The sequence below is a fragment of the Haliotis asinina genome, chromosome 11 (genome assembly GCF_037392515.1).
Source record: "Haliotis asinina isolate JCU_RB_2024 chromosome 11, JCU_Hal_asi_v2, whole genome shotgun sequence".
Classification (NCBI taxonomy): Eukaryota; Metazoa; Mollusca; class Gastropoda; order Lepetellida; family Haliotidae; genus Haliotis; species Haliotis asinina.
The window spans coordinates 53028796-53317153 of record NC_090290.1 but is presented as its reverse complement, the minus strand read 5'-3'; the positions used below and the strand labels follow the sequence as shown (position 1 = coordinate 53317153).

The 288358-nt window shown below is 40.8% G+C and overlaps 6 protein-coding genes, 1 long non-coding RNA gene and 1 pseudogene across 9 annotated transcripts in view; 5 read left to right on the top strand and 3 right to left on the bottom strand.

Annotated features, from left to right (window-relative positions):
• The first annotated feature begins 81515 nt into the window (after positions 1-81515).
• LOC137255188 (calcitonin gene-related peptide type 1 receptor-like) lies at positions 81516-177364 on the top strand. 2 transcript variants are annotated; one of them, XM_067792599.1, is made up of 11 exons: positions 81516-82204; positions 143820-143917; positions 152439-152530; positions 153217-153367; positions 156683-156833; positions 162595-162655; positions 164798-164864; positions 165259-165341; positions 166126-166303; positions 167440-167506; positions 175358-175450. In XM_067792599.1, the coding sequence occupies exons 1-11, from the start codon at positions 81703-81705 to the stop codon at positions 175366-175368; spliced, it is 1461 nt and encodes a 486-aa protein (XP_067648700.1). In that variant the 5' UTR covers positions 81516-81702; the 3' UTR covers positions 175369-175450. The 2 variants fall into 2 exon arrangements, with proteins under 2 accessions (XP_067648700.1, XP_067648699.1); XM_067792598.1 differs by lacking the exon at positions 167440-167506 and having other exon boundaries at positions 175358-177364.
• Positions 155655-254232, bottom strand: LOC137255190 (10 kDa heat shock protein, mitochondrial-like). The gene is made up of 5 exons (XM_067792600.1): positions 254158-254232; positions 244792-244953; positions 243687-243776; positions 242095-242346; positions 155655-155669 (listed from the first exon to the last, which is right to left on the bottom strand). Exons 1-4 carry the CDS (start codon positions 254173-254175, stop codon positions 242293-242295), a joined length of 324 nt encoding a protein of 107 aa, XP_067648701.1. The 5' UTR covers positions 254176-254232; the 3' UTR covers positions 155655-155669; positions 242095-242292.
• Positions 211954-227346, top strand: LOC137256145 (heme oxygenase 1-like). Its single transcript, XM_067793849.1, has 2 exons — positions 211954-212204; positions 224426-227346. The coding sequence occupies exon 2, from the start codon at positions 224434-224436 to the stop codon at positions 225235-225237; it is 804 nt and encodes a 267-aa protein (XP_067649950.1). The 5' UTR covers positions 211954-212204; positions 224426-224433; the 3' UTR covers positions 225238-227346.
• Positions 240462-247200, top strand: LOC137255192 (uncharacterized). Its single transcript, XR_010954518.1, has 3 exons — positions 240462-240536; positions 244767-244988; positions 246051-247200. It is a non-coding gene; the product is annotated as an uncharacterized lncRNA (long non-coding RNA).
• On the bottom strand, positions 251294-252565 carry LOC137255189 (transcription factor AP-2-alpha pseudogene; annotated as a pseudogene).
• Positions 254233-254402: 170 nt separating the features above from the next.
• LOC137255187 (heat shock protein 60A-like) lies at positions 254403-269054 on the top strand. 2 transcript variants are annotated; one of them, XM_067792597.1, is made up of 13 exons: positions 254403-254523; positions 257252-257434; positions 258014-258266; positions 259265-259347; positions 260261-260356; positions 260757-260850; positions 261165-261333; positions 262109-262208; positions 264576-264683; positions 265269-265406; positions 266165-266339; positions 266884-267062; positions 267429-269054. In XM_067792597.1, exons 2-13 carry the CDS (start codon positions 257267-257269, stop codon positions 267594-267596), a joined length of 1731 nt encoding a protein of 576 aa, XP_067648698.1. In that variant the 5' UTR covers positions 254403-254523; positions 257252-257266; the 3' UTR covers positions 267597-269054. The 2 variants fall into 2 exon arrangements, with proteins under 2 accessions (XP_067648698.1, XP_067648697.1); XM_067792596.1 differs by having other exon boundaries at positions 254440-254529.
• A 1206-nt stretch (positions 269055-270260) lies between these two features.
• LOC137256539 (uncharacterized) lies at positions 270261-276688 on the bottom strand. Its single transcript, XM_067794395.1, has 6 exons — positions 276515-276688; positions 276176-276278; positions 274111-274247; positions 273533-273620; positions 272629-272786; positions 270261-270823 (listed from the first exon to the last, which is right to left on the bottom strand). Exons 1-6 carry the CDS (start codon positions 276670-276672, stop codon positions 270697-270699), a joined length of 771 nt encoding a protein of 256 aa, XP_067650496.1. The 5' UTR covers positions 276673-276688; the 3' UTR covers positions 270261-270696.
• A 10923-nt stretch (positions 276689-287611) lies between these two features.
• The window catches only part of LOC137255546 (kappa-type opioid receptor-like), a 1269-nt gene continuing 522 nt past the window's right edge, over positions 287612-288358 (top strand). The window contains exon 1 of the mRNA XM_067792973.1: positions 287612-288358. This exon is cut by the window's right edge and continues 522 nt beyond it. Coding sequence (XP_067649074.1) covers positions 287612-288358 — 747 coding nt within the window.

Here is a 288358-nt window from a genome sequence, read left to right as displayed (position 1 = left end):
TGTAGGCTGGGTGAAGGTCCCCGAACTAATTGGGTTCTAAACTTTTTTTTCACTTTGAAATACCAACGGAAACGGTTATTTTGTTGACATGAAACATGGGATAGTGAACCTTATCATCATAACATCCTAGCATAACATAAGGGACGCAACTGGTATTACCAGACAACAGCACATTTCAGAAGCGAGTAATGCTAACTTTGTTGTATGTTCTCAAGACTATTTTTAAAGAAACAACAGAATCAAGAAAATGAACGTCTGCAAGAAAAGTGAAAAAAAGTAAGTCTAATTATGAATAAAAACATTGATATTCGTCCATATGATGTTCCTGGGTAGGCACCTCTACTGAGATTTTAGTGTTTGATAATGCGTTAAAGGTTACAGGGCAAGAGAACATTCATCCGATCGTGGATCTGGCACGTTTGCCGTTCTGGATGGCCTACGATTTTCTTGCTTTTGTGTGCATCTGAAAACAGACGGACTTTTTTTTTCATAATGAAAAGACTCAATGTTTATTCCCTTCAAAATGACACGCAAAAGCATAAATGTTTGATTAATTGATTCTCTGAGACACCGCAATGCTTCAGCGTGACTGTGTCTATAACCTAATTGTTTATGACGTCATGTACCCATTGTTGTCAGGGAAAACGCCCCAATACCTTTACGGCACATTTGCTGCTAATTAAGGAATGAGGGAGGATGTGTTATGTTTATGGCTTTTCTACTCAATAGCAAAAGCAATTATACACCTTTTAATGAATATTACGGGGTAGAAATTGATCTCAGACTCATCAGATATGTAATTATATACGATTATCAATACCACAATATTGGTGAACATGTTTGAATGTGTCGATCTATATTCTTCTTTCCGTGGATAAGACAGTGTTTGATTGATATTTGTGTCTGCAAGTGCAGCATGGTCAATATTTGGGTTGAAGAAAGAACACTTTTAAACTCCTGGTTCGGTCCTCAAGACTGCAAAATATGTGGAAATTAAGGGATGTTGCTATTCTGACGTCGAATGTGTTTGCAGACTATACCTGGATGCCAACACACGTTAACTGCTTTGTCAGACAGTTTTCCTTCTTAAGCTTTAGAAAGTAAAGGACTAGCTATCATAATCCGCTCACATATAGATGAATTCAATGTAAGGGGTAAATGGTTTCTGGTTCTGTTACATATATATATATATATATATATATATATAGAGAGAGAGAGAGAGAGAGAGAGAGAGAGAGAGAGAGAGGTAATGTGTTGAGAATACCAAGCGTAGCGTACAGTTGCAGATATATAAGGAGTAGTTACCACAACACAGATCTTCTCCTACATGTTTCAATCGCGTATCTTCAGGGAGCAGCGTAGAAGAGACATGATTGAAACATGTAGGAGAAGATCCGTGTTGTGTTATTATTTCGGAAACTACTTCTTATTTAGGCCAATATGTAGTCTTTAAAGCGGCAAGAATTGCACCCTTTGCCGCTGAAGTTGGTTTTCAGGTAGAAATAGTACGTGCATGCCTTTGTGCATGTTGTGCTGTGACAGGTAGGGATGAGATACGCTCACTTTTTTGCCCATAACGGATTTTGATAGTTGCGTGTAAGCCTACGCGCTGAAAACGTCTGACAATAGATTTTTCGAGTGATAACTGAAATGGTTTTGTTGCCTTTTGCTTATTTGTAACTCGATGTTGGTCCTTGCTTTGTCCACAACGCCAATATGACGGAGGGTTTACCTCTAACATCTCTGTCATTCTGTGAAGGGTGTGATTATACCAGCTCGATCAGTATGTCAATACAGCGACGACAGGGGAGATCATTAGTGACTATCATCTTCCCAGACTGAGATTATAAGATCTTCTCTCTTGATCTTCTTCATCACTGTTATCTTTTCATATGTCAAAAGAAGTGAACCATGCAGATCTTGAAGACTACACAGCTGTTCATTATGCATCCTGAAATACCATAACGACGGTGTCGATCCTGTGGGATGTCAAGCAGATGTCCCCTTTCTACCTTCATCGTGTACCTATAAGGACATGATTATATCTTGCAGCTCATTACCCCTTTGTGTCAGCAAGGCAATGACTGAACGTGATACACTATCATGAACATTTACATATAGAACATGCCTTTGAGTCATCTGTGGATACAAGGTTCTGACCATTTTATACAAATGCTTTTAACATGACCACTTAATAGCCCCGATGATGGACACTATGGCTAGTTTTAGGTCAATGAGAAAAGTAAGCGTTGATATTTCCTTTATGTTAATCCGTTGCTGCAATATAAAGTGCTGACCAAATCGGCTATCCTTTCACAAAGATAAGGCTGCTTACCGTTTCGGATTTATTTAGCCTCTCGAAAAGACAGTTCTTCAATGTCGTTACGAGATCAAAGCTTTTATACTAATGTCGTTTTTGAATATCAAAGGAAGATTATTGCCTGATGTGGGGAAGAGGATTAAATTCAAACAGGTTCAAGGAATCGGTATTTTTCAAAGCATAAGGCAATTTAATCACCACGAGTCATTGACCAACTTAAATATCAACAGACAAGTATCATGCTCTATAATTGCTGTTAAGATTGTTGTGAATTTCGGAAAGTAATAACCACTTGTTTCCGTTGAGATATCTCTTTGGAAGATGTGTGCATAAATTCAAGGAAAAGGAGAGTTTATATTGGAAGTACAGTGGTTATTGATATCAACTTACTTGGAGGCAGAAGCACCATCAAGACAATGGATCCCTACTTTTGCTCCATGATCTAATCTCTTACTGGCGAGCATATGCAGGGAGCGTGAAAAAGACATCTTATAATGAGTGAAAGAGATTTTATGGCAGACAGGATGTTCCTTCTTTATTAGGAGACACATACATTGCATGCCAAAGAGAAGCCAAAGAAGGGCACTTGTAACCTTCAAACATGGTTTCCAACTTTCTTCGACTGACTTTGTCCATTGTGAAAACCCTCAAACCAGTTAGCGTGGAAATGTAAACGTAAACATTGAAGCGCGACTGTGATGTTTTTTTCAGTTTTTAGTCTCCTACGTAGGATTTAATATCGCCTATAGGAGATGATACAGGAGACGAGCGATATTAATCTGAAATGGTTGACTTAAATCCTCGGTCACTGTTACGTCTACAGTCAGAGTGTTTCATTCACTTTTAGAGTCTACAGTTATGTGTTACATTTACCATTAATTTACCACTATCATGTGTTTCATATGCTATAAGAGTCTACTACCATGTGTTTCATATGCTATAAGAGTCTACTACCATGTGTTTCATATGCTATAAGAGTCTACTACCATGTGTTTCATATGCTATAAGAGTCTACTATCATGTGTTTCATATGCTATAAGAGTCTACTACCATGTGTTTCATATGCTATAAGAGTCTACTATCATGTGTTTCATATGCTATAAGAGTCTACTATCATGTGTTTCATATGCTATAAGAGTCTACTATCATGTGTTTCATATGCTATAAGAGTCTACTATCATGTGTTTCATATGCTATAAGAGTCTACTATCATGTGTTTCATATGCTATAAGAGTCTACTGTTTCCTTCACCATTAGACTCATGTGTTCAACTAATTGTTGCACATTACTGTCATGTGTTAGCATTGTTGTTGTATTTAACTGCCTCACGTTCAGTTTGCTCTGCTGTTACGCGTTGCAGTTAGTTCATTGTTACATGTTGCAGTTTACTGTTATGTGTATTTAAGAGGTCGTTGCACATAATCTGCGTGCACAGACGTGTCGTAGACCATATCGATGGCAATTTGTTTGTACTTATCCTTTTATTCCTATGCAAACTGCTATAATGACAATCTATTGCGTTTTTAAATTTCGTATTGTCTTACGCCGAACATAACACATTTCCACCTCAGACAGGTTAACTTGTAAAGCAAACGAGCTTTATTTCCAAAGCCAACCTAGTCCCATCTGAAGACAAGCAACAACTTACGGAGGATGAGTTATAACCAGAATTTCATATCAGTACCTTACCCCACCCGTACATAGGAGATATTAAGTCCTACGTAGCCGATAGTAAGTCGTACGTAGGAGATAGTAAGTACTACGTAAGAGATCTGTAGAACTACGTAGGATATAGTAAGTTCTAAGTAGGAGATACTAAGTCCTACGTAGGAGATACTAAGTACTAAGTACAGAGAATGGAAACGCCAGTATAGAAGAGGTTTTCAAAATTAGATTTTTCCGCGAAAAATATCATGTGGATTCATTCATTGTTAAGGTTATGCCTTGAGTAAGTTATCTTAATCACATGGTCAAATTAATGAGGATAATCTGTTGATTGCCTTTTCTACACAGGAAATGTTCTTGTGTTCCAGGCATGGAAGTACAAAACAAAACGAGAGCGCACTCCCTGTCCTTTGGAATAAGTGATTTGCACATATTGTGTTGTTTTTTCCTACGAGTATCTCTCAGGAACATTGGAGTGAGTACAGTTTTACGCCACCTTTAGCAATAATACAGATCTATCACACCTGAAACACAATTTCATCATTTGGACAGTCATATCTACGACATGAAGAGCGACGGAATGCAAATACTTGACACCTCAGCCACTCAGAAAACCTGGATAAATGAAAGTCTCCATCGTAGAAATGAACTTGCTTATGTGGCTGAACCAAAGGGGAATCATGATGATAATCATGAATCATAAACCTCCAGCCTCCATCATCAAAGAGGTCCTTCTATGGTTTCTTTGTCTGTTGATGTCCACGATGTCCTTAGAAAGACCATACTTAAATGTTGCACCGTCTCATCCTGGTGGTCAATCAGATCATTCACCACTAAATAAACCCAACAAGTTCTCATGTTATTCTCTAGCATTGAGTGAGTGACTGATTGAGCTTAGTTTACATCGTTTTTTCACAATATTCCAGAAATATCACGACGGGTGACACCGGAAATGGCCTTCACACACTGTACCCATGTGGGGAATCGAACCTGGATCTTCGGTGTGACGAGCGAAGGCTTTAACTACTGGGCTACCCCGCCTCCCCCTCCAGCATTGATGATTTATTTACCATAATGACGTCATCCATGGAAACAACACAACTGTCTTGTGATCATTCGTTTTCTGGGGAAAAGATTAAGTTACTGTGACTGTACCTTTAGACGCATGTGAGTGCAATAATGACCGGATTGAAATTATCAACGACTGATGTACCGAATAACACATATATTGGTGGACGAACGAACGAACGAACGAACGAATGAATGAATGAATGAAACCTAAACACACAGTTTGTGATTGTGTGACTGAAACATACAGTATACTAGTTTCCAACAACCGACACAAGTTTAACCGCGATTTGATTGTACTTGATTTATAACGGTTCATGAACCAAGCAGCGCTGAATACCAAAATATGTGCGGTCCTCGGTTTCCGGCAAGGAAAAACGGAAATGATAGCGAAGTGGGATCAGATAGTACTCCCGTTCCGTTTGAAAGGTGGTCATTTTATATAGATCTTTGTTATGATTGATTCATTAATTTAAAGTAACTGACAGGAAAATTAGAATTAAATAATATTCCGCTATGTAAATGATATGGCAATTAGCTTGTCATCGTTTTGGAGACAAAGGTTGATGACGATAACTAGTTTCATGAGTTCCTTTTACACCGAAGCATAAAAGAAAGGCATTACGCGCTTCACATTATTTGTTTAATGAGAGAAAATAATGGCACGTAATAATGGCTCCATCGTTAGGTGAGTGCGCCACCGAGGCTTCAGTATTGTTATTACCGACTGTGTGATGTACAGATAAACAGTAACATAATATGTGGATGGCTTCTGGGTGACCTTTAGGACCTTTAGCGCTTTGATATCTGGTACTGACAACCATCTTTCTAGCATGACCGAACACCATTTAACTTTGGATACTTTCATACTGTTCCAGATGTTTTAATCATGACTCATAAGTGGGGAGGGATATATGTAATTAGAGCTTAACAACGTATGGTATGGATTTACAAGTTCTTTAACACATATAACACAATACCATACGTTGTTATGTTACACTCTTCCAACTAAATGCCCATCAAGCATCAGTGATGAGAGCTACGTCTAACATCATCCCTAGCAAACCAGTGCAAAATCTGACAATTCTTTTCGACGTCTCATGGTTGAGTATGATTAGGATATCGTAATATCTGCATACTTGGCACACTTTTTAATCTGTTAGAATGCCAGAAACATGTTTTGGTGAATTTGAATGTTATAAACTAATACCGTATTGATCTAGTGTCATCAAAGTTGATACAATGGCTATAACTGGTAGACAATGCTACGACGAAAAACTGCGCAGGGTTGAAAATACGTTATCAAAACGTTTCTTGGTGAAAATAAATGGCCGAGACACTGTGCACAACAAAAATTCCAGTGCATCATCTTCAAACAATCATACCTTGTTTGTTAACCACCATCACCTGTTTGTGTATTTGCTTGAATATGCATCGCACCAAAAACATTAAGATAGCAGCTTCCGGATTTATCATTACTTTCTGTTTATTAATCACAGCCAAATGCTGAGAGTGATTGAATATTGATACATAGTCACCCTCAGCAGCACACAAACACCATGCAAATGCAACGTCATTAATCCGCATTTTCGGCGTGAAAAAGAACAGCTTGTATCGTATTGATGATACATGCTTTCAGTATGAAATATGTAAGTGTTGATTGTTTCATTTGTTTGTCTTCAATCTTTACCATCCGGTTTTTTTTTCATTATATTTCTGTTATTGTTTTTTTATTTTTTGTTTTGATGTTGTTGTTGTCTGTTTGGATTTTCTTGCTTGTTTCAAGTGTTGATTGTTTTATTTAGTTTTCTTCATTTTTTTATCCCTTTTTCTATTTCGTAGCTGTTGTTGTTTGTTTGTTTGTATTTTCTTGTTTGATTTTAACGCTAGGGAGTTAAAACCCGACAAAAGCAATATTTCATTACACTATCTTAGTTCATTACACTCGACGCCTCTATTGTTAAATAAATCTAAATTAGAAGTTTTCGAGCAAAATCATTCAAACTACTTCACACAACTGAGCGTAAAAGGGATTAGCCCATAAGCGAGTTGTAAGCACTTGAGACAACACTTTGTTTAAACGTAAGCTCACCATTACTTTCAATGGAAGTATGGACAACGGGACTCCCAAAGGGTAATAGATTGTCGTTGACGAAGTAGCCCCTTTTAACGTAAGATTATGTCGTCGCAACGTCATTAATCCGCGTTTTACTTCATCAGGTATATCCCTGAGTCTGCCTCCCTAATTTGTCAGTATGGTCGTCAAGCTACATACACTAATCATTAATGTCTGAAACATCTCGTGTGATTATTCGAGACAATCACCAGAAAAATGTTTTAAACACATCTAACAGGACTCCTCTTTGCGGTATCGATAACTCCGTGTTTGCGGTTTGTTTGGGTTTTTTTTGTTGTTTTGTGTGTGTTTGTGTTTGTGTGTGTGTGTGTTTGGTTGTTTTGGGGGGTTTTGTGTGTGTGTTGGTGGGTTTTTTTTAGGTTTTTTTCCCATTTAAATCCGACAGGCTGTATGTCAAATATCGTACTTGAGTAAATCATACTAGTCTTGTCAATAAACGTATTGTGTAAAGTTATCATGAACTTAAAACATAGGCACGCTCCACAAATGACATTCAAATTCCAAAGTATAATGTGAAGAGTTTAGTTGCGTGGTTGTATACTATAAACATTTTTTTACAGAACAGCATCGATATTCATACAGTAAACAGAGTTCTTGCAATTACATATCCGTTAAATATATTTTCTTTGAGTTTAATGTTATCATACATATACATATATAATTCATGTTTGACTACTTAAGAATTTAAATATCACTTTACAAATAGACAAATAAAAGAAAACTATAAAAACATATTTTTATTTATTAAGGTATTTTATTGTACGTTCATCAACTGTTTTTTCCCAACGTGTTCGTAGTAACATTACAGACGACCCATTATAAATGACAGTATCTAGGTGTTTCCTGTCCCTATTTGGATAGACGAACCACTTAACCGACGTCTTTCAAATATTTAGGGTTTAATTACAGACAAAGAATGAAAACATGGCATACTGTTTCCTCCTTAACGAATCAATAACATTGAAGGAGAACATGAAGTAATCAGTTATTCAAATAAGTGGTAGCCCCGTGCTACCTGCATCCTGTCCCGTTTCCATTTCCGTTCCAAACTTTGCAGGAAACCGTGTCGACAGGAACGCACACATCTTGTCGTAAAACGACGATTGGTTTGACAACAGGCTTTAACTGCTGAGTTCATTTCCTATCACACAAGCTCACGGATGTTCACTTCATTCCACACCGACACCTCCAAGCTTCTTTCCCATGATGCATTAATGTATCGTTTAATTGTCGGTACTCATGCTTCACACAGACCGTTTCATGTTTATCCGGCATGTGTCATCGTATGTGCATCATTTTAGAGTTGTAACAAATCTGTCTCTTCTCGAAGTAACATCTCGGATCAATTGGTTTACTACGCCACAACTCAGGGTTGTATCCTTTGATCATGTCGCGGTTTACAGACATGTCCTGGTTGACGAGGCCCACCTTACAGAGAACAAGGATATATTTCAATAGACCATTGAGTCTCTTGCTGTGATGGACGAAAGAATGCAATGCTTATTGACGAGCCACATTGCTCCTCAATAAACATCGGATTTTCTCATATTCGAAGGTACTATTCTTTGTATGCTGCTCATAGAAAGTAAGGAAGCTGAACATATTTTCGTTGCTAATATCAGTCGAGGTGACATTAATGTCAAGTTTGTATTCATGCAGTGTCGATTCTACTCTCCTAGGATATATTACCAGTTGCACTGAGATGTATTAAAGTTAGGGTGCATATATACTTGCATTCATCCCATGTTTCACATTTAAGACATGAATAAGGAGCTACAAAGCCACAACATAAACATTATCAGAGTACTCACAACCAACTGTGTCTTAAAGCCCAATACAAGGGACAGCTATATATGTGAATCACTGACAAGTCTGTGATGACACCAGGTGTTCGAGAAAGGATCTTCATGACCTGTCCCTCTGGTAGCCCCGTCACTAACACTATTTACGTGAGAAAAGTCTTTCTTGCCTGAGTCCCTACTGGCAACGTTCCCTCCTTCTGTATCGGTCTAATCCAGGGAAAGATCGGTAGCAATAACAATAAAGTTTTCAAAGTGACTTGAAGACAAGGACATTAACATGGTATGTCCTTGAACGTTTGGGATTAGTTACCATGATCACGGAAAGACCGACACTCAAACATTCAGTTGTGACGAGGACGGTGGATATGTATGAGATTACCAGTGATAATCAGACACATCTCCACTGGCCTGCCGACATTAAGATGTAAGCAAAAGAAGCCACTATGAAATCATCAAAAAAAAGAAATAAATATCTCACAAGCTGTAAGTTAAATCCTTCTTTGAACAGCATTTCAAAAGCTGTGATGTTTAAAACAGTACGACGTGCGACTCATCCAATGAACATGTCTTTCCTTCAAGTTAAATCCTCTTATGCAATTAGATAGGTTTACAAATGGCTTCAAAGTTATTAACAAAGCAGCACACAATGTCGTGGCAACACAAACTTGTATACTGAACGGGGAATGTCACAAGAAATTTAGGTGGTTAAGGGGTACGGTCAGCTGAAATTATGGTGTGACGAAAGGATGGGAATGCAGTTGAATTTATGGTAGACTCAAGGGAGGTCAACTGAAATTAAAAGGGGACTCGTGGGGTTTCAACTTTCAGCCCAAGCACGTTTTATGCAACGCCTCCCACGTCGTCTTTCAGTTCGTATCAACATCATTCAAGCAGATAACGATGTAGTTACTTGATGTCGTTAGCAGATGTTCCAGTTCCACAGACTACACTAAATGCCTTCTCTAAGGTGACGGTAGAACTCATGCAGGTGTCTTGACAATCATGATAACAAACACAAGTATTCGAGTTGATTCAAGGCCAAACTAGACACGGCAACATGGTGAAAATAGCGTTTTTCTAAACAAAATGTCGAGGGTAGACGGAAATGAAAAGACTCACAGAGCTGTTTTCTGAAAGGAGGTCGTAAGTAAATGCATATACAGAAATAATGGATAAAGTGATAAAAACGTCCCGGTTTTATCATCATAAACTGAATATAGTTAGCAAAGGCAAGATAAAGTGTGCTAAGTCAACTACCACAGGCACTGATACCTGATGAATATGCAGTAACTGTTAAAGAACGCGCTTGTTAACTAAGCGACAGTCAGCCAGCTGTAACACGAAGATGCCAAACCAACACTCATAAAGACATATAAACAGTTAATTGTACAGGCTTGTGACACATGACGACAACGCAACTCCCCTTAGAAGAGAAGACAATATTCTGGGCTTGATATGATGAAGGGGACACTGACGACCTACTCTTTAAATATTCTTTGGCTAAATAGGAAGAACCTTAGTTCCATAACATAATACTTGACAGTAACCCGAAAAAGGCGCTTTGCCTATGGGAGATAATCAAGCGAATAAGTTCAAACACGTTTCGGACATGTGAAAAAAGGGGTACAAATATACTGTTAAACAAATTACGTTATGTTCACACCTATTGATATCTCTTTATCTTTAATGAGATAATTTAACACTGTAACCTGATATTATTTGCATCGGTCGTTGAACATAAGATGGTCACAGATTTTGTCAGTTGATTAGCCAAAGAGACCAACTGTCCATCATGTCATTTACCATCAACAGTCAAATCCATTCTTATCGCACGAATTCCTCTCCATTCTCAAAACAATCCTGGATTCGACGAGGCATATTTCGACTGAGCAAAGGCAATGTGGACTTGGTTTATACGTTCAAACTCCTCCTGCAGGGCAACGCCAAGTTCTTTAAGGATGTGCTATCTAATGCAAACGGCATGAAAACACCCATTTCGTCTACGCCACACTGTGTTGTGCCAAGGTTGTCTAAGAAAACCTTTATTCCTCCGAAAACATTACGTTTGCCAAACGACGATTGATTCGGCTTCGGGGGTTCTGATGACTCGGTCTCTAAAGTCATTCGTCGTCCTCGGTGGAACAGATCGGCGTTATTTGTCGATATCGATACTGTGATTTTGATCTGCGAATTGCTAACTGTGAAACGTGAAGAGGTCATGCCATAAAGCCAATTACAAGTAGCCGTAATATGTCCATATATGGAGGATATTATATGATTGTCCATGCCATACTATGTTTAAGACACGAGTGCCTAAGTGTTGGTATTTTCCGATCGAAAGCAAGGAATATACCAATATTTAGGCACGAGTTTCGTAAACATTTTGTGATCTTGGCACAAATATAATATTCTATTTATTACCAAAGTCGTCAAATTGAGAAAAATGAAACCAATTCTACTTTCAAACACTGGCTGGCTACCCGGGATCGCCTCATGTAGAACGCAACGTCACATAAGAAACGTGACGTCATAGCATTGTTCACGACGTAACGACACCATCACAAAGTGATACTTTGCCCTAGGGCATCGTTTGAAAAATATGAACCAGGATATGTTCGCCGTCGTAGGTAATAAAAGAACATACAAATTGGTTTGCAAGAAATATCACCCCAAATGGATTATGCCCTATTTTCAATAGTGCATGTAACCCCAGCCAATAGGTTCAGTGCAGTAACACTGGAGCAAGATACACCTGCCCCATAATTACCTTTGGCGAAAACAAATATTCATCGTCTACCCTGCTCTGCAAGTTCGGCACATATGCGCTGCTTTGAGGAGACTCGGGAAATCCAAATAGACGACAGTCGATAGGTAGGCGTGAACATTTTTATGCAATGACACGTGTACATAAGGTGTGTTTTCTGCAGTAGGGAACGCAGTAACTGTAAACGACATCAAAGCAACTACTGGGCCATTTGCCGAGATAACGGAATCCAGTATACGGCTACATATACGCTACTCAAGGGTACTTGTACAGACAAAGTGTGCGCACGATGGAAATACTGACAATAAATGCATGATACATAATTATCTTCACAGTACATGTGCTGAATAAACTCACAGCTATGTCAAAGTGAAAGCATACAAGCATACAAGCATACAAGCATACATTCAAGCATGTGAATATCGCTGTGTATGCTGGAGAATTCGAATCACTGTCAGGCGATGGGTTTATCAGCTCAAGGTAATGTCACTTCATACATTGTATCTCGTCGACCATATGAGCGACAAAGGATCGTGATCGCTGTGATCACTAGATTCAAACACGGCCTCGGCGGATCCCACTATAAAATAATGGCGTGTTGTTGCATTGTTATCGCTGTGCCCCGAGTTCGGTTATGACGTGATTTAGAATCTCACACTCATTACCTGTCACTCCAGTTTGTGCGACCTTGTGTTTATTATTGTCAGTCAAGATATATGGCATTTCCCTACAGAAAGACATTATTCAGTTTAGACGGACAAGATGATCACAGATCGATCTAGACCTGATGGTTGTCGTGATGTTGGAGATCATCCTGATGTATTTTCGTAACTTCCCAAGTTGTGACAGAGACACACGCCGAACAGAATGAAGCTACTTTTGCCGATAACAGCCATTAATGCACTGCAAACAGAATAGTCACACCTTTGCAGCACACGTACTGACACTGTCTGTCTTTGGAATTGTTCTGTACCTCACTCCAACAATCCTGTGGATCACATGGTCAGATCAGTACCAGTTTACTTACAGAATTGACGATCCATAGTTTCAACACATTTCCATTATCAACTTACTCCTTGTATCTGCAGTCTTCTGGTAATGCCGCGGTCACGTGGATCAGTCTAGAATACAAACTGAAACAGAGGCTTCATGAGATATGAGTGTTTCGTATTTTAAACTAACTCAGATGACGACCCAGGTTTAATGATAGTGTTAGTTACCTGGAGACTAAACAAGACACCTAAAGTATCTTACACGAAATATTCAACAAAACAACACTTTGAAAAAAGAATCACTTCGGATCGGTTTCTGTTGTAACTTGAAATGAACTACCGAGAGAGAAAAAAACCTATGAAACGACATTGAGTTGCCAAGCATATCATCTTACTAAACAAACATCTTCTCGAAAAAAAATGTTATTTATCTTTGATTTGTTCATATACCGGAATCAAGTATACAAATCACCACATACACAATGATGTGGCCCTTAGAAGTAGATCAATAGAAGTAGATCTAATATTTAAAAACCTACAAAATGTGTTGAATGCAATATTTATTACCATGGTTCCTTAGGTCCATTTACCTCAATGAAAGGAAAAGACTGTATCTTTGAGAAGATATTTAATGTTTTCTCTCTGATCGATTATACTTTTCATTGTCATGTCAACAGATGGTCGATAATAAACAACAAATCTATTCTTTGTAGCACACTATGTTACATAGCAGTGCAATAAAATGGCTTACACCTGACAATTAGAAGCCTAACTGTATAAGCCTATAATTACTGTTTCGAAAAAACATGTTTTACTTGGATGAAAGCACAGTTACGTGTATTTCGACAAAACATATCATCATTCAGAAAAATGCCAGAAGACATTCTGATATCCCCTTGATTTTCAAAAGTTTTACGTCTTAGCAGATGGTACATTTTCAACAATGATATCGTTTTTTGACAATACAGGCATGACATATATTTTGGCCTGTGGAAGCTCACAAACTCACGACCAAATTTGAACACTTAATTCCTTGATAGTAACGCTTCCTCAAAAAGGAAAAACACTGTAGTTGTTTTTTAAAAGGGATGCATTAATTTTGTTTCCCTCAGTGGTGACATATTGTGCATTAATAAGTGTTTGGCATTTTGGGCTTTGGCTGGTTATCCGTCTATTACTACAGTTCGCTACCACAAGGATCCCTGTCATTGTTTCCTGGCATTTGACGTGCTATGACTTTTCCAATTTCTTGATTGGGTGGTTGGTTGGTTTCATCGAGTTTCATCGATCACCTACCGAAGTGGTTTTCTGGTTGGTTGGTGTGTGATGATGATAATGATGATGACGACAACGATGACAAGCCCTCTCTCACTCACCAAGGAAAGGAAAATAATAAGACACTTTCCATTATTACTCCAAATTTACAAGTAATACTGCGTCATCTTTTTCATACCCTAACAAATTTTCGTTTCGTTTCATTTCAGGTTTTTCCAATAAACTAATTGATATTCCTACTTTTCTGATATGTCCATCACGCGATTTATAAGAGAATCTCGTTATTGAAAATCCCACCGACCTTGACCTTGAACACAGTTTTGTAGGTCTGCTGCAAAGCATCAATTGATGAATGATGCTGGGTCTCTCTCCGGCATTATCCCAGTAGACATGGGGTCTGTTACAGATATTTAAACAACTCGACGTTTTGCCAGTCTGGACAAATAATTATTATCACATGTGATATACCTCTGTAGTATTGATGTTTCTAAATTAACTAACGACGTGTCGGTGGAAATGCATTATAAAATACCACATTAACGATTCAAACCTCTTTTTCAATATGACGGAAGATACTGACAGAAAGGATTCATCTTCAAAAACAAACACAATCCTTCACCAGCAAGGAACAGGTATTTGACAACAGTCATGTTTCAGGAAGCTTATTACTCCCGGCTTTTTCTCCCTCGAGGTTAAATCATCTTTTGTCTTCGCTTGTAAAACCCTGATTGATTGGTTGCTGTCAGAGGGAACGCGATCGTAAGCCTATTTTGATTGGTCATGCTCTTTACTGAAGTGTAAAATCTTATTTGACTGGTTATTGACATAAATCAAGCATATGGTTATTTGAATGAGTTTCGCGAGATGAGTGATGTTATATGCTATAATAGCGGTTTTGTAAGGGGATTTGTCTCAGGAGGTTTCAGTATTTTATGGCTGCATTCCACTATTGCTTCAAGATTCATGGGTTGAGGAAGTGTGAAACTCATTGTTATTTTCGTCCATACTAGTCATCTTATACCATAACTTCTAAACTATGGGCTCCTTTCACAAAGCAACCTTTACTAAGCTAAAGGTTAACGTACATTTTTAACATTGCACTAAGGTTACTTAAGACTTATGTAACCTTAGTGCAGTGTGTAAGAATGGGAGTTAAGGTTAACCTTAGTAAAGGTTGCTTTGTGAAAGGAACCCTGGTTATTTAACGACCTGCATTCGTATTCGAATGAAGATGCCCTTTTATGGCTAACTGTATTGGTACATTGATCACTCTTCATATTGATACTGTCAGAGTAAATTGTATAGCGGGTAGTGGTCAGGTGGTTGAATCGTTCATTCGTCACATTTCAATTCCCCACACTTCCGCGCTGGTCATAGCACCATAATTCGGGTGTACCCCTAGTATTAGTAACATATCAGCGATATGGTGATAGTAACTGTAAACTGCTTCGCAAATGCGCAAATAGACTGGTGTGGGTTTTTTTTCGAGTTACAAAACAGTTACTTGTCAGCTTCATACTGTATGTAAAGTGGCGCACCTCGTACGTTGCGTCTCACCGTACACATGAACAGCAATGGATCGTGATCTTTGGGATCACAGGATTCGAACACAGTCTCGGCGGATCCCGATATGATAAAAAGCTCTATTACCACTATGAAATAAGGCCAGAGAACTTCGAAAATTGTATGTCGTCATGCAGTGAAAGAGAATGGATCGTGATTGCTGTGATCATAGGATTCGAACACAGTCTCAGTCTCAGATGTCGACTGGGCCAAGACATCTATTTCCACGGTGACATGACTCCGGGGAACTTGTGCCCTCAGTTCGGGTCTGACGTGATTCAGATTCTCACACTCATTACCTGTCATTCCAGTTTGTGCGACCTTGTGTTTATTATTGTCAGTCAAGATATATGTCATTTCCTTACAGAAAAAACATTATTCAGTTTAGATGGAAATGATGATCACAGACCTGATGGCAGTTGTGATGTTGGAGATGAGGCTGATGTATTTTCGTAACTTTCCCAATTGTGATAACTATGTAAGCTGAACTGAATGAAGCTACGTTTGCTGATAACAGCCAGTAATTCAATGCAAACGTAGAAAGGTAGCCATTAAATCCAGGTAAGTCTCATTATGGTTGACTTAGATGGAGCCAGTCTGGGCTTTTCAAAGGCCATTTACTACTAATTATATATAATCACTGCCAAAACATGCTATTTACAATTACAATTGTAATAATGTTCACATTAAATCCACATAGATCTCGTTAGAAAAATAATTCTAACAGGAAATCAAAGATTCTAAAACCACGAACAATGATCAATATTAGATGCTATGTTTTTGAGAATACAACACCGACTGTGGAAATGGTGTAATACGTTGATCATTATGAAAACAGCCTTCAACGAAAACCGGACAGTCAGTTGTAAAATCATTGCCAGCGTTGAAAATGTTGTGAGAGATTTGTTTTGCGTCTTTTAGATATTGGCCTGAATTCTGTTGTAAACCCAATACCTCATGATCATCAAGGTTCATCTTCTTCTTGTGGAAAAACACACCTAAAACATAATATATCGTTTTTCCTCCATGTGTCTAGGCGTGCAATTCCCTTTTTGAAGACAGTTAAGGAAAATCAAAACATACAATTAGTTTATGCAATGATGTCATCCATTTTCCGGACAAATGATACGTTTTGGGCATGTAGTTTATAATACCACTACAAGCGTTATTACATATAACGCATACAACGATGTTACTGCAATGGCCGGCTGTGTGATAACAAATGCTTAATATCCATCAAATCGGCACACTCAGACAGGATTGGCAAAAAATGAACTTTTAAAGTCTTCGGTTTCATCTAGATACTTAAAGATACGTAGAAACGTCGACATCGACGTCGACGTTTCGGGATGATTATCGGTGTAGGGGTCTATATTTATTGGATCTTTGGGCGAAACATGCAGAAACTGCAACGCTTTTTGACCGAAATTTACGGTTACATCATTTCCTACAGCGCTAAGCCACATTGATCGCAATGTGTTCCAGCAATATGCCTCAATTCATCAGTGTTGTTAGGCACAAGTTGACTCTACTGTATCATAAAATAGTACCTTTAAGTATTCTGGGGTTTTATGCATGAAGTCCAAAACGGATGAGCACATGATACTAGGGAACTAGTATTTGCATACAACTGTACACATTACAACTATGCAACATAAACGTCAGACGTGAAACCCACTGTCAAACCCACTGTCTTGAAATGGTTCAAGAAATCATATGTGCTTGGCTTGCTCTTTGGGTGGACATATTTGGTTGGTAATCGTTCAGAGGGCTAGCATACTCACCCAATCACTCACTCACTTATTCATTCACTCAATTACTCCAGTGGTTATAATGTATCAGATAAACATGACGAGTTCACACGATGACCACGACTACCTCGGACAACACTCTATCTGCCACACTACAAATACACTTGTACTTCGGTGGTCCTCATCCTTATATATGTTTGGTGAAATCAACAACAAAACGCTTAAATAATCACCAAATTATAATGGACATGTCGAGAACAGTACCATATATGATGCGTCCGTGACAAACAAAAGTCGTGTGCAGTTCAATATTGGACTTGTATTTAAACGCTTCCTTGCATTAATTCAGGCCAACAATTAACTTGCCTTATCATGTGTTTGTGACCCATATCAGAGATTTCTTATGAACATGGACAGGCAATATTTCAAGTATATCAAGCCGACCAGTAAGCAAGTGAGTGATAGCATGAACAAACATTCTGCTGTAGGCTCTAATGTAATCACTTGACACTGACAACATTCTTGACATGGCATACATTTGACACAATGCACATAACAAAGTGAACTTGACATGAGCAGGTAGTATCATAATAGTCACACCTTTGTAGCACACGCCGTACTGACACTGGCTGTCTTTGGCATGGTTCTGTACCTCACTCCAACAATCCTGTAGATCACATGGCCAGATCAGTACCAGTTTACTTACAGAATTGACGATCCATAGTTTCAACACATTTCCATTATCAACTTACTCCTTGTATCTGCAGTCTTTTGGTAATGCAGCGGTCACGTGGATCAGTCTAGAATACAAACTGAAACAGAGGCTTCATGAGATATGAGTGTTTCGTATTTCAAACTGACTCAGATGACAACCCAGGTTTAATGATAGTGTTAGTTACCTGGAGACTAAACAAGATACCTAAAGTATTTTACACGAAATATTCAACAAAAACACAGAAAAAACAGTCACTTCGGATCAGTTTCTGTGGTAACTTGAAATAAACTACCGAGAGAGAAAAAACCCTAAGAAACGACATCGTGTTGCTAAGCATACAATCACCAATATTATCTTTCTAAACAAAAATCTTCTCGAAAATGATATTTATCTTTGATTTGTTCATATGCCGGAATTAAGTACACAAATGGCATAAACAATGATGTGGCTCTTACCGTAAACTAGAAGTAAATCTAATGTTTAAAACGTGCCCAATGTGATTTTTATTATCATGGTTCCTAAGGTCCATTTACCTCGTTGAAAGCGAAAGTCAGAAGATATTTAATGTTTGATTTCCGACTGACTATACCTTTGATTATCATGTCAACAGATGGTCGACAATGAACAACAAATCCATTCTTTATAGCACAATAGTTTACATAACAGCGCAACAAAGGGGCTTGCTACTGCGTCTAACTGCACAAGCTTATTATTACTGTTTCGAAAAATAGTGTTTTGACTGGTTGAAAGGACAGTTATGGGCATTTCGAATATAACGACAAAAAAACAGTATTCAGAAAACATCTCTGCCAGATATTTTGTAATCTCCTTGAATTTGATATTAATGATTTTGATTTTTTTACTTCTCAGCAGATGGTTTATATTAAAAAATGATATCTTTTTCTTACAATGCAGGCATGACAAAATTTCCTGTGAAGGCTCACAAACTCAACGACCAAATTTGAACACATATTTTAATTCTTTGATAGTAACACTTTCTCGCAAGGAAATATATTGTAGTTGTTTCTTAATGCTGTGATATGTATCAATATACATGAAATCCAAAATGATTATGCATATAAGAAACTAAACATTATTAACTGTTACAGAGGAAATTTTAACAATTTACATGTATTGTCGACGGAAAGAGATGTTCCGTCTGCCAAATTCTGTTTAGTCCTAGCCGTTACTACAACATTAAAGAAACAAGCATGATGCCTCGAGCTGTAATGCACCAAGAGTAGGTGTTTATTAATTTGAGATTCACAGTGACAGTTTATGTAATGATTACGCGATGAATTGTAATTATATACGGCATTGTTAGACTGACTCGCTGCAGTCATAACTTTCTCTTCAATCGATGATCTGTGTCATCCAGAAATGAACTAGAACACATTATATGTTGGCCGAATATTGAAATATCCAACAACGTAAACCTATCCAAAAGGCTGTTTCCCAAGTGTTCCAACAGTTCCTGCCTTTGTTCTTCCAGCCTGTACTTCAAACGGAGTGACGTGCCTTACGTTAAAGTCCTTTGACCACACTTACAAAATTCATGGCATCCGTGAAGCTCTCATAAGGCTTCATGACAGGCGTGTTGGGGTATTTCCAAAATTGCCACGAAATTTGTCGCAATGATATCTTATACAGTTCTAAGTTGAGTCATATACGTCGATGTGTTATGATGTGGGCCATCGATTGAGCAATGTACGCTCATTATTTCGTGAACAGTGGCATAAATACATTTCGAAGTGACTCATAAATGCAAGACTGTGATGTTTAAACATAAGATACACGTACGGAATCGAAATCTGCCAAAATGAAATCATTCATGCTAAAATAGATTTCTTCGAATGAAACAATTCCACGCTGTGACGTCTTTGAAACATGTCATAGAAGATCCCGGATAAGGACATAACTAGAAATATCTTTGGCCATATTTATTGCATACTTCGTGATATAAAGGACTATTTTAATGGTTAGAGTTAGCTAAAGTCTAATCGATGCTTCCTTAAGGCGATAAGGTCGTTGTTCACTCACGTTAATCAGCTAATTAGAGACGATTGATTTCAGCACTAACTGAGCACAATGATCAGCAGGTGTCGTGGCAGGGTCGAGGTCATATCAATACTGCTCACACAGCTGAAGTGGCGTCCGCTGAGTTAGTCGACTGGATACTGTCTACAGCATATCTTAAGAAACACCTTACGCCGATGAACAGAGGGGGGACCAGTTTAGAGTAAAGTAGCAAGACTGACAATGTCTAGACAATGAACCCACAGAGGTCATTTTCCGAGGCAATCTACTCCTAATCTTGTCTAAAGTAGCTACGAAAATCGAATCTTTCCACCTATTAAACGATTTCGAACAATAAGTTGTTGCTTGTTATAAAAGACATATTCATGTTTGCTCAAACAATATCCTACCATGATATACAGATGTTGTTTTGTGTGTTGGATTGTCACAACAACGAGGACCTGTGGACGTGGATGAGCGTGCTCGCATCTGTACCGGGTGTCCCACACAATCAGGTCATCAGTGATTGCTGCTCGCACGTCCACCCAAATTATCTAGAAGGGAAGTTTACAAATGAACCATTATTGACTGCCTCGTTGGAAGGGACGCACTTGTTTCCTCAATGGTAACATCTTTTAAAGATGATTGATGTATGGCATGTAGTTTGCATGTGTACGATTTTACAAAAAACGACTAGAGACAAGTAATTTCTCGACCTTCTTGAAAACCGTCAAAATCAAGAATGGCACCCCAATGATGATGATGATGTAGCCTTTCATTATAAAAGTGGCACAAGCCCTCTCTCGCTCACCATGGAAGGGAAAATAATAAAGACACTTTCCATCATCAGTCAATATTGCGACACATTTTTCAAACCCTAACAAATTTTCGTTTCATTTCACGTTTTGCCGTTAAACTAATTGATATTCCCACTGACCTTGACCTTGGACACAGTTTTGTAGGTCTGCGGCAAAGCATCAATTGATGAATGATGCTGGGTCTCTCTCCGGCATTATCCCAGTAGACATGGGGTCTGTTACAGATATGTAAACAACTCGACGTTTAGCCAGTCTGGACAAATAATCATTATCACATGTGATATACCTCTGTAGTATTGATGTTTCTAAATTAACTAACGACGTGTCGGTGGAAATGCATTATAAAATACCACATTAACGATTCAAACCTCTTTTTCAATATGACGGAAGATACTGACAGAAAGGATTCATCTTCAAAAACAAACACAATCCTTCACCAGCAAAGAACAGGTATTTGACAACAGTCATGTTTCAGGAAGCTTATTACTCCCGGCTTTTTCTCCCTCGAGGTTTAATAATCTTTTGTCTTCGCTTGTAAAACCCTGATTGATTGGTTGCTGTCAGAGAGAACGCGATCGTAAGCCTATTTTGATTGGTTATGCTCTTTACTGAAGTGTAAAATCTTATTTGATTGGTTATTGACATAAATCAAGCATATGGTTATTTGAATGAGTTTCGCGAGATGAGTGATGTTATATGCTATAATAACGGCTTTGTTGGGGGTTCTTTATCTGGAGATTTCGGTATTTTATGGCTGCATTCCACTATTGCTTCAAGATTCATGTGTTGAGGAAGTGTGAAACTGATTTGTTATTTACGTCAGAACAACTCATGTAATACCATGACTTCTAAACTCAACTACCTCTACTGGTTGTCTAACGACCTGGCTTCGCATTCGAAGAAAGGTGTCCTTTTAATGCTAACTGTATTGGTACATTGACCACACTCCATATAGTTTTATACTGTCAGACTAAACAGGCTGTCAGGATCTCATACTTGGGCAGTGGCCAAGTGCTTGAATCGTTCTTTCGTCATGTATGAGGCCCGGTCTCGATTACTAAACCTCGGCACTATTCAAAACCCATTTCTGGCACTCTGCTAAGTAGATAATTATAAACTGCTTCGCAAATCCGTGAACACATTCATATTCGTTTTCATACTGCCGTGTTTTCGAAGAGGCTAAAATTTTCATGGTTTTCAAATATTCAGAGAATAAAGTTAAGTACATAAACGGGATATTCCCTAATGATTATAAAATGTTATCATATATGACACATCATGTTGGCAATAGCCAGTCTGCACATCTCCATTGCAGACTTTGGCACAGTAAATATACAGATATACACTACTGGCTCTTCCCATCTTTACCCACATCAACACCCCCGAGGGGTGAAGTACGTGTAGCTTTATGAAAGTCAGAGCGCATCGCCCTCTCCCAAACAACGACCCTACCGCGACACCTTCCAGACTCCACCTATAGTGTCAAACATTCCACCATACCTGATGCATCTAACAATTACACATTATTCAACTCACAAACTAGTGAGAACACACACATGTCTCTCTCTCTCTCTCTCTCTCTCTCTCTCTATCTATCTATCTATCTACCTACCTATCTCTCTATCTATCTCTCTCTATCTATCTACCTATCTATCTCTATCTCTCTATCTCTATATATCTATCTATCTGTCTATCTATCTATCTATCTATCTATCTCTCTCTCTCCCTCTCTCTCTCTCTCTGACACACACACATACACTCGCAGGTGCAGGAGCTCGTGCATGCCCCGAACCATTGCTGATCATTTAAACTTTTCGAAGGCTTATTACCATTTCCAGCTGTTACTGGAAAGACAAAATCCATAACGAAATGAGAGCTTCCCCTAAAGCAAATCCTTGACATATTTCCGAATACGTTGATGATCAAAGTTCACAAACTTTTCATTCAACATGTCTCCATAGAAAGTATTTTTAATCTCCAACCTAAAATAGTCGCAATTCATTTGATGATTTCCCTGTCTTATAACAGCTGCCAATTAGTTGTCAATTATAATGATATGCAATAGCCAGACTGAAAAATATGCAATTACCTGCCTTGAACCTTAACAGATGAAATTATTTACTGTAACTGTTCTTCCCCGGATGTAGGTTTTGACGTCGACAGTGCTGGTATTTGACAATAAGTGGCGCGCCTCTACCTGAACCGAGTAACAACATGGCGACTAACTGGCGGGCAATTTTACTGCAGCAGACGACAAGGCATGAGAAGAGACTCGCTACGGAAGTCAATTATGCGGTGGTCAAAATTCAATTTCGTTGCTGTAGTTTAGCCATCATGAAGCAATAGTTCATGCGTTATAGGTAGTCTTCAATACGGCATTCCCCGCCTTGGCGTGTTTGTTCAGACCATAGTTTGATGTACTATTCAACTGGCCATTTTAATATACCTCTCGAATAATGTTATAAATGCGTTTTTGACACGATCTTACTTAATCTGTTATGATCATGAGAAAATGATACATAATCATAATAAAAAAAACTACTGGTGTTCTTTTACTCATTGCATCTTCCATCTAATGCGATATGGTGTTCAAAAATGAGTGATTTGTAACTTTAGCTATTCCGTAACAATTTATTACAATGTGACCTTTCGAGTCGTTTATTGACCTGAAGCTATATTTACATTTTCAGGTAAACATATAATTGTGCAACTTCGTGAGTGAATTTGTTAGGAGTTGGTTATGACAATAATATTTTGCGTTATTGTATCCTTAGTCTGTGCTAGTTCCTGAACTGAGGATCACAGTCAGGCAGTCGGAGAGACCATGGGATAATCTGCTTCTTTAGCTAGAGATGATGTGGGTGTCACACCACGTCTATAACAACGCTTTGAGTAGGCTTCTGGTTTAGTTTCACAAAGTTATCTTGACGTCAAGGTGAACGCAACGCCTATACATTAACACACGAGATTTTCAACCATACGACTGTTTGTGCAAAGAGACACTGTTTTCCATACACACTGTATTACAGACCCACGTTCGACATATCACGACAGATACACTTGTACTCTACAGATTAAACTTCAAAGACAGTGAGTTCAATGTCGCAAAGTAAATTAAAATCTGCGACTAAAGGTGAGTATATAAGAAGGAAAATTCAAAAAGTATCTTTCCGAAACCCTGTGGTTTCCGAAACCCCATGTTCAACCCTCCATGAAGCTGTTTAAACCTTCAGCTGAAAGTATAAACTCCCCGACAGGCACATGGAACTGCCAGGAAACGTCAGCAACAGGAAACACTTAGGTGATAAATCCTTTGCATGCTCTTGTGACCTTTGTTCCTTGTCTAAGAGATAGCCTAAGACCTTTCATGTGCACGGGCGACATGAATGGCCAGGTTTGATCGACCCGAATGTGGATGATCTATCTAATTTGTGATTTTGAGTGTAACATCGTTTCGGATTGCAAACATTTTGCAACATTAGTCGACACATTGGAGACCGTTAAAACAAGTAAAGCTCAAATGTCTCCGTGTGGTAGACAATTTGAAGATGAAATGACACTGAGTCTGTGATGTGATGTCTCTGTCTGCTGTTTGTTGTAGCGCATCTGACAGGTCTGAATGTCAGACAGACTTTTGTCTAAATGTCTAATTCCCAATGTGGGAAATAAAATGTGCACGTTTTTCGTTAAACATCACCGTGTGACTGTCGGAGTAGATAAATTGGATGAAAAACAATTTACAATACCCTCGTTTTATGCATGTCAACTTTATTGCGGAGAGTCAGTGTGCAGTGAGTCCTGTGTGACGTATACACTGGTTGATTTTCCATTAGAAGTTTTCTTCAGACAAATTATTTATACAATATACAAACATCAAGACCCAAAATGGGTATGTTATTTTCAGTTTTGGAGGGTTAACTATTTTGATGGCCATGAATGAGATCATGGACAAACCTGAAGCTTAAACGTCTATGAAAAATACCATAAGCTTATTTTGTCTTGTAAAGGGCATTTCATTTTGCTTTCACGAAAGGATGCGCAAACCTGGAATTAACCCCTATCACGAACACACATTCCGATCCCTGCAAAGTCATCGTACGGTTCGACTGTATAAAATTATACTACATAGGCAGAGCTTCGGTCGGTATGATTGCCATGTTGATATACTGTCATCGAATAAACTGGAACTGTCGATCCTTCTAAAAACTTGAAATACCTCGGGTCGTTTTGTGAAAGTCGATTCCGTGTTGGCTAATTTCAAAAATGACATCAGGTCTTTTTTACGTTTTAGTAGAGCTTCTGATTTGACCTTGTAGCTATCTGTAAACGACATTGATCCAAAGAGCATTCCGCAACTTCATTCACTCGTAAAAAACTAATGACAAGAATGCTCTTCCTTCTGTGGATCTTATAGAGACCGATCAATATACAAGTTGAAACATTCACGGAACATAATTGCGATTTCTAAATACATTTGATTTCACAGACCCACCCACTAGGAACGCTACAGTTGAGAAGACAAAGGAACATGCTTGATTCACATGTCTGGACAACACTCTTACAAGCGATCTCCCTCACACAGTGCCACAACTTACCCAGACTGGGGGGCGATAAAGAGCTTCTGTGTACAAAGGAATGTACCCACTTCAAGGTCTAGGCGATCGCAAAACCTTGATAAGTACCCTGTCTGAAAATGGCAGTTCCTAGCGGTAAAGCTGACTGACTGACAGAGTGGCGGAAATCGAAGTACTTTTAAGAAGTAGAATTTAACCTGAATCGCCCAAGGCTTTGTTTCTCCTTTAAACAAGAACACATGTTACCATCTTGATTGTTACTTACAAGAGCGAGTTATTTGTGTAACATATGATTCTGAGATCACACGTTCTTTCATGATTGGATATACTCGTTCTTGCAACAAAAGTATTACTGAAAATGTTTTAATTATATTAACATCAACTAACAATGTGTATGTTACTTTCTGCCCACAAGATATCTACATTTATCTATACGTTTATTGCATGGGCAGTGAGGCAGCTCAGTGTTTAAAGCGACCGAATCGATTTCTATTCATGTCTTTCCAACTACTTGATCCACTTAACGAACACTGTTTAAGTCACATGAACTGCGATCGTGTCATATGGTGTAAAATCAACTGACACATAAAAACAAATTATTGTTTTGTCCCGGCCACGTTGTGCTTATTTTAGTCGAATTAAATATACCGAACCGACTAAGGCTATGACAAACTACAGTTAATGGTCCCTTTGAGTTCACTATAACCGTGGTTTACTGAATTTCACCTATTTTCAAAGAATTCGTTTAAACATGATCCAAAATTTGAATTGCATTGATCTTCACAACGGTTTAATCCACAGCACACATCTTAAGTTGAACATGGCCTAATTATTGGCCCGCTGTGGACCCGGTTTCATCATCAGATGAGCTTTTCAAGTGTTTATATTCAAGCTTTGAACTTTCAACGACCTGTCGAAAATATACGGTAATGGTTACTTCCATTCAGAGCAAAATGAAATTACTTTGGTGTGTGGTGTGTGGTTATGATCACTCTGACACAGCCCAGCCACTCACGAACGGGATGCCATAGTGGAGGAGATGTGGTCGTCAGCAATGATCGTTTTCGCGGATCCTTTTCTCTGGAGAGTCTTTGAACATTCATTTGAAAAGGTAGTGTGTGGAGGGGTGGGTGGGGGGGGGGGGGGGGGGGGGGGACACAGTATCTGTGTCGAAATGTTTGGTTGACAGCATTACAAATTTGTGATTGACAAAAATTATCGCCGCATAATAGTTATCGCTAATACATCGGTATCACATGTGCGCAATTACGGTCAGTTACAATTCCAGTATTTCTCCCCACAGTATTTGACAACAACGTAGGCAGCCCACAAAAATTCTTCACGGTAAGTAACATATTAATATGACAGATAAAGTTATGAACTCTATAAAACATTAACGTAGTCGGGCGGTTGTCCAACGACCTGTATAATAGCAAGTTCAAGTTGTTTCATTCTCTGTAAATCTGCTGTAAATGAAATTCTCAAAAATTCGCACAATCAATTATTCGAGGTGACTGTCTGATTGAAATGTACGCATTATTTCACTAGTGACATAAGACACTCGGAATGGACATAACTGTCATAGTTGGTTGTGAGAAAGCATCTAGTTATACTATCATGATTCCCTTCCGTCGTGTTGTACAAAAACATGATCGGCGCCAGAGAGCCGGCTGGACACATCAGTGAACAACTAATTAAGTATGATATTTAATTTTGTTTCATTAATTAAACAGCGGAATAATTTTGTAAATACCGCTAAAATATGGCGATAATTGTTCGCTAGCTAGTACACATTCAAGCAGCTGGGAAGTTTAGTTGACAAAACCTGAAAGATGATCCACATGTTAAAGGAAAGGTCTAGACTGGAAATATCCAGGTCACTGTCACGTGGAAATAGTGTGCTCTCTGGTTCACAAACTCTTACCTTTCACAAACTCTTACCTTTCAAAAACTCTTAACTTTCACAACCTCTAGCCTTTAACAAATTCTAGCCTTTAACAAACTCTTACCTTTCACAAACTCTAGCCTTTAACAAACTCTTACCATTCACAAACTCTTACCTTTCACAAACTCTAGCCTTTAACAAATTCTAGCCTTTAACAAACTCTTACCTTTCACAAACTCTTACCTTTCACAAACTCTTACCTTTCACAAACTCTTACCTTTCACAAACTCTAGCCTTTAACAAACTCTTACCATTCACAAACTCTTACCTTTCACAAACTCTAGCCTTTAACAAACTCTAGCCTTTAACAAACTCTTACCTTTCACAAACTCTTACCTTTCACAAACTCTTAACTTTCACAAACTCTTAACTTTCACAAACACTCACCTTTCACAAACTCTTACCTTTCACAAACTCTAGCCTTTAACAAATTCTAGCCTTTAACAAACTCTTACCTTTCACAAACTCTTACCTTTCACAAACTCTTAACTTTCACAAACTCTTACCTTTCACAAACTCTAGCCTTTAACAAACTCTCACCTTACACAAACTCTTACCTTTCACAAACTCTAGCCTTTAACAAACTCTAGCCTTTAACAAACTCTTACCTTTCACAAACTCTTACCTTTCACAAACTCCTACCTTTCACAAACTCTAGCCTTTAACAAACTCTTAACTTTCACAAACTCCTACCTTTCACAAACTCCTACCTTTCACAAACTCTTACCTTTCACAAACTTTTACCTTTCACAAACTCCTACCTTTCACAACCTCTCACTTTTCAGAAACTCTTACCTTTAACTAACTCTCAACTTTCACAAACTCCTACATTTTACAAATTCTTACCTTTCACAAACTCTTACCTTTCACAAACGTTTGCCTTTCACAAACTCTTACCTTTCACAAACGTTTACCTTTCACAAACTCTCACCTTTCACAAACCCTTTTACCTTTAACAAACTCTTATCTTTAACAAACTCTTACCTTTCATGTGTGAGAGGCAACTGCTGCCGGTATCGTAGATTATCATTTCAGAAAACACCTCGTGTCACCACTGATTGTTAGGGATTGATTTCATGTTTTCCGCCGCTATTTTGTACTTTACAAGTGAAATCTGTGTGGACAGATGATTAATAATCTTTTCCTTTCCCGCATTGAAATTTCATGTTAGAACCACTTGTGCAATCATAAAAAGCCCTTATCTTTCCTCAATTCATCCATCACTTATCCTCCCAGTCGCTGAATTAAATAAATGTTACAAACATGATGGTACAATCAATCAAAGAAAGAAACGTCACATTCTTACCTTTCACATGTGACTGGCGACTGCTACCTGTATCGCAAGAGACGGTTACCATTGCCGAGAACGCCAGGTATCATCACTGATTGTCAGTGACTGATTCAGCATATTTTCCGTCACCATTTTCGCCGTTTACGCCAACTGGAATCTGTTTGGTCAGATGATTGAAATTGATCAGTTTCTAGCGTCCTGGCTTCATATTTGAATCGGTTCTGCACTATTAAAAAGACTCTTTTCTTACTCAGCTCATTCATCAACTATCCTCCCACTCGCTGAATCAATATATGTTATGAACATGATGGTACATTTCAATCAAACAAACACACATCACATTCAAGTTTTTTGTCCTTAATGATACCCAGCCACACAGAAGATTTATTCGTCTCTGAAAACCATCAACCATTAATCTGATCATATTCCCAGATGTTAAATTATTTCAGTTACAAGTGTTCTATATGACATTTTCCTGCTTCACGTCTGTTATAAACCTACAACATTACTGAAACTTTCAACCCATGTCCACAATAGTAACCAATAAACAATACTTGATTACTTTCTCAACCTTTTGGCGTGGATACCATTATCAACTTTCAAACATCAGGAAATCTTTAGTAAAACCTTGTCATATCCACTTCTTACAGTGTATATTCAGGCAAACTTTTTGTCATGAAAATTTGTTTGCCAGAAGGCAGATGTCTTCATAAGAGAATGTTACCATCACGCGGAAGATGGGCCCATGTCATTATGAATATGTTCTTATTGTTTTCAGTATCGCAACAGTATTTATTCCATGGCTCCAGTCCAACGTTTTGCCATTCCAGTAAAGATAATGTAACTCATCCGGGTGCTTATGACAGACAAAAAGTATCCTTCCACATGTCTGTTCGTACATATCGTGTTTCTTGTTTCGTCAACATTCAGCCCCATCTGGTGGATTAACGCCAAGGACCTGCCTCCCAATCACACTAGATAGGTCTTGTACCTGGAATATGTTCCAAAGTGGGGCTCAACACAAGTCCTTCACTCACTCCTTCATTCTTTTCTTTAATACTTCATTTAGTCACTCATCAAAGTCCACACATTACGACACAAAGACACTAAATTCTACCTGCAATAAAGAACGTACTATGGTAGCGACATAACACAGTCTGCCATGTCCCCTGGATACCGATGATAAAATTACACTTGATAGGAAAGTATTACAGCCTAAAAATTATGACTCTCTGACAATGAGCCGTGGATGACAAAACCAGTTCAAAGAGTGCAAGAACTGGAGCTTCAAATGACTTGCAGGGCCTCGCAGACAATGAAAATATGTCTTGGAGGATACGCTTTCCACCATCTTGTGTCAGCACTGTTTGGCAGCGATTCATAAATACATACCCATAATTAAGCCGAAATCGCTCAATGAACACTGCTGTCAGTAAACATCTCTTGATTTGGATGGTAGGACATGTGTAATCTCTGGCGATTGTTCTCTATATAATATATTTTATGACTGCAGTTTCGTTGATTCATTTCCTGTTCTGGAGACAAGAAACAATTCTTTAACCATGTGCAACATTTACACAAATACTTTTACATGTACTTTCTATTTGAAGACTAACCGAGTGATCGTCAACGTGGAGTATACGCTATGTGCTGATGCTGCAGATTCAATCAAATGGGAAAGATCGGAAATAAAGTTAGTCGACTGTATTGTCATTTAACGATCCTGAAAAGCATGGCATTTGAAACAAGGTATATGGCTTGCATTTTGCAAGCTGTAAAACTATACCTGTATCTGCAAAACCGATCACGAAATTCAAGTACGAGTGGTTGGATTGATTAAATATGGCAAAACGTTGGCGTTAAAAGCATTGGGTATGGTTTAAAGTGTAAACCTATCCAAGAAACCGGATCCAAGATATATGTTGTTAATCTGAGCTCACATAAAGCAATGATCCCTGAACGTCTGTTAGAAACTTCAATCATTCAGCGATTTCGGCTTAATTATTGGTATGTATTTATGAATCGCTGCCAAACAGTGCTGACACAAGATGGTGGAAAGCTTATCTTGCACTCTTTGAACTGGTTTTGTCATCCTCGGCTCATAGTCAGAGACTTCAGATAATTTGCATAACTTCAGCAAACCTGATTTACGATTCAGCCACTAGGTCGATGTGTGGAATCAAACACCAACCTTCTGTGTGACGAGTAAACACTTTAATCATGACGTTGCCTATATGCACCTATCAACTTTAATGTATTTTTCTCCAGAGACTATCAGATATACCTACTTCACGCCGACATGTTGATACATTAAATCTGAGCTCTGCAAAGTACGGAATAATAGCATGAACAATCATTACTGATGACAGTTTCAATCAAGTAACCATCAACTCCATTTCAACAAGTTCACATAATATCAACAGACCCCTGTGGCAAACACGGGCTACCAATACTCTCCCCGTACCTCCGCAGGGAGATACGAGTAGTTCCTAGTTTGAACAATCGATGTTTCCCACACCAAAGGACCAGCAACATGAAACGTTTGTGCGCTCATCATAAATCTGCTTGATGCATCAAATATTGTTAATATACTTTGGCCCCAGGTTTATTTGGTGATCGCGACACTGCATTGGTTTTGCACAAGCCTTTTTCTTCTTGTTTCAATCTGCCGTTTTCCTCAGATGACATATTTCAGAAGGCTGGAACACTTTAGCCCGAGGTTCGATTGGCATTTGGAACCGTTAGCTGTATACCGACTCTCCCTTCAATATGTATTCTTGTGACCAATACTTTATCAACACAGCCACCCTGATGTCAACTATACGTTCAGATGTACATCAGGTCAACTTCAAAGATTTACTGAACTATGACCGTAGGGACATTTCATGATATATGAATGGTGAAAGTAAAAATGTTCCTATTCATGTGTGGCTGTTGTAAAGTTACAAGTTGTATAGTAATAGCCCAATATCATGATTCCGTACATTTGTCTTGCTCTTTACTCTCTGAAAGGGCGCCTAGAATTCGGAATAGATATATGTACCGTTAACGTTCTGTCATTGAACTCATATTGATCCATGAGCTGGTGTAATATCCTAAGAATTGACAGGACGTTTATTTGTAAAATGTACATTTCCTTTATAATAAAAATGACATTGTTTTCATATGATGAAGGTTTTACAACAGAACAAACACAAAAGATACTGATTCAATAACACTGCTGAAACGCGAATGTCGATTGCTTTGCAAGTGTACGATTCAACATATAAAGTCAATCACGATGACTTCACTGGACAGGAGTCAAACGACCATGTCACACGCTCAATAACGGGTAAGCCTACCCATGCATAGAGCTTATCCAACGTGTAAGGAAGACTTGTGGGATGTCACACCAGATTCTCTCAAGTTCTGTTGCAAGGTCAAGGACGTTATAGGGCAGACGAGGAAGACGGCGTAGACATCGATCCATCTTGTCCCAAACATGCTCTATCGGGGAGAGATCCGGTGAATTGCAGGCCAAGACAGTAAGTCAACGTTGTGATGTTGCAAGAAATCCATAGCAACCCTTGCCTTTTGAGGGCGGGCACTGTCCTTTTGGATTTGTTAACCCAGTACCATGACGTTGCAGAAAAGGAATTGCCAAAGGTCGAAGAATCTGATCCCTGTGGCCCACACAAGTTACGTTGCCCTGAGCAATCACGAAAGAGGTTCTTTGGCGCGCTACTTTCCACCCCAAATTGTCACTGAACTACCACCAAAGCGATTCCTCTCTAAAAAACAGGCCTGTGCATAGCGTTCTCCCACGAATCTATAGGCATGTTGACGTCCATCACTATGGGAAATGTTAAACGTGGACTAATCTGTAAAAACAATATTTCTCTACCAAAACAAGGGTGTTCGGACATGATTTCTGCACCACATTCTGCGAACTTGTCGATGACGTTGTGTCAGGATAGCTCGTATAGCCGGACGTCTTGGTCTGATCCGGTGATGGCGTAAACGTTGTCGAAATGTGTTGAGGTGCATACGGCTAAGTCCTGGGATGGTCCAAGCAGTCATCACTGCAGTCTGAAACGAAGATGGGTCACCTTATCTATCTGTCCTGTCTTGCGTTGTTACACGTGGACGTCCAGAACGTGGCCGATCGATGACCTCATTTGTGTTCTGGTAGCGTCTCACCAGTGCAGAAATGATGTCCCGGTGGCAGTGGAAATGTGCAGCCACCTGTCGTTGAGATATTCCTCCACGGACCCACCCGATGACCTCATGACGTTGTGCAGACGTTAGCCTTGGCATGATATGCGTTTCAACAGCCGTGTAATGTTTTGAACGATCTCAAGGGCAGGGGTTGAGCTTTCCAAAGTGACAGTATAGTGAGTCATTCATTTGCTCTGTTTCTCTTTCCCGGAATCCACGTGCAACAACGTATTGCACGTTCCAAGGACGAAACCACTGACGCCACGGAACGTGGTACGTGCATGCATGTTGGATACATGTCACTAATCTCTGATTTTAAATCCTCATGTGTTTGACAAATTAAGATTATAAAGTTTTGTATGCACAGTTTCTTTATGTGCCTAGTATATATATATGCATATATGTGTGTCTGTGTATTTGTGTGTGTGTGTGTGTGTGTGTGTGTGTACTAAGGCCTGGTTCATGAATGCCTCACTAAATTTGGAGTAGTTAAGCGTGCTATACAGTAATCATCTTCATGCAAACTAATTTTGTTTTGTTCAGTGCACAATGAAATCTGTTGTTTCAGACAGCAGAATAAGACTGTTTGACATTGTTAAGCCTTATCATGAGACAAAACGTACAAGGGTATGGAGTAGAACAAGGTAGCGCCTGTTCTGGGGAAATACTGTTTTGGGGATTAAATTTCATAAATAGTTTTGCGATGTTTCATGAGAAACATCCTTTCTTTTTCGTATTTGCATCATCAAATGACGATTATAATGCTACACCAGACAGTTTGTCCGATTATATGGCGTGTTAAATTACATGCACATTGCGTTCGCGTTCTAATTGTTTTATCCTTCGTGCCAAATGTAACCTGTTACAGCTGACCGGATGTTCTCTTGCACTGACACTTTACGACACTTCTTCCTATGCAAATTAGCTGAGTGTGAGGCGTTAGAGATGTTTACCTATTATACAGACACCTGTCTCCATCACTGTCAGTCATTTATTTATTTACCTTTCACCAATATTGTGCTGCCACATTCGATGACTTCTCTGTCAGCTGATAATCGAGACTGATTATTCTCTGGCACTGCATTTGCATATTTACATCCCCTTCTGTGTTTAAAACAAGCCTTCCCTTCTTTGACTCTCTCATCACTTCCGTTCTCTGAATCTATGAATCTCATAACCGTGATGGAATCTGTCAACCTTTAAGGGGGGTATCACATTCTATACCATCGGGCAAAGGGATTTCCGTCCACAAATAAGAATTACTCACTCCAAATCAGGCGTTAATCCTGTTTGTTACATATAGCACCCCTGCTTCACGTGACTATCTAAGAAGCTACTTTGCCAGCATTGCTAATGAACATCGGTTGATATTACATTTTAAAAACTGCTTCTATGCAGTCAGGCGAGCTGAAACGTTTCCCAGGTGCTGTTTTCCAGACAACTACATGCGCACAATATAACGCTGACTGCAGGGGGGTTTATCGCATGTCATTAGTGTTGACGTTTCACGAAACAGGCAGTATATCATCTGATTCGAGAAATACAGGTCTGTTGAGTGTGCTTTTACAAAAAGAAACCTGTCGTCAGCCTAGGACCATGATTAAACGTACAAACGTACGACTATCGAAACACCTACCCATTAACACATACTTACGACTATCGTAACTCCTGTACAAAAACACACACACAAGGGTGCCGTAACTCCTACACATCAACACACACGTACGACTATCGTAACTCCTATACATTAACACATACGTACAACTATCGTAACTCCTGAACAAACACACACACACGGTTACCGTAACTCCTATATATCAACACACACGTACGACTATCGTAACTCTTATACATCAACACACACGTACGACTATCGCAACTTTTATACATCAACACACACGTAAGACTATCGTAACATCTGTATATTAACAAAGATGTACGACTATCGTAACTCCTGTACATCGTATTTATGATACTGATTACTGGATTGACAATTTTTCATGTATTTGAAGATGTAAATCGTTTCAGACAGTTGACTTCATGATTTCAAGTGAGATAGAATCGTACAAAGCTGAAACATAAAACATATTCACGTACTTGACAGGCTGTGTTTCTAATGCAGCAAAGGCAAAATATTTATACCATGAGTTGTCCAGGAACAAACTGGATGAAATGGTGTTCGTAAAGGAAACCGAAACTTGAAATACTGCGGGTTATTTTATGAAACTCAATTCCATGTTGGCAGATTTCAAATACGACGTGAGGTTTTTTTCTGTTTTTTAATGGCATTGGGTTTTCGGATTTGACCTTGAAGCTAACTATCTGTAACCGCATTCTGACACTGATCAAAAAAACATCCCTCTATTGTATTATGTTGTACAAGAAACCTATAGCAAGGGTGGATCTTCCTCCTGTTGATCTTACAAAGGCCGACCAATATTATTGGGGACAGTATACCATTCAAGGAACAGAACTGTCACTTCGGTGAAAATATGATTTCAAAAAACCCAAATAAGGAGGAAATCGATAGCTACACTAAGGAAGCAAATGAAAGATACTTGATTCACATGTCTAGACAACACCTTTACAACCGATCTCACCGTCACAGTCACAACCTAGCCAGACAGCGGGTGATAAAGAGTCGCCTACAAAGGATTGTACCCTCTTCAATATCCAGGGAATCTCAACTCTGGATAAACACCATATGTGACGTCGTTCGAGGTGATTCTGCCAGACTGACGTATTTAAGCAATTATGAGTGTGGCGAAAATCTAACAATTTTTAAGAATAAAATTTGCTATGAGTTTTGTTTCCCAAGAATACGTGTTAATATCTTTATTGTTATTTACTAGAGCGGGCCTAGGTTAGTATATGTTGCTGTGGTAACAACATGTGGCACTGAGATCACACACTCCTTGCATGATTGGATATACATTCTTTGGAAACACATGGGAGAGGATTGGGAGAAATGGGAGAGGATTGGGACAGGATTCGAATTTCCATATAGACATATAGGTAAGTATGGGATATACATACCCAGGACAAAACCATGCCACCAAAAAGAAATCCAAGAAATACGCTCCCTTCGCACTGTGCTCCTTGCAAGACAGGTCAAAAAGCGCTTCGGTATTGGATCCACCAGGCTGTACGAGCTATGGCGAGAGCCTGTTGCAACACCTTCGATCCTCTTGCCCGTTGGAGATAGCTCCAAATCCGACGTCTTCCTCCAGCGCAGCAGTATTGCCCTCCCCAGAGCCACCGATCATCTTGCTTGCGAAAACGACCCCAAATCCGACCGTCCAGGACTTCTACGATCGTCTGGGGAAGATCGAGGCCTGTGTGGAGCAAACAGCGACTTGTTGGTCGACATCATGTCTAGCCTGGACGACGACGAACTCCAGGAGTAAGTAGAAAACGTCGAAGAGGAACAAGAAGAGGCCCATTTCGATATCCGGAGGATAGGGCAGATGGCTCAATGGATCCAAATATGGGCCTGCTTTTCAATGGTTGCCGTGTTTCTCTGGAAGGTTGTCCACGAGATCTGTAAGCACAGCAAACCAGCCTCCACACACTGAACGAAAGGTATAAGACAAGACAGCAACGCCCAAACCAGTTTCCACGGTCCACCACAGGAACCCCCACCATATGGAGTTAAAAAGGTGTGTTCGCAATTGGAAATATATATTGCACTGTGCATATATCGTACATCTCGAGCATGCGTATTGTATGCAACAGAGGAAATCTGCCTTGCTTCCCATTCGAGGAATTCGACAAGACAGAGGCTGCATACAGGAAAGAGACGCCCTCGGAGTATTCTTCTGTGGATGAAAAGTTACGAGAAATGGCTGGGGAGGCCCAATAGACCAACCAACTCGTATACTATACTATGCCACTTTGGCGAAGGTACAGCAAAACAGTTTACAGGTCTTATAGCCCTACACAAGAATCGTTTCTCCAACGATCGTCGGCGATTCGAGTTTCCAATAGAGTCGGTTCTTCCCTTCGATTTTGGCTTTTTTGCACGTGTAGATTTCTTCCGGAACGTCTGCGCGGCTCTTCAGCTTTCGGTGCGCAGAGGGGCTGCCGCTTCCATGTCCATGGGACAGTCGTAATTAGGCAACAGTGTGTGCCGAATACTGTTCCGATATCCCAATGGCGGTTCTGCTTAACCTGGTAGCTGCTGGAAGGTACAAGAATCTTTCTTTTCGCATGGACATTGTCCACCAATCTGTGGAGGAGGAGTTTGTGTTGATGCACCAGAAAGCACAGGCGTTGTCCTCCAGGTTCTCCATGTTCTGGATGTAGCCAGGGATCTCGATTTCTTCCGGAACCTCCCGCAGGAGGCAATCCTGGGATGCGTTGTCCATTGCCTTGTTTTACCACTGAACGCATTTCTTGTTGTCGATGCTGTGGTCGATGGTGCTGCACTTGCAAGTCGAGTTGTCCGAATCGATGTCGAGTTGCGCGATTCTTTTGTGTGTGTGACATGTTGTTGCCAAATGCTCCTGTACTCGACGAGAAGCGTGCCACCTGGAATCATAGTAGGATATATCGGCAGACATTTATCTGCTTCGTCCTCTAACCCATCTCTCTCATTCAAGACGAACAGTAACAACCGATAGAGCACCGTAGACTCTTGATGACACAATAGGACTCCCCAGCATACTTGCTCCCTCAGTGCCTCGTGTCATTCAGTGGCCTGACTGGTCCACCTTCGGGAATCTGCAGGGTACTGACTGGCGCTTGATCTCTCATAATACATAAAACCCAGAGAAAGAAATTAATTTGACCACAAGTTGCTTCATATATGGCTTTTGCTTTAAATGAGTGAAAGATAAATCACTCTGGTTCAGGACACTATAGCAATTTCCAGACAGTTGGAATGCGGCCGCTGAAGAAGTGAAACATGACACACAGGTTACACCAACAGCGTTGTATTACAAATACTAGTCAGCCTCATAAATATACAGGATATATATCTAGTCCGAGAAATACTAGTATCTGTATCGAGACGTCTCGGGAACAGTATTACAAACAAGTGATCGATCAGTTCATTCCGTCTGTGAAGCTCAATGTACTAAATGCCACCGAAAGTGGCATTATCTTCCAACACAATTACTCCACACAGATTCCAGGAATCAATTTGACAAGACCTGAAAGATGATCTACATGTTGAAGGAAAGGTCTAGACTGGAAATATCCAGGTCACCGTCACGTGAAAATAGTGGGCTGTCTAGTGCACAAACTCTCACCTTTCACGAACTCCTACCTTTCACAAACTCTTACCTTTCACAAACTCCTACCTTTCACAAACTCTTACCTCTCACAAACTCCTACCTTTCACAAACTCCCACCTTTTACAAACTCTTACCTTTCACAAACTCCTACCATTCACAAACTCTCACCTTTCACAAACTCCTACCTTTCACAAACTCCTACCCATTACAAACTCCTACCTTACACACACCTACCTTTCACAAACTCTTACCCTTCACAAACTCCTACCCTTAACAAACTCTTACCATTCACAAACTCTCACCTTTCACAAACTCTTACCTTTCACAAACTCTTAACTTTCACAAACTCCTACCTTTTACAAACTCCTACCATTCACAAACTCCTACCTTACACACACCTACCTTTCACAAACTCTTACCATTCACAAACTCTTACCATTCACAAACTCCTACCATTCACAAACTCTACCTTTCACAAACTCTTACCTTTCACAAACTCCTACCTTTCACAAAATGCTACCTTTCACAAACTCCTACCATTCACAAACACCTACCTTTCACAAACTCTTATCCATTACAAACTCCTACCTTTCACACACTCCTACCTTTCACAAACTCTTACCCTTCCCAAACCCCTACCTTTCACAAACTCTTACCATTCACAAACTCCTACCTTTCACAAACTCTTACCCTTCACAAACTCTTACCTTTCACAAACTCCTACCTTTCACAAACTCTTACCCTTCCCAAACTCCTACCTTTCACAAACTCTTACCATTCACAAACTCCTACCTTTCACAAACTCTTACCCTTCACAAACTCTTACCTTTCACAAACTCCTACCTTTCACAAACTCTTACCTTTCACAAACTCTTACCCTGCACAGACCCCTACCTTTCACAAACTCCTATCTTTCACAAACTCTCACCTTCACAAACTCTCCCATTCACAAACGCTCACCTTTCAAGTGCGAGTGGCAACGCTGCTGGTAATACAGGACACGGTTACCGGTTACCAAAAACACCTGGTGTCACCACTGATTATCAGTTATTGATTCAGTTATACTATATTTTCCGCCCCTTTTTCGCATTTACGCCAAATAGAATGTTTTGGTCAGATAATCGATACTGAGTAATTTCTGATGTTCATATTCAGAAGTTTCTATAAGATGCTCTTTTTTTCTCAATTTGTCCTTCAATTACCCTCCTACTCCCAGTTGCTGAGTTAAAGAATTGTATAAACATGACGGTACGCAACGATCAAAGAAACACCCATCACATTCTAGCATATCGTGCAAAGCGATTTCCGGTCACACAGACGACAGGCGTCCCCGGAAACCAGACATGTATCTAATTTATTGTCACAAATGTTTAATTTATTCAGCTGCAAGTGTAATATGTGGCAGAGACTGCATCAAGTGCTAATCTAGTCCGTTTGCCAAAATGCAAAGTCTGTTTGCCAAAATGCAAATGTCTTCAAAAGGACATTCACTAACTATCTTACAATGGGTTCAAGTCATTATGAATGTGTTCTTATCGATTTTCTCATGTGTAGTGGCCTCTATACCATGGCGACATCCCAATGAAAATAATAACTCTTTAAGATAACTCACTCACTCATTCACTCATTCACCTTTTCTTCACGCACTCACTCATTCACTCACTGATGCATTCATCCCTTCTCTAGTTCTCGCACTCCTTATCACACTCATTACTTTACTGAGTTCTTCATTCATTCACCCTTCAGTTCCTCATTGATCACTCACTCATTCCTTTCCCACTTCACTGACTCACTTACTCCTCAACATGCTCACCAAAATCCATACATTATCAAAAGACAAAAGGACATGAAACTTGCCCTGCAATAAGATAGGTGTTCATCACACCACATTCCAGATATCAATATAACAAAGTCCACTATGTCCTCTGGCTAACTATGACGAAATTACACTTGATAGAAAAGTATTACAGCCACAAAAGTATTTTGAAGTCTGTGACCATAAGCCGTCGGGCAATAAAACCAGTTCAAAGAGTGCAAAAACTGAAGCCCCAGCTGTAGACGACTCGCACACAGTGAGAACATGTCTTGGAGGATACGCTCGCTACCACCTTGTTTCATCACAATGCATGTCAATAATTACGTCGTATATCGTCCATTTAACTCTGCTTTGGGAAAACAATTCTTGTCTGGGCTATGGAATCTGATTTATCTCTAGAGATATTGCTTTTTATATTATTTCATATCATTATGAAAGTGTCTTCTTCGCTTTAATCACCTGTCAAAACAAGTACAGATATAAAGGTTTATGTTCATGAAAGTAGATTCGTCCATTAAGTCACGTTCTGCAAAGGCGCTTACACATATATGGGTATAGAACAGTTGAACCTAAGGAAATTTGTTGCAATCATCTTGTGGCGTCACACCTCACATACAACGCTTGTGAAGACAAGTGATAATTCTTTAACAATGGGTTGCCTTTATATTGCAGTTTACATGTATTTTCTTTTTGAAGACGAACTAGTGATCCTCAGTCGTGTTGTAACCGTCATCGGAGACATATATGATGACGCTGCAGATTCAAACCAATAGGAAAGGTAGGAAATAAGGTCAGTCGACTTAAATGCCAACTAACGCCCATTTCTGAAAGCCTTGGCATTTGAAACATGGTACATCGTTACTGTGTTTTACAATCTAGGAAACTTTATCTGTATCTGAAGAACTCATCACGAAAGTTAAATACGAACGGTTGTATTGATTAAGTATGACGAAACGTTCGCAATTAAAAGCTTTGAGTATGGTTTAACATTACAACCTGTATATTTTATCGGATACAAGATATATGATTTTTTGTGCTGAGCTCCCATAAAACAGGGGTTCCTGAAAGGCTTATGTCTCTTTCTCTCTTTGAAACAAAACAAACAAATGAAAAAAGGCATGATAGCACGCCTGCAGTTGTTTCATATGCCGTATTTACACAGCTCTTATGATTGGAATGATGGCCAGAAATGATTTCACATAGTGGACCGTTGTATTACGAGTGATTACTTCAGTCATTAAGCTGCAGATATACGATCTTACGAACTTTATTGTATTTTCCACTGGAGACAATCGGGTATACTCACCCCCTTTCATGAATGCAGTAAGTCTGGGCCATGTAATGAACGGGTGGAGTATAATGACTCAGTTTCAATCAGGTCGCCAAGTCCTTTCGAGGACGTCCATGTGACAAGGACAGGAGGACAGTACTCTCCCTGTATCTCTATGGGGAGATAGTTCTAAGTTTAAACTATCGATGTTCCCACACCAAAGCACCAGCAACATGAAACGTTTCTGCGCTCATCATAAATCTGCTTGATACTTCGAAAATTGTTAATATACTTTGGCCCCAGGTTTATTTGTCGATCGCGACACTGCATCGGTTTGATTGACAATCACGCACAAGCCTTCTTTCAATTTGCCGTTTTTCCAGATGAAACATTTCAGAATGTCGGAACACTGTAGCCTGAGGTTCGCTTGGCAGTTGTAACAGTTTACCGAGTATCAACACTCCTATCTTTTATGTTGGAGACTGTTGATGGAAGCGTTTCAGACAGAGTTTCAGTTTGACGAGGGCGAAGACATCAAACCATTGTGACTTAAAGAGTCTGACGAAACTTTTAACCCTTGCACAGTATAGTTACTACAATGTTGGTCTTTCCAATTTGTTTGTTACACTAGTTGAATAACATAGGTATATACAAAAGAGGCGTCGATCGACTAGCAGGATATTGATTAGGTTTGTGATGACATACTTTCAGAGAAATATTATCCGTTCAGGTACATAGGCATTCTGTTGGAACGCTCTTGGAACTACACAGTCCATGTCTTGTACAGTGTAACAACAGTGAAGGTAAAGACGTTCCACTTCATGTGTGACTCTTGTATTGTAAGCAAACACTTTTCTACAGTTCTGTAAAACACTAACAGTGCAATACCATGAGTCCAAGTATCTGGATTGTCCTTCTTTTCCAGATTCAATTTCAGGAAGGATACATTTCTCAAAACATCTGTTACGTTAAAACGAGTTTGCGTTGTACAACAGTGATACATATTCATTGAATTCATAAAGATCCAAGACGAAGTGTAATATCACCGACACTGACATGACATCGATCTGTATAATTTACATATCGGTTAGAACTCAAGAAGTTCTGATATGCTTACCAAGCAGACCCAATCTCCAGAAACACTGACTCAGTAATGGCCTTGAAACCAAATGTTTCAGTTGGGTTTTTTACACGTATCTTGACTGTCTTAAACTGCCACGTGTATTTACGGACACGTGTCAAGGAGAGGTAATTGGAAACACATTATTCCTATATAGTATTATATAAATCTGTAAATATGATAATAAATCTGAAGTCAATCTGAAATACTTTAAATACCTACTTACCATGAAGCGAAGAAGCTCTGCTTACCACTGTCCATTTTCCATGGTCTATAATTAAGCTGGGGTAAGGAAAATACATTGAGGTTATGTAACTGTAGCTTGGGCTTTTGCCTTGTTTGAGCAGGGTGAGGAGTGCCAGGGTCAGGAGTGAACAGGTTGGCCAAGTCGGCTAGTTTAACCTGTCTGCTTGAAAATGCCATGTCGGCATAGAGTGAATTTCAATTAATGGATGTTATGTGATCACATTCCGAGGAAGGAGTGGGAGCAAGAGCAGTTTGAATTATTGTGTGCTTATCAAAGTAAGACTTTTTAGCCATGTTCCATGATACTTGTTCTGTCAGTATTAAAACAAATTTTAAAACTATTGCGTGATATCTCAACTCGTAACAATATAGAGTCAATATAGCCTGTGGATAAATCATTCTAAACAGTATTGGTCTTTGTGTAAATTATTTCAGACATTCACTGCCAGGTGACATCTGTTATCTCAGACAGCAGAGTCTGACATTTCCCTCAGGTTGTTGTTTAAACTTTACGCCGAGAAAAAATACACACGGGTGTGGAGTAAAGCATTGGAACCACCGTCGACACTAAATCCTATCACAGTCGACAAGAACAGAAATGCTGTTCTTTGGATAAAATTTCATTATTGCTTATGCGGTTTTGTGTTGGGTCACATTCTTTCTCATTGTACATATGTTTATCAAAAAATGGCGATTATTAGTTACGTTAGACAGTTTGTCCAGATAACAATGCGCGATTTAATTATATACACAGTGTATTCGTGTTCTCCTTTGTTTTGACCATTGTGCTATCCGAACGGATGTTTCCTTGCGGTTACAGTCTATATGTTACTTCCTGTTGTGAAAATTAGGTGAATGTCAGGTGTCTTCATTAGACAGTGGTTTTATCACTTTAAGCAGTTTCTATATATCCCTTCACTACTATTGTACTTTTACATTCGATGACATCTTTGTCGGCAGATAATGTCGACTGAATATTTTCTGGTATCTGTAAAACAAAATTATTTAGAAGTCTTTATGTGTTTAAGAGTCCTTTCCTTCACCAATTCTTCCATCAATCCCAATCACTGAGTCAATGAGTGCTATAATCATAATGGTGTCTGTCAGCCTTGTAGAGGAGTACCACATTCTATCACGTCGCGCGAAGACGGTTAGTCTCTGGCGATGACGTTTTACGTCACATATGATAATTTAAAACAGTAGTAGATAATACGATTGTCTACAATCACCTTGAGACATCTCATCTCCTGGACGTAGAAGGGTCTCCCAGACAGAGAGGAGGACGACTACAGATGCGTGAATGAGATTCCTTTACCCGTGGGAGGAATCGAATCCCGACGTTGTGCCTGGCTACCCAAACATAAACATCTCATCACCCTCTTTCAGAGTGTTAATGCGTGTACCACCACAAAAGTAGAGTGCCTTTACACAAAAAGGTTTACATGTATAATCAACTTGAAGACATCCTAGAGACCCCTCAGTCGTGCTTTCATCAATATCACAGACATATATGCTGATACTAAAGATACAAACCAGTGGAAAAGATAGGAAATATAGGTTAGTCGACTAGAATGTCAGTCTCCTAAAAGCCATGGCATTTGAAACATGGTACATGGTTTGCATCTAGCAAGCCGTGAAACGTTATCTGTATCTGCAGGACTGACCAAGAAAGTCAAATACGAGCAGTTGTATTGATCTAATATGACGAAACGTTGGCGTTGAAAACATTGGGTATAGTTTAACATTAGAAACTATATATGAAATCGGATTTGAGATATGTTAGATTTACTAGGCTCTCTTGGAACAAGGTTCTTAGCTTATATTGGAAAGAAAACATCTAAGTATCTGGGGCATATGGTGCCATGACTTTCACTGAGATTCATATGTCGCATCGGTTCATATTTCGCTTCAACAGGTAACTTATGAAGCAGAAATAGGTTTCACATAATAATACCTATGTGTAGAACGCCTCAGTCACAAAACTGCCTATGCCCGTGTTATTAACATTATTGGACACAATCAGTGCTATTACCGATAGATATAAGTAAATACATAGAATCTTGGCATGAAGACCAGGGGTGGATATCATGAAGAATCATATATGTCACGGTATATGACAACAGTTGCAGTGAGGTTGCCCTCGGGTCCTTTACTTTGGCAAGCACAGGGCACCAATACTCTCCCCGTATCTCCGCGGGGAGACGGTACTTAGTTTGAACTATTGACGTTTCTCTCACCAAAGGGCCACCAAAATCATAGATCTACTTGATCCTTGACAAACTATCAATATACTTTGACCTCAGGTTTATTTGTCGATGGCGATATTGCATTGGTTTGACTCACAATCAAACACAAGCGTTTTTCTTCTTTGTTTGAAACTAACGGGTTTTTTTCCTGCTGAAATATCTAAAATGGCCGAACACTTTCGCCCGATGTTTGAGTGTCAGTTGGAACAGTTCTTTGCGAATCAATGCTCCCTGGGGGATCTATTTTTGTACCAGATGCAAGTTTTGATTAAAATGTGCAAGCCAAGTTTTCAGTATTTGTTTGATGAGGAAGATGAAATCAAAACCTATGTAACGTATTATCCTGAACGTTTTTGTATGAATAGAATTTTGAAATAAAATACTTAGTACGGAACTAGATTTGCTCGATCTGATGGCGGGATACTAGTCATGAAAGTTATATACATGCATGCATATACAAATATTGTTAACTGAAATAGGGTGAAATACCCTCGAAATCGCATTACATTTATTGAATATGTACACATGCAGGGCACAAAATCCAATTCTTTGGCATACAGCCAACATTGCTGTCCTCGGTATTAAACAGATGACCTAGCATGGAGTAACCACCTTGGAGTTACTCCTGTATACAAGTGTAATTAAGTAGTGAGTGAATTACGTTTTATGGCACTGGCAGCAATATTCCTACGTGTCAACACTTCATCTACTCACCTACCCCGTTGTCGACAAGCCGTAAAGATACAGAACCATCTATCAAGACAATGACTCGATAGTTCGTGTTTTCTACGATATAACAACATGGGGTAGGTTAAGATGTTTCACTGTGTGTAACTCTGGCGTTGCAAGGTTACAGTTGGAGCAGTTCTATAGAAATACTAATTGTCCGATACCAGGAGACTACATATCCGTTATGTGGATTACATTAAAACTAATATGTCCTTTACAACACCGATGAGTCGGGGTATAGCGTCAGAACATATATCAATCGATGTTATCGGAACTCATATGACAGTGCATGCTGGTGACAACGGAAACATTGCCAAGTAATAGTTTAACCAACGTTCCAAGATCTCAGTCTTTCTCGTATCTTCAATCGTCGATTTGGACTTTTATTAGTATTTTTACGTATATATCTGTATCGCATTGTATTATGCACTCGGGGAGATCCGGGGTAGAATTGATCTTCAGTAACAAGAGGCGACAAACAGACGGGTAGTCAGTCAGGTTCGCTGAGTTTTGACACACGTTACTGCGTCCCAAATGGGCAGATCGATGCCCTTGTTGTTGATCACAGGATTGTGTCGTTCAGACTCGAGTAATTACAGACTGGCGTCACTCAGCTGCTGGAATATTGCTGAGTGCGGCGTAAAACTATCTGCATTTGTGCTTTATACTGCCCCATGACGATATGAACGTGATCCAGGTGTTGTGAAAAGCTTTCTCCCGACCTCTTCCAAATCTCAATTTCGTGAGTTATGATCCTGTCGTCAGATGTGGACAATTATATACATAGGACAAACACTACTGGAATTGCAGGACTTGCTAGCCCGGTGTCCACCGGAATCGAGGCTGGTTATTCTCTTGCCGCATTATTTTTCAAAGGCATCAGCTGCAGTCATACTGTTAGGATCTGGACAGTAAGAATGGAGGCACTGACAGCACTGATTTTTACCAGACCTGCAATTATTATGGGTAGGATTGAATGTCATAAATTGTATAATTTTTATGTCATAGATGATCGAGAAGAAATGCTACATCAAAAGGCTTGTCTAAATGAAGACATAATATATGGGTCACTCACTGTCACATTTTGCCAAATGGTACCGGGGTTTCAGGGGATAATCAAGACTGCGAATTATCTTGTTTGTATGTTGTTTGAATCGAAGTTTCGGGGTCATATTTAGCGATATAGAGCATGGCTCTACATGGCTATTTTAATGTGACATCACATACATGAAGACAAAACAAAAGGAAATCAGCTCCATTGCTCATTTGCGTATTTGGCATGTCATCAAACCCATTTACATATACTGTACCCGAAAGGATGGTTATCTCGCTGGGCATCCTCAGCAAAGACTTGGACGACCAAGAGTGGACGACCTTGATCTTTTCGCCATAAGGCAGATTCTGCTTGTCTAGATCTTTACTGATGACACTGGAATGTCCTTGGTCTCATGAAAGCAACACTCTTGATCATCTTAAAAGTAGCAACGTGGAATAAGGAGGATCGCTCAGTATACTTGGGGGGTAGTTATTGACCATCTTGTGGAAGGTGAGGCAGATACGTACTTAGGGACGCAGGTGAGAGACAAACTCCAGAACGACCATAGAAGTGATTAATCCTTGCTCAGAATGCAAATGTAGACCATGTAATTTTGGATCTCATATTTGAACGTTCGAAATGAAGTCAAAGCCAGATACTGAAGCAGTGCCGGTCTTTTCTCATTCATTTGCCTGAACAAAACAAGAAATTCAGAGTAGGGCGCTTTGGAGATGACAACTTCTTTATTATATCACGGTGCGACATTCCGGTATATATTTCTATACCGTTGGTGAAAACAAGCTTTCGTAAATGAGCCAATGTCAATGTTGTTTCGTTAATGGCACTGAATTTATGATTGCAATGGTATATTTACTTTATATCACTTGCAATAATGTGATGTGCGTGGATCTTTGGCTAGAGTTGAATCACTTACATTCTGTGCTAAAGATCTCGACTAGCACTTAGTAACAACGAAATTACCTGTTGTGCGGTTAAATGGCAAATGGGCCTACCTGTCACCGGTTACAGCCATTGTTAAGTGAGGTGAAAGCGATAGTCAATGATCTCTCGTCTTCAAACGCTGTGTCCGGACTTCCGGTGTGCGTGAGATACTAATGTTTTTTGTTTCAGGGTTTGAAGGACAAAGGAGAGAATGTCCATGTATACATATGTTGTTCACTTGTGTAAAGTGGATTAGAAGGGGTGAGGTGAGGTAGAATGTAGTAAGAAGGGATTAGGCGAGGTGAGGTGAAGTGTGGCAAGATGGATTAGGTGAGGTGTGAGGTGGCAAAGTAGACTAGATGGGATGAGGTGAGGTGAAGTGTGGCAAGATGGATTAGATGAGGTGTGAGGTGGCAAAGTAGACTAGATGGGATGAGGTGAGGTGAAGTGTGGCAAGATAGATTAGGTGAGGTGTGAGGTGGTAAAGTAGACTAGATGGGATGAGGTGAGGTGAAGTGTGGCAAGATGGATTAGGTGAGGTGTGAGGTGGCAAAGTAGACTAGATGGGATGAGGTGAGGTGAAGTGTGGCAAGATGGATTAGGTGAGGTGTGAGGTGGTAAAGTAGACTAGATGGGATGAGGTGAAGTGTGGCAAGATAGATTAGGTGAGGTGTGAGGTGGTAAAGTAGACTAGATGGGATGAGGTGAGGTGAAGTGTGGCAAGATAGATTAGGTGAGGTGTGAGGTGGTAAAGTAGACTAGATGGGATGAGGTGAGGTGAAGTGTGGCAAGATGGATTAGGTGAGGTGTGAGGTGGTAAAGTAGACTAGATGGGATGAGGTGAGGTGAAGTGTGGCAAGATAGATTAGGTGAGGTGTGAGGTGGTAAAGTAGACTAGATGGGATGAGGTGAGGTGAAGTGTGGCAAGATAGATTAGGTGAGGTGTGAGGTGGTAAAGTAGACTAGATTGGAGGAGGTGAGGTGAAGTGTGGCAGGATGGATAAGTGCGTTGTGAGGCGGTAAAGTGGATTAGATGGGGTGAGGTGAGGTGGATTGGGGTAAGATGGATTTAGGAAAGGTGAGGTGGGGTCAAGTGCGTTAGGTGAGATGAGATGAGGCGGGCGTGGTGTGATAGGTGGTGTTAGGTGAGTTGAGGTAAGGTGGAGTGTATTAAGGTGAAGCTAGGTGAGGTGGAGCGTGAAAAGGCGAGAGTAGCTGGAGTGTGGAAAGGTGGAGTGTGCTCAGGTGGGATTGGGTGACGTGAGGTGATGTGGAGAGTGGTAAGATTATATTAGGTGAAATGGGTGGGTGTGACTAGGTGAGGTGTGGTGAGGCGAGGTGTGGTAAACCCACGACACTAACACCCTTTAACACCACGATCAAATGCACGCAGGCTGAGCTTCAGCCATGACAAAACGTGGTACTGATCAATTGGAAACAGTTCCACATTAGCGTTAACTTCTTATAATAATTGGAATAAAGTAGGGATAACGTGAAACATACACGAGGATCGTTAAAAAATCAAATGTAAATATATGAATGAATCATGTTACAGGTGTGCCATCTTGCATCATAGTGTATATATCATTGATTGTGTCAACACGCGCACAATTGTACCAGCTGTCCATCTGTTAGACACAAATTAGATGTTGGCAGTTATAAAACTATCCCAGTAATTCGGTTACAATACCACATGGCCTCCATCTCACTCGACCTTCATTAGATGTTTATTTGACAATAACTTTGACACTGTTTTCGAGTACCGGTTTCCACATGCCACGACGGCTCATATGGGAAACACTGGCAAACTCCACAAGCAATAGATTGGTACCAACAAACCACAATATGCAAATAGAGCCTGATGGAGATGGAAACTGGGGATCAACGCTCTTACTCACTCACTCAGTTACTCAACATGTAATCACAAGTAACGTTGCAATTCGATGCCTTCAAAACACTCGATTTGCACGAAAGTTACATTAATAGAAAAAAAACAGAAATAATTCCTCAGGTGTCAAATTCTTCCTTGATTTGACTAAACAGTATAAACAAGAAGCATCTTCAGAAATCTATTCTGGTAAAAGAGGTCTATTTTTTTCAATGATAACAAGGTGAAGTGCATACATCTTCCATCTGGAAAGGGCTGAGGTTAGACATGTAAAGGTATTTATAGATGGAGGATCTTGGAATGAATATAGTAAGCTGATATGAAAGGCATAGTTTAAGGGACTGCTTCAGTTGTCATCACGGAGATAATAAGGCAAAGGATGCTGATTACCCTATTATGTACTCTAATTAATTAACGTAAACAGTTAACATCAGGTTGAGGATATCGATAAGATACACACAAGTTCATGGAATGGAAAAGGTGAACTTGCAGTTTTATGGTGAATATTTACCATTGGCTATCTTAACCATGAAATGAAAGCAATTGTTAAATGTTCCCATTGCCATACTACAAAAACGTCTCTGCTGGCGGTTGTTATGGAAACATGAGTTAATATCCAGCATCTGTTGGAACGTATTTAATGTCATGTCTTTGCATGTAGAAACATTACGCTATCCATACATCTTGCTGATATGGATGAACACGGATATCCAGTTAAGTAGATCAAAGCAGAACAAGATAAGCAGCAGAGGTTTTCGAAACAAGTCAGTGTTCATAGCATATTTTGTTCAGGTTTCCCTAGGATACTTCATAAACCAGGTTTGTGTTTGCAAATGTCCTGAAATAGATTATTATGCCGTTAATTGGTGTCTCACTGTACCTATCATTCAAGTATGTTTGAACATATCTGTCGAATTTTAGAGCTATAATTCAAACGCTATTTTCTATTAACTTGAAGTGAAGTCCATACCTGATGAACTAAGCTGTTAAATCAGTATATGTCCCTATGAAACATGAACATTTTATAACTCACTTGCAGGTATACGATATGAGTGAATGAGTTAAACTGAGCGTCTAACCAACATTGTTTCAGTTATGCAGTGACAATGTTGAACTGATTTGATTCTTGGAAGGCATTTAGGAATATTCAAGCAAAAGCGGAAATAGAATGGATGACGACTTCTTCTTAATTGAGCGTCGCAACGTGTCTTGGTTAATCCTTGCCAAGTGGTGTAGTGGTCATCAATAATATTTGCCTTTAAAAACCTTAATTTATTATACTGTTTTCGTTAAGATTGATTTGAAGAGACTGATTGTCAAAGATGTTCTGGAAGCTTCTAGAACAACACACGTTGCTAGCTTTACCAAAGTATGGGAAGTCTGTGAAGGTGTATTATGCTCCACGTTAGGGGGAGACTACATGCCTCAGTGATATAGGATTTTATCACAGCTGATATGTGCGGCTTATACGTTCAGCCTGGATGTGGTCGTAATCAAGCAATGTGCTCTGTATTGCTTGTTGCATGAGACGACTGCCGTAGCGACTAACGGGATCGGATGGTCAGGAGGGTTTATTTGTTTGATATATGTCATCGTATCCGAATTGCGTAGATCGATGCTTATGCTATTGATCACTGGATTGTTTCGTCCAAACTCGATTATTTACAGGCCACCATTTCTTATAGATGGAGCAAAATACGCATTCATTTTCGAATTTCTTCCCTAACTTAGAAATGAGTTTTGTGGCTCTTTATTCCTATTCTGTCTTAGGATGTGTTCTGGAAACGTTCTACAAACGTAAAATATGGCAGTGAAAATTCAGCACCTGCTAAATATGGACACATGTAGAACACAAAATGCATTATGCAACTCACCAGCAAATTAGAGGGTTGGTTGACAGGTGTACAGAGTATCAGGAGACATGACGCAACGGAAACAATGGCCACCTGACTTCCGCTTCAGGCTGTCTAAACGTGGAATCATCTTAAGGAATGCATTATCCCAGTACTTTCGGAGTATGAAGCAGTCGGTTTTGTTTGTTATGTTTCTGTGAGAGGAAACAGTATCTTGATATTATCATAGAGCATTTTAAAATAGAAACAATTATACACCACGATTATATTATGAATACTGCAGCACATGGTAGAAGGCATATATAAGTGAGTCAGTGATAGAGGCCCGTGTGCACGTGTGATGGGGACCATATGCATATTCTCTCGATTATTTTCCTGACTGGTTCATTTGCTGTATATACTGCAGCTCAGGTTGACTGTAGGACACAAGCGGAAGTGAAGTGAGTGTGTTGTACGCATGACAGAAACTCATTGCTCATAACGTGTGTTTGTTTCAGACTGGGTTCTTACCTGTTGTAATTTCAACCTATGCGTAATCAATTCGTTCCAGACAAACCTGTGATTGATACCATGAACGTTACAACCATGGCCTGGATCAGAACATCCAGTGATTGATACAATGAACAAACATCCACGAAGCCAGGCTTACAATCGAAATGACCATGCGCGATGCGAGGTACATTTAAAGGGTCATTCGCACTCTTGCCACTGCTTATCACAAAATATATGCTTAATGGTACCTAAGACGATAGCATTGACAAATCATTGCAACCAGGGATATTGCAACTCAAGACCTCCACCGGACTTGAAAGACAAGCCTATGTATACATGAAATAGTTGGTTATTCCGAAAGTGTCTCTCTCAGATTTACTCGATGGCTATACTCCACCAAATCAGGCTCCTTAGTGTAACGAACACTTTCCGTTGCCTTCAGTGCAGACTGAATCACCTGACATCTGTGATGGGGTGAGTTTGTGTAAGATGGTTTTTGGGGGGTTTTGTGTTGTTGTTGTTTTGTCTTTATTTTGGTTTTATTGTGTGTTTTTTTTGTTTGTTTGTTTTTGTGGGTTTTTTTTTGTAAATGTACATCCGTACAAAGTATTTAAACTGAACAATTTTTTACAATATTAGTGCCGTTTCTTTCCATACAATAATTTAGGCTGAATGTGTGCGGTAGTTGATATTGATAGTTTCAAATAGGTGACATTTGGTGTGGAACTGGGGTTGGCGTGTTCCACTTCCTGTCCACGGAAAAATGATCGGTTAACCTGGCCCCAATTTACATTACATTTACATGCCTTTGTCTATATAAATGCAATACACCTCGCTTACAAGTAGCGTACATTGGCAACAATAGAAGAGTACTCAGTCAATCAGATAGTGACATTTGTGTGTGAGATAAGATTTATATAGATGAGAGAGAGAGAGAGAGAGATTTGTGTAACCTGTAGAAATGACAACCTCTGTGACGTCACATATTTTCGGAAATGGTGTGCGTTCCCTGCTCTACTTACAACTCTCTCAGTTACAACAAACAGACGTGTTCCGTGACTGAAACCATTATGACGTCAGTTTGTTAGTAATTGACTCAGGTCCAGACAATCCATTCATCAGGACCACAGCAGTGATCCACAACGCCATGCCATCAGACAAGTCAAGAAGCCTGACCAGCCTATAGGTCCATTACGAACGCAGTAGTGACTATGGAGATCTAGAAATGCTCTGGAAACGTCCAAGACCGTGGACACCAGAGAACCTGACATCAGTATACCATGCAGACCCCTGAGAGGAGGATGTCTGACCTGTCCGAGGGGACGGAGCTTCAGAAAATACATTTAAACATCGTGCAATCTCAATAAGCTCCCACAAGATATACACACTTGGCTCTTTTATGAAAGGTTTATCAACGATTTAGCCAAGTTCTAATTCTGCTAACTTTGAGTTTGTATTTCAACTCAAAGTAAGCAAACTCGTACACTTATATGCCAAGCATGCGTTGTATTATTCTTTAAATTCACAGGAGTCAACCATGTTTGGCCAATCATATTTTCCAACCTGTAATAACCCACCTCTTAAGGAAACAGTCGCGTTAAACATAAGATGATATTTATAGAAAGGAGCATCCATCTTAGCTATTGTCGGAAGGCACTTTGGACTGAGGACATGAACAATAACAGCTATGAAAGAGAGATAGAGCTCTTTTGCAACAGTCAAAGTATTTATGGCAACAGAAATCGCGATAGTCAGCGATGAGATTTTAAACTTGGGACAACAAAGAGTTAGAAATGTGGCATAGCACACCTTTTACATAAACATGGTGGTACCAGATTCAATTTAGTCCATGACCTAGCTATAAAAACACAGTGTGCATATCTCCTAAATATAACCATTAGCTAAAGTATCCATTGGCTAAATACAGCCGTTAGCTAAGCATTAACCATAGCCTGCAGAGAAGCACGTATAATCATATTTGGATCCTCTCAGCAAACTCTGACCTGCAGTCGGACATCGAACCGTTCCTGCGCAATGTTTACTCCCGTGCTACATGAAGTCTAGATCACAAGGACTTTGCCATGTTTTCTCACAGTTATGAAAAAGTGTGGTATAAAAACTTATCAAAAAGTAACAGTGTGGCATTTTGAACAGTTGTCCCTAACGAGTTTTTTTAAAGGTCAAAATACTTTTCGTTCTTAAATGCCTAGAACGAATCCTTAAAGAGTTGTAAAGAGTTGATGTCTAAGTGGGTGTCATTGCAGACTGTGTGAGCTGGCGTTAACGGTGTGGTACCTTGCCATGAAAGTGTCTGAAACCCCCGGATTTGACACAATCCATAACAATACCAGAATCTGTACTTTACTAAGCACATCAATTCCAAACAACATGTATTACATTTAGTCTGATTTCACCTCTTCCCATATGATCCTTTTGGGGATCTATTCTCACACAAAGACAATGATCACAATGCAGTGTCAATACTTTGATAGTGATAATGTATATATTGAGAGTTGGGGGCGATAAAGGCTGTGAGTTTACACATGTGGGAGACAGTGGTTCTATTGTTATAGATTACTTTACGTTGGTTGGTCTTTTTGAATTTGCAGAAATGTTAAGTGTTAGTGACCTAATGGATCCTGACTATTTCGTCCTGGAGTTATTGTGCAGGTCTTCTTCAGGTAGACATTTGACGATTACAGTTGTGATTTGTTACAGCATATTTGAATGAGATGAATCAAAGGAAAGACTTTTTAAATACAGAAAAGGAGCAAACAATCCATATCCAACAATTATTTTTAGTGAAACTGAATCGTCTCACAAAGGGAGATAACGGATTAGTTCAGTGTGTCCAAGGTTCGACTCCCTGTATGAAAAGTGAGTGAGTCTAGTTTTACGTCGCTTTACCAATATTCCAACAAAATCAATGGTAGGGGGTGCTGCACACCGGAAATGGGCTTCACGCATTGTGAGATGTTGGGAATAGAACCCGAGTCGTCGAGGAAAACCTTTAACCACTAGGTTATCCCACAATGACAAATATAACATTTTTTATCCTGAATCGCATAAACAAAAACTGCAGAACCCGTTTACACAAGCTGGGTCAAAATGTTTACGCATCAGTGAGATACTGCTATAACGCTTCTTCTAGAAATGTCACATTCAGTCGTCGTCTTGTCTCGCTCAAGTTGATAATTTCTTCACAATCCGGAACTCTTTATTTGGAAAGTTATACCCTACAATGATGCTCAAAGACAAACACCTAAGAGGTTTGATACCTGATTCACAAGCGTGACTTAGAACAGACTACACAATCCATGATAATATACAGTAATTTAGAGATCTTTGCAAAAGTTACATGTAGCTTTTGTACATTCTGAAAGGAATTAATTTCGGCAGAAACAGGTAAAATTTAGAAATGTATGAGTTTGAAGAAAAATAATGTACCTTATCATAGGATAAATGTATACAGATTTAAAATCAAGCTGTGACCCGTGAAGGTCCAGGGTAGAAAAGGCTTTCAGCTACCCAGGCTTGCGATAAAAGGCGACTAATTATGCTTGTCGTGAGAGGCGACTAACGGGATCGGGTGGTCAGGCTCGCTGATTTGGTTGACACATGTCATCGGTTCCCATTTGCTCAGATCGATGCTCAAGTTGTTCATCACTGATTGTCTGCTCCACACTCGATTATTTACAGTCCGCTGCCATATAGCTAGAATATTACTGAGTGCGGCGTAAAACTAAACTCAAAATATAAAATGTGACATCATGAAATCTGATACACATCGCATTCATCTGTGTCTTGATCTAACATAACTTTTCATGCTACTTTTTATGATATTTTTATGATAATCTGATCCTATGTTCAGTACTGCAAATAGTGTACTAAGACATCTTGATAAATTATTCTTTCCGCGTATTCAGATCACTTGCAGGCTAATGTAAATCTGAATATAACCATATTGTTATATTTCGTACAGGTGGTCACTAAAAATATATGGTTTTCGAAAGGTAAACGTATAAATGTTGGAACTGGCTTGAATACCTTGGCGGTTTGTCCAAAGCGTAATTTGAACAGGTCTGCAATTAACCTGGGCCGAGATTTTCGAAGCTATCTGAACGCTTATATAGGCGTAAGATAATGATAAGGTATGTCATTTGCGACTACCTTAGTGCTAAGAGAGCTTCAAAAATCTAGGCCCTGGAAGGCAGGACGAGAAAGCTCTTAAGCTCTTATGCATCTTCTCCCTCTGAGTCCTCAGGATGTTGTTCCACAGCATATATACTTCACATTATTTGTTGTCAACACCAAGTGCTATGATCATGGTGAATACAGATGCACATTGTATGTTACTCTGATGTTTTGTTTTAAATACTGGTGTTAAGTAATTGATAATGTGAACTTGAATTACCTATATAACCCTACAACATATTTGGATTATCTTAACAGGAACAGCTCATTTGCGCACCATATGTCCGCACATTACTCCATAGATATGATTTGAATTTTGTTTGCTTATCGCAGACAGCTAGCCATGTAAATTTATTTTATCAGATAATTTCATGTGCGTGATATCGATATGTTTATCTAGGAACGGAATTAACCTTTTTACGACAGTTCCTATCGTCAGTTCACGTGTTTGCTTGAACGACAATCCTATTCAGCCAAATTACCTTACAGGAATGTTCCCGTTGTTGTAATCGTTTTCGACTAGGACTTAATGATTAGGCAGTCAACCTAGGATGAAATATATCAATATAAAAACAAGGAAATACTCTGTTCATTCTCAACATTATCAAAGATGACCTTCGGTTTATTTTCATTTGACGTTTATACAACAACTTTAGATATCGTAGTTACCATAACGGCCCTTATCACATGACGTTACAATGCGTGCTTGTTTTCCTTCCATCAAGGAACTTTCACAGCAACGCCGAGTAGCCCTATTTATTCAACACGCATTTTTATCAAGAAAAGAACTGATACCATACATTGGATAGCATATGTTAATGGTATTAAGTGATTCCTGTGTACATGGACCTATACCTTCTATGAAGCAAACAGAATTGAATTCAATTTGACACCTTTCAAAGGGCGTTTGTGAATTCAGAACCGGAGCTACACCTATGCTTGACGGTGGTCAAATGTTCATTCTATCAACCTTTGCTTTATATTCCCTAGAACAAGCCCCTTACTGTCTTAACCTATATCATCTAGACCCCTCCCTGTATCACGCATACGTGGTACCCTCCAGTCTAGATATGTGTGTGCCTTTCTAATAGTTTGCCTGAGGCCATCGTTTTGTGACTGTTTTTCTTTTCAAAATAAGCAGTAATTGATAAACATAGGAAAACGTGATTTAATGGAATGTATTTGCGACAATGCATGTATCAATATCAAAAGAATATTATTTGATTGGCTTAATTTGAAATGTGTCTTTACATGACGAATGCGAACAGAACTGAACCAAATTTGGTCAACAACATAATTTAAATGTCTGTGAAAAATGCTTGTTGATCACGGCGGATGTGAACGTGGTCAATATTCAATGTGTCGCAGACTTTCAGGCACCATAGAGGGTTCCAGCAGAATGGTACATGGCCGACCCAGGTCATTCCTGTTACCACGGCCGTTCAGGACGGCGTCAAACAGCTGCGTGATATATGATACTGGTAGATAACACTATCCTGTAAAACAGCAGCCTGGCCATGATCGGTAAACATCTTACCCCGATCTGATCAAACCACTTCGTGTAGTAAGTAACGTTTGAGCTTTACGGTGGCGTGGGCGTTTATCTAGGAATACACAACAATATGATCTACACACACGAATGCATTCTCGTGGTCGTCATTCTGCAGAAACTGTCCTATACATGCCCAAACATGCACAAATACAAATGCTTGAGCATACACACATAAATATCATATATACATACATTAAATGAACTGAATACAATGAAACACAAGAATCCCTGTGACCCCAATCATCACTACGGTAATGAAATCTAAAACTTATTGGAACACATATATACTGTATGTAATTTCAATGTCTGTAGCAATTCCAAGTCCAGTCAAAAACATACTTTTCAATAAAAGTAATACACATAAAGGTAATATACTTGTTAATGCAAAATGGGTAAAAACACAAATGCAAACACTAACGTTTGTAACCAACCCGATGACCAAGATTAATCATTCTCCATTTAAATTCATTGGTTAAAAGCCATTTTCGATTAAGCCAAATCATTCTTGCATTCGATACTAAAGAGGGACATCTGCGACGCTGAAGGCTTCTTGGCCAGCCAGGTCCCTCATCGATTCCGGGACTTATTAGACTCGGTATTTCAGGAAACAGAAAGACAAAGGGTTTGTTCCTAAGGTGGAAGGGGTGGGTGGGAGGGGGGTGGGGGTTGGGATGGGATGGAAGAGTGTCAGGGAGTTTAGGAACAGTCAGTTAATGGGAAAGTTAGACGCCCACATAAGCCTTTTCATGTATATTGCAGATGTGGCGAAAACTCGACAGTCATATATTTAGATGTCGTTATTCAAAACGCTGGAATGTTGGTAATTGTTCAGAAGCTGTGTTTTCACATGGCGTTCCTCGTGGACATTGTTACGTAGAATGTGAAACAACTTTGAATATTTCGAAACTAGTGAATCCATATTTTCACAAAGGCAAGGTAGATTTAACAGTAACTAACTCGTTTAATGCGGTGAAAACAGTAGTTTAGTCTGATCACAAAGGGCTGGTCATTTTAGAACTTCTTACTGAAGTGTGTCGAATGGACTTAGTCAATTTAACACAGGTTTGCGAAGCATAATTGTTCCCATATAATCTCAACAGATGGTCACTTCCAAAGTAATCTTGATGACCCCCTGACATGACACTTCAGCCATGCTTAAATTCTTGAGCATTCTCATTCCAGTAGCACTTACAACATGTCTTGTTGGTGTTTAGCCATCATCCTTTTCATCTTATGTCCTCTGGGGACTTACCTCAATAATGAAATGTATTCTGCACTCAATAATGAAGCAAACAGATTCCCTAGTAAACTGCATGTCAACAGATCAATACCTTAACCCATTAGCTTTATGAATAAAATCACCTTTTCTGATGTCCAAAATGAGCATGGCCTTCGTTCAATTTACTGTAATATATCTATTTACCATCCCATCTGTTGCCATTGCCGGTCACGTTCCAGTCGCTACATGCCCCAGCCGGGTTTCCATACAAACCGTGACATTCTCACCCATTACCGCGGGCGCTTGTGTCCACTCGCCCGGATGAGCGGTGAGCACTTGATTGGCGAACATCGATCTGCATCGAAACGTCATGTATAACAAGCTTGGGTCTACTTGGTTGACAAGTGAAACATGAACAGAAGTTGCCGATGATCACATTGCCTAGCGCTTCTTTCAGGGTCGTCCTGGAGCGAGTCGAAATGCCTCCAGTCAGACCTGACCTTATGCTAATCGGATCAGAGATTCATTTTGGGAAACGTCTTGAGTTTTCAAATCAAGTGAAGCCCCAGGAAGACTTTACCAAACCAATCTGCCGTTAGGTGTTGTGGTTCATCTTGAATCGCTTCATCAAGATACTGTTTGTCTCGAGGGTTGTGATTAACAACAAGACATTGCCATTTCAAACAATTTACGTATATTCTACGTTCTCAACTGAAACGTGCGTCACCGTTTTTAATTTAATAAAATTGATTTGAGTGTCACTCTAGGGATTTTTAAGAAAACCGGCTTTCAGTTCGGAAAGGAAAAAACATGCCAAGAAATCCACAAACGAACTACGATCGTGCCCTGTGAACATCCCAGGTAATGTGAACATCCCAGGTAATGTGAACATCCCAGGTAATGCTGGATGTGACCATGCTGGTCATCAGCAGGCAATGCTTGACATGAACATAAAGGTCTTCAGCAAGTAATGCTTGACATGAACATACCGGTCTCTGCGGTTGATGCTTGACGTGAACATACCAGTCTCTATAGTTGATGTTTGACGTAAACATACCGGTCTCCAGGAGGAAATGCTTGACTTTACCGTACAGGTCTCCAACAGGTGATGCTTGACATGAATGTCCTTATCTTCAGAAATGATTCTCGTATGTCATCTCCGTATATAGATAGTCGTAATGCCAATGAGGCTTGTTTGGCCTGGGATTGATTATTCACAGACTGCCGTCAAGTAGTATATATGTATTGTTGGGTGTAGAAGTGAACTGAAACAAGCAAACATCTTCGTACATCAAGTGAGGATTGCCAAATTTCCTTCTAATACCATTTTCAGAATATTTTCAAACTCTTTTTAAACGCTATCTATCTCGTTCAGTGTGTTTGTCTGTGTGTCTGATTGTCTGAGTGTCTCTCTGTGTGTATCATGAACCACCTGTTTTAGTCAATAATGAAACGGGTATACAATACGCGTAACGTTGATGAAGACGCGTAAAGCGATATCTGAACATGAATACAGTCAAATGCAAATTGCAACAACGGACACTGTGAGAAATGCTTGTATTGGAAGCCCGGCGGCGTAAACCCTCACAAGAAGTAAAACACCTCACTTTACATTATAAAGACTGACCTTGAACCTTATTCATAACCTTTCCCTTCCACGTCATTAGCAATTGTATGCACGTCATGACATAACAGTTATCCATCTCGCTTCCTCATGCCCAAGATACCAAACGGTTTCAGTAAAAAATCTCTGCCCACAAAAATGGATAAACACAACCTTTTTCAGCAATCGTTGTTATTCCCAGTGCACCAACACTATTCCAAATATATCAATAGTCATTAAACACTTACAGAGAAAAACCGGTTCGCTGCTAAACAATCTTTAAGCTTAGCGTCACCTAATGGCCTGCGAGAAGGTCATCGATTGTACTTATCTGATAGGCATGTCAAAAGCGGAGTTGCATAACCTCATTAAACGTCAGGGCATTTAGCAGAAGACTCTCAGGCATGGTCAATATTTAAAATGTTCTCAATTCATCTTGAAACAGACACCGCCACATTGACATGTTTAAGTACACTTCATCATGAGAATACTTTATGCATGGCAAGTCTCGGGGGGTGGTTACGATGTTACCATTAACACAGAACGTGTTACCACCACGTCCGGAATAGGTCAATGGCTACTTCAAGCTGTCAACATGGCCATGAACAGGTATGTATATTTGTAAACATTTGGTGTGTTGATGTGTTAGATGTGTCTCGCTCCGCATGATAGACAGCGGGACTCCTTGGTGTCTGTATGAGCTGAATGAATACATTCAGTCATCACTGAAACATGTATTCGACGCTGTGAAAAAATCTCAATACAAGAGTTTTAGGAATCATGGGCGATTTTAATATAAATATTTCCTTTTGTACTGGAATCTGGCATTAACCACTGTCAGATGCCATTGCACGACATCCGATATATGAACATCTCTAAAATACTGAAGTGTTGATACTCACTGTATAAGGGTTATAATGATGGGGTATAACATACACGTGTAATGGCGGGAAACGACAGCGAGTGAGGTGGATATGAACAGTATCATGCTCAGTATGTCAACGCCCTGTCAGTTTATTGTGGGAGGAGAGCCTGGAGTAACGCAGGTTACAGACGTGTACATGACCCACAAGAACGGGTATGGGACTAAGAACTGAGAGACCTAACTATGGTGAAGCGGAATTCCTGGCTTGTGCAAGGGACATAACTCTGTACACCGATCAACATAATCAACTATGTTAAGGTGCCATCTACCCACCCAACAAGTAACGGCCAACAAATGCCCTGATCCGGATCACAAGCCTTGTAATCGCCCAATGCAAGTGTAAGTTGTTAGGGGCGTACTGCTTTACGGCACTGACGAGAAACACCTCTCTAAAGTGATGTAGACCTGTGGGCGACCCGTGTCTATTGCCACGAGCTGATACAAGACACTATAAGGATGGGATCACTTCACAAGTAATCCTTTAGGAATGTGTAACAATATCAGCTCTGCGGCGATTGTAAATCAATGACGGCAGACCAGTGATCGCAGCATACCTTAATGCTGAAGATAAATGTCTTTTGCGTTGTCTTGGATGGGTTAGTGAGTGAGTTCTGATCAGAGCAGTGTGCCTCTTGGGAAGGAAGCAGGGGCTTTAGAAAGGCTTCAATAAACGAGCAAAGACACGTGAAAATGTTGCCCGTCATGGTTTTCCCAGAGTGGATAACAGTATCAAGAAGATGTCTGACAGTCACTGAATGGGATTGCAGTTTGAAAGTCTATTTATAAGACATGATGGAGAATCTTTGGGTACTGACGAATGGACAGATGTTCAATAAATTAGTGATACATACCACAGCGATTTCTATTTGGACGTTAGGTGGGACAAACATGTCGGGTAAAATGAATCCTTTTGAATAGTAACGTTCTTCTGTTAATTATGAGCAACAGCTAAAGTGGTTTAGATCATGGTCGTCTGCCAGAAAGGGGAATACGTCAGAACGCGAATTAGAGGGGCTGGGGGTTTGAATCTGATGCTTTACCAACGACAGAACACCCTGAACTGGGAAACAACAGTCAGCTAAACCTTAAGGGTCACATTCAGATTGATCCTCTCAAGACACAAGTCTGCGATAAGTAATCTGATGAACAGTATATCATTTAAAGCATTTTTTCCTTACGTTAGTAACGACAAAATCCTTTTCATGCTCAAAAGGTTTATTTGTCATACGAAAAACAAAAACCTATTGACATAATGTTTGCTGTCGAGACAAGAAAAAGAACGAGATCCAACAAGGAAGTGTATTCACGTAATGCATAACTTGTTGCGATTTGTAAAGTTGTAAAGTGATATCATGAACTCATTGCTGCTTTTAACATCACAGTTGTTGCAGCAATACATTGCAAGTGCATTTTAGATCAACATTTTAGATCAACATTTTAGATCAACAGTACATTAATATTCGACGTGTCGCACCTAAATCGTTTTACAATGTTGATGGAAAAGACAAATTGATTTTAAAAAGTAGAATTACATTCCGCTGTTTTTACCCACGTCTGTCTCCACCGGGAGCAGCGACCTTTCCATACAGCCCACACTCCGCTGTAATATGGCTTCATGTTCCCCATCAAACCCTTGCTCAACATAGATTGTACAATTATTTCAACATGATGTTTTAGGGCATTAACATAGAAACCAACATAATTCTAAAATCACACGTCCATATGTGTCGTTGATGCACAATGAAACTAGTCGAGGGGAAAGTAATATTGTTGCCTGCGAGGAAGGATGATCTTGAGAACACGCATGGTGTGTAAAGGCTGATATTATTATAGGATATATATATAGCGCACATATCCATGCAACTATTGCTTGCTCAAGGCGCTGGAATTTGCTTCCCCTCGATCACTGGATGTCATTGATCCCTGGTCACGTGTTCTAAGAAGCTTTTTCGACTTCTATTAAACCTTTACGTTTTTTATGATGACATTTGAATATTCATGTAATTGAACAGTACAAATACACTGCTGAAACATGTCATCAATAAAAACATTGATTGTCATGTAACGGCCCCCTTGTGCTAGTTCCAAGCACCAGTGTCTCTTCGATCGGCATAAGTCTGGGATTCGATAGCCGGTTTATGACTGCTAAACGCGTTTTTTTAACTGATTGTCACTCTCGCTTGATCTAAGATCACCGCCACGATGTACGCAGTCAGTTTATGTCGGTCGCTCTCGGTTGTATTCACACACACACACGTCGCCCATAGCATACAGAATGTGGTGCTGGTTCACCTACCTGGGTGTCATAAGCTCTTATGGTGTGCAGTCACTCGCTCACTCGCGCACTCGCTCACTCACTCACAGCCATCCATTCACTCACTCACTCACTCATATCCATCCATCCACTCACTCACTCACCCACTCACTCACAGCCGTCCACCCACTGACTGACTCACTCACTCATCCACTCACCTACTCATTCGTGCAGTGTCAGTTTCCAATGCCTCATGACAGTGTCCGAATTAATGGATATGCAAATGCAAATGACTATACTTTCCTTATCTTATTTTGTCTGGGGTCTGATATTGAAGGACAATATCATTTATTACTGCTGTGACATCAGTATATGTCCGTAAAACACAACTTCAGTCACGTTCGCCCGATAATCAGATTTATCACAAGAGATATGCCTCAGAGCATTCTTCACTGACGCCGAGATGCAACTTATAAACTTGCTATGTGGGTGTGCCATTCAGCGCACATTAGGAGTAGAGTGTGTGCTCAATGACCTCTGCTAAATCTACCAGAGTGGAAGTTCACAAGCTTCATTTCCTTGCTGAAGGTTTCATCAAAATTTGACATTTAGGGATTCTGCTCATAATGTTAACCACGTATGTTCCTGACCCATACTATATTTTGTACAGATATGCTTCTAATCACCAATCCCCAATTTCAGTGCGTTCTGCGTAGGAGGTGAAATGATCCAACTTGGGAGGTTAGGAGCGCATTGGTGAACCAAACATGTTTGATTCACAAGCATAAACTGCTCACTTGTCTACCCATATAAAATAACGCTCAAATCATTGGCCGATGTAACAAAAGAGAAGCGGAAAACCACATAGGTTAGGCCAACACAGGTAAATCCAACCTGCGACTTCTAGTGGGCTTATCGGGCTGAACAATATCAGATTTGGCTTTATAAATGATCAAAGAATTAGCAGGACTGGCTCACACTTCACTGGCAACCAAGTAATCTTTCTAGATAGACATGAAAGATGCAGATATAACGTAGCTGTGTGTTAGATACAAATGCAATTCCCTTGCGCTGTACCAAGGTCATGTGGACCTCCATAACCATTTCAAATAAATGGCATGGTTAATGGCCAGTTCATGAAGATAAGAATCAATTCGTTTCCGAGAAACCGATTCCGGTTTTATCCCAGTTACGATCCTTTACGCTACCAGGAGTGAGTGATCTTGAGTTCGAATTCGCCTGAACCTTTCTCAGTCTTCCATCAGCTCTCCACCGATCCCCCTTTCAGTCTTTCATCGACCCTCCACTGGTTCCCCTTCCAGTCTAACATCGTCCCTCCACTGGTTCCCCTTTCAGTCTAACATCGACCCTCCACTGGTTCCCCTTTCAGTCTAACATCGTCCCTCCACTGGTTCCCCTTTCAGTCTAACATCGACCCTCCACTGGTTCCCCTTTCAGTCTAACATCGTCCCTCCACTGGTTCCCCTTTCAGTCTAACATAGACCCCCCACTGGTTCCCCTTTCAGTCTAACATCGACCCTCCACTGGTTCCCCTTTCAGTCTAACATCGTCCCTCCACTGGTTCCCCTTTCAGTCTTCCATCAGCTCTCCACCGGCCCCCATTTTTATCTTCCATCAGCCCTCTCGCAGACAATCCCATGTTTAGTCTTCCATCGGCCATCCCTTTTCAGTCCATCATCGGTCTCCATTTCAGTCTTACGTCAGCCCTCCCTTTCAGCTGTCCATCGGTCTTTCACCGCTCCCACTTTCAGTCTTCCATTAGCCCTCCACTGGTCACCCTTTCAGTCTTCTATCAGCCCTCCACCCGTACCCCTATCAGCTGCTCCTTCAGTCATCTTTTGCTCACGCTGCTGATCAATGGATCGTCATGTCCAGTCTGACTAATTTTTCACAACGCCGCTGTGTAGCTGGAATATAGCTGAAACTTACCTCACTCACCTTTAGCGTCCTCTTGTCCGTCCCTTTGTCCTCTATCAACTGTGTCTCTAAGTGGTCCTAGTTTTCCTAGAAGTGTCTTAACGTCACGCCGACAGGTGACTGGATTAATTAATTACAAAGTTATCTTGACTGGAGTTCACACAGAACACGTATCTACCCCTACATGCCCTTCCCTCGCGATTACATTGTCTAAAGTACCACAGTACCGTATCTTGCACTTATTTCTTGCCCGTTTGACATGTACATTTAAATACAGCGTCTGAACACGATTTCGCTGCTGCGATCAGGTTCCCGTGTAATTCGCCATACTGTATATATTCATCCGACACGCAGCTGTCTAAGGTAGTGTTTGCTTATATTTCACATCCACCAACCTAGTTAGTACAACGTCAAATGGCTGAATGTCTCAAGCATGATATAATGCTTGTAAATGTTGACAGCAATAGCTCTTCTTCCTGCAATTAACTGTCGTGAATCGACAGGTCTTTAATAAACAATACCGAATAACAACATTGTTTGTTCCAATCTAAGGTTTAAATTCTATTGCACTAATGTATTGTGCATGAGAATCTTATTGTGTTAACCATACATCAATATTTAAGGAGAATCAAGTAGTCTCGAGACGTCACGTTCGCTTTTTCCAGTAAAATATATGTTTTGTCGTTCGCCTTTGAAATATAATAAATTAGATCTATAAAATAATAATAATCTGCCACATGTTATTTATATGCGAGATTTTTGTGCGAGCGAAAAGCCATTGCCTGTCATGAGCCGGCATATATATCGTAACAGATGAAAGGCTTGGTTGATCCCCGCTGAAGCGCAAGTTGGGGTTATGATATGCATATTTATATTCCCATCAATCATTGACAATCACACATTCCAAAAGCATATTATATAATCCTTTGGGGATCTGTTGTGGAGGACATTTGCAGTAAGTAGATAATATTGCATCATCGGGGATTAAGTTGTCTGAAGTAGCCAGTCTGTATTTGTGCAAATTCAGACGCCAAGGAATTGTGTGTCCAATGTGATGGACATGTGCGGCCTCAAAGCTTTGGAAAGGACAGATGAATAGGGATACGATGTCCTCACACTGTGAAAGTCAATCACCCCAAAGTACATGAATTCAAAATATGAAAATTGTTGAGAAAGTCTGAGAGTCTTAATACTCGTCAAGTTCAAACGCTGTTTAATGTGCGAACCCCACTTCTAAACATTTCTGTACGTTCCATATGATGTTCAAGTCCAGCGATTCCTACTTATGGTGGCGATGGGTAAAATTAAACAGAAAGTTTATATAGTGACATCATGAGCATCGACTACAATCGATTAATATATTTACAATAATCACTTGCTAGATTGATATGTCGGAGTCGGAATGGGAGAATGTCGGATTAACGGGAGTAATCATCACTGTTTTCAATGGTTCCCAAATTGCGGTCGGATTAACGTGAATGTCGGAACATTGAACGTCGGATAGACGAGAGTTGATTGTACGTCATTAGGACACGATGACATGCATCAACCAAGTCAGCTAGTCAAACCACCCGATTGCCTCTTTCTGCATGTAAAGGTTGCGGAAGATCATCCTAACCCGGATCTTCAGGGTCTCAAAGTAATTAGGTGTATTCAGTTGAATATGTCTTGTCGTGGTGTACAAATATACCGTTATGTTCCATACAAATCAAATACAAGTTCGTGTTACTGTCATAGATGACCTGTGAAGATCTGGGTTAGAATTCTTGTCGAAAGAGATGGTCAGGCATTGTATTCCAATTGCGGAAGTAGATCACCGGACTGTCCGGTTCAGACTCGATTATTTACATACCACCGCCTTACATAGTATATTGCTGAGTGCGACTTAAAGTTAAATTCACCCTTGCCAGTTACCCCGTTCAGAAAGTGTTGAGCACCACCGATCTCTGTGCCAGAGTTATAGTATCTCCCCTTACAGATTAAGTGTAGAAATAGACCGGGTCCCGCCAGTATCGTCACGTATTCTGTATTCCGAGGTACTGAAGTATTAATACTGAAGGGTCTAAGCACTGAGACGATCGAACAAGCTGTGAATTTAGACTGAGTGTATACATTTCGTAAATGTCACAAGGTTGAGTCACATAAAAGCAGCCATTGGTCTGATTCGATTCACGTTACAATTGGAACTCACACGTGCGCTACGTGAGCTACGTGCGCTGCACCTTTACCACTCTCAAGGAAGAGTAGTACTTTGATCCACTGTGTAATACTCTGAGGCTGGGAGGTATGATAATATTAGTTGGGTTCCTGCAACATATGTCGTATTTGGGATTTCACTTCCTCAGTAAAGTACAAATTCTAGTACTTTTTTGGTTGAGTCCCATCCGGGATTCGAACCCGCACCCTCAGAGTCAGGCACCTAATCGCCAGCACACAAAGTCAGTCGCCTACTCGCTCAGCCACCGCGACTTCCACAAAAATGAAAGTCGGACAACTGGTAGTCTAGACTGCGTACTTTGTGTACCCCTCTGACAGTTGGGTTCCTGTTACGGGATGGACAGAATAAGTTAAAATTTCACTATGCAAACCATTTTCGGGACATCGAAAATTCATTCATTTATTCATTCCCTTTATTTTTGTTTATGCATGTATTTATCTATTTATTTAGTGGAGACCCGTGAAGGTCCGGGGTAGAATAGGCCTTCAGCAACCTATTATTCACAGACCGCCGCCATATAGCTGGAATGTTGCTGAGTGCGACATAAACCTAAACTCATTCACTTATTTAGTGGAGGTTGGCAGATGTAGTGGGGATGCACAAACTGAGGACAACTACCCACATACACATCCATACACGCCCTTGGCTCATTGAGAAACAAACCCACTTTAAGACCCGACTCCATCCTCAGACCTCCATCAACACCCCATGCCACCCCCATGAATCCCAAAAAGCATCTGCAAGAAAGACTATGAACAGAGAATTGACCATGACGGTGGCAAAACTGCGCATTGAAACTTTGTTCGTTGCGTGAGGAACCAAAATAGAATGGTGAAAAGTAAATTTACTTATAAATTATTTTCCTTATTTCAAATAAATGCTAATGCAGACAGTGCGGAAAGCGAAAGGTTCCTTTTCAAGGCAATCGTTAGTTGAGTGCCTGATAATCGCCCTTCGCGTTTTCTCAGTCGATACCTGAACAGTGTATTGGTCGTAAGTAGGTAAGAGAAAACAAGTAATTTAGAAGTCTAGCCAGTGATTTGTTCAAATCTGTATGTGACAGTTTCATATTGAAGAGAGATAACTAATGTGGCTCAGGTCTGGATCATATAGCTACTGTTTACCTTAAAATGTTCGTTGAATAACAGCAGGAAAGGCTACATGTCTAGGAGTACGACATCGTCTAAACAACACAACCATTTCAAGTGATGTTGCAGCCAGAGATTCAGAGATATCTGAAATGAAACTGAATAGATTCTGATTGCAAAGATGCTTCTGTATGTCTACATGCTGAAGACAAGTGGATGAAAGATTATCGTGATTCTGATACTGTAGCTCTGGAACACAAACACATTCTTCTATTGAAGGATGAGAGAGCGCAATTAATGGATGCTAACACATAATAAATGTTCTTGATTTGTTAATATATATATTGAGGTATTTATCACGAGACATATCCATTTACTCAACTTCAGACAAGTGTTCACACTATCCCACCATACAATCATGGGTTGTGAATGATGGTGTCCGCATGCTGGTGTCTCCACCCACCGCGGTTTCATGTGACAGAGACTGGAGGCACGCGCGGGCTAGACAAGGGAGAGAACTGAGGATGAAAGATCCCATCCCCAAACCAACTCACAAGACAGTCCATCCACAGCTTCTGGGATACATTCTCACGCAGCTTTGAGTGAGTCACTTGGAGTTACGCCAATGTTAGCAAAATGGCCACTCATTCTGAACTCGGGTTCGATTCCCCCATAGATAATTTTTTTAATCATTTCTGGTGTCCCCCGCCGTGGTTACCAAACCACTGATGAAAGCGGAATAAAACTGAATATTAATGAAACAACACACTACACTGTTTTCTTTAGGCCAACCCCATCCCACCCCACCCATACTGTTCCCACACACCACACACACTGTGTCCACACATCACACACACACATCCACCACCCCCACCCACGCATACACACCCACATATTCACATCCACACACATTCAAACAACTACACACCACACACACTCACATAAGCACACACCCACCCACCCCTACAACCCCCACCACCATACACAACCACACACCCACACCAACACCCACACCCACACCCACACCTCACCCACACGACTCCTCTCATTGCCCTCCCTCTCTCCCTCCCTCCCTCCTCTCGCTCTCTCTCTTTCTTTCTCTTCTCTCTCTCGCTCTCTCTCCCTCTCTCTCTCTAACACGACATCTCAACCCTTGCAATCATCCCCAGTGTAGAACAGTAGTATATTCACTGTTCCTTCTACCTACTGGAAGGAAGGCTGGCGACAGGCCCCTCCAACACTACACCAGGTTTAGTATTGACTTTCGGGTGATATTTGCAGGAAGGCCAGATAAGCAAACATTCAAGTCGCTATCGATCCCCAGGGCAACAAAGAGCAGTAATCATTCCCTTACCCCCGACTAAGATGCCCACGTTTGTCCGCCACCCCTCCCAGTCAATATGTTGACCAATCTTACCCCCTATCGACCAGTCTCATCGCTCTCGGTACTGAACGTAAAATAGGATTCCTTTGTCGGTTTTATTACATTAAATAATACGGATAATGAAAAAACTTCGTCATATCCAATTACTCAATGTGTTTCGGGTAAACTGCGTATGGAGATATTAGCAACTGTTTCTGTTTGGGTAGACATCAGAGCACATTGATCTTCATTCCCGATGATTCAACAGTTTTAGGATTTCTTAAAAATTTCTTGGAAGATAGAATACTTGTTCCAAGTGGTTGGTGTTTCTTGCTAACGTCTATTTTCAGAAAAGCTTCTGAGTTCATAATGGCGTATTATAACCTCTTAAAATTACACCACAACACCACAATATTGACTTTTGTACTGATGAAACATTTTATCTTGTCACCTATTTTTCAGATGTAAAATATTGTACATATGGCCACACGAGGAGATAGGGATTTTCAGGAAAAGCTTTCAGGTGAAGCTTCCGGCCGCACCCCGTATTAATACATTAATATTATATATGCTTATAACATCAGTCACTTGATTGTCGCGACTATGATTGTCGTAAGAGGCGACTAACGGGATCGGGTGGTCAGACTCGCTAACCTGGTTGACACATGTCGTCGGATCAATGCTCACGCTGTTGATCAATGGATTGTCTGGTCCCGACTTGATCATTTGCAGACCGCCGCCGTATGTTTGTAATATTGCAGTACGGCGTAAAACTAAAATCAGTCACTCACTTGATTGTGTTGTGACTGAATTATTTAAACCGTTGTCCTGTAGATGGAATAAAACAACAAACGTATCAAGTCAAAATTCATTTCACAAATCTTGAAAGTAATGTTTTTCGGCCCCCATTACACCGTTGATACTTTAATTCACTGTTCAGCGACAGACGCTATGTTCAAGCGTGTGTAGTATGTTGCTCGCACTCGAAAACTCAGTTGTGTAAAAAGCTTTTATGTGCAATTATAAAACATTATGAATTAAGTTAAGTATTGATCAAAAATAGAGCCAAAGGACAAAACCATACTTCAAAATGCATTATTCCAGCTGTAATATAAACACGAAGGAAGTTATCTGGATATAAATGTACTGACTAAAATGACGAACATCAAGTTCATCTGAGACGGTCGTTGTGCACCGTACGTTCTGTGAATAAATACGAACTGCATGAATGACCCCGGAGAAGCTATGGCAAATGAAATATACAAATAGATTTCGCCTCAGGCTGGAAGTAGTCTCAAGACATATCATGTTGCTAGTGCGAAACTATCGCACTACCTGTCAAACTAATGCAACATGGACTGTATATATGCATGACGCCTCTCTTCGCACAGTACGTCAGATAAGACTTGGTTCCGGGTGAGTTCCGTTGCTTTGTTTTCGGTTTAGAAAATATTTTTCTTATACTTAGTACCATGTTTCTACTGATCAGTCATGTACAGTCTGAAGGGGGCGAGGAACTGACATCTGGCATAATTTCTTTAAGTGACATTTAGAATCTGGTGTGATCTACAAGAGCGATAGTTCTACCGATAACTTAATGACAACTTGAGTTAGAAAACATGCATCACCTGAGTCGTATTGACCAACTGATCCCGTTAGCATAGGTTACTGAAGACCGATTCTACCTCCTTAGAGGAACACGTGGACATAGGTGTAGTGTAGAATTACCATTGATCAAATATAGGATTAGAACCCACTCATAGCGAACCTACACAAGGGACTCAACTCTACACAGTGAATTGCAGCACCTTTCAATGCTTCCCTACCCACGTGATCACAAGCAGAGAATCCAGGCGACTAACGGTATTGGGCGGTCAGGCTCGCTGACTTGGTTGACACAAACCATCGTATAATAATATCGTTGATCGATGCTCGTGCTGTTGATCACTGGGTTGTCTGGTCCCCACTCAAGCTGGTACAGGTCTGAGTTACTCACTCATAATGGTTTTGTGATGCTTTACCATCGAATTTCTGTTTTGAACCTAAGTGTACAGGGTTTGCAGCATTCTGACGTTTTTTATAAGTAATGTTGAGTGCGGTGTAAAATTAAACCCATTCACGCATCCATAATGGTTATTACAGAGAAAATGTCATTGTGTCCCGCCGATGCAGGCCGTTGTTCCTAACATCAAACACCGGGTGGCAGGGGAGATGCTGATCGTTGTTAATAACATCAAACACCGGGTTGCAAGGATGATGCTGATCGTTGTTCCTAACATCAAACACCGGGTTGCAAGGGTGGTGCTGATCGTTGTTCCTAACATCAAACACCGGGTTGCAAGGGTGATGCTGATCGTTGTTAATAACATCGAACACCGGGTTGCAAGGGTGATGCTGATCGTTGTTAATAACATCAAACACCGGGTGGCAGGGGAGATGCTGATCGTTGTTAATAACATCAAACACCGGGTTGCAAGGGTGATGCTGATCGTTGTTCCTAACATCAAACACCGGGTTGCAAGGGTGGTGCTGATCGTTGTTCCTAACATCAAACACCGGGTTGCAAGGGTGGTGCTGATCGTTGTTCCTAACATCAAACACCGGGTTGCAAGGGTGGTGCTGATCGTTGCTCCTAACATCAAACACCGGGTTGCAAGGGTGGTGCTGATCGTTGTTCCTAACTACAAACACCGGGTTGCAAGGGTGATGCTGATCGTTGTTAATAACATCAAACACCGGGTTCCAAGGGTGATGCTGATCGTTGTTCCTAACATCAAACACCGGGTGGCAGGGGAGATGCTGATCGTTGTTAATAACATCAAACACCGGGTTGCAAGGGTGATGCTGATCGTTGTTCCTAACATCAAACACCGGGTTGCAAGGGTGGTGCTGATCGTTGTTCCTAACATCAAACACCGGGTTGCAAGGGTGGTGCTGATCGTTGCTCCTAACATCAAACACCGGGTTGCAAGGGTGGTGCTGATCGTTGCTCCTAATATCAAACACCAGGTTTGCTAGTTACATACGAATATTTTCACTCGCCGTCACAATATGGGGAGTAATTGTTGAGTGAACGTAAGACAGCTAGGGAGTGACTGACCAGTGATATTATCGACCCTCTGCTTCCAGCATACATCTGTCACCTCGCCCGTCAGTGCATCTGTGTATCACGTGGTTGGTGAAACATCCGTTAGACACAGCTGCTCTGTGGCTCGTTACAGGTACAAGCAATAAACACGCGAGGAGCCGGACAAATGTATATAAATTTGTTTCTCGTGATAGATAGATAGATAGATAGATAGATAGAGAGATATAGATAAAGATTGTGTGTGTGTGTGTGTGTGTGTGTGTGTGTGTGTGTGTGTGTGTGAATGATATGCGTTAATAACACTGTAATTAGCGGTGTGCACGAAAGGAAACGACTACAGGAATGACTACCACCCAATCAACAATTAACACAAGCTGCTCGGAACGTGTACAAGCAACCGGTTTGTTTTCTTCATTTTGCAATTTCATATTCCTGGTCGACATCGATTATGCTGAAAGGTGTTTCCCGATGCAAATAATCATTAATACTAATAATGGTAGCAGCCTTTGAACTTGTCACCGAAGGAGACGAAGCTGTTACATACGGACAACGGTCCTCGGTGATTTACAACTCTTTGTCACTGGCTTATTAAGGAATTCTGTTGTCAGATTGATCTCGACATTAAACATTATTGCTCCAGATAGGAAATGCATTGATCGCGCCCACATGCCTCTTGTGCTGAGAAGATAGGTATTTTGTATCGACCTGTACCCAATTATAATAACGTGACAAAGTATGGTCGATCGAAAACTAATCACGTTGAAGTGCAAATTATGTAGCACGTGCGAGCATGGTGTTGTATTCATTAACGTTAAGATGCGAGTTAGTGAGTGAGTTTGGTCCAACAGTTAAAAAGTATTTTGTTCCATAACAATGTGTTTTAGCTTTACGCGTCTTTTCGGAATTATTCAGCAAACATCACAGTGGAGGACAGCAGAAATAGGTTAAACTTGAGTGAATTCTCGAACACGGGCCTCACTGCTCTAACCACTTCAGGTTCTTGTCACCCGCTAAGTGAGTGAGCAAGTTTAGTTTTACTCCGCAATATTCCAGCTATATGGTGGCGGTCTGTGAATAATCCAGTCTGGACCAGACAATCCAGTGATCAACAGCATGAGCATCGATCTCCGCAACTGGGAACCGATGACGTGTGAACCAAGTCAGCGAGCCTGACCACCCGATCCCGTTATTCGCCTCTTACGACAAGCATAGTCACCTTTTCTAGCAAGCATGGGGTCCTGAGGACCTACTCTACTCCGGATCTCACGGGTCGCCCCCTACATGTTGTAAACGTTCACCATGAGGGGAAACCCACTAAAACAGGTGTGTTCCCGATAGGGAGGAAACTAAACAAGAACTAAACAAACGTCGGTGATGTCAAGAGGTTCAGGTGTTCGCGCGTTGTGATCCAGTTCGATCCTCCACTTGGACATCCTCAATGTCAGAGACAGTTATATCAGTGGAATATTGCAATTGATAAAGAAAACGAACATGAAACCTCCGCCACTGAATCTGTTATTTTTAAATCTTTAAACAAGCAGTTTGAAGGTGAGTAGCGCTCATTTTTGCTAAAGATAACTGTCACAGTCATTAAAAAGTCATAATTACGTTACAGTACACTTGTTAATGTCTCATCAGACAGTTTTATGGGGGACACAGTTGAAGGCTGACTGTCGAAGGGACAGCTACTGCCACTGTTGTTACTGATGTCGTAATCGCAATACCTGAAATACTCAGTTTTCATGCTTTAAGAACAAATGTCATTTGAAAGTATGAATGTCGTGAAATGTATTTTGACCCGTTTGACTATAGTTTTGTTGATGGGAGTAATTATCATTGAAAAGAATCATGATTGAAAATAGAAACAAAAGAAAACTGTAAACATAATTAAATGATCAATGACTATTAAATGTACGTTTAGTAGCAGTAGACGTACTGGTGGTGGTAGTAGTAGTTCTAGTATTAGTAGTAGTAGTAGCTCAAGCAGTAGTAGTAGTAGCAGCAGCTCTAGTAATAGTAGTAGTAGCTGAAGTAGTAGTAGGAGTGGTGGTGGTGGTAGTAGTAGTAGTAGCAGCAGCAGCAGTTCTAGTAGTAGTGGTAGTGGTGGTGGTGGTAGTAGTTGTAGTAGTAGTAGTAGCAGCAGCAGCAGCTCTAGTAGTAGTAGTAGTAGTGGTGGTGGTGGTGGTGGTAGTAGTAGTAGTGGTGGTGGTAGTGGTAGTAGTAGCAGCAGCAACAGTTCTAGTAGTAGTAGTAGTAGTAGTAGTAGTAGTAGTAGTAGTAGTAGTAGTAGTAGTAGTAGTAGTAGTAGTAGTAGTAGTAGTAGTAGTAGTAGTAGTAGTAGTAGTGGATAGCCCAGTAGTAATCTAACACTGATACATACATGGCAAGTATCACCTACTCCGTTTACCATGACAATATGGGTTCCTGATATCTCAGTTTGTCATTTTGTTCCCAATAAACAAATACTGCAGGGATGTATTCATTTGATTTAGTTATATAGATATATGTATCAGAAACACAGAAACAAGCAGAAGCTTGAATCAAATTAGCCTACACAAAAACAAGCTGAAGATGGCTGATCCCAACCCTTGCCCCCAAATCCCTGGCCGTCTGGAGTACCATGGCCTGCGAGTCAATACTGGGTGATCAGAAGGCTAATATTTGCTCATAATTAGACGGGCGACTTGCTTAAAGACTTATCGTCAAGATGGCCGCAAAACTCCGTGTGCAAATAGCTTTAGTAATGTGAGCATCTTCAAGTGGCTTCCTGCCTTAATTACTCATCGCATCGCCAGTGTTGTACCACAGCGTTTCGATTTCTGCCTAAGGACGGTGTGTGGAGCCCCTAGAGACACGACAAGAAAATAAATACAAACCACTTAAAAGTTACAGAACTTTAATGCATCTATTCGATATAGATTTACTCGTGGCAATATCTAAAGTATTTTGAAGTATGGTGCTGGAAATATTTGTTTGTAGTTTTCTTGGAAATGGTATTTCATGGCATTCCTGCTTTTCGTTTTGAATTATGTCATTATGAGTTATCGTATGATTGTCACGCTTTGTAAATGGCTTCACTTTGGGGCAGGTGGTGTTTAAGTGCTTTACAATATAAACAGTTACAGTGATCGGCTGGCCTAATTAACGGAATGGACGCGTCTGCGTCTTGGATGCGACACAGGATTACATTGTTCTCGTGTTGACGGTTGATCATTCATTTGTATACAAATGTAAAACATATACATTTACCTAGCGTGCAGGCATAATTATCAGCAAAAGAAACGCGACTCTGGCTTTTTGTCATTTTTTAAACAGAAGGCATAAACATGGACACTTACTTTTACCAGATTTCATTCTCAAAAGTCGCGCTTCCTTTGTTGTTCAGTATATAATCTGCAAGTTTATGGCTACGTGTGAGACCGAGCCAAGTCTGCAGAGTAGTCATGCTGCCTTGCATGATAATCAAACTGAACTCATCTGTGTGCTTCTTCACGCGACCACCTGGTGTCATCTTTGAGTATCAACGATCCGTATACTTATCGCTAGCGTGTTGCCTTTACAACCCAGCTGAATCTATTTCATGAAATAATCGACACTGGTTACTATCTGTCGTTGACGTCACATTTATAACTTACGTAACGAAGAGGGCGGTGGGGAAGGTTAGTGGTTAAAGCGTTCGGACGACACCCCCAAAGACACGGGGTCGATTCTGCACATGGGTACAAGGTTTGAAGACGATTTCTGATGTTACCCGCCGTGATATTACTGAAATATTGCTAAAAGCGACGTAAAACTAAACTCACTCACATACTGGACAATGAATAGGAGGGCCATTTGACAATCTTGACTGAGGTGTGGTTGTATGTTTGAGCAGGTTAACGTTGACTCAATTCTGTAATTGCACCCAGGCATGCATGCATGAACATCTTGCAGTTCAACTGGCCCGGTCATGTTTTCTCCAGGCACATCTAGGCTTCAGTATCAACATGTTTTGCGTGTTTTGTGGCTGCATGTAACATGGCATCAAACACGTGTGATTAGAGTTTAAACGCTATGTTGGTCCTAAAGTGTTAACTCAGTGAAATACAATGTCACAAGGTAAAACGGATACCAAATTCACGGCATACTTACTCTGGTGTTTGGTAATGGTTGCTTTCTTACTTTGGCGATAGTATGGTCAGTGAAGAATCACCAGACAATCCACTGATCAGCCTCATGATTATCGATCTACCCAATTCTCTTTCGATGACGTATGACAACAAAGCCACCGATTCCGTTAATCGGATAAGCATGGGTTTGCTGAAGACCAATTTATCTAAACACTAAATACGATATTTTTATGTAACTTGGTACGGCCAGCTGGGCCCCGTTTTTCAAAGCGACCGTAGAGCTAAGATGATAGTAACTAACATAAACATACGACAGTCGTAGCGGTATAGTGATCGTAACTTTAACATAGACTTACGACAGTCGTAGCGGTATAGTGATCGTAACTTTAACATAGACTTACGACAGTCGTAGCGGTATAGTGATCGTAACTTTAACATAGACTTACGACAGTCGTAGCGGTATGGTGATCGTAACTTTAACATAGACTTACGACAGTCGTAGCGCTACGATCGCTTTGAGGAACGAGGCTCTGACATGGAATTGAACCACGTACCTTCCCCTCTCCAGACAAACGTTCTATCCACTGCACTACACAACAGCTACCTGTCCTGTACTTCGTATACTGAATAACACAGACAAACCCGACCTCAGAGCAGTCCGTGGGGACCTCGTGCAGCAATGTATAGTATTCGCAAACGAAACCGATGTTAAAGATCTGATTTAATGCGCTGCTTAATGTCCATACGAGACCATATTTTTGGAAGATTTATACTGTTTTGCTAGACACGATCAATCAAGGCATTCCAGTTATCTTGAAAGAGCGATGTCTTGTGCGCAGAAGAATATTACACAATGGCCTGTTTAGGTCAGAGGTTACGTTTCCTTGAAGCTTATCACAACGTTGACATGTATCTGTGCCTCATATGAGTCCTAACTCCATCACTCAGTAGAGCCTTATGAGGACTTGGTCCGTGGTTGTGTCCAGACCAAAACCGTTTTTATGGCGCTGGGTTGTCTGGTCAAGATGAGTTTAAGATGGACACCCCTCTCAGACACAATATACTGACACCGAGCTGACCAGTCCTTATTTTGTCTTCTTAATGCCGAGCGTCAGGCAGTGTAATATGAGAACCATCATTCTTGTAATGTCTCTTGCTATAACGCGTCCACGAAGTTTTACTACGTTTAGGAGGATGTAGAGAACGAACTTGAGTTAAAACATACATTGAAAGAAACAATTAAAGTGACACGTGACAATTCGAGTGTTCCTTTAATATATTCATCACCAACTTAGAATACTAGCGTTGTTGGATGAAATCTAAACATACATGAAGAAACACTTTCATGTTCCGTTATTTGTTTCCCTAAGTATGTGTCCATGACTAACACCGCAAATGTGATTTTACCAAAGATGGCATCAAGAGGTGCCCAGCATCATCAGGATCATAGCAACCAGAAATATCCATTAAAAAACATTCAGACCATTATGACAAGACAGATGGCGGAAATGGCCCATCAACGTTTTTTGTTTATGCCAAATCTGGGAACATGACCTGCTGACGTCATTACCACCGACATTTAACAGTTGTGAGTGAATTAGGGAATTTCTATTAACGAGAATGTGCGGTCACGTGCATGCACTTGCTTGTGTGTCTTTGTAAATGAAAGTGTTCGTGCATGTAGTAATGTATATTGTTGACGTGTTAGATTGGGCAAGATTGAAACACAATACAGTGTAATCGTGGACACACGAAACAGACACAGTACTCAGCTTCAGAATCGACAGGTCCTTATTTCATAGATATAATCAAGGGTATATAATTCAATGGTAAGGTATACTTTCTTCCTGAAACCAATAACATAATTGTAGTCAAATAAAAATATTCACAACTAAATGGATGAAGGAAACTCTGTATATTTTGCAGCAATGACGGACATCAGATGTAATACACAAACTGGCCAAACAAGAGGTCTGGCATCAAACATACAGCGGCCTCGGCAGTATTTGGCTCTACTGTAGGACATGTGTAGGACACTCTTGAAGGATAACAACTTCTTTATTTCGTCAGTGCGAGGTTTCGACGCAGAGTCTTGTACCGTTATCAAGTAGGAATGATACATCTCTGGCTTCCAGTCTCTTTCTGAAATCCCATTCAAACTGGAGGCACGGATCTGAGTGGATCCGTTTTAGAACTGATTTTCAGTAACCCGTGATTGTTGTAAGGGGCGAATAAAGGCATCGGGTGGTCAGGCTCGCTAACTTGGTTGACACACGTCATCGCATCTCAGAAGCGTAGATCGATGTTTATGTTGTAGATGTGAACGATTCCTCGGTCGTTGATCAAGCCTTAAGCTGACATGTATATCTGAATGGACACTGATTAAAGCGGCGTAAAACACAACTCACTGAACTACGTTTCATTCCAAACGCCCGTGCGTGTCACAGGTTAGACGGTCATATTGAATCTTATCGTCAGCAAATAACCGAATCAGGCCTCCCCTTGGGGTTAAACTGACGCCAATCAATATTGCACAGTGGTATGGAATCAGGCGTAGATACAATATGAGTGGTAGTATACTTATATATTGTATACACGGGTTTAGCGTCACGTTGAGGTTTTACCTTGTCATCTAATCACCTCGTTGTGATCCACCAAACACAGGAGTATGTTGCGAGAGGGAATATTTATTTTGAGCTGCGAATCGTATGTATTTGTCAACGTCCCATTGGGGTTTAGGTAGGTTGCATCATATTTAACCGTCTCGTGAACGTTATATATCCTTATATACTACTTAGTGTATTCAGCGTGTTTAAATTACACAGACAGGTGACCACGCGTTACAGTGTTTACACGTGGGGGCAAAGTCATGGGTTTGATTTCCCAGTGGTATAACCTGCCCATTTGCGGCTTCTCCTGCAGTGTAATAAGCAAACAAACAAACGCACACACGCACAAACGCACGCACGTGCGAACACTAGCACTGAGACGCATTAACTGTCACACATTTACCTACTATTTTATCGTTCTAATCGCGTTTACGTCTGTGTTATCCTAAAGCTAAGTCGGAGAATATTTCGTCACTGTTGGACGAGCACATCTGTCCAATCTCCCTGTCGTCTTTGACAGATATATGTGGCATGTTGGTACCGAGCATATTCATCCACAAAAAATAATATATATCATTTTATTACGCAACATGTCATTAATATGCTCTATCTGCTCAAACATGTGGTCGTTCCTAGACAATAAAACAGCCAGTTGTGAAATATCGTGTTATTTTACATATGACTCACGCTGTTATGAAGAGTTTAGGTTACATTGAGCTAGGGATGCCGTGTCCATCCCGGTGTTCTTCAAACTGCACCTGCAGGAGCCGCACTAGTCTGTCTCTCAGTTCCGAACCACATTATTTTCAATACATCCCTCCCCTATCTGCAATGTTTAAGCCTTGAATGAAGCAAGTCTACATTTTCTCAGGTTCAGGTTTGAAATCTTCCAAATCTCCGAGCCTGATTTTCAATGTAAATGGGACTATTTGTAACTATCAAAATTATATAGATGTGTATTCATGGACTAAGCGTTAGTCGAGAATAGCACTCATGATGTAGTTTTCAATTTATGTTTTCATGCATCGAAACATGTACTGCATTAAACTGCTAGATGTGTATACATGTATGCGCAGCATCAGCTGATTGTATTTCTGTTGTGATAGACCTAATATGTCGTTGTATTTCTTACAGTCGACAGAGAAGTAATCTGGAATACCGCTGTGGCGTTGCTGTAATATTTTATGACGTCGTGAACACGTCATCGTATTTGGCAGAATCACATCAACTGTAACATCGATTAAAACTCATTCACTGTTATTGGCATTGTTCAAATTAACGGAAACGCTCGGCCGTAAAGAGAAAACGTCCCTGCAGGTAATCGTGTTTAAATGTTCTTTAAGTCCCTCCCACTATGACTGTGAGAGTTAAAGTGCTGACCAGGCAGTGTCTAGAGTGTTGAAACGAAGGAGCGAGTCGGACCGTGACGAAGTAGCTGTTTTATGTTCTGTGAATGACTCAAGAGTTCCTCGTTATGGTTGGAGGTTAGGCCACCGCCGATGAAGCTCCACCGTTACGTGGGGTATTTACTGCCTGACGTGGCCTCCACTCACTACGCATCGACAGCGCACTGCCGGGAGAGAGAGAGAGCGGCTGCGATTCGTTGCTGGTTGATTATTCAAAGGAAACGCGCGACGGATAAAGCCAGTTGATTAAATTCGTCAACGTTGCCTGTCGTGGAGGTTGCAGTCGTTCAGTCATAATCATGAATGAGGTGGTCAGAGAACGTAGGTGCTGATTCACTCGAACGGATTACCATTGCAAAACAACAATAATGCTGTCACTGAAAGATGCTTTTTACCTGGGGTTGTTGTTCACGTGGATGTTTACATCAGGGGAGGGGACAGTGACGTCCTGTCGGGACAGGTATGGAGTTCTCCCCATCCCCACGTTCAAGGCGTGGTCGTGTACAATGTGCTTCTCGTACCTCTTCAGGGATGAGTTCGAGTTGAGGGCGAATCTCCCCAAGCCTGAACTTATAGCAGTGAATGGTTCTCGATATCAGTATGGTACTACCTTTTCGCCTGATATAGAAAACAACACCATGGTGGATGTTATCTGTGGAACCCTGAACCCCGAGGACTGTGAGCGATGGACGTCTTGTTGTCATGCGGCCCTGGAATGCTGTCACAGTCAGAACCGTCAACCCCCTCCCGACCCCCATGGACAGTACTGTCCACGCACCTGGGACGGGTTCGGGTGTTTTGACGATACCCCTGCAGGACAGAAGGCCCACATTAAGTGTCCGACCTACATCGAGTACAGTAACCCCAGACGTAAGTAAATTGTTGCTTTTTATATTTTCAGTTGTATGTTTTCGAACCGTTCAGCTTAAATTTACAGATCCTCTCTTCAGCTCTTATTACAGTTTAAGAGAAACCGGTTGATAAGTGGGTGATATTATCTCATGTGGATGACTCAAGTGCACTTGGCTGTTGTTTTCATTCACCTATATAGATTCTGTGTACCACAGTTATTTTTTCATTCACCAACATAGATTCTGTGTACCACAGATGTTGTTTACGAAAAGAGATTTTTGGTGATATAAATGTTCCTAAAAAATTAAATTTCTTTTAAAGGGATGGTGTTTACGTTTTATCCAACTATCCATTATCTCAAGAAAACGAAAAACGTTATACCCGTAACATAGATAAGGTTGCAGTAGCATCCAGGAACAAGATTGAAGGGAGATGAATGAAGGTATATGCGGGTAGGCAATAACATGCTTGTAAACACATCAAGATCATAAACCGTAAATAGATCAAGATAATAAATCAAGTACTGTGCTAAATCTTGTCCATTTACCCTGAAGTTTTTCTGTTTGTCTTTGACAGCAGCGCATTTCGTATCGTACCGACCTCAATGAAACAATGGGCAACTTTGCCATCATTTGATGATTTGTCTAGAGGCGTACACAAATGCCATGAACGCAGTAGGGAACCAGATGCGCTATACCAAGATGAAAGAGTTGGTCAATAATTAAACAATAGTTAACCATGGCGTTGAGAGGCGGACAGACCCCAGACCGTAGACCGTAGACCGTACACCAATGCCCCGCTTATACACGGCTCACGACTGAGCCCATACCTGTCACACTGTAACATGCCTCGATATTTACTACCTGATAAGACTCACGGAATGCTTGCTTATCACAGAGACATAGTTGCCGATCATAGTGGTGCAGTCAGTACGTACGGTGATCACAGGACTTGGGGAAGGGGAATGGCGACCTGTCAGGGAGGGAGGGGATACACTGTGGTGGTGCGTATAAAGGGTGACATTCAATTTAGCAGGATATATTATGTGCATATACTCCATGGTAAAAGAGCTATACATCCGTAATATTTTCATGATTGTATTGACCCTTGGTGATCTGGGTTAAAACTGATCTTCAGTTGCTTGTTCTAAGTGGTGACTAAAGAGATGGGGGATCAAGCTCGCTGACTTGGTTGACCCCATCATGGCATCGTATCCCAGTTGCGTAGAATGACGCCCATGATGTTGATCACTGGATTGTCTGGTCCCAACTCGATTAGTTACAGACCACCGCCATTTAGCCGGAATGTTACTGAGTGCGGCGTAAAACTAACCTCACTCACACCGTATGGTATTATGCTACGGTATATACTGTCAAATGTTTGCTTTGAAGTTTGTCTGAAGTTTACAATGCTTCGGCAAATATTCAACATACTGTGGTGTTGTTAACGTGTCAAATTTCTTGATCACATCAAATTTTCATATGTATACCATTTGTTACGACAAAACACATTCCGAAATTATGAGAAATCTCTCAGAGTCGAATCCATTATACGATTAATTCCTATTGTAACACATGCCTTGAAGAAACATCGTCCATTAGTTATGATACCACGTCAACAGGGAAATCTAAAATTGACAAGATTCACGAATGTGCGAATGTGCCTCCCTTTGAAGTGACCGAATCATATATACTTGGCAACACTACTGCTCGTTGGTTTTACCCCAGCTATAGACTGTACCACACAGCGTTTTAGCAACGTATTAGAATTACGTCATTTAATAACGTACTGACGTCGCAAGTTTACGTTATGCTTTGGCCTCGCAACAAAGTTTCTCACGATAGAGTTTACTGTAAACATTTCACTGATTCTTTCTTCACACACAACAAAAACATAATGCAAATTGACGAGTACACATTTAAGTGAAACTGTGTTTTATTTACTTGTTCACTATAGAGGAAACTATTCAACATTTAACGTTAAATACAACGTTAGGACAACGTTAGCATCAAATAACATTAGGGGCGGTGGGGAAGCCTAGTGGTTAAATCGTTCGCTCGTCACGCCGAAGACCCGGGTTCGATTCCCCACATAGGTACAATGTGTGAGGCCCATTTTCTGGTGTCCCCCGCCGTGATATCGCTGGAATATTGCTAAAAGCGGCGTAAAACCAAACTCACCCACTCATTCAAATCACATTACCTTGTGGCGACGAAAAAATGACGTACGACGGCTCTCCATAACGTTGTGACACGGTAAGTGGGTGTCGACAGAATAACGTCGTTAACAACGAAAGCATAACGTTGTGACAGGGTAAGTGGGTGTCGACAGAATAACGTCGTTAACAACGAAAGCATAACGTTGTGACAGGGTAAGTGGGTGTCGCCAGAATAACGTAACAACGAAAGCATAACGTTGTGACAGGGTAAGTGGGTGTCGCCAGAATAACGTCAACAACGAAAGCATAACGTTGTGACAGGGTAAGTGGGTGTCGACAGAATAACGTAACTACGAAAGCATAACGTTGTGACACGGTAAGTGGGTGTCGCCAGAATAACGTCGTTAACAACGAAAGCATAACGTTGTGACAGGGTAACAATGCTTGTTTACGTGTAAAGTCTTTAATAACATAACAGATTCTGTAGTGAACTAACTCACCATAACAGATTTGCACCAAAATTAAACTTGTTTTCAATTAATTTTCAGTCACGTCCTAATGTATACCTGTATAGGGAATAAAAGCAGTATGTTTTAGAGATATATTTTGTATATAATATGGCCATAAAAGTGAACGTTATTATAAAATACAGACATTTTACGTTTCAAAAGACCATATGACAAGAGACTAATACTGGTTGTAACCTTAAGCAGAGCCACGTCATCCTGTGACTGATGTTTGTCAAAGGCCAGTACAGCTCACTGCAACTACATTCCTCCAATATCATCGATAACCACGTGTTCAAGATAGTGTAAATATTGTTGCTTCCACCTTGCCTGAAGCACTCGATGAAGTCTTTCCCTAACGTCTTGACTCATACAGGACCACCAATGACTAGATCCGATGTGCTGTATACATTCATGTTTATGTACAACCACTCGTCATGTTTACCGTAGTATAAGGCCATCCACAGGCGCTTCTTAAGTGCAGGTAGAATAACGTTGTTACCAGCTACAAACGGTCAAACCATGTTAACATTTGTTATAATTCCCACAGACACATATTTTAGAAGGCATGAATACGTTATAACTCGTAGATATTTCAACATTAACCTGAACAAACGAAGTTGTGACTTGGGAAACACAATCAGCAGAACAATTCCTCAAGGCAACACATGTACGTATGATCAGCTGACTGTTTTGATCAGCTGACTGTTTGATCAGCTGACTGTTTGATCAGCTGACTGTTTGATCAGCTGACGATACTATTAGTTGTTGATAGGTGTTACACCATCATCACGATTCTATAAGTAACGGTGAAATGTATACTGTAAGTTATACGTCAGTTAAATTCATGGCATATGCTAAAGCTATATACATGTAATTGTGTTGAAAGGACCGGTAGGAACTCCTGGTGCTCGTAGTATCGACCATCGGTTTTGAGTCGCCCGGAGTTACTGGTTTACGAACGTATTTTAGATGCTGTTTAGTACAGCTTAAAACGAAAAGCAAACCTACGTTCACCTTCTCTGACATTGCGACTGAGCAATCGACCTGCCTGTTAACCCGTGCCCCGGGTGCCATACTTAAACACCCTTGAATCATTCTTTCCTTGTCGTAGCTCTCGAGGCAGTAGCACAGTCTTCCACTGTGAACAATAAACTGAGTGTTCATCTCCATCAGATAGGTAGAAGTGTATCTGACATGATCTACTGCTCCCCGTTGTGGCGGCATGGGTCGGAGACTTCATCAGTTGCGGCCATATCATCCCGACATGTTCCACAACGACTTGACTCAAATCGAGGGAATATGACCCAGTAACGTAGGAGCAGTTATCACGATTAATTCTCTATCTGTGTGGGCTTCTTCATAGAACAATAAACTATATCACTGACAGAAAGCATTACACTGGACATTTGTGAGGGACTTTATCATCTATATAAATTTCTGTTACAGAAATGTGAAAGATATTATACTATTATATAATTATAATAGTTACAGGGCGGAGGGTGGGAAGACAAGTGGTTAAGGCGTCCGCACGTCAGGCCCAAGACCCGTTATAGTATGCGATATAAGCAAGATGATGGGAATTACTTTCTATAATTCTGGTGGGAGTTATGAAAGATATATTATAACAGATTAGCATTACAGGCTGTTGACTCACAAAAGGCAGTCCCTCCTTGGATTTTATTCATCTCGAATTTTGTCCATCTTTGGAACTCTTAGAGTGTCTCACAGCAATCCATGTTTATTGCGTCATATGTCATTTTATAGGCAAGGGTCTGATCGGGTTCGCAGTTATACTTATGTCTTGTGTGGATTTTTATCTGTAAAATCTCGTGTGTCATTGATTCACTCACCGTCAACTTCATATAGCTATCTTTGCAATGATGACAAAAAGTTTGTTGGATTGATTTGACTTATTTCGCAATGTACTTTTCTTCAAATTATCGGTTTGTTCAAAGAATGAAGAAAATTTAATAAAATTATAGAATATAGACAATGTTTAGATACATTTGATATCGAGATACACGAATTTAGCATGTACTGACTATTTGAAAATGGATGAAGAAAGATAGGGGGGCGGAAACAAAAGATTGAAATTGTCACATGTCGATCAGTCACACGAAGGTGACATGTGATGTTTATTGGTTCCCTGATCCACTTCTTCTTCCGTTCCGCCCATGTTTCATCACATACCTCTCTATGGAGGGCCGGGGGCAGAACACCTACTACAGATAACGGGCGCTGTCAACTCATAATGGATATTTGACACTGAATATGAACATGAAGTAGTATTGTTATTATAGGATATTTATATAGCGCATATATCCAGACAACTAGTAGTTGCTCAAGGCGTGAACATATATTTCCCTCGATCAATTGATGTTAATATCAACGGCCCATCATATTATCAGTCTCAACTCCATGGGGATCATACAACTCTTGCTGCCTCTACAAGCACCGACTTATTTGATTTGTAGCGGTCTCATCCTATCGAGGTACCCATTCACAGCTGGGTGGACTGGGACACATAGCTACAGTAGTTTGTCCAAGTTTACTGCACGTTGCTGTACCCGCAACTGGGTGTATGCACGTATTCATGTTGCCACCATCTGGACAAATACCAACGGATTCGTCGGATTTATGTGCACAGGATTGTGCACTGTACACAAAGTTGACTCCATGGCTTTTACACCAGGTCACAGGTAGACTCGACCCTGACACCTCAACCTCGCTGGATCACTTGCCTGGCACGTTAGCCAGCTCGCCCACCGAGTATGGATCTAATGGCTTATATTGTTGTGTCTTCATATTCATGTATACAACCGCGTACAACTTAACCCTACTAATGTGATTATCAGTTTAGAAATATTGACTGGGCGACAAGGCTTCATCCAAGGAAATGTGTCAAAATACAGTTCTTGTCCCTCATGAGTCATCCAAAAGTGGCTCTGTGCCATATGCAGTTTTTCATGTATTGTAATGAGAAGCTTCGTTTATGTAAGTGATTTTGTTGTCCCAACGGTAGTGCCCCCGACATTACTTATGAGCACCGTCTTGTTTCATTTAGCCTCCATTCGAATTAGTTCGAATCCGGCATTACATAGGCTTGAACCTCGCGTTCATCATCATATTACTGTTTCGTGCATGCATGCATCTCTCTCTCTCTCTCTCTCTCTCTCTCTCTCTCTCTCTCTCTCTCTCTCTCTCTCTCTCGTTAAAATATGGCACTTATTGTTACCTTGCCTGAATGTCATCCTGGAGTCAGTATCCTCTGAAAGTGTCGGGTGCCCATGTTAACTGTGGAATGGTATCAATTTTAAAAGGCTTTAGTCGTGACTTGAGCCGCACACACATGCGCGCGCGCACACACACACACACACACTCACGGATGCATATCACGGTATAAGAAATCATGAAGCCACGTTAAACCGCATTTCACCTGACTTACCTAAGTATGGTTATCATTGATAGTACCTCCATGTGGTTGAGCGTGCACTTACATTCGTGAACAGGTGCTCGGTCGACAGTCAGAGTGAGTTATGGCCGTTTTACTTCATATCTGAATAGCAGAGGCCACCAATTTCAGTATTCGATAACCACTGTGTATGTTGTCATGAAACATACAGCAAATGGCCATGACAAATACATTTCGTTATATCCGTCAGTTCGTTATAACCGTTTCTTAACGTAGTTCGTTATATACGTAGATTGCTGCACACTCCTGACAGTCCTTAATGATGTGTCGGGCGATGGGGTAACCTAGTGGTTAAAGCGTTCGCTCGTCACGCCGAAGACCCGGGTTCCATTCTTGACATAAATAAAATATGACAAGCCGTTTCTGGTGTCACCAGCTGTGATATTGCTGGAATATTGCTAAGAGTGGCATAAAACCATACTCACTTGAACGGAGACATCAGTTAGTGTCGTTTTAAGTTGAAACTAAGTGTGAAGTGCCATAATCGAATATGTTCCTGTAAAGGACTAAGAAGGTTATCGCTGATGATACAGAGATCAAACTATTCTGAGAAAACGTTACACGCTCGTGCCGCATCAGGAGATTTAAGGGCTTTTCACGTTTCTTCTACCCACAGCTGCCGGGATTGGAACCAACTGTTCATAGCGCTCGAGACATCCCGTAATACATTTAATTAATGGATGTGCGCAAATACTATCACACTTTTCACAATAGACTCTCAGCCATCTGGACATGTGATTAATTGGTGGTGATGACAAACATTACACGTACTAATAATAGAAAGTGAATGTCGCTATTAAGGGGGGAGTGTGACGATAGTGACGCGGCCATAAATATGATCGCGTATTAACAACAGCTAATGTTGAAATGGTTTAAAGAGGTTGCTGATTGTTGTCCCAGCCTCGTGGTGGTTCTTAGTGGATTTACTGCTGATGACGGACAGTGAATCTGCAATCTGGTCTCCTTTCTGACCAACTCGGAGCGTCAGTTTTTGGCATCTACCGATTGATTATTCGTTAGTGAGGGAATGAGTGAGTATGGTTTTAAGCCGATTTTAGAACTTTTATAGCAACATCGTGGCAGGTGTCACCAGACGTGCTTCAGACATTGTACCCATATGATAAATCGAACACGAGTCTTCGGCGTGACGAACGAACGATTTAACCACTGGCCTACTCCACCGTCCCTAGTCGGTAGTGAAGAAATTTGTTAATCCAGATTACGATGTCCGGATTAACGATTTTTAACGGCACATGGCCATTGGTGATGTGTCCGCTATATTTATTTACTTTCGTTTATTTACTTGTCACGACTGGACATCACACAACGCCACGTATAAATGCCTTAAACAGGTACATATGACAGATTTGCCCATGTGTCACTTTCAGTTATACTGCTTGCACGTGGGAAAGTACACATGAAACACTGATACACGAAACACACATGAAACACTGATGCACGAAACACACATGAAACACTGATACACGAAACACGCATGAAACACTGATGCACAAAACACATATGAAACACGTACAAATCACTTAGTAATGAAACACTTAAATATGCCGTGACACAACGCATAGTTTACTGTTCGTACCGTAACAGGGCCTGTGTTAGGGACACTGTCTTCGCAATGTGATATTATATTGAAAACAAAATGTTGAAACCCAACCTTTACGACTTACCAATGAATGAGCCGGGATTGATAGAGGGTAAGCACGACTTGGATTGGTGTAATCCACAAGCACGGATACGGTGCTCCCAAACGATATTTCTGGCGACCAAAGCTTCGTGTATGTGTTCTAGCACGCCAAGGGACGCAACTCTGAACACGGACCTGTGACACTGCTGATACGCGAAACCAGATATTTCCTCACTGACTTCTATATAATAGGCATACATTTGTTTTAAATTAACAAACATATCAACAGCGTGCATAGTCTGGCCTTACTCACGCAATAAAAGTATGAAATAGGAGTGCCTTAGTCAGGTCCTTTCCCAAGCACAGGAAGCTACACAGACCAGGTCCGCACAAAATGTCAACTGCTAGAAAATAGCTCTGGTAACATTCGGTATAAGTTATCAGTTAGAAACAAGAAAGCACTAACTGTTAAAAATAGGGTTGCTTTTAATTACTGGAGCGATGTTCATTTGACAAACACTAAAATCTTACATAAAATCATCCAATCACAGGTGTCAGATGATTCATTCTGCACCGAAGACCCCGAACGAAAACAGCTTGTTTAAAATACGGATTCAGATTGTTGTTGTGTAACCTTGTGGTGCTGTCATGCCCCATAACATACCAATGCCTACGTGTTAAATATTTATGCGCTACTAAGGTATGTGCTAGTACATGGATCATCGGAGCTACTAACGAAATTAGATATTTATGAGAACCAACACGTACTACTGGCACACCACCAACACCTTGGCCAGCGCATACGAAATTGAGATTACTGTTTCAAAATGTACATATATCTATTTTATTTATTTTATGTTTTAATGACAGATTGTCAAAGTTTCTAAATTTAACTCACATGTACATGTCAGTTTGAAAGAAATCCCATCATTTTAAAACATATGGTTATTCTAATGAGATAATTTATTGTACTTATGTACAAAAATGTCAGCACTTTTCAACGCATGTATAAACCTCTTTGTGTGAATAATATGAATGAATTAACACTTTGTACAAAATATATGTGATGATGTTTAATTCATTATCTTGGATGTCTGTCAAAAACCGACATATGTATATCCGGTGATCAAGCAACATATTGGTCCATGTCAACACGATGATATTTACATCGCCCTGGTCCTAGGCAGTATTGTGGCCGTGTCTTGTAATGGCTGTCATTTCAGCACAGTCCTGTTGTGCTATTGGCGATCACCAGGAATGCTAACTGTGTCTATTACCATATTGCCAGGTCACGGTACAGCTGGAGAATTTAGATTGGTGAACATAATTCCTCCACTGACCTTTCAGCTTACATATTTTACACCAAGACCTAAATTGTCTGGGTTTAGCAGTTCACATTGGGGAGATTTAAAACACTTCCAAATCTACACTCTAATGCATGATCGACACACTACATGAATACCCGTGAATGGATCAGAAAATTCGATTTACATTCTCAACTCCATGGTTCTTCCACTCCACCTGCCTGTGACACTATGAAGCTTGAATGTCTCTGACTGTGGTTGCACATTTAAAATTCTGGTGGTTTTACCAAGCCAGTTAATAACGTATATACATCATTAGGCGTATACATATTGATGCTCACAAATCCTCCACGGACTCATAATGCTCAGTTAGGTCCATTTAGGCAGCAGTCTTTTCTGTGTGCATGTCTGTTTCATGTTTTGTCTTCATATTTCTTTCATTTGTGTGTGACATATGTCACCAACCAACCTCTTTATGAGGTCGCCGTGACCCACGAGGTCGACCTGATACCAACGTTCTGGTATAGATGTCTCCCTGCCAGCTTGGCCAGACTGACATAGATAAATTACTTATTGGTTAAAGTTCTGTCATGCTTAAATGGGTGTTACAATTTGAATTCGTTAGACAACGGATAAGATTTTTTTTAAATGTCACTTCTAGAAACAGTGGAACGTCTTATATGTGGTTACAGGCGAAATAATTGTCTGTGGGCCGCTGTTGTATTGAAGCAATATAGAAACGCAAGATAGAGGGGCAGTATACGTAGCTGCATGTTTTCAGTGATGCCAGAAAAAGTTCAGAGTTAATGAGATCTTCCCATCACGGTTTTCTTGACGTCCGTTTCGCTGACGTTCATGTTTGAGGATGTCGTATATACCGCTTTAGAGAGGAAAAGACTATAAATGACTAAAAACTCCCTCGTCGACATCATACATACAGAGCCAAGTTGTACCCCGTTCTCCTATCCCAATACGGTCTTTGACCCGTTCACTCGGTCACTCACCTACTCACTCATTTACTTACTCACTCACTCTCATGCACGCGTTTGTTTACATGTACTTCTGTATCACCTTGTAAAGTTAAAACTGCTTTTTCAGCAATAAATGTTATGTTTCATGATATCTTTATATACGAGAGGCCTATGTGTCTGTCGTCAATGTCGTCACAGTCGCCGCACATGTTGTCTTGGTTGCACGGTATGTTGTAAACATGGTGGTTTAGCTTCCTTGAACACTCTATTACTCGAACACTAACACCTCCTAACATATCTTGAGTCCCGGGTTCGATTTCCCACACGGGTACAATGGTACAAAGCGTGAAGCCCATGTCTGGTGTCCTCCGCCGTGGTATTGCTGGAATATTGCTAAAATCGACGTAAACGAAATTCACTCACTCACTTACTGAAAATATCAAGGAGTTGCTATGCTAGCGAGTGAATTTCATTACACTTCTCTTAAAAAAAAGTATTGGGAAAAGGAAACTAACAGCATGTTTCACAGTTGATTTTATCCTCTGATTTTCATTAGCAAATTATATCTAGGGAAGCGGAATCGCAATAATTAACTGTTCTGGTGAATACTTCCACCTCACTATATTTTATACAATTTGTTTTCTAAATTTACATGAAAAAAAACACGTTACAGAATCGATTAATACCGCGCTGTTCAGTATTATCTGAGATCTCTTTTCTCAGGATCAATCATGTGTTTTTCTCGGAATTAATTAACGCATTTAAATTAATGTAGTGACAATGAGATTGTATGTTCATGTCTTGTCCCAGACTCGACTAGACCAAAATATTCTTACACCAAATTACTCAGCCGCCGATTACTTTTTAAAACATTTGTGTAGGTTAAAAGACATAATCAAATTCCACAAAAGTTCTTTCAAATTTCAATTACAGTTACAGAAACACGGTATGCTTTGTTAACACCTCAGTATATTTCAGAAATGCCAAGAGGGCCTCCGTGCGAGAAGCAGCCTTGGATTTGCATTGGAACAGTGACATTTGTTACTTGATAGTTCATAACATCCGACTATTCGTCACATCCGATTTTATTACGTTTGTGTGGGATAATTTCCATATTCATGAAGGAATTAGCCACCGTCCTGAAACACACTGAACGATAAGCCCGTGGAGGCACAGCAACAGAGTGCGTCAGCCCGGCGACAGTAAATGACAGCAGTCTTGTAATGGTACTGCGTGATGTTCATATGATCTACAAATCATATGCTCAAATTAATATTAATCATTGTGCAAGTCAGTGGTAGGACTGACACATGGATTACCGTATAGTATTACACGATAAGTGCAAATATCTCATATTATCCAAACAATGTCATCTTAAAACGTTCCCGCTAACATTATAAATATATTATTTGTTATTTGAGTTGTGAGTGAGTGAGTGAGTGAGTGAGTTACACCGCGTTAGAAATATACCAGCCATATCACGACGGAGAACTTCGACACCAGAAATGGGTTTCACAATTTGTACCCGCATCATTACTAGTGCTCTCAGCGTGATGGGCGAACGCTTAAACTATTTGGCTACTCCACCGATCCCGATTCAAGAAGGAACCGAGATACGAATATCAAATACATCTCTGTACGTACCACGGATATCGGCGTTGCATTTCAAGCCACACGTCGGCATTTGAGATAAAAGGCAGACATCAAGCAACACCCAGAGACTGCAAGACCTTACATAACACCTGACTATATGCAATGAGATCCCTCTTACGGACTAGTCTCGTACAGTTCTAGAATCTATCTATCTAATTTGCCTCGGTATCTCAACGGACCATCCTCGTACATAACACTGTCTGATCGCCTGTAGCTCAGCAAGGAATTATGGGATCGTACAATAATGTAATACTTGTATGGTATTAAGCAGCGCTTTGATTCAGCACCTAATGGCTACCTTTATCATAGGATCAGTATGCGAAGAATATTCAGTGATGCTTACTGTTGTGACGATGATATCGAGAAGGTAAATACGTCATATGCGTCATGTAGCATAGCTCAATAGCTACTATTGAAAATGATCTTGTCACCAATTCTTCAGATATATCAGGGCACATATGCAGCCTGAAGCCAGGCTCTAAAGTCACCAAAGGTGTGACCGTACCAGTGCACCAGTACCCGCTTCCACAACATTCTGGGATTATCAGCTCATTATCGCCCGTGTGGGTTCAACAGAACTGGTAAACGTCAAACACAGGCATCACTTTTTCTCAAACATCAAGTTGACGTGCGCTGAGATTACTGAAATACTGTTGAAATACACCAGTTTCCTCACTCACTCATCCAGACGAGGTCCTCGGTGTACCAGGTATATGTTCAAAGGGATCCGACGGTCACGTGATACGTCTGATGTGATGGAAGTGATGGGTGACTTCGCATTTCAATGTCCACTTTTACCTCCCCTGTGTGCTTGTAATGTCACACTGGCACTGACTGTCATTGTGTCAACACATCTCTTCACAAGGTATCTGCACAGAGAGTTTACACTTTTTATTAATGAATTCATTATTAAGGATACTAAAGTAACCATCCATGGAGTGTAGACATGTTTTCAAGGCCTTCTCTGCAAATGACAGACAAAGGTGCAGTGAGAGGGCACCTTTTAAGCTGTAATAATGCATGACAATGGCACATGTAACAACGCTCATGGTTTGGTGTAGACTGCGATTGCCCCTTCTGTGTCGTACTAGTTTAAAGTTCTCCTCAGTGCGACTGTGTTAGCTTTATGTTCGAGCACGGTGTGTGAGGCACTCGCTTTCATGTTTTATTAAGCCATAACTCATTCTTTATATCCCCCTAGCTTAATTTTAAACCGGTGGAAAGTGTCTTTAGTTTGCTATACACTACAACTGATCCATGTCAGATGTCTATGTACGCACATACATATAGTAATGCATGATAAGATTTTAAGCTTTCCAATCACTGGCCCTAATCGTGTTTATGTAATGGTATTTTGTGACGATGTATATGTCAATACCTGCCTGACGTCCAGATGACGTGTTGATAGACACGTGGCGTATTTTGGGAAAACGATTGCCCCGTCTTTATACAGGCCCACTCTCGCAGCACTCCGGGAAGGACGTTTGGAGATTAAAATAACTTTATATCGAATTAAACGTGGTGCTTTGTGAGATTAATGACACACATTTTGTTAAGTACAACCGTGTTATCTTTATTGCGCTTGTCAAATGACTCTACAATAACCAAAATACTGCGACCCCAAGTCGGGTCTTCGTTCAGTGTGACGAGCGGTGCTGGAAGGTCACAGAATGAAACTCTCATGGGTGGTTGCAGTGCCACCAGTGTCCTCGTTCAGAAGGTGACTGGAGATTTAGGTCACCCGTTCGGGTCCTTCAACTGACCTTGCAGTGTTTCAAAGAGTATCACTGAGAATAATTTTGTTCGTTATCCACTATATGTTGTCCATTTTATCTTGTCCGTTGGTCGTTATACACTATAGATTGTAAGTTATTCGTTGTCCATTATACCTTGTACCTGCACGTTGTACCTTGTCCGTTGGTCGCATACACCGTAGATAGTACGTTGTCCGTTGCTCAATATACACTGTACGTTGTCCGTTGGTCGTTAGACACTGTAGATGGTACGTTGTCCGTTGGTCGCATACACCGTAGATGGTACGTTGTCCGATGATCGCTCTACAGTGTAGATGGTACGTTGTCCGTTGGTCATTAGACACTGTAGATGGTACGTTGTCCGTTGGTCGTTAGACACTGTAGATGGTAGACTGTAGACCGCCAACACCTTTGGAAGACCGTCTCTGTAGTCAGTGTTTGTCCGTCAGGATGAAGAGCACTATTTCATGGACTGTACCAAATATTCAGAAGAAAGGTGCTACTTATTGACGTCCCTTTCATATCAAAGTAATAAATTTCAAAATCCTACTGCAACAGGAAAAAAACTTAACCTCATGTTTGTTACCATATGTACAACCTCAAAGAAATATAACAGAAGATGTGTCTCGTCTCGTCTCGTCTCGTCTCGTCTCGCCTCGCCTCGCCTCGCCTCGTCTTGTACGATGCCCTCTATACATGGTACCTTGTTCGGTGTTCAGTTTTCCGTTTTGAATGTCCGACGTCCGTTAAGCGTTGTCCGTAGTGGGTTATAGTGATTACGGACCCCACCGAAAACGGCCAAAACAAATTTGAGAAAACGGACATCGCTCAAAAGGAAACGACCACCTCTGGTGGAGAAAACGGCCTCTTGGCCAAGAGAAAACATTACATACAACGGAAACCACATGTATTTTATTTTGATGTTTTTTTTCATCTCTAAATCATTATCATAATAAGAGGGAAAACACAATGATAACATAGTCATTACAAAGGTTCAGGTTGTACATCTTACAAGTTGTATTTATGTACAATGGTTTACATCTAACATCTCAACAGAGCCGATGCTCGTCAAATCACTCTTCATTTGCTGAGTTAGATATTATATTATAATACCATAGTTTATAACATAGCTTCTTGTTATTGATGTCAGTTCCTTCTTAAAGTGATATAAATGGGTGCCGGTCGGCTGATACATGTTAAGCGTGTCTGCCAACACTTCCTCAACAATAGTAGCTGCCGACCGGAAAGGATTATTTCTGGCTGGCACATTCACCCGTCAACAAATACATATCGAATAAACACGAGAATATATTATCATTTCTCAGTGGTTGAAAGTATTGGCTAAGATAATCTATTAATTCCTTTGTTAACCCTTGTTTCTCACTCTCACGTCTGTCAGTACACAAGGAGTAGCGTGATGACTGGAATCTTGACCTGAATATTAAGTCACACCGGCAATATTTTAGCCATATCGTGACACCTGTCACCGAAGGACAGTGAACTCACTGGATCTCGAACCCCAAGGGACCAGTAAGACAGGTTCGAGATATCGTGTGATTCGAGATTGAAATACATTGTATATCTGCAAATTGTGTACATAGTACTACATATTACACTGAACTTGTATACGACAACGTAGAAAACAAAAAATCTCTAGTTTCATTCTTTCATTCGTTTCACACTACTTTATCGCAGATATACATTAAAGAATACAAATTAAAGCATTTTAACTATAGTTGACAACAGAAGAAGAGGCTGACGGTAGGTGACCATACTGAGGATCCTGACAGAGCCACGAGAACAAAAGTATGAATTAGCACAACTAAACTACTCGACAATCTAAACACTACACTATTTTCTTTTTACTCTATCCTCTACTAATCTTTGCTGTAAAATCAGCAATCAATCAAATTGGTTTGTTCATCGTAACTGTGGAACCAAACAATCAATCTTCGAAGGTTAAATCGCTTAGAATATCAAAACTAAAAATATCCACTCAATCAATTTTTAAAAGCTTATTCGCAACGAAGTAAATCTTTATTAGGATAATATGTAATCACATAATCTCCTTTGACCTCGTTGCAACTATTTAAGCCGTTTTCTCTAAGCTAGGAGTCCAGTCTCCCTTGCGCAGTGGCCGTATTCTCGATATTTTGAGGGTCCGTTTTCGCCGGCGTCAGTTTTCTCCGTATCTGTCCATTGTCCGTGTCCGTTGGACGTTATTCACTACAAATAGTGCGTTGTACGATGTATGGTGTCCGGTGTCTCTTGTAATGGTCGATGTCTGCAATACGTTGTACGCTGCTGAAGATCGATCGCAGGTTTTCAGAGTCACGACCTTGTGATTTTTCAATGAGACCAACAACAGTTTGGGCTTCAGGAACAAACGCCTAAACAACTAGACCAAACAACAGACACGTTCTGGGCATAAATTGACGGAGATGGTAGAGTTTGATCACAATGTGTGTTTAACAAGAAACCCATGCTCCTAGATACGTTGGAAGTTAGAATACTCCTCCAAGAACCTGCCGGGCCATCTGATGGAAACCGGTATCAACTCGGATCATTTGGTTTATTGTGTGTCAGCGAGCACACAGGCCTGGCTAGTCGCTCATACTATCAATCACAAGTTTGTCTGTTTAGGTCCACATATCATTTGCCACCTTGCTATGTATGATTCAATAACCCAAGACCATTACAAGCCTCATACGATGACAGGGTAAATTTTACGTCATTGTTCTCCCTTTGCAACGGGAACAACCCTTGTTGGCCTTACAGGGACAGCGATGCCCCCCAACCCCCCAAACCACACCCCTCCCCCCCTCCCCCTCCCCCTCTCCCTCCCCCTCCCCCCACACACACCGCCTCTACAGTGTGGACACATTTGGGGTTTCAAGTATCTTGTCAGTTATTGGAAGAGACTGAAACTACTTTTACTGGTTTTATGTCATATAAACTATACATTCATTTGGGAAATTACTTCGATGAGACAATTTAAGGAGAGAAAGACTGCAGAATAGACTATGACAATACGTGTTTCTCCCTCAATAGTCACCCCTACTAACTCCATATGATGGCCGGACTTCCGACTAGGGCGGTGTTGCTGTTATGACGCTATTTTCCTGTTCAGTAAGACAGATGGCGCTTCATGACATGTGTTAATTACAGTGGTGTTAAAACAGTTCCTGTTATAAACCAGACCCTTGTGCCCCAGCCACCCCCTTCCACTGAACATAACGACCAGCAATCAACGTACTTGGTATATTTGTCTTAAATTAACCACTTATTGAAACGACCTTTTCACCACCATCGGTGATTACATCCATTAACACGAAGTGGGCGTCTTGTCCTACATTTCGGTAAACGTCAGTGACACCTCAACTTCCTGCCCCACGCCCCTCCCCCTCCCATCTTCTTCCCTTCCCCTATTTCTCTCCCTCTCCAGCCCCAAACCATCACTTCAGATGCGGTCAGACCTTTTCCCACAGTTGAATGTCTGAAGACCACGAGCCTCTGCTATTTATCTATTTAAATGAAGACGTATCGCAAACCAAATAAGATAATTTGGTGTTTCAAACGTGAAGCCTGAAAGTGGTTAACACGGAGAGATTACCATATTCATGGCACGTAAAGTTGCTTAATTTCTTCTGGGTTCTTGACAACAGACTGTGTAAACAATGATGAACGTGCATGTCCTGGGGTGTTAGCAGGATTCTGGTGTTCTGAATCAATCAGCGAGTTACATCGGAATATCAAGCCTATGAAAAATGTCTTGAGGTAATGAAGGCCTGCTGAGACGTCTCACACAGAGATGTCTCATTATACATGCATATGCTACAGCGATACGTAATTCGCTTACACGACTGACCACACGTGTCATCGGAGTCTTCTTGTATGGTACCGCACCGAAAGTATCGAGTTTTTGATGGATCTTCCCTTTCAGACAAAGCGAAGGAAATAATCATGTTACATTTTGTTTTATATTACATATTACATTTTACAAGAAGACAGTGTGGTCAGTGAACGGACCGAATTCAAATCTACCATCAGTACCGTGAAGCCAAGGGCAGACTGCATCAGAAAAACACAAGTCAGCACATGACCATGGCCAAACGTAATTGTAAGCGAAGTTATGCTGTCAGCAAAGATCCCCGGTATGATCTATAGGCATTGGTGATCACTGTCTTCCACCTTCGGACTCCACACGAAGGCATATGAAGCAGATGACGTCATAGTTAAGGAGCGATTTAGAAGCAGATGACGTCATAGTTAAGAAGCGATTTAGAAGATGAATCGTCGGCTGATATCGGCCATCCTGTTGCGTCTTAGTGAGAAGATCCCGTGAATCTGTGTGATGAGTTAGGACATAACTTTATCGAATTCAATTACGTCCCTGGGATTGCCATAAAGCCAAAACACGAGACGAGAAAGCGATAGGTTCTCGCGCAACTATACAACCTTCTTGTCTCGTAGTACAGCTTTCTCCAGCATTCATAATTATTCCTTAACATATGGAAATAAAACACTCTGCAGTCGTATTATAACATTCCAGTAATTCCGAATACTCATTAACACGATCACCTCAGTGTCCTGCTCTCCCAGATTGAACATCTCCATTCGATATAATCAATAATCTTGATAATCAGAAACTATAGGAAGTTGTGTTTTTCCATTACAAAGAGCGTCATGTGACTATACAGAATTTTAGTAGTTTGATGAACTCTACAAATTTCAAGAGTCAGTGAATTGTTCAATACGTCTGTTGTCACAGCTGAAGGTCACTAGTGACAACAACGTTTTGACTTGAACAATACGACCCACTGCTCATGCTGGTTAAGAACTGACTTGCCTTTGCATGTGGGGTGACGTCTGTTACCATGGGAACCGGATATGCGCGTCTTTTCTCAAACACCTGGTGTCACTACTCTATAATATTGATTCTTTAACGGACACCCATGATGTTTTCGGGCTATACTTGAGGTAGGGATTTTTGTATCTCAATCCGAAAGAGACTATTAAAGAACTTTGCAGGTAACATCAACTACAGGTAACTAGAAAGGCCAGAAAAAAACAAAGGACCGCATTGTCATACAAAAATATCACTTTACTCGGGAAACTCAAGGGATCACAATGCTGTGGTTTTCATTTGCTTTTCTACGTAAATTGAGAATCGAAACATAAAGCGGCCTGAACCCTGGGCAGTTCTGCTCGGTATGAGTTCCTACATTGTATGTTGAGTTGCAATTCCTCCTCGTTGTTGAGAAACTTTACTGCAAACTGAAGTTCATTTACACGTTTGACTTGCCGCGTGTCACGTTAAGTATGTCCGATTTCCCGCGGTGTATCCTTGATTAGCACCAGCATGTACACTCAAGTATATTTCTTTTTAATAACAGGTATCAGTATTGAGCGCCATGTTGATGACTTTCTGATGGTGCGGCATCAGGCGTTCGTTAGGTAATCACTCTCCGGATAACAATGCTGTAATGTCAGCTCTGCCGTTAGGTCTTGTAACATCTTGGTTTGTGGCCAGACATTGAGGGAAAATCGTTCCCTCGTTACGACAACCGGCATGGTTCAGCTCGCTTAGATCGTCAGTTGCGAGTATGTCACATAAAACACATTTCTACAATAAGACCTTGACTTTTAAAGTTTTTTTTTTTAGAAGCCTGTATTCTTATCCTTTTGGGTGACTTTGAACGCTTTATCTGTTATTGATGCTCCTTATTTGGCCATGTACAATTGTGGCCCCTGAACATATATTATATTCATCTCACACCATACTGATAATTAGTACAGGAAACATGGAGGATTATCATTTTCTATGGTGACAGTTCTACTGGAGAGGGGGAATCGCCTCACCAGCTGCCTATACAACACGGCAGATAGGTTTTCGGGTTACACATGTATACAGTACTTCATAACTGTGTAATGGTGAATTTTAAAAGGGATCTTAGCAATAGATATATTAGCGAACCGAAGTCGTTCATTACACGCCCTCACAGTGTATGCTGTGAGTAGAGCCAAGATGTTAGCGTGGTTTGAGAACCATCGGTTCCTTTCTTTAATGTTTTAACATTAGAGGTGAGTGTATAATAACAGGGCCTCCTTTCTCAAAGCAGTAAGTCAGTAAGTCAGTAAGTCAGTAAGTCAGTAAGTCAGTAAGGTCACCTTAGTACACTGTTAAATATGTTACATGTGTGTACCAAACCTGTACACGTGGTTTCCTCGTGAGTCGGGAATATCTGGACCAGCGTCATGTCGTCCTCCCGTCCCACACGAACCAGACCAGCCGAATGGCTGAAATACTGGGGGCAGCGTTATTCACACTCAGAGCAGAACACTGTGATCAGTGTCAGTAAAGTTTCGGTACCCGATCACATCTACCCCTTTTATTGGAAGTTCACATCCAGAAGGGGCTGACATGCCCTTGTCAACAAATGGCACGCGATCGTCTTACACCATGCGTGAAAACAGTCGGGACCTTCCTAAAGGTTCGGGTAAACGGATTGTCGTAGCACGTTTGATTGGTGTCTGTGAGTTTGTGTGTCCCTCTGTTCCCATCTGATGATGAACAACGAGCTGTCTGTTGATGATATCCGACAAAAGGCAGACTAGGTTGACACCAGTCACACGTATGTAGAGTTCGGCATCAGAGTGACACGGTGATATGTAACTCTGTCCAAAGTAGCATTGCACCAAACCAATCACTAGCGTAATAGTCTACCCAACAACGGTCTGTAAACAACTCAGTTTGGGCCAGACAATCCAATGACATGTATAATTAGACCGTGAATGCGTTTAGTTTTACGCCGCACTCAGCAATATTCAAGCCATATGACGACGTCAGTAAACAACCTTCATTGGACCAGTCAATCCCATGATGGATGTCATGAACATCCATCAGAGCAATTAGGATGGCCTACATCGGCCAAGTCAGTCACCGGATCCCGATAGCCGTCTTTCACGACAAGCATGGGTTGCTGACGACCAGTTCTCGTGAATTCTCTCATGTAATACTACAAGGGTATCAGTATCTGTGTTATTCAACAGGGGCCAACAAGCAGATGATTGTCGGTGCAGTATCTCGTTCACTGGCGTTTCTCACAACTGATTAATCGTTGTACGAGAACAATGTAATTAACTACAATACAACTATTATATCATTAACTGTCATCATTATGGTGGCAGTCACATCTCCACTGTATGACTGTAGACGTATCCATGGCTATTTCACTTTCTATACCACCGTGAACCAGAAATTCAGTAAATCTTGGGAATAATTCTCTTTAGTAAATCTTACTCTGGCAGACAGTTGTTTCTAGTTCTTCTTGGGTTTCCAGAAGTACATGATTTTATTACGGAATATACATTTTCTGGAAGAAAGGTTAACTATCTGGGTAATCTGGGGTATTATTTTTTTACACCCGAAAAGTATACAAAAAGGTAGTTTCTGGTCATAGTCATTCAGTTTGCTCAGGTTTTCATATTCTTCTCATATGCCTGAAAACTTATCCAGAGGGTGTGACTGGTTCGGACAGTCTCAGGTGGCATGAGATATCGTATAACTACAGTTAACGTTCAGTGTCATTATGTGTGTGTGCTCGCTTGAGAAATACAATGAAGCTTGACTTTGCTCTCTGCAAGAATATCCTTTCATGAAAATAATCCAAATCATATTAGTCTGGACCTACGGAGTGCAATCCTGGCAAATGATGTAACTGGAGTCGGCACTACATGAGGATGGCGCGTATGAAAAAGAACATGACCGACTTCAGTACATGAACATTTGACACTATCTGGCAATACATTCCAAAACCACTAACCATTTGACACCTTTGTGAGTATTCTCAGTTTATATATTATTTCAAACAGATCACAATTTGTGTTATACAATTTGAAATCATCTGTTTAAGATAAATGTATTACACAGAATCATGTTATTACCAAAGTATTAATTGTTGTCTACACGGTGCAGGAGATGATTAAATGCGATTGCCTGTTTTCTTCTGGGATATCTGATTTCACGTCCCTTATGAATTACATTTCACAGGATCTTTACCGTCAACAGTTACGCATCTCTCGTACATATTTTTTAGGATTAATTGAGTATCGTTATGAACCCAACTGGCTTTACAAGTGCATTCACATCCATATAGATAAAGTGTCAAAATTAGTACAACGAGTAAACAGAAACAGTTCACCTAAGAAATTTCATATGAATATTTTTCTTCAAATTTTCCTCCCAAATATTCATATTGTTGATAGGAATCTAATGAACCTAATGATCATATGTAATATCCTAAAATCCATAATCGTTCCGTAATCCTTTCATGTATTCTGATACTTCGCTATAGAATGTGTCGACATTTAGAATTGGCAATTGTAGTTCAGCCTGACTACACTTGCTCCTGTTTCTTTTGCTCATTTAGCTATAAACTTGTTATCACGATGAACTAGTCGTGTTACAAAAGATATACGATATTATTTATTATCCAACCAGGCCCTTAGCGTTTTCGTAATCAATAGCAGGGGTCATAGTAACATCCAATTACGCCTTGTCGCCGACCCGTAGGTATTAGCGTCAGGCTCGGGTCGTTGTCGACCTATTTGCCATGACTATCAGCTGCAGGTGATAGGACAGGTTCTCACCGTGTTTAATGGTGCTAATACCGCCTTCACGTGCCTCCTCTGAACTTGCTCTGACACCCTCGTCGTTTATTGTCAGAAAATAATTAGAAAAACAGAGGCTGTCTAGTATTTACATCTCTCCAGTCATTACTTTCCAGTACTTCACATGAGACTAACTGAAAGTAAATTAGTCGAGATTGGGGCCAAAATTGAATAATGTCAGCTGATAGTGGCAAGAATTATCCTCTTGTTTGACCAGATCAGCTGGTAAATTTTGATTCATTGAGTTAATGCGACGTAACATTCCTATGTCGTAGAAAGAGGTATGGGTTCATTCTGTGTGGATATCTACATGGGGGGAGTTCATACCAGTATGTAGCAATATATTTTGTTTAGTGTTGGTGTGTATATCTATATTAGGGAGTTCATATGGTAATATATTATGATTTAGTGTAGATGGCTATCTAGAAGGGGAAGGTCATGCAAGTGTTACGGTTAATAAATTGCCGAGAGAAAAAAGAAATCCCCTTTAAACACACAGACAAATCTCAATATTAAATAATATATATTGAGCAAACAATGAGCAAGTTACAATAAATCCCAATACAGATTTCTAATACAATGCAATTGAGGCACAAGCCTAAGGTAATGGGTCGCAAATACAAAAATATTAACTCATCAGAATCTTGGCATTAACAGTGAGAGCAGAAATACTAAATGGAGTTTGTCTGCAATGAAAGCTGTCATCTACATGTCTCAATCTTGAATGTAGACGATGTTTTCACAGACAGACGATGTTGGTAAGCAGATGCACACAACTCCAGTATAATTCCGAATGAAAATTCGTGTGTGTCCGTCTACACAACAACCAGCCTTGATATATACTGACACCGTGTCGATCTAAGCGTGCTGTATCGCCATTCACTTAGAACTTTCTCGACAGCCGGGAGTCAACAAGATAAATAACCAGTCAAGGGAGGCAACTCTGAAGCGCTTTCAAACATGCATGTCGGTAAAATGTTGTTGCCATTAATGTTGTGACCAGATGAACTCACGTTGTTATCCCGATTAATCATGCCAAACTGGCTAGTACAGGAGATATCGCTTCGGTGTTATCATGCGGTATTTCCCAGCAATAAGAAAACTGCTTCACCATGTTTGGACGTCACAATAAAAATCATTCATCTTTATGCTGCCGAATCTGGTTAGTTTTTGATAGTCAAGGCATTTGTTGTTATCGTTTCAAAATATAAAAAAAGAAAAAAATTGTTTGCTGATTATAAATGTGTGTAAAAAATAATACCTGTATGTCATCTCTGACCATATGTGCTTGCGCAAGCGACACCATGGATCGTCTGATTCAGACTGGATTATTAACATTTTAACATTTTAACAGCGATATGGAGTGCAACATTGAACAAACATTCAAAGCTCACTTGGGCAACACGCACATCCTTCGATTAATTTGAACCTTTTTCGTTCCTACTCCCACGCTGACGTAACTATGGATTTTATGACTGCGTTTAACGATGAAATTTATGACTCTGACTGTTTTTTTCCCCCATGAGACGGCGAGGCCAGAAATAGCGGATAATACTGACACCCTGGCGCCTACGTTGGGACTAGATATGACGCCATGACAGCAAGGTTAATCGCTCAGTTTTCAAAACAATTTATCAAGCATTCGTTTATTGACAGGTAGTGTAAAAATAGTTAAATTTCAATTTAAGCCCTGTTCTGTTTCAGTTTTACATCACTGGATTTTGAAATTGTACATTTTGTGTTATCGTATTTAGAGGACGCGGCTTGACTTCGCAAGTATTTGTAGACACGCTAGATCGCTTTGTCACTGAAGATGAATATTCCTTCCTGACGTAATCATGATCTTTCGCTGTCAAAGATCCTGCTGATACTGTCAGAGGGTGATTTGGAGAGGTGAATGCGTACGCAATGGAAGGCTGAGCGAAAATAGTGTCAAGTAATGACTGGTTTAATTAGCATCTTTTCCCAAGGAGGTCTCGTCACACTGTGTCCAACAGGGAGTTAACCGACTGGCGGATCAGGGAACAATTTGTCTCAGTCCCATACAAATTAGTCCGTGCATTCCACCGGATGACACGTATTGATTTGAGAGGGTTTGTAATAAATCTCGTCAAGATCTCGTTTGAAACGTCAAATGACGTTACAGAGTTATTGATGCTGTTCACCTGCATATTGTCTTATTTGCAGTGTTCTAAATATTTGAACTCTTCCAATAACGTCTTTAAATCATGGCTCCGAGGCAAAGACGTTTACAGAAAGCTCCACGCCCGGACATTATATCACCGCCTGTACAATGTAATCAGATTTTATAGTTCCAAACAACTACATCCAAATGAATGCTGACGAGATGCAAGGAAATGAAATCTAAAGTAGGTTTCGTGGACAAATGCATTCGTATTTGGGTTGCCAGAAAATGATTACTGTCAGCTGTAGAAAACCGTAAGACTTTTGCAAATGTGTAAACGATATAATAAGTGCTTAAGATTTATTTACCAATAATCATTATCTTTGGAAGTGACATTACAAGAATATTTTAATCCCTTGACATCAAAGTAGTTAGAAACATTTACTTTCACAGACACATTGTAAGTATTTATATCGCTATGGTGCCGGTTCCTGCGTGTTTGTATCAAACAATTACAATTTGTGTGTTTCTGCCATTAATGTCAACACTTGATGTATGCTCTCTTGACATCTCTTGTTCAGCTATACCCAAACCGTGTGGATCAAATTCCATCGTAATGGAACATGTTTGAAAGGTCAAGCCTCCCAGTGGCGGACAGTATATATCCTCTGTTCTTAAAATGTGTTTCTGAAAGATGGTTACACATTGGTACTGGTCACAGACATGGTAACGGCGAGATGACGTGAAATTGGGTTCCATTACTCCACTTATATGTGAACTTGTATGTGTTGGGATAGTGTATGCATAATATATGCCCGTGCGCGTGTTTAAGTGTGTGTATTTATGTGACTGCTTATACCAGATCGAATTAATGTCAACGAGATACCATTTTGGTCCAACCCACGGTTATACCCAGATCAGCTGACCAGTCGTTGTTTTCCCCCAATCTCTTAATAGGGCAACAACAAATATCGTAATTTACTTTGGAATGACAGGTCTCGAACCTTGCACTATCAAGGACGATGCACTGTCTCCAACACAGCTGAGACGTATGGCACAACGCGCGCTGGTCAGGTTGCGGACGATTTTCTCAGGCAGCTGGATTGTCAGATCTGTTCGAATCTCTTGGGGTCCTCTTTGTGGTAAACGACCCGTCTGTCCTCAATATGTAGTGGACCTGTCTTGGGACTTACCATACGGAAGGTAATTGTAATTCTGATCGATCACGGGATGGTCAGTTTAGATGGACAAGCGCTCGTGTCCTTGAAGGCAGATGATGCTGTCCCTCGACTGTTTGATATCAGGCTAACAATGTCACGCCACTTCGAGGGACATTCCAGTTGTATACCAGGATCCAACACTCGGCACGAGAGCTTTCCAGAAATCATCGAGCACAACTATCGCGGTAAAACATTTAGCTAGACATGTAATCAAAGTAAACCTCGGATTCGAACCCATGGCCAAACATTCATAGCACCTAAGGGACACAACTCTGACCGGAATACTGTGTTCTGCCTCATACAATGTGCCTTTCTGTGTACTGCTTTGCTCTGCTTACAAAATATGTCTCAGTGACACCATGATTGCCACGCTACCGGTACACAGTGATCATTTGGACAGCAATTGACAGCAATTGAACAACTGATCTGGCTTTGCACTACACTGAGACGAGGAATGACAATTTCCCCTGCTGCGGAAGTGCGTGACACAGCTGGCGGAAGGATACAGCAGGGAAACCAGTGTTTCCGCCTCCGTCAGACATATCCCTCACGGCACACCCAGTCTTCACTATAACTTTAAAAGCCCATTGTCGTGATACGTTAAATAGACCGTTATTAACAGGTTCCGGGTTCTAACGGGAGCTCAGTAGTGCCATGAACTGCCATTGGCTGTACAGGTGCTCTGTGAAGTTCTAGAAGCCCATCACACGGAGTGAAAATCAGGCTGTCCATGCTTGTCAGCACCGTACAATGTTCGTGAGTTTAACATAAGTAGTAAACATTTAAGACCAACATAATTCTAGATGTCACACTGTTACACCTGTAACAGGTGGGATACTCAATACCGGTGTACAGAACTTTTCACAGACTCAAGGAAATAACAAGCTGATTCTTCTCTTAAACTAAAGTTTAAATCATTTCTTTGTAATTTACCAAGGAAGAGATCTCTATATATGCTTGCTGGTCAATCCTATATCTTTCTGAACTGTCTATCGTTTAAAGTACACCTGCGCTATATATGATACTGGGTTCAAACACAACTCTTTGAGAACAGCAAAGATGTAGTCGTACTGTAATTGCATAACGCCAACCTATATAATTATGTAACAATATTTTTTTTGCATTTGCATCGACTAATCACATAATATGTGATTATTATACTTTGATATTTGCTATATGATAAAACCTTGCCATCTTCGAGGATCAACTTGTCGTTGTAGAAAGCCATTTTAGAGCGAAGATGATCGTAATTCCTATACCTTAACATAGGCTTGCAAAAGTGGCAACGATAAGGCGATTTTAATTTCCAAACAGCATCATAAGCTTACGTCAGTTATTACGATGTGTTTATCGTAATTCCCACACCTTAACATAGACTTGCATTGGCTTACATCAGTAGAAGCAATATGATGATGGTAGTTCCCATACCTTAATATGGGTTTCGTTGTGCTAAAGTGGTCGTGATTAAGATACCCTAATATAGGCATGCTTGATTCGTACAGCTAACATTGCTTTGAGCAACGGCGCCCTTACTCTGGATGCTGAAATCTACGACTGAGATGGTTTACATCAATAAAAGTCATTATTTTTGCAGATCATAAATGTTCTTATATCCGGACTTGCCTTCATCAGCTATTCCTTTGTCCGAGTAGCGTGTCAGTCAAACATTTAGGATACTATGTACTTCATTTGATCAACGTTTCTAGTTTGCTTAATTATTCATTTCGAATATTGTGTGCTGTGTTTGATCAACGTGTCTCATAAAAGGTTCTTTCTTTATCAATTATTTGTGATACTGTTGCTATTTTCAACCACCTCTTTCGAAGCTTATCCTTTGTGTGATCAAGTGACGTTTTCAGTGTTATGTTTTATTCAACATTTTTTTCTGGTCAAGATGTTTGTCGAGCCAAGGTCGCAACTTCGTCAATAACAAATGTTTGAGTTCGTTATCTCTATCTTAATCCAAAAAAGTAAAACATTGTATGTGATGTTGTTCTCGTGCCTGTCAAGCCTGTGTCCGCATTATCATATATATGACCATGAATAACCGACGTCTGAGTGGACCTGAATGTATATTGTGTTTTGTTACCGTAAATGGCGCACACGAAGTGTTTTGCATATACACAGTGAAACACAAACGTTAAGATAACCTTGGTAATATACATACTTATCTGTTAAATGTAGCTTTTTCCCATCCATCCACCCACCCACCCATTCACTGACTCATCCATTCACCCATCCGCCATCCACCCATCCATCCAACCACCCACTGACCACCCACCCATACATATATGCACATACCTACATACGTACGTACGTAAATACGTACATTCATACATGCACGCATGCTTACATACAAACATACATGCATGCATACATACATACATAATACCGCACTCAACAACATTCTAGCTACATGGCGGCGCTTCAGAATAGCCATTGATTTTTGGGATAGGAACCAACAGCTGAAAAGCGGTTTGCTGCTACAAGAACCCATGGGCATATACCTGTGTTGCACATTACTTAACTCCTTCTTCATCCAGCTTATCAACCTAGCTTCAGGTCCATGACTCTATGACACAATGTGTTGGGCTTTTTGAAGACAGAGAAATACAATTCGATTACCAGAGCCTTAGAGAGTGATTTTCACACAAATCAACTCATTATTACTTGACACAGCGTCCAATCCCCATCAATGTCAGGGATGTAGTAGCTATCTTCGGTGGCACATCACAAGGGCGCAGTAATACCCGTCATCTTCATCCAATCATAAGCCTGTAATTACAAATCCTGAGTAGCTGATCAGCCGGTTAAGTCCCGGCCCAGGGACTTGTGCATTATTTAAATGAGAGGAATGACAGGGGAAAGGACATCTTTTCATGACGTATTTAGGTCAAAGGGCAACGGTGAGGACGACCGACAAAGTGTTTACCTCACGAATTACCTTGTTGTCTGTGTATGTTCCGTCTGAGTCCAACCATTATGTTACAGTGTAGTGACAGTTACAAATTAATGAAAGTATGGTAAAACATGGATTATTTCTAAGAAGACTGCTACAAAGGTAATTTGATACAAAGATCAAAACTTCTTGGAATTGCTATTCTTCCGGAATGTGAATGCGACATATAACTAAGCTCACTCACTCACTCTTCGCTTGACTTCTCTGTAACTTTTGCATGCACAATTCGATTAGACCAGGGCCACATAGCAAAGGACCTGTCGTTACTCTGTGGACAATCACATGCCTACGAATGTTGTAGAGCTACCAACGCTTTGAGGATCGGGACCCTCGTCAAATTCGCGCGTGACAAAAAAAACGTTTAAGCTGTATCTGTCAGATCGCATCTTACGATTTTAGGATCGTTTTGGAGACCAAAGGAAACGCATTTTACCAAATACACCAAATGACAATAGTGCAACGCTTCTAGAGCAAATGAACGTTCACAACTCGTTAAATGGATTAACGTTAAATATTAATTCACTCAATCACTCAAATGATTCCCCCGCGTTAATGTATCGTGGACTTAATGGTTTAGATTCATTGAATATTTAGATAATGTAAACGGTTTGTCCTCTCGTCGCGCGGTTTCAAAAGATAAGTCCGTCATCTATTTTAGGATTACTGGTTTTGTTGTTGGTAGCACGGGACTGGGAAAAATGTCCTCTATATGTAAGATTCCAGCCGACGAACGTTACTTGAGAACCTCCAAACAGTTATGTAATTATCCATGACTGCCATTTTCTTAATGACCCGTCATTAGATAACATTAGATTTAGCATGTTTTTCCGAAGTCGGCTAACAATATTGTATTAGTAGTACATAGTATGTAAAGGTCAGTGACTGGTAGACACAGTCAATGACTGGTAGACGCAGTCAATGACTGGTAGACGCAGTCAATGACTGGTAGACGCAGTCAATGACTGGTAGACGCAGTCAATGACTGGTAGACACAGTCAATGACTGGTAGTCAGTGACTGGTAGTACCGCCACTGTGATCTAGTGGATAGGGTGTCTGCTCGGGAGACCGGTAGTTCGATCCTTTTACCTGAAGACGTTAAAAGATCATAGTATATGTTGGTAAACGTCCTAGCGGACGGCATTAGTGACATGGCCGACTGTTGTCTACTGTGCCTCATTGGGTTCCACATAGGGTATGGTGTCTCGGTGAGTCTCGACTTCCAGCCTAGATACCTCGACTTCCGGCTCCAACACGGGGAGAACTTACCAAACACTTTATATCTACTCTATATCTACTTTATATCTACCTCCCGATAAAGTGTCGACAAGTACATTTGAGAAAGCTGATTTAAATCTGCCTACATGGTGTTTTCGCCCTTCGACAAATATCCTTCTGATCGCATTTTTTTCGTGTTTGTTTGAAATTTTTCAAAGTGTTTAGTATGACTGCCTCGCGAACATGTCACTGACATGAATTGGGGTGATCTGTTTGCGATTCGCTGTAGGGAATGGGTTATCATTAGGCCCAGATATAAATGTGTTTTGGAGTCATTGATGACGTTTCATTAAGTTTGATTAAATCTTGGGTTTGTAATTTGTTAACTCATAAACATTCAAATGACAAGTACTTAAACGTTTATCATTGAGGATACATTACAAATCTAAAGTAAAAAAAATGGTTAGGCCTGATGAGCTACCATATTGGCTGTATGTCTATAGTGTTTATGACTACATAGAGAGTAGGCGAGTAGGTTATGTGAATGGTCGGTGGATGGGTGGGACGGTGGATAAGTGGGCAGATGGATGGGTAGGTGAATGGATGGGTGGGTAGGTGGATGAATTGGTGGGTGGGTTGGTGCATGGATGGGTAGGTGGAAGGATGGATTGGTGGTTGGATGGATGGATTGGTCGGTGGATGGGTGGAGGGTGGGTGGATGGGTAGGTGGATGGGTGGGTGGATGAATGGATGAGTAGGTGGATGGGTGGATTGGTGGGTAGCTGGGTGGGTGGCTGGGTGGGTGGATGAATGGATGGGTATGTGGATGGGTGGATTGGTCAGTGGATGGGTGGATTGGTGGGTGGATGGGTGGGTTGGCCGGTGGATGGATGGATGGATTGGTCGGTGGATGGGTGGGTGGATGGGTGCAACGAGGGATGGACGGATGCGTGGGTGGGTGGGTGGATGGATAGATGGGTGGATGTATGCATGGAGGGATGGATGGGTGGATGGGCCGGTGGATTGATAGCTGAGTGAGTTTACAGAGGAATGACGTAAAGTGTTGGTCTTCCTGCTTGACCAGATCTCCTTCGTGGACACCTTTGACCGAGTTGATCATGATAACGTCTTTTGTCGATTACGACATTGTGTTACAGACTGCAAGTTGTGTTCTCTTAAAGGTCATACTGGCGTCTAATCGAATGACATGACGCACATTGAGTAATTTATGACATTGTGGAATTGTGTGCCCCGGATAATAAGAGATTTATCATGTGAACTAATAATTTGAAAATCTTGAGTGACTGACTTTCATAACATTCTAAAATGATTCTTAATCAGCTTGTTGTAATCAAATAAGGGAACATAATTTATCAAATTCATTTCCTAGAAGATAAAATTAAATGAATACCTAAAAGTATTTTGTTATTGAAACGGCGTTCTTGTTGAGAGTCAGGTTCAGATGACTTTCTTTGAAAGTGGCAGTTACATCCGTTTGTCCGTTCGGATTAAAACCGCAGTGAGTGAGAGAGCGATTGAGTTAGTTCTTTATACGCCGCACACAGCAATATTCCAGCAATATGGCGTCCTTCTGTAACTAGTCGAGTCTGGACCAGCCAATCCAGTGATCAACAGCATCAACATCGACGTACGCATATGGGATACGGTGACATGTGTCAACCAGGTCAGCGAGCCTGGCCACCCGATACCCTTAGTGGTCTCTTATGACAAGCATGGGATACTGAAGGCCAGTTCTGACATGCATCTTCACTTGTCTGCTGTTTATAATCATGTACCATGTCTCTCCATGGCCTAGTCCGGCGTAAGGCAACAAAGAAAGAATTGAAACCGAGCCATGTTAAAGCAAGACACTCGACCTGTTGTAGAAATGACGTGCAACAAGGAGGAAGTTGGATGGTTGGCTGGTTGGCAGCCTGGCTGGCTGGTTGGTTGGATAGTTGGTTGGTTGGTTGGCTGGCTGGCTGGCTGGCTGGCCGGCCGGTCGGTTGGTCGGTTGGTCGGTTGGTCGGTTGGTCGGTTGGTCGGTTGGTTGGTTGGTTGGTTGGTTGGTTGGTTGGTTGGTTGGTTGGTTGGTTGGTTGGTTGGTTCGTTGGATGGTCGGTTGGTTGGATGGTTGGTTCGTTGTTGTTTAACGCCGTACTCAACAGCATTCCAGCTATATGGCGAAGGTTGATAAACAATGGAGTCTGGCCAGAAAATCCAGAGATCAAGAGCATGCACAGTGCGCATCGTTCTGCGCAACTGGGATATGATGACATGTGACAACCAGGTCAACGAGTCTAACCACCTGATCCCGATAGCCTCCTCTTACAGAGCATGGATGCTCACGGGTTCGTGGAGGACGCTGTACATCCTTGTATGTAACAGGGCTATAACACTGTGCAGGTCTGGCGATGATATCAGTACTTGAGATAGCGGGATCTGTCTGGAAGGTGAACACTTGAGAATGACACATACTCAGCTGTATCTTGTCTGTTTGACATAGAGGTCACCTTCCTGAGATGAATAGTCATCTCTTCCTCTTCCGCCTCAATCAACCTTCCCAGGTCACCGGACAAGTGGTAATTTGCAGCTGTTGATAGCCAGGATCGTATTCTTCAGTCTATAGGCGGTATGTATTATGGAAATATCCAAGAGAAGTGCCAAAGTTGACACTGATGAGATATTTCTCTGATAATCCTGATTTTTCTTAATATTAAAAAAAATATCTGATCCTACATCCATACCGGAATCATACCATTACACAAGTACGGCCATCATACGTCATGTACGGACATAATATCAAACGTCATGTACGGACATCATATCAAACGTCATGTACGGACATAATATCATGCGTCAAGTGCGGACATATTATTACTAGCCCGTGGACGATACTTCAGTGTAATATTTTACGGCAATATTACACTAGTGTATGAAATGGTCGAAATGGTTCAGAGTTGTGATGTCACAATGCTTATGTTTTTGTCGCAATTTTAATAGAATTGCGGAGAGCAGAGAGTCCTTACGCTGTAGGCAATTTATGTTGCTGAGTAATAAACAGAATACGAAACAAACTCGCTTCCCCGAAATACCATTTTCATTAAACTCGTTAAGGATTTTGTATCATACTCGCTTTCGCTCATTTGATATCAAATCATCAACTCGTTTAATAAAAATGGTATTATACAGAAGGTTGTTTAGTATCCTCTGTATATAATACGTAAAGTACAGAATCACATCAAACGTCAATTACGGACATCACATCATGCGAAAAGTTCGGACATCATATCATACGTTCAGTATGGACATGGTGGTTTTAAGGGACCCCATTCTCAGCTGTCAACGTATATATTACGTTTAACACAATAATAAAAAATTCACATTAAATTGTCTCAAATAACTTACTTCACCACGAACGTCATAGCACAAACTGCTTCAAAGTCGAAACTCATTGCAGCACCATTCACAGTGCAAGTACGAATCCTAGGCATTAACAATGTTTCAAGAACTTGAACAGAATCCAGAGATACGAGATATTTCAAGGGAAACGGGGAATTATCCTTTATATTTGAAAAATATTTTCCCTGAAAACATTTTTCTTTTGCAAATTGTGTAAGACCTGTTAGCAATACAAACAGGTTATATTACGTTAACAGCCTTGAAAGCACAATCAAATCCAGCACAACGTCAGGTTGGTTATGTTTTGTCCATCATTGTTATAGATACAGTTTCATGACGTATGAAATACGATATGATTCAGGAGAATTATTGAGGCAATATAACAATGCTGGTTTCTTTCAGGCGTTTGTCACACGGCTTAAATGTGAAACGATCTATACATTCCAAAAAAGTTCATAAAGTTTATTAGATTGTGAAATTCGTTAAATTTATAGTACAGGGTAAGTTTGGGTGATTATTTTCAATAAGGTTAGGAAAGTATAGGAAAAACGTTAGATGAAAGGTTGAAGGTACAAAAGCGACAAACCCGAGAGAATGTGGTGATGGAATTGGGTGGGGGCGTATCCAGAATGCCACGTGACATGGTCTTTTGTTGGTCGATCAGAGGGAGTCAGTGAGTTGGGTTTTACGCCGCTTTTAGTAGCATTCCAGCAACATTACGGGGGACACCAAGTGTCCATGTGTAAGAGTGTGTGAGTTGAACGAAAATGCCAAAGAGCGTCCGAGTGAGCGGTTGATATTCTGTGCACTGCATGACGAACTAACGTTTTAAGCCCTAGGCCACCTCACCGCTCCGTGGGCTCTAGCAGACTGTCATCAGTCGAATACAAGCAGTCACGTGCACCTACGTGCACATACACGTTAGCTCACACATGCACGCACGGCACAATATGAGACCGTAATTGCGAAGGGGCCATTGACTTTTCAATTCACCAACTTACCATTCCTCGCCTCACCCTACCTTACTCCAAACTTCACCCTAACTTACCATTCCTCGCCTCACCCTACCTTACTGCAAACTTCACCCGAACTTACCATTCCTCGCCTCACCCTACCTTACTGCAAACTTCACCCTAACTTACCATTCCTCATCTCACCGTACCTTACTCCAAACGTCACCCTAACTTACCGTTCCTTACCTCACTCTACCTTACTCCAAACCAAACCATTCATCCCCTCACCCAACCTGCCACTCTTCACCTCACCCTACCTTACTCCATACCTCACTCTACCTTACCACAAACTTCACCCTAAGTTACCAATATTCGCCTAACCCAACCTGCCACCCTTCACCTCACCTCGTCTCACCCTATCTTACCACACATCACCTCACCTTAACTTACCACTCCTCGTTTCACCTCAACTCACCTCACCCTAACATCCCGCTCCTCACCTCTCCTCCTTGCACAACCTCACCTAACTTTGGAATGTACATAGCGCTGGTAGAATGTTGGGATGATAAATGATCTCCTCTCGAGTGAGATAAAGAAAGCTTCCCATTTCCGATAATGAACAGTTTCTTGAATACATCAAAACTTCTGAAAAATAACTTTAAATAAATTGTCCAGTTTTATAAAAGACGTGACAGTGATATTGCGCATGGCTTAAGAATAACGCCAGGTCTTTCTTCCTTGTTAACGCATGTAAAGTGGTGGTGTGGTGGTGTTTGCCTAATAGGGTAAATGTGTTTGCTTGTCACCCCGCGTTCGATTCAACACATAAACGCAATGTGTCCCGTGGTGTGACATTCCTAGAATATTGCGTAAAACTAAACTCACTCACTCACTCACTCACTCACTCACTCCCAGGGAGTCGGTCCTCTTCGACGATCCCTTGTGCATTTTATGGCAGTTCTGTTTGTATACTCCCCAGGGAGTGGAAAATGAGAAGTGAGTGTACACTGACCTATAGAGAAGGGTAATGATGGTTTGGTGCCTTTCGCTGAAAGGAACGTGACGGTTATAAATCTCGCATTTAGCTCCATCTTATTGCTACATTAATTATGAAACGGATATGCATTATTATATAATTTAGAATGTGGTTCTGGTACAGTCAGTGTGGTTAAGTTCATCAACAGCTGCGAATCCTGGCCCGCTCTCTCGCAGCCCAGAGCCAGGCAAGAGCATGTCAGGACCTGTTCAGGTGGGAAGCCATCTGCATTACCCGAGTATCGCTGTCAATAGTCAACACACTGGGAGGTACCTCTTAACAAAGGGCGTGTGCACACTTCATTTTCACCCGTTTTCACGAGAGAATCAATGGTCAATTCATATCATACGTGATATATCATAGATTTTCAGGAGGAAATAAGCAGTGCGTTCCCCTCTGGATCTGCCTGTGCATCAAACACTTTGTAATCTTCTTTTCGCCTGGCAGTTAAGTTTTCCGCGATGAAGGTTTGAGGAAATTCTACATTGAGAATGAGATGTCGTTTTGACCTGTAGTGTACTCGATAGTGTACTACATGTCTCTCTCTTCGCCTGTATATATATATACATCATGATGTAATTTATCTGAACAGCGATTAAAGATTTTTCATCTCTGAATTTAATTAACCACGTTCCGATTTCGCAAGAATTTTGTGACATAAATATAGGATTACTGTTATTAGCGACGGAGGAACATGCAACACCCACCCCTCCTTCCCCCTTCCCTTCCTCCCACCGTGATCATGTGATCGTATAACAGCTAAACGTACCGTGCACCTTCATGTCATATATTTCGTTGTATGTGAACAGTTCCTCAGTGAAAGTCTGGGTATTCATGCCATCACATGCTGTATATTTTTGGTTTGATCGAGTTAACCTTTCAAATGGCGTAATTATTGCCAAACCAACCCACGCTACATTATCAGAATTACAATATAAAGTCATTTCGAAACTTTCATAACTTTTACAGCAAGGGGGAAATTTTAAAGAAACATTACATGCTGTGAATGTAGCGTAGTCACATGAATGTACCGCTTCGTCTAGAACCATCACTTGAACTTCATTTCCTGCCGTGGGCAAACCCAATACATCCAGCCGCCCAGCTCCCTCAGCTCTGTAATTAATCTGGGATACCCGCTTATTTCCCAGGCTGAAACTGACATGTCGTTCTTGTTTCAACAGCTGAGATTCTGGGGAAATAGACAAGCCTTTAAAGACAACTTCTGAAACTGACACGCAATTAACACCAGTTTATGGTTTTAATGCCCAAATCCCCGACACGTGTGTTTGGATTTTAAATCTAATTCTCCGAGTTATTATGCATGAATTTTGTGGAGGTTTACTTTAGTCGACATTAATTTACTATGTTAAGCAGACTCAGGTCAGATTTGTGAGATGTCCAGTGTAATGTAATGGGATAAATGTATGATTTATTATGCAAGTATGAATCCAAAATTTAGAAGTCAAGATTTGCTATAGTTGATTAGTATGTGTGTCACGGAGTGTCTGAACAGTGTGGGGCTTCTGAATAATGCTTGACGACTGCTGGGGACTGTCCTTAATAGAGTCCATGTGAATGTCTGAGTGAGAGAGTGAGTGAGTTTAATTTTATGCCGCACTCAGCTATATGGCGGCGGTTTGTAAATGATCGAGTCTGGACCAGACAATCCAGTGATCAACAACATAAGGATCGATCTGTGCAATTGGGAACCGATGACATGTGTCAACCAAGTCAGCGAGGCAGACCACTCGATCCCGTTAGTCGAATCTTACGACAAGCATAGTCGCCTGTTATGGCAAGCCTGGGTTGCTGAAGGCCTGTTGTACCCCGGACCGAGAATGTCTGAGGCGGTAGGGTAGCCTAGTGGTTAAAAAACATTCGCTTGTCACGCAGAATTCCCGCGCTCGAATCCCCATTTTGGTACAAGTTGTGAAGCCCATTTCTGTCCCCCGTCGGTATATTGCTGGAATATTGCTTAAAAGCGGCATAAAGTATACTCACTCACTACTGTACATGAGGAGGGTTGCTTCTACATATGTAATGGAGTGGGGATGTGTGTCGCTTAGAGAATGTATTGTGAGAGAGTGTGAGTTGAATGAGAATACCAAAAAGCCTTCGAGTGAGCGGTTATTATAATGATTATTATTGCTATGCCTGCCGGAACCGTCGATGAACTCTTAGATTTCTGACGGTTTCCCAAATATTTTATCAGGTTTATATGAATGGTATCAGACTACAATGAATCGAGATCCATTCTAAAACACACACATTTTATGTTAGTCATCTGCAACTCCCTTAATGGAGTATAGGAGCAATTATACTCTCCCGATATCCATGATAGTTTCGTACAGCTCTGACGTGGACATCCTCAAGCAGATACCGTTTACAACCATTTACCGATCAGGCCATTTTTATACATGAAGTTTCGTGTTAAGCGCAGCTAGACCAGACAGGGGCGCCTACAAGCCATGTTTCAGACATATTTAGAGCAGCGCGATACCTATCTGTTTAAATTAAGGCTGTGGCATACCTCCATCATTCCAAATGGAATGTATAGCATTTTAAATATGTCCAGATCAAGATGATCCCTTCGAAAACATTAAGCTGTAAGTGTTGTTCCCGACAAATTCATCATAAGATAACTGTTACAGCGGAATACAAATGGGAGAAGCCGTTGTTTGTTGTTAAACTGACATGCTTTACATGAGCTAAGGTAAACACAAAATATAGTGTATGCATTTATATATATTGTATGTATACGTTGCTTGCTAGAAACAAGTATTTCACAACACCGTTTTCGTTTTAACCATATAACGATAAATATTATGTATTTCCTAAACCAATAAGCATATATTATGGTAGTGCGTGGTCATGTGCGTAGAATAGGCCACAAATCAGTTGATGTTACACAAAGTCGAGCGCGGAGAGGTCATGGATGGGTGAGCGTGTATAACAGCTTGACTCCAAAGTGTTTCTAGGACTTCGGTCCTGCCCCACAACGAAGCACACTCACCATAGGCAAGTGACATTGCTCAACATTGCCTCTGTTCATCCAGCACAAAATGGGTACCCAGTGGGATACGTTAACCGTCTATCTCTTCACGAGCAATCAGATCTGGGTTGTGGACTTCAAGCATGCTCAGACGTAAATATATTCGCGGTACAAACATCTAATTATAAGGAACATGCTCTTGTAATCAAAACAGTTCTTTCATGTGGTCTCAATGTTATATTTACAGGGGCTAAAATATAGACGCGCTAAATTGGTCTTTCACTTTTAAATTGAAGAGGTTTGCTTGAATACTTTTACATGAGGTAATAAGTCATGTCTATAATGTCAAACTGCCACCTTTAATTGCAAAAGAACTCAGAAGATGCAGTCGGTTTGTGATAAAAGTTTATGACAGAATCAAAGCCTCTGTGCAACTTTCATAACGTTTTTTTTGGTACACATGAGGACTATATTTTACAATATTATGCAATTCCCTAGTTTTACTCATATGTTCCTGGATAGCTTTTATGAATAACTGGCTTGTTTTCGCATGTGTTTGTTACTCTTCACTTTTCGCAAACACCTGGTGTCAACACAACCTAACAGTGACTAATAACACTCGTACAATCAACACTATGTGGGCAGATATTTATTGTTGCTACTGAAAAGACCCTGTCTCTTGCAATCAGTACTAGATATCAACAGCATTTTCTGTTTGATTGATGATATGAGACACAATGAATGCACAACCACCTCGGAATCAACTGTGAGGGTGACAAAAAAAACAATTTATAAATTTGTTTCGAGGTTTTTCACAGCCGTGCTCGAGGGTGTTGTTGAGATTTGTTATGGAAATGTTTTATTGCAATTATTCTCATCTAAGAACCCAACGGCATCAACATTAAAAGTGATGAAGCTGAAATATTGGTCAAAGGGGTTGCAAACCCATTTCACTCACACACTCATTCACCCATCCACCCGCTCGCTTGCTCGCTCGTTTACGCACTCACTCTTTCACTCACTCACTCACTCACTCACACACTCGCCCGTCCGCCCGCTCGCTCACACACTCACTCACTCACACACTCACCCAGACACACACTCACTCACACACACACCCGCCCGCCCGTTTGCTTGCTCACTCACCCTCTCACTCCCTCGCCCACTCACTCACTCACTCACCCGCCCACTAACTCGCTCGCTCACGCACTCACTCTTTCACTCGCTCACTCGCTCACTCACTCACTCACTCACCCGCCCACTAACTCGCTCGCTCACGCACTCACTCTTTCACTCGCTCACCCACTCACTCACTCACTCACCCGCCCACTAACTCGCTCGCTCACGCACTCACTCTTTCACTCGCTCACTCACTCACTCACTCACTCACTCACCCGCCCACTAACACGCTCGCTCACGCACTCACTCTTTCACTCGCTCACTCACTCACTCACCCGCCCACTAACTCGCTCGCTCACGCACTCACTCTTTCACTCGCTCACCCACTCACTCACTCACTCAAGCTTGCGTTATCAGTAGGGAATCATGAATGAGGACGGTTAACTGCCATGCTGACTCCAGGGAAACATTAAACAGTTTATACCTACTGATCCTATCAGTGGAAAATATATCGCCTGCTTGGCTGCCAGGTAATTTGGTGCACTTGCCCTCACTAAACGTCGTAATAGGCCCGTATATCCTTCCACTACACTGTAGTAGGTGATTGTAATGTGGACATTAATACGCTTTAATACGACATGTCCAAGGTGTCCAACACGCCATCCCATGGTCGTCTGTTCTCAATCGCCACCAAGACCTCATAACAGGTCACCAGATTCTGACTTCGATGGATCCAGCGAGATAAATATTGACCATCCATTGTAATGAGGTCAGTAGGTCATCTGTGAGATTTTTTCGCTTGACATACATATGAGGTTGTTGTTGCCGGTCAATGACCCTGTGCACGAAGTGTTAAACCTGTATGTTCAGACCGGTCTGCATGTATATATATATATATCACATGATTTAAGTATCATGTTGGGCACAAGTTCTATGTATATGTACATAAAGCATCTATTTTACGTTAACTTTATGCACGCTCTAATGTTAGACAGTACACTTTACACGGATACATGGTTTTGATGTAAACTATACAACTATGCGAAACCTTTTGTGGCAACTGATGCACATGTTGCCTAGTCTACTGGATTTTTTATTATTTTTTTTTTTTGTTTGTTTGTTTTGTTTTTTTTTTATGCGTTCCCGAAACTTGGGACGGGTCACTAAGTTATAGTTAACCGCAAACTCTCGTGCTGTTGTAGAAAGCCATGCTGACCTTACTCTGCATGTGGTTTATTTCTGTATTAATCATCCGCTCTGCGGATGAATGTTCTGCATTGAAACACTCTATTCACTTCTTGCCCTCCATTGGACGAGTGTTCTGCTTTGATACATTCTGTTTTGGGGTTCACTTCTTGCAATTCATCGGGTGAATGTTGTCATACACTATTTCGAGGTTCACTTCTGCTGATGATTGTTCTGCTTTTATGCACTCTGTTTGTGGTCCACTTCTTGCCCCTTTCCGGAAGAACGTTTCTCCTTTGATAAACATTGTTGGGGGCCTACTCCGAGTGAATGTTTATGTATTGATTAACACTATTCTGAGGTCTACTCCTGTCTTCATAAAATAAAGTATCATATACTCACTTCTAGGCTCCTCTTACGGTACTTGGTATTCTTTAAAAAGCAAAGGCCACAAACCAACAAATGATTTGATGTTTTACGTCGTTTTGATGGCTGTCTCAGTTGTAAAACGTCACTTAGATACAGTCGTCACATATTGTACTTGAGAAAAACTTATACTCACGAGAGTCAGCTATCTAACTTTGATGACTTCTTCATCTCGTAGAATTCGTCCCTCGGTTCCACTATCATTGTGTCAATTTGTAATGATCTAATGAACTTTTTTAAATAAATCATTTGCTAATTTCTATTTGAGTGCGATGTGTTCAGTGCTTGCCGACGCCGTGCTTTCATCTAAAACATCATTCAGCTTCATTATTGATCAAACCTTGCTGCTACACTTCAAGAAGACAAATCTTACCTTTTAAGCCCAGCACCGTCGGTTCATCTCCGACAGGGCATATCACTGGCACTATCTCTTTGCATCGCGGTTAAAGAAAAGACTGAATACAGGCTCTTAAACGGAACATATTCGCATTTGTGACAAATGTTTAAGAGTGGCGTCTAATGGCAAGGACATAGCGATGTTATTTCCCAGTGAAGGACAAGCCAGCGATGCCATTGTTGTTGTCTAACTAGCACTATTGATGGGCAGTTTTTATTTACATCCGGTCGAAATTTCAACTTGCTCAACAAGGACACTCCTAATGACGTCCTTGTGTTCTCTGTTTTGGCGTCAGTCATGTCTTATTGCTCCGGCAGCTTTCAGGTTACGAAAACCTAAACATTGTCTACACTGACTTGTAGATAAGGACCCAAGGCTGACGGTGTTTCCACTAACATATAACTATATCAAGAATGTGTTACAGGCTGGTCAGGATTTTTGTTTCCTAGAGCTTCTGTAGAACCGCCTTGTCTTAGTGCGTACTACTTGCCTAATTGTCGCAGTTAAAATATAGCAGACAAAATCAAAGTTAACAATATTACGATTTTGATGTACAGTTGATCCGGATTAAACTGTTAAACTGCTGGATTATAAACTGCCGGGTTACCTCCGTATTTAACCTCCGTCTCACAAGTTTTGCATCCCGAACGTTTCAAAAACATTCCTCAAAGAAGAGCTAGTTACTTTCCAGCAACAACGTATATGACCAAGGCGAGCGATTCCCTGTTCACTAGGTACGTACGAACTCTAGGACGTGTGTTAGAATTATGGTTCATACCGCTGGTAGTTCAGCTGGGTTTCACAGGAGGACACTCTGGATTACCTGTGTCAAGTGGGTACGATAGTTCCCAAGACACATATCTCGGCAATCAAGGATGATGACACCGACGCAAAGTGATGAAGGTATCACGCTGTTATGAGTACAGTAAAACCCACGAGAACGGGGCAAATGCAACAAATCTCAATCACTAACTCAGTCTCTCACAAAAACTTTCAGCCAAACGGAGGTGACATTCAAGATGGAGGTCTTTCTTAAGATGAAACATTTTGTAGAACTAGACAGATTTAGTTTCTCAGCGTGGAAATGAAACAGACATTAATTCTCAACACAAACTGCCCCAATGTGCTATAGAAAGACTTTATTCATGATAAAAACATACAGCCTTCCTGAAGTGCAAGTCGTCATAATGAACATCGCCCAGCCTTACATTGACTTCCTTGAGGGTTAACGAGTCATACAGAGAAGCTTGTTTGGCATCATAGTGAAGCTCATTGATAGTACTTTACCTCAATAAAACAAGGTAAACTTGTTTTGATTCACTAGAAAAATCCTAAACTTTTTATCTATATTTGTCTTCTTTAGCGGAGAATGAAAATGAACAAAATTTAACGCGCGTCGATTCTTTATCTCACGGTCGTGTGCTTTCATTATACGTCTAGTTTCGCTGGGTTTTACTGAGGTGGAAAATGATGCGAGATTTAGGCCGGACTGGACGGAATCTTCCCGAAAGCAAGTTGTCTAAGGCTGTCATCTGAGAGCGCAAACCTTTCATTATTCAGTGGCACTGAACCAAGCCAATGCTAACAGGCTTACAGTCGTTGATCTCAGAGTATTAGGACCAAAATATGTTTAATCATGCCGACATGTTTGTACAATACCTCACGATGGCGCTATGGAGGCGAGATAGTCATTGATGAGTCGGGTGCCGGGGAATAGTTTCTTTTGTCTTTGCTGAAGCTTCTTCTAAATGACTTTCGGCGACAAAATATTTAATTTAAATCTTTACTAATTATATCATTGTGAAATACAGTTTTGCACTTATTTTGTGGACGAAGTGATACAGTCTTCAACATGCAAGCTACATCACTGCAACTTGAACATATTCAGCTACTTGAAAGAATTGTGTCTGACCAAAGTGATGTCACCCAGTATATAAGAGTATTGTGGACACCTGTACGTACCACATGCATACTATCCATATACTGTCTGAAAGCAGGAACGCTGTCTGGAGTTTAGGGAATTCAGGATGCACAAACGTTGTCCAGAGAATGATCCTAGCTACAAAGCTGTTATGGATTCGTGTGAAACGTTGTTTGAAGTAACTCGCTTCCATTTATCTAGGACACATGCTTGATGCTTATTCTCATACAGACCCCACACACAGACATTACCATTGTTGGTGACAATCCATGACCATGTGTATGGTGAAAGGGTTGAAGGGCAATGATACACGTAAAGAGACACCTTTCTACACAAATAGCCTCCTAGTCTTTCAGACAACGTCTCCCGGATAGTAGAATGTGTCAGTTATCCCATCCCAACCAGAAGGTGCTAAAATACAGTACTTATTGTTCACACACACACACATACACACAGAGAAAGAGAGAGAGAGAGAGAGGGAGAGAGAGACAAACCCATATACACCCTACTCACACACAGACGCCTCGCACACTCATACAGATACATATCATTTTTACAGATATATGTATACATGCACACCACACACAGGCATACATGAACTAGCACAACACACGTCCACACATTCACTCAAACAAAAACACAAACATAATGTCTCTCTCTCTCTCTCTCTCACACACACACACACACACACAAACACACACACACACACACGTGCATATAACCGATGACGCTTGAATAAAGGATTTAAAAAACTCAGAGATTCTTATATATCGTCTATACAAGACAATTCAAGCAGACAAAACATTTATTGTCTCCCCTTACAGCTTATCCATAGAATTGTCCTCAGTGCAGCGTTTGCATAAACGCATGTCAATTACGGTATTCATTGTGCGAATCTGGCTCTGCTCAAACCTGTATTTATTGACATGTGTCGGTGCAGATTATGTGAATTACAGCTTTGGTGTCTGGGGAATAGTCAAATCATTCAGATGCAAGTCTAAACTACACATACCAAACATTGTTATCTATCAGTGTTTCCGGAATCCGGAATACTCTGAGAGAAATTCTGCGCAAAGATGTCATTCATTCACGTAATTGCTTTCATTTTCGCCACGTTAGGATCGCGGTTCCGACATTATGTGAGATTTTCGGAAATCTGTCGGGAACGTCTCTCGCCATCAACAGTAATATGAATTTTGCTGTTAAAATGCAATATATGAACATACTGATGCTACGGCGAGGCCAAAATGATGTTGTAGGTCAGTGTGGGTGGCTGTCTTTGGAAACAGCACGGTGATGTTACAACTGACGTCCATTTCTCTGCGACTGAATTTGAGTTTGAAAGTAGCACGCCATTATATTGTCATGAAGATGGGGCAAAGGTGAGAAGTCAGCTCAGATATGATTATAGTGCATGGGAATCTGAGCAGTGTTTTAAGGTTTTGTGTAGCAGCAAAAAGAAGGCAATGAGATGTTTTCCCATGAAAACACAATCTTAAAACTCTTGATGATGTGGACAGAGCTACATGGGCCTCTCATATGAGAAATATTTAATTTCAATTTGGTTTTGGAACTGTGTGGATATGTCAAGATATTGGCAACATGAAAATGTTTATTTCGATTTTCAAACAGCGACTGAAACTTATTGTCAATTTAAGACAATGTTACATATTGAATCCTGTCTTTCAATTGACATTCCACTACACTTAAGAACTGGCTTACGTAAATTTAGGAATAATAATTTCAGGCTAGCTATTGAAACAAGATGGCATTGTAGTTTAACTGCTAATGAAAGATTTTGCTCATATTGTCATACTAGTAAAACCCTCTTTCTTGAAGAAGATGAATTTCATGTATTGATGATCTGTCAGCGCTTTAAGCTGACAGAAGAGAATGTTTTAACACTAGTTTAAGAAAAAACGCTTCTATGGACAATTTTCTTAGAATTATGGCAAGTACTGATAAAAATGTAATATCAGGTTTGGCAAGGTTTCTATATAAACTTCTTGGGATAAGAAATACATGCAACAATAATTAGTTCTTCGCGATACGTGTTTGATAAAGTAGTGTAGCATTTTGGTCCGTTATTTCGAGAGCTCCCTTGTATTGTTCAGTGCCGGGTTACCTGTATCAAGATCAGCTTGAGTACATATTTCAGTACTGAAATAAATTGTCTGACACTCTGTCTGTCCGTCTGTCTGAAAATACAATCTGTAAACCTCTCTGAAAATACAGTTCTTCAGTCTCAACAGAAAGTTCAGAAACAGATAGCTTACAGGATTGAGTTCTCCGGTCTGGACTTGGGGTTCTACGGTCTGAACAGGAGGTTGTCAGGTCTGAACAGGAGGTTCTCAGGTCTGAACAGGAGGTTCTCAGGTCTGAACAGGACTTTCTACCGCTTGAAGAAAAAAGTTGTCGAAATTCCGAGACACCTTGTGACTAGGCAGTAAGGTCTTCGGTCTGGACAAAATAAATTGAACTGATCGGGTCTTCAGGCGCTAGGGATAGTTTTCCGGAATGTGAATTTCCCCGTACTAAGCCGAAATTATGATTGGCCCACAGGGATCCTCTTAACCCGTGTCACTTATTCTTACCTAAAGGAAGACCGTATATACATAGAAAAGAGCACACTAACCGAAAGAACGTATCCAAGCCCTCAAGGAATACTAATACTTGTTAAGATTCTGGCGTACAGTCCGTAGGAAATCTCAATAGAATATCAATAACTGAGCACAGCGTCAATGGCTGGTGTAACCTCCATCAACTGCAGTAACATCTCAGATGTAATGACTGTATCAGACTTTTGTACTGAGCGATTGCTCTGGCGTAGTCTACCCATAATGGTTGCAAACATGCTTTTTGGGATAGAGAGCAGGACTGCTGGTGGGCTATGACAGAATGTATTTCCGCCTCTTGGCAAGAGAAATTACCAACGGTAAGCGAATGATCTGGTCCAGCATTATCGTCCATGGAGTGTGGTCTTGTGTTGAGAGGATGGTCATGGAAATGTGGTACAACAATCCGTCTTGGATATCAGTGATGTACCAGGTTTCGTAACGGGTTTACATTCATGTAAGTGGCGACTCCACACCATCAAAGAACTCCCCCCAGTCGGTGTTTGCTCCAAGACATTCCGCTGTCCATATGAAGTGTTTCTGCAGCGCTAAAGAAGAGCATGGCCATCTGTAATGAACGAAAGAAGTCAGATTGTGTCCGAATAGCGACTCCTTTCCCATGACGCCAGATTCCAGTGGTCAGTGAGCTGGTCTTACAGCTTCGTAACCAGGGGATATCAATGGACGTCTCAACATATGGCCAGTTTAGGGCCACATGGCGACGCAGAAGCCTCTGTCTTTAGAAAGCCACTTGACATGAACGGGTGAGGTCCTGTGATTCTAAACAGGGCTTATTCTCGATAGGAGGTGTCATCCATGATCGACCTAAGCACTGACCGTCCTTAGCGTCATTAGTCATTCGTAGCAAATGTGTTCTGACCAGTCGGTTGGTAATCGATGGGTGACAGCCAATATCTCTCGCAGTAGCCCTCCATGACAAGCCAGTATCCAATATACCAATGACATGCTATCTTTGAGCATTTGTCAGTTGAAGAGGAAACGGGCAAAACAAATTGACTGACCAGGTTATCCAGGTGTGCGAACAGCTTAATGAGGCTTGATATTGTTTATTAACGGTTATGCGTGTTGCATGTGATCCTTGACCGTAGCACGTGTATGTCTAGAATCAATGTTTTGCATGTGATCTTTGACCGTAGCACGTGTATGTCTAGAATCCATGTTTTGCATGTGATCTTTGACCGTAGCACATGTATGTCTAGAATCCATGTTTTGCATGTGATCTTTGACCGTAGCACATGTATGTCTAGAATCCATGTTTTGCATGTGATCCTTGACCGTAGCACATGTATGTCTAGAATCCATGTTTTGCATGTGATCCTTGACCGTAGCACGTGTATGTCTAGAATCAATGTTTTGCATGTGATCTTTGACCGTAGCACGTGTATGTCTAGAATCCATGTTTTGCATGTGATCTTTGACCGTAGCACATGTATGTCTAGAATCCATGTTTTGCATGTGATCTTTGACCGTAGCACATGTATGTCTAGAATCCATGTTTTGCATGTGATCCTTGACCGTAGCACATGTATGTCTAGAATCCATGTTTTGCATGTGATCTTTGACCGTAGCATGTGTATGTCTAGAATCAATGTTTTGCATGTGATCTTTGATCGTAGCACGTGTATGTCTAGAATCCATGTTTTGCATGTGATCTTTGATCGTAGCATGTGTATGTCTAGAATCAATGTTTTGCATGTGATCTTTGACCGTAGCACGTGTATGTCTAGAATCCATGTTTTGCATGTGATCCTTGACCGTAGCATGTGTATGTCTAGAATCAATGTTTTGCATGTGATCTTTGATCGTAGCACGTGTATGTCTAGAATCCATGTTTTGCATGTGATCTTTGATCGTAGCATGTGTATGTCTAGAATCAATGTTTTGCATGTGATCTTTGATCGTAGCACGTGTATGTCTAGAATCAATGTTTTGCATGTGATCCTTGACCGTAGCATGTGTATGTCTAGAATCAATGTTTTGCATGTGATCTTTGACCGTAGCACATGTATGTCTAGAATCAATGTTTTGCATGTGATCTTTGATCGTAGCACGTGTATGTCTAGAATCAATGTTTTGCATGTGATCCTTGACCGTAGCATGTGTATGTCTAGAATCAATGTTTTGCATGTGATCTTTGACCGTAGCACGTGTATGTCTAGAATCAATGTTTTGCATGTGATCTTTGATCGTAGCATGTGTATGTCTAGAATCAATGTTTTGCATGTGATCTTTGACCGTAGCACGTGTATGTCTAGAATCAATGTTTTGCATGTGATCTTTGATCGTAGCATGTGTATGTCTAGAATCAATGTTTTGCATGTGATCTTTGATCGTAGCACGTGTATGTCTAGAATCAATGTTTTGCATGTGATCTTTGACCGTAGCACGTGTATGTCTAGAATCAATGTTTTGCATGTGATCTTTGATCGTAGCATGTGTATGTCTAGAATCAATGTTTTGCATGTGATCTTTGATCGTAGCACGTGTATGTCTAGAATCAATGTTTTGCATGTGATCTTTGACCGTAGCACGTGTATGTCTAGAATCAATGTTTTGCATGTGATCTTTGATCGTAGCATGTGTATGTCTAGAATCAATGTTTTGCATGTGATCTTTGATCGTAGCATGTGTATGTCTAGAATCAATGTTTTGCATGTGATCTTTGACCGTAGCACGTGTATGTCTAGAATCAATGTTTTGCATGTGATCTTTGATCGTAGCATGTGTATGTCTAGAATCAATGTTTTGCATGTGATCTTTGATCGTAGCACGTGTATGTCTAGAATCAATGTTTTGCATGTGATCTTTGACCGTAGCATGTGTATGTCTAGAATCAATGTTTTGCATGTGATCTTTGATCGTAGCATGTGTATGTCTAGAATCAATGTTTTGCATGTGATCTTTGATCGTAGCACGTGTATGTCTAGAATCAATGTTTTGCATGTGATCCTTGACCGTAGCATGTGTATGTCTAGAATCAATGTTTTGCATGTGATCTTTGATCGTAGCACGTGTATGTCTAGAATCAATGTTTTGCATGTGATCCTTGACCGTAGCATGTGTATGTCTAGAATCCATGTTTTGCATGTGATCTTTGACCGTAGCACGTGTATGTCTAGAATCAATGTTTTGCATGTGATCCTTGACCGTAGCATGTGTATGTCTAGAATCAATGTTTTGCATGTGATCCTTGACCGTAGCATGTGTATGTCTAGAATCAATGTTTTGCATGTGATCTTTGACCGTAGCACATGTATGTCTAGAATCCATGTTTTGCATGTGATCTTTGACCGTAGCACGTGTATGTCTAGAATCAATGTTTTGCATGTGATCTTTGATCGTAGCATGTGTATGTCTAGAATCAATGTTTTGCATGTGATCTTTGACCGTAGCACGTGTATGTCTAGAATCAATGTTTTGCATGTGATCCTTGACCGTAGCATGTGTATGTCTAGAATCAATGTTTTGCATGTGATCTTTGATCGTAGCACGTGTATGTCTAGAATCCATGTTTTGCATGTGATCTTTGACCGTAGCACGTGTATGTCTAGAATCCATGTTTTGCATGTGATCCTTGACCGTAGCATGTGTATGTCTAGAATCAATGTTTTGCATGTGATCTTTGATCGTAGCACATGTATGTCTAGAATCCATGTTTTGCATGTGATCTTTGATCGTAGCACATGTATGTCTAGAATCCATGTTTTGCATGTGATCTTTGATCGTAGCATGTGTATGTCTAGAATCCATGTTTTGCATGTGATCTTTGACCGTAGCACATGTATGTCTAGAATCCATGTTTTGCATGTGATCTTTGACCGTAGCATGTGTATGTCTAGAATCCATGTTTTGCATGTGATCTTTGATCGTAGCACATGTATGTCTAGAATCCATGTTTTGCATGTGATCTTTGATCGTAGCACATGTATGTCTAGAATCCATGTTTTGCATGTGATCTTTGATCGTAGCACATGTATGTCTAGAATCCATGTTTTGCATGTGATCTTTGATCGTAGCATGTGTATGTCTAGAATCCATGTTTTGCATGTGATCTTTGACCGTAGCACATGTATGTCTAGAATCCATGTTTTGCATGTGATCTTTGACCGTAGCATGTGTATGTCTAGAATCCATGTTTTGCATGTGATCTTTGATCGTAGCACGTGTATGTCTAGAATCCATGTTTTGCATGTGATCTTTGACCGTAGCACATGTATGTCTAGAATCCATGTTTTGCATGTGATCTTTGATCGTAGCACGTGTATGTCTAGAATCCATGTTTTGCATGTGATCTTTGACCGTAGCACATGTATGTCTAGAATCCATGTTTTGCATGTGATCTTTGACCGTAGCATGTGTATGTCTAGAATCCATGTTTTGCATGTGATCTTTGATCGTAGCACGTGTATGTCTAGAATCCATGTTTTGCATGTGATCTTTGACCGTAGCACATGTATGTCTAGAATCCATGTTTTGCATGTGATCTTTGATCGTAGCACATGTATGTCTAGAATCCATGTTTTGCATGTGATCTTTGATCGTAGCACATGTATGTCTAGAATCCATGTTTTGCATGTGATCTTTGATCGTAGCACATGTATGTCTAGAATCCATGTTTTGCATGTGATCTTTGACCGTAGCACATGTATGTCTAGAATCCATGTTTTGCATGTGATCTTTGATCGTAGCATGTGTATGTCTAGAATCCATATTTTGTGTGCCAGAACGGTCAATCTAATCATACAGACATCATAATGTGAAATTAAAATGTGAGCATAATATGCTTGGTAGCTACTTTTATTTACGTCCTGTGTACTACAACCTATGGAAAGGGGACGGGCGTTTTAGTTTTTGAAGGTTATTAACTTGTTATATGCATTTTCACGTTCTGTGCATGGTGATGCAGATGTTGCAGTGTTACTATTGGTGGCCCTGACGGAAGGTGATCGCAACTGCCTTGATCCTTCTTAAAGATTTTCTTTAGATATTCTGTTGACGTCAGTAATTCCTTTTTTCGCTATCCTGTCTGTGAGTACCTTTTACGTACACCCCATGACCTTGTGACTCGCGCCTTACACTCCCTTTCTAATAATGCCGACCTTTAGGTCGCTCTACGGAAATCTCTATTAGGATGTTATTAGCTCGTTATTATCAAATTCTTCTTTGGCATAGTCCATAAATATTTATAAGCTCTAGACAAATGACTACATCGGTCGGATGATTTTAAAGCTAAAGGGTTGTCAGTGTATGATAATCAAAGGAGCCACGGCGATCAAACATTTCTACTGCAGAGAAATGTTTAGATCTTTCCCAGATGCCATTATTTAAAGAACACCATTACTGGTTTAATCCAATTAGCCAGTGAACTGATTGGTGTTATTTTGGAGGTATATTACGAGGGAAGGGATTAAATACCTCATGAAACCCTTTCATTGAATTATGGTATTTTGGCAGATTTGTGTCACGGACATATTCAGACGGATAGAGATGTAATGTGCTCCAGAGTAACTGAAGGCCGGTAGTGGCGTCATTACCCACATGTTGTGCAGCTCAGCGTGGAATCTTCTTATATTCGGTTGTTTTTCGTTCTGCAAGATTTTATGATGAACTGTAAAAGAAGAACTAAAAGCCTTGATTAAAATTTAAGACCTGAACTTTTCGCCTGCTGACAATCAGTGTCCGGTATTCGAAAGTACTAAATACTAATATCAAGATCTGTTATGCTCATGCGATACTTATTTGTCTTTTTATCGAAATGCCAATTGGATGTTATTTTGTTTAACCTAAAACAAGCTGCATGTGATCAATGACGGAAGGTAAGACTGCAGTCACAGTTGCGTGTAGGGTCAAGTATGGACCCAAGTGTTTCATGGATCCTCTATAGCTAGTTCGTGGTTCAAATCCGTCATTACCGGCGCTCTGTAGGTAGCAGAAGCTTGAACGTCGCGCTCACCATCATTTTACCGAAACTGTTTTGTGCATGCATATCTATGTCTGTCTATGTGTGTGCGTATGCATGGTTACAGTAACGACATGTTGTAATACATTACTCAGTTTAAATTTAATACCATACGTAAATACCAGGGTACTCTCACTCTGCCCAACTCTGTTTCTTTTTTCACTTAAGTACCGGAAAACAAAAAAGGAACATATTTTAGCATCTTTTAATAGGACACTGCATTGGGGTGGGATAACGGATATTCTACTATCCGGGAGACGTTGTCTGACAGACTAGGAGGCTATTTGTGTAGAATGGTGTCTCTTTACGTGTATCATTGCCCTTCAACCCTTCCTCCATACACATGGTCATGGATTATCACCAACAATGGTAATGTCTCACACATGTATTACTTCTGGTGTTCCTCCCACATATAACAGTACGCCATGTTATAACATCAATATTAGCCAGGCAGAACACCAAACTGTCACTGCCGTGTAAGACAAACTAGTGGCCAATACGTAGACTAGACACATGTCGAAGTCCACCAGTTGCCATCAGGATATTCTCGTCAGACGGACTGTCATTTCGACTCTTTCCTTTATCTATCCTTGTAAGTGGACATAGCATGCGTCGGAAAATCTGACCAATCATTAGCTATTTCTTGTTATATCACCTTAAACCTGTTATATCACCTTAAACCTGTTATATCACCTTAATAATGTAATATGGCCGCCCTTCATCCAGCTGCTTCATTTGCATGTGTATCGTAAAGATAGCTGTGAGCCAATATTGACGCGATGAGATAGCTACTTTCATATTTATTCTCCTGGCAAGCCAAGGTAATGGCAGATACAGCACTCTTTATCATCGGATTAAGCAATATCAGAATGCGACAGGCGATCTGGAACGGTGAACCCAGCAGAGATCATCAGTATGAGGTGCCAGTAAGAAGACATCATAGGGTATGTGTATGCATCGTACATCACCCAGTCTGGGCGTCTGTGGTCGGAACACTTGCTGTATTGATACTGTGCTGATCTGAAGGATGAAATATAACACTTTCTAAATCTGTGTTTAAACACCTTCAATGGTATCTGGTTCACGGTAAACTCGGTGAACCTAGCCTTGCTTCTGTTGATGGACCCAATACAAACTTCCTTCACTTTCATCTCAACTGTAATTGTTTAGATCCTCAGTCGATTTATCCATCGGTGTATTGATTTCTGAAGATTGATTGCATGCACGTCTTTCTACGATTGTAACTCAAAATTAGAAAGCTAGGTTTATGGATTTAACCAGAATTTCGAACTTGGGTAGGCCTGGGAAATCATAACATTCAGTTTCAGTGTGAATTCGTTTGTGAATTCCTCTAAGTTAAAGAAATTGTTACTGATACAAATATTGACACACGATTGGATTCGTGTTGATTCGTCTCCGTTGTGTTGCTCAGGAAATGTGCAATACCCTCCGACTACAACCACAAGTAGCTGCTCTCCGAGATTACCAGCAACACTTGGTGTTGATTGAAAGACGAGTGAAGCCTCGCTTCCAACCCTTCGTGTGTGAGCCACTGACATCCGGGTTCTGATTGATGTCAACAAACGACCCCGGAAGTGGGTCTTTACTGTTTCGACAGCCTCTTAACTGCTGGATTTGCACAAATCACAAACAGAAGTATAGTATGACGGGTTAGGCAGGCCAATGTATTAAGTCTGTGTTTTCTCCGGAGATCGTCCAGCAGCAGCGGCATTTGGATGGCAGATCGACTGTCGGAGACAAAGACTGAACTCCGATAGCCTCTCTTCATATTTCCCGGGTTCATACATGTTCTTCACACATCATATTTCAGAGAAAAAAACTTCTTCTTTTTTGATTAAAAAGTTACATCGCCCGGTGTGAAGTATTTTAAAGCAAATACTCACACCGTGGTATAGTGGACTGGCAGGGTGCTGGAGATCGAGAGCTGAAGGTTACTGGTTCAATTCCCTGGACGTATCTAACCATTTGACGTTAGGAGCAGCCACAATCAAGCATACAGTATTTATAATATATAACAGCAATTTTGTAGCATTTCTATAGTCTCTGTATGGAATTATAGACAATTAAAATGGCATTTTAAGAGATTTATAAATAAATTAGGTTTTGTAAGAATCAATACACCATGCCTGTCGTAAATATAAGAAATCGGGTGCTCAGCCTCGCTGACAAGGCACCTTATGTGCATAGGTAGATGTTAACAATGTTAATTACTACATATTTGGGACAAAATCCACTTTAAACAGTCGGTCGTAAAGTATTTGGAATATTGCTTAGTTCGGCGTTACACAGCAATCCAACATGATGTAAAATAGATGCTTTCCTTGGAAAACGTTTAAAGCAGGGTATGTTTCAACACCTGCATACACTTCGATAAGGGCCGGCTCTGATACATTAATATAAAGTGCCAAGACAGTGAGTTGCATCTTTTTGATAAAGAACTGGATATCGTCATTCAGCGATTCTGTTCTTCCTGCCCAAGACATGAGCTAAAGCGTATCGGGAAGGACATGTGCGTGTCCTTTGTAAACAGATTAACAATTACAAGCGTTTCGCATTTCTCTACTCTTCTGATGATTTCGGTTTAGTTTCACTGGATCGAGAGATGGCACCACTCTTGCTATATATAGCATTGTTCTCAACTTTCAACCCATAAAGTTCTTCAGGCAGAAAACAAGCAGCCGCTGGTTTAGATCAGGCAAAGATTGTGCGGCAACAGAGCCATTCATTGCTGCTCATTTTACATAGGCACTGGTAATTTGAGGTGAAAACTTTTACAACATTAAAATGCGATTTAAATCATTTACATATCACGGAACTGCTTAATGGAGGATGTGATTCCAAACGTCCTCAATCGTTTTCCTAGGAATGTTTCCTGTCAGTATATCATATGAAACATGAAGCTTGTAATGATCCCTGCTCGAACTGAGATGTACCACGTTGTACTGACGTAGTAGGCCGTCCACGACGTCAGCCTTATCATGGACGATCCATCTTCATTGAACCCAGTTCGATGGTGAGATTAGCTGGTTAACAGGTTTGACATTGAATAACACTATCTACGATTCAACGTTGTATAGGTAACTGTCACCCACACATGTATACTGTTACAAGTTAAGCGATCACAGATATTGTAGAACTGTTTTTCGACATCCAATACATGCTAGGGCATAAAGTTACAAGATGGAACAGATGGCAAAGTTGCTTCTGACATCACGTATATGCCACAAGCTCCTCTTGCAAAAATGCGACACCGTAAACAAAGCCTTTCGTCCTCAAGCTAGATTACAGATGCCTTTTTAATCAACAAGCATGATCGCATATGCGTCTCTAATCCTCAAGCAATATCGCAAGATATATACGTCTTTAATTCTCAAGATTGTATAGTACTCAAACAAGGCATTTGGCAAAACATTTCTCGCAGGCTGATCGGTATTCGGAATGCATGAGAAAATATCAGCCACACACTTCCATGGAACGTGAGTCCCTGTGAGATCGCCTCTGCAATATAGCAGGTGAGGAAACGTCCATACTGATATAAACACGAGAAGATCCGGGTTATAATTGGTCCATGCTTGTCGTAAGAGACGACTCACGGGATCGGGTGGTCAGACTTGTTGAAACACGCCATCTTATCTCAACTGCGCAGATCGATGCTCATGTTTTTGAACACTGGATGTTCTTGTCCAGGCGTCATATTTTCTGATTTTTTTTCACAACGAGTCGGGACTTTCCACCAGTCAGCGGTTGCCCTTTCCACATGAAAGCAACAATACGGCGACCACGAGTGCCTCAGGTCAGGCGGTTATGTGCTGTTCAGTGCTGCTTGTAATAAACCGTCTTGACTACATGACCAATGCACCTGCAGAAGCATTCGTGATGATGCGTGGTGAACTATTGGCGTTAACGATGACAAGAGGGTACATGTAACAAGTGTTTATGTCGGGATGTCAATATTCTTTGTTACTATTCAACGGCACCTTTTGACCTGAACACAGCTGTAAGCCTGAACATATGATACATAAGAATATGTTACTCTTTACTACATCTATTAGATATTGATCCGTTCCTAATCCTGAAGACATCGAATCAGCATCACTTTGGTAAACTTTCTACCCTAGCGATCATATTTTACGCCAACCTTAGCAAACTCAGTTCTAACAATGTGAACAAGCTAATAACGAACATATTGTTGACCTAGAAGAGACAACCGTTCAATAAGGAAGAACCTAAAGCTGCGGTTCCCAAAGACCTCTTGCTTTCGCTTCAGGAGCGACAGCCAAGTAGAGAACACGTATCCAGTGGAGTGTGAACGGAGTACGTGTGTATGCCTTGATAGTAAATGCAAGCGCGGAAATGTCAACCTGTCTGTCCTAAAAGTCTTGTTGAATCAATGACCAAGATGATGAGATGCCAACCCAGTGTGTCAGTCTGTACCTGTAGCTTATTGGCAACTGGCCATGAAGTAAAACAATTAATCTACTTTCAGAATCAAGATGACGAGATGTCAATCCACAGTTTGAGTCCTGGACCTGTAGCTTATTGGCAACAGCGCCATTAAGTAATACAATTAATCTACTTTCAGAATCTTACTTGTCGTTAACTGTTTGAAACGTGATACGTAAACTCGATACGTAGATGTTTGTGCTAATGTTCAAATCTCGGATGTTTTATCAAAATATAACACCCGCCTTATTTATCTCCGATTTTTAGCAGTTTTTAAGTTATCGTACAAGACAACTGATAGTTAAAACACTGTTAACTTGTTAATGTTTCACAACTGTTTATAAAAGGTGGACATTTTAGAAGTAGCGCTATGTTAGCCAATACCAACATGATAACAAACAATACATCTTTCTTCTTTTTCTAGATCCTATGTATTTGTATAACTCCATTTGAAAATTGTATACATAGATTATAAGCTTTTGATTCATCATTGGAGAGTATCAACATTCGTGTCTGTGTCAGTTGTATTATCTCAATCGCTGGCAGATATTGCAGGTGCTATATTCAACTCCAGACGTTCAAAAACAACCTTCTTTGATTTTTTTAACTTTGCCATTTACTAATATATGCCGGTCGCTTTGACCTTCAGTTTTTGCCTACCTGTCGCCCACCTCCTCTTGCAGATATGTGTACCACTTATCAGTGTACAGGGTAGTCAGCTGGCATCACCGCCCAGCGCCGTCAACAACACTGACGAGAAACGTATCGCCTCAGATACTACGAGGATTATACACGTCGTCGGCCTTTTAATTGTTTGCTATTTCCAAAATGTTAAATGATGAAAACTTAATGCAGTGTAACAGAAGTGTATCCCACAGAGAATTTGGAGAATTTCATTTATGTGTATGGAAATAACTGAAAGAAACATGGAAATGTTAAAGTAAACTGGTAACATAACCAGTTCCTTATGTAAAGGTGGGTATTGTTTTAGTCCATGCCTCTTAGTGATATTCTTGCTACCTCCCAGAGAGTGGGATGGGCATAAATATTGACCATTTGTAGGGGTGGGTGTTAGGCGTACATACCAGACCACAGCAGTAGCTGGTGTGTGTTGTTAGTATTGTAAGACAAGGAACATAGTTCTGTGTATATTTCCTTAACAGTAGGATGTGGTTTATAGAAGAAGGAGTTTGTTCAACTGCAAATACTTCCTATGCACATGTACTCTATGCTGCAGCCAGGACATACACTTAGTAAGATCTCGTTTTCTGTCCTCAGGGGATGACTAACTGCAATACGTAATGAATCTTGTATACACAAATATCTGCTTAGTGTCTTCAAGTATCTTGATACTGATATCTAAATTAGTTGCACCGTGTTCAAGTATGTTGTCTATCCAGGTATCTACCAACCGTGTGTACAAGAAACGGACATGAACGTGTACATATTAATTACTGTGAAATTGGATACAACATCACCTTAAGAGAAAAGCTATTCGAGGAATCCTGTTTTGCTCGGTGTGTGAATGTAGAAGACTCACAACTTGATACACAAGACAGACAGAACACACACAGTCATGTGTACTTTAGAGATGCAGAGATTCTAATAATTAATTTACTGTGTTACAGGCTATCGTTTGAGGATGGTAAACACGCCCTGAGTTAAAGGACATGCTGTGTACTTTACACGTATGGACTCATGCAGCTGCGTACTTTGACTATCACTTACTTGGAATGTCGGATGTAGCAATATTTAGCACACCGATTATTGCTGATATCGGGAATTTGTGCCACCTTTCTAACTAGGATATACACACAGAGTATAAGAAATGCGTTGATTGCGTGAGTCGTCAAGTACTGAACAGAAATTATGCTTATTGTTTTAAATTCAGCCCGTGTTTCCATGGGAACCTGAAATCGATCTTCAAGTGCCACAGATGGACCGGGTGAATCATTTGTTCATGTCAATGTCCTGATAAGATTATGCCAGGTCTCCACACGCTATATCAATCACATTAACTTACCCTGAGCCAAGATCTCATCACGTCAAGGACTCTGCCCATGCCTATTGAAACTAAGCTCCCGATTCATCATGGGCTCTTCTCGATGCAAATTATACTATCAAAATCGTTAATATTGATACAAACATATCTATGATACAGTTACATTTCTGTTAATTTGACTCTTTACCATACTAAACTGCGGCTAGTCATGAAATTAATGTGAAATGTGTGGGTCCCCTCTGAGACGCATTTTGGACACATTGTAGTATATTATCATACTCATATTCCTGCACAAAAACTGTTGCCATAACAACATGATAACAGAGTTCTCTGAAGAAATAAGAGGACTATGATATGCTGAGGGTCGCGTGGTGGTGTGGGGTGGGAAGAGCGACTTGTGAAAGGGGTTTGATTGCGTCATCCTGTCCATGTTTTGGAGCCGTATATTGGTCATTGCGGGATATAAATCACCACTTGTTGAGTGTTGAAATGCTGATATCTGTGGCCTCAACCACAAATAGACTTCATATCTCATTCGTCTGTGTGGTCATGATAAAATTTAAGAATGTGCAATTATGTGAAACGTTAAACGTTGGCAAGTACGTGCAGTGTGTTTTCTGTATATCACTGTAGAAAGAATGTGATGTATAGTGGTCACGTGATCTTCAGTGATCACGTGGTGTGAGCTCTGATATCCGTGCTTGATTTCGACTGTCTGAAGACACGTATTAGCATGCATTATTTATAGAGCGGCTTGGCCATATTTGAGTAGTATCCTTGGACAAGATACTTAAATCCACATTGTCTCATTTCACACAGCTGTAAAATGGGTACCCGCGGGGATGTGCTGGCAATGTGAGCGTTTAGTTCATTGCGGAACTAGTAACAGGCAGAATGGTTGTATGTTCCTCAGGGAGTTGACAAAGTATCCGATACTGACCCATGACCGGGCATAGTAATGTACGGAGCGTGGTGAGCTGTCAATGAGCTGTCTGGATATGAGCGCCACATAAGCCATATAAGCGGACTACTTCTCTCTCATTTTTTTAACTGAGTATTTCGAGTGTAAACATTATTAAGGGTGAAACGTCATCAACTTTGCTTGGTATTTAAAAATGTACATATCATTAAGTATTTCAACTCACAGTCATGTTACGACTGATGTAAATATATGCTCCATACACTCAGCAGAAAGTAGCGTTACAACATGGCTATACTGGAGGGTAATAAGGCTAGTGTCACGTTAAGGTACGAAGGTAATGTGTACAAACAGCACCTACAGGTGTCCATGCTGAAGGTGAAATACTAAATACTACAATGAAGACATCAGGTTGTGCTGACAGGCAAATTAGTGCTCAAATTGTGATGTAGTCAGTTTATGCTAGTGCGAATTGGTGTTCATGTGCTCTTCCTGTATGATGAAAGTGAATGAAATATCTGAATACTACCCAGCCGCCCCGAGTGTATAAATGTGAGGTGTATGAATGAGTACACGAGTACATCTACCTGAGAGTAAGCGTCCATGAGTATGGATAAGTGTATGTGTGATTGAGTGTGTCCTGGGGTCTTCTGTCTCTAGCGGGGTTGCACAGCAAACTGTCTTGCGTCAGATATCCAGTTTAATTATTTACACGTAACAGTAAATTCAGTTTAATAGATGATTACCGACTGACAGAGTAATTAGTCACAGCTGGATGGCACTGACACAACACAATCTAACAAAGTTTCTATCTCCAACACGCTGTATCTCCCGCGCCTTGCACTGCTGGGTTAATACCAGTAATTAAGAAGGTCACAAGCACCAAGTCCGGATTGAAGCTTGTATATCTAACACCAACTGGATCTACATCTGTCTAAATAGACGCGTGAATCTGTCCAAATAGACGGCCTTGTCAAGTTTGTCAATGACATCAGATTTCACTTTGTAGTAAACAAGAAGTTGTCCGACTGGCCACGTGGTTGATGGGTTATGGGGGTGCGGCAAGAACATCCTCAAATTTATCATGCTGTTTAACTCAGTCTTCTTATTTGTTATCGATCGAAGGCGAAGGTACTAATCTTGTTGTTTTGATGATTTCCATAAATGAATTCAGAGTGAAATGAAACCTGTGAATATCAGGGTTATAACTGATCAAAGTGACCCATGCTTGTCGCAAGAGGCTACACTATACGGGGTCGGGTGGTTAGGCTCGCTAACTTGGTTGACACGTCATCGTAGCCCCGTTTCGTAGATCGATTCTCATGATGCTGATGACTGGTTTGCTTGCTTCAGACTCAACTAAATCAACACTGGCGTTAACAGACCGCTGTCATGTATCTGTTATGGTGCAGAGTGCGGCATTAAACAACACCCAACAGATCACAGTGTGAAATGCATGAAAATAGCGCATCACATTGTGTCTTCCTTGTTCTTTCCAGTAAGAGCTCCGAGAAACTGTTAGCCCGCTAGACACAGAAGAAACCAGGACACGTTCAATCACACATACACCTATCCATACTCATGTACTCGTGTACTCATTCATACACCTCACATTTATACAGTCGGGGCGGCGGGGTAGCCTATGGTTAAAGCGTTCGCTTGTCACACCGAAGGCCCGGGTTCGATTTCCCACATGGGTACAAGGTGTGAAGCTTATTTCTGGTGTCCCCCTCCATGATATTGCTGGTATATTGCTAAAAGCGACATAAAACCGCATTCCCTCATATATTCATTCACTCACTCATTCATTTATATACTCAATTATTCATATTTTCACTTAATCACTCATGCACTCAATTAATCGTACATATGCTGATTCATATAATCAGCATCTGGGCACGTCGAAGGTGACATTTAGATCTTAGATGCCTACTGTCGAAATTAGCTTTTCACCACACTGTCTTTTGTTTGTGTCGTGATAAGTGGACAGTTCTGACATGCCATAACGTTAATTTCACACCTCGATTTGAAAGATGTATGTGTTAAACACCCTCTCAAAGCTCTTGAAAGCGTTATAATATATGTTTGGGAAAAATGGTTTCGTGATGTTCTTCACCTTAGGATTACGTCAGTATTTACAGTATTGTGACCCGGGGTACACAGTACACTTGTGTATTCCATGAGTGTCGCAAAGGTCGAAAAATGCCAGTTTAATTGTCTTGGACTATCAACATTCCTCATTATGATAGTTAAAATACAGAAAGTGACAGCATTGTCAGCCACATTACACAGACCAGGAGGAAATGAGGACACCTCGTGTCATCACTGTTTCAGAATGATTCATAAGCACATGCTCTGTCATCGTATGGCATGGCGACAATCACTGGATTGTCGGGTCAAGACTCGATCTGATTACAAAAAGCTAAGACAAATATATGCTCATGGTATAGTGACTACTGTATGATCTGCTTATTGCAGAGATATCTTATAGAAAGTTTTGTCAACTTCAGTTTTCACAGGCAAGCAGGTGTCCCTATTAACCTGCTCCTGTTTTTATTTGTTACAGTCAACGCCGACAAACTCTGCACCAGCAACGCTACCTGGTTCCGAAACCCTGACACACACCAGGAATGGACTAACTACACCACATGTGTCGACATGGACGTGAGTACTACCAGTATAGCTAATTCACTTGGCTAAATAATAGCTCAGGCAACAAAGTTTTAAAACTGCAAGTTGTACATTGCAAACGAATCTTAGAAAATGTTTCAATTATTCTCAATTGCGCAATTAAAGTTGCTCACTCATTCACTCATTTTCGAGCACGCTTCTTCAAGAATCGCGATTCCCGTCATATTTTACTGTTTTAGGGTCAGTGACGAGCACTAGCGAGACTAGCAGACTTTAAAGGTTAACCACTTAGGACACGCAAGTCATTTGTGTTGGATGCCCAAGTTTCATAATCGAAGCTATTCAAGAAACACATCCGCGGAATCTAAGGGAAGTAACTGTTCCTAGCGAATGACGCATGCCTCGCTATCAAATAAAACTGTCGGTGTAACCTTGTGTACAAGTCATCTTTAAACTCCCTTGAAAACTTTTGACTCTTCGTCGGTTTTCTCGGTGAAGTATCTGCATGAATAGATCAGATATGTTGGTATTTCTTGAAATGACACAGAGTGACCGAAGAATATACCTCATACTCATATTCATAAGAAGGAACGGACGATATGTTTGATGGTTTGTTTGAGCAAGATAATCATATAGAGCCAAAAGAAGATGAGAATGGTTTTGAAACGCCTGAAACAATATTCAAACTCAGATGATCGATGGCGCAAACTGACTTCGTACCCAAAGAAGGAATCGAACCTGACTGACATGTCGAATGAACACATTAACAACCGTAGTCTGTATAGATCGACCACACTCGCTGCTTCCTTAAGTAGTGCGCCGTCTTTGAGGCACCTATATTCTCTGGGTAGGGTTGTGTCAGAAACCTCTGACCCCTGGTTCGAACCCCGGCTGGTGCAGTCTCTCCAACACTAAGCCGACACGTAATGATTTAACTGTCATGCTGGCTGTGAACAAAATGACGCCCCATCTCACTATCAAACAGTGGCAATTCTTTTGAATGGAAAACTGAAGAACATGGTTCAACAATATTTAGAAATTGCGTTATCCAAGAACCGATACCTTATTTCACAGGGCCACTGGCAAATTCGATTGAATAATGTAAAACATCACTAAACGTCGCTGTTGGTTTCAAAATAGCACGGCTACAAACATCAGCTCTGAAAGTGCACGATAAAACATAAATCATATATACAGTATGATAAAGTATATTTCCCGGTTAGTCGTGATGACCGATGGTTTCGCACTGATTATCAACGAGACAAATCATAATATACCACCGCTGGAGGCAATTTTCTCAAAATAGTCCCTAAATGACGACTGGGCGTCGACTGAGGTGATACCGATCTTCGGGAAAGTTGTGGTCAGCATCAACGATTCATGCTACTCTCGTCAATGGCCTTGAACGAAAACGCCCGGGCGCAACAGTCAATATGACTAGACTGTATCCCAGTTTACTTGTGACTGGCTTCTCTGAAGTCTATCCAGATTTAGTTACTAGATTGGATTTAGTGGGTTCGACGGGCCTCGTATAAATCTCACTAGACGTTAAAGCTATTTCTTATGCAGAAAGTAATGTATAGTTGATTTTCCTTTTAGTGCAATTTATGTACAGAATTTGTGTACTGTGTCTGGAGCCACTATTTACTGGCTAGGAAATCAAATAGTAGTCCAACTTCGTTATGTTAGTACTGGCGCTGGCGCTGCGTAAAGAAGTGTTGTTGTTTAAGCCTTTAAATCATTAAAGGGATATTTCTATGTACTAAAACCCGTTAATCCATACAGGGCTTATTCCGGGTGCTTGCCTTGAGAACGTACCGTACGGATAAAATAGGTATGACTGTCAAGCGTTAAAGACAAGATGTCGACCTGGTTCAGACAGAGTTCTCACAAACAGACAGGTCAGTCTTCACACTGGCACGTGTTTCTTTCGAAGTGGCGGTTATACAACATATTTTCAGTGACATGAAAGTATTTAACTCAATCAGGTAGTTTGAGGATAATATGTAAAAACGTAGTGAGGTTGGAAAACGACAACTACATGTTTACATGGTTGCGAATTCGTCCCTAAAAACTATCATATAAGAAACTCCCTCTAACCCGACTTCCTCTTTTCTGAATTTGCTTTTGGTGCAAACTTTCTCTCTAAGCCGACATTGTAATTTCACAACCGATGGCATCAGTCAGTGTACAGTGTGCATTTAGCGCACACGCTTGTGTGAGTGTTGGCACTGACCAAGTCCAGCTCATAACGGATCAAGGTCATTGTGTCGTAACTGCACTTTGCGTTCCACCTCGCCATAGAGTAGCTGGTAAGTAAGGTTTCATGGACCCTTCAACCCTCATCTCTTTGGATGCGGTTATTTTTTTAACTCCCGTCTTGAAGCTAACGTCTGTCTTCTACCTTGTAATCTGATTCTGCACCCGGACGGTGGGGTAGACTAGTGGCTAAAGCGTTCACTCGTCACGCCAAAGACACAGGTTCGATTCCCGACATGGTTATAAGGTGTGGAACGGATTTCAGGTGTCCCGCACCGTGATATTGCTTGAATATTGCTAAAAGCGGCGTAAAACAGTACTCACGCAATCGTTATACTGCACCCATTATCACCTTGACAAGCAAATGCCAATCTCCCACCCTGACTGTCTTAGTCCCTCTATAGGTAACCAGGTAACATATTCAGGTGTTTTGTGGCGTAAGTGCCTTCTGATATCTCAACGGATTTATTACATAATAACATCATCGCGTGCACATGTCGGGTAGTTTCAGTCAAAAACGCGACAATACAGTGAAATTTATCCCCACTTTCCCTAACGGCACAAAATGACCAGAAATGTTTACCCAACCCCATTATCTGCCTTTACGCTCTTCTCGATCAATGATGTAAATTAATTTTACGCTAGAGCACTCGTAGCTCTCCCTTTCAAAGATTTGATTGATGACAACACTTATATCTTGCCTCGTCACGTTATGGGCTGTTCAGACTGTGCGTAAACACCATATATGGTATGCAAGATTCATACAAGGAGTTGAGAGATGTCACATCGACATGTATGTATCCAACATTAAGTGACGAACTGTTTGTACATCAAGGGATCAAGGAGTATTCGAACGTTAAAAGAGCTGAGACAACAAAACTCGCGAAATGCCTGACTGTACTGAATGGCACCTAGAACAATTCCTAACGTTTTGAGGGTATCAATTTTGATTGAATCGTCTCTTGATAACAGAATGTCTCAAAGCATACATAACCGTCTAGCTAATGCCGAGCTAATGTCTAGCTAATGCCGAGCGTGCCTGTTTTGCGGCCATTCATTTCAATCAGTCATTCATTATTGAAGTGCGAGAATGCACGTGACAACTGATAGCCTATCATTGTCACATTTCGCTGGACAACAAACACGAAACGACTTACGCTGATTATCGCAAATTGATCACGAATCGATCTTGATTGATTGATTGCTGCATCCTGTGAGCGCAATGCTCTGGCGGACCTAGAACGAAATCCACTGGTCTGCAAGAGCAGGTTTCCAGACATATAAAAAAGCGGAAGATGTGTCATTCGCTCCGGACGTCGTTAAACATATTCATGTGTATGTTCTCTCGTTGATACTTGGTCACGGATATGTTCCCAGATATTGCCATAAAACACGTTCACAACACATACGTTCATATCAGGGCTGCACTGCTGCCTGTATCTGCATGCTAAGTAATATATCTGAGATGGCTGTGATACAGCTCTACTATTCGTTAATATCTGTAGTCTCCGTGATATATCTGTACCCTGTATGTTAGCACTGTATTCATCACTGTTTTGTCTGCGATATATCTGTTCATACAAGAACTCTCTGTGATATACGTATACTCTCTGTGATGTATCACTACTCTCTTTGATATACATCTATACTATCTGTGATATCTCTGTTCAGTGTGATATATTTATACTGTCTGTGATATATCTGTACTCTCTGCGATACGTCTATACTTTCTGTGATATACCTATTCTCTGTTATATATCTCTAATATCTGTGATTTATCTATTCATTGTGATATATGTATACTCTGTGATATAGCTGTGTTCTCTCTGATATGGTTTGTGATATATCTGTACTCTCAGTGATATATCAGTACTCTGTGATATATCTGTAGTCTTTGTGATATAGATGTTCTCTCTGTGACATATCTGTACACTATGATATACCTATACACTATGATATACCTATAAAGTGTACACCAGTAACCTAGCAATACATCTTAAACCCGTGTACACCGGGTATGTTAAGCATTAAATTGCACTTTGCATTCATTATTGCAGATATTAAAATCCAAGCTGTTCGTCAAACTCTTCTGTATAACACTATTTTAGGTGTAAGATGACACTCAGGGGTTGGGGTCAATTGGTCTTCCTGTTGTCTGAGTGCGTTTGAGGCAGTGAGCTTTTCAACTAGTCTATCTCACAGTCCTTGAACCACATTATTTTCCCTACTGCCAAGCCCTCTCTGCAATGCTAAAGTCTCAATGAACCAAGTCTAGATTTCCTCAGGTCCAGGTTCTGATGCTCTGGTCTCCTTGGGGCTACTGTCAAAAGCATATACATGTATTCAGAAACTAAGCATTAGTCAACATTTCGGTTTCCTGGTGCAATGAGGGAAGACGACATCTGTGATGTTCATACCAACATATCAGTAGAACATTTCACCGATTTCGTTATGCAGTTTAGTTCATAGTACAGCCCACCTCACTAACCCATTAAAACATCATGTCAACAGAAAAGTGAAATAACCTTACAAAGAGATTACCAATAGCATACTATGCTTTGCACATTAGTCTTTACCCGTAAAGATCCGAGTTAGAAGTAAACTTCAGAAACCCATGTTTGTCACCGGTTTCGACAACGCTTTTAGCATCGATATCACGACGGAGAAAATGGGCTTCATGTGTTGTAGCCACGTGGGGAATCGAACCATGGACATCGGGTGATGAGTGAACTCTTTATCCACTCATTCACCGCCCCAACAGAGGCGACTGAAGTGATTGGGTCCTAAGATTCGCTGACTTGGCTGCCACGTGACATCATATCCCAGCTGCGTACATCGACGTTCATGATGTTTTCACTGGATTGTCTGGTCCAGACTCGATATGATGCACGGATATTACCGATGTTTCACGAATACAAATCGATGGAAAGGAGATAACTCTAAATCTCCTTTGTATTGTGTCGTCCGCCATATCAGGGATGGCTACGAAAAACATGCCTCGCATTCCAATAAATAAGTTCTGACAAAACGTTCAAATGTAGTCCCTGTGAATATTAAGAAGCGGAATTACATTGCGGCAGCTTTACTAAGACAATACCTACGGGGAAAACACAGCAAGATGTAAGATTCTAATCTGATTCACACAGGTTGTCTGAAGTGTACGATCCGATACTCATGCTTCAAACAGTTCAAAATTAACATTGAGGTGTTCGGTATGATAAATAACTTGTTCAGTGGTCCCTCAGGCTCAGGGAACATAAACAAAGATCGAGGATACGTCAACCCATGGGCCCTTCGTGACCAGTGAACAGCTTACAATATTCAGGTAAATGTTCGGACAATATCAGAAATAAAGTTGCCGGTAATGTCACCGTTCGTATGACGTCAGCCATGTCTGTTTGTAAACCTATGGCAACAGCCTTTAAGCATCGACACGACGGAGAGCACATTGTTTTTTTCTTAAGGAGTTATTTCCCCTTTTTCTGTTGAGAAATCGGAACAGCTAGCGTGCTACTCAGGTATGTCAGCAACTTAAACTGTTTAACCTGTCCATCTATTTTTTATTTATTTTTTTTCCCTTTTTTAAGGGGAACGAGGATATCACATTTCCATTCTAACAATATTCGGCGAGTTCGTCCTTCATAAACTGAAATGTGACCGAACTTTAGTCTGAAATAGGACAGGTCTAATCCGCCATCTTCTATTGCCATCATCCAGACAGCCAGTGGCAATGCTGAAAATAAATAATTATTGGCTGTTTTATGGAACATTATGCCCCAAAGGTGTCATAAAACTTTTTAGAACATTAAATCAAGCATAGACATTAAATTCACAAACTATCAAGTGGTCTGTTATCGCCCATTCTGGACTGAACAGCCAGCTCTATATCATGGCGTGAGATTACGCTAAAGTTCGGAATTATATTTTCATTGCTCATTTAACGTTAAAAACCGACAAAGTGTGAAAGGTATAAACTCCTCGTTGTATCTTCGTCTATGTAAAAGTTAAATCAATTATTTTGAGTGCCACTTAGTGCGTAACGTCAGAGATATTGCGGAAGGGTACCTGCAGATATTAATCAGATAGCAATACGACTCTGCGGACACTGGATGAACAGCTATGAAACTATTTGAGAAAATAGAACAGGTACATTTATATCTGTTCTTAGTGAAGTCCATGCAACACTACCATACAGATCTTGTTTGGTGATCTGATAAACAAAGTACACCATCAGAAATTATGTTTTCCAACCCGCGTAAACATCATGTCCTAATTGTTCTAATTTGCCTTCTAACCGTTCTGATTTCTACGCCGGCGGGATTGGAGTGGGATGTGAAGTTGTGGGTAGGGGAGAGAAAGGAATGTCCACGCCAGTGACCAGTCTTTGATCCCTCACTCGTGCAGTATTTGAAACCTTTGTGTGCCCAACCTGCTGTCATGATCGTACAGACAGGAATCCCAGTATTGAACCAAGAGAAATCGAATTTATAGTTGTTTTAATCATCTTCACCCGACAACTGCTTCATGAATACAGTGGAAATGGATGTGAAGTTATATTTCCACATAAAAATAGCCCCTTGCCAGGTGAGAGGCATTAGTTTTGCTAAGGACCCGAAATGTCCTCTTCAGTTGTCTTGACAACTGCGTGTCGGACAGTTGGGAGGTCGTCCCCAAACCTCTCTATAGTTACCCAAACATCCATGGCAACTTAATGTTATTCTTAATTACTGCAAGCCTCAACGCGTGTTTTTCTTTAAAACCAGTTTAGGTCACGTGACCTTCATTACACGCCGAGATGCAAATGAAAAGGTACTCGATCATCTCAGGGAGATTTACGAGAGTTCCGGAACCTTGGGCGACAAGTTACAGTCCTGCCTGGCGCGATCCAGCACGCGCGGCGCCCGTGGGGGACAGCAGACGAGATGTGGTATCTGACACGCATCCGAGACCTGTGCAGAGTAATTAGGGGAGGAAGCGAGGGATGAAAAAATATAGTATGGCGGTGAAAGAGGTATCAAGATGAGTTTTATGGAGACAATTAAATCGACCTCGGCTTTCGATGGGGAGAAGAGGAACAGAAGAAATTGAACGAACGCTAAAGGCTAAAGTTTAGCTCACCTGGGGGCCGTTCTACAAGGCAATCTTGCTTTGTACGTCGTATTTGATCAAATGCTGGAGTTACGAGGGGTTTTCTCCAAAGAACGTCTAGCATAAAACTTTTGAAGAAAGAAACTTTTATCATTTTAATTCAGTGTTAGAGGCACTGGTTTGATCCCTAACCATTCATTGTTACCAGTCGTGCTTAGTGTGTTAGCATTTGGATGTGCACACTTGAGATCAACTGCAATTGGTCCCGTTACAAACGTGTTTCCTTCACACGGCCTTCACACTGTGAACTAAAGTTTGAAAACACATGTTGTAAAACTCGAGATTTAGAGTGAAAACGTTCCAATAACTCGCCACCAACACTGATTTTGGAGTTGCCAAACTGTTGTCGAGAAATAGTATCAGTCTCTGTTCTCACCAACGTTCCCATCAAGCTCGAGTTTGACGGGTGAAGTGTTGTCAAACACGTGTTGCTCAAACATACACAGCTGCAGTCAACGAAGACAGAGACATGACGTTCACATGACACAAAGTTTGAAATATGTGTTTGACGCGTGGAAAAGTCAGTTTGACAACTTTTAAGATTTCAACAACATGTGTTGTGAAACGTTAGTTTGCCATGTGAAGGCCGCTTTACATGTTGTACTCTGGATGTGACTTGGCCAAGTAGCAGTCCCTTTCTAGGACCTGACAGGAAGGTTGTACTCTCCCAGGGGAACTGATAATGGAATTACAAGGCACACTTCCATTGAACTGAGTAACTGAAATTCCATAAAGGGTAACTAGAAAAGTTAGGTAATTGAAATGAAATTCCCCCGCAATGAAAACTGCGTAATACCCCCAAATCTGAAAACATGTCATGTTCACATCCGAAATTCGTCTGATGCAACCCTTATAGATGTAATATCGTTAGGATAAAGTTCTGTTTACAATGGCGACAAAATGAATTTACATTTGACTCTCAGTATGGTGAAAGAGTCACCATGTTTTTAAAATCTCTCGGTCTGCGTCCTTTATACTGTGTTCAGCCGGAGTGTACTGAATGTTTACAACATGATCAACAATAACGGAGGGACATTCACGTCAACCGTATTCAGTTTTTCCTCCATATGCATGCTCATTATGTATTCCGGTTGCATGTTAATCAGGAGTTCCCAAGTTCTAATAACATTGACCATGTTTCTTTCAGACGTACATGACGTTGTTCCAAGTAGGCGTAGCCTGCAACGCTATCAGCATCGTTTTTCTCGTCCCTGCCTGCATCGTCTTCGTTGTTTACAGGTACGTCACTGATACTAGAGTTAAGGACAGGTAATGAGGCAAACCAGGAAATGTATACCTTGATACATTGTGTTATGTACCGTGTTATGTACCGTGTTATGTACCGTGTTATGTACCGTGTTATGTACCGTGTTATGTACCGTGTTATGGGTACACGTAGCTGAAGCACTGATTCGTTATCGGGTCTGATTTCACAGTTGAAACAATGGCCTCTTCAAGAATTTAACGAATCGTTACCGTGAGGCTTCAAGATGAATATGTGAACCAGTATGGTTTAGACAGACCCGTATCTTAAAGCACGGACGATAGGTGTCAAACCGTATGCCGTATCTTACTTTCAACTCATCTGAATGAGCTGTTGCAAGTCACTCAAAATTCACAGATTGTCCTGCTAATGCGCGCCACTTTATCTACGTACATCTTCACAACAATATTTGTTTCCTCGATGATCTGTTGAGCAGAACTTATGAGCAGAGTTGTGCCATTGAGTTGAGCTGAGGTGGGCTTTACGTCGCACCGGCATTATTCCAGCCATGCAACGACGAGATCGTGTTTAGGTTGCGCCAAGAAATACGCATGAAGATTATTATTTCGAGTATCTAGTATTTATTGGTGTTAGACATCCATCCATCGTGTGTGTTTCATCACGTGACTGTTCAGTGATGCTCAGCGTCTGTCTCCCTCAGACAACTGCGGCTGCAACAACGTATTAAGCTGCATCTCTGCCTCTTCGCCTCCTTCATTCTGACCAACGTCATCCTCATCCTGTGGGACGTCCTCGTGTACAAGGACAGACTGGACAAACCGAAGGACCAGACCGTCATGTACAACAACACGGTAGGTACAACAATACCTACACACGTACTCAGTCAACAAATGGTTGTGTGGCACCTGGATGCAAAACGACCTTTATAATGTGGCATAAACAAGAACGCACCTGTACCGTGTCACTGCAATGCATGTTTGACCAGAAAATGATCATCGGTCCTAACCATATCAGATTGTATATACTTGAGAACCTAGACCAACGTGTACTCAAGGGAGACGACTCTGCGGGCAATTTTGTAAATTATTATTAGAGTTATCTAACTTGGCAAATATGATTGTAGACGTGAAACAACTCAAGAAATAGCTGCTGTGGAGAACAAAAGGTTATTTCTTCATTGTGCCCTAAGAAATCACATCGCCATTGGTGACTTCACAGAGGGCACACATTCCATTATCAATTGTGTACTGTGGCACGCCATAGAAATTGATTGTTGGCGACAGAGGGTGACACATAGAATGAAATTGCACAAAATGATACATAGAATAGCAGCTTTCGCTTCTAAAGACACAATAAGAAATCTAACCTACACAAACACCGGGATGCATTACCCGCCCTTGATACTCATTAATATTTTACGCTCGAATCAAACTTCGAGTAAGCGAGGTAACTCGCATTGCCCACAAACCAAAGTCACGTCTTAATGGACATGAAGAAATCCTTTCCGACAAACGACTTTTGTGGGCTTAATTTTTTTCTGCCTGTCATTTTTTCAATATTGATTTTTTTTCCAATAATCAATTATCCTTGCCGCCGTGTTACTGACAAGACCAACCCCAAATTGAGGTGGTATTTAACTCGCATTCTGATTTTTACTTTTGACCTAGGAACAATCAAATCAAATTGGAATACTGAAATGAAGGTCATGTTCTGTGAGGTCAACTAGTTATCGACATCCGACTCTTGAACATACATGAGGATGTCCCAAACCTCGACAGAGGGAACCACATAAGAATTTCAATTGGGACATTGCTATGTTCTCTGATTAAAATGTCAACCAAAGCTACCGAATGAAGAACAATTTTCCAGCGTCGAAAGTATACTTCAGTCAAAATTCCATATATGGTATAGGGTAACTGTGGTGGGTACCATACTTCTGTGTGTATCACATATGCATGTACTCCGATATTCAACAGAGACTTTCCTTCCACAAAAACGCAAATTTGTGTCATTGTTTGGTGGGCATTCTAGAAGTTGGTGAGTAAATAATAGAGCTTGCAGCTTTATGGATACCAGCTTCTTGTTTATCGCACATGGCGATGTATCGCTGTAGGTCCTTGCACCGTTTTCGTTGTAAGAACCTATACCGAAACGTCGCTCTGTGCAATAAACAAAACGTTATATGCTTCATCATGTAAAGGTATTCCAGCAAGACAGAGTGGAACATTCACTGCAGTCGTTCAAAACGTTGTCCCAGCTGCAGTCATGACCTGATCCCATTTGAAGGAATCCTGAAGGATAGTATCAAATAATCGACTGCCCAAAATACGCAGAGAAAGAGATGTTGGTAGTAGTCAGAAGATATGACCATTATTTGCTAACGTCATTGACAGGCAGTTAGCAGCGACGCAGTAAAGCTTCTATTATGACAAAATTTCAACATTTTATTATTCTGCAACTTTATTTAATATGCATTTGTTGGACGAACGTTTGGTCCCTCATGTTATGAACCCATAATTTGTAATCTCCTCATCCTCGATGACTTTCTGGTCAAACAAACAGTAAGGAAAAGTTTCATTTTGGTTTTCTGACAGTCTCTTGTCTTGCATTGTCATTTTCCATTTGTTCATCTGACATTTACGTATGCATCTGAAACCTGGGTTTACCTATACCGGTTTTGTGAACAGAATTTCATGCAGAGATAATAACAGTGATCGCTGGACGTGTCCATGTGTTTTACATACCTCCGGCATTTCGAGCACATAAACTGTTTCATAACGATTTGTGATGATAAATATTGAGGCGGCCCAACGCTTTGCTACATTTATGGGCCATTTATCAGAACGATCAATCATTTGAACGTGCACAAGGTCACACTCACATCTTCATACCGTTTTCTATCATTTTATGTTATATGTACTCCTATTACCAGTACATATTTCCACCAAGCTTACAGCTTCTTTTTGATACATGTCAATCTGTATTTCTCAAACGGTTGCATTTTGTGCTTATTTGTGGCAATAATTTGTATATATTTCATACACTACTGAAATTAGGAAATGGCTGATGGTGTGGATCTGGAAGGACATTGATTGTGGAACAAGGGTTTGTGTTTTCTTGACAGTGGATGACAATAGGTCTTCAGATAATGAACTGGTCTTTGTCTGAGTGAAGTTGTGTACAGGCTGGTCAGACAAATTAGATGACACTAGCTGGAAGTTCATTTACTTATAATCATTTTCCTGACGTCAATATGTTGGTACGAGTTAGAAATGTACGCAAAGCCTCGTAGACTCCAAGCACGCTGTTCAAGTTTGCCTTAACTGTACTAGAACATATAGTTTACATCGTTGTAAACAATACAGTTGGTTAGTTTTACTGCTCCCAATATGTCTGTAAAACAGTCAGTTATCTGCGTGTCGATTTGTTTTCTATTTCCTTCTTAAACCTTTCCTTTATTTATTTCAGTTTCATTAGCTGGAATCCATGCAACTATATTTATCCATGAGAACGTATTTACCATATCTAATGGTTGTGTTGTTAGATGAACATGTATGTAAATCACAAAATGTTGAATTCTCTGAAATTACTCTCCGTCGTGATTCCTGATAATGAATGTTTCCATTTCACGTCTGATAAAGAATTGCAGGAAACTGCTGACTTGCTTCAGTGGAGTGTTTTCGATGTATGCCCTAGTTGCAGGGAGGAGAGTAAAATATTTTGTTTCTTTTATCTTGCCCGTTGCTTGTCTTCAGAGAGCTGCTAGACTGTGTCAGTATGCTGTGTCTGAGCGGGTATCTTTGTCACATGTATAGTCTGTCTGCAGTGAAAACGTTCCTATGAATTATCATTTAAATTATGAATTTCACTTCAAACAAAAATGTAAATCGAATAAAGTGAACTTGGGGATGCAAACCCTCATAATTTTACATTGAAAATTGAACGTTGGTTATATCAACCAATAATAGCAATTATAGAGGACGACTTGCACAGAAACAATAGTTTCAATAACAATAGTTGTTTGCCCGGAGCACGGGTATGATACTCGTATTGAAACCCATGATCTGAAGATCGTGCTACCACCAAGGGACGTAAACCAACTAACGATGGCATTCTGGGCGTCAGATTCATTAATGGCTATGTAATAGTAATCATTCTGTTTCCAGGTTGGCTGTCGACTGCTTTACACGCTGATCCGATACGCCCAGACCGTCAACTTCGTGTGGATGTTTCTGGAGGGTTTCCACCTACATCGACTCATTGTGCAGGCATTCAAGGTGCCTAAGTCCTTACTGGGGTACTACATGGGCGGATTCCGTAAGTGCTACGCAATGCTGTATTAGCAAAACCTTTCAAAATGGTTTAGTTCTTTTTAGGATTATTATCTTCAAACTTTCCGTGTCTGTGAATTGTGTTTATCTGAATGTGAACGCCAAACAGTCCATGTTAAGGGAATGGAGTGTTCATCAGGGTCTAACAGGATCCAGTATGCCAAACAAAGTTCCGTTTATGCCTACAAGCCTCCACTTAATCAAGGCTGTGATTTGGAGTTTAAGCAGATAATAGTTTTACTAAGTACACCTGCAAGGCAGGATAAGTTCCAAGATGGCTATTGCGAGGTCAACGTCATGGTGGCCTCGGGGACAGATTAGAAGCAATCAAATCAGTACCTTGCAAGATAGAAGCTTCTGTATTTTAACGTATTACAGCTAGGAGTTCCTGTATGTCAGGTTTAGATAGGGGTCCATGTAGGTCGCATGAACGTGTTCCAGGTAGGAGTTCCTGTAGGATGAGTGAACGTGTTCCAGTAGGAGCTCCTGTAGGCTGGGTGAACGTGTTCCAGGTAGGAGTTCCTGTATGATGGGTGAACGTGTTCTAGGTAGGAGTTCCTGTAGGCTGGGTGAACGTGTTCCATGTAGGAGTTCCTGTAGGATGGGTGAACGTGTTCTAGGTAGGAGTTCCTGTAGGATGGGGGAACGTGTTCCAGGTAGGAGTTCCTGTAGGATGGGGGAACGTGTTCCAGGTAGGAGTTCCTGTAGGCTGGGTGAACGTGTTCCAGGTAGGAGTTCCTGTAGGCTGGGTGAACGTGTTCCAGGTAGGAGTTCCTGTAGGATGGGGGACCGTGTTCCAGGTAGGAGTTCCTGTAGGATGGGGGAACGTGTTCCAGGTAGGAGTTCCTGTAGGATGGGGGAACGTGTTCCAGGTAGGAGTTCCTGTAGGCTGGGTGAACGTGTTCCAGGTAGGAGTTCCTGTAGGATGGGGGAACGTGTTCTAGGTAGGAGATCCTGTAGGCTGGGTGAACGTCTTCCAGATAGTTCCTGTATGTCAGGTGAACGTCTTCCAGATAGTTCCTGTATGTCAAGTGAACGTCTTCCAGATAGTTCCTGTATGTCAAGTGAACGTCTTCCAGATAGTTCCTGTATGTCAGGTGAACGTCTTCCAGATGCTGGTTACTGTATGTCAGGTGAAAGTAGTCCGGCTAGGAGTATACCGGATGAACACGTTCCAGATAGGAGCTCCTGTATATCATGTGAACGTCTTCCAGATAGGCGCTCCTGTATGTCGGATGAACGTGTTCCATATAGAAGTTCCTGTAGATCGGGTGAAATTGAACAATTAAAACTTTATATTGTAGTGGTGTTTTTTTTGTCAGTCTGCAGTTTTAATTCAGGTAATTGGAGTTTAAAGGTTTCACCTCCTCGAGGTCAGTCACATCCGCAACACATTCGCACTTGTAAGGTTTATTCACTCTAGATATCTTCATTGTACACAACTTTATTATGCAAAACGTTTTCATTTATATGGTTTTAACACGTTACTGTTCGTAAATACTTACACGAGTATTCCTGTTTCTTTCCACGCGAGGATTCCTTTCGGGAACTGTACAAAGAACCCAATGCAAACACGTTGAAATAGCACTTGTTACCCTGCTAGTCTGTTATACAGACCCTGGAACAAATACATCCCAGAAATTCAAGGAGTGAGTGAGTATGATTTTACGCCGCTTTTTAGCAATATTCCATCAGTATCACGGCGCGGGACACAAGACTTCACATGTTGGAGGGGAATCGAAAACGGGTCTTCAGCGTGACCAGCGGGCGCTTTTACCCTCAGGCTATCCCACCGCCCCTATCCCATAAGGGCCTTGTAAGCTTACGATATGTGGCAAGTTCAGGTTCCAGGCTTCAGGTCTTCTGGGCTTCATTTCGTTATATTTTATGATTATTTTTTATGAACATTTTATTCTGTAAAATGTGATTGTGATTCAGAGACTAGATGTTAGGCTAGTGCGTATACCCTGCCTACTGTAGTGGTTGTAAGAATGAAATGAAAGAAAGAATGAAGTCCGATTTTACTTTATGGTGCCGAAATTTGGGGCTTGAAATACTTTGATTGTATAGAAAAAGTTCACTTATTTGCTTGTAAAACATTTCTCGGAGTAAAGATGAGCACACCAGACGTTATGGTATATGGAAAATGTGGCAGGTTTCCCCTCCACATATTCCAGCAAACTAGAGTGATCAAATATTGGATAAAGTTATTAAACATGTCATCACACCGTTTACCCAAAAAATGTTATGAAATGATGTTATTGTTGCATGAAAACGGTAAGCAGAACTGGGTATCAGAAGTAAAAAACCTACTCTTCTCAACTGGATTCCATAACCTATGGTATGATCAAAAAGTGTTCGCCCCATCACTGTTTTTAAATACATTCACACAAAGATTAAAAGACATATATCAACAAAAGTGGTTGGGAATTGTTTCATTATCAACAAAGTGTAAGTATTACTCAACACTAAAAACCCACATTTATACTGAAGGTTATCTATCATGTGTAAATGTTAAGAAATTCAGAACAGCATTATCACGTTTTCGTTGCTCATCCCATGATTTATTGATTGAAAAGGGGAGATTTATGAATATAAAAAGAGAAGATAGACTATGTAAATGTTGCACTAACAATGCAATAGAAGACGAATATCATTTCCTTCTTGTCTGTCCAGCATTTGATACACTACGTAGAAAATATATGAAAGAATACTATTTTGTACATCCATCGATTGCCAAATTCTCTTCACTGTTGACGTGTTCAAATGAAAAGGTAATCCAAAATATTGCAATTTTTATTCACAAAGCTATGCTATCCAGACAATTCTTCTATAAATGATATGTATATGGAGTGCGCCCTACAAATGATATAAAGATATGTGTGATATCGAGAAGTGAGTGATTTAGCATGATACTATATTACATTTGCTAAAATGTCATGTATATGATTTGATATGCCATTATATATGATGTACAAGCTGATCTTTGACATATGATATATAGGATATGACGTGAGACGATGATATGATGTATTATGATATGGTATGATACTATTTTCGATGTGAGAACATATATGATACGACATGACATGACATGGTACCATCTGATATCATATGATCTAATATGACGTGATACAGCATTATATGGTATGATATGACTCCATGATATTATACTACTTTATATCATGAGTAGTATGATGTGTGTTTTATACTATAGGCCTGAGGCCTTTCAGTATTGAAATAAATAAACTAAACTATTGAAGAATGAAACAATGATTGGAAGTGATGAACTGCGTCCCAATACAATTAGGAGATAAACATCATGTGTTGACCAATGTCGGTTCCAAATGCATTCACGTGCTTCAAATACTCAATAACACCCGGAAATTGTCCAACACATGATGTTTATCGACACTGTAAACAAAAAAGTAAACCAAAGGGGTTTTACTGGCTGCACTCGTTTACATCGAGTAGGGGTACAGCAGTGAAGTGTCATCAGCTGGCCGTTTCAGCTGGTTCCCATGGTAGCATCTGGAGTTGCTCATTTGTGACGTCATTCTAACTTTACGTCACAATATAATTTGAACGACGTCACCACTGTTGATGACACAACAAAACAATTGTTTACGTGTCAATACGCAGTGAATAGTTTCCGGGAATCTAATACCATTTGATCATGTTTTTCAACCAATCAGATTACAGAACACAGTAACATTAGGTTTACAATTGTCCTTGGTGCATGGTATATGCATGAGTCAGTACAATCTAACTAAGCTTGAATCTGGATGAGTACAAACAGCCACACACACACACACACACACACACACATGCACATAACACTAGAAGTGAAATGGCATTTAATGCGATATTAGGGTCCATTTCGAGCTGACTCTAAATCTTGATTCTCCGATATTTTAAAGCACTCTACTTCGGGGAGCACTCAAGACAAGGATCCGAACAATTACAAGAGTAATCTGCGTCCACAACATTTAACGAAAATGCCTAGTTTGTCACTTTAACAGTTTTACTAAGAGGGTTTAATTAGGGGGTTCTGAATTTGATGCTTGGTTTTCAGTGTCGAGTTAATTACCGTTAACCTGGCCACCACACATGCCAAGCGATGTTTGGATGGCATTCCAGGCGACACATTCAACATGAGAATTATTGTAATGAACTTCGCTGGTTGGAACATCTTGACCTTGACTGGTTCATAGAACCTGGAATGAATTGTCACATACATATTTTCTGAGAAGGCGTGTCAAGCATGCGTAATCGCTAAATACGACTTGGGCCCTATCCAGTTAAATTTGACATATATTTTCAAATAAATGCCCAATGTGTGTATACTAAGAAGTGCAAACAGCCGGACTCAACATCCGGTGGAGGCAGTGTTACTGTTGAAACTATTATCCAAAGAACTGACCTTAGATTACAGTGATAATTAAAATGATACTGTTCTTTGAGAGTAGCAAGCGGTTTTTCACACTTGAATACTATTGTGTTTGTGAAGACCATGTTCTAAATAACGGTTTAATTAACATAACGAATTCGTAACCAACGATAGTTTTATATGTAATAGATTTATGGAACCATATTGTACTCATACTATATATACTGACAGAAGTATATTCATGTTTGTCTCATTTTCGCCTCTATGGTATTACGTTACATCAAATATTGCGTCTTATACAGCCTTACAAACAGAAAAATACAAGCAAGTTTCACGAAGCGATGGACTACAAAAATAGCATATGTATATGAATAAGCAAATTGTAAATTGTATGTTACATGCAACTGACATTTTGTTTCTAGTAAGAACTACTAAATAGGATATCTGGCGGGCAAAAGTAAGCATGCAGGTGTCGCTATCGGTTGGCATTGGAATCCTCGGTTTGCAGCTAGCCGGCGACTGTTTTTGGTATAATTGCTCATCAAAGCCAATTCAAGTATATACTTTCTTCCATAGAACAGTTTATATCAACCTCTTGGGAATGTGCAGTGGAAATGTTCTTCGCAATTAAGCGAAGCGTGTCGTGAGGTGGGGGCACTTGCTTGTGGATGAGTATTTCATGCAATAGACTCCCACAGTTATTACTGAGGGTCCCTTGGGCCCAGTAGGTCTGCACTGATAAATGTATGCACAAATAACGGCAGTTTGAAACAACGATCAAGGAGAATTGCTGTAAGTTGTTTTGGGGATTTTTTACAATTTCATTCAAGAACGCTATTGTTCGGATCTTGATGTTATCTGCCACCGAATATTGGTTTTTATTCGTTTCTTTCAGATGATAATTGGAGAAAACGATATTACGTCTTTACAAATGGTCGTTGAATGTTTCATGTTACACTGCTTCATGATGGTATCATAACAGTTAAACAGAGTCATGCGCAGCATGAACCATGCTGAGGAGACACACATTTGTGATATGATACAGGCTAAGTCCTGAACCAGAGACATTGCTGCCGTCGTGGATGTTTAACTGTACTAACTGTCCTTCGTAGCTGTTGTTTAAGATGACATTTTGTAGATAAATGCTTGTAAAGCCTGGCCTGATGCTCTAAGATTACAATCCAAAAGTACTAGGTTCGACTCTCTGTTGAGTGTAATAATGTTAATGGTTTGTCACCACCCTAGCTGTGCCGGTGGGTTTTCTCCAATGCTCAACAAACTTCTAATTCATACACTTTCGTAACTGTGTCAGTGAGTTGGTTCTATGACGTATTAACACTAACGTCTTGTATTTCAGTGGGGCCACTGGTGCCAGTAATAGTGTACGCCATTATACGTGCTGTGAGGAACGACCAGAGGTGAGGCTTGACCTTTATTGATATGAGAAATGTGACAATTTAGACCGTTTTAACTTTTTCCTTCAAAACGACCTGGTTCTGAAATTTAATCTTCAACTGAACTTGACATTTTCACTGTTAATCCCTTTTTAGTCATGCAAATGTTTTCCTTCTAAATAGCTGCATCGTTGGTAGGTTATTGTCCCTCCGTGGTGAAGTGGCTTGAGCGCCTGCCCGGGGAGCTGTGTCATATCAAACAATTGTTTCTTTTTTGCCCTACCCTTCGTTCTGTATTTTAGATTTTGAATTAGATGTAATGGTGATATCAAATTAATCCATTTACCCTTTTTACGTGTTTCCATTTGTAAACAATATTGTTTCATGGCAACCAAAAGCCAGTACCCATCGTATATTTTGCTGTGTCTGATTTTCAGTTCAAAGGTAGCGATATCATATAGAAATATGAAGCATTCTGGTCAATACGGAAAGAATACTTCGAAATGGTTTTATTATTTTTATAATTGATGTAAAACTTTCATATAAGGTTTTAACAAATTGTGTCTATGGCTATCCCTCTCGTAAACTTTAAAATCAATAGGTTGCTTTTATCCAGCACGTCATTGCTCTGTTTGTTTGGTATTTGATGAGAATCAAGAAAGGCATTGTCGAGCAATAGTCACACAACACCAAATCAGCATATGTCTACTCAGTATTAACTTGCAACATATTACTATTTAAAATGTGTGAAAGAAGTGACAGATGAAAATAGACATCATCAGGCTAATTCTAATGAGTTTTGACATTTATGTAATTCACTGAAGATGCTTTGGTGGAAGCAAGAACATCATATCGTTGTCTTTTAACCCGAACAATTCTGATACAGATGAAATTCAAGATGAAAATGTTTAATCCGTCATCGTTGTGAGGACAACAACCATGTTTCCCAGTTAATTTAAATCATGACAAAAATGTATCTGCGTTTTGTAAATTTCCTCATGGAAAATGTCAGCCATTTTACAGTTGCGTGTAGCATGTATATGTTGACAAGTTTAATTCATTCACATGGTCACTGTGTGGCCATTTCTTACACATGTTCATGAAGATAGATGGACAAGATGGTCACACGTCTAGCATATGATTCACATGGCTACGAATTCAATTTACCGTTGACATTTGTGCCTTCAAAGTGAGCTTTAAATATTGAAATGCCAGATCCGAACGACTGCCATGTATATCTCATTAAGATAGGAGAACAGACACAGAGGAGACTGAATACATCCGAGAGCAATGCAACCCTTCACTCACTTAATAAACACAATCAATACTTGACCAGCGCCATCATAAAGCGACCCAAACGTGTGAATCACTGGTCTTAAATGGCGCGAGAGTCTATAATCGCACCTGTGACCTTCTGAAAGCATGAACCTGAGTTAAACAGCGTTTTTTAATGCAGCAGGGATGAGCCTGTACTTCAGTGAGCTCAGGTTGAAGACACTGGGGACAATTGTGAACATTTTCAAACATAAAGGCGAGGACATGATGTAGTTAGATATCGTCAACCGTATAATGTATGGTATTGTCACAGCTGTGCAGCTCTAAATGGGTGCAGCGGAGCGTCCAGATATTTTAGAAGCTTAAAAGAACGCTTGGGCTGAAAGCTGTATATATTTCCACGATAGTTTTGTGATGCTGATATGTTTGGGAAAAACAGGATTGTCTTTTGCAAGGACGATTGTCTGGGAAATTTGCAATTTGCATTCGCGTCTGAGACAAAACAATGAAGAGTCACAGAGTAAAATGCTTTTTCCAAGCTTATAACACAGATTTCAGGAATCACTGAAAAAAACTACTATGACCACTCCTTCTGTTCACTACAGAATCGGTTAAAAGTATTAATTGAAGGTCAAGGTCATAGCGTCGTTGCTCAGATTCCAGGAATATTTCAATGCAGCCACGTAGATAAAGCATTTCCGATGTTCACCAAGTGAGGGTAATGTTTGTAAAGCGGTTATAAGCCATACTCACTCACTCAAAACTTAGCATATGTGACTCACACGCTTACTGCTGTATCAATATGATTCTTGCAATGCTGTTCTGAACATCTTTAAATGCAGCAGAGATTCTGTTTCATCATTTAATATTTTCCCCCTTTTTTTCGTCCAGTTGCTGGGTGCGGCACGCGGGAGGCTATGAGTGGATCATATACACACCCAATCTTCTATGTATAGTGGTGAGTGGTTCCTCTACCAACGTCACACTTTCATGTCACAAGCACCACTGACACAAAGAATCGCTGACACATTTTCATCTAGACAGAGAAACGCGCCCCTTTCAATATTCATACTATTAGTAATATGACAATAAACTCGCCCCTGAACTACAAGAAAATTCTGTCGAAAAATTTCATTGAACTATTCCGTGTTAATTTGCAGTCATATGGAAGCACGTATGTGACGTTATCTCGCTTCAGGTGTATGCAATGTAATGATTGATTCGCGGCTTTAGATTACTCATTTTGTTTCGACGTCGGCTGTAAAATCTAAAAATGGCTGAAGATTACTGTCAGAGAATGATTTCAAATACTCAATGTTCACCTGTAATTAACTCACGTTTTTACCTTCCAGATTAACCTGTTTTTCCTTGCCAGTATCTTACGCATTCTCCTCACCCAGCTTCAGTCTCATCCAAACGAACCCAGTAATTACAGGTGAGCTACAGTGTTACTGTACTGTAGACAGTGAACAGTTGCTGACACCGCTCTGAACATCCGGGCTAGCAACTGTCATCAACAAACCGTGCTTGTCATTGGGGGCGACGGACTTGGTCTGGTGGTTAGGCTGTTGCATGGCATCACTCCGGTCGAAACTCAATCATTTACAGACCAATGTAACACGGGACGCTGTTGTTGTTGTTGTTGTTGTTGTTGTTGTTGTTGTTTGTAGAGTAGTTAACAGACAAACAAACAGTTATCGCCATTCAATAGCATGTGAACTTACTTTGTATGGAAAACGTTGTATTCTAGGCGACAGTGATAGGTTAAAACCACTCCTAATTAAAACAAAGGTTTTAAAGAAAGGTTTCAACAAAAGCTATTATTCTAAGGGTTAGGCCCAACCATTGGCCGTAGGCTTTTACATATTGTTGTGTAACATTCTGTGTCAGGAACTGCAGTTGAGGTTGCTGAAATAGATACTGGAATTAGGACACGACATGGATACATTGAGAAAATACTGCGAGTTCTGGCACAACTGTTAGCTAAAACCTATAACTTCACCCTTGCGTCATATTGAGCTATGTGACATCATAGTAGTAACGCGCCATGACAAAAGCTTGCTTAATATGCTTTAGAGGTGGCCTACTCCTGCTGACAAACTGTAGCCGTACTATATATTACTAGTACCCGCTAAAATATAGAAACGTAATTATACGTAATCATTGTTCAAACTGGCGTCATCGGGCAATGATGTTAATTGTAGCTGATGCATTTTCAGGAGAGCACTGAAGGCGACATTCATCCTGGTTCCACTGTTCGGTCTTCAGCTGTTCCTTGTGATCTACCGACCCCCCGAAGAATGGGAGGGATTCTTCTACTATGAGGTTTTAGCCAAGGTCGTATCGAACTCGCAGGGAGCAGTTGTCGCCCTTATATTCTGTTTCTTCAATGGCGAGGTAAGAAACAGCATATTGCAAATAACATTCTTTTACATTATGCTTGGCCTGTGAAGCGATGTTGTGACGCTATTTATTATTTGCTCCACTGATGTGTTTTTTGCTATTTCATTATACTGACACATCAATGATTATGGAACCATCTCATGATTAAAATGATTATGAACGTACACCCCTATAGAAAGCGACACTGTGAAATATGGACATTCAGTTATATGACGTCATGGTCACGTGACGTACGCGTGGGTGCTGAGTGGTAAATGTCCAGAGTAAAATCACGTGTGACCCACCCAATTTCTAAATTTAACTATCACAACAATCTCACAATAGTCAAGAAAATGAATGTGTTCCAAAGTGTCATTACTTTCGTTTAACTTCCTTTCTAATTTTTAGCAGTTTTAATTATACATTTATTAACTTATTTTATTTGTTTCGTTTATATTTCGTTAGAAATAAAGTCCCAATATGTGTGTATCTGAAACATGGTGTCATCAGTCAGGTTTGACTAAGTGTTACACTTCCTTATATTCTTATATACATGTATGTGTTCAACCAACTATGAAAAGGAAGGCTTATTTTTTGTGTCCGCCATTGACATATTTAGTCTCGCAAATCGTTTTGGCGGAAACGGACCTTTATTCTGGGACGAAAACAATTATTCACTTAAATCAATATTTTTCACATGTTCAAATTCGTTTCAAGCAGACGACATCTCTATGCTATGCATCCATCGCATCAGTTATCTACTTATCATGCAGCTACCCCATGTTGGGCTAGATACTGGCACCTGCAGCTGTTCCTATCATTTTAGCACCGAAAACATAATCTTATTTTACGTGGAACTCATGTGACCTTTATATTATTTATATTATTTTTAACTCTACTATCCAAATCTTTGCTAGAATTGGTCTTGTTTGCAGCATACATACCAATCTATGTTACATACCCATTCCATGCGTTTTGTGTCATAAACAGCATTACAAGATATCTTTCATAAACCCCCGCTTCTGTTTTATGTTTAGTATCCAGTGTTACAAACATAAGCTCTTTGTGATTTACCCTTACTTACGTTTGGTTTCTACTGTGCAGTGTTACAAACATAAGATCTTTGTGATATACCCCTTACTTACGTTTAGGTCCACGCTATACGAATACAGAAGAAGAGTACTCTCGTGATTTTAGTCAATGGCTTGGAGGAGATCGGTAAATTTCGACTTTCTTCTTATGTCCGTCCACTAACACTGCTATCCAGTTTATGTAAACGAGCTTTCATTTTCTCTGAAAACGTCTGACAACAAATTATGATTCTTCGCCCTATGTAATTATGTCAGTTTGTGTGATTGTGCTTATTCATTAGATACTAATCTAGCTTATTTTGAACTTTTATATTGTCATTTATTTTCTATTCCGATGTTCAGTGTCGTGCTATGTGAATGGTTGTGGTTAGCAGAGATTTCTTTTGACGATGGAAGGAGCTACTACTTACTTACTACTTATTTACTATTATCTGCATCAATTACAGACTTACAGTCACAACTGGAAACGATTCAGCTTTAAAATTTACACAGTGGGATTCTTTGTACCTGGAGCAGAATATTTTCGTATCCGTAATTCGAGACATTCGAGTAGGCCATGGTGTCGTTTTTGAACTTGTGAAAACATAAAATGGCATTGTTTTCAATTATGCACGGCGTTAACAAGAAGAACGTGTCGCAGTAGCAACCTGATGCCTAAAAATACATCTTAACGGAGGAGGAAATAGTTTTTCACTTGATGAGATAATGCTGGGTAGAATATGTGCATCTAGATATTTGCCCCAACTAGTGTTGTGGATTTTTTAATCCCTAGCTACTTTTTTTTATCTGTTTGATAATATTTCATGTTGTATAAGCATCTCGAGGCTAAAAAGGTGTGGCCATGATGTCCGAGTGATCAGTTCAAGCATATATCCCCGGGCGTTCTTGGTTTTCTTGTGTAGTACTGTACCTGTATTGCATGTATGTTGGAGCACTGGGTTGCCCTTTACCTAGCGTTTCTCTGCTTCCGCTTCCGCATTTCCTGGAGATTCTGATTGTTGTCTTGTCACTGAGTGGAACGTGTGGGTGGATGGGGGTGGGTGGGTGTTTGAGGTTAGTGTTAACTAAAACACAAGCATATATTTCAGATTTGTTGGGCTTTTTTTCACTCATGTGTCGTATTTATCGGGGCTAAATGTGACAATGTGTTGAGTACAGAAACGTTTGTTTTCCATTAGTGAGTGAGATCAGTAGTACATTAATATCAAGGCGGACACAACCTCATATTTAAAGTTCAAAATAAATTCACACAAGCGTCGCACAACTTGGATCCAAGTGTGACATTCCGTAAGCAAGGTGTACATATGTGGAATGTATGATACGGATCTCTAGTTCTCTAGTGCCAAAAAGGACAGGGAATTGAATTATATTGGAACGATGGATTTATCATTATCCACAATGTTAAGTTTGTTGCCATGGATACGGCCATGGCTGTATTCAAGCATGTTCCAAAGACTTGTTTTTCATTTTCCATGACGGCCTCTGTTTACTCTGTGTGGTGAAATGGATGGGCCCCTAAGTCAAGACCACATGCATGTCAACGTTGATAACACGCCACACGCCACACCATGATATCGTTAAAGATGCCGTGCCAACGCTGGCCATCCACTGACATTGTCTTGAACAGATTCATTGAACTCATTGCACAATCTAAACGTCTATATTGACGTTTCCATGCAAAGCAAATGTGAAGGGAATGATCCATGTCAGAAAGAGAAAGATATCTCTTTCACTTTTCAGGTCGAAAAGGTATTCATCCTGAGGAGGACCCGTGAAGATCCGGGTGAGAATTGGTCGTTAGTAACTCATGCTTGTCATAAGAGGCGACTAACGGGTTTGGGTAGTCTGGCTCGATGACTTGGATGACATGTTATCGTATCCCAATTTGGGTAGATCGATGCTCATGCTGTTGATCACTGGATTGCCTGGTCCAGACTCAGTTATTTACAGACAGCCGCCTAGTGTGTCATACATATGCTGAAGCAGATATATCCAAGATGGCCCACACAAGCCTAAAATGTGGCAACTTTAGGTTTCCTACATTAGTCGCAGGGCTCCTTTTCTTTGCATTATATTATTTTACCATAAACTGTTTTCTTAAAATATGTTCATTTCACTGATTAGTTGTTAGTCCAACCGCCCCAAGTAGCAGTGGGATAACAACTGTTAATCCACAGCCACCAGCTTAAAAACCTATCTGTGTCAAAAACCTAATGCCGATCGTCCGCCACCACACAATATGTGATTGACACGAAGTGTACTTCCGCCTATACTCGTGTACTTCCGCCTATACTCGTGTACTTCCGTGTCATGTGGAGCAGACCTGGATGGCTGGCTTGCTACCGCCCGCTTCAATCGTGTGTTATAGAAACCAGCATATCAGCGTGGAAAGTCCGTTTAATAAGGCAGCTAATAAGCATATTCAGCATAACCATCCATGTCAAGGTCACTAGGGTGTTTGTGTGTTGTCGTCATTAACTCGCTGCATTTATCCAACGAAAAGTGTAGGAGAACGCTATTAAAAATGACAATATATTGCTCAAATTAGTTACAACGTAATACAAATATCTGACTTCATTTCCTCTTAAGTGCACTTGAAGTTCATTTGATTTAATACGTTCGCCTGATTCAACTGACATTCCGTCGATAATTTACTGTTGCCCTATCGGTGGTCTGAACCCAGACTTGATACATTATTTTTGAATATCTACATTTCCCGTTCTTCCTTATCCATAATAGTAAGGGGTATTTGTAATTCGCGGAATTCCGCACCACGGAGGGGCATGCTCAAAGTGCTACAATCTGATTATTACCCCGGCTAACCCATGTGTGAGACGTGAAGGTTAATAGTCACATGACTTATCCCACTGAATACCCATTTTATGCTGGGTGAACAGAGGCAATATTAAGCAAACCCACTAGCCTATGATGAGACCAAATGTCTCATGTACATCATTGTGGGTCAGGACTTGCTTTTAGTATGTTTTGCTTTTGGGTTTTTTTGTGTTTTTTTGTTGTTGTTGTTTTTTCTTCTTTTTTTCTTGTTTTGTTTATTATTATTTTTAGATCTTATTATAATGCGCTAATGAACATAACGGTATTACTGTAAACATCCAATTTGGTAAGCTGCAGATATAACTAACTCAAAGGGTTCTCTGCTTTTGGTTACTTCTGATCGTAGTTCGTTTTACTCATTTCTACTAAATTACTAAATACACAGCATGAGCAGGAACGTAAGCCCTGGTCGTTATAAGCCCGTTGATGTGCTGTAAATACTCGTCATATATCAAATAAATATGGAACACAGAAAATAGCACCGCACACGAAAATATTACATTACATCACATAAAAATGTTTTTAAAAAATCAAGTGCTGGTAATTTCTGTTCAAGTCACGTTTCCAACAGTCCCAAAACGTTCTTAGACAAATACCATCCTCTCATTATTGCTTTTAACTTTTTACAATTGTTATGCATTTAAAGCAAAAATCAGCTAACAAAACGTCAGAAAAAGACCAAAGTGCAATATGCTATGAGCATTTGTTTGAGTACGTGAATGTTTGGGAAAAAAGAGTTGCCTAAAGCTTTTAACTCCTAATTACCCATAAGGCCGTATTTCCATTATCCACAATTCCCCTAAACTTGACCACAGCGATAATTCCTTTGAAGGAAGTCATGAAGTCATGAAGTCATGAATTCGAATACCGCAAGATTCCGTTTAAGACAGCATCATGCACACACACCATTTTCCAAACTTAAAGCGAGGCTCAAGTTGCCATATCCAATTCCGCCATTTCTATCACCAATAGACAAAGGCTCTGCAAGATTTTCTGCAGACTTCCAAACCTTATTCGAATCTGTGGATTCGATTCTCGGTTCCTATTTGTGTGTCTTTATTAACATAATACCCATGTTCAGTTATCTGAGGCACAACAATGGAGTGCTAAAACCAGTATCTGTTCAGGCTTCCTTCACTTTAAGGTGACACACAACTTTTATACCTGCTACCTACATTGTAGTTGACCCTCTCAGTCGAATGGGTTCTCAATTAAAGCTTTACGTAATTCGTGTTTGAATTTGGTTTTCGAAGAACATAATTGCTGAGTATGACCCCCTTGATAGACAGACATTGCCCCAGAAGAAAGTCCACCAATACTTGACCAGCAGTGAAATGATGTATCACCCTTGCTTCGGTCATCGTTTTTCTGTTGGTGAAAAAATGGACTGCGCACCACCCATTAAGAAGGCATTGAAGTGCTCTTGAATAACCATTGACGTCATTGCTTCTCTCGGGAGGACGTCTCGAGTAGGGTTGTTAAAACGTGCAGTAAAGAAACAAAAACCTCGGTAAGATAATCAGTTCTCTACGCTTTACTTATGGTATACCATGACCCAAGTGGACTTCTCATGTAAGCAATGATTTTGTTTTTCACGTCATCAGTATGCCAGCGGGTTTTTGTGTGTATTCTGTCCCACTCAGATGTTTTATTGCTCTGGTTGAAACTTTAGGAGCAGACTATTTCAGACCTTCTTGATATATGTTATTCGGAAAAGTAGGTGATATTCCATTTTGCGATCATACCACTAGCCAATGCTGCTGTATAAGAAAACGTAATATTTACAGATGAAACATTTCCAAAGGAATGGAATAAATTGTCAGATTTTCCTTTAATGTCTCCTCATCATCTGTTCCTTCCTTGACATCATCTTTTGCGTTTTATTATAAATCCAATATCCTCTTCTTTTATAATTGTATGTATAGCTAACTTCATTTTTCACATTATGTAATGAATCTCCACGTCCCACATTATGTCCTGTATTACAAATGCAGTGAGCTTATTATTTAAATATTACATTTAAGACGGTTAATCCTTTGAGACACCTTCTGCATTGACCTTCTTATATGACCGAAGCTTGTATTTCTGTTTGTCTCGAACGTTGGAAGACTTGGCATTCTTTTTGGTGTGCGACACTAAGTTCTGCGACACTGGGAATGAAATGAAACATACAGGAACATCTCTATTACAAGGAGGTGTCGTTTGACCACCTTTCACTTTCTTTATAATTCAGTTCAAACTACTAAAGGAAATCCGTTTTGTCAGTAGGCCATGATTGGAAATATCAGTTGACATAGAACATATGGCTAGATTTTAACATGAAGGTGGAATAATCACAAAACTTGTAATATGTTTTTTTTCCGAATTGTCAGCTACTCGGCAAAGATAGCGTAATATATATCGTTTGAAACGGATACCGTGCAGTCCTGAAAGTTTGTATCATTGCTGTATTCATCAACATGCCAGGATTGCGTGATATGAGATAATCCGTTTCTATTGATCATGTGAAAGTCGGTAGCTTCCACACTGCACATTTTATAAGGTCATAAACTCCAAAACTATAATTGTCTTCGGAAGCATCACCAGCAGAGGCGTCCTTGGTCTTTCCAATTTACAGCTGACGACAGCCAGAGAACACAATCCTGTTGGAAAGAAATATCCCAGTGCAATACAATAAACCTCTACTTCTGTTTTGTTGAAATCTAGTTACCTTGCCAGAATTGACGAGTTGGGGAAATTTCATCAAATTCCATCTTAGTATTCTTTGTAAAAAATTTTCCTTGATGTAATCAATAGGTCGGTACCACATCTAAAGTAGGACTGTCAGCCGTGGACAAAGGTTGAAATCAGGTCTCCAAATAACGTCTGTTTTTTCCAGAATTAAATTCAATTTCAAATCGTGTAATTTATTCTGAAAATATTTTTAGATCACTTGAACGATATTAGTGTCATCACTGTTACGGTAATGTACAAAATGTCAAATAATCTTAAATGCATGTTCTGTGGGAGTTGTCTGTGGAACCTGGTGAAGTTTCAGTTCCGTAAGGGCTGACTTAACAAGGAAATGTGGCGTCGTGTATGGCATGGGGTTAAAACCAGGATCGGCAACCCAGTATCACTGAAGACATGGCGAAGACACAACGTAGCATATGCTGAGATGACCATAGATAAGTAGACCGCCAATCTCCGTCCATATATCGATGATATGTCTGTGACGTAGTACTAAAATGCTTTGGATGTTAGGTTTTATCAAGAGGGCAACAACACAGATGCGCTAGTAGGGGTGTTATTAAGTGATGCAGTAGAAAAACACAATGCAAATCCTCCTCGTAATACTTTGCAAAATAAATGACACAATATTCAAATGTGTACAGAGACATGCATACTAAGAAGTACAAAAGTAATTTAAGCGCATATACAAAGTTGCACTCAGGTTAATGTGAAAATTCTGAGTAATTGATTCAAGATAAAAAAATATGGTTTCTTACGTAAGACGGAGAATACCGACTGGGGCTTTTCATTATCCACCCCAAGGGAACTGATCATGAGTTCTCTAAATCAGCCTGTCATAGTGTTCCTCTATCCCCGATCTCATTGTCACCCTCTGAGCCCCTAACTTGAGCTGAGCAAGATTCTATTCTTCAAATCTAATTATCGTGCTCATCGATCTGTTGAGTGGGATGTGTCGACCCTATCTGCAAGCGCGGCATGTCGTGCGCACATTCTACGGAGATTTGTGAGTTGCCAAAAAAATCCCAGGTTCTTGACAGAGACAAAGGAAACGTAAAAACGCCACAATCAGGTGGCAGGGTATCACGCCCTAGCGGGATGTAAAGTTAACGTCCTGAATTAATGGCCTTCGTGTGTCGAGGAAAGAACACGGGACCATTTGTCCAATCCGTTTCTCTAGTAGTTTCATGTTGTATAGGAGCCGAATTTCATGAAGCACTACATACCGTCACAGCACGAAAATAACCAGTCCTGAAAATAACTACATATGTGGTTACGTTTCCAGTTAGCCAACTCCAATACTTTCTCATTTCAACTGATATTCATATGGGGTAACAAATTGGTTTTATGTATGTACAACAGTTGTACATATCAAACATTGGTTTTATATATGTACAGCAGTTATACATCCCATCTATGCTATAAACAGATTCACATTAGGACTTTGTATTTTTAGGAAGTATTTTATGTGCGACCTAATTCTCAAAATGGGTCGGTCGATCGGAAAAAATACAGACAAAATTGTCTGAATGATGTTCTTGATTCTCACTTATTGTAATTCTCATTACAACTTCTCGCGTATTTGGACTTGGGGCAGCGACTGAGTCAAAGATAAACATTTATATGACGAGGCAGTACGTTTTAGATTCCTGTCGGCGGTGTAGGAATGAAAAGAAATTGGGAGATTGGCAATAACATTAGATGAGAAATGAGAAACACACAAAATATAAATTCTGCAATTACCTGTATTAATTTAACTGTGTTCAGCTTGACAGTTATGCTTAGAACTATAGCTACCTACATGTACAATTATGCGTACTATTGCTGAGATGTACAAGTAGGTGTACTACTGTTATTTGTTATTGTCATGTGCGATGATGTCTTCTGCAAGTGTAACGTTGTTTTACCTATACAGTCCTGGGTATAGGTGTTATTTTGTTACAATGTAAAGCTGTGTGTCTATTTTAGCTGTAGGCTTCAGCGTATATCTGATACTTTGTGCAGAAGCCATCAAACCCCGATCAGCGGATTGCCATTGACTATTAGTCATAACGAAATGATAGTAATATACTCACATGAAGTAGAATAGTCAGTGACTAAACAGTCTCTTCCTTGATTACAATCGGCAAAGCAATAACTGAGTATATTCCAGTGATGACGTCACACTACATGACGTAATTATATGATATCATAACGGAATTCAATACGGTCATGAAACAGTTTCTTTAATTTGATCATAATCTACCATATAAGGAAATATGACACATTTCACCCCTTATGTTTTGTTCATCAGACTGATCCGAGTTCAGATCCGAGTTAATCGTATAACTATACGTGATTGCGTTGTGTTTATGTTACATAGGGGTCTCCTGGTAACTGTAGTCAACTTTGACAGCCTTCCTTCTTTTTGCAGGTTCACTCTAACCTGAAGACTCTCCTTCCACGGTCGCTGAGACGCGGGGGTATGTACAAGTCTGACGTGGTGAGAAGTAACTCGATGTCAACACAGTACACCACAGATAACCGCTCCATCTACACCAAGAACGTCGGCAGCCACATAGACGACAAAGGGAGTTACATCCCCCTCACCGCCATGAACGAAGAGCATGCTAATGGTAGGTGTAATGGAAAGCACTGAGACTAGTGTTGTGGACTTGGGATGAGGAGGAGGTAGTGGAGAAAGTCCCCAGAAAGAATGTATTCACATGTGAGCTACGGAATTGAAGAAGCCTTAGAAGGAACAAATAGCTTTGAATGGGACTGGCCATGTTCAAAGAAGACGGAAAGACCCTTGAAACTGAACAGAAGAGTTCCATATTGAACATGATCTCTTTGAAAGATATCGAAATGGTTGTTGAGGCTGAAAATGACACATTCAAGAGAGTTTTTTTGTTGGCTGAAGCAAACCAGCTGTTGACAGAAGGTGACGGGAGAGCTATCTGTTGAACATCTCCTTTTGAAAGCAGACGAAATAATGCGAAAGAAGTGTTTTCAATTGCCGTGATGTTGTTGAACAATATGATTGTTGAAGCTTTAGCTGGAAAGAAGATAGAAGGGGATCGTGTTGAAAGAAAGTAGAATGATTGTTGTTGGTGGAGGAATGCTCATGATCTTGTTCAACAAAGTGGAAATGGTTGCTGCAGTAACCTTCCTTGTTATAGATGTGGATGTGATGGTGATGCTCATCATGTAGTATAGGAACTACATGATCTGTTGCAGTCGTAACGAAGCGATGTCAGAGTGGCATGTAAACAGCAACTATTAAGGGAGGTTTGAAGAATTTGACAACAGTTGTTCACGCCCTGAGTTCTGTCCCAAGTATTTACAAGTGGGTCTGAATCCGTTTGTCTTTGTTAAAGATATTTTCACCTAGTACTATTTACAGTGAATGGTCTCCTATTTTCCACAGACATAGAAAGCCAGAAGCCAATGTGTACTTTGAAAATCTGAAAAATAACCAAATGATTGGGGGAAGTCTTCATGACCAATATAAGTTTGATGTTGTCAAGTACATTTTTGGTTGGAAGATTTGCCTCCTGCTCAGCTGTTTCATGACAGTGAGACCACAAACGAGTGTAGTTACGATTACCAATGGTTTGTCAACAATGACTATATTTTCAAGTTGACAGTAAACATTGAGTACTACCTCTGCAGCGTCTCCTCGTAAGAACAGCAGACATAGAATAACTGCCTGAAGACAGTGATGATCATGCGGGTCTGTGATCACAAGCAACGAATCAACCACGAACCTTGCAGGTGAAGATGGAGTCGACGTTGTTGTCATGTCTACATTGGTGTACGTCAACGGTGTCGTTCACATGTTCTATGAATATTTTTAACCAGGGTCACGTGGGAGGAAAGTATTATTTATTTTTTTGTTAGTGTGTAAACAAGTCGTCATGACATGTACGGGTTACGATAGATGTGATCATTTATACCCTCGTTAAGCTGAATCAAAGTGTACATTATTTCAACAATGAACATGTAATTTTCTTTTGAGGCTTTCAAAAGACTTTCAGCCAGGAGTCATTAGGAACTGGAACAAAGTTCTTTAATGTATCGTGTGAAAATGTGATGCATACAATGCCAGTCCATGAAACAAGGGAGTGTTTCACCAAATCACGCACTCATCCACAACCAGTAAATACTCTTACAACTGTGTATATATTGTTATCTTTTATATTCGAATCGGGTTTTATACATTGATTCTGAAAACAAACGACTTTTTTGCTTTGAGCACTAGTGAACTTGTAACGTACATGTCTCGGTACAGAATGTCATGTTTTGTGATAGATACTTTTTCGGGTGCATGTTTGTCATTCCGAGTTTCAAGAGATGTTTGTACAGAGACTATATATTTTGGAGTATGATAATGGCGAGTGTGATATAATGTTCCATTGCAATAAGCATGGTCCCAACATGGAGCTTCTCGTCTACAAGCATAATTTGTGACATGTTAGCGTGTCCAAATAGATGGGGCAAAATGAAATATGTCCATTTGATTAATGTATGAAACTAATTAGTTTCTTGTTTTCTGCAGGTCATGGTGACCTGTGAACTATTAAGTTCGATACAAACACCAAACAAAGAAAGGATGATTCGACTGTGTAGCTGTAGAAATAGACATATATTTTCATAAATTGTTTTGGTGACACCAAGCATCCTGCATACTACCCATGACGTATGTCAGTGGGTCAACAGTCTCAAAGGCCATACTGTAACATAGACTGATACCATCTACTGACCAGTATTCACTGTATATAGTTGCGTCCCTCGGCGAATCCACTCATTATGGGTTAGAGTTCGTGCTCATTTTTGACTTTGTCCATGAGTAGTTGGGGTTGAGATACTGAGAAAATTTTGACGATTATCAAGACCACAGTGAGTCGAATTCTAAATTATTGTCAGTGTTAACGTTGTTTAACTGAACCCATAGCTGTTGTACATTTTTGCGTGATTACATTGGGGTGTTTTAGCAAGACGGCAATCAATATCATGTGTACAGGTTCTTCACTGATCATAGTTCCAATCACCTGGAAGCAAACAAATGATAGACAATGGTCAACGAGGACTGTTAATTGAGACAGCACGGTCCTTGTCGACCTTTGTCCACTCGTTACAAAATAATTTATATGCATGTGTCGTCTCCATTTTAAAGTAGAGTTATTTGCTTCGCCTAGAGTATGTACTGAAACATTGAAATGGCTGAAGTTGTGGTTTGGGGGTAGACGTTCCTAAATTCTGGTTTGGGGATGACAATCCTGAAGTTGTGGTTTAGAGTGACCTAAAGTTGTGGGTAGTTGTGGGGGTGACTCTCCTGAAGTTGTGGGTAGTTGTACGGGTGACTCTCCAGAACTTGTGAGTAGTTGTTTAGCTGACTCTCCAGAACTTGTGGTTTGGGGTGACGTTCCTGAAGGTGTGGTTTTGGATGACGCTCCTCAAGTCGTGTGTTATGGGGATGACGCTCCCGGCGACATCCGAGCCGACATCGATGCCGGCATCGTTGTTGACATGAGTGGAGCGTCATCCTGCTGCAAGGGCTCATATTTTATAGTCATTAGAGTTGATGACAAAACGTTTCAGAGAGGTTTGTCCCGACCTAGATGTCCACCATTCAGTCATAGTGACAGTACCGTTCAGTTAATCACTTTAAAACAGAGCCAGTCAGAATTTGATTATGCCATTATTGCCAGTCATATTCAAATACCCTTCAAAGTCATGTGACAGGACCAGTATGAGCTGTTCAGTCAGCCTTCTCCTGATGGTCAGTTAGGTCTGAACCATGTTTAAAGTCGCTGTTGTTGTCATTCATATTTATGTTAGATCTTTCATCAACCATATTTGCGCCACCGTTCATGGCTGTTATGCAGATTGTTCAAATTGTAGAAAATCAGGTAAAACATCTTTGGATAACCATTGATAGTCACACTGAAATTGAATTCAAATGCAGTCATAGTGGCATATAGTAAAGGATACATCAGCATGGCATGAAGTTACTCCAAGATAATCGATGGCTTGTCTTCAAGCGTCGACCACACTGCAATCATCCTTAGTCTTTTAATGAAATGGTTACCCACATTGTGGCTTTGGTTGTATCGAAACATTGTCTCGAAGTAACTGTCCTGCGTTCTCTCGACGTTACTACGATAATTCCAACTTCGAAATGAATGGTCTTTACTATATTTCTATGCTGGTACTGTTAGTCCTCTTCGAAATAAACAATGTTTCTAGTTACGGAGGTGCGAGAGTATAGTGTATGACCTCGAACGTCACGGAGGTACTACCAAGACACTGGTGTCCTTCAAATGTATGTGAATATCTTGTTTTATGAAGCTCTTGCTTCCGTTTTCTTACCATTCCATTTCGTCTAAGGTGCCGATATGCGCAGTTGTGTCCCTTTGGCTCGCCAGAATTCTATGATCACAAGTTCGATATCATTAGATCATGAGAGGTCTGACAACGGCATACACGTGTTCATGTGTTTCAAAAATATGGGATGAACTTCTGAAATCTACATCACTTTAATCTAGCATGTGTCATGGTACTTGAACACTATTCAAAACCAACTCGTTCGCTCATTCTCTTCATTCCAATTCATGTCACACTTATGTTGAAATATGCCTCGGTGATTGTCCTATTCATTCCGCCAGTTTTTGAAAGTGATAATTATATGTTAAATATCATCACATTTATCATTCTACAATATAACACTTTGAGGTATTGGTCTGGCCACTGCCAGTATTGAGAGGCAGTAGAGTCAGTTATGTCATGTTTTCACGTGACTGATACGGACAGGTGTGACACAACTTCAGTTCCAGTTTCACAGCTGACACACTGTACAAATTCTATAAACTTTTAGATATCCCAATCAGGGCGTGTAACCGAGACAGTACAACCCTGATCGGGGATACGTATACAAGGCAAGCTTTGGTGTCATTTTTATCACAAGCGAGATTTGCTTCTAGACTCTTCCTTCCACACATGGGGCTTATATGTGTATATATGTAGATATTGTACAGAGACCTCCACAGAAAGGAACAGCTTCTACCGCTCATCACGAGAGTATTGCTGGTGTTAGGGCAAAACAAATATTTTGCTGACGTGTAACTTATGTGCGTGTAATGAACTACTTTGAACATTGTAATGACAAATTGTTTTCACTAAGGACAGTTGTATGTATGTATGTGTGTATGTACGTGAATACACTTAGCTTTCACGCACGTACGATCACTCCGATATCCATTTCCCTAGCCCGATCACGATCACTATACATATTACTATCCCCATTCCAAGCCTTTACTATTCCTATCCCTATCAATATCCCTACCATTGTCCCTACCACTACCACCATCACAAGTGATAACCCTAGTCCTAGCCCTATCACTATACCTATTCCTACCTCTATCCCTATCCCTATCCCTATCACGATCACTATACCTATTACTATCCTCATCCTATCGCAGTCCCTAGCCATATTGCTATCCCTATCACGATCACTATTCCTATTACTATCCCTAGCACGAGCACAGCACTATCATTATCCCAATTCCTATTCCTATCCATATCACTATCCCTACCAATATCTCTGTCCCTATCCCTATCACAAGCACAATCCCTGTCCCTATCACTGTCCCTATCACTATCAATATTTCTATCACTACCCCTATCTACTATCACTATTCCTATCTCTATCCCTATCTCAATACAGATGAATAAATCTTACTTACCTTTGGTTATTGACATTTTGTTAGCTGTGCAGACACATGCAATGAACGCCAAGTGACTGTATTAATGTATATTTGATACATCTGAATTTCTCATTCAAAAACGTTAGTAATTTCCACAGTTTCATGGTTGGGTTCCACAAATAAAATGTTTCATCTTGTTTGTCTAAATCCCTCCGGACCATTACTGGAATATTGCTAAAGCAACCTAGAACTGAATAAACTCAATCACTCACTGTTAACAAGTCTCAGCCTGTGTCACAACTTTTTTCTATTCTTTTCTCTTATTTTTTTTAACAATTCAAGATGAACTTTACTGCAGTTCTTTGATGAGTCCTTTTCAGGTAGAAGTTTTCTGGTTCTAGAGCACATCTCCTACATTTTGGAAGTAGTTGGCAATGTCAACTTGCTCATATCCTACTTCATTATTTGCGATATCCTCACAATTGCCCGAGACCCACTTCCACTTAATGACATGTTGTTCCTCAACACTTAATACTTTTATCCCGTTTCGTTTTCTGGAACTGATTCTTCTTCTTATCCTCACCAAAATATTTTTTCGGTGCCTGGTGTGTCATAGTATGATTCATGTTATATTTCACGCTGCCATGGTAACCATCAAAGATCTGTGAAGGAGGTATGTGGTAATCATAGCACGAGTCTGCCTGTATCGCTACCGGCTGTATCGTGTATCAGACTCCTGTCCGTTGTTCCTTTTGTTAGACAATGTGTGTTTGAAGACAGTTACAGTGAAAAGCTATTTCTGCTTCAGTGCCATGTCATGATTTATCTGTCAACGGAATGTGACCTTGTCATTGTATCAGCAGTTTGTTTAGTCGGTTGTGAAGATAAAGATGAATTTATATTGTTCTTGTTTGTCATTCATGAATCCATATATATGTCGTGTGCTTCTAAACCCATGTACAGTTGTACAGTGTGAGTGGGTGAGTCTAGTTTTACGCCACACTCCAGTAATATTCCAGCAATATGGCGGCGTTGTCTGCTAATAATCGACACTGGACCAGTTAATCCAGTGATCAACAGCATCAGCATCGAACTATGCAATTGGGATACGATGACATGTTCAACCAAGTCCGCGAGCCTGACCACCCGATCCCGTCAGTCGCCTCTTACGACAAGTATGGGTTACCGAAGACCAACTCCATTCCGGATATACACTGGCATGTTTTGTTGTTCAATAAAGCACGAGCGTTAAAATATTACGCTGAAACGTCTTGAACTCAAAGTCGAGCGATACCATGAACCTGCTGAGTACTAATATGCGATAACGTATGTTAGGTTCGGGAGATAACCCACAGATATTGAGTTGCTTTTATAATGGGGTCGTTTATTAAGTTGGTGTTGATGAGGGATACATGTGACGAAAGATACACAACACACAGGTACGAGAAGTTACTGGATTTGCATGATACCGACGGAAATGACTGTAAAATCATCATAACCAATGAGAAACATCCTTACAAGTTATGACAACAACTGAACACCCAATAGGAATCAACATAACAAGCCAGAACTGACCATCCAATAAGAAACATCCTTACAAGTTATGATCACAACTGAAAACCAGTAGGAATCAACATAACAAGCCAGAACTGACCATTCAATGAATTCTTTTCAATATATTTTATGATTAATATTTACGAACCGTTTTTCTCTTAAATATACTTATTCATGAGACTAGATGATAGTCTGATGAAATGTATAAAACAGTCCAAACATTTGCTGAAACTGGAACTAACGCTGTTGAGCTCTACTAATCGAATGGACCCTCTAAACTGCTGCTCTGATCTGACATGACACTCCACCACGCAACATGACAATGGTAGACTCGTGCATGACATCACATCTAACATCAGGGCTGGGCAGTGGCTAGCTGGTTCCAGGAATATGATAATCTTCCTAAAGGTCAGCCAAAATCTACTTATTATAGACGTTTGTTGCATTATTTCCTCAGTTGATTCACGTGGGTGTTGCAACTATGTGGCAGCTGAGTGTAATTACTCATGTCTGGAGCGGGCAATCCAGTGATCGACACAGTAACCGATACTGACCCTGTCCATCTATTCCATGTTGGTGTCATCTAATGGACATGTTACTAGGACCGGTGGGCAGAGTCCGGCGGGTTCCCGTCTTTGTAATTACCAACGTGAGAACTGTATCACAGACACGGGATTCGAACTAGGTCAGCGGGATGCCACGTTAAGACGCAAGAAAGTCTAGTTAAGTCCTCAAAAGCATCAGCCAATAACGCTTCGTAACGACTTGCGCCAACGACCCAACTGAAGTAAGCAGATTCTCTTTGATCAGATTGTATTGGAGGCATTGCGTCTATTTGACGATATCGAACATCTCTACTTTCTGTGTTGCTAAACCCCCTATCTATCATGCCTGTTCCCAGCAAATAAACATGTCACCACCACAATGTCCAGCATTCTTGTGGAATCGATTACCCAACTACACCACATCCCACAAGTTGATGCCGCCGTGACTACACTCAGCAATAATACACTTGTCTCAAGTAAACCCCAGTGATTTCATAAACTGACGTTGCTGTGAAGACTGCGGTCGTCTGTAAGAGATCTGTCTGGCCATGGCATCAGGTCTTTATGGAGTCATTATGCCAGATCTGTTTGAGCCCAAGGTATAAGTGTATGGTGTGTCGATTGAATCATTGTTCTTTCGCTTTCCATGGTGTTGAATCTGATACTAACTCCAATGTGCGATGTGTCAGTTACCCCAGTGATCAATATCTCAGTATCCGCAGAGTTGCATCGGGCTATAGTGTCAATAGTGAGTGAGTGAGTGAGTTTGGTTTTACGCCGCCTTTAGCAATATTCCAGCTATATCACGGCGGGGGACAACAGAAAATGGGCCTCACACATTGTACCCATGTGGGGAATCGAACCCGGGTCTTCGGCGTGACGAGCGAACGCTTTAATCCTTAGGCTACCCCACCGCCCCTCAATAGTAGATGTAACGATACGATAATCACACTATTTGATCTGTCAGTGACTCATTCTGTTGGCGACCACTCGGTTTCATCTGTTAGTGATTCATTCTGTAAGTGATCACAGTGTTTGATCTGTCAGTGACAATATTGTTTGATAGGTCAGTGTCTCATTCTGTCAGTAATCACACTGATCTGTCAGTGACAACACTGTTGGATCTGTCAATGACTACAGTGTCTGATCTGGCAGTGCTATAGCATTTCATCTGTCAGTGACCTATTCATGATTCGTCGCTGACCACACCCGTGTTTCATCTGTCGGTGACGAGTGTTTCATCTACGAGTAACCTAATACATGACTTGTCAGTGATCATAGCGTTTGATCTGTCAGCGACCCAACATGAGGACTCCTGGTGACCATAGTTTGATCTGTCGATGACCACAGTAAGTGATCTGTCCATAAAAGAATTAGCTGAAGTGTTTATCATCTATCAGCGGCCATGGTAACATCGACTGCATCAATGGTGTTGTTTTCGGTGTGCCCGGGGAGCGACAGGTGGGTGAATATCTATGACGGAATGGAGTGGCCATGTTAATCAACAGCATGGTATCTCGGGGAGTATTCAATGATTCATTAGTCCTGACTGGTACAAGCAGTCACATACACAATACATCACACGCACACACGCATGTCCGAAAGCTATATGAGTGGATGATACTGAACTAGCTGTATCTTTGTTATCACCTTGCGAGTTGGAAGTAAGCCAGTGCACACTCTTTTTCCTTTAACCCACACAATCTGCGTCACACATTTCTGCTAATCGATTTAAAGTGTTTAATATCATTTATATAAATAGAGAAATGAACTGAATGTCATGGCATGTCAAACTGAGCTGTATGACAAGCTCAACTTCCACGACATTTATCTTAACAGAGTACGTGTTCCTTGTGTATCGTTGTACAATTAATCTCTCCTAGGTAATAATATTACGATATATCGTGGTCGATAGCTTAGTATCTCATATTGCAGACTGGGAAATAGTAATAAATTACAACAAAAAAGTGGGGGAATGGGTAGAATAGTTTGATTCCTAACATGGGTACCATGTGCCAAGAAATTTTCTGGTGTCCTCCGCGATAATATTTTGCTCTAACACCTGGAATGCCAATTGACGTTGCGTACCCGTCGGCCGAGGTCATTCACGGGTGTTTCATGGAGTTGATTTCGGACGATTTTGAAGGCCATGAAATCACTGTAACGTTCTCCTTGCAGAATAGTGGCATGTTTTGTGTGAGGCCTGACACTATCTTTCTTGAAAAACTGCCTCTGGCGGTCACTGGTAGGAACCACATGAATCGATTGGAACCACTCCGTCCAAGAATAGCAACTGGATTTCTGTGCGCTGGACATGGTTCCCCACATCCAAACGCTGTCATCGCCATATCGGTCAACATCTGCTACACAATTCTGGGCAAACAGTTCGTTTCGACATCCATAGAAACCTACTCTTCCGTGACGGCACTGAAGCACTTTTGTAGATTCCAGCATCAAACCTTATTGCACCACCGGTCCAATTGATTACATCAGCACAGAAACACCATGACGAAACAAACATAATGATTGAGATTTTACGTTAATATGATTGAGACAATCATAGCATCACGGCTGCACTGCTCAGCTCCGATAGGAAGGTGTGCTGAAATTATCGATTTGAATCTTGTTTGGTCTCGATTGGTATTTTACCACACCGGAAGACCGGTATCACCAAACCTACAACCTCCGTTAAGTTCAGCCTATGTTGACCGAAGCCTTGTATCACCACGAAAACGCACGCATACGCGCGCGCACACATGCGCAGTTAGGTAACTATAATTATTTTTAAACTGGGCTGAAGCCCAAAGGAAGAGGATAATATACCTCACTCCTTGAATTCTATTCAGAGTCTGTGCCTTGGCTGAATGTAACGTACGTGGAGATGTTGATCAGAACATGCGCACAGGGGCCATGAGCTCTATAACAAGCACCAGGTTGCGTGTTCAACATTGTACAAATCATCAACTTGGGACCCAGGGCATATTTGGTTAAAGACTGTGCACAGATTAAAAACGTCCGTTGTATAGATATTCTGGAAGCGGAAATCTGCACTCCACATCACAACTGTCATGCGGATTTTAAACGAGTATTTCAATTACACATTTTTTTCAAACAGAGGATATACATTGTCACGAGGACAAGGCAAGATCAAATAAAAATAACCACGCACAATCCATACACAGTTTATAACACACAGGAAACACAGTGTCATGCGTACTGTTGTGTCTTCACTAATGTGATTATGCAACAGACAAACGTCTTTAGACTTAAAGTGAATAGGGCCCGTAAGTCACGGCACTTCACGAGACCTTCGCTACAAACAACGTATTATATCTTCTCGGATGATCTCATGCTTGTCAGCTGACAGTGAGGAACGGATGAAAAACCTTGCAAGAATGACAATGGAGCATTACCTTAATCTTCACCATGCTTACGACACACTCGTCTTCTATCTTAATTTTACCAACTGATTTACCAGTTAACAAAGTTTACCTAAAGGATGGCTTTAAATGATATTGTATTTGGCGAGAAATGACACAATTGTGGCGACTGGTCAGCCGAAAATAGTATTGAAGGTGAAACTGGTTTAACCCAGTCTAGGGTGACATCCGGTTTAAGCAACTTGCTGTGTGCGAGTGTGTCATGTCGTCTTATAGTATCAGACACAGTCTGCCAAGGATTTCAACATGATGAAAATTTCCGAAATATCTCCAGAAGTACAAATATATATTGTCTAACTCCATATACAGGGTATTTGCGTTAAGCATCGTCTCCCGTTCAGTAATCCCCTGATCCTACAACTGACAGCCCATGGCGCCTCGTTGATGTTCTATAATAATCGATAATTGTTTACATTTCTGGAAAGTATCCCTTGACTATAAGTCTAACGTATTTTGATTTGCATTGTTCCCATTTATATTACTATACATCACAGTGTCAGGGTGGCCCCTGTCAATTGCTACTTACACAATTTGCAGTGTATGAAGTAAGAATCTTGGATTAGTTAAAAGATGAAAATCCATCTAATGTACCGAGGTACTATCATGATAAAAGTAGTTGTCCCCACACTCAATCTTATATACAGACACCACCTACCCAAGTCCGTATTATTGACGCATTTCATAATATTTCGGATTATCACCTATTGGACATACCATTATGATGTATTCCTGGAGGTTCACTAAAGTAGTCACCTGTAATTATCAAGGGGGTTTTCGAGGTTTTCTTATATGTAGTAATCCACAGCGTTCGAAGTTAACGTCTTTCCTTAGGTCCGAAGCTGACTGAAAACCATTCGGACCCACAGCTTTTGGTTTCTGCAGATCCTTATGGCCGACAGCTTTGTCACCCACTATAACTAAGAGCATTATTTCAACACCAGTATACAGTGCCTACACACTCTGATCGAAACCAACAACTTTTTATCGTTCTGGGTTCTGAGGGCCAGCACCTTTACGGGGTTCAGGGCAAACACTGGTAATCCAGCCTCACATATATGAAGTTTAGCATTCTAGAAGAGTAAAACGTAGATAGATAGATAGATAGATAGATAGATAGACAGACAGACAGACAGACAGACAGACAGACAGACAGACAGACAGACAGACAGATAGATAGATAAGATATCCTCGCAACACTGAGATCACATTGCGAACAAAGTGATTTATATATACTCTTCAAAGAAAGTAGGGGAACCTGAACTTTGAAGTCTGGTAGAAAGAAAATCCACTGACGAACATAACACTGACATTCATCTTGTGTATGCAGCATCATTTCACATTATCACCACACACAAACACAATGTATGGGAAGCACGTGCACAACGTGGATGGGGTGTCATTATGAATCTTGACCTTTTTCAGGCATGTCGATAAATCACTGTAGACCATGTTTTCCGTTTATTTTCTAGCATCTGCGCATGGTCAGGGTTTTCAGGGTCAAATGACTGTAAATTGTAAACCTGAAATTTTCATGACATACTCCAGTCACCTAACAATTGGGATAACTGAACTGAACAGCTTTGCTTTAAATCCATGACGTGATGCATTCTCAAAACAACCATTATTATTATTGTATCAACATTGATTCAATCCTATATATCTCCCAGTTTCAACAATCGTACATTGAAAGTACAGTTCCCCTACTTTTTAAAGAGTATATGTGTTCATTTTTGCTTCTAAGTAAGTTATTAATATCAAAATCATGAAGAGATATTCTAAATTTACATAAGGCTCTCAGCAAAGGCCTATACACATTAAATATTTTTTCAAGGACTTAATACTACGGTAATTATTTAGATAGTGCCAAATCGATATAAAACGATGCCAATTTTCGTTGTTTGAATACAGATGTATATAACATGACAGAATCACCCACATTTTGGGATAACCGAAGGTGGGTAAAACCTGTGCGAAATAGCAAATATCTGAGACTGGACACTCAGTTTTGCCTTCCAGGACCATCTAATTTTTTAACATTTTATAGCATTCATATGGATATCGAGAGCAATTCATGTGAAGTATTTTAACCAGTATCTTGAAACATACATTGTATGTCGCCCTGTTTCACCAACCATACCCTTACTGGACTCGAATGTGCCATCCTGTAAGAAAATAATGGATGTGGACTTTTTCAATAACTTCAGAGTATCTTGTCCCCCATATTTCAGACCATACAGTAAGATTGGTGAAACTTAGCTATCAAATATTTTACAAGCCGCCGGAAAGGATATGCAACTATATTTTCGAAATAATGTGAACAGACGTTAAGCTTGCACTGCTAGCGTTTGACATGCTTTCGCCCAATTCAGCGTAGATGAAAATAATACCTAGCTACTTATAATATGGTGTAATTTAAGGATTAGAGCCCAGCTTTCACGTTTAGCAACAATACCTCCTGCTGGTTCGTTTTCAGTTTAATCTCACACATGATTTAACTGATGAATACATATTCTTATGTAAATTACACATTTTCCCATGACAACCCCTTAGTGCTAATTTATATAATAGCTTGTCTCTGTCTACATAATCAAAGGCCTTCTTGAGGTCAAGAAATACGCTTCGTATGCATTTATTTATTATGTTTTTCACCCAGGGCGAGATTTTTTAATATCGTTCTAAATTAACGGAATCAAGTCAAAATCAGTTGAAATTTGTGTTAGGATACTTATAAACATACTTTCATTCATTTATAACCTCCAAAATATTAATTCTTGACAAAACTCAACATTCTCGCCCATGGACGAGAGAGTATAAATTTTGATTTTTCGGGAAAAATTTATTTTTTCATCCTTAGCACATATTCATAACAGCTGCATGTCTATTTTAAGTACCTTGTGAGAGAGCGGCCACAGTGCGGAGAGTTTCTGGACTTTTGTGAGTCCAGAATTAAATCGTGACGTGTTCGCAGTAGAACCTGCCACGTGGTTTATATTTCGAGATCAATGCTCGTGGAGTGAATATATTTACGGCGGTAGAGTAACTAGACCTAAAACCGGCTTGAGCTTCGGATATTAGGTCGCTCAGTTTTATCCAAACAGTAAGCCGTAAGATTGTTGTAAATATCTTCCCCATAACGTTCATTAAAGAAATCCCCTGTAATTGTTAGGGTCTGTCTTGTCTCCTGCTGTTGGAACGTTTCCAGTTTCAAATATGTTATTGAATAAAACATGAAGTTAATATATGAGCACTTCACTGGAACACTTCAGGACCAAGCTTTTCCGCTCTGCGTGCATAAACTCGTACAATGCCCCCTTCTTGTTATCATTATCTAATACTAGAACATAAAGTGACCAACAGTTTGACCAAGAGAAAATGCCCGAGTTGCTCACTTCCAAAGAATTTCTAATGCCAAAGCAAGATCCCGCCCTTATTTCCACACCTGGGATATTAAATCATAGCTTCTTAACAACCGCTTCTGACCTTGAACACCAACATTTAAACTTATCGTTCCCTAGGGAATCCCGGCAAATTTGGAGCCGTACGTGTCCGCAGACATCCTTGCAATATACAGATACTAACCGTGGATCTATCCTTACATGTGTCTGCCTGGGCCAACCGCAACAACGCTGAATTAGACAATGAAATGTATTTAACTAGTTGTATGGAACGTATGATGTGTGCATACCGGAAATGACGCATGAGAAAGAAGATATGCCAGCCATCACGGTAAAATACTCCCAGCGGACCTCAAGAAAACACAACACAATGTTATACAGAAAGCCTTACCTTTCGATACTTTCGATCCCTCTGAAAACAAAGCTGTCAGAGAAAGAACATATAGAGCCAAAACACCCGTGAAAGTCCGGGTTAGAATTGATCTTTAGTAACCCCTAATTACCGTAACAGGCAACCAACTGGATCGGGTGGTCAGACTCGCTGGATTGGTTGACACATGTCATCGGGTCCCAAACATGTATATCGATGTTCATTCTGTTGATCACTGGACTGTCTAGTGCAGTCTCGATCGTTTACAGACCGCCGCCATATATCTGGAAACAAACCTAAGCTCTCTGTCTCACTCACCGACACAGAAGACCGATGATAACAATCGGAGATGATGATGACAGTTTGGAACTGTTCTGATAGACAGTGTCAGATGTCGATGCATACCCCTAACAGTATTTACATTAGAAGTCTAAACCTCTGTACAGGACAAAAGCCAGCATGGAGTGAACCTGCACAAGCGTGGGGGAAACAGGCGAGGATCTGTCACTCGAGCTAGTGGCGACAACATTAACTGTTACATGTAACGGTTACATTGTGAAAACAATACACATTAATTAATAATGACTTACCAGGACACCTGTATGCAATCATTACCAAGTTATAGTACTGTATGAATCACATAAGTGGATAAACCTTTTTCAGATGGTAATTAGTATGCTGTAATGTGTGTAATGAGGCCAGGGTACCACAGTCACGTACTGTGGAAAATTCGTGTGTGAATGCACTAGTTCATATTGCAAATACACGAGCTGGACAATATGAGAGGTGTCAGGAGCAGTTCGTAAAGTTGAGTTTGAGAAAAAACTTGTTTGGGTGAGGACAAGGGAAACAAAGAAGCGGTATTTCCAAATTGTTCAGGGATTACAATCATTACATGTATTTTGTAAACTTAGCTGTGTACAAGTCAATACAAACTATTGCAAGGGAACTACGTGTAGGATAAAGCACCACTCAGAGGTTATTGTCTGGATAGTAAGACTGGAGACCGGAAGACTTACTTTCCCAGCCATAACCGAGGAGAAGAGTATTATGATATAAACCGTCAATGATGGATAAGAGGGAAGAGTTCTTGTTTACTAAAAGTAAAACCGGGAAATAGCTCTTACTTACAGAAAGTAAAACCAAGAAATAGGTCTTACTTACAGAGAGTAATACGGAGAAGTAGGTCTTACTTACAGAAAGTAAAGCCGAGAAATAAGTCTCTCTTACAGAAAGTAAAACCTGGATCCGGGAGTAAACAAAAAACTCAAAAGCAGTTATTCCGAGAAAAGAAGCCATGTCTAATACATAGTGACAAGCACCTGTAGATTTATCTAATACACAGTCACCATACAATACAGTGACAATAAAACCGCCTGTGTTGATGCAGGTATAAGGACATTACAGATAGAAAGGCATGAACACATGTAAAGATTCCAGAAGTTTTAGAGTTAGGCTTGATTTGTCTGCTTTTCTTAAACCTTATACGTCAGTGTATACGTCAGTTTTAAACAACAACTAGATTACCACCGTACGACACTGACCCTGAACAGAAACACTTTAATACAATCACATCACTGCTTTTCAATAAAGTGTTCTCCCACATAACACCTTTTACTTTAACAGTTCGACTGTCTACAATGACAAGGTGCGAGTAACTGGGATGGATACAGCCAGCTACAACTGCTGTGTTGGCGACGTACACAGATTACATGTGGTGTTTATGCCACAGTGTTACAGACTGTGCCTCCACCTGTTCCAGATTTTCCTGATAATTGTCGGTCGGGAAAGCAGTCGCTTTAGTTAACCGAACATATGATTTGACCCCAGATTTCCCATGACATTCTGTCTGGGTTTGTCTGCAGTATTCCTGTATTAATAAAGTCGTAGAAGGCCAACTTAGGACGTTCTCCCAACACTCAACTAAGGCACCAGTATATAATTCAATTATTGCTCCAATACAAGCACAAGGCAAACGAAGGAGCGAGTTCACGCCATTCACGAAGAAAACAAGCAGTGATCCCTGTGAGTGAGTTACGTTTTACGCAATTTTGGCAGTACTCAATGTCAGCGGACCACATACCCGTCTAGAGAATCAAACCCTTGCTTTCGGCGTGAAGTTGTTACAGTGGGGAATAATTCCACCACGAGTACATCCCTGGTTATATATAATGAAAATGACGGCCATACGGAGCATCGGGGGAGGTTTTGACAGCTTGTACTGTTAGGAAACGATACACAGGGAATTACTGCCATTGTTACCCAAGATGGCCGTTAAATGACGACGAGCACTCTCACGTGAAAGGATCAAACATCACATATATATTCCTCGTGCTCAGGGAAAGTTGGCCGGCACAAGGGTAATCATATCATTTCATCATTTGCGAGTGTCATTTCAATATTTTATAAGTCAATTAACTCTCTGTTCATACTGAGTGAATCTTTAGAGAAGGAAAGTTCTCATTAACCGACAGTGGAGATAAGGGGCAGCAGACTATCCTTCACGAGAGTCCATCACGCTAAGGGAAGCGGTTCTTTCTGTATCTGGTCCTGCTCTGGCCACCACGCTGGCTCCACAGTGTGTACTAGGGGACTGGGGTTGACTTGGCTTGGTTGGGCGATATTGGGATGGGGTTGTTGAGCAGGCCGTTAGTGGGATGGGGTTGCTGGGTTGGACAATAGTAGCGTGGAGGTGCACGTGGCATTGGGGTTGGTAGGTTAGGCAATATTAGGATGGGGTTACTGGGTTGGGCAATAGTGGCATGGAGGTTGTTGGGTTGGGCAATATAGAGATGGGGGTTGATGGTTCGGACAATAGAGGGATGGTGGTCGGTAGGTTGGGCAATCGTAGGATGGGGTTGAGCAATAGAGGGATGGTGGTCGGTAGACTGGGCGATAGTAGGATGGGGGCTGATGGGTTGGGCAATAGTTTGACGGGGTTGCAGAGAATGCGGAGACATTTGCAATTTAAAAAGTCAATAACCTTCCGCTCTGAGGAGTTCCCGTCGTGCAGTCTAGAATTTCACGACTTCAATCGAAGATTTAAGCATTCCTGCATTCATTGATTTTGCCTACCATCTCGCATACTGTCGATAGCCACGCGTGACAAGGATGTCAACTCACTGGTCTAGCTTTCCTTATTTTTCTAATCTACACACGTTTTAATTTAAATTTCAAATTTGACTCGCTTTGATGGGAACTCGTGGCTGGGTTTCGATTGTCCTTTGTACGGAAGTAAGCTCATAGCAAACCCGGCAAATTGTTGGTTGTTCATTTGAAAGAAAAATATTTTGAAGAATGAAACTTATATTTTGTGTACAAAAAACGAAAACAAAAAACTTCCACATTTACACCACAAACACATGCACACATTCTCACCACAATCACATCCACAGTTACACCACAATCACACGCATAGCTACACCACAGCCACAGCCATACAGTGACACCACAGCCACGCACACACAGTTACACCACAAACGCACACTCCATTACACCACAAACGCGCACACACACACACTACAACCACACACACAACTACCCCACAAACACAGACACAGTTCCACCAACAACACACACACACACACCATAAACACACACCCAGTTACACCACAAACACACGCACAGAGCTACACCACAAACACACAGTTATACCACAAACACACACAGTTACACCACAAACACACATACAGTTACACCACAAACGCACACACAGGTACACCACAAACACACACACACACACACACACTCATACAGAGTTGCACCACAAACGCACACACACTTGTACACTTACACCCCAGCCACACCACATGCCGAGTGGAGCGGAGTTGCTCAGACAATTTGAAGACAAAGAGCAACCGACACATTTGGTTTGTCGAGCGTTTCCCCGCCAGCAAAGGATAGTTTACGTATACTTGAGTTGACGATACTTAGATCATGTAACCCCAGTATGAAGATATATATTATGGTAAAAGTAACGGCTCCGGCAACTTATGACATTTGACGTCGTCGTTAGGTGTGTCCAGCCGGTGTAGGTGGTGTTTTGTAATACTATGCTCTACATGCATACCCCTTCACTAAGCACGCTGAGGGCATCGTCCAAACAGGTGTCCAGCATACCATGCCTGCATTCGTCACCACTCGCCCCTTTCCGTAATCTCCAAGACTCGTCCCCATCTCGATGCTTGTTATGTGAGAAAATACGACAAACCAATCAGAACGCGTGTAATGATTGCGGCGCTATGATACAAGTGATCCCCAGTACTTAGATTAGAGCACTACGTTTTTGCTTAAAAATCATGAACATATATAATAATTATATATATATATATATATATATATATATATATATATATATATATATATATATATATATATATATATATCGTCTTATTGATAATTCTAAGAACGTAGCTAACAGAATTGTGTTGAATAATGTGAATATTTTTTTCAAAGGAATCACGCCTTGAACGATGAAAGATTTAGATACACACACGTGCGTTTATTTACGTAACGGCTACCATGATCGACAATCTTGGGGACTGGTTTGGGAGATTTTACGTCCGCTTTTCGATATTCTTGAAAACTATAATCATATTTATGTTAAAATGTGTCTTTAACAAATGTCTGTATTTCCTTGTTTCAGTTAAATCAAAGATGTTTACTTCGTTTGATGAAATGAATGACCCACCCAAATGAGAGGCCCTGACCTACATGCGGATCCTACAGTGGCAAGCGGGTCAACATGATGCCATGTTTGTTTGGTCGTGTCAGCATACCCTGAGAACTGCAATGAAAACATCGTTGCCCCTGTTCGTCTATCCAGTTCATTATACATATATCCCGTCGCGATAGTAACATAGAAAACATAAGGCAAAGTGCAATGGATATTCAAGGATGGAGTTTACCAGTGTATGACTCCATCATTTACAGGCAGACCTCACAACATAGGTCTTTGACTGATTGCGGCGTTATAAAACATTCACTCGCTTACTATATCATGTGATTCCGGATTATAAAACAAAATAACAACATGTCATTCCCAACTCGCGGATCGAGTTACAAACATGTCCGAGGAAATGATTATGAATTCAGTGTATGATTCCTAGAATTACACACGAGCAATTGGTCCCAATAAAAGGCCTGTGTCTTTACAGTCCCATGTTCAAGCATAGAACTGTTCTACATCCAACCTTCCAAGCATAGAACTGTTCTACATCCAACCTTCCAAGCATAGAACTGTTCTACATCCAACTTTCCAAGCATAGAACTGTTCTACATTCTACATCCCAATTGCTGAGATATTGCTCAAAGCGGCGTAAAACAAACCCATTCAATCGTCCTACCGACACCTTCGCTAGTGGATGGAAGGAGAGGTATTTCTAACAAAATAGTGTCAGTCCCATCAAGGACCCGATGAAGACAGTGCCCGTATCGTCACGCCATTCGTAAGCCTATGGTAAACTGTAGAGTTACGACGTGTCGTAACATTACGAAGGCTATGCGATTCTGGAGCTTGGAGCGTCACCATTGTAGCCGTTACCTTTGCGTTTGTGACAAAGAGATACCTAACATGACATGGCCTGTTGATATGTTGTTTGAAGCGTTAGTAGAATATTGCAGCTTTAGCGGATGATCGCCGCATTGACTCTGGAAGTCAGGACGTGTTACTTCTGACAAACGTTTATGTGCCCTACCCGTACCCTTTTCTAATAAATCACTACGTGATGCGCTAAGAAATAATGCAAAAATGAGGAAATATTTGCAGAACACATGAATAGTGCTGCCAAACACAGAAACTTAACCATTGCAAACCGGGATTCGAACGCCCGATCGGACGTTATGACATGACAAAAGCGGCACAACTCTGTACAGCGAACGCTGAAGTCTCCGTGCCATACATTACTTGTAGATTACTCGTGATGTCCGCCGAGAATGCTCATCAGAGTACTGGAATACTGAACGCCAAACAGACACAATGTCAGACGCGTACACATTACACGGGCTACCTCCCTTTACGCTTAATGCTATGTATAAATTTGGTTACATATATATGATTTATGTTTATATCTGTGTAGCCGGAATTTTAGTCAGGTGTTCCCATAGAACGTGGTCTGGTAAACTGTGACAACGTTGCAGGGGAAATTATCAGTCGTACTGTCAGGGTGAAAAACGTATTCGGAATTCGAACCCAGTTTTAGAATGCGATCTAACCCGATCAGTCACCGAGATTTGACCTCATCAAGTAATCAGTGGAGCATGTGACACCCAGGGGTTTCTAAGTCTCTACATCTTCCATAGCACTGTTTACATGAATATGAGTGGTATATTACCGAACCCGTTTATAGTATAACCTTCATATTTAAACACAAAACAATTAAAATAAGATTCCTAGTCACGTATCCTCTGAGACCAATCTGAACATATGTGGTTTGTTATAGCACTGATGGAAATTAGAAACTGGAAAACATCCAACACAGAACCTTGGGGGACCACTGTCTTCTTGTTTTCATACTGGATAGACTACCAGTATAAATAACCTCTGTCAATGATAAACTACAGATATAATAACCTCTGTCAACAACAGACTACCAACGAGAATACCACTGTCATCGACCTTGCAGATAACCCTGCTGCCCATTTGTGAATATCAACTCCTGTTTTTGACTTGGCTGAGTAATTTCTCAGAAACGTAACTTAAAACTTAGTTGCTTGATAAATACGGTTGTAACATGATCATGTTTACATGTTTACAATAGAAGTGTGATCGCCTGTCCACGGATACATGGGTGATAACATCCATTCATTACATGACATGGGTGATAAGGCCAACGGTTGTCCAGAGCTTGGACAAACATCGTGTTATGATACTGATCTACTGACCTGTCCACCAAATACATGGTTGATAAAGCCACAGATCGCCAATAGTCTGGACAAACACCCAGTGTGAAACATACCATATGGTATACTGGAAGCTCAGACCAGCCAATAATTTGTCGACAGAACATTTGTGAGTGAAGATAAACAAAGTGTTTACTACGGGAACAACAGGCATTCACAGAACTGCTCGGCCAGAAGGTTGTGTCTCGGCGACTCACCAATCCCAGGCCGTCAAAGTTCTCCTCTAGTCTAGATACCGAGACTTCTTGTACATATTGCCAATGTGTACTTGCGATGTCCTGATCCTTTGTCTTGATTATGCTGTTTAAACAGTCTTCGTTGAAGCCAGCCGATCACTGTTGTTACGGCCTGAGCCTATGACATTTCACCACTTGGGTTACTCAGCTACAAAGTCCAGGCTCCCGATCCACAAAGCGTTCGTAACTTTACGACCTGTCGTAACTCCATACTTCGTTTACGAATGGCATATTGCTACGAACGCTTTGTGGATCGGGACCTAGGGCCTTTATTTCTGAAACGTTCGTAACCCTAACAGTTCTTACCATTGATCGTAGCCAATGCGTTATAAATGGGCTTAAGAAGTTCGTAGGGCTACGAACGTTTAGAGAATAGCTAGTCAGGTGGGTAATTCACAAGTAAAATAATAGTCTTGACGCTTATGCAATACATCTTTCTGCGACAGCTGCTTGGTGTTTGAGAAATATCACAACGTATTAAATAAACATACATTACGCAAATTACCTTGATACATTTGATCAGTAATGGCACTGATTTGTTGACAAATATTTGACACGGTTAAAAAAATACAACGGTTCATAGATCATTAGTGGCTGGTGTGTATTGTTTTATGTTTAGGTGCACTAAATCAGTCTTTCCGTAAGTCGATGTCTGTAGATGAATAGGATACAGTATAATGTATATTTCATAATTTCTATCTAGTTTCCAGATCAACGTCATGCCAGTATCTACTGTGCTTCTTTGTAGCCATATTATCTGCAAAAGTCCCGCCCTCTCACCTCTAAATCAACGAGCGCAAAATTACAGTAACTTTATCTCCTATTCATAGCATGTCTGAATAAATATTTGTTTCCTTTACAAACTTGAAAAAAACAATCTCCTGTCTTGTATCCTCGTTATGTGTGAATTATATATCAAAGTGTGGGTTTGAGGCGTAGGAAACTGCCTCCCTGCACGTAAAGAGCTTGTGTAACGTTCGTTCTGACATAACGAAGGGTCACATTGTGGGGCAATGGCCGTGACAAGGAACGACAGGACAGTACGCCTGATGGATGCCTAGTTTTCAATCTGGACTTTTTTCGACTGGAAATACCACCAAGTACAATGCGTTCATCCTGTGGGATAAGGGAAAGCTGTGTGACACTTCTTTGTTGGAGACTGTTGAACTATACCAATTAAGGCCAATTTTCAAGGACATGCATGATAATAGGCCCGACGGTGGACAGCTGTGTTATTACAGACAAGTACGACGTACGGTTGACTGAACTGAATAGTCATGAACTCATCAAAACCGCTGCCTCAGCATTGTCCTCATTAAGTGTTCAAGAGAAAGTGTACAAGGCCTGCTGTGGGGGTTAAGAGTGCTCTCACATTGAGACTGGAGGTTAGCAACCTTGAAACGATTTTGGGACTTCAGCTTGACATCTGCTCAGGTCAAGAATTTACTGTTAACAGAATGTAGACTGAATGTTTGACTTACGCCACTGAAGTCCACCATAGCCCCCTCGCCCACCCTAACAGTTTTAATGACCCTTCCCATCTTCACTACAATAAATAACTAGGACTCTGTCTATCTTTCAGTCTGATTCATTGTCAATTTTAGTGGCATTTCGAAATTGTGATGAACAAGGCACCTATTCTTATGGTTAGGCAAGTTCTATATTATGCGACGTTTCCATGAAGAAGCTAACTGCCACCCCTCTGCGACCCAGTGATTCCGTCAAATTGTGCGAAGTATTTCACTCATGCATTCTGGTATACTTGAATACAGTCGCTTGAGTATTATTTCGGAAATAAAATATTGAAATATTCCTTGGATTCGGGTAGTGCCAGTGTTGGCGGGTGGTTTTGTACGAGTGCGCGCAGAAATAAAATCATAAATATGTAGTCCAAATATATTGAGAGTGAAATTTTCATTACAATCCTGAATCATTTCAAAATTAATTGTTCTTTTTAAATGTTACTGTTTTAATTTACTTTTTTAAATTATGTAAATCGGAATATATGCATCCAAAACATATTGTTTGCGTGTTTTTTGCCTGAAAAACGGAGGTTTGTGTGTTAACGCGAACATGGACTTAATAAAGGCACAGGTGTATGTATATGTCCTGAGAGGTATATGACGATTGTACATATGTACACAGCCATGAATAATTACATGACATAATATTATATATATATTAATAATGTGGGCATATATTTGTCACAACTATATCTTCTTTAAGAATTGTATATATTCCTTGGAGTGTTGTTTAACGCCGTAATCAGCAATATTCTATGGAATCCGGGAAGGGACATTCCTGTGAGTAAGTGAGAGAGAGAGAGACAAAAGTCATTTCAAATTATAAAAAAATACCAGCATATATGACAAGTAGTAAATGCTTAAAAATTGTAAAACTTTATGAATATAGACGGCGTTTTCTTCTCTGTTAAAAGCAGGTTTTTGGAAATATAGTAAACAATACAAGCACATGTTTCAACAAGTCAGCGAGTCTGACCACTCGATCCCGTTAGTCGCCTCCTCCGGCAAGCACGCGTTAATGTAGACCAATTCTAACCCGGACCTTCACTGGAAACAGACTACGTACCAAACATCCTGGCAGTGTCATTCATGACTCTACTTTAGTGTTTGAATATTCAGAATCGGTTGCCTTACAGTAGCCTTGAACTTACTGTAGCCCACTTAAAATGCAGGAAACAGTATTATCTCCCATAAAATGTCTCATTTTGTGCACACGTGTTTCAACTGCAAACGGGACCAGCTCGTGTTAACGTCCTGTCAGTATGGCATTACTTGTAAATGATTGTTGAGACTTTTGAGACTTTCTAGAGATTATGTAAGAAAGATTAACAAAACCATATTTCTTTATGTGGGCTGTTTCGGTGACATACAGAGAAACACGGCCACATGTAATCTGTTCTTAATATTGGTAGCAAAGTGCAATCAATCTCTTGTAAATGGTATTACTACACAGTGAAACATATAAACAATATATATAAACACTAATCATGATTCTTGTTCTCAGTTCATTTTCACTCCGAGATCAATGCTTCTTTGGGAAGGTCGAGTGACCATAACCTCAACTGTCTTCACCAGAGGACGGGTTTCTCCTAGAACAGGATAGATTCAGGATGGAGTGCCACTGAGGATGTTATTGGGCTAAGCTAGATTACTTGAAATTAAAAATAACTATATTGGGTTCTTATTGGATTATACATGTCTTTATCTTTGGTTTGGTTGTTAATTCCACAGTCCCAAATGTATGATAATCGATTCTGAACCAGACAATCAGTAATGAGCATCATGATCATCGATGGGAGAACCACACACTGTTCCCCGCCAATGGCTTTGGCATGATCAGTGATCGGACAGAAAAAAAGTTTTCTGGAGTTCAGCCTCGCCGGAAACACAGGCCCAAACGCGGCATAGAATACATAGCTGCACGGGTCTGCATGGAAATAATCCCCTCGCAACATCTCGAAAACATACAGATATCAGTTGTTGACTGTCGTGTGGTTTGTGGAAGGACTCTGTCAGAGGTTCTTTGGATGCAGTGCTCTGTTGAGTAAACCTGTAACAGACAGATAGCCAATGTATGGACTGGTGAACGTGTCAGTTTCCAGACCAATAAATTGTCTCCTTGTTTGCCATATCTAATGTCTAAAATCTCTTTATCAGTGAAGAGTAACATTTCACAAGTACTATCTGTCTGTTCGAAGGATGATATATTTGACAATAGAATGGTGATGTTCACGAATACATTGGCAATGAACGTCCTGCAGAGCAGCTTACGTGACGATGTTTCATAATATATAGAACGGGGTCGCAAAATGTGCATGTTATGACAGATATAACTGGTTTCTTGGTCCTCATGACACACCGTTGATGGCGTGTGACCCTGTACATAGAGCGTAGGTCAAAACCCTGCAGAAGTCAAGCAAGGTTGAGCTCACAGAATCCTTGGAAGGGTGACCGTGTTTGGCAGCTTGACGCCTGAGAATTTGTAGAACGTCCGTGCTGCCCCATATCCCTCTTGACCTTCGGTTCGAGTTGTGGTTGAGGCCAGATCAAGAAAAGGACGAGGTAGGTGTAAAAAAGGGTCGAGACCAGGTCGGAATTAGGTCGAGTTGGTCGAGTTAAGGTCGAGCGTATCTGACATGCCGATCTGTGTTCGTCTTGGAGTCGATCTGTATTCGACTTAAAGTTTACCTATATCAGCTTGATACTCGACCGAATCGAGACCGCACAAACGGTCATCAACCAATTACGTCTTCAGAGTCAAACTGTACCCAGGTACAGAATCACCCAGGAGGCCGAAGGGACATGGTAACAAAGACAAGGCCAAGGGGAAGGCTTCTTCAAGGTAGGGAATGTTCCGTGCACCCAGGTTACCCCATCAAGCATTTGCGTGCTGGACCGCCACTCACGGGGCGGTCATTTGTTAAGTTCTGCCTGGAGTGCCGAGGAGGATCTGGAACCGCATTGCCAAGTCCAATGCATCCATTCGAAAGAATTTATTTTGATATTATATTGCATCCATCCAAAGACAGTAAGTTATGTCATGATTTAGTCTAGAACAATTACCTGTAATTGACGATCTGCTGGTCGGAGTCAATCTGATGCCTTCATAAGGGATTCATCGTCCTAGGGACATTGTGGCCTATGATGAAGTATGGAACATCAACTTCACACGCAGGAAGTGGGCAGGGGCGGAGGAATCCAAGTCCATCGGCCTCGATCAGATCTCCGCTGTGAATGGTTGAGGGTCTAGGGGTCTGATGCAGATTCCTCGATCCCCACGCTGACCCACGGGAACTTGTAGTCTGCATCCGCGAGTGCCAGCAAGACCATGGAGAAGACAGATACTCAGCTTTGAGGGCGTCAGTGATGAGCTGTAGCACCTCATGGATGCGTGTATACCAGTAAATGGTGTTTCTGGCAACTCTGAACCTGTACTGCAGTGATGCCCAACGAGTGATGCCCAGTTGCCACGTGACGTAGTGTGACCACCAGCTTCAGTCCAGGCTCCAACAGAAGCCTGCAAACAGAAAATTGCAATAAGCATAATGAATATCAATCATAGACAACAAGTGGTGTAACTGCTTTAAATCTACCACGGCCCATCGTGTCGAAAAGGTTACAGTCCCGGATTTTGGTTTATGTTTTTTATTATGTTTTCTAATTCATCACATTCCGACGGGCTGTCGTGTATTTGTAATCCTGCTTTCATGACTTCTTTTTAGAGCAAAATGTACAAGTATGGTTTTGATTATTGCTGGAGATATCCTGTCGGGTATGTACCCAGACGTGTCAGCATCCACCCTCAGGAAATTACGGTGACATTTGGAATTCTTTCTGTTGAGCTCAGCCAGTAGCTGCTCGTACTGGCCCAAGAGGGTTCTTCTGGCCAGTCGGTCTCTTACCACAAATCTGCGCCTCCTGACCCTCCGGCGTCGATATCAGGTCGAGCAGAGGTCAGGCCGATCGAGTTGAGTCAATGTTAAGACGATACTTGTCCGAGTGGGATCGAGATAGATCGACTGAAATCGACCTGAAATCGTACTGGTCCTTACGAGGTCGTTATAAGGTCGTCATGAGGTCGACTAAGGTCGAGATACTCTCCCAGGTCAAGACAATTCGGGTAGTTTTCGAAGTCGAGTAGGTCGAGTAGCGCAAGGTCGCCACTTGAACCGCACCATACCTCGATCATCCATTTTCAAAAAGTATCAAAGATCTTGGACCAAGAACTGTCTCTAAAATACACATTGATCAAATCTGAAAGTCATTCTATTTCCATTTGCGAAACATTGATAATATCAGGAACTCCCTGATTACTGCTGCAGCACATGCACAAGTTAGTTATTGCCATAGTGTTTTCCATGATACACTATCGTAACGGTGTTTGTTGTGGATTGCCAGAAATGCATTTTTCAAAACTTCAACGTGTCCGAACACTGCAGCTTGTAATGACAGCAAAGTCCCAAGTCGAGTACACATAGCACCTGTAAATCAAAATTTGCTTTGGTTGCCTGTCAGAGCGAGGGTGAAGTAGTAAGTGTCCAGTATGTCCGGACTCCCAGTGCTATAAAACATCAACATTCCTTAGGAAAGGCGACAATACGACAGACTGAAGAGATGAATGACGTTTAAGTAACGCCACTTGGTTTCCATCATCCGGGTATTTACTACTTTTAAAATTATTTAGTCGGTGATGCTGCTACTAAGCAATACAAATGCATCACTCCAGTCCACTGACTGGTTGATTTATGTGGTGTGTTAGCTCCCCTTATACACATACGGATGCGCTACCAGGTAATTTTTAATGTTCATTGCACAAACGGAGGGCTGTAGTACATTCCAGATCTCTGTCTAAATATAGCATAGGTCTAGACATAGCCCACACCAGTCTCTCCTACTGAAGGTCAACAGTGTATTATTACACTTGGAACACTGGACAAGTACGTATAACACTGTCACAACGCATGTCATATACGTTTGTTCAGATTTACTGCGCACCGAATATATTTGATTAAATTATTCATATTCTACTAGGCCTGTATTCGTTATGCTCGTCAGAAATGTTTCATGAGTTCGACTTTGTAGGTGTGCTTGTCAAGCCAACTATCGCTCACTTTGTGACAGAAATAGTTTTTTGAGACATTCTGACAGTTGACAAAATTTAGTATAGTATAAACAATAGTTTTTGTCGAATGCAAAATGGCCATGTCTCTGAATGCCGTCGTGGTTTGTACTTGTGTTATATATGTATACTTATACATTCTCCCTGCACCGTGGACCACGTGCTCAAGGTTCATTTCAGTACAGTATGTATAGCTGAAGACATCACTAGTGCGTGTCGGTGCAGGTGTTGTCAAAACATAGTGTGTGTGTGTGTGAGAGAGAGAGAGAGAGAGACAGAGAGAGAGAGAGAAGGGGAAATCTGAAAAAAGAGAGCGACAGAGAGATTTAGTGAGTTTAGTTTTACTCGCTACTAAGCAAATATTCCAGCTATATGGCGATAATGATAAAGTCTGAACCAGACAATCCAGTGATCAGCATCATGACCATTGATCTATGGATACGATGACATGTCTCAATCAAGTCAGCTGTGAGACCGAGAGAGGCAGTGCTCTCTATGTAATGTTATGGTCTACGGTAGAGCTACATATTCACCGATATTTGCTCCCTGAGATCCTATCTATTTAAAAAGGCAGATAAGGTTTACGTTGCATCGTCATTAGTCCAGCCACATAGCGACGAGACCAAGTCATGCATAAACACTTTACGTACAAAGCTTGAGTTTTTGCATTTTTTAAAAACATATGTATTCATTTCATTATTATTTACAGACTGATAATGTCACAGCACAAAATTTTAATACGAATTGGAATACTCTTCTAGAAAGAAGAAATATAGTAGTCACTGTTTGTACACTGTTTGTACACAAATCACAGTCATGTAAACCCTTCTCACTTGTCTGAAAAATTATCTCCACAAATTAAACCCAGATGTTTGAATACAAAAATATGTTGTTAGGTTAGCTTAATCCTACGGACAGTCATGTTTTCATACAAACAACACGCCTTGTTCCCTCTTTAAGTAGCATGTAGGAGCTGGCAGGAGGAAGAAGAAGTTCGTTTCATGGACTGACTTCTTTATAGATAGTTCGGTTTAAATGACAACACCACCATAAAGCAAAGTGACAGATTTTGAAATATACACCGAAACGCCGCATTTATTGCAATGAAGTTGTCAACGCATGAACTTATTCCTCGTTTTTCCTGTCGAGAAGGAAGGACATCTTTTAAATCAGAAATTGCTAAAAATGCAAATTTTAAATTTTAAATTGTGCTTGTTAATACCTGGTTCTGCGTCTTCATAAACTGAAATGCCTGCTGAGGATAAAGTTCTCGATGTGCGCTGAGGTTGATCTGGTGTTACCTGACAGAAAACTATTCACTGGGTTCCGTCTGAATAGCGATTACTTTGACAGTTTGACATGTGGTACATTGGAACAAAGATTAATTGACTGACTGATGTTTGGTCTTACGCCGCTTTTAGCAATATTCCAGCAACATCAGGGAGGGGAACACCAGAAATGGGCTTCACACATTGTACCCATGTGGGTTTCGAACCCAGGTCCTCATCGTGACGAGCCAACGCTTAAACCACTAAGCTACCCCACTTGTCCAGAAACAAAGGATACCTTAAGTAAATGAAGGAGATATGCCACGCGTGTGATTAAATGTTGATAGCAATAACTGTGCTCATATGAATAACACGTATTGTCTTCATGACCTACAGGATTTCAGGGGTTCCGTCTATCTAATATAATATACCTCAGGGACATGACTGGACAAGTAGACCAAGCGGCTGCCCAGGGAAGGCCTCCATACAGAATAAACACTTGAATGTTCACCTCGTGTTTTAGTTCATACGATAACAGACACATTCTCGGGAATATACGCCATTTCATCAGTATGTTTGTTCCTGTATTTGGTGACGATGTTGCTTGGGTTGTTGGTGGTAGCAGGACATCATAACGATGTAAAGTGTGGATTTACAATTTCTTTAATATTTGGTGTGTAAATTCTTACCATACGTTGTTATGTTACCTTCCAACTGCTAAATGCCCATGAAGCGGCAGGACATCATCTCTTTCAGTCTCTCATTAATACACAGGGCAGCAGCTGACACTGAGTAAACATAACATGTTGTGCAGTGAACACTATCCGGTATGTTAACTGAGTATGTTACCTGGCTGAACTGTTAACACTAATCTCCAAAGTGATATAAATGTAATCTGTCACCCCTAATCTGAACCCAGGCTGCAGGCACGGTGTAGTTAAGGCGGATAGATCCCCCTGCAGCGTCCAACCAAACTACATTATAAGTAGTTCCCTGGTCACGAGGGAAACATGACCTGATGTAACCTCGATGCTTGTTCTGGCTCAGGGAACATAAACAAACATCAAGGGTACATCAACCTATGGCCACGAGAGACTAGTGAACAAGGTATTCATCTTACAGAATACCTTAATATTAATTTTGAAATGTTCGAAGCACGAGAACAAAACATTGTGTTGTCATCGCTAGATTTTGCATCGATATGCATTCGCAAAACATCGGTAATTTCCGTACATCATGATTCAGTGTTATTTGGTGTAAAGAATTACTACCACGAAGTACCAAATGAGTTAGGAATTCTACACATTTAGAAATTTACTCGCATGTAAGCGCGGTACATTGAAAATAACAGAATAGTGCTCAGCCAATCAGAAAATACAGAATTAGTGTGCGAGGTAAGATAAGACTCCTTTTACCCTGTCTGGCTCGCCATTGGGGGATAAAGGAAGAACAGGTCAGCTCGGAGTCAGAATGTTATGTGAGATATTCATTTACCTCTGAGTGAGTGCAAAAATGTTAAAGCCCGGTTCCCCCTGACCTCACATTATGTACAGTTCTTCAGAAACAAGGCCTCTGTGATTCCGTCATGAGTACTGCTGTTGTCATCTGCCCACCTATCATCTTCCGAGCTGGTTAGTCAAGAAACCTTCTGTTGGTGACATTTTATTCCATTCATTAAGGTATCTGACCTTTACTCTCACTTACCAGCTTCTAAAATCAAAACAGTTCTACCTGGTTGTATAGTGCATTACAGACATTAACGAAATACATTGAAGGTATTTGTAGTCAATGCTCTATTTATTTTGTTGTTGTTGGTTTGGACTTTTTTTGTTTGGTTGGTTGTTGTTGTTGTTTTTTTGTTGTTGTTGTTTGGTTTTTTGGGGGGTTTTGGGGTTGTTGTTTTTTGTTTTTGGTGGGGGTTGGGTTCCAAAAATGTCGTTTCATAAGAGGGTGCACAAAGTAGGACATGTTGTGATCCACGTCACACGTTTGGTCACGTTCCACGGTCATGCTGTAGGTAATGTCGGTGTCGGACGAAGAGCGTTTTGAAATAGTTACTACATCATCTCAGCAAGGTTGCAGCTTCCCATTTCGGTGTCTGTGGTTTGTTCAACACAGCTGGGATCTGATACTTAGCCACGCCCTGATATATACTACTCAAAGGAAGTTAAGAAGCACCAGGTTTCATATAGTTAATTTGTCATGTTAGAAACTTTTGAGATTTGGGGAGTTACAATTTCTCGGATAAGAACAGAATTCAGTGCAGTTTCTCGTTGAGTGCCATCCAGTATTAGAACGCACGCCAGAGAGACGCCGAATGGCGTGATGCCTGGAAGGTGGAAAACAAGGTGTTCTTCTTTCACAGTTGGTCTGTTTTTGTGCCTGTGAATCGGAGTTTGGATGTCCATGTTAAGCTTGGGTATTCAACTTAAGCTTGGGGTGTATTGGTAATGCGAAGATGCTAGACTGGTTAACTACCTTAAGCAGATAAACACTCAGCAGCATTTGCTGTGTGGCGATCGACATGTTTTGTTCACTCGTTGTTTAACGTCACACAAAGCAATACTGCTGTTATATGGCTGTCGACATGTTTAGTTCGCTCATTGTCTAACGTCACACAAAACAATACTGCTGTTATATGGCTGTCGACATGTTTTGTTCGCTCATTGTCTAACGTCACACAAAGCAATACTGCTGTTAAATGGTGATCGACATGTTTTGTTCGCTTGTTGGTTAACGTTACACTCAGCAATATTGCTGTTATATGGCTGTCGACATGTTTAGTTCGCTCATTGTCTAACGTCACACAAAGCAATACTGCTGTTAAATGGTGATCGACATGTTTTGTTCGCTTGTTGGTTAACGTTACACTCAGCAATATTGCTGTTATATGGCTGTCGACATGTTTTGTTCGCTCATTGTCTAGCGTCACACAAAACAATATTGCTGTTATATGGCTGTCGACATGTTTTGTTCGTTCATTGTTTAACGTCACACAAAGCAATATTACTGTTATATAGTGTTCGATATGTTGTAATACATGTACACTTGCTGTGGTGTTGATCCGATTTTAAGAATAACGTGTCCTAATGATGATTACACTGTAAGATCAAATTGTCAAATTCAGAAAGGTCTTGAAGGGAAATCACACGTTCACTACCGTATCACAAGGGAGATAACTGGAACGTTACTAATCACAGTCAAGAACGAATGTATTCATGGAAGACAAACGCTGTCTCTTTCCGTTACGTACCCACTGATGTATAGTTTGAAAAGAAATTACATGGATACATTACACCTCAAAAATGACCACCACAACCCATACAAACTGTACTCTCGATGATGGCGCTGAAGGTAATATACAAAAGCTCAATCTACAAAATACCAATGGCAAACACTCGTTAAATATTCGTTGTCTGAGGTAGCACCTCAAGGGGTCTCTCACAACGCAAAGGAAAACTCAGCCACTACGTACAATCACGCCAAGGTAGAGATGATACTGAAAAACACTAGATACAGATGATACAATGAACCTTTATACATCCGTGGGTAAAGTAAACACCACCCTATATTTTTACCAATTAATCCTGTCTGAAATGAAATTCTAAACTATTTCTGATAAAAACCTTTATGATTTGATAGGGCAAGCATTTATCATTTCACAAAACCAAAACATCATTGAAGTTAACATACATGTATATCTTAAATAGGATAATTGTCTTCATTTAAAACAGGTGGGGGTTTTGTGTCCTAAAAAGTTACCTCATTTTGAAAGGTGAAAGTCATAACTGATTGTTATGTGGCCTCTAAATTCGTTATATATTGTGAATGGATGAGAGTTTGTAAACAAAGATTTAGGAAAGGTTAGAGTCAAAATAAATACAATGTAAAATTTTAAGATGCAGCAAAAGATGTTTCACAAATAAAACGTAATTTTAGCTGTAATTATCAGTAAGATTAACAGTGAACAGTAGGTATTATGACAGTTGTTTCTAAGCACAGAGAGGGAAATATAATACGGCCGACACGCAACACCACTCACGATGCCACGATGGCACGAGAAATTGGTACAACGGATTTTAAGCCTGCAGAACGACTTGCACGTGCTTAGGTGGTGCACAGCAATGTAACAGAGTTGATAAAGGCACAGAAGAGACACGCGGTGGAGAGTGACACATGAGGAAAGAGAGCCATTGTTCTAAATGGGGGCAACAGATCTTGATTGCCAGAAGGTTCGAGTGTAGGCCAGTGACGGAACCCGGGCTTCTGCAACGTTACCGGCTGGCAGGGAGAACCGAGGACAGGCCGAAGATCACCCGTTACACTCCCACAGGAGGGCGATGATGGATGAGTTGCAAAGGATTCCACCAAACGTCATCAGACGTCTGACGTCATCGATAAGGCGACTAATTACGGCATTCATTGAGGCACACGGGGGTCATACACGGTACTGAGACTGTGATTGTTTTTCCCGTGAACTTGTAGTGAACGTAACAATAATGTTTGAGTGTTCACATATCGCAGGAAAAGAACTTTTCACAGTCTACAATGTGAGGTAACAACTACCAATCGTCAGGACGCTACAGTAGCACGGGCATTGTCAACGATTGTGCAATTAAAGCTGTGAATGACCTCATAAAAACATCATTGCGTTACTGTGGAAACGCAATATAAAAAACCGGAAACTCACTGAATTCTAGATGGAAACTTAAGTTCCAGTCCAGTTTCCATCTGGTTTCCGCAAAGCTATTTTACTGTGAAGAGCACAGGCAAAACCAATGTATTGAGAAGATCCCTAAATCAAATATGTTGTGTATTGTTTGGGGTAAAAGAAATGTACGATGAATGGTATACGAATTATTCACAAATATATTATGCACGCAAACCTGGAGAGTATATCTCATATACATACTATAGCTTGCGTCAGAAACGTACATTTTACTGAGACATTTCAAGAAATAAAAATGCTCTCCTGTAAACACGTCTGTTTCAGATGAGTGTACATAAAGCGTGAAGGACAAAAGTTGGGAAAAACGATGGTCACAGAATATTTAAAAACCAAATTTTAGTTGCCTTCAAAACTATTAAATAAACGCAAAAACAATTATTCTATTTCCGTGAGTACTTTAATGACGATAACAGTTAATTTTAGCCAGCCGTGGCTCTGTGTGCTGACAAGGCAACAGAAAGAGAGTGATGTGACGGTCCCACGGCGTGAGACGTCAGTTGGCTGTCATGTGACAATGTGATGTAATGTATGTTGTGCTGTGTCTCATGTGATCACGGTCGCGTCGTGCTGTCCGGGGCATGTTCATGTTTCACAGCAGGTCACGAGTCCAGCTCATGGTTACAAATGTGTCATGATTTACAGGTACTAATCGCGTTTACTTGTTGATCACATTGATATCTAATTACCCTAGGTTAAGGGCGGCATAAATCTACAAATATTGTTATTGTCATAGTGTGTGTAGTACATGATACTGTGTGAGAACTATGCCCATCCGTGGATAGACAGGTGCGTGGGATGGAAGACCACATGCTGTGCATGGCTGAAAGTGTGTCACTATGACCCATTATCACCTACTGGTGTTCTCGCTATCAACCGCTTCGTGCGCCTGGCACAGACTCAGAAAACTGTCGTAAATGTCGTTGTCGGCACAGACCCTAGACACTTACCCCAGCTATTGTCCGTTTGACTCAAAAGCGGATCGATAAATTACAATCGAACTCAAAAACTAACATACACAAAATACTCATTGAAGCGCTGGTCACAATCAAAACATCACACCAACTTTGTGACGCTTATGCAGGATTTTGTCCTAAAGAAGTTGTTTAAGAAACTATCATCAAAATATTGACAGTTCATTATTTGTTGATCCGTGAAGGTCCGTGGTAGAATAGACCTTCAGCAACCCATGCTTACCATAAAAGGCGACGATGCTTGTCGTATGAGGCGACTAACGGGATCAGGGGGTCAGGGTCGCTATCTTGGTTGGCACATATCATCGGTTCCCACTGTCGCAAATCGAAGCTCATGCTGTTGATCACTGGATTGTCTGGTCCAGGTTACTTACAGACCGCCGCCATATAGGTGGAATTTTGCCGAGTACGGCGTAAAACTAAACATGCTCATTCACTCGATTATTTGTTACGGGAAGGAGTACAGAGAAAGGAACAGCCAGGTGTTCAACATGCACGTTCACCAGTGCCGACAAAGCTATTGATTAATTAACCTGTGTTGTTCCGTCTTAATCCTTTCTCGCACACCTAGCTGTACCTTTCTCTGCAATCCTCCCTCGTAACAAATAGTGAACTGTGTCAATATTTTAATGTTTACTTGTTAAACAACTTGTTTTCTTCAGGAAAATAATTCTGCAAACCAGACAGTTGGTATGATATTTTCATTATGATCAACGTTTCACTGAGTGTTTTATGTTTATTAGTTTGCGAGTTAGATTACAACTCATCGGTCCGTTTTCGGTCCGATTTTTCTGGTTATTCTTAAGTACATGCAGGTCCTAATTTTCCATTCTTACTTTCTAAACTTATGCTAATGTTATTTGTAGATGAAAACAGTACAAGACTGTCAAAAAGACAAGTATAAGCCTGCAGTAAAATATATTGGTCAGGTATGAATGGTGTACATTGTCCCAGATGTCGTACTAAAACTTATATTTCCTATCATACAATCTGCTCGAGTGTCCTTTACCTGTGTTTAACGCAATGCATATTGTGACGTCAGACATAAACAAATGCGCCTGTCAGTGAACACTTCATTATAACGCACTTGCCAACAGTTACGACTAAAAATGCAGATACAATCAGCTATAAGAACAAGAGTGTCGTTTGAGGTAAGTTTCCGACAGACGTGTCTGGCATGGTGAGACGAGAGCTCCTTTTGTGAGGCAGTACAAAGAATCGATCCCGCGTTATAACGGGCGAGCTAATGAACGACATCTCTGCGCAAGTGCAGTCAGTCGCCGGTTGATTGACGCCATTGTCCATACACTTTGTTTCTAAACGACATGTTGTTCTTTTAACATATCACACGTAATCTTCATTTAAGGCTGAGGTCGTGTCACGTGACTTTACGGTCAAGAGATTGGCCACGCTTTGCCGGCATAAGGCTTACAAGGTAGGTCGGCATTCATTCGCTGCCGGCAAGCCAGAGAACGACATCGGTGGGAAATTTAGCTCTACCGGAAAATCAGCTAACAGCAAGGTAGGGAATTATAAAAGTGAGATATCGATGGTATAAGTTGTTGAATGTGTGATGCTCATTTGCAATGATTGGAACCTAAACCTCACTAAACAATGTCGGTAGATTCGTGAAATATTCGCCCATGAACTTCCTTTTGCCGCCCTACATGTGTGTGGTATTTCCCAAACAATGAGCCGACATCTCTTCATGTGTCGGAAATATCTTCACTGAGAGCACTGTATTCGGGTCATTTGTGGCGAAATATGGTTATTTCTCTTCCATACCTCGGGAAAGAAACAATGATGTAAACAATCATAGCCTTGACAGTTTTGTATACTGAATAATCGTAATTATAGCGAGAGAGTGTTGACTGCCGTTCAAGACGTCTTCTTGTCTTCTGATTTTACAACATAAAGGCTTATTCAGGTGGTTTGATTAAAACTTGGTACTGTAAGATAAACATTGGTTTCTTCACAATTTCGACGCTTTTTCTGTTTCATCGATTTATTTGTTTGAGTTGGGAAATGTGCACATTCCTCCAGAGGTTCAGCCGGACGGAGGCCAAGACTGTAATGTTGTGGAATCCGAGTACAACATACTATCTCATTAACGGCATGGGAGCTCTCTATATATCAGCCATTCATAAGTTTAATCATCACCTACCCAAAACTGATGCCAGCAGATGACTGAACAAAGGCATTGTTCGCTTGCTTCACTTCTTGGACTTCACGCGGTCTCTCTTAACTTGATATTTGGCCTTGGGATTGTTGCCTCATTAGCAGTATGTAAGCAACATCGCCGACTTGATACAGGATAATATACCGTTTAGAATATGCTATCTGTTTGGAATATATCTTATGTACCATTCAACATTTTAATGAGTTCGGTGATTGCATAAAACAGACACGCGTTCATAGTGTTAATCCGAATAATGTAAAAACACATTTGTTTTCAAATATTGAAAAGTAAGTATTTCTTTATTGTATCCCCAGCACAGGACATCAGTCAAGGGGGGGGGGGGGGTGGTACTGTGTTTCAGACTCGTGGATTTGAGAGAACTTAGGAAATCATTTTGTTGTCCTTTGTAGAGAAAGGTGAAGCATGAACACTCAGTGTTTGAACTACAAAGTAGCAATTAACTGCGATATTAAGGACATACTCTAAACCTACGGTGACGTCCCCCCCCCTCCTGTGTGTTTTTACTGCAAACAAAGATACACAAGGTACAGTTCACACGATATATTCACACCAACAATGAAATTATGCTCTCGGCAATTATCGTCCGATTTCACCACAAATGGCGAGACGATATTACTACAATGCCTGAGATATTAACACCTGAGATCTTGTGCAGGTCTACAATTCACCTGAATTAACATTGATTACATGTCTGCGTTACCTTTATTACTAAAACAACACCTTCGGGGGTACGAATACATTCCACAATTCATAGACAATGTATATCCAAGCGTTTTGACTTGGCAATGTTAAATACAATAAATGATTCTTTATACATATATACTATTTATACAGAAATAAATGTATTCAATTAATAGCATACACTTATTAAAGAATTGCTAGCCTTTTTTGCTGTACAATATTGTATTATACAAAAATAAGTAATAAGTAAATACTAATTTAGATGTGTGGATGACGCTGCGTGGAAATGAACTAACACACATTCAGTATACACCTACACACAGATGCCTGCATAACGCCAGTCCTCTGGCTATGTGCGCCAGCGTTATAATATGCTGCCATAAAGCATGGTCGCTCGTGTATCACGCTGGGAGCTCAACCGACATGATACTCCTGGCTTATAGTATTCATATTCTGAATATAACATTGTCCAACTGACACCACTCTCATGTGACAGCTAAGATGACGTCTAACCTGGTTTACTTCTCATGTGACTTAAATTTCGACTTAAACGCCACCCAACGGCGTTATGATCTGCAACGTGCTAATATAACAGGAGTTATCATGGTGGCAGGTGTCGTATATAAATATGCGTATATAGGAGAACTCTTTGGCAAATGGCGATTGTGTAATCATACGCTTTGTCAGCATATTGCATGTTAAATATCACTGGTATATACACACATATACATGTATTGTTAACGGTTATTAGATCGTCGAGTTTTGTTCTGTCTTTTTATGGGGTATCAGTGTTGTTCAATATGCGAAAGTGAACAATATACAGCTATTTGATGTACGTATACTTCTCAGGGTAAAAGAGGTAATCAAATTATCATAAGGGGCTAAAGGGACAGAATATCTGAAAGTACACCCAGTATAATCACCTTCGAGCTTAGCACCCATAACTGAGTATTATAGTACGACTTCTATTGATCGGCCTTAAACAACGGGGATTACGACGGTCCTAACGCCAAGATGGCCCCGTGGGACGCGTTCCGGATTAAGTCCTTGTATTAAACACGTTTGAGGTAGACCTGGTAACATGCCACTGACGTAGAAGAGTGTTAAATATGTATGAAGGATGCTTACCACTTTGAATGTTGTAACAGTTCGCAATCGCGATTAAAACTTGATATTCATTTTCTATTTAGTGGTTGCTTGTGGTCGTTTGTCCACGTATCTCTGCTCGTCTTCCAACCTTTGGATGTGGCTTTTGTGATTGGGTATATTATGAAACAGATTAATATGATTGACTTAAATTTCAGTTAAGCTACATCCTGGAGACACTGGTTACCAGAACGTCATCTCATTAATCGTTTAGTGGGCAGACAAGAAGGGACATATTGTTCGGCAAGTCGAGGTGTTTGTTTGATAGACATAGTTTTATCTGTTTGTAAGACCACCACGTATATTTACAAACCAGATGATATTGTGGCTTGAAAAAAAACTGAGAATACAATCTGCATATTCCATAACTATCTCTGTATTAAGGAAGTGTAATCACGTCATGTTACTTAACCGTGTCTGCAGACATTAGAACGATCTATGACCTTAACACGCCATGTATCGTGATTTTCCTGACATCCCCACATTGCATTCGGGGAAATAGACTGTCAAGCAGGTATTCTAGGGGAAAGCCTGAAGTAAAGCCGCCTTTCTTGACTTACTTTCCTGGCCGCCGCCATATAGCTGGAATATTGCTGAGTGCGCCTTTAAAGTAAACTCACTCACTGACGTACTTCCTTGCGTCAATGGATTAAGTTGTCCAATGCTTAAACGCCTCTTGGCACTGAAGACCGGGTTCGTTTCCCTACGTAAGATGCAGTATGTCAACCTATTTCTTGTCCCCACAATGACATTGCTGGAATTTGAAAACACTGACTGTTTTATGGTTTCGGCTAGAGCATTGCTATGTGCGGTTCAAACGCTAACTCACCATATTACACCACAAGCTGGATGATATGCCTGATTAGTGTTCACGGTTTCAAAATGTGGAGAGGATAGATTTGTCTTTCCTGAACAAAACAGTAACTTATCTAATATGAAAATTGAAAATATAATTAACATGACATTACAAGCGTCAGCTGAACAGTTTTTCGATAACAGTCTTGAAGCATTTTCATAACCTTCTGTATGATATGTTTGTGAACGTATAATGTAAATTTAGAGGAATGTCATTGTTGTAGATTTACGTTGTAAATACACTAGCCTATTTACATACTGTCAGTATGAACTGAAGGCATGCATGTTTACATCCTGTGGAGACTTTTTTTGAAAGTGTTTTAAAACCCCCATTCCCTATACTACTATAGCTCATCAAAGAAATGATAATTTTCATGCGGAAACTATTAAGGATGTAGCTACCATGGAGTCTCACAGTCACTATAAAAAGAAACAGGTATGAGGGGTCGTCTCAAAATCAAAACCAGGACGGCTGAAGCAGTCGGTGGTTGGGGTCGGACTGGGACTGGGGGAGAGAGATATCGGCAAGGTATGATAATTCCACACGGGGAATAAAAGTAGGGAAGTATACAACAATATCCAGTCCTGTCGATCTTCAAGTGGTCATGCCACCTATACATTTTGAGACATTCCAATATGATGCTTTTCTCTGGGTATCAAATATCATTCTCTTTTACATATCTTAACACAAACTTCATGAAAAAAAGACACGTAAGATGTTAATAGATGAGACCTATTCAACACACGTCAAAAAGCACAAAATATCTTTGGGATGACCCCTTAAGCCAGTTGGCAGTGCATGCATTTCATGCCAGGTGAGTCGACGGTCCGTCGTCATACCTGGCTGAGCGACCTAACTACCATCTATAGTCGTATTGTTTTGCCCGATTTTACGAGCAAATATCATTTTCTTCGTTATATAACGACGTTTCTACCGATACTTTCATATAGTTCCGCTATGTGGGGCACAAGGGAATATTCATGCATCAACACTGTACAAAAAAGCCTGTCGTTTCTGCCTTGGACGGAAAACCCCGAATCTGTCAGTACGAGGTGAAATGGGTTGGCCTGCCCCCTCCGCTAATCACAAAATTGAATGTTAACCTATCCGGTGTGGACTCAGACAGACTTGCATGTAAAATCCCCCAGTGGTCGAATAAATTTCGTAAATCATGCATAATAGAATTAAAAACTTCCTTCTGTGTTAACAGTTCATATTTACTGACATCTATTGGCCACTGAACTTGATCTCACTAGGTCGTGATGGATCTTTCTCTACTGTGATATTTTACCTTATTAACCTTTTAATATATTACTTTTATATACATTATGTGCTATATGTATGTAGTGTCTCATCTGCCAGTGTTGGCCGGACACTTTTATAAAGTGTGTAATGCTGTAATAAAATATTTTTCTTCTATTTTTCTTCCTCTTTCTTCATATCCGTTTACGCCTGTCACTGAATGCCCAGTCGGGCCGAACTGAGTAATTTCGACATATCCTGTTTGTGTGTAAATTTGAGGGATACAGAGTAACAGCCTTAAAACAGGTTTGTTTGTGTTTCCTATCTCCGACAGTACTTCATTTCTACATTGCTGGAATGTTGCTTACAGACCTACACAGTCACGTTCGGGGAAAGCGTCCCGAACCCGTTAACATTCGGACTTAAAATCCTCTCAAGTCAATTCTCATACATATAAATGCAAATAAATGTTGCCAGATATAGAAACTGTGTTGTTAGGACATACATCTGTTCCTTTCACTTAAATATGTTATATGTTATATAGCAACGCGAAGACTTTTACTGCCACAGCGTTGTCAGAGAGACAAACAAGGATGTCCTCCTTTCTGATTATGACAAATGCTTCCGCTTTTTTCGGGAGAATGTTAATGAGATGTCTGAAGGAGTAAGAAATTCTAAATAGTCGGAAACATTGTGTTCACTCTAATGAAGTAGCGGACCTCCACACATTCTCTCTCTCTCTCTCTCTCTCTCTCTCTCTCTCTCTCTCTCTCTCTCTCTCTCTCTCTCTCTCTCTCTCTCTCTCTCTCTCTCTCTCTCTCTCTCTCTCTCTCTCTCTCTCTCTCTCTCTCTCTCTCTCGACTGTGGCGGTGAGGCCTTCTTATGCCTTCGTTCTTCTCGCAATCAGTGTGATTGTTTACGTTGTATTTCGTGACCAGAATCCGTTAGACACTGATAAGGATTATGTTTAAACAAGAAAATATCACCGAGGGAATCAAAATTAACATGTACCGTTAAAATTATATCAGTATTTACGCCAATACTATTTATAACCGGGCTAAATATCGCCAGCAAGTAGATCATCACCCTTGGGACTATTTACAAACCCTATTTATCATTTCATTTTTTTTTTCAAGCAATTCTATTTGTTAAAAACAACACTAAATAATTACTTGACAATTTACGTGATTGAAAACGATCTTGGATTGTTTCCACACTGAAAATTTAAGCATGTCTGAACCAGACAATCCAGTGATCAACAGCATGAGCATCGATCAGCTCTCTTGTTATGGAAAAATCAAAACAGTCAAACCGTCAACGGCATTATTCGATCTATCCTTAAGTACCAAAGGGGTGGAACAGTGTCTTGAATGTATTTCATTTACTATTTATATCTACTCAGGTGTCCCGCTTCCTTGCGTCACATCTAAGTATATAGTCACATAAATTACATACTGAAGTTGCAAGATACCATAATATACCAAGGGAAGAAAGAATATGTGTCCATTGTTGTTTTAAGTCTGAATCGAATAGAAGACGAATACCATTTCGTTTTGATTTGTTCCAGATATATCACAGAACGTATAAATTACATGAATAGATATTATTGACAAAAACTCTAGTGTCTATAAACTTGTACAATGACATGTATGCAAAAATAATAAAACCACTGTAGTCATGTAAATCTACTACGGTTTTGACCCGTGAAGGTCCGAGGTAGGATAGGCCTTCAGCCACCCATTCTGGCCATAAACAACGACTCTGGTTGTCGTAAGAGGCGACTAACGGGGGTCGGGTACTCAGAGTCGCTGACTTGGTTGGCACATATCATCGTTTCCCATTTGCGTAGATCGATGCTCATGTTGTTGATCACTGGATTGGCTTGTACAGACGCGATTATTTACAGACCGCCGACATATAGCTGGGATATTGCTGAGGGCGGCGTAAAACTAAACTCAATCACTACAGGCACTTGGACTTGGACTACTCAGTACACAGAAACGACAGGACAGTAGGACAAGTAAAAGATACGTGTGGTGAATACAAGAGAAAATAACCGTGTAATACAAGAATAGAAAGATAGGTGGACACCAGATCACTGACACCTGGTGTTCGCAGACTGCAGAATTACGTTATGGTTACGATGCCATGCGTGGAACTGTTCAGTTTCTCAATTGCCCTGTGTGGAAATGTTCATTTTCTCAATTGCCCTGTGAGGAAATGTTCAAACGGTGTATTTTCACAACCCTGAGACATATTTTTAAATATAAGTGTATCTCTCAAGACCATATTTCAATGTTCAAAAGGACTGACGTGAACTAGACGCCCGCCTTAAGACATACAGCTTCGCACAAAATCGTCTGTGGGGAAGATATCAAATAAATATCTCCGTGAACGAAGGTACTAAATTCACAGTCACATGCCGAACAAACCAAACTGTAAATTTGTAAACATGAAGAATATGGAAATAAAGAAAATCAGTTACATAAAGTACCTGATGTTATTCAGGTCTCATTATACATGCATTCTATTTTTCAATGTTATATAACATGTATGTGTTTTCAAATACACATGGACGAGATATGGCTCACTGCCTGCATTCAGACAGCAGCAGTGAGTAAACAGACAGCCCGGTGGATGTCACCTTGGTTGCACAAAGGAATAACCTGCTTCGTGCACGTTGTTTGGATATCAGTTTTATTCATTATTATTATAGGAATAAAAAAATCCGAGCGTTTTTGTTCGGGATCCGGGGTGTGTGAATTGTGCTGAGAATAAGAATCATGTTATATGCATGGCTGGTTGGCTGTTTGGCTGGCTGATTGTCTGGTCGTCATGGAACCCGATGTGACAGGTGCTTTCTCAACGTTTCAAGACCTATGTCATATTTGTCTTAAAACTAATTGTTAGATACAGTCGAAATGCTGAAATTGCTGTCTGCTCTCCTTAAGTGCTGAAATAGCCATCCAGACGCTAAGATATCAGTGTGTCCACCTAGACTACAAGATTACTGTCTACGTTCCCTGTGTGCAGAGGGTGTTTTCTCCCGGGACGCTGATTTGTGGTTTCCTTTGAAGGTTAGGTACAGATCAGGAGTAGTTCACTCAAGGGGAGCACGCGTCGCACAAAAGAAACATGTCGCATGTCACCTACAACTGACTGAAAAGTTGACAGTAATAATCAGCAGGGTGCTAATATTGAACACCGTTCATATCTTTGGTGTAAATGGAATTGATAATGGAGTCACATTCCATTTCGAAATGACAAATGCACAGCTAGATGAGAGATTCACTCTCGGCAGTCGTTACTTGGTTGTTGGAGGGTTCATGCACTAAGACAACAAGAGAAAACGAGAGTGAAAATCTTGGATATTTATTGTGCATATCCACTGCATCAGCAACGAATGACATCGTCACCATGGAGAAAGACGAATACAATCATCAAGGCTCACCCAAATACCTTCAAGATAGCGTCGTTCCTGTCAAGAGAACAGACCAACACTGAAAACAAGCTGGTCCAAAGCGTCAAAAAAAAAACAAACTTGGGACCCGTGAAGATCCCGGGGTAGAATAGTCCTTAGCAACCCATGCTTGAGGCGACTAACGGGATCGGGTGCTCAGGCTCGCTGACTTAGGTGACACATGTCATCAGTTCCCAGTTGCACAGATCGATGTTCATATTGTTGATCACTGGATTGTCTGGTCGAGACTCGATTGTTTACAGACCGCCACCATATAGCTGGAATACTGCTGAGTGCGGCGTAAAACTAAACTCAATCACTACAGGCACTTGGACCTGGACTGGATGGCATCCGTCACAGCTCAGACAAGGAACACTGTCCGCTGTACAGTTTGCTGATTCAACATCCTACCTGTTGCATTTGGGTTTAAATCTGTGGATCAATCTGCGTGAAAAATGCTTGCTATATGTGTCATGAATACGCATCAGATATGCGATGTATTTATTATGTATTTATTTATTAATTTATTATGTATTTATATAAATGTCGTGTGTTTACTTATGTGAATCGTTGTAAAATCGTTAAGATGTATTTTATGAGTTGATGAGTGCTTCAAGTATGGAAATAGACTGATAAAAATATAAGCTGTTGCATACTGCTGAGTATCCTCTTCCAACAGCTCATTGATCCTTCATTGTCCTCGTTATTCTGTATTATATGGTATAATGAAACTAGTTTCAGGCCCCCGATATTTGTTTTTACTCAACCGTGAAGTCTGGTCGAAAGTTCGGCGTTATAAGTCTGAGCTCACTCATAAAATTCCAATTTTACATAATATATGCGAAGATAACTGTCTACCCTCTCTAAATGCAGAGACTACTCTCAAATGCCAACATTTCTTTCTTAATGACACGATTACTTCCTACCCTCTCTAAATGCAGATATTACTCTAAATGCAGAGATTACTCTAAATGCAGAGATTACTCTAAATGCTAACGTTATTACCTAATCCTGGCACGAACTACTGGCGCCGTAAGATATGGCATTGTATGATCAGGCACAATACCATATATGAAGTCATATCTGTATGCCTATTAAATCAGAAGTAGCATTTGATTTTAATATGTATGCCATATATACTGGACACAAATAGTAAGGGATATATGTCAATTTTGAAATTATGAATGACGATCTATCTACCCACTAACCCTCTGATGCAATATCAATGTTAAAAATACCAGTATCCCTAACTTATTTTGTCCAGTATATATAATGAATATGTGTCGTTGCCCGCAAGTCTGTTGCCCCCCCCCCCCCCCCCCCCCCCCGTGATATTGCTTGAATATTGCTAAAAGCGGCATAAAGCCATACTTACTCACTATTATAGTATCACAAGTAGCATCGTATAGATATTTCAATGTTTCAATGGCGTGTGTTGCGTCAGCAAGGTTTCGCTTAGATAATGTTAGTATTTTCACAGCCTAAAAAGATGACTCATCAGCGTAGTAACTGAATGTTTTTTGTGGAATGTTGTTGGACCAGACTGAAATCATCATCAATTTTACGTCAGTGAAGCGCTACCTGCAACGACACGGGGACTTCAAACATTGCATCCATGTGCTGAATCGAATCTGGGTTTACGGCGTGACGCGCGAGCGTCTTGACAACTGGACCACACCACTGTCCCTCAATCCAACCCGACGCTGCCGATGATACTTTTATTATTACTCCGGTCAGTGGATCGCTTGGGTGAGGAGTCAGTCACGTCCCGCCTGGTACCCATTAACTGCTGTGTGAAGGGACATATTTCAGTGTGCGGCAGATTAATGTCATTGTCAAGCTGCAACACTCGGTCATCCATCCAACGACCGTACGACGTTGTTTTTACGTTCACGTGACGTGTTTCCGTGTTCAGGGCAACAGGACTCCATTTGATGCGCAACGCAAACAGCCACGTGACCGAAAACACCAACCCTCAAACCACTTAAAGGATATTTTTCATTTTACCTATCCTTCAGGTTATACCCGTGGGGTGTATTTTGGAAATGGAGAGTTTACTATACTCCCACAAAAAAAATCACAAGCATCCACAAGAGGAAGATTGCGTGTCGTTACACCCAGTACTCGTGATGAATTAACGCATACTAATCAGAATCGCAGCGGTCCAGTTGTTCCCTCTTATGTAACCTACTTTCAGACCCATGCGGTATAACGAGGTGCACTCGGGGGAAAAACCACTGTCACCACAAACAACCTATCAGGCCTCAAGGTTTCTCTCCCAGGGCCTGAATGAACAATTGCACGTTCCCTTCAATTCTGTCTGCACTGCAAAAGCTTCAAATGAAGCGGGACTGGACTGTCCTGAAATTTTGAATCTCTCCACGCGCGTTTTCCCTTTCAAGTTGAGACAACGCGTTGTCTGCCTCAATCTGAGTTGACGCTAAGGTATGTTGATTATCCTTTGATCTCTTTTTTTTGTCGGGGGTGGGTGGTTGTTTCACTGGCTGCTGCTACATGATGTTGCCTTGCACTTTCCTCCGATATGTGATTTAAACATATTGATTTTCAATGAAAGGAACCGGATTGGTAAACAAGCATAAGCTTTTCATGAATACTGCTCCGGAAACAATGGAAGGAAGATTATACATGTCATGGTGAATGTACAATGTGCACGATGCATATATGTTGCAAAGTCCGACATATTTTCGAAAGAATCAAGTAACCTTTTTTTATACTTACCACGTGAATTTCTTAACTGTTATTGATAACCTTGAAATCAAACAAATAGGTTTGTGATTGGTTTTATTTCGACCACTCAAGTTTCCTCTGGCGATTGGATCCACCTGTGTTGGCTGTAAATTTGAATTCCATTTTAAATGGAATTGTTAAAGTCCGTTCGGTTAATGGAGAAGCACGTGGACAAGTACAGGCAAAGTCATTGATCCATTAACCTGTGCCGGCACCGTCTCCGGTAGTTCTCGCACACCTGGCTGTCTTTATATTTGCACTCCTCCCTCGTAACAAATAATGAACTACGTCAGTATATCAATGATAGTCTGTGAAAGAACTTGTTCTATTTGTAGGGCATAAGTTCTGCAAAAACCTCACAGAGGTGGTCTGATGTTTTAATTATGATCAACGTTTCTTTGAGTATAAGATGTTTATTCACCGGTCCGCTTTTGAGCCAAACAGTCTGTAGTCGACATGTAATCTTTTATGCGTGTCGTATGAAATGATGTATCAATAAACATAAAGAATAGACCATATACTAGTAACTAATGTTGTCTGCCTGAAATATAAGCCGGAAAATAAGGTGACGGAACCTCCGTCAAAGCGACTATGGATATTGGCGTCCAAGGGTCCCTAGACAAGCTAGAGTTGTGGCTGGACAGGTCAACAGGTTCCTCGGATATCTTACCTGTAGGTGCAGGGGCTGTACATCGAGATATACTGAATTATGCAAGAACCAGATAATTGGCTCCGAGCGAACATATGTGAATAGTTCATGACACCGAACCACTCTGACCGTCGTCCGAAATCTTGTTTGCTCAGCGTCAGTAATGTCGTTATGTGGTGTTCTATAACGGGAAACTGTTGACTTGACCCAGCCACACCCTGGTAGCCCCTCGATCACATCCTTGTGCATCCAGGTTAACTTTGTTTCCTTATTCAAGATGGCTAAGCGGGTGTTTACTTGACAAAGACGACAAGCACAGTAAGACCGAATTCCTCAAGACTTATGAGCGGGTTCATAAACAAATATTACATAACTAGGCGAAGTTTATCTCACGTTCATGTGGATATTGTATCAGTGGGTGATCATCTCCCTCGTATGCCTGAGGGGTGGTGGGTAGCCGAGTGGTTCAAGCGTTTGCTCGTTACACCGAAGACCAGGGTTTGATTCCCCACGAAGGTGCGATGTTTGAAACCCATTTCTGGTGTCCCCCACCTTGATATTGCTGGAATATTGCTAAAAGCGGCTTAAAACCAAACTCTCACTCGTGTGTCTGAATAGTAGCCGTGGATACAAGAGTCCGGGTTTCATTCTTTACATAAACATGTTCTTTCCATCCTAACATTTGTGCTGCATATAATGCGAAGAGTTGAAACCTAGACCTAATCTTGATACTGTTCTAACTACAGTTCTGTTACTTTCAGAAATCATCATGGCGGGAGAAGACGTGATTGAAACCACCCAGAAGAAGGATATGTTGGCGATGGCGATGCTGAAGGGGACGATGGACCTCCACGACAAAGCCGAGAAGTGTTCCTACATCCTCAGGATGATAGAGAGCCGGATCACCAGGCCACAGTACCGCCTACTCCTCGCCGACCTGCACGTCATCTACTCCGCCCTGGAGGAAGAGACGGAACAGCTGAAGGAAGACCCCATATACGGCCCCATGTACTGCCCGGATGAGCTGAACAGAGTGAAGAATCTGGAGAAGGATTTGCATTACTTCTACGGTCCAAACTGGAGGAAGGCGGTCACTCCTACAAAAGCGGCTTTGAAATATGCGGACCATATACACGATATCGGACGGAGGAAACCCTGTCTGCTCCTTGCTCACTCTTTCGTGCGTTACCTCGGGGACCTCTCGGGTGGCCAGGTTCTGAAGTTCAAGATGTCTCGCTGCATGTCCATGCCGGCCTCTGGAGAGGGCTTATATTTCTACCAGTTTGACAAAGTTCAGAACGCCATAAGGTTGAAGAATTACCTGATGGGAAGAATCAACAACCTGGAGGTGGAGCCTGAGCTGTACAACGACCTTCTGCAAGAGGCTCGCCTTGCCTTCCAGCTCAACATTGACGTGTTTGAAGAACTGGAACCAATAGCAGAGAGAATCAACAGACTTAGGAACCCACCCCAGAACATCGTGCTGTTTGAGAAAATTTGGCAAGCGTCTACGGTTATGCTGTCATTTGCTGTCATGTACAATCTGTCCAACACGCTTTCCGCCGTTGTGTGAATGTCTCGGTGGCTTCTGAGGTTTCCTTTATGCCGTGTCGTATGAAAGCCAGTTGGTCTGCACTGTCTGTCGTCGATAACCGGACAGGAACTTGTTTGACTTCCACACACATCATGTTAAATAACTGGCAAAGTGACGCTGGTCAAGGATAGGACTGATAATCTCAGCCTAAACATGGAATCAAGTAACCATAAGAACAAGAAATAATGGAATGATGGAGGTGTTTGGCGTGTTGCGAGCCATGTTCACAAAATAGCTTTGTTACCATAGTAACTATTGACTTGTAGTGCTATATTTAATTCGTTAAAGTACTATTGCGAGTGTAATTGAATGAATATCGTGTCTCCATTGACATAATTGTGCATGTTTCCTGGTGTATATATCTGTATAACTGACGCGTTTATGTTATTTCCCCTTTTGACGAAACTATCTATTCAGAACAGAACATATATGTACCTCGTTATAAGACGCGTAATACATCTAACAGCCCGCCGTCTTAGTATTTGAAGGCCAACACACAGAACAAAACAGGTTAATGACCATCAATGTGTTTTATGTGAAAATATAGAATTCTGTGCAGAGTTTTCAAGAAAAGAATGTGATTAGCGATGTGGTATATATCTTTTATGTAACTTATCATTTGTTTATTATTATCCGAGTTAGGGTGTTGATCACGATCTTCCCTTTATAAAGCTGTGAGTGTTTTGTGTGTATGCATCTGTATATCCAGGTGTGTATGTAACATTCACCTTATATAGTTGTTTTAACTATAGGTTTTAATAATAGCCATGTAAACTTTCTGTCCCACATATTTTGCAGATTTTCAGTTGATGTTTTTTATTTGTGTTTCTTTTAAAATTGAACAGCGGCACTTTTACGTGTATGGAAACGAATGGCTTGTGATATCCAAACTGAAGTTGTGACCCGCACGTGGTGTTGGGACCTTTGTGTTTGCCGTCATGGTGTGAAATCTGAAAATTATAGAACAACATTAGAACTTATCCCAATTGCCGTATTATTACCTGTAATTACGCCACCAGTGTCGTGGCGTGGACATCGGCATCAACTGGGGGCCTTTGGTAACCACAGGCTCCTTTCACACGGCACTAAGGTGATACCAAAGGTCAGCTTAGTGTAATGTTAAAGAATGAGAGTTAAGGTTAATCTTAGTGGGAGTTGCTTCGTGAAAGGAGTCTCACGTGCTCTTTTCACAAAGCAACCTTTACTAAGGTTAACCTTAACTCCTATTCTTTAACATTGTTTTAAGGTTACCTCAATGACTTACGACCACCTTAGTGCTGTGTGAAATGAGGCCTGGGATCTTTTGGTTTGACGCCATGAACTACATTAGAACTTACGCTCATTACCGTATTGTCACCGGTAATTACGCTACAAGGTTCCAGTAGCGTGGGCATAGGTGGAGAGCCTTTGCGACAAGTTCATGCTGACATACTATATGACGTGGATAGCATACTTTTGTCACTGACATTATTTTTAAAGTTTAATTTTATACCTGTAGCCATGCTCAGTAATGTTTTTGGCTTAGAGACAGTGTGAAACCCGCCGGTTGTGGTTGTGCGGAATTGCGCAGATCAGCGTATTTCTCGGTTTCCTTCGGTACCACTCGTGTCTTTCCGGGACCTGTCGGCCTCCATCTTCATGCTGATAGGGTTTATTCCTAAGAATCTACATCGAATCAATAGCCTTCGTTCTTGTCGCTCCGATCAGTGCATTCCTTTACATTTTCTCAATCACGAAATTACTTTCTTCGATCAACTTGGACTGTATGGGTCAACATCTGATGACAACCCGTATTCTTCGACCGGATTATATGTGGCTGTACGCACTTTTTGACTGGTTCATCCTGCTCTTCCACATACCGTCTCTGGACGGGGTCACCTTGACATTGTGGGAAAACGCGAGAAGTTACGAATGGGTTTGACCCATGCAATTATAAAGCTAACTGGATTAATGGATCTGCAAGTTCATATCTTTGATCATGTTGCACCGAAGAAAGTGTGATTTTACATTGTGACATTGGTATGAATTTTAGAACATCTCTATCTAATTCGAAGTAAGAGATTAATAAACTTAACTTACTTATACTTATATTATGTTTTGCTCAATTATTGTTTAATTCCGAGGGCGTCGTGAATGGAACATCTGCGTTGTTTGTCAGATCCACTACCAATACCATGAGGTATTGAAGGATGACCCTTGTTTGCTGAATGGTGTTTTACACGAACAGGTTAAAACGCACGGATTCAGTATGTGGTATTCCTGTTACACAGCACCATTGGTTAGCACTGAAACGACTGCTGTAAGCCTGGAATGCTGCCAACAGATCCCTGCTTGTTGTTATGTTGGTGCAATGATGTTGAACTGGGTACTAGTACGTCATCCGATCCACAAAGTGTTCAGTCTTTACGACCTGTCGTAACTCTTGTTGACCATAGGTGTACTCACGCCGAAGGGCTACGGACGCGTGGGTATGGAACATGAACGTGTACTATATGCGTCTCGGCTGACGACTCCCTGGTTCGATTCCCACATGGGCAAATTTGTAAAGCCCATTTCTGGTGTCCCAATCGTGATATTTCTGGATTATTATAAGTGGCGTTAAACCATTCTCACGCACACGCACACGCACACGCACACGCAAACGCACACGCACACGTACTTACTCGATCGCTCAATCGCTCGAGTATCTATATTGTACACTACCCATCATCAATTTAGACTCATTAGTGTAAATGGAGCCACTTTCTTCAATCAGCTGTTTTGAACTAGACGTTTGAACTACGACATGAACTAATGTATTGCAAACATTTTCGCGATTTTTAAACACTTTTAAAGATTTTTAAAGATCATCTTTAAGACTACTCCAAGACGCAGCTGTTCTCAAGCAAAATATTTGCACATACTTAAAGCAATTTGATGCATGATCCTCGTGCAATTCATTGCCATAAGGTTTGCAGTTGGTTCACCCCCACCCCTCCCTTCAAGTTAGTTGACATATTCATCTCGATGTAACACCACACACACACACGCACGCTTGCACGCACTCACAGTGAGTGCTTTAAGGGAGTCTAAGCTGTTCTTGGGTAGTATATGAATTCATTTTGGGCCGCGTGACGACAGCTTCCCACAGTAACTAAAGTCTTTCAGTTTCTGTGCTGCATTAGATGATGTGTCACTAAGATCAAGTCAAACAGAGACCGAAACCTGTTTCAGCAAGGATATCGACAGTGCTGTACGTGTAGAGACGAACGTATTCATTACTAACGAATGCGCTGGGTGTTTGTTCAGACAGGTCTCGTTCATGCATACACATAAATGAAACAGTCTGTCACTTCCCACGCAGCATGTGAGTTTACAGGGCGACGAAATCCAGGCATGACGCATGTGTAACATGTTTGCAGACCACACAGTAGGCAGGCCTGACATGTTCAAAGAGTTCACAGACCAAACATGACGCAGGTGTCGCATGTTTACAAAGTTCACAGACCAAATATGACTCAGGTCTCACATCTTTACAAAATGTACACATCAAATATGACGCAGATCTCACATCTTTACAAAGTTCACAGACCCAACATGACTCGGGTCTCACATCTTTACAAAATGTACAGATCAAACATGACCCACGTCTCACATCTTTACAAAGTTTACAGATCAAACATGACTCAGATCTCACATCTTTACAAAGTTCATAGACCAAACATGACTCAGGTCTAGCATCTTACAAGGTTTACAGACCAACCGTGATTCAGATCTCACATCTTTACAAAGTTTACAGATCAAACATGACTCAGGTCTCACGTCTTTACAATGTTTACAGACCAAACCATGACTCAGATCTCACATCTTTACGAAGTTCACAGACCAAACATGACACAGACCAGAAGACTCCGGGCACCAGGCGTCAGAGCTTTCCGACTGTGTAGAGGGTACATGGTGACCGCTGAACATCAATACAGCTGACTCCAGCTTGTTCAGATTGACCTGAGCCACACTACATATGCATGACCCGGGAGGTCAAATGGCACCAACGGCTGGTCGAGTTAACTTCATTAAATATGGCAGCAGAGAATATTATTAATGTTGCGTTCGTGCAATGTATGCATGCATGGATTCGTTACAGAACTTGTCCCGGAAAACAACACTTCTGGAAAAAAAGAACAATCATTTCATGTTTTAATTGACTAGTATATACAGTCATGTCATATCTTTGCTGTACACACGCCAGTTATTTTTACAATCCGATTCACTCTCGCTCTCACTCATTGCATCCAGTTACTGATGCTGTTGTCCCTGCCTGAAAGCTGACTCGGAAACAAAGTCTTTTTAAAAGAAAGTTAGGACATTGCTTTCGATTTCTCGTCACTGAGATGTCCAACGACGACGTTGTCTGGGCTATACGACAAAATGTTATGGATGTCAACTTCTTCTTTATTGTTTTCACAACGTGCCTGGCCTATTCCTTGCCCCTTCGTCAGGTGGAATAGCCCAGAAACGTTGTGAAAACAATAAAGAAGAAGTTGCCATCCATAGCATTTTGTCGTATATTTGAATACCGACTTCTAAATGCCTCTCAAGAACTTGTCTTGGCTGTTCGACATGCTGACAATCACCTGACAAAGATGTACCCCGTTACACCAGTTGTGACAAGGTCGCGCAATGCATCAGTATTCACTTGATCATGTCAAGCTGAACAAGTTGTGGGATCATTTATCATCTATCATCTATCATCTAATAGCTAGCTAGCTATATGAACCTGGCAACAGTGATGTCACGGTTGACGATGTTTAGGTTTCCAGATATCCTTGAACCAGAGCTCGGGGCCACAGTGAAGGCCATATGGCGACTGTTCGTTCCTGTCAGCGGCATATGGCGTTGTTCCTTCATGACTCAACCATCTTTTCTCGTGGCTACGAGTCTTGTCTGAAGAAAAACAAATCCCGAGTCTTTTTATATACAGGTATTGGTGCTGAGCGTGCAATATGTGCACGTTCATTCAGTGGCTAAATTACGGACTTACACATTTTTTACAAAATTTATCCCTTTGTCGATTCCAGTAACAGGAATGTTACTGGCATCCAAAATCCAACATCTGAACCAAATCTGAACGATGACGTTCAGAATTTTATTTCTCCCTCTGCGTTTCTGATTAAGGGGTATATACTAAACTAATCCACGATGATAACATGTCAGTATAATGCTACACATTATGTAGACATCATATTCTCCAGAATGCACATTGGACCGCAACCGTCTGCATTTTCACGACCCGATGACGTCTTTGGGAGGCATTTACTCGGATAATTAAGTAAGGTTAAGATATAGGGGTGAACAACTTCTGCATTAAAATTGTGTGACAACACACAGAGCGAGTCTCCTCAGTCCGCAACCTTTTCGGTTTCGCGATTTAATTCACCTGTGTATTTTTATCCTTGAAATAAACGGAAACATCAGTTTTAGAGTTTGTCATCCCAAGTTAGCGTTGTTTTCAAACATTTTATCGTGCAGTCTAAGTATGTCAAAGGGGTGTGCCGTCTGATAAAACAAATGTATTAAACATACACACTCACATACTCACACACTCACACACTCTCACAGACAGACGCGCGCGCACACAAACACAGAGTGCACACGCTTTAGTTGTCACCAGCATCTTTTGACACCATACTTGAGGACAAACTCACACACACACACACTCACACACACACACACACACACACACACACACACACACACACTCGCACGCACACACGCACACACACGCTCACACATGCTCACAAACTCACGCTTTCACACAGACGCACACACTCTCTCTCTCTCACACACACACACACAGAGAGAGAAACTGCTCACACTTCTAGACATTCACACATACTCTACTTATATCACTCTCTCACGCTCTTTCACACAGACAGACGCGCGCGCACACAAAAAGCACAGAGAGCACACTCTGCTAAACATACATACATGCATGCATCCATCCATACTCTCGCACGCTCTCTCACACACGCTGGCACAGATCACCACCGACCAGTGACGTTACCACAGAAATAGGCTTGACACATTGTGACGGTCATATGTGTACTCGACCACGGGTCTTCAGCGGGATGAGTTGACGCTTTAACCACTTGGCTACCCTTCCGTCCCGCTTTCACGAGGTTAGGTCAAAAGTATGCAATACTGTATCTTGCCTCACACATGAATGTCGCTTTCTGATTGGCTAAGCGCTATTCTATTGTTTTCAATGTACACCGCTGGGAATTCTGGTGCTTCATGGTAGTCCGTCTTTGTCTCGAATAACATTGAATCACGCATGAAGCACGGAAATTACCGATGTTTTGCGATTGAAAATCGATGGAAAGGGGATAACTCTAAATCTGTTTACCTTGTGTTGTCTGCAAAATGGCGATTCGCCTCGAATACAAAAGAAGTGCTTCAAACAGTTTAAAATTAAAATCCAGGTGTTCGGTAAGATAAATACGTTGTTCACTGGTCCCTCGGGGGCCGTGGGCTCATGTACCCTCGAGGTTTGTTTATGTTCCCCTCGCCCTGCGCCCGAGGGACCAGTGGACCAGTGGATATCTTATAATGTCGTATTTTCAGACAAACAGTCAAACAGGAGCTAGAAGAAAGGTGGAGTATTATACTTCCTAATCTGTATTTTCGGACATGCGTGTACATATGGAGGCTTTGTGTGTCTCTTTGTTAAAGTCGTATTAAATGTGATGCAATTCATGAATGTTAACTTGAACACTTCAGTTTGCCTGGGTTAAAAACATTATTCGCTCACACAAACCAGCTTCACAGCATCATTAAAGCGATATCAGAGTCACGTGGCATACTGGGGGTTGGGGGATCACGTCGTGAAAACCTTAGGCTAAAACTCAGCGTTCTATTCCCCAAATGGGAAGCTCATTTCTAGAGTACCACAATGTGATATTACTGGATTTTGCTAAAATGCAACATAAAACTGGTCAGCTTCGTATATGTAATAACACTAGGATAGGAACCCGTTTGAGGCTAACCGCTAGAAAGCTACTCAGACGATATCCACCTCTCTTCAATTCAGGTAGGCCATGTTAATTAATGTCATCTTTAACTCACATGGCAATGAGGTGACAGCTTTTTACACAGAGGTCGGGACACAGTCACAGGATACTAGTTACTGTCTTATCCTTATATACAAATCCTCAGACACTGAATCCCCAAGAAATTCAAAACTATAGTTTGCTCAGTAAATAATATGATACGCAATCCACTTGTTAAAGGTAGGATCTTCCCAAATGATCACGTGGGCGTACGTAATAAGGAAACACAAAAGGGCAGTGTTAAATATATTTTTCAGATATCCCGGCTGAAATGTCTATTTCCGTCTTCCCGAGAGAACAGACGCAGCAATGCTTTTGTTAATAGAGTAACGTGTATATTGTGAAGTCTGTAGTTACGTAAGTGTAGGGGGAAATCTATTGTAGTTGCCTTTCCGTTTTTACTGCTCAGATAGCATTGCTTGAAACAGACGCTGAGACAGAAACTAGACTAGTCTATCTCACAATCCATAAACCACAGCTTTCCCCAACTTGCAAGCCCAACCTACAATGCTATATCTAAATAAAGCAAGTCTAGATTTCCTTAGATCCAGATTCTGCATTTCCCATGTCACTCTGGCACGTTTTCAGTCTGAATATATCTGTTTGTTACTACCAATGTTTATGTACACTATGAGACGAAACGTAAGCGTAGGTCTAAACCTAGTCAGAGACACAAAAGATGTAGTAAAATATTTACAGACCCATTAGTCCACGGCCCACTGAAACATGCTTAAGAAGAACGCAGAAAATATATATCATATCCGTTGTTTCGTGAACAGAATCAGTTCACAATTTGTCCAGATCCACAAAGTGTTCTTAACGTTAAGACCTGTCGTGATTGTGCAGTTTAATCATCAAAGACTTAGGATCGACGCAGCGTTAGAACGATTTCAGCATCGGGGCTCGGGAAATACTTAAGTTATTGTAACCTCTGAGCCCCAGATAATGATCCTGGGTTTCACAGTGACACATCGGTTCTCGTGGGTTTGTGATAGGTCCCACCCTTGGAGCAGACTGTGTTCATGTATGTAAGTGATAGGTCCCACCAGTAGACCAGGCTGTGTTCATGTATGCATGTGATAGGTCCCACCCCGTGGAGCAAACTGTTCATGTATGTATGTGATAGGTCCCACACGTGGAGCAAACTGTGTTCATGTATGTATGTGATAGGTCCCACCCCGTTGAGCAGACTGTGTTTATGCATGTATGTGATAGGTCCCACCTGTAGGTCACACTGTGTTCATGTATGTATGTGATAGGTCCCACCCGTGGAGCAAACTGTGTTCGTGTATGTATGTAATAGGTCCCACCCGTGGAGCAGACTGTTCATGTATGCATATGATAGGTCCCACCCGTGGAGCAAACTGTGTTCATGTATGTATGTAATAGGTCCCACCCGTGGAGCAGACTGTTCATGTATGCATGTGATAGGTCCCACCCGTGGAGCAAACTGTGTTCATGTATGTATGTGATAGGTCCCACCCTTGGAGCAGACTGTGTTCATGTATGTATGTAATAGGTCCCACCTGTAGGTCAGGCTGTGTTCATGTATGTATGTGATAGGTCCCACCCGTGGAGCAGACTGTGTTCATGTATGTATGTAATAGATCCAGTACGTGAGGCACGCTGTTTTAACGCCTTCTTGAACACCTGGTGTCGCTACTGTTTTGACATATTTCCTGAAAAAAAAGCATTGTCACCTTTTTATTTAATATTATATGATAGTCACATTGCGCACATATCCTTGTAACTAGTCTATGCTCAATGCGCTGTTTTCCTCAATCATTGGATGTCAATGTTATAGGGCACATCGTATTTTTCTCAACGTCCTTGGGATCCTACAACTCTTGCAGCCACTTGCACTGTGTTCAACTGGGTGGACCGGGGCACTTACATTCCATGTTTACTGCTGTACCCGCATCGATGTTCTTTTACAACGGATTCGTGGGTTCGTTTATGCTGACAGGGCTGTGTACTGTACACTAGCGTTTGAAACAACACTGAAAGAGTGTGCACAAAAATTGACTCCAACGTTTTCATACCCGGTCACAGGTGGACTCGATCTCGGTACCTTAAGCTCGCCTGATCACAGGCCTGGCACCTTAAACAGCGCGTCCACCATCCCCACTCATACTTCCTATAGACACACGCACGCACGCACGCACACATTCAATATGGTGTGTGTGAGAGAGTGAGAGTGAGAATAAGAGTGAGAATGAGAGTGAGAGTGACTGAGAGTGAGAGAATGAGAGCGTGAGTGTAAGAGCGACTGAGAGAGTGAGTGAGAAGTGAGAGTGACTGAGTGAGAGAGAGAGCGACGAGAGTGAGTGAGAGTGACTGAGTGAGTGAGTGGATGAGTGGATGGATGAGTGAGTGAGAGTGGATGGATGAGTGAGTGAGAGTGGATGAGCGGATGGATGAGTGAGTGAGAGTGGATGAGAGGATGAGTGAGTGAGTGCGTGAGAGTGCCTTAGTGAGTGAGAGTCACTGAGTGAGTGAGGGACTGACTGAGTGAGAATGACTGAGTGAGTGACTGAGTGAGTGAGAGTGAGTGAGTGAGAGACTGGGAGTGGCTTAGTGAGAGTGACTGAGTGAGTGAGTGACTGAGTGACTGAGTGAGAGTGACTGAGTGACTGAGTGAGAGTGACTGAGTGAGTGAGAGTGACTGAGTGAGTGAGAGTGAGTGACTGAATGAGTGAGAGTGACTGAGTGACTGAGTGAGTAAGAGTGACTGAGTGAGTGACTTAGTGACTGAGTGAGAGTGACTGAGTGAGTGAGAGTGACTGTGAGTGACTTAGTGAGAGTGACTGAGTGAGTGAGAGTGACTGTGTGAGTGACTTAGTGAGAGTGACTGAGTGAGTGAGAGTGACAGAGTGAGTGACTGAGTGCGTGAGAGTGACTGAGTGAGTGACTGAGTGAGTGAGAGTGACTGAGTGAGTGACTGAGTAAGAGTGACTGAGTGAGTGAGAGTGACTGAGTGAGAGAGAGAGAATGAGAGACTTCACTTTCCTCACTCATGCGTTATCCGAGACTGACTCATGCGCTAAATTCCTTTTCACAACGTTGACGACGACTATCTAACCAGCTGACCTCAGTCTGTCGACCTCAGCGACCAACATAAACCGACTTGATCAGAATGCTCAACATGGCAGGTCACCGGTATCCCATCAAACCCATCTCATTATCTGGGTCTATTTTGGTCACATGTCGTGAGCTATCCAATCACCGTTACCCTGAGGTTGAAAATAATTACCAATCAAAACGGAGGATGCGTCGGTCTTGACTCCTTTAATTCAGAAAACGAGAAAAAAATACGCAATTTATCTGTGACGCATTTGAAAGTGTACTAATTTATTGTACAAGCAGTAGACAAGTATGTCAGTCAAACACATGTGAGGTCGCAGTGGTCGTTATTCACACAGACAGATGCAGGAACTCTGGTGATGACAGTTCTGACCGTGTCTAGTCGTTACAGCGTTGGCTCGTCATGCCGCAAGCCTGGGTTCGAATCCCCACATGGGTGCAAGTTGTGAAGAGCATCTCTAGTGTCCCCCGCCATGATGTTGCTGGAATACTGCTAAATTGATAAAAGCGGCGTAAAACCAAATTAAGTCAGTCAGTCAGTCTGAACGCTTCTACAACTTCGAATTTGGGATGATTTCCTCGTGTGTCAAGACGTTAATCACCCGCCAGTCACGCGAGCCTCCAATATGATGACGTCATATTGCATGCGGTTCATATAGTAACGCAGGTACCAGCAATTACGTCACAGGAATATTTTCCCCAACTTACCACCGCCAGCTTTACCACCCAACCAAACATCAGACCCCTCAACAACACACACACATGGAGGACACCCCCCTACCCGTACAAAACACACATACCTACACATAACACATCGTATCAACCCACAAATGACACCCAACATATACAACACACACATGGAGGACACCCCCCTACCCGTACAAAACACACATACCTACACATAACACATCGTACCAACCCACAAATGACACCCAACATATACAACACACACATGGAGGACACAACCCTATCCGTACAAAACACACACACATGGAGGACACCCCCTACCCGTACAAAACACACATACCTACACATAACACATCGTACCAACCCACAATGACACCCAACATATACAACACACACATGGAGGACACCCCCCTACCCGTACAAAACACACATACCTACACATAACACATCGTACCAACCCACAAATGACACCCAACATACACAACACACACACATGGAGGACACCCCCTACCCGTACAAAACACACATACCTACACATAACACATCGTATCAACCCACAAATGACACCCAACATATACAACACACACATGGAGGACACCCCGCTACCCGTACAAAACACACATACCTACACATAACACATCGTACCAACCCACAAATGACACCCAACATATACAACACACACATGGAGGACACCCCCCTACCCGTAAAAAACACACACACATGGAGGACACCTCGCTACCCGTACAAAACACACATACCTACACATAACACATCGTACCAACCCACAAATGACACCCAACATATACAACACACACATGGAGGACACCCCCCTACCCGTACAAAACACACATACCTACACATAACACATCGTACCAACCCACAAATGACACCCAACATATACAACACACACATGGAGGACACCCCCCTACCCGTACAAAACACACATACCTACACATAACACATCGTACCAACCCACAAATGACACCCAACATATACAACACACACATGGAGGACACCCCCCTACCCGTACAAAACACACACACATGGAGGACACCCCGCTACCCGTACAAAACACACATACCTACACATAACACATCGTACCAACCCACAAATGACACCCAACATATACAACACACACATGGAGGACACCCCCCTACCCGTACAAAACACACATACCTACACATAACACATCGTACCAACCCACAAATGACACCCAACATATACAACACACACATGGAGGACACCCCGCTACCCGTACAAAACACACATACCTACACATAACACATCGTACCAACCCACAAATGACACCCAACATATACAACACACACATGGAGGACACCCCCTACCCGTACAAAACACACACACATGGAGGACACCCCGCTATCCGTACAAAACACACATACCTACACATAACACATCGTATCAACCCACAAATGACACCCAACATATACAACACACACATGGAGGACACCCCCCTACCCGTACAAAACACACATACCTACACATAACACATCGTACCAACCCACAAATGACATCCAACATACACAACACACACACGGAGGACACCACCCCCGCCCCTCCTCCCCTATCAGTACAAAACACTCACACCTACATGTAGTAGCGGGTAGAGGGGTAATGTTGGTGGAGGGGTGCACGCAACACAACGCTACTTGTGGTTATAGTTGACAGCCGTTTATTTCAATTAAAACGAATAGTTGAGGTGACCCTGAAAACATACATACACGTAACTACATATTTGAGCGTAGCATTCATAACATGGCATTCATATGGAAGTATTGCATTTTCCATTTATTAACGGGATATAGCTAGCCCTGATACTGCTCTAGCACAAATACATTGCAAAATATAAATAACAACATGAAAACTATTCATACATACATAAATCATTTAGGATATTCAATAAGTATGTTGCACATATACCTGAGGAAAATGCATTTAGTTTAATACTTATAAGGTCCTATAATGTACACTTACCACTGTATGGCAATGAGTGACTACGACCTCTCATGCAGTCGAGTTGTCGAAGATCATTCTAAGAAAATTAAAATACAACCTTGATAATACTAATAATGGTATATAAGATACGTTATGATAAAATCCACAAATCTCACATCTACCCTCACCACTTCATATCACATTCACACGATTATACATTCACACCATCTGTTAATTTTGTCTAGTTAGTTTTAGCCTGGTAGAGACCAACTGTAGATGCCATATTTAATGTAAATATGTAATTTATATTCGATGACGTAATTTAGATAAATTTCACTTAACATACTCGTCCAACCGACGGTACTGATAGTTGGGAACATGGTGATACATTTAGTTATACAGTAGATACATTTAGTTATACAGTAGATACATTTAGTTATACACGGAAGCATTAATATAACACTTCCGTAAGGGGTACACTATATACAATATCATAAATACACATACAATATATGTACTGACCTGATAAACTCCTCATTAACTCCATAGAACATCCAATATAGTGAACTGATCCTCCTCTTTTTATGATCTTTATTGACTGCCACTAAGCTGTGTGTGACACAAACCTTTAAAACTTAGCAGACAATAGGTGGCAAGCTGACCAGAGAAACTGAGACAGAAAGACAAAAGAAGCATGTGCAGAGTGGAAGCGCATGGGTCAGAAGCTGGCCTGACCCAGTAGAGAGACTATTGTTAATTGGAGTGATTGTGGGTGCAGGGATACATTAAGTGAGAGGGTTTGTTATATTTTATTTGTACACATAAAAGCTGACACCTATACACTATATATTAACTATATACAAGTTCTTAATATTGAAACGTATAGACTATGAAACTAATAACGATTAAAAACATGACCTGGCCACATACACATACCACATCGTACCAACCCACAAATGACTCCCAACACGCACGCACGCACACGCACACGCACACGCACACGCACACGCGTACACTGAAGGACATCAATCCACATCCCTCTCTCTCGTCTCCTGGTAAGTACCCTGTAGTTAATGATAACTAAAGAGTTTCGTAGTGACGTGTTAAGACTTCCTGAAGTCAATCCAGAAAATTCTCAACTCATGTCAAACAAGACACATCTTTAGAGGACATTAAACCTGGATGCCATATGCAAATGTATGCATATGTCTGCGTTGTTAATTTTAACACCTGCCTAAGCTTTCACTGTGATATATGACAATATTGCTGCTTTATGCTAACAATTGTCTAAACCCAACCACCGCATACGTTTTTCATCAATAAAATTTGTGATGATGCACATAAGCATGATTTATTCATACAACAGCATGCATAACCATGAATCGCACGCTCCAGTTTCAGGATAACTTTCCTTGTTGTATATTCAAATATATACTTGGAAAAGTACCTGTACCAATAGATTTCAATACACAGTAGTCTTTCAACACCCATGTTTGTGTTCCCTTCCTCACATTAGTCCTTCAGACACGAGGTAACCCAACAATAACGAGATCTGGTTTATTGTTTTTTTATGTGATTGAGTATATGTTCTGAGAATATCATTATATAGAAGTTGAAGAGCACAATATATGGATGAACAACATCTATATTCAGATGATGTGACGTTTCGATACAGATTCTTGACAACGATACAAGAATCTGTGTTCATCCGTAAGGCTTGTCCATTTATAGTTGAGCATGATTTTAACCCGCCTTTAGCGATAACCCAGGGCAATCAGTGGATATCAGAAACAGGTTTCAATTAAGAGATGGATCGAAGCCGGTCTTGCGAGTGACGAGAGAACGCTATAAAGGGCGTTTAGGGGCAGATTCTCACTCCCTTTTCAACTCGAAATACCGCCATACACCAGAAGTTCTTATTTTTGAACAATCATATGCGTTTGTCATGTGACATATTCACACAGTAATCCATTTCAAAACACATCGCTTCCCGATGGAAGGATCAAGATAACTGAGCGAAAAAATGCATTCCTCTTGTGATCGCCTACTCGCGAACACCTTACACTATCACCATTGGACAGCGAGTTTTAAATGCCAGTTTAGCAACATTTCAGCAATACCACGGCGGGGGGGGGGGGGGGCACCAGAAATGAGCTTCACACACTGTAACCACATGGGTAAATCGAACCCTGGTTGTCGGCGTGAAACGAACGCTTTAATCAGAAGGCTACCCCTTCCACCCCTCAGCTCGACAAAAGGAAAGCGCCATTTAGTCTACTTCAGTCATTATCCTATTCTACTAGCGAACAGATGTGATCTTATTGGTTACACGTGGCATTTTCTATCCTCTCAGGTACGTCGTGTAAGTAATGATTTTACGAAAGCTTCATCCAGGCCCCGTCCTTCGTGGGCACTCGCATCCAAAATGTGAACACTTGCTGAGACAGCTACGAAGCCGATGGGGTAGGTTGTCTCACTCCTTGGGTTAAGGAATTCAGTGTAGGATGGCTTGACATATGTCTTCCAAGTCCACGCCACAGAAGTACCATCCCTTCTTAAAACCAGAAACTACACTAACTGCCTCAGGCCTTTCATAGTTATACCAGGGATACTCTACAACATATATAGGCTCCCTGGTTATACACACGGCTGGCCACTCATTTTATACTGGACGAAATAGTTAGGGATATTTGAAAAAAAAAATTAAATTATGAATAATGATGTATTTATTCATTGACATATTGATAATATATCACTAATTATATGTTGGCAATATACCAATATCCCTAACGTATTCTGTCCCGTATACATTAGCAGTCTCTCGTTCAGACCATGAAGCATGTGTACTCAGTGCAGTCATTTAAGTCCATAATGTACAGCATGTCTAGATTATCCGAGTTCTCAAATGAAAAAATAAACATTATCTGGGCTCCTTTTTATTTATCTTTTTAAAAAAAATCAGTCTTTTAATCTCTAACACATGTTCATTTCTAATACAAGATGTAAGTATGCATGCTCCATCTACAGCTGAAACCCTCATAAACTTACATGTAGTCTTGCAGAGCTCTGTCCCCTTGAACAGGACCCCGATGCAGGATTATGCTGAAACTGAGCAAGTTTTCACAGAATAACACTGTGTAATCAGAGTTACGTTTTACACTGTTTTAGCAATTTTTCCAGCAATGTCAGGCTGGGGACAGCAGAAATGGACCCCATGTATTATATCCATGCTTCTTCCGGGTATAGCACTTTACTCCCTAGTTCTGCAGCAAGTGAAACACAGGACTGATGTTGTGTACCCATAGGGTTTCTGTGACGTCCTTCTTCTGTATGAGTGTTCGTAGTAGGTTTGTACGAGTGCGCCCAGAAACAACTTAGTTGTATTCCACATCTTTTTGTGCATGTAATTTTCACTACAATCCTCAATTATTTCATAATATTTTGTCTTTTTTCATATGCTGCTGGTAAAAGGAACTTTTCAAGATAAGTCCATCAGAATCGATGCATTCAAAACACACACACACAAAAATGTTGCTTGTTTTTTTTGGCATGAAAAACGCAGGTTCTGTGCTAACACAAACACACTCTATCAAAAGCCAGTCAGAAAGCATGGATGGCAAAGGATGACAGCAATTTCAGTTGAAAATCAGCTGGGGTTCTAGGGGCCACACATGCCCCCAACAGGGTCCAGGATCTATACATTCCTATTAATCCACAGATTTCCGCAATTCGTGGAAAACAAAATAAAAAAAATGCAAAAACTCTGTAAATAGCAAAAGGCACAACTATAGGTTGACATTATTACATCTATCAAGTTTGGTCTAAAATTACTGAACGGTTTCTGAGTTACCCAGAAACAAAATGATTAACAACAGACGGACGGATGGACAGATAGACGAGGCGTTGACTATATCCCCCCCGCATTACATGCCAGGGGGATAAAAAATATGCATAAAGAAATCAAAACAAACACAAAGCAGTTTATGTAAAATGTTTAATATTCATCTGATAATGACATGACCCTTGAATATATGATAAATGCAGTTTCCTTCCATTCTCCACTAGACAACGTGACCACCTCCCTTGGTTCAACTTTTAGTCTGCTTGGCCAGCAAATAGTTCCTATACAACATGTATTCATGTTCCACACACACACAACACAGTGACAGCTACTCTGTTTATCTGCACAGAACAAATAGTTCCAGTGGAAGGACAATCGTTAGGAGGAGTTGAACTTCCCGAGTAGATCACCGTCTCGAAACAGGAAGTATTCCTGAAACAAACAATTGTAATAATATTGTGCACTAAAAATGCAACTACATCGATCAATCAATTCTTTAACATAGTTACACCTAGTAAGATATTAGCAGACATTCGGAGCATTTTAGAAATTCTCATGAACTGTAGCCTGCATTCTACTGAAAACAATAACTTTGTTTTTCAGTCTGCTATAGTTTTCCAACTTGCTCTTATTTCATGCAACATGGCAAGCAAGTGTAACTCTAGCAAAACCATTGGTTGACTGGTTTGTTAAATACACCACATGCAGCAATATTCCAGCTATATGGAGGCAGTCTGAAAATAATCATATCTGGATCACACAATCCAGTGACCAGAGTGAGCGAGTTCAGTTTTACACTGCACTCAGCGATATTCCAGCCATATGGCGACTGTGTATAAATAATCAAGTCTGGACCAGACAATCCTGTGATCATCAGCATGAGCATCTATCTGCACAATTGGGAACCAATGACATGTGTGAACCAAGTCAGCAAACCTGACCACGTGATCCCATTAGTCGCCTCTCACGACAAGCATAGTTGCCTTTATGGCAAGCATGGGCTGTTGAGGACCTATTCTACCTTGGATCTACACAGGTCCTAAGGGTTAAGAAGCATGAGCAAACTATGAAATATGGTTGATGGCATGTAAGCCAGTGAGCCTGACTAATCAGTTCCCTCTCACAAGCAGAGGTTACTGAAGACCAACTCTAACTCGGTGCTAGCTACACCAAGTTGCCTTTGCAACAACAAGTGATCCGACAGGTTCATTTTCACAGGCGTCCGAAAAATGGAAAAACTAAGTCCCGGTTTACTATCCAACCCCTTGACTATATAACCTATAAAGGTGCATCACCAAATCACGGCGATGTGATCGAAAACAGGAGAATTTTGCACTCTCAATTGAATATATCGTATTTTAAAAGTCTCACGAGTATCAGAAGCTTCTGTCCACATTTCTGATGTGTGTGGGAAGCATGTACACAGGAATTCGAGGAGATGCACTTGTTTTTTATTAAATCGCCAAAGACCAAGTTGCTGAGTCGGAAGTATGAGACTTTTAAAATATGATATATTCAAAGAAGAGTGCGAAATTGTCCTGTTTTCGATCACGTCGCTGTGATTTGGTGATGCACCTTTATAGGTTATATACTAAGGGGGTTGGATAGTAAACCAGGACTTAGTTTATCGATTTTTCGGACCCGTGGTGGGCACCTGTGTTCATTTTCTGGACCTCAAACAAACACTCCACAGTGAAGTAGACGACACAGGGCATCACATGATTCTGATCCCAGACACACTTTGACAACACATGTCACAGAATTCCACCAACCTTCTCCTCCAACACCACCTTGGTTCCCCCATACTCTGGCAACAGCACCTTGTCTCCCACAGCAACACTCATCGGGATGGTCTTCCCATCCTACACAGACCACACAGTGTAAGCACTCTCACAGAAACAAGTAGGCAATTATCAAAATCAATCTGACAACAAATATTTTTTGTTCAAACTGTTACATTGGATGATAATTTAAAATGAAAATATACTCATGGACAAAAAATCAACCCCACAATGACTCTTTAAAAGAGACCAAAAGGTCAAATGGTCTAAGTTTATTGATTGAGACATAACATTATTGTAACTGCAGCTGAAATTATGGAGTAACAATGGAGTAACTGTGGTGTAGTGAGTGAGTGAGTTTAGGTTTGTGCTGCACTCAGCAATTCCAGCTATATGGTGGCTGCCTGTAAATAATCGAGTCTGGACAAGACAAACCAGTGATAAACAGCATGAGCATCAATCTGCACAAATGGGAATCAATGACACGTGTCAACCAAGTCAGAGAGCCTGACCATGTGATCCCATTAATCGCCTCTTACAACAAGTATAGTCGCCTTTTATGGCAAGTAAGGGTTGCTGAAGACCTATTTCACCCCAGATCAACCATGGCATAGCAGTGGTATAACCATGGTATAACCCAGGGGTGGCAATAGCCCATTACTCAACATCCCAGTCCATTGGGTTTATATGTCAGGCAAGCAAATTTGTATATCACACTGTACCAGTGTCCAGTTGACTTCCCAATTTTAATTATGTTGCTTTTTAAAGAAACAACAAAAAGAATCAGATTTGATGGTGGAAAATGAGTTTACACTGTACTATACTAGAGTACACTAGCAATTTGAAAGTTATTTCCACCTCTGTAACTGTGGTATAACAGTGGTATAACTGTGGTATAACCATGGTATAACCGTGGTGTATCCATTGTAAAATAGTGGTATAACCATGCCATGACCATGTCATGATCATTTTGCACCACTGAGAACTGGCTATTATAGGGGCATTGCTAATAATCATTTCAGTACCATGCATCTAGATATTTCCATCAATGATGGTAAAAGTTTATTTCAGTGGATGATCGCTGCACTGAACTCACATCAGATCTAGCTCCTGCCCCAATGGCGACGACTGTGGCCTCCACCACCTTCCCCTGGGATTTCTCTGGAATCATCAACCCACTCTTTGTCTTCACTTCTGGGAGAAACCTCTCAACCAGCACACGGTCAAACAACGGCAGGAAACGTTTAAATGCCTGGGCCTGCAACACAACAATATGTCCAGTTACAACAACAGGTGGGAGTTTAGTCTTACATAATCAAGCAAGTCAACTGGTTTTAGTTTCCTGTTATGAGTCATTCTCAAACACATTTTGGGTCCGAACCAGTTCTTAGGCTTCTGGCTGGATATGAAATATACAAATAAAATTGAGAGAAAGCATTAACACAGTAACATTTTGTAATGCTAACGCAGGTGAACTTAACTCTGACAAAAAATTAAAAAGTGATGTTGAGCAACATTTCAGTTAAATCATAAGGCGTCCACCATTCGTGATGATGTCCTGTACTATGTGGCAGTGATATTCATTGTGTAACAATGGTCTAAGTGAAAGTAGTGTATACCATTGTGTAACAATGTTCTAAGTTAAAGTAATGTAATCCATTGTGTAGCAATGGTCTAAGTGAAAGTAGTGTTACTCATTGTGTAGCAATGTTTATAAGTGAAAGTAGTGTCATTCATTGTGTAGCAATGTTCTAAGTGAAAGTAGTGTTATTCATTGTGTAGCAATGTTCTAAGTGAAAGTAGTGTTATCCATTGTGTAACAATGTTCTAAGTGAAAGTAGTGTTATTCATTGTGTAGCAATGTTCTAAGTGAAAGTAGTGTTATTCATTGTGTAGCAATGTTTATAAGTGAAAGAAGAGTTATTCAATGTTCATACTAACAATGTTCCAGGTGAGTTGCACTGTTCTATTCACTGAGGGTCAGTAATAGCTGCATGTATACAATTCTGGAAGATACTACACAGTATTACAACCCAACAGCCTTTTCTGGCCAAGGGATTTGGAGAATTACCTTGATACATAAGGGGTGTTAACTCTTGCCTCTCCTATTACAATAACTCTCAAGTTACCAGAACACCAGCATTGTGTGAGACGGTCAGATTACTATGACTGGTCAAGCCAGATTAATGGGTTAGATTACTGTTGGTGAGAGGTCAGAATAATGCTTAAATATAATTTTGATGGTAACTAACAAACCAACATAAATTGAAAAGGAGCCTGAAGAATACAATTGTTAATTACTGCACATTTCCTTGTTGTTTGTTGGTTTTGCACCTAATTCTCTTAACTATCCAGTTTCAGTCTTGGAATCAAAACACAACACAACATGTACCACCTCAGTGAATCCCAGAAGAGCTGGTAAAGGCCTAACAAACCCTGAATCATTTAACAACATCCTGGCACATCCAAGGGAAGCAACTCAGCACATTGAACCAGGTCAACTGCCTCCCATGATCATGCCAGCTGAGCTGGGTTTAATTTAGAATATTTTGATTTATTCATAACCATGTCACTATTACTTCACAAGATGGCAAAACTGTTCCCAAAGCAAAATCAAAGTTAGTTGGGAAATTGTATACATTATTTTGCTTTCAGTGAGTGAGTTTAGTTTTACGCCGCACTCAGCAATATTCCAGCTATATGGCGGCGGTCTGTAAATAATCGAGTCTGGACCAGACAATCCAGTGATCAACAACATGAGCATCGATCTGCGCAATTGGGAACCGATGACATGTGTCAACCAAGTCAGCGAGCCTGACCACCCGATCCCGTTAGTCGCCTCTTACGACAAGCTGAGTCGCCTTTTATAGCAAGCATGGGTTGCTGAAGGCCTATTCTACCCCGGGACCTTCACGGGTCTATTTTGCTTTCAGTACAGTATACCATAACGCAAAGTGAAAAGTTGGTACTATGGTATTCGTACCATGATTTCTATCTGGTCATATAATGATGGCTTTGTTCATTCAAAAGATTATGGCTGTTTCTTTTCCATACTACTAAACAATGTCAGGTTAGGCTCTTGTCAATTTTCTGCATTATGATCATATCTGATGTACTGAACTGGAGGCCTTATACCCCAATACGAACTATATTGTGGTAAAAGCATACCGTCTCACACCTATCAAACACTCAAATCTCCTATCACAAATGTTAAAATGGCTGACTAGCTCTCTTGTTCCCACCAAAGACAATGGATGCACATGTGACATTCCTGTCTGTATCTACATCATGTAACCTTACCCTTGGACAGATAGAGCAGTCTTGTATTCTTATTAAGGATTTAGATAGGATTTCAAACAAGCTTCCCTTGGATAAATACATGAAACTTCTTTTAATGGTTCAGTCAGTGCAAAACTGTACAATTATACATAATAATTCTTGTCTATTGGTCTTGTTTGCGAGATGAAGTCATATCTACAAAACAATAAAATTTCACTTTAACTCATCTACATGTCCTTGGTTCTTCATCCATTTCTATAACAGTTAAAACATACGAGACTTTGAATGTTTGGTGCCAATTACCTAACTGACCCTTGAATTCTGGTGCCTATCATTTTAAGCAGTATGAATGAAACAAACTATCAGATACCACTGGGTGTTTTTAAGGAGATTGATCATTCTGATAGAGAAAGTCGACATGCTATTCTAAGGCTTCATTGCAAAACACTTTACTTCAAAAGAATGTAAAACATAAAGTAAAAACTCCTCCTATCTACACTAAATTTTAGAGACACATAATAAAATCCACAAAATTTTTATATTTGGCTTCAGCTCTTTGTATGCTGAATTCTTTGTCCTCCTCATCAACCAATTCCCATCTGTTTCCAGTCATGACGATTACAGTATGTCACGCATTATAATCTGATCACCAGATGGCACTGACAGATCACAATACCAACACATTAATACCTGGTTAATTGTTCAACAGTTTTCCATGGCAACCTGTGCTAATTTGATACGACAGAGTATGGACTATTAACAAACTGAAACAAGCACTGTACATCTGTTTCCTCGCATATTTTGTCACCTGAATAGCTAGACAGTGAAGCCTGTTTCACTCTTACTACGTTGCTTGTCTCTTGCTCACAAAGTAAATTTTGAACGTCTTCTAAGAATTTCTATGACTAAAATATTGCAATGATTGGTAAATGAATCTTCGGGGACCATTTCAAATTCCAATACTCAAGTATTATCATGATTATTACTCTATTTGCCATTATCCTGATTATCACTCTCTATTCCATCATGATAAAACTACTGGCCAGAAGTAGTGTTATGATGATCAAAAATAATTGAAAAGCGATCGAAAGAAGGATTAAAAATTACTGTTGATTGTAAAAAACATATTTTTGATTGTTCAGACTTTTGTTGTTTTAATATAGCCCACCTGAATTAAGTAAACTGACCATTAACCTGCACTGTTGGTTATGTTCATTGTAAAACTTGAACCACTTTTGTTGCTTAATTGTGCTTATGGTGTCTTTTTTGAATGCATGCATTTCAAGACTATTAGTTACAACACACATTCACTAAACAAAACCTAGGGAAAGAGTCTTAAAATTGGTGATTACATTAATAATGGATACATTTTGATTATAATCAATAATCATTCACCAGAAGCCCTCTGATAATCGATAAGAAAAAGTGGATATGGTTTCTGATTCCCAACATTAATGGCCAGGACATAACACCGCTGACACTTATATTCACAAGTGATACCATTCCCAATTCATGAAATGAAGCAATTAGAATTTGTAGGATTACTCTTGTTGGTGATCATGGAGCAAAGCACATGAATATTCTGGTCATGTCCTTCTTGCACAGCACTCCAACTCATGAGGGACAACAGTATATATTTACTAAATTAAGTGTTATACATGAACATGGTGATCATTTCAAGTATTCCGGCAGACAAAGGGGTCTGTGTTTCTGTGAGTTTGCCATGCAATCCTGTACTTCAGAATGTTCCAGCTATTTGACACCTGTCTGAAACTAATCGAGTCTGGACCAGACAATCAGATGAATGGCATGAACATCCATCTACACAATTTCGTGATATGATGACACCCATTAAAAAGTTAGCACATCTCACCTCCTGAATTCAGCTAATAGCCATTCATGACAAGCTGAGGGCCTGAGTTCATTTTCAGAATAGAATGGACATCTTGTTACAGTGACATACGGTCATTTAAACAAAGAACAAAAACAAAGTCCTCAAAGGGCACCTATCAATACACAGGTGCCTTCAGAGCTGTTAATTCCCTCAGCTGATAAGTGTCAAGACTACTAGACAAGATCACGCAAGCAGGGCAGACTTAGGGATGTATACCATTTAAAGTATACCACAAGTTGGGGATACAACATTTCGCGAGCTTATCACTAGCCAATAAGAAAAAGTAACACACAACCATACAGATGAAACATTTCCAAAGGAATGGAATGAACTGTCATATTTTCCCTTGCTTCATTACCTGTTTTCTCCTTAGCATCATTTGCATGTCATCAATCTTGGTAATTCAATATCCGCTACATTAGTTTTAAATAGTACATGTGCTCAGGTCCCCCACGCTTTTATGGAATTGTCTATTTCTATGAGTCTTCACTTCCTGAGCTTAAACTTGATAAAACCTTGTATGCTGTCCGAAAACACTACCATGTAGGCTCATTAACTTTACATTGACAGTATGTTAGATTCCTAACATATTTCAATATTGAGGCAAACACAAAACTAATAAAGGGTTAATTTCCATTTTGAATAATTCTCCAAAGAAATGGTGTTGGGCTTAAAATATGATACAATGTATCTGATGAGTGAATGTGTTGGTATCAGCCTGCTTCAATACAAACTATGGAAAAAATGAGAGTATTCTTATTCCGAAAATCTCAACATCATTTACCACTGAACTGGACCAGTTAATTAGATATTTGCAGGTCCTATCAATGGTCAGTTAACCTTGAGAAACCATACTGTGCTTGTTAATGGATTGTTTCTAGATGTTTACACACACCTTACTATTTTCTACATACTAACTAATTTTACAGTGTAAAATATCAACCCTCTTGCCATTTGCACATTTCATTCTCACACCTGCTGTTGCTATTTGAATTCATTCTACTAACTGGTTTGACACATTTCAGTTTTCATGATCGCCTCAAACGGCAAATTCATTATCACTTGTCTCTGTACCACTAACATCTTTCATCCCCTTTCGTCCAACCCTCAAATACAACTGTCTCAACTCCCCATCGGCTTCAAAACAATTGAAATGGGGAGGTGTTATCTGGTCTTTGACATAACAAGTGGAAGTTGAAAGCATGTGATTACCTCACCGACCCACCATTTTCAGAATAGTAAATGTATTCCTTGTTCCACAATGCAGTATGAACATGACACCAAATGTTGCCATGTCATATTTGCAGTATTCTCAAACATACCCATTCTTTTTATGTACACAAACATTTACAAAGAAATGCTGATGTCAAGAAATCAGGTTTCTTCCAGCCAAAACAGGAAAATTACATTAAAATTACATCAAAATTAAAATTAAAATTTTAAAATTAAAATTCAACTTAATTCTGTCATGATGGATGCTCGAACCAATCTTGACTTGTATAAATGAAGTGTCATCAATATGGACCAGATATGGTGCCAAAACAAACCCAGGTTATCATTCCCAGAACTCAGCTATTAATGAGGAGCATACACTGTAAATGTTACTTATCTCCACTGGCCACAGCTTTGATGTCAACCAAATGAGTGAGTAGTTTTTATGCTGCACTCAGCAATATTCCAGCTATATGGCAGCGGTCTATAAATGATCAAGTCTGGACCAGACAATCCAGAGACCAACAGCATGAGCATGCGCAATTGGGAACCGATGACATGTGTCAACCAAGTCAGCGAGCTTATCCACCCGATCCTGTTAGTCGCCTCTTACAACAAGCTTAGACGTCAACCAAATGGTATTCAGGTTACAAGGAGGGGATAAACTGAATTTATTATATGGATAAAAGACAACCTCAATATGCTTTAACAACCAGGTGCATATCAATGCAATACATACAGCAAATGGCTGTGATACACTGGTAATTAGTACAAAGAGCATTACAGATGTCTCTTTCCAGATTTGGTTGTGACAAGAGTGAGTTGTTTGTTTCAGTATTCCAGCAATATCACTGCACGGGCTAAAGAAATGGATGTCACACAATGTACCCAGCTGTGGATTCAAACCCGGAAATCATCAGCCGAGACTCCATAAACGCCTCTGGCATGACAAGTGAACACATTAACTGTTAACACCTGATAACACTTGACAATGACAAAAATTACCATCAACAAGGAGTAAAAAAGAACCAAATTTATTCCATAAATAGATGTGTATGTACAATTGTGAAAACAGATCATAATACAACAGAAGCTGTACAAGTTGATCATACAAAACAAGTGATATTTAGCTTCTTTCGAAGTTCACATGAAGCCACATATACAAATTTCAGTTTATACAGTGTATGTTGGAAATCTGTTTCCAGAAAGTTCATCTAATCATGATGAGTGGGTGGGGCATTTTTGTCAATAAGTTTAACCATTTCTGTGAGATAACTCTGCACTGCTGTCAATGATGCCACCATGGATGGTGCCCCAAAGCCATGTGTTATTAGACTAAACTGAGTCAGTGGTTTCTGTATGATGGGATCAAGGATTGGCTGGGGACGGGTTACTCCAAGAGGAGATCGGTCCTTTGACAGCAGATCACATAGCTCCTTTATCAGCTGTTTGGTTGCGATGACACGGTTCCTGCGATTATGGTCATTGTGGTCTGAGTATCGCTGAAGATTGTATTCAGCACATTGTTTGGAGGGAAATTCAGTTTCACATATGTAACTGTAGTCTTTGGCAAGCTGGATTGTCTCCCCTTCCACAAGTGATGTAAAAAGTGTCACATTGGCAGTTTTCCTTTTCCCTGCTGGAAGACTGAGACCTATCTTATCCAAACTATCCCTTAAAGATTTTCCTCCATTTTTAGACTTGGCACGTCGTAGAATGCCCCCTAGTAGTGAAGCATTGAGACATTCAGGGGGAGATAATCTTCTCTGGACTTCAGCAACACTGACCTTGTATTTAGCAGTAGCACTCAGCAATGACAAGCGACTCGGTACAGAGCAAAAAATATCCGTGGGGACAACAACATTAGACACAATCAGTTCCTGATTCTCATTCTTGTGACGTACAATTCCTTTTTCCGAATCAGAATCAGACTCGAGGAGATAATTAGACTCTGATTCTTCCTTCATAATGGCATGTTCGTCCATTGTTGGGATATTCATCATGCGTGCATCATGTTCCAGATTCATCTGAATGTGCCCACCATGCATGATGGAGTTGTACTCATCCCTCCTTGTGTCAAAGGTGTTGCTTGGGAGTACAGAAGTCATGTTGTACTGGAGATGGCTTTCCTCGGGATGCCTGATGGTGTTCCGATCGATTTGATGCACAGGATTGTAATGGTGTTGCTGCATCTGATTGTAGGAGTTGAAGTGAGCATAGGGGTCCATGTTGGTGAGGCTGTGGTAGTCAATAGACTGCTGAGGTGGTTGCTGCTGTGGGACTGGGTTGTACGGCGGCGGAAAATAGGGTGGCTGGAAATCTGTTGTCTGAATCTGGTGTGATAGACGTGGCGCAGGTGCAGAAAAAGCACCATTACCTCCAATATTGACCTGGCTGAGGCCTTGACCGAGCCCACCTTGCTGCAGGTCATGACGACGGTCTTCAGGGTCAACTGGACTAAAGGCAGATGGCATGTTGGAGAAATGTGTCAAACACTAGAAAGTCACACAATAAAATGTATGGAGCAACCTTGGTAATGTCCTCACTGCTGATAGATGTGCTTGAGAATATATCCTGGTAGGCAGATCACTGCTATGCACTTGCATACAACTGAGGGGATTTGACCTTCCACTGAGGTATACTGGGTTTTATACCCTCAGTGCAATGATTCCCTGAGGCAACCAATTGTATTCACTTATTTTATTGGATTAAGACATCTTTTACTTCAGAAGCATCTAAATGATCTAATTATCCCTAAACTTGACACTGACAGACCTAACAATTGAGTATATCTAAATGGAAGAAAAGTGTTTTTCTTTAACAATCAACAAGCCTTTTAAGTCTGAAAATAAAGTCTCTTTGTTTTAACAACGGATTAGGGCTTAACTATACAGCATGAGCACACTATACAAACATAAGGACCATAATCCACCCTATAAAAACAAAGGCAGACAATAACAGTTGACATCAGCTAGCCATGCTGGGTGAGAATTGCTCTCTAGGGACCAGTGTTGACTTAATTACTTTAATCCTTTATTAGATCAATTTCTTTGCATCACACTAAGTGGTCTACCCTTTCAGATTCAGCAGTCTTAATGTTTTGTACAGTATTGTACATCAGACATGTCAAGACACACTGTAATGTGTTTACATATTAAACACTTAATGTGTAGAATGTATAGACAGGTTGGCTGCATGTAAAAATGTTTACTTTGAGGAGATATTATTTCAGTCCTGTAAAGAAGTCAATGTTATTTGCTTGTCTTTCATGCAACTTTGGTAAGTACCATATTAATAACTATTTAAACTGAATACCTGATCTACTGCTGCATGTGTTTTTTAATTGATTTACAGGATCTGCAATCCAGAGGTCCAGATAAGAACCAGGGTACTGTACCCACTAGTTTGGAGGGGGTATTATAAATGTTTACTGGGTACTTCATTTTCTGTTACCCTGCTGCTTTCAAATATGTGGGCGTGTCAATGATTGTACTCACCTACCTATATGTAATAGATGTATATGTATGTGCTGTCTCAATTTACCCTTCCTAATACAAAATAACCTGGCCATTATGGAAATGATTTAATAAAAAAAAATCACCCGTTTACAATAAATCAACAATGTTAGCATTTTCACAATGTCTATAACATAAACGACATTCGAGATCCCTAATGTGAGTAACCGATGTTCATGATAAGTTGCTGAGTGACCTAAAATAACAGAATCAGTTACGTAACAGTCATTACAATTAACATTCAAGATCTCCTTTTCACCGAAACCTGGTCACGCTCAGTTAAGAATGTAATTGAGTAGGAAACTATTATAAAATTTCTCGAATTAACGGGGGTGATATCGATTTGGGCGCCTTTGCATTTCAACACAAACTACCCTAGGAGGGCCTTGCACGAAACTTGTAGTTTGTTCTGATCTAGTTTCAGGCCCGTACTTTCAAAATAGCACTAATGTGCCTGATTCGCAATACAAATTTTAATGCACAACGCATACAACCGACAGAGAAATCAATCTGCTGTGTAAATGAAACAAGTATAACGTTTAAAAGCCCCACAGTTACTTACCATTTTCGGTACTTGCATCAGATAGTAGAAAATTCTGGATGCAAACCACGTGGTTGTCTGCTCATGTTCCGTGACCTTTTCCTAAGGGAGCGACTATTTCCATGTCCTTTGCAAACACTTTTATGAAACTACCATATGTGTACGTGCATCTTAAATCATTTTGAATACGAAATATTCAAAATCAATAGCAACCAATATAAGAAAATTGAGAAAATGTTTCTGAAGTACAGTCATATATGTATTTTGAAATTACGAATGATCCATGTTGCGAAATGGTCCCTTATGACCTTGTTAAGTTAACCCGTCGGCGAGAGGAAGGCTTCGCGAGTTCAGAGTCCGAATAGAAGATCGTAACGGTATATACAGGTAACGGTAAGGTTACAATGCGTTATCTTTACCTAGAATGCATGTAGTAGTTATTTTCGAAAGCGAGCATTTGCCTTACATGGCTCTTGAACGAAATGTAATTTAGAACATTAAAATCAGTGCAACCCACGTGCGCCGGGCACCGCACATGGCTTATGATTACATGATAACACTCCATGTAAATAAACGAGCAAGCATGTTAGTATTGTTGAATGTGTGATGCATAAATTATATTTAAGATTACTTTCATTCAGATTTAATTAATGCCATCCAGTATGTAGAATTAATTTGTCTCTAAAGGAATGAAAAGGAGAGGAACGTTCTGGAAGTAGGACTGCATGCCTCATGGCATTTACCACAATTCCACTTATCTCCCTTAGTCTGGCTTAGGTTGCATTTTAAGTCGGACATGCTAAGGTGTTTTCTAAGAGCAGGATAACGGTACTGGTAATGGCAGGAGTGAGCGTGAACAATCCGGTACCCTGTACATTCAACCCTATGTATATTGTACTTATTTTGAGGGCTTTTAGTTATTTTAGTGATTCCTCTAGTAATTGTTGTGTTAGGTTTTGTTAAACATTCTAATATATAGCAATTAACAAATATTATTCTGGATGGGGGGAATTGGAGGAGCGCTTACTGAGAAAAAATATGTAAGTGTATGTATTGGAGAAATTTATCTTTAATTCCCAAATTAAAATCAACACGGTCCAAAGGATCATACCTCCAGGAAATTCGGGTGATTTCTTATGCCTTTTAGGTCTTTATGATTACACCAAAATTTTGATGATTGGTGATAGTTACCTCATGCTTTCAGTAATACCATCATAATGGCAGAGGAGTTTATCTTCGGTTTAGAATGAACTACAAGCAAAATGAAGTAGTTTGTTTTGTTTTGGTTAGTACTTTTTCATGCTGACTTGAAATGTACATCTCACGATCAGTTTTTGTAAAACCTGTGCAGTTGCAGTGTGTACTGCAGAATCATTTTCTTTTGTAAACCTTCTTAACAAAGGTTAAGTGAATTATGTTCAAACAAATGCCTATGAAAACCCAATATATAAGAGCAATTTGTGATGAAAGTGTGGGTCAGTATTTTCAGTTTTTAGAATAGCCTGTGTAACAAAATATGGGAGAAACGGACATACAGCCTTGAACTGAAATAATAAACCCATGAATTATGTTGTTGTGTAACCTCATATTTGTAATGACTCAGTATTCATATGCTGCCAATCACTAAATGCACGAGTAATCTGTGTTAGTGTTGTGAACGATCTTCCACTGTTGTCAAGTTGACGAACATGGTGAACAGACATTACTCCTTATGCTTCAATCAGCCTGTACTAAAAAATAAATTAATGTAAACTCCACTTGAACTAGTAAGGGTTATACTTGTGTTAATGATCCAGAATGCTCAATAATCAAAATGTACTCTTGAATTATGGTATGTTGAGTTTATATTTACATTTTAAGATATTACATTGAGTAGAGATATTACAAGATATCTACTAGATGCCTGTGAGTTTCTCGCAAGACAGCATTATCTTCGATATATGTGGGAGAGATTCTGTTCAGTTTTTATGGAAAGTTGTCGATGTGTTGCCTGGGATGTGATACAGGAAAACAAAAAACCCTGGCCATTGTGAGGTCTCTTACAATGATGCAACACTTACCATACATGGTGATAGATAAATCAGATTTCAAGGACTCCCAAGAAGTGAATCTGTAGAAGAAAGTTGGCTAATGTATAGATTACACTTTTATCAAACTCATTTTTATTTTTTTGTGGTAAAAGAAAATGATATAGCATCTCTTCACATGAACAGACGAGAGAATGACTTTTGTCAGTGCAGGTGTATAATTTGCAATTTAACATCAATTGACACAATTATTTATCGTTTCAATTCTAATTTGTTTTCATTGGACATTGTAGTATAAACATGACTTCTGCATATTCTGATACCTTCTAGTATGGAATTGCAGTAACAGATTATAAAAAATGCAAATTCAACTTATGAAAAATAACTCCATGAAAAAAACCCAACAAAATCAGAGTTCAGATGATTTAAAATTCGTTGAGGTGAAAAGTGGTTTCAGCAGCTATGTTGTGCTGCTCATGCACAGAGAACAGGTTTGCGCAGCCTGCAAGATGCCGGATTGTAAGTCATGAGCAGGAGTAGTTTAATCTTGTAAATAAATAATCTACTCATTACATCAACAAAACCATGTTGATTGTGATAAGCACCTGTATGTCTGCTAGTGACAGTATGCAATGCACAACTTCAATCACGGACCACATGCAATTTGAGCTTAACACCTATCCGGCTATGCACCATAAACCCTGAGCCCTGTGGGTATTGGCAAATGAACTAGCCAGTCTTTGTCTTTGTTACACATAAGTGCAGACCTACCCGTACTGACTGGGCTTACGGCATCCCACGTGTTTAGTTTTGAGCATAGTAAACCTAAAGTATATTGAATTTTTTATTTGCAATTGTATGCTTATGATATTGTTAATTTTTGTTATATTTATCAGCAATGTATATTACATGTCATGAATTTATATGATGATTGTGTTTTAATGATGTTTATTTTTTTGTTGCATCTAAGCTTTAACAGCATTTCTGAAAGAGCAACAACACTATTATGTATAGGCAAGATTTCAATAAAACTGGTATGATATGCTGCAATGTTTCATGTTTAAATTTTAACAATCTTTTTGTTTCAGTAAGTTTTACCCAAAATGTACAGACTTCCAAGTTTACTTCGACCATGCCTGGCAAGAAGAGTCCCACAAGCTTTTGTCAGAAATTATGCCAAAGACATCAAATTCGGTGCCGATTCCCGAGCTCTGATGCTGCAGGGAGTTGATATCCTTGCAGATGCCGTTGCTGTTACTATGGGACCCAAGGTATGTATTGTTGTGTTCCTATTATGTTATCAGCTGGTTATTGGACCAGAATAGGACCATGCTTGTAAAGTTAGTCAATTAGGGAGTGGAATAGGGTCCTCTGTGCGTGACTCTCACATTGTTTGGCTTCATGCAGTTCTGCTATGTGGTTTGTGACAATGCTTTCAGTCATAGGATTTGGTTATTCACAGGTTGAGAAGATCAGTAAGAAACTTATTTTGGCAGATTTGATACTGATGAGAGATTTCTGATCTTTGGGCTGATCATTCGTTCACTCAGACAATTTTATAACCTAAGATTAGACTATTCACACAGTATTTCGAAAACTGTTACTGTGTATGATACAAAGAATCAAAATCATATTTATGAATCAGTATTTATGGTCTGTTCGTGTGAACTAAAGTCAGTTCTTCCTGACATGAATACTCAGAACCCAGCCTGGAGTGAACACCAGAACGGAAGAGTTCTACTTAAAGCGGATGTTGAGTGACATCTTGAACCTAAGATGAATAACACTTTGAGTGTGCCCAAATAAATCCCTGGTCTGTTAATTAATCCTGTTACTTGTTTGAACTTCAGGGAAGGAATGTTATTCTGGAACAGAGTTGGGGCAGTCCTAAGATTACAAAGGACGGTGTGACCGTGGCTAAGGGTATTGAGCTGAAGGACAGGTACCAGAACATCGGTGCCAAGCTTGTACAGGATGTAGCAAACAACACCAATGAGGAAGCTGGAGACGGAACCACTACTGCCACCGTTCTTGCACGTGCAATTGCTAAGGAAGGGTTTGAGAGAATCAGCAAGGGAGCTAACCCTGTCGAGATTAGGCGAGGTGTGTACAGGGTATTCATAAATGTGATTTCACCCAGCGTAAAAAGTTCAGCTGTTGTCCTGTGAAATGTTCACTTCTTTTTGTAAAGCTCTCTCTATTTCTATGATTGCTTCGAATGTCATGTAAAAATACTTCTGAAGTGTTGAATATGAGGACTGGAGGAAACGTTGCTATTTTGAGTGTTACTTTTAAGTAATAATATTCTCATTTTGGTGTACAAGGTGTGGGGCTCACCTGTTCTAGTGATGGTGTTCAGGGTGTGAGTATGATCTGTTCTAATGGTGGCGTACAAGATGTGAGTCTGACCTGTTCTTTTGGTGGTGTACAAGATGTGTGTCTGACCTGCTTTAATGGTGGCATACAAGATGTGAGCCTGATCTGTTCTTATGGTGATGCACAAGGTGTGAGTCTGAACTGTTATATTGGTGGTGTACAAGATGTGAGTCTAACCTGCTCTAATGTTTGTGTAAAAAGTGGGACTCTGACCTGTTCTAGTAGTGGTGTACAGGGTGTGAGTCTGACCTGTTCTAGTGGTGGTGTGCAAGATATGAGACTGACCTGTTCTAATGGTTGTGTGAAAGGTGGGAGTCTCCCCTGTTCTAGTGGTGGTGTACAAGATATGAGTCTGACCTGTTCTAGTGGTGGTGTGCAAGATATGAGACTGACCTGTTCTAATGGTTGTGTGAAAGGTGGGAGTCTCCCCTGTTCTAGTGGTGGTGTACAAGATGTGAGTCTGACCTGTTCTAGTGGTGGTGTACAAGATGTGAGTCAGATCTGTTCTAGTGGTGGTGTACAGGATGTGAGTCTGACCTGTTCTATTGGTGGTGTACAGGATGTGAGTCAAACCTGTTCTAGTGGTGGTGTACAGGATGTGAGTCAGACCTGTTTTAGTGGTGGTGTACAGGATGTGAGTCGGACTTGTTCTATTGGTGTTGTACAGGCTGTGAGTCAGACCTGTTTTAGTGGTGGTGTACAAGATGAGTCATGTCTGGTTTCAGGTGTGATGAACGCTGTGAGCACTGTAGTGGAGACCTTGAAGAAGATGTCCAAGCCTGTGACTACACCAGAAGAAATAGCTCAGGTACTGGCATGTCAGCCCAGCACAGCAGCTTCCGATCCATCGCGTTACAGTATATGTACTTTTGTCAGGCAGTGTAGGAATCAGTTACTGAAGATCACTGGCCTCGAGGGCTTGTCAATGCAACACAACACCAGACATCATATCTTACTGTCTTCACGACAATCCACAAATTTTGTGTGTGAGACCATCACTCTAACTGAAAGAAAAGTGCTTGGTTTTGTTGTAATGCAACGTTCATTAGTAATTCTTTCTCTGTCTCATTCATTGTTGAATGTATACACATGTACGTCAGTCATCAGTGCACTGAACAGTAAATTTTTAATTTGGATTTCTGTTTGACTCTAAATATAGATAACGACAGAGTTGTGTAATTTCTTTTATTTGCAGTTAAGTCAGCTTTACGTTTTACCAGGGTTACAGGCTCATTTTAAGGGGAGTGGCTAGTTTCAGGCGCCAGTTTCTATCACTGATTCAAGGCACTAGGTTCCATTTATTTTGCCTTTGAAACTAACCAAAATTCATCAGCTTGGTTAACAGAAATAAGACGATTTAAAGAACTTGTATCAACAAATGCTGAATTCAGGAGTTCAAAAATCCCATCACCTGACGCCCAGGACAGAATCAGATAATGGTATCTTACTTGTCCAGGGTCTACTTGCAAATAAACTTGGATTTCAAGTTACAATGATAATGAAAAGGGTTTTCTTTCTTTGCTATTTATCACTCTTTGATAAATAGTCTAGCAAACATAAACATCAAATACCATGTTGATTTACTTTTTTCATAATTTCATCATCATGATTATGCCATGAAAATCAAGGCAAGTGGAAAATTAGTCAGGACAAGTTGCTTTCTTAAAGCCACTGGCCACCAAAACCTAAAATTTTAACCCCTGTGAATGTGTAATCTCCAGGTGGCCACAATATCTGCCAATGGGGATCAGGAGATAGGGGATCTCATCTCCAGCGCCATGAAGAAAGTGGGTCGGGATGGTGTCATCACAGTCAAGGTAAGGATTGAAATGTGTCCGAGGTCCGTTCAATACTAGCTAGAGGATGCTAGCTCGTACTCAGTCTCCAATCTATATCCTACAGCATCATGCAGACAACACTTGTCAGAAGCTAGGTTACTGCTGTAGCCTTGTGGGGTAATCATATTTTTTTGTGGATCCTCATGGTTCAGAAACCATGGCTTCTATCAGCAAATGAAAGTGAGGATACTGTTGGTTAGTCAGTTACAATTTTTCTATTGTAAAATGTCCCCATTATGTTCTAACTTTAATAATGTTGAGGAACCCAACTCGCTCATTCTGTCTTAGTTGGTTGACCAAAGAGGAGGTCCAGAGAGTTACTGGAGGAAACTGCTAGAGTTTGAGATTGTAACTTGACTGTCGTGTGTACTTGTTGCAGGATGGCAAGACCTTGAAGGACGAGCTGGAGACAATCGAAGGGATGAAGTTCGACCGTGGCTATATCTCCCCCTACTTCATGAACACTGCTAAAGGTGAGGCCACTTTGCAGTGGGCGATGAATCCTTAAGTGTTGAAATAAGTCTTCTATTAATAATAGGACTGACGGGATCGTGTGGTCAGGCTGGCCGACTTGGTTCACACATGTGATCGCTTCTCAATCTTGCAGATCATTGCCCATGTTGTTGATCATTGGATTGTCCGGTCCAGACTCGATTATTTATAGACCATCGCCATATAGGTGGCCATGTTGCTGAGTGCAGTGTAAAACTAACCTCACTCAACCTCGCTCTGTTGATGTCTGGAGTGTGTTTAGCACAGTGTTCATTTAGGTGTTTGTTGACTCCAGGTGCCAAGTGTGAATTCCAGGACGCCCTTGTGTTGCTGTGTGAGAAGAAAATCTCCAGTGTCCAGTCAATTATCCCAGCCTTGGAACTGGCCAACCAGGCCCGTAAACCTCTCCTCATCATCGCTGAAGACATTGATGGCGAGGCCATCAGTACACTAGTGCTCAACAGGTGGGTGAAGATAATCCACCTTCTCTCAGGATGAGTTACAGGGCTGGAAATTACTCACTACATCAACACAATCCCAAGGGCATCTTTGCTACCTATTAATTTTCTGATAACCACTGTAGCATTATAAACATGGTAATGCTAAAGTATTGGTTCTTTTAAGAACCATATGATTTATAACCCAGAACGTTTTGAAATCGGTTAATACCAGCACATTGGGAGTTCAGGAAGAACATGTGTTTGTGAGAGAACTTGAAGGTAATATTGCCATTATTTTATTTCTTGAAAAAAAGAGGCGGTATAATGTTGGTTTATTAGTGTAGCTTACTGGTGTTTACAGCTGTTTTCGAATGCAGTTCAGAACGTGTACTCTAAGGGAAGGGAAGGGAAGTAACTCTATAATACTTTTTATTAGAGATGAAAAATCAGGTGTAGTATCATTGGAACAAACAGGAATTCTTGTAACATGTCTGTATAATCATTTCTTGTCATGATGGCTTCTATCCAGTGCACAAAATGAGCAGTTTTTAGTTGGACTTAGTTTTCTCTAAAGAAACTTTATGCCCTCAACCTAAATATTCTATTATTGATGCAGCGCACTATCCACTCACTAATGCATGCTGAATACAGAGGGAGCTGGCAGTTTGATTAGGTATTTTGCAACTCAACCAGAACACTAGCATTATACGTGTGTTAGGGTGAAGCCTAAAGGCAGATAGGTATGTCTAAATCTGTTGCAAAGTGTTCCACTGTTCAGACATTGACAAGTTTATTCCAGGATCAAGGTAGGCCTCCAGGTGTGTGCCGTGAAGGCCCCTGGCTTCGGGGACAACAGGAAAAACACCCTCAACGACATGGCCATCGCAACCGGTGCAGTGGTAAGCACTTCTTCAGTCATGTTCTGGAAAATGCACAGAATACCTAGGTGGGGCAGTTGGGTAGCCTTGTGGTTATAGCATCAGACTGAATCAAACCCGTGCTGTTCAGGGAAAACGCACTCTTCTACCCTGCTCCGTTCTGTAACCGTGCAGGTGCACAGTAGTGCCAGATCAACTCCAGTCAGGTGATACAAGATGGACTCCAGGTGTCCCTACTTTCACCAGACCGGGTATATTGTTACTTTCACTACAAGAGGTCTGTTCAGACCATATTATTCCATACTTCACAAAGAACTGAAGGTAGGAAAAAAAACATCAAAGGTCACGTGCAACGTAAAACACAACTTTGCAGATTCTGATACCTTTACTTACCGAAACAAATCATGAAAAGTTCCAATTCAGTCTATAAAGTTGAAAAAATACACGTTGAAAAAACAAAGCCCGCGAAATCGGAGTTCAAACGATTCACTAAATTCCCTCCAACGCTGGGGGGAAAACTGGTTTCAACAGCTGTGCTGCACTGCGCCCACAATGCATGCGCAGTGAATAGGTTTGCGGAGCTTGACACAGTATGCATGCTCAGAGTATGAGGTCGCGAGCAGTAGTCTAGTCTTGGTTGTGTACACAAACACGTAAATAATCTACTCGTTACATAAACAAGCTTGTTGATTGTACCGGTAGTAAGCAGCCTCTGTCACAGAGAAAGCTCAATGTCTGGTTTATTGACACCTATGTGTCTGCCTGCCTGTCTGCTAAAAACAATATACAATAAACAGCTTCAATCATTGACCACATGCAATTTCAACTTAACATCTGTCAGGCTTTATGACTCGTGCACCCGAGTCCAGTCTCGGCCACATTATGTAATTAGGCAGGTGTGATTCTTGTACACATGACAAGTTTTTATGTCTGTGGGTTGCAAACAAACTACAGCCATTTTTTCGGATGACTGGATTTGATGGAAACTGGTGCAAACTCTTTCAAGTCCTGCTTTGTACTTGGACAAATGACAGTTTCTAGCCACGCAGTAGTTCACCATCTCTGCGGAGATGATTTTTGATTTGATCGAACTCAAATTCAGAGAATGTGTATTTACAAAACCCAACATCTCTATATACATTCTCTAGGGATAACAACTTATTCTAGTGTAAATGATTTTGTTTGACAACGGTATATAAATCCATACTGAAACGATGCATCGAGTACAATAAAAGAAGTTGTTATCCATAAAGAATCTTACTTTCTTGTGACTAGCCATATTTATAAAAGGCCCATCAAACAGATCATCTTTCTGTAAACACAATGAGCCCCCAGCGTATCAGCAAATGAACCAGCCAATCGGAAGTTGTTGTTACCCTTTAGTGCACAGCCACCCGCTGTGACTGGGTTCAGTCTCCCGAGGACTTTGTTTCGAGGGAAGTAAGCCCCAGTACAAAATATTGCACTTTTGAATCGCGATTTTAGCTTGTAATTTTGTTTATTTGTTTTTTAACAAGCAGCAATGTATTTAAGATGTCATGAATAAGTGATCATTGTGTTTTAATTATGTTTGATTTTTTGGTTGCATATGACCTTTAAACATGAGATCCTTTACAACATTCCTTGGCATAAAGATCTGAGGGTCTTGATATGGGCACTGATTCAAGTGAACTTTGATCCATATTGAGTCTTCAAAAGTTTCAGTTGAAGTGAGCAAAGTATTTCATACCAGCCAATGTCTGTATTTTTGTGAGTGAAGTAATATGACTAATGACATTCAGTCAGCAGTAGTTGTGAATATTTATGAGCCGTCATTTCCGGACTCCATCCTAGAGTTTGGTCTTACGTATCATGCATGTTTTTATTGTGAGATTTTATTTCACAAAGGAAGAGCTTTCGAGAAAAAAGCGTTTCAGAAATGAAGGCAAATCATTTTCACTAAAAGAGTGAGTGAGTGAGTTGAGTTTTACGCCGCACTCAGCAATATTACAGCTATATGGCGGCGGTCTGTAAATAATCGAGTCTGGACCAGACAATCCAGTGATCAACAACATGAGCATCGATCTGCGCAATTGGGAACCGATGACATGCGTCAACCAAGTCAGCGAGCCTGACCACCCGATCCCGTTAGTCGCCTCTTACGACAAGCTGAGTCGCCTTTTATGGCAAGCATGGGTTGCTGAAGGCCTATTCTACCCCGGGACCTTCACGGGTTTCACTAAAAGAGACTCGAGACTGTTTGACCATCTTTGTAGCGTGCCATTGTAGTAAAATGGCATCGAACGTTGCATGATATCACTGAGTGTTTAGGCCACTTGTTAGCAAGTTGTGCTGTAGCTTAGACCTGTATAAGTGTACGGGAAGGACTGACACAGGTCGATGTTTCAGGTGTTCGGAGATGAGGCCAACCTGGTCAAACTGGAGGATATCCAGATGCAGGACTTCGGCAACATCGGCGAGGTCACCATTACCAAGGATGACACACTGCTGATGAAGGTAAACAATCATGCACATGGTCTGAAAACTGAGGTTGGGGACAAAGTTTTGGGATTGAAAACATGATATGTGTGACCTTTGGTCAGAGTAGACCTCTCAGCTTTATTTATTACGCCTTCTGAATTACGTTGAGTTTTGCTCTCATCCATACTTTTTGTCCCAAGAAGGTCTGGGTTAGAATATTGGCAGTCAGTAATCCATGCATGTCGTAAGAGGCAAGTAATGGGATTGTGTGATCATGCTCGCTGACCTGGTTGACACGGCATTTGTTCACATTTGAGCAGATAGGTGCTCATGCTATTTATCACTGGATTATCTGGTCCAGACTTAACTATTTACAGACTGCAGGCATATAGGTGGAATATTGCAAAGTGTGGTGTAAAACTAAACTCACTCGCTCAGCTTGAGGTAATATGCATATGTCCTATGGTAAGGTAAGTATTTGAATATCTAAAATATTTAGATTTTAACTCACTCACTCCATACTTAATGAGTGTTTTGTATCAAGTAACCACCCCATCTCCCCACCGCATATTTTTATTAGTCTTTCCTGTCCTAGAAGGGAGATTTTGTTTGTTTATCAAGGGTAAGGGAGACAAGGCTGACATCGAGAAGCGGGTGGCCCAAATCAAGGATGAGATCGAGCTGAGCACATCAGAATATGAGAAGGAGAAACTGAATGAACGACTTGCCAAGCTGTCCAATGGAGTGGCTGTCTTAAAGGTTGGTACATGGGGGCTATTGATGTCTAAAGGGTGGTCTTATTCCAGGATGTAGTGCCAGTAACAAACAGCAATGCACTTATCTACCCTGGACAGTTCTGTAACTCTCCAGGTGCACAGTAGTGCCAGATCAACTCTGGTCAAGTCAGATTACATGGAGACACCATCAACACGCTGTCTCTTCACTGACTAGGCTAGGCACAGGTTTCGGACTTGGATCTTGGTCCATGTATTGGATGCATCAGATACAGGTTCACATGTCCGATACAGACAGGTTCAAATGTCTGATACAGGTTCAAGTGTCAGATACAGACAGGTTCGCATGTCTCATACAGGTTCACATGTCTGATACAAATTCAACTGTCAGATACAGGTTAATATGCCCTAGGGGTTCACATGTCGGTTAGGGGTTCACATGTCACATCAACGTTTTTGTGTCAGATAAAGGTTCATGTGTCAGATGGGTTATGACAAGCAAAGATAATGGTTCACATTTCAGATAGCAGCTCACATGTCAGATAAGGTTTTATGTGTCAGTGGTTCACATGTGCATGTGTCAGATAAGCTTCACATGTCGGATAGGGGTTCACATGTCAGATAGGGTTCACATGTCGACTAGGGTTTATGTATCTGATAGGGCTCTTTTTCTCTAAATTTACATGACATAGGGTAACTGCTATAATGTCCAAATCTGGTTTAAATTCAGTTTACTCACTCGCCCCTCAGACTGTAATGCCTGATTTCATGGTTTCTGCCCAGGTTGGTGGGACAAGTGAAGTGGAGGTGAACGAGAAGAAGGATCGTATCAATGATGCTCTCAATGCTACCCGTGCTGCCGTGGAGGAGGGCATTGTCGCAGGAGGCGGCACCGCTTTGCTCAGATGTATGCCTGTTCTGGATGAGATCAAAGCAGACAATAATGACCAGAAAACAGGTAGGTGTTAAAATCAAGTTACTTCACAGGTAGGTATTAGAATCCAGTTACTTCACAGGTAGGTGTTAAAATCAAGTTACTTCACAGGTAGGTGTTTGAATCTTTAATCTGTTAATATACTTTTATAGAATAAAGTGAAATGTGCAAATTGTGTAAGAAATAACATTCCTGGAATTAAAATTTTAAGTTTAGATTTTGAACTTTCAGTATGCATTTTAGGGCTGATTATTTCAACATTGTCACATGTTTCAGTTAGTTATGGAAAGGTTTCATTTATAGTTAAGTATAAAAATTAGTTTCTTTTTTTCTTTTTCAAAATTATTATATTTAGATGGCAGTTATCACAGATAGTTCAAACTGCCTCAGTGTCTAGTTGGGGAGGTGGGGTAGCCTAGTGGTTAAACTGTTCATCATGCTGAAGACCTGGGTTCAATTCCCCACATGCGTATGGTATGTGAAGCCCATTTCTGGTGTCAGCCATTGTGATACTGCTGGAATATTGCTACTGAACCCACTCACCACCCTGTTTTTGTGTTGTTGGCAGGTATTGAAATTGTACGCAAGGCCCTGAGGATGCCTTGTCTCACCATTGCGTTAAATGCCGGAGTCGAGGCCCACGTTGTAGTGGAGAAGGTTCTCAATGAAAAGGGTGACTTCGGGTATGATGCACTCAATGGAGAGTTTGGGAATCTCATCGAGAAGGGAATTATTGACCCAACAAAGGTAATTGATATAGTTTTATAATGTTTTGTTTTCTTCATTAATTTCTGTTCTCAAAAATGCCTAAGTGTTATCATTTCTATAAAACGTATGTATTTGCTGGGTGTAAGAGGATTAGTAGAAGGGATTCTCATTATGTCAAGATGTCGTGCTTGCTGAACAAGCCAGCTGATAAGGTCTTTTTGTTAAACAGCTCTTAATGAAAGGAAAGAGTTGGAATATTGTTGAGAGTGGCATTATGCAGGAAACAAACAAAACTTCCTTGGATGAATAAAGTGACAGGATTCTACCCAACAAAAGTACTGAAATCTGCAGTTTTCTTAGAAAGTGTAAATATAACATAGGTTACAGAGAGACTGTTTGTTACAGGTTGTGAGGACAGCAATCGTTGACGCAGCAGGAGTTGCCTCCCTTCTCACCACAGCCGAGGCGGTTGTCACGGAAATCCCCAAGGAGGAGCCAGCCGCACCGGCTGGCGGGATGGGAGGCATGGGCGGAATGGGTGGTATGGGAGGGATGGGAGGGATGGGCTTCTAACGGAATTCCAGGAGGCGCTGTTGTGTGACAATGTGAGAATTGTGTTGCACAGTTTCTGAGAAGACTGATCATTGAACTCTAATAGACACTGGAGATAATGATACTAACAGTAATGTTGTGGAGACACAGTGGACCAGCTTGTGAACTGAAGAAACAGGAGAGCGTTGTCCCCTGGCAACAGTTCATGTACCCCAGCAACAGCTTGCATTAAGGACTCAAGATATTTTACGTCATTGATAAAACAGTAATCCATTAAATCACCCCAAATTCAGCTGTTACAGTCAGATAATTATTAGAATACAGAGACTTCATTCTTTCCAGTAGTAAGTTCAAGAATGCATAGACACCCTAAAGAATCTGCCATTTTGTGAGTTTTCCATTTTTGTTCATATATTTGCAACGAAGGGCATTAGCATGTCACAAGTGTTCTGATGGAAACTGATGCACTACATTGTCACATGAATTGCTGCAAGGGGACTCTGGATCTACATATGTCTGTAGTTGTAAAGATGGTGGAGTCATAGCACATCAAATCATGTATCAAACATTTTCTAATATGTATATAATGCATTCAAATTGCATTCATAATGCTTTCATGTACATTGAAATACAGCCAGTATTTCATGTAGTTTCCCATGCATTTACATGCATTAGCAATGTGATCTGAATGCATTGACAAGTGGCAGGATTCAGGGAGGCAGGCAGTCAGGGTTTCATGCCAGAGGGCATAAAGACATCATTTCCACTTTAACGTTGTAACGGGCCCTATAAGTGGTAGAAACGCTACAAGGAAAGTTCTGAGGCTTACAAGAGTTTTGTGAAACAGCTGCCAGTCTGATTAGGAATGAGAGGACCAGTGCTCAAGTGGCTTCAGTAGCCTAGTGGGCAGGGTCATCTGTTGTAGATTAGTTTGACCACCAAGAAGAGGGCCAGTATTGAAATGACATCGCAAGACAAGTGGGCAGGGTCATCTGTTGTAGATTGTTTTGATTTCCCACAAGGTAACCACTAGCAGCTAGTCATTTGATAGAGTGGGTGACCCAGCAGGCAGACTGAACTGTCATGTTCTGGTTTGATTCCCTACAAGTCTGCTATCATTAACACACACCGTGTTATGTAGCCAATTAGTTCTCAAAGTTACGTGTGCCCATATGTTGTTTTCTCTTTTCCCTTGGAGCAGATAAGTATTATGATAATAATATAATGATAATCGTAACTGTATGGACTAATAGTGAAAGAGATGGCGCTATCTTGCCGCAGGATCCTGATGGCAGTGCAAGAAGTTCTTGAAGATTGTCCAGACCCTAAAACAGACTGTTGGCCTAAATCACGTATGTTTGCATGTCTATTGCTGGTTCTATATTAGTATAATGTGTGAGGTATGTCTGGCAGTATTCGGGGTAGCAAGTGTGATATACAAGATTTTTTTGTAATAAAATCAGATTATATTCAGTGAAACTGTTGTGTGTGTGTAGTTGTAGAATGTAAGTGGTAGATCGTATGACAATAAGATTAATAATATGTGCATTTATATTGCACAAAACGTAAGCGCTAACAGTCAAAGCAGGCATATTATTACCCAGGTAACACAAGCGTTAAAAGGTTACAGTTCAAGGACTCATCCCACTGGGTACCCCTTTTCTGCTGGGTGAACAGAGGCAGTGTGGAACAAACTTGCTTGCCCCAGGGGAGACTACTTATATCACATGTGCTTGGTTGTGGGGCAGGACTGAAGTCCTAGAAACACTCGAAAGTGAAGCTGCCAAACAGGGTCACCTATACGAGGACTGGTGAACTCGACATTGCTTAACTGATTTGTACAAAGCGTGAAATCTTTACTGATGTCCCACTGAGTGATACTGCCGTAATATTACTAAAACCATATTCACACCAAAGTAGGGTGGTATATCCCACGATCCGTGAAGGTCCCGGAGTAGACTTGGCCTTCAGCAACCCATGCTTGCCACAAACGGTGACTATGCTTGTCGTAAGAGGCGACTAACGGGATCGAGTGGTCAGACTCGCTGACTTGGCTGACACATGTCATCGGTTCCCAATTGCGCAGATCGATGCTCATGTTGTTGATCACTGGATTGTCTGGTCCAGACTCGATTATTTATAGCTGGAATATTGCTGAGTGCGGCGTACAACTAAACTCACTCACTCACTGGTATATCCCACACCTAAGCGTATGTTAATGCGATGTCTCAGTATTTGACGGAAAGGTCTTATCAGGTTGAGTAAAGCTAGCCTTAGCGCAAAGAAGAACGTCTCACTTAGGGTCTTCGATGTGAAGGTCTGACAACACGAATTACCCACCTCAGTTTGTGAAGAACCCAGCCACTGTTTGGACTGAGCTCAAGATGTAGAAGGGCAGTTGGGGTGGTGGTAGTGATTGTGGTAGCCAAGTGCTTATAGCATCCGCTGGTCACGCTGAAGACCCGGGTTCGATTCCACACATGGGTACTATTTTTGAGGACCCTTTCTGGTGCCCCCGCCGTGATATTGCCTGAATGTTGCTAAATGCGTCGTAAAAGTAAACTCACTCACTCACTCACTCATGAAGTAGAAGGCGAATGATACACCGGGTAATCGAGGGTGGAAGCGTTCATACTTCCACAACCGCCGGAAGGTTGATGACAGTTCATAAAAATAGCTGAGTCGGTCACTTCACAGACTAACAGTTTTATCATGATCCAAAAGCACTGTTGACAATGGGAATCTATGACCCAAGGGCACTGTAATAATGGAATTCAAGCCCCGCCCATCCTTGACAAGAAACCGACTGCTGGTGGGCATGTCGTAAAGATAATGAATAGTATACTTGGTTAGGTGATCAAATGTCATGAAATCAACTCATTACTTTGTAATGCGTCCTAATGAGGATAATGTTCTTCACACAAACCACACGGCTTGTGGGGACAGACCAGTTTAACCCCTAGTTAAGTCCAGATTAAATTCCGCAACATCCGGCTTGTCCCTTAAGTGTAATTTTTTTCACGCCCATCCCGTAAGATTGATGTGATAAAAAAAATTACAAATTATTTTCTCGACATTCCATGTCTGGTCGCATATTAACCAATCATCGGAATGATTTCCGTCAATACTTCGTCTTGTAATTGGTGCTGGCAGGTGCGTTCTGCTGGAAGCTTGCTGTGTTGGGCAGCTTGCACAGGAGGACAGCGATGAGACTCAGCTGAAGGAACGCCACCACACAAACACCCACACTGAAACAAAGAGGCGTATGTTTGAAGTATGTCATGCCCACATTTTACAGGAAACCGCGTGCTGAGAGAGTTATTACTTCCTGTTTTATCCTCTCTGTTGCACCAGTGGGTGAGTTTAGTTTTACGCCGCACTCGACAATATTCCTACTACAATGGCAGTACACTAAGATGAGGCAGATACCCATGGTTATAACAATTACAATGACAGTACGCAATAGAGTGAGTGAGTGAGTTCAGTTTTACGCCACACTCAGCAATATTCCAGCGGTCTGTAAATAATCGCGTCTGGAACAGACAATCCAGTGATCAGCAGCATGAGCATCGATCTGCGCAATTGGGAACCGATGAAATGTGTCAGCCACACCAGCATGTCTGACCACCCGATCCCGTTAGTCCCCCCTTACGACAAGCATAGTCGCCTTTTATGGCAAGCATGGGTTGCTGAAGGCCTAGTCTACCCCGGGACCTTCACGGGTCTAAATTTGCACTAATTACTATTACACCCAGACGCGCCAACCCACTTGACATATACTGAACAGCAAAAGAAACGCAAGTTTCCAAAAATGAAATCTGATAAAAGAAAACGTTCATGATTATGGAACGTTCAGGATAAAGTGACAATAAGGGAGACTTGCGGTTCTTTTGCTGTTCAGTATATATCATTTCATTATTGAAGATGAGACATTGGGAACATGAGTGGTGAAAGCGCTCGTTCATTGAACCGTAGACCTGGGTTTGATTCCCCTAATATGCACAGTGTGCGAAGCCCATTGGTGTTACGATAAAACTGGTGGAATTGTACCATGTCAAACTGGTGGATGAATGAGTAGTTATACAGTGAAGTGACTATAAGTGTGTTTGGTTGACCGTAGCTGTGACTGTAGCAGGTTTCAGGGACTTCAGTCCTGCCCCACAAGGAAACATATGTGAAACACGTGGCCTCGCCGTAGGCAAATGAGAGTGTCCGAAATTGTTCACCCTGCAGACAAAAAGGTACCTGGTGGAAAAAGTCATATGGCTATTACCTTTAGGTGGCCACAGAACAGGTGCGAGTGAGTATATTTTACGCCGCTTTAAGCAATATTCCAGTAATATCAAGGCGGGTGAAACCATAAATGGGCTTCACACACAGTACTCAAGAGAGAAATCCCAACCGGACCTTCGGCGAATATTTTAACCGTATGGCTACTTGGCTGGTCACATAAGGCTACTTTGCTGTTCACATAAGGCTACTTGGCTGGTCACATAAGGCTACTTGGCTGGTCACATAAGGCTACTTGGCTACTTGCCGGTCCTCATGTGTCTACCTGGTTACAAGATGCTAAATGAAACGCTGGTCATAATCAAAACATCAGATTACCTCTGGGAGGAATGCAGAGAAATGGACAATCAGGGGTTCGAGAAACGAACGACAAAGCTATTGATCCATTAACCTGTGCTGTGACCGCCTTCATCGTCTTCCTCGCACACCTGGCTGTCCGTTTCTCTGCACTCCTCCCTCGTGACAAATAGTGAACTGTGTATATATTTTAATGATAGCTTGTTAATCAAACCCTTTTAGGGCATAAATTCTGCAAAAACTCACAGAGTTGACCTGGTGTTTTCAGTATGATGAGCGTTTCATTGAGTATGTTACGTTTATTTGTTTCTCGATCGCAATTCATCGGTCATCTATGGATTTTAGAGAGTAAATTTATGTTTGAGTATTGCATTGGGACTTTAGTCAAACTTGCTTCTTTTCTGAACTAAAATGTTAGCAAGTACATCCCAGTGATTCAGTAGATAAGGCAGGTGTATAATCTTACAATAAGCCCGTCAGAAGCACGACGATGGCGTTGAGATCCCGTATTTGGGGAGAGGGCGTTGTTGTGGGAGGACCACGCGTCTCCTTGGAAACAGTAACCGGTGGCGATGTTGTTGGGAAGGGAACCACGCATGCGTACTTGCTCCGCAGTTCGAAGTTCTGTACGAATTGTAAGGAACCTCATTGTGAGTAAAACATGTTTTTGCTCATATGTAAAACATTTCAGCTTTACACAAAAAAATGAAAAGTGTAGCTATGTGGACAAGCTTCGCCCCTTACGGACGTAATATTGTGATCATGAGTTCGAATCCCGAACGCTCAAGTTATGTGTCTGAATGCCCGTTGGTTTCACTTTAGGCTACTGTGGTGGTTATAATGAGTCGGGATATTTCCTCATAATGTTTGGGATTTTCTGGGGTTTTTTGGGAGGTTTGGGTTTTTTTTATTTTGTTTGTTTGCTTTGTTTTGGGGTTTATTTCTTTTTGTTTGTTTTTGGTTTTTGTTTTTTATATTTTGTTGTTTGTTTTGTGGGGTTTTTTGTTTGATTTGTTTTGTTTGTTTGTTTGTTTGTTGTTGTTGTTTAACGCCACACTTATGGCAATCTGTAAATAATAGAATCTGGACCAGACAATTGAAATATCACGAACAACGATCTATTGGGATACGATGACACGTGTCAGTTCCGTGATCAACGCCATTAACATCGATCTACGCAACAGGGTTACGACTACACGTGTCATCCACGTCAACGAGTCTGATCACCCGATCCGTTAGTTGCCTCTTACGACAAGCATGGGTTGCTAGGACCACTTCTAACTCGTATCTTCACGCAATGAAATGTACATATTCTACACTTGATGACCGAGAACGGCGCTCGTGGCACGTGCTATCCCTGTGACACTCACGTAGAGCGGCAGCGTTGACTTAGGTTGCCCTTGTATAATCAGTTCTCCCTCCATGGTCTCTTCACACACCAGTCGGATGACCGCCAGTCTGCAGGGAGAGATACGTGGCAGCATGTAGCCACAGCAACATAACGGAACAGTTCTGCAGGAGACACCGGGGACTGATACAGCTTTTTGAGAAAGGACGGGTGCGCACTTTTGCGGGAAGGAGAGGGGGTTTCCCTGTACATATAATAGACTTGCTCTAACTTTATTTGATTTACTTGTTTGTTTAAAGTAAACTTCATCAGTTTATATAGTCTACCCAATGGACCAGCAGTCGGTCAATTAAGGCCTTGTTAAACCGGATGATTGTGTTCCAGAGAATCAACTTAACAAATCACTGGTACACAGTTATGCCGATTTATCAGCATTGGCGGACCCAGAGAGTTGGAGTGAGGGTCTCCTTTTGTCCTGAAAGTTTATTTAATGATTCAAAGATTGAAAATGAGTGAAAATGAAGTGCGCACGCACGCGCGCACACACATGACACCAACTCTTTCTCCAAAGGCTGTATCCGATCCTGCACAGACACTCACCTTGTTACATTCAAGTATTGGTGAACATACTGCATGCTGAGCGTGTCCGTGACATCGTACTCAAACTGGACCTCAGTCTGTGACCCCAGATTGAAGTAAACAGGACCTGTCGCGCTTGTGAAGTATCCCTGACAAATCTGAAACGTATATCACTCATCGTTATAAACTAGCCACATAGAGAAACTGTGCACACAGAAACAAATGCACTCGGGATTGGAACACAACACAGCAAAGACGAAATGATGTATACACTATGTAAGCTGACATATCGGGCCACAACAAAATATATAAAAAAATACATGAACAATGCCCGTAACTATGACGTCAGAAGTTCAAAATCGAATAAGGTTTCACACGACGAAGTCGCAGAGTCAAGAAAGGGTATAACCATAGTGTGCGGTTGTCTGTATGACGTTGCGTCAATATGGGTCAGTATGGCAGGTCGTCGTGGTCGAATCCCAAACTGACGTAACTGACGATTCCTGACAGTTTTGCCGTGGATACGACGCAGTCCTGCTATGGTCTAGGACGTGGTCTGCTATCTGGAGTTTGTGTCGGGACGTTCAGGACGCTGGAGGTCGGCGACGCCATTAGTGTTTCGATAACGCCCGACCAATGCAGATATCGTGTTGCGAAGGCATTGGAAATGTGCTGTCACCTTTTGCTGACTCATTCCTGCTCGAACCATTCCAGTGGATTCATGACGTTGAGCAGATCTTGGCATGATGTGCATGTGACTTCTCATGTGAATTTGTGAACGTCTGAATGACCAGTGTCCACGCTTTAGACAGTGACAGCAATGTCTGAGTTCACATACTATGTGCATCTGCACGAGTTGCACTTGCAGTAACACAATGCAAGTCCATAGGCCACCATCAGTAACGTCACATCACCAGGCACGTGTCTGAGCACTTGACTGTCTCCAACAGTTGCTGTGTTCACACTTGTATTCATCATGTATAAAGACGCAGCGTGTCTGTATTCAATATTTTCGGAGTGCATAGTTTCCTTATGTAGCTAGTATACATGCATCTTCAGTGTGATGTACGGCGTCGCTCAGTTTGAAACTTCCACAACAGAACCATCCCTTACACCTCGTGTAACACAGTTGGTATTTCATAACACATGACTCTTTTGAATTAATCACTGAAAAGAGCTGTGTAATGTTTGACATCTCCTCTGAACCTTATGTTCATTGGGGTCTGATCTGTCTTGCGACAGGACGTCTTGAACAGTGTTCACTATAATGCGTGATCGAGTTTAGTTTTACGCCGCACTCGGTAATATTCTCGTTATACGGCGGCGGTCTAAAAATATTCGAGTCTGGACTAGACAATCCAGGGATCAACGGAACATCAGTACATGCAGATGGGATACAATGACATGTGTCGACCCTGTCAGCGAACCTGACCACCTTACCAGTGGTCGACAGCATAAGTTACATGACGCGAGGACGCACATGCGCAAAGCTGTCTCAGCGCTACGTAAATCTGTGTTACACTGTTGTAGTTGGGGTTCAGTGGACCCTCTGCACTATGACGTACAGTAACCTAGTGTTACACATTGTAGCCATCGGCCAGACGTAACCCCGCGTTAATACTATGGCAATTATACCGTTGCTCTGTGAATTGAAAGCAGGCTTTCATCACTTTGGAATGTGTGAGTATGGTTTTACGCCGCTTTTAACAATATTGCAGCATCATGGAAACGACTATGCTGTTCACAAACCACGGATCATAATCAGAGCGAACTTTGCAATACAACCCAGATCTTGACAAGCCCAAGGGACGTAACTCTGACAAGACTAATTATTACAGGCTATCTGTGCCCGCGGTTTAAAAGAAAGGTATGACTGTTTTCGCACAACTATGAGTTTCTGGATATGCCTCACCGCGACAGGGGCGGTGGGGTAGCCTAGTGGTTAAAGCGTTTGCTCGTCACGCCGAAGACCCGGGTTCGATTCCCCACATGCGTACAATGTGTGAAGCCCATTTTCTTGTGTTCTCCGCCGTGATATTGCTGGAATATTGCCAAAAGCGGCGTAAAACTAAACTCACTCACTCACCGCGACGCTTGAACACACGAAGCTGGTGTTGGGAAGAGAGAAGTCCGAGCATGGGTTCCAGGAGTAGTAGAAGGGGTCGTCACTCGCCGACATGTTGAAGAACCTGGAATAAACGTTGGCATCGCCAGCATCAACATCTTAGTAGCATAAACTTGAAAAGACACATTACATTACGTACCAACACACAGTCGGTAACCGTAAACATTCAGGTTTTACCCATTTGTCGATGCAAGTGTCCAGATTTACCTAAGATTCAAATGTTACGTCAACACGTGATGTCTTTCAATGACGTGAGTGAAAACGATTTTTTAAAAATATTTATTAAAAAAACACTTTTACCTAGGTTTATCAGTTTGACTGTCAAGTGCACTGAGGTCTATTTTCCCATCTAACGTCTCGCACGTGCAAGCGCCTGTTTTCATGCACACTCTGCCGTCACCTAGAGTACTTGGGATGGCCAGCAACATCAACAGGAGCGTCAGTCCAGGTACCGTCATCTTGTGTGGATGCTGGTTGATCCTGAAACATACATCTCTGTTTTAATGCCTTGTATGTTCCAGTTAATGTATTATATTGATATTCAACTATTGCTTAACCTTAACTGTAGGTTCTTTAACCATTGATATAGGAGAATAATCTAGTACTGTCCTTTCATCGTGTGTCTTTTCAGTTACTGTTTACGTTCGATAAGTGTCATTCAATTATTGCTGACATTTCTCCAAAAGGTATTTCATACCATCCCGTATAAGTTCATTCAGCTATTTCACACCTTTCCCAATGGGTTAATTTCACCATTTCACAACTTCTGTAATACGTTCAATCGGCTGTGTTATAAATTTACTAACCATTTACTAATTTACTAATCATCTTGATTTTACTTTATCCTTTCCTATTTACATCTATTCTACTATATGTTCATTACTTTCCCAATGAAAACACGCGTTCAGTGCGTGATGCCAATGTCTGGTGTCGCCTCCGTGATATCGGAGTATTGGCAATTGCGGCGTAAAACTCACTCACTCCTTTCTCCAGTATGTTCATTGAGCCTTCCCAAAACATTAGATCACTGAACTATTTATTTCCCGGTCGGTTACCATTCATCCTAACGTGTCCTAACACAAGAGAAGATCCGGCTTAGAATTGGTCTTTAGTAAACCATTCTTGTCGCGAGTGGCGACTAACGGGATCCGGAGATCAGCCTCGCTGACTCTCATCGTATCAGTTGCGTAGATCAATGCTCATGACGTTGATCATTGGATTGTCTGGTCCAGACTCGATTATATTTTTTAATGTGGCTTCAAACTTAACTCACTCACTCACTCACTCACTCGAGTGAACAGGTTGACACTAAATTACCCAATCATTTGATTCAGCATAGACCACCCACTTCACCAGGAATAACTAACACTATACATACATACCAAATCAGCTGTTTTCTAAACGCAAGGTGCTCCAACTGCTGTTGTTTATTACCGTTCACTGTGTCATGAGGATCAGGGGACAGTTGACTACAGTACACATATGTCGGGCCACCGTGCGCAGGGACTCATGTATATCATATGGCTCTTACCTGGTACACCTCGCTGTATGGGTTATTTGTGATCGTGCTATCATGTTGTTGTTATCTAGAGCCGTTATCTACAGTCCATGCAATATACAATCGATAAAACCGCGGCTCTCTCAACTGCAGGTAAATCAACTGGTGCTATGTTCATTGTAACGTTTCCTAGTTGATTTTTGTCTGGATGTTACTCATTTTGTTTGGCGTTTATAAGTCACTGCAAGAAACGTATTGAGATTCTAATGACAGACCCAGTAGATCCTCTAAAGATTCAAACATATTTATGGTCTATCATCCTCGATATCTCCAGGGTATACGTTCCGATAAGTCTCCACTATACCCTGGACGCATCTACGGCTCAGCTCGATAGTTTTATTACCTCCCTTTGATGGCTCCGCATTCTCACAGTAGCTAATCAGCTAAGCCGTCGTTACAACCGAGCTTGTCAGTGTCACAGATGCGCAGGTTTGTTAAAGGTAGCGTTAGCCTCATTTCGACATAGACTGGAAGTCTCAAAGTTAAAATGATGTCACCGAAACACACAGCTCAGCCCTGATCACACATTCACCAAAGAAAAGATAATTAACAAGCGCCAAGTGATTATTATCAGTTTGTGGAGGGACAAGGCAAGATTTATCAATATATGATGGTTACTTTTCGTAAATGGACATTTCAGAGCGAGGAAATATCTATAAGATACTGTCAATTCAAACACTCTTGAAAAGTTAAGCATGGTCGTTCTGGCAGACGACGTTTTTGACACTCACTCTTACGCAGTGCAGCTGTGCTCTTGACCTGTGATGTAAGGTTATGGCACTTGCTCATGATGTTTTACTAATGGCAATAAGTTATAACGCTCAAAACAACATGCTACGATCTTTAGATAGATTTCTTACCAAAACAGAAATCAAAACATGGAATTACTTGAAAACAAGTTTGCAAATAATACTAGTAAATGTATAGCTGCAAAACTAATTAGAAGGTAATCATAATAATAATGTTTGCTCTGCCATAAACTATCAAACCTACAGATGGGAAATGCGCAAGTGACATATATGTTATGAGGCCTAATCATTTACAAACTTTTATAACTTATCAATATGTGTAATTGAAATGCAGGAATAATCTTCGTGATGGCCATCAAAATATCGCACCACAAATCATAAGACCTTCTTTACAGAATCTGTCGTCCTGTCTAAGGCAATTACGGGCAAACGTTCCGTTCTCCGAGAGTAAACGTGCTGTGTTCCTTATGGACGGGGAAGAAGAAATCGTGTTTCATCTGCAGGAAACGATCTCAAAGGCGAGATATTGTGTTCTGATGAACGTTGAAGTGCCGGCACCTGCATACTGTGACTCCCCCGAGTGCGACATCTGCCAATAGTTGGAACTTGTCAATGGTAGATTTCTTTGGTGAATACAAAAGATATTCAAAGGTTTGTAAAGAACATGAATAGTAAAGGGAGGTACGTTACTCCCAGTCTTTGTAACTGGACATCTCGTAGCAAAACGAGACTCAACATGTGATGACAGGGGCACGCACTTTCCCGGTACATCATCGTTGATGGACAAACATGCACGTACTGCACAGGGCTCTGTCGTGACCATAAAACGATATACGAAGGCTGTGCAATATACAACACAGTGCGAGAATGCTAATATCTAACTACGACTAAACTGAAGATTATTTCACCACCCTCAAGACATCTTACCCTTTGTTTAACAATCATCACAAACGTTTGGTCACTGTTCTGTCCCTGGAGCATCAAACAAAACTAAGAATGGAATCTAACAGGACATTTGTACAGACAAAGCCCATGTATGATATCATATATATCATGTAACATGCTTCACCTCTATCCTATATATCATGTAACATGCTTCACCTCTATCCTATATATTATGTAACAGGCTTCACCTCTAGACAATATATCATGTAACAGGCATCACCTCTATCCAATATATCATGTAACAGGAATCACCTCTATCTAATATATCATCTAACAGGCATCACTTCTATCCTACATATCATTTAACAGGCATCACGTCTATCCAATATATCAGATATCAGGCATCACCTCTATCCAATATATCATGTAACAGGCATCACCTCTATCCAATATATCATGCCGCATTCTTCACCTCTATCCAATATATCAGGCAGCATTCTTCACCTCTATCCTACATATCATGTAACAGGCATCACCTCTATCCAATATTTCATGTAACAGGCTTCACCTCTATCCAATATATCATTTAACAGGCATCACCTCTATCTAGTATATCATGTAACAGGCATCACCTCTATCCTACATATCATGTAGCATTCTTCACCTCTATACTATATATCATGTAACATCATCACCTCTATGCTATATATCATGTAACAGGCTTCACCTCTATCTAGTATATCATCTAACAGGCATCACCTCTATACTATATATCATGTAACAGGCATCACCTCTATCCTACATATCATGTAACAGGCATCACCTCTATACTATATATCATGTAACAGGCATCACCTCTATCCTACATATCATCTAACAGGCATCACCTCTATACTATATATCATCTAACAGGCTTCACCTCTATCTAGTATATCATCTAACAGGCATCACCTCTATACTATATATCATGTAACAGGCATCACCTCTATCCTACATATCATGTAACAGGCATCACCTCTATACTATATATCATGTAACAGGCATCACCTCTATCCTACAAATCATCTAACAGGCTTCACCTCTATCTATTATATCATCTAACAGGCATCACCTCTATACTATATATCATATAACAGGCATCACCTCTATCCTACATATCATGTAACAGGCATCACCTCTATACTATATATCATGTAACAGGCATCACCTCTATCCTACATATCATGTAACAGGCATCATCTCTATACAATATATCATCTAACAGGCATCACCTCTATCCTACATATCATGTCACAGGCATCACCTCTATACTATATATCATGTAACAGGCATCACCTCTATCCTACATATCAACTAACAGGCATCACCTCTATCCTACATATCATGTAACAGGCATCACCTCTATACTATATACCATGTAACAGACATCACCTGTATCATACGTATTTAAACTTTGTTTTCTGTTATAAACAATAGGAAAATGCAGTAAGGTTCAACTTTCGTCTGCTATTTTGATGGTATGAAGGCATTCGATCGTGTGAACATAAATTATCTTTGGTATGAACTTGTCAAGCTTGGTGTTAGTGGAAGATTCTTCTCTGCAGTAAAATCATTGTATCATGATAATACACAATTTTTCTCGGTGCTCATAAATGATTTGGTGGATTAAATCAATCAATTGAATTGTGGTGTTCAGATCAACGCCAATTCCATACTTAGTGTTCTTCTTTACATACATCATATTGAGCTCGTTGCAGGAGACGAAGATTCTCTACAGTGTATGTTTAACAGATTGAATCAGTGGTGTAGAAGATGACGTTTGCAAATTAATGTTTGGAAGATCAATATTGTTCATTATACACCTGTCTCTATGGCAAGAATAGAGTTTAATTTTTCTTGTGGCAATGAAGACATTGATGTATGTAACGCCTGCAAATATTTTGGACTGTTGTTACAGGAACACCTTGATGTTAATTTTACTGCAAAGGAAATTGGTAAGTCTGCTGGAAGAGCACTGGGTATCTCAATTAGCAAATTTAAAGCAGCTGGTGGGATGCACTATGGTGTGTTTAACAGAGTTTATGATAACCCAGCTCAAGGAATACTATTGTTTGGGGAACACGAGAATTCATTTGTATAAATGGTATTACAAATATGACATTTCTTCTTGGGTATAGGTCGTTATACCCCGAACTTACCGTAAAAGGTGAGACGAGTTGGTTCTCTAACATCACAAAACATCGTATTGAATCTGTCCGTTATTGGAAACGATTACAGTTTGTCCAAGCCCGATAGCATTATAAGCTGCAATATTCACAAGTGGTCATTGTCCTGCTGTAAGTCATGGGACAACAAAGTTCTGCAATTATTAAGTGCTTTGGATTTACCCCTTGTTGATATTTGGCATATTTCACCAACGGATCTCATTTTCATTAAAGAGAAGTCGGATATTGATTATTCTAACTGGTATTCACAAGTGTGGGATGATACTGGGTATTGTAACGGCAACAAACTACAAACAGTTCAGGCTGTGTAACACCTCTCTGTCAGTATCAACGTATGTCGGCACTATTTTCAACAGGTCGCAACGAAGTACAGGGGACTCAGACAACTACGAAACTGTGGAACCTGTACACACTCTTAATAGAAACACGCACACACACGATAAACAAGTCATAATCCTCATGAATTTTGCATTTAAGTATCCATTTCGGATGGAACAAACAGTAAATTATGGGAAATCAATTATTAACTCCTCGAGCTCCTGAGATGTCATGTATGTGAGCGGCCTCTCATTTGCTCAGAGTTAGGGTAAGTCTTTCCACGAGTATTTCCCATCTCTACGCTAATTGATCTTGTTGTTTAATTAATCTTATTGTCTAATTAAACTTGTTGTCTAATTAATCACCAGCTTCATATGTTAACGCTGCAATAGATGACTTTGTACATACTTCCGTGGCACACCGTATCATCTCAGGTCCCGCAGTCTACAATTCTCTGGTCTTTCATAGACACCTCACAATCAGTATGAAATATGATTGTTTGGAACCAAGAGTAGCATAGGAAAACCCCCGTAATGTGATTTGTAGCCCTACAATAATGCAAAGTATTGTCAAGAAAGCGGAAGAACATGCTGATTAAAGGAAGTGTGTGTTAATCAAAGTACGAGGTACAGGTAATTACACATTATTCACACGAGGGACAAATTACCAATCAGAAGGAGTATTCATATTAATCTTTTGTTTTCTACACAAACATGTGTATGTAAAAGGGAGTCTGTCCATCCATCTAGCCAGCCAGCCAGCCTTGTACACAATAACCTTGTTAGGCCTTTACGAAGCCCATTTTATGTTAATCAATTTCAATAAAGTAGTGAGTGAGTGAGGTTAGTTTTACGCCGTTTTTTATTCCAGCAATATCATGCCACAAGGAATAGGCTTCATACATTGTACCTACATGGGGAACAGAACCCGGGTCCTCGGCGTGACGAACGAACGCTACAACCACCAGGCTACCTCACACTGCCCCGTTTCAATAAAGACAGTTTTAGCTAAGAACAAGACAAACTACAAATGAAACAATAAACTATTTGTTGTTTAGGTAGATGGATGTAGGACATTTCGGTATAACTGACCTTAGAACCTACACCCAAGTTTCACTTTCACTGCACCAAAAGAGAAGTTGTGCATCCATAGATTGTTATCTTCCCTTGCTGCTTCTAAATGCCTCTCAACTAAGTTGTCTACGTACCCGAGGGAGCACAGGCACGTTGAAATGTCTCATGGTTCCAGGTCTGTTGGTGTAGGAGGTATAACATGCTGTACTCATGCAACAACTTGTATTCATATGTTCGTGGTCATTCCTGTTTCGATCCGTGAAAGTCCCGGGGCAGAATAGGCCTTCAGAAACCCATGCTTGCCATAAATGGCGACTAAGTTTGTCGCAAGTGGTGACTAACGGGACCGGGGGCCAGTCTCCCTGACTTGGTTGACACACGTGCAGATCGATTCTCATGCTGTTGGTCACTGGATTATCTGGTCCAAACTCGATTATTTACAGACCGCCACCATATAGCTGGAATATTGCAGAGTGCGGCGTAAAATTAAACTCACTCACTCACTCTCTCATTCCTGTTTCATGTAATGTTGAAGTTAGTGTCAAACATGCATGTAAACCGGGAAGTGGCGACCTCTGATCTGCTTCAATGGCCAACGCACGCACGCACGCACGCACACATTAGAATTTATGTGCTAAGTATATGGCTCTCCTCCCCATTGCATGTCATGTACACAGTCAGTGACACCTCACTCAACTCTCCAACTTGCATGTCATGTACACAGTCAGTGACACCCCACTCACCCATAACCCTTGCATGCCATGTACACAGTCAGTGACACCCCATTCACCCTTGCATGTCATATACACAGTCAATGACACCCCATTCACCCTTGCATGTCATATACACAGTCAATGACACCCCACTCACCCCTCCACATTGCATGTCATGTACACAGTCAATGGAACCCCACTCACCCCTCCACATTGTATGTCATGTACACAGTCAGTGACATCCCACTCACCCATCACCCTTGCATGCCATGTACACAGTCAATGACACCCCATTCACCCTTGCATGTCATATACACAGTCAATGACACCCCATTCACCCTTGCATGTCATATACACAGTCAATGGCACCCCACTCACCCCTCCACATTGCATGTCATGTACACAGTCAGTGACACCCCACTCACCCATAACCCTTGCATGTCATGTACACAGTCAATGACACCCCAGTCACCCTTGCATGTCATATACACAGTCAATGACACCCCATTCACCCTTGCATGTCATATACACAGTCAATGACACCCCATTCACCCTTGTATGTCATATACACAGTCAATGGCACCCCACTCACCCCTCCACATTGCATGTCATGTACACAGTCAGTGACACCCCACTCACCCATCACCCTTGCATGTCATGTACACAATCAATGACACACCATTCACCCTTGCATGTCCTGTGCACAGTCAGTGACACCCCACTCACCCTTGCATGTCATATACACAGTCAATGACACCCCATTCACCCTTGCATGTCATGTACACAGTCAATGACACCCCACTCACCCCTCCACATTGCATGTCATGTACACAGTCAGTGACACCCCAGTCACCCTTGCATGTCATGTACACAGTCAGGGACACCCCAGTCACCCTTGCATGTCATGTACACAGTCAATGACACCCCATTCACCCTTGCATGTCATATACACAGTCAATGACACCCCACTCACCCCTCCACATTGCATGTCATGTACACAGTCAGTGACACCCCACTCACCTCTCCAACTTGCATGTCATGTACACAGTCAGTGACACCCCACTCACCCATCACCCTTGCATGTCATGTACACAATCAATGACACACCATTCACCCTTGCATGTCCTGTGCACAGTCAGTGACACCCCACTCACCCTTGCATGTCATATACACAGTCAATGACACCCCATTCACCCTTGCATGTCATATACACAGTCAATGACACCCCACTCACCCCTCCACATTGCATGTCATGTACACAGTCAGTGACACCCCACTCACCCCTCCAACTTGCATGTCATGTACACAGTCAGTGACACCCCACTCACCCATCACCCTTGCATGCCATGTACACAGTCAATGACACCCCATTCACCCTTGCATGTCATATACACAGTCAATGACACCCCATTCACCCTTGCATGTCATATACACAGTCAATGACACCCCACTCACCCCTCCACATTGCATGTCATGTACACAGTCAATGGAACCCCACTCACCCCTCCACATTGTATGTCATGTACACAGTCAGTGACATCCCACTCACCCATCACCCTTGCATGCCATGTACACAGTCAATGACACCCCATTCACCCTTGCATGTCATATACACAGTCAATGACACCCCATTCACCCTTGCATGTCATATACACAGTCAATGGCACCCCACTCACCCCTCCACATTGCATGTCATGTACACAGTCAGTGACACCCCACTCACCCATAACCCTTGCATGTCATGTACACAGTCAATGACACCCCAGTCACCCTTGCATGTCATATACACAGTCAATGACACCCCATTCACCCTTGCATGTCATATACACAGTCAATGACACCCCATTCACCCTTGCATGTCATATACACAGTCAATGGCACCCCACTCACCCCTCCACATTGCATGTCATGTACACAGTCAGTGACACCCCACTCACCCATCACCCTTGCATGTCATGTACACAATCAATGACACACCATTCACCCTTGCATGTCCTGTGCACAGTCAGTGACACCCCACTCACCCTTGCATGTCATATACACAGTCAATGACACCCCATTCACCCTTGCATGTCATGTACACAGTCAATGACACCCCACTCACCCCTCCACATTGCATGTCATGTACACAGTCAGTGACACCCCAGTCACCCTTGCATGTCATGTACACAGTCAGGGACACCCCAGTCACCCTTGCATGTCATGTACACAGTCAATGACACCCCATTCACCCTTGCATGTCATATACACAGTCAATGACACCCCACTCACCCCTCCACATTGCATGTCATGTACACAGTCAGTGACACCCCACTCACCTCTACAAATTGCATGTCATGTACACAGTCAGTGACACCCCACTCACCCCTCCAACTTGCATGTCATGTACACATTCAATGACACCCCAGTCACCCTTGCATGTCATGTACACAGTCAATGACACCCCACTCACCTCTCCACATTGCATGGCATGTACACAGTCAGTGACAACCCACTCACCCCTCACCATTGCATGTCATGTACACAGTCAATGACACCCTGCTCACCCTTGCATGTCATGTACACAGTCAGTGACACCCCACTCACCTCTCCACATTGCATGGCATGTACACAGTCAGTGACAACCCACTCACCCCTCACCATTGCATGTCATGTACACAGTCAATGACACCCTACTCACCCTTGCATGTCATGTACACAGTCAGTGACACCCCACACATCCTTGCATGTCATGTACACAGTCAGTGACACCCCACTCACCGCATAAGACAATTATTTTCCATTATGGGGGTTTGGGATTTTTTTTGGATCTTGCAAGAAATTGCCTGCTTTACACAATTATATCTATATTCTCACTTCATTCTTCACCTGAATGTAAATATCATTCACACTTTATATCTTTACTTAATGTTGAATACTACTTGTCCGGTGACCTCCTACCGTGACCTCAAGTTATAGCTGTACAACACAATAGCAACATTGGAAAGAGGCAACCACACAAATACACCCTATGACCAATGCAAATGGCATTCCTTTATTCAAGGCGTGTATCTAATATTTGTGACTTTCGCCAGTATTTGTCTGATCACTCATACATGATCAGTGATACCTAAGTTACAAAAGTTTTAAGTTGAAATAAGTTATAAATTACATACAATTAACGAACAAATGTTTGCTTAAATATATTATTTTGTTGTGTCTTGTATTTGGTAAGGAATTTTAATCTATCAGGGTCAGTTGGACAGGTGTTTGGGTTTATTTTTTTTATTAATTCCCATAGTTACATACATACAAACATGTCATTGTAACAGAAGTGAATGAGGGAGCAATGCTTAACGCTGCTTTCCGGAACATTCCAGCAATATCAGGTCCCACACACAGTGCTCATGTGCGGAATAGAACCCGGGTCTAGATGTGGTGAACCAAAGTCTCAACCACTGGGCTACTCTGCCGCCTCAGTAACAGAATATACAATCAATATACGTTTACAACGAGTTGACACATACCAGATTCTATAGGCTGGTTGAACAGAGTCACAATTTTCTATTTCTTTGTTGAGGTATTTATTGAACAAGATCTCAAGTTCATTCCAAAATGTGTTGGTTTCATTACAACTTCAGTATACATGACAGATTGTTTCTTGCAGGTCACTACAAAAACTGCACGTGTCAGAATCTATTAGTTACATTTTGGACAAGCATTGATTCCAACAAGTTAAGGTAACGCCTCTTCACGTCCCAGTCTCTTTCCTCGAGCCTGTCGTTGGGCAGTTATAGATTATAGCAAAACATGGCCTGCCATTGGTCAGTTCTACCTGCTAATATGTACAGTTCACGGTACCGCCACTTCACTGGACAGACGACAGCACACACCAGCATGGACAACACATCAACCTCGAGCTTCAGTGTCTCTGACTTTTTATCTCCTCAAGAAAAAGACATGGAATGCAACATGTCGACTGGATGCGACGTCCATGACGCTAACCAAACTGACCATCTGTTTGACAGAATTCTGCAGATAACAGAAATCACTTTCACCAGCTTTGATATTCTGAACCTACTCGGTAACACTGTCTTGATGTTGCTGATCTACAAGGCATCGACAAAGATGGAAGCTTCAGGTCGCCTACTCATGAACCAGGCCGTGGCTGACGCAGGAGTTGGACTGTCCTGGCTTATATTGTATGGGGTCATGTACACCAATCCACACAGAGATATCCTGCAGACGACCCTCCTTGTTCAGAGGGTTGTCATGAGTATCCTGTATTGTGAGTCTGGACTGTCACTGACCATGACACTCTTCGCCCTTCACATAGCCATCTGCAATCCTGTCTTCTACAAGATCTACCTGGAACACAAACATATCAATATGTTCATTGTAGTTTCCTGGCTCGTGGCCATTGGCACCTGGAATCTGGCATTTGCAGCGGACAACTTCTTCATCCTGGAGCGTGATTCTATCATGGTTAAACTGAATGTTACTGAACAAAATATCTGGTTTGCAGCCCTTACTATGATCATGAATGTCATTCTGCCTCTTGTCACGGTCATTATCGCCTACACACGTATATGTCTGTTTATGCGCAAGGAAGAGAACACTTCTATCACATCAGCCTCCACTACC

What these genes read in the sequence shown, in the direction of transcription:
- LOC137255188 (XM_067792598.1), top strand. Translation starts at nt 81,703, where the DNA reads ATGCTGTCACTGAAAGATGCTTTTTACCTGGGGTTGTTGTTCACGTGG. An exon ending in CGAGTACAGTAACCCCAGAC is followed by an intron (nt 82,205 to 143,819) that starts GTAAGTAAATTG and finishes TATTTGTTACAG; the next exon opens with TCAACGCCGACAAACTCTGC. An exon ending in ATCGTCTTCGTTGTTTACAG is followed by an intron (nt 152,531 to 153,216) that starts GTACGTCACTGA and finishes TGTCTCCCTCAG; the next exon opens with ACAACTGCGGCTGCAACAAC.
- LOC137256145 (XM_067793849.1), top strand. Translation starts at nt 224,434, where the DNA reads ATGGCGGGAGAAGACGTGATTGAAACCACCCAGAAGAAGGATATGTTG.
- LOC137255190 (XM_067792600.1), bottom strand. An exon ending in GGGCAGGAGCTAGATCTGAT is followed by an intron (nt 243,777 to 244,791) that starts GTGAGTTCAGTG and finishes TGGTCTGTGTAG; the next exon opens with GATGGGAAGACCATCCCGAT. An exon ending in AGGTGGTGTTGGAGGAGAAG is followed by an intron (nt 242,347 to 243,686) that starts GTTGGTGGAATT and finishes TGTTTGTTTCAG; the next exon opens with GAATACTTCCTGTTTCGAGA.
- LOC137255187 (XM_067792597.1), top strand. Translation starts at nt 257,267, where the DNA reads ATGTACAGACTTCCAAGTTTACTTCGACCATGCCTGGCAAGAAGAGTC. An exon ending in CACCAGAAGAAATAGCTCAG is followed by an intron (nt 259,348 to 260,260) that starts GTACTGGCATGT and finishes TGTAATCTCCAG; the next exon opens with GTGGCCACAATATCTGCCAA. An exon ending in GAATTATTGACCCAACAAAG is followed by an intron (nt 267,063 to 267,428) that starts GTAATTGATATA and finishes TGTTTGTTACAG; the next exon opens with GTTGTGAGGACAGCAATCGT.
- LOC137256539 (XM_067794395.1), bottom strand. Translation starts at nt 276,672, where the DNA reads ATGACGGTACCTGGACTGACGCTCCTGTTGATGTTGCTGGCCATCCCA. An exon ending in AGTCAAACTGATAAACCTAG is followed by an intron (nt 276,279 to 276,514) that starts GTAAAAGTGTTT and finishes CGTTTATTCCAG; the next exon opens with GTTCTTCAACATGTCGGCGA. An exon ending in CAATACTTGAATGTAACAAG is followed by an intron (nt 273,621 to 274,110) that starts GTGAGTGTCTGT and finishes CTCTCCCTGCAG; the next exon opens with ACTGGCGGTCATCCGACTGG.